The 263,096-nt window shown below is 56.2% G+C and overlaps 26 protein-coding genes and 1 long non-coding RNA gene across 92 annotated transcripts; 16 read left to right on the top strand and 11 right to left on the bottom strand.

Moving 5' to 3' along the window:
- Nucleotides 1-1,532: 1,532 nt before the first annotated feature.
- On the top strand, nt 1,533-8,186 carry SEMA4A (semaphorin 4A). Of its 3 annotated transcripts, XM_059871143.1 has the most exons (16): nt 1,609-1,837; nt 1,923-2,112; nt 2,621-2,758; nt 3,752-3,912; nt 4,024-4,086; nt 4,168-4,266; nt 4,762-4,867; nt 4,980-5,096; nt 5,183-5,313; nt 5,518-5,687; nt 5,763-5,913; nt 6,143-6,332; nt 6,420-6,535; nt 6,624-6,787; nt 6,860-6,972; nt 7,048-8,186. In XM_059871143.1, exons 2-16 carry the CDS (start codon nt 2,034-2,036, stop codon nt 7,632-7,634), a joined length of 2,385 nt encoding a protein of 794 aa, XP_059727126.1. In that variant the 5' UTR covers nt 1,609-1,837; nt 1,923-2,033; the 3' UTR covers nt 7,635-8,186. The 3 variants fall into 3 exon arrangements, with proteins under 3 accessions (XP_059727127.1, XP_059727126.1, XP_059727125.1); XM_059871144.1 differs by lacking the exon at nt 1,923-2,112 and having other exon boundaries at nt 1,533-1,837; XM_059871142.1 differs by lacking the exon at nt 1,609-1,837 and having other exon boundaries at nt 1,890-2,001.
- A 453-nt stretch (nt 8,187-8,639) lies between these two features.
- Nucleotides 8,640-18,231, top strand: SLC25A44 (solute carrier family 25 member 44). Its single transcript, XM_059871145.1, has 5 exons — nt 8,640-8,793; nt 12,537-12,646; nt 12,931-13,658; nt 15,567-15,694; nt 16,096-18,231. The coding sequence occupies exons 3-5, from the start codon at nt 13,037-13,039 to the stop codon at nt 16,285-16,287; spliced, it is 942 nt and encodes a 313-aa protein (XP_059727128.1). The 5' UTR covers nt 8,640-8,793; nt 12,537-12,646; nt 12,931-13,036; the 3' UTR covers nt 16,288-18,231.
- A 618-nt stretch (nt 18,232-18,849) lies between these two features.
- On the top strand, nt 18,850-23,282 carry PMF1 (polyamine modulated factor 1). Its single transcript, XM_059871148.1, has 5 exons — nt 18,850-18,989; nt 19,149-19,254; nt 19,934-20,034; nt 21,433-21,628; nt 22,168-23,282. The coding sequence occupies exons 1-5, from the start codon at nt 18,850-18,852 to the stop codon at nt 22,219-22,221; spliced, it is 597 nt and encodes a 198-aa protein (XP_059727131.1). The 3' UTR covers nt 22,222-23,282.
- Nucleotides 21,604-24,909, top strand: BGLAP (bone gamma-carboxyglutamate protein). Of its 2 annotated transcripts, XM_059871146.1 has the most exons (6): nt 21,604-21,628; nt 22,168-22,276; nt 23,917-24,102; nt 24,343-24,387; nt 24,490-24,556; nt 24,649-24,909. In XM_059871146.1, exons 3-6 carry the CDS (start codon nt 23,925-23,927, stop codon nt 24,779-24,781), a joined length of 423 nt encoding a protein of 140 aa, XP_059727129.1. In that variant the 5' UTR covers nt 21,604-21,628; nt 22,168-22,276; nt 23,917-23,924; the 3' UTR covers nt 24,782-24,909. The 2 variants fall into 2 exon arrangements, with proteins under 2 accessions (XP_059727129.1, XP_059727130.1); XM_059871147.1 differs by lacking the exon at nt 21,604-21,628 and having other exon boundaries at nt 22,169-22,276; nt 24,652-24,909.
- A 3,472-nt stretch (nt 24,910-28,381) lies between these two features.
- SMG5 (SMG5 nonsense mediated mRNA decay factor) lies at nt 28,382-58,894 on the bottom strand. Its single transcript, XM_059871141.1, has 22 exons — nt 58,752-58,894; nt 52,739-52,837; nt 52,025-52,148; nt 51,259-51,415; nt 48,321-48,410; nt 46,949-47,038; nt 45,887-45,965; nt 45,190-45,315; nt 44,679-44,747; nt 42,647-42,855; nt 42,393-42,530; nt 40,664-41,365; nt 37,559-37,728; nt 37,232-37,307; nt 36,255-36,430; nt 35,741-35,899; nt 35,471-35,530; nt 34,533-34,692; nt 34,060-34,150; nt 33,420-33,494; nt 32,990-33,128; nt 28,382-32,626 (listed from the first exon to the last, which is right to left on the bottom strand). Exons 1-22 carry the CDS (start codon nt 58,826-58,828, stop codon nt 32,543-32,545), a joined length of 3,150 nt encoding a protein of 1,049 aa, XP_059727124.1. The 5' UTR covers nt 58,829-58,894; the 3' UTR covers nt 28,382-32,542.
- Nucleotides 58,895-59,733: 839 nt separating this feature from the next.
- Nucleotides 59,734-62,721, top strand: TMEM79 (transmembrane protein 79). Its single transcript, XM_059871149.1, has 4 exons — nt 59,734-59,887; nt 60,723-61,562; nt 61,770-61,983; nt 62,212-62,721. The coding sequence occupies exons 2-4, from the start codon at nt 60,833-60,835 to the stop codon at nt 62,414-62,416; spliced, it is 1,149 nt and encodes a 382-aa protein (XP_059727132.1). The 5' UTR covers nt 59,734-59,887; nt 60,723-60,832; the 3' UTR covers nt 62,417-62,721.
- A 14,098-nt stretch (nt 62,722-76,819) lies between these two features.
- Nucleotides 76,820-95,627, bottom strand: TPM3 (tropomyosin 3). Of its 19 annotated transcripts, none has more exons than XM_059871345.1 (12): nt 95,430-95,627; nt 94,978-95,103; nt 89,705-89,838; nt 88,793-88,910; nt 88,507-88,577; nt 87,671-87,746; nt 86,561-86,623; nt 86,354-86,423; nt 84,519-84,597; nt 82,659-82,722; nt 78,500-78,620; nt 76,820-77,968 (listed from the first exon to the last, which is right to left on the bottom strand). In XM_059871345.1, the coding sequence occupies exons 1-11, from the start codon at nt 95,541-95,543 to the stop codon at nt 78,543-78,545; spliced, it is 993 nt and encodes a 330-aa protein (XP_059727328.1). In that variant the 5' UTR covers nt 95,544-95,627; the 3' UTR covers nt 76,820-77,968; nt 78,500-78,542. The 19 variants fall into 19 exon arrangements, 18 of the variants coding, with proteins under 18 accessions (XP_059727328.1, XP_059727327.1, XP_059727330.1 ...); XM_059871344.1 differs by lacking the exon at nt 87,671-87,746 and adding an exon at nt 87,095-87,170 and having other exon boundaries at nt 95,430-95,584; XR_009489845.1 differs by lacking the exons at nt 82,659-82,722; nt 87,671-87,746 and adding an exon at nt 87,095-87,170 and having other exon boundaries at nt 95,430-95,622.
- A 3,076-nt stretch (nt 95,628-98,703) lies between these two features.
- LOC132340355 (protein C1orf43 homolog) lies at nt 98,704-103,084 on the bottom strand. 2 transcript variants are annotated; one of them, XM_059871301.1, is made up of 9 exons: nt 102,927-103,084; nt 102,333-102,434; nt 102,051-102,159; nt 101,848-101,901; nt 101,433-101,599; nt 101,254-101,312; nt 100,669-100,863; nt 99,029-99,158; nt 98,704-98,879 (listed from the first exon to the last, which is right to left on the bottom strand). In XM_059871301.1, exons 1-9 carry the CDS (start codon nt 102,993-102,995, stop codon nt 98,778-98,780), a joined length of 987 nt encoding a protein of 328 aa, XP_059727284.1. In that variant the 5' UTR covers nt 102,996-103,084; the 3' UTR covers nt 98,704-98,777. The 2 variants fall into 2 exon arrangements, with proteins under 2 accessions (XP_059727284.1, XP_059727285.1); XM_059871302.1 differs by lacking the exons at nt 98,704-98,879; nt 99,029-99,158 and adding an exon at nt 100,982-101,101 and having other exon boundaries at nt 100,725-100,863.
- A 15-nt stretch (nt 103,085-103,099) lies between these two features.
- Nucleotides 103,100-132,965, top strand: UBAP2L (ubiquitin associated protein 2 like). Of its 10 annotated transcripts, none has more exons than XM_059871290.1 (29): nt 103,100-103,204; nt 107,065-107,194; nt 107,766-107,843; nt 108,897-109,007; nt 111,460-111,628; nt 111,943-112,038; nt 112,750-112,795; nt 113,231-113,340; nt 114,872-114,946; nt 118,214-118,266; nt 119,714-119,799; nt 120,236-120,407; nt 121,269-121,470; nt 122,650-122,927; nt 123,211-123,383; nt 124,071-124,260; nt 124,851-124,905; nt 125,365-125,539; nt 125,735-125,807; nt 126,433-126,628; nt 126,734-126,822; nt 127,456-127,509; nt 128,097-128,178; nt 129,295-129,512; nt 129,601-129,706; nt 130,839-130,906; nt 131,198-131,395; nt 131,851-131,901; nt 132,357-132,965. In XM_059871290.1, the coding sequence occupies exons 2-29, from the start codon at nt 107,105-107,107 to the stop codon at nt 132,450-132,452; spliced, it is 3,390 nt and encodes a 1,129-aa protein (XP_059727273.1). In that variant the 5' UTR covers nt 103,100-103,204; nt 107,065-107,104; the 3' UTR covers nt 132,453-132,965. The 10 variants fall into 10 exon arrangements, with proteins under 10 accessions (XP_059727273.1, XP_059727274.1, XP_059727275.1 ...); XM_059871291.1 differs by lacking the exon at nt 103,100-103,204 and adding an exon at nt 103,309-103,441; XM_059871292.1 differs by lacking the exon at nt 103,100-103,204 and having other exon boundaries at nt 103,594-107,194; nt 127,462-127,509.
- Nucleotides 132,966-134,400: 1,435 nt separating this feature from the next.
- Nucleotides 134,401-136,227, top strand: HAX1 (HCLS1 associated protein X-1). Of its 4 annotated transcripts, none has more exons than XM_059871306.1 (8): nt 134,401-134,551; nt 134,695-134,903; nt 134,984-135,126; nt 135,252-135,297; nt 135,416-135,531; nt 135,626-135,776; nt 135,850-135,961; nt 136,094-136,227. In XM_059871306.1, coding segments are annotated over exons 1-8 (831 nt in total). In that variant the 5' UTR covers nt 134,401-134,498; the 3' UTR covers nt 136,095-136,227. The 4 variants fall into 4 exon arrangements, with proteins under 4 accessions (XP_059727289.1, XP_059727287.1, XP_059727288.1 ...); XM_059871304.1 differs by having other exon boundaries at nt 135,850-135,992; XM_059871305.1 differs by having other exon boundaries at nt 135,850-136,005.
- Nucleotides 136,228-136,369: 142 nt separating this feature from the next.
- AQP10 (aquaporin 10) lies at nt 136,370-139,096 on the top strand. Its single transcript, XM_059870911.1, has 7 exons — nt 136,370-136,926; nt 137,553-137,679; nt 137,775-137,912; nt 138,009-138,127; nt 138,199-138,416; nt 138,487-138,705; nt 138,964-139,096. The coding sequence occupies exons 1-7, from the start codon at nt 136,822-136,824 to the stop codon at nt 139,094-139,096; spliced, it is 1,059 nt and encodes a 352-aa protein (XP_059726894.1). The 5' UTR covers nt 136,370-136,821.
- Nucleotides 139,054-149,139, top strand: ATP8B2 (ATPase phospholipid transporting 8B2). 14 transcript variants are annotated; one of them, XM_059870872.1, is made up of 27 exons: nt 139,054-139,202; nt 139,966-140,017; nt 140,688-140,801; nt 140,951-141,049; nt 141,206-141,267; nt 141,378-141,450; nt 141,831-141,901; nt 142,053-142,068; nt 142,203-142,341; nt 142,501-142,667; nt 142,741-142,937; nt 143,645-143,853; nt 144,006-144,049; nt 144,124-144,289; nt 144,359-144,547; nt 144,747-144,862; nt 145,013-145,177; nt 145,251-145,362; nt 145,483-145,588; nt 145,707-145,848; nt 145,926-146,109; nt 146,300-146,523; nt 146,815-146,898; nt 147,064-147,309; nt 147,396-147,534; nt 147,619-147,749; nt 147,841-149,139. In XM_059870872.1, the coding sequence occupies exons 1-27, from the start codon at nt 139,150-139,152 to the stop codon at nt 148,126-148,128; spliced, it is 3,588 nt and encodes a 1,195-aa protein (XP_059726855.1). In that variant the 5' UTR covers nt 139,054-139,149; the 3' UTR covers nt 148,129-149,139. The 14 variants fall into 14 exon arrangements, with proteins under 14 accessions (XP_059726855.1, XP_059726853.1, XP_059726859.1 ...); XM_059870870.1 differs by lacking the exon at nt 142,203-142,341 and adding an exon at nt 142,342-142,500 and having other exon boundaries at nt 142,053-142,132; nt 142,579-142,667; XM_059870876.1 differs by having other exon boundaries at nt 141,828-141,901; nt 142,579-142,667.
- Nucleotides 149,140-149,286: 147 nt separating this feature from the next.
- Nucleotides 149,287-152,751, top strand: IL6R (interleukin 6 receptor). Of its 2 annotated transcripts, XM_059870885.1 has the most exons (10): nt 149,292-149,472; nt 150,081-150,326; nt 150,409-150,532; nt 150,880-151,064; nt 151,141-151,301; nt 151,371-151,515; nt 151,596-151,639; nt 151,747-151,825; nt 151,913-152,021; nt 152,098-152,751. In XM_059870885.1, exons 1-10 carry the CDS (start codon nt 149,379-149,381, stop codon nt 152,285-152,287), a joined length of 1,377 nt encoding a protein of 458 aa, XP_059726868.1. In that variant the 5' UTR covers nt 149,292-149,378; the 3' UTR covers nt 152,288-152,751. The 2 variants fall into 2 exon arrangements, with proteins under 2 accessions (XP_059726867.1, XP_059726868.1); XM_059870884.1 differs by having other exon boundaries at nt 149,287-149,472; nt 151,141-151,515.
- A 512-nt stretch (nt 152,752-153,263) lies between these two features.
- SHE (Src homology 2 domain containing E) lies at nt 153,264-157,790 on the bottom strand. The gene is made up of 6 exons (XM_059870886.1): nt 156,815-157,790; nt 156,065-156,191; nt 154,968-155,276; nt 154,373-154,523; nt 154,153-154,272; nt 153,264-153,746 (listed from the first exon to the last, which is right to left on the bottom strand). Exons 1-6 carry the CDS (start codon nt 157,196-157,198, stop codon nt 153,560-153,562), a joined length of 1,278 nt encoding a protein of 425 aa, XP_059726869.1. The 5' UTR covers nt 157,199-157,790; the 3' UTR covers nt 153,264-153,559.
- Nucleotides 157,791-160,452: 2,662 nt separating this feature from the next.
- On the bottom strand, nt 160,453-169,102 carry UBE2Q1 (ubiquitin conjugating enzyme E2 Q1). The gene is made up of 13 exons (XM_059871150.1): nt 168,342-169,102; nt 167,118-167,222; nt 166,724-166,828; nt 166,369-166,419; nt 163,902-164,042; nt 163,265-163,349; nt 162,776-162,836; nt 162,186-162,276; nt 162,043-162,101; nt 161,741-161,789; nt 161,482-161,577; nt 161,280-161,346; nt 160,453-160,878 (listed from the first exon to the last, which is right to left on the bottom strand). Exons 1-13 carry the CDS (start codon nt 168,765-168,767, stop codon nt 160,847-160,849), a joined length of 1,368 nt encoding a protein of 455 aa, XP_059727133.1. The 5' UTR covers nt 168,768-169,102; the 3' UTR covers nt 160,453-160,846.
- Nucleotides 169,103-169,252: 150 nt separating this feature from the next.
- Nucleotides 169,253-172,382, top strand: CHRNB2 (cholinergic receptor nicotinic beta 2 subunit). The gene is made up of 6 exons (XM_059871273.1): nt 169,253-169,372; nt 169,914-170,059; nt 170,159-170,203; nt 170,438-170,547; nt 170,667-171,627; nt 172,130-172,382. Exons 1-6 carry the CDS (start codon nt 169,330-169,332, stop codon nt 172,298-172,300), a joined length of 1,476 nt encoding a protein of 491 aa, XP_059727256.1. The 5' UTR covers nt 169,253-169,329; the 3' UTR covers nt 172,301-172,382.
- A 1,991-nt stretch (nt 172,383-174,373) lies between these two features.
- On the bottom strand, nt 174,374-189,308 carry ADAR (adenosine deaminase RNA specific). Of its 4 annotated transcripts, none has more exons than XM_059871443.1 (16): nt 189,170-189,308; nt 184,826-186,355; nt 183,363-183,549; nt 183,115-183,272; nt 182,557-182,698; nt 182,166-182,371; nt 181,797-181,953; nt 181,138-181,206; nt 179,840-180,011; nt 179,166-179,259; nt 177,742-177,870; nt 177,503-177,636; nt 176,845-177,027; nt 176,290-176,402; nt 175,725-175,852; nt 174,374-175,003 (listed from the first exon to the last, which is right to left on the bottom strand). In XM_059871443.1, the coding sequence occupies exons 2-16, from the start codon at nt 186,271-186,273 to the stop codon at nt 174,763-174,765; spliced, it is 3,561 nt and encodes a 1,186-aa protein (XP_059727426.1). In that variant the 5' UTR covers nt 186,274-186,355; nt 189,170-189,308; the 3' UTR covers nt 174,374-174,762. The 4 variants fall into 4 exon arrangements, with proteins under 4 accessions (XP_059727426.1, XP_059727423.1, XP_059727425.1 ...); XM_059871440.1 differs by lacking the exon at nt 189,170-189,308 and adding an exon at nt 188,544-188,656; XM_059871442.1 differs by lacking the exon at nt 189,170-189,308 and adding an exon at nt 187,571-188,050.
- A 236-nt stretch (nt 189,309-189,544) lies between these two features.
- Nucleotides 189,545-205,261, top strand: LOC132340424 (uncharacterized). The gene is made up of 4 exons (XR_009489860.1): nt 189,545-190,699; nt 191,695-191,765; nt 201,665-201,730; nt 203,033-205,261. It is a non-coding gene; the product is annotated as an uncharacterized LOC132340424 (long non-coding RNA).
- Nucleotides 197,547-219,220, bottom strand: KCNN3 (potassium calcium-activated channel subfamily N member 3). Its single transcript, XM_059871444.1, has 8 exons — nt 218,395-219,220; nt 215,441-215,536; nt 211,896-212,314; nt 207,556-207,697; nt 205,833-205,943; nt 204,292-204,419; nt 204,051-204,120; nt 197,547-203,622 (listed from the first exon to the last, which is right to left on the bottom strand). Exons 1-8 carry the CDS (start codon nt 219,109-219,111, stop codon nt 203,326-203,328), a joined length of 1,980 nt encoding a protein of 659 aa, XP_059727427.1. The 5' UTR covers nt 219,112-219,220; the 3' UTR covers nt 197,547-203,325.
- Nucleotides 219,221-219,981: 761 nt separating this feature from the next.
- Nucleotides 219,982-222,567, bottom strand: PMVK (phosphomevalonate kinase). Its single transcript, XM_059870910.1, has 5 exons — nt 222,203-222,567; nt 221,997-222,060; nt 221,205-221,357; nt 220,449-220,578; nt 219,982-220,237 (listed from the first exon to the last, which is right to left on the bottom strand). Exons 1-5 carry the CDS (start codon nt 222,565-222,567, stop codon nt 220,101-220,103), a joined length of 849 nt encoding a protein of 282 aa, XP_059726893.1. The 3' UTR covers nt 219,982-220,100.
- A 486-nt stretch (nt 222,568-223,053) lies between these two features.
- PBXIP1 (PBX homeobox interacting protein 1) lies at nt 223,054-226,595 on the bottom strand. Of its 5 annotated transcripts, none has more exons than XM_059871329.1 (11): nt 226,527-226,595; nt 225,943-226,021; nt 225,631-225,736; nt 225,479-225,546; nt 225,243-225,387; nt 224,930-225,142; nt 224,825-224,848; nt 224,669-224,742; nt 224,459-224,584; nt 223,360-224,351; nt 223,054-223,279 (listed from the first exon to the last, which is right to left on the bottom strand). In XM_059871329.1, the coding sequence occupies exons 2-11, from the start codon at nt 226,000-226,002 to the stop codon at nt 223,222-223,224; spliced, it is 1,866 nt and encodes a 621-aa protein (XP_059727312.1). In that variant the 5' UTR covers nt 226,003-226,021; nt 226,527-226,595; the 3' UTR covers nt 223,054-223,221. The 5 variants fall into 5 exon arrangements, with proteins under 5 accessions (XP_059727312.1, XP_059727313.1, XP_059727314.1 ...); XM_059871330.1 differs by having other exon boundaries at nt 226,523-226,592; XM_059871331.1 differs by lacking the exon at nt 226,527-226,595 and adding an exon at nt 226,447-226,495.
- A 136-nt stretch (nt 226,596-226,731) lies between these two features.
- Nucleotides 226,732-228,701, bottom strand: PYGO2 (pygopus family PHD finger 2). The gene is made up of 3 exons (XM_059871343.1): nt 228,426-228,701; nt 228,299-228,348; nt 226,732-228,223 (listed from the first exon to the last, which is right to left on the bottom strand). The coding sequence occupies exons 1-3, from the start codon at nt 228,547-228,549 to the stop codon at nt 227,150-227,152; spliced, it is 1,248 nt and encodes a 415-aa protein (XP_059727326.1). The 5' UTR covers nt 228,550-228,701; the 3' UTR covers nt 226,732-227,149.
- A 126-nt stretch (nt 228,702-228,827) lies between these two features.
- SHC1 (SHC adaptor protein 1) lies at nt 228,828-239,255 on the bottom strand. 7 transcript variants are annotated; one of them, XM_059871337.1, is made up of 14 exons: nt 239,231-239,255; nt 237,258-237,339; nt 233,570-233,731; nt 233,274-233,344; nt 232,895-232,958; nt 232,515-232,634; nt 232,037-232,090; nt 231,880-231,931; nt 231,569-231,695; nt 231,303-231,471; nt 231,061-231,118; nt 230,780-230,947; nt 229,999-230,261; nt 228,828-229,739 (listed from the first exon to the last, which is right to left on the bottom strand). In XM_059871337.1, exons 2-14 carry the CDS (start codon nt 237,267-237,269, stop codon nt 229,611-229,613), a joined length of 1,449 nt encoding a protein of 482 aa, XP_059727320.1. In that variant the 5' UTR covers nt 237,270-237,339; nt 239,231-239,255; the 3' UTR covers nt 228,828-229,610. The 7 variants fall into 7 exon arrangements, with proteins under 7 accessions (XP_059727320.1, XP_059727321.1, XP_059727322.1 ...); XM_059871338.1 differs by having other exon boundaries at nt 230,780-230,944; XM_059871339.1 differs by lacking the exon at nt 239,231-239,255 and adding an exon at nt 239,125-239,199.
- Nucleotides 239,256-239,399: 144 nt separating this feature from the next.
- CKS1B (CDC28 protein kinase regulatory subunit 1B) lies at nt 239,400-240,328 on the top strand. The gene is made up of 3 exons (XM_059871196.1): nt 239,400-239,558; nt 239,885-240,012; nt 240,079-240,328. The coding sequence occupies exons 1-3, from the start codon at nt 239,500-239,502 to the stop codon at nt 240,129-240,131; spliced, it is 240 nt and encodes a 79-aa protein (XP_059727179.1). The 5' UTR covers nt 239,400-239,499; the 3' UTR covers nt 240,132-240,328.
- A 309-nt stretch (nt 240,329-240,637) lies between these two features.
- FLAD1 (flavin adenine dinucleotide synthetase 1) lies at nt 240,638-243,557 on the top strand. The gene is made up of 7 exons (XM_059871195.1): nt 240,638-240,813; nt 240,902-241,661; nt 242,084-242,231; nt 242,425-242,523; nt 242,612-242,801; nt 243,187-243,260; nt 243,341-243,557. Exons 1-7 carry the CDS (start codon nt 240,664-240,666, stop codon nt 243,474-243,476), a joined length of 1,557 nt encoding a protein of 518 aa, XP_059727178.1. The 5' UTR covers nt 240,638-240,663; the 3' UTR covers nt 243,477-243,557.
- A 1,791-nt stretch (nt 243,558-245,348) lies between these two features.
- Nucleotides 245,349-248,505, top strand: LOC132340081 (mothers against decapentaplegic homolog 6-like). 2 transcript variants are annotated; one of them, XM_059870860.1, is made up of 4 exons: nt 245,349-245,491; nt 245,854-246,267; nt 246,397-246,480; nt 247,109-248,505. In XM_059870860.1, the coding sequence occupies exons 2-4, from the start codon at nt 245,874-245,876 to the stop codon at nt 247,642-247,644; spliced, it is 1,014 nt and encodes a 337-aa protein (XP_059726843.1). In that variant the 5' UTR covers nt 245,349-245,491; nt 245,854-245,873; the 3' UTR covers nt 247,645-248,505. The 2 variants fall into 2 exon arrangements, with proteins under 2 accessions (XP_059726843.1, XP_059726842.1); XM_059870859.1 differs by having other exon boundaries at nt 246,397-246,495.
- Nucleotides 248,506-248,553: 48 nt separating this feature from the next.
- Nucleotides 248,554-262,654, top strand: ZBTB7B (zinc finger and BTB domain containing 7B). Of its 4 annotated transcripts, none has more exons than XM_059870856.1 (3): nt 248,554-248,681; nt 259,450-260,453; nt 261,227-262,654. In XM_059870856.1, the coding sequence occupies exons 2-3, from the start codon at nt 259,459-259,461 to the stop codon at nt 261,645-261,647; spliced, it is 1,416 nt and encodes a 471-aa protein (XP_059726839.1). In that variant the 5' UTR covers nt 248,554-248,681; nt 259,450-259,458; the 3' UTR covers nt 261,648-262,654. The 4 variants fall into 4 exon arrangements, with proteins under 4 accessions (XP_059726839.1, XP_059726840.1, XP_059726841.1 ...); XM_059870857.1 differs by lacking the exon at nt 248,554-248,681 and adding an exon at nt 249,971-250,096; XM_059870858.1 differs by lacking the exon at nt 248,554-248,681 and adding an exon at nt 250,068-250,218.
- Nucleotides 262,655-263,096: the final 442 nt, after the last annotated feature.

Here is a 263,096-nt window from a genome sequence, read left to right as displayed (position 1 = left end):
CACGCCCTCCTCCCTTGCCTTCCGTCTCCCACACACATCCCCTGCTCTGGATCCTGCTCTGGATCTCAGGGCTTCCCCCAGGCCGAGCTGCCCCAGCCCCTCACGGGTGTTGGGAGCATTCCTGCACCCCCTCACCACGGGGATGCTCCTGGGACCTGACATGGCCAGGGGATTGGAGCCCAGCTGCAGAGAAGGACCAAATTCTTCTCTGTTGGGGGAGACTGAGGCAGGGGGATGTCTGAACAGCTGGCAGATGTGCTAGCAGCTCCACAGCTGCCCTGCATCTGTCACAGCCCACCTTGCTGAGCACCTGGGCTGGGCCTGGCTCCATCCTGTGGCAGGTGCTGTGCTCTGTGTGTGTTCACTGACAGCACAATGCTCCCTGACTTAGAGGGAGTCCTCCAGGAGGAGATCCAAGCAGGAGCAAGACCCATGAAGCCACAGTTGTGCTCAGCCTGAAAGCACTGGAGGAAACTGAACCACCTCAGTGTTGAGACCCTTGGTCTCCCTCCCGTGTGCCAAATCCTGTATAGGGAGGCTGTAAATTACATTCCCCACCATATCCCCAGCCCACCGTGACCAGGGGTCCCAAAAAGAGGAGAGACAAGGCTGAGAGGGGATTTCAGTTTCCCACGCTGCCGGGGCAGCTTCGAGGATGTGTCAGCCTCACATCCTGTGTCAGCCCTGTCTCATACTGGGGAACACTGGCGGTTTCCTCAGCCCCACCACAGCCTAAATCAAATCTCCAGCCTCACCAAGGAGCCTCTGCTCCCGTTTCCATCCCCCCTCCACGGCCTCGGTGGCTGCGGCCCAGGGCAGAACAATGGGGCCGGTCCGAGGCTCCGAGCGGCCCCGTCCCCCAGCAGCCCTCTGCCAAGTGGGAAATCCGGGGCAGAGTAACCTACTTTCTGTGTTCTGTGCTCACAAGGAGCTTCTGTCCCAGCCAAGCAAGGTGCTGAGCACAGCGCTGCCCTCCCGGGGCTCCCATCCCGCTGGGCTGCTATGGCCATGGCAGAGGCAGGTAAGGAGGCCCCAGCAGGGCGGGATGCTCCCCAGCCTTGTCGACAGGGATATTGGGGTGCCTCGGGTATGGCACTGATGTTGAGCAAATCCAGGGCTTTGGCTTTGGGGGCTTTCTTGCCTACAGCCATCCCAGAGCAGCCTGGGCTTGAGGATGGAATCTCCAGGGAAAGAGGTTTGTGGAACAGCTGTGGGAACTTTGTGGGGGTGCCCCATGAGGCTGTTGTGGGCAGCACTGCTCCCCCCGGGGTCTGGTTTTCTGTGTGAGGCCTGTCCCCATGGGGCTGCTGGTTTTGGGGATGATGCTCAGGCCTGCTGTTGGCCCGCACAATCCACAGGAGAAATGTCGTTGTGTTCCTCACCCCAAAGAGTTCCCCAGCGAGCAAAGCCAGGCACCTGGGCACGTCTTTGTCCCCCGCTTTGTCACTCCCCGGGCATCTAGCTGGAGGAGCAGAGCTCCCCGGTTCCCATCCCAGCTGCCTCCACCAGGCTTCGCTGCTGTCCCTGCGGGGGTGCGAGGCAGGAGAGGCGGGCGCAGGCGCCCACTGCCCCAACCTGCCGGGGCTCGTCCTCTTCCAGCAGGACTTTCAGGTTCCCGCAGTCCCGGCGGAGCCACGCGGGGCCGGGCTGGGCTGGGCCGGGCTCAGCGAGCCCAGCAGAGCAGGGCCGGGAGCTTGGCAGCGCGGCCGCGCCGCAGCCGGTGCGGGGCATGGGCCCGCGGGAGACTCGTGGCCGCAGCCCCCGGGGCTCGGGCACCGGCCTGGGGCCCCCGTGCCAGGGCTGGAGGTGAGCGGCTCTGTCCTCAGCCGCCAGAGAGGTAATGCCGCTCGCTGGGGACACGGTGGCCATCGGCAAAGGGGTCTGGGCGCCGCCAGGGTCTGCAGATGTGGCTCTTTCCCCAGTGCTGCCGGCATCAGCTGCAGAAAGAGCTGCAAGAAGGGGCTTCCCGTGTGTGTTCCCCCCCATTTTGTGGACGCTGTGGTAACTAATGGAGCCAGGCAGAGGAATCCCTGATGGGGATGGACTCTGAGGCTCTGTGGGCAGAGGCAGGAGACACCTCTGTGCCAGGGTCCCATGCAGGAGCCCCAGAGGGTGAGGGGACATTTCTGACTGTGCCAGAGATTGTGGTGAGGAGCCCCAGAGGGTGAGGGGACATTTCTGACTGTGCCAGAGATTGTGGTGAGGAGCCCCAGAGGGTGAGGGGACATTTCTGACTGTGCCAGAGATTGTGGTGAGGAGCCCCAGAGGGTGAGGGGACCTCCCTGACTGTGCCAAAATTTTGGTACAGGAGCCTCAGAAGGTGAGGGCACATCTCTGACTGTGCCAGAGATTTTGGTGCAGGAGCCCCAGAGGGGTGAGGGGACATCTGTGACTGTGCCAGATTTTGGTGCAGGAGCCCAGAGGCCGAGGGGACCTCTCTGGGTGCCGGTTGTGGCAGTGGGAAGTTCGTGCCCAAACTGGGGGGGGACGTGGGGCTCCAGGCGCTGCGGGCCCCCCCATCCCCCTCCCTCTGTGGGTACCGCTTCCCCCCTCTCGTTTCCGCCGGGTGAAGTAACACGCAGCCCAGCAGCGTGTGCCCTCACCGTCGCCCTCCCCGCAGGGATGGTGGTGGGACCCTCGTGGGGCGCAGCCCTGCCGCCCCCCGCCATGCCCGCCGCCCTTCGCCTGCTCTGCGGGGTGGTGGTGCCGGCTGCCCTGCTCTGCGCGGAGCCCCTGCCCCGCCTCAGCTTCCCCAGCGGTGAGTACGGCCCGGGAGCAGCGGGGACAGCTGGGGAGGGGGGTACACAGCCTCTGCGAGGGACAATGTCTATCCCCAGGGCTGAGCGTCCAGCATCACGAACCTTGGGGTGCCCCCCAGCCTAGCCCCCCCTGCCCCTGCCCCATCAGTGACCCTCAGTGGGATTGGGGACAGCGCCAGTGGCCGCAGGTGATGTGGGGGTGATGAGAGTAGATGAGGCTGCTTGGCACCCCAGCACCCAAGTGGCCAGATCCTACGGTGATTTTGTCACCCAGCTGGCACCCAGGGTCTGCTCAGGGTCACCCTGGGGGGACGAAAAGCTGCCTCTGGAAGGGACTGGCCACAGCATGTCCAGCTGGAAGGCAGGTGGCAAAGCAGGAGCTTGGGGGGGCTGTGATGTGGCAATCAGGCTGCAGGAGGATCTGTGCCCCATGGCAGGGTCAAGCCTTCCAGCCCTGACTGCGCTGGCACTTCCCTTTCCCCGTGCAGCCATGCCCAAAATTGCAAAAATCCCCCAGTTTCAGTGCCTGCTGGGGATGAACGAGAATCTGCAGTCCCTGGCTGTGCCCAAGGGCACCCTGGGGGCTGGTGACCCCCCCCCCCCCCCCACAGTGTGGCACCTCGGGGGCTTGTAATCCCTCCAGGGTGGCACCCTGGGCCAGTGCATCCCCCAAACAGAGCATGACCCTTGGCCATGGCCCCAAAGCATGACAGGCATAGCTTGGGGGGAAATGCACCCAATTTCTGGGGGTCTGCAGCTTGGGGATGTTCAGCCCTTGCAGTAGGAACTGGAGGGGACAGTGGGAAGTGGGGACCTGGAGGGTGAGAGGGTGATATGGTGATATGAGAGCTGAAGGGGAAGGACTGCACCCCATTTCCTGTGTGAGATGGAGACAGAGCTGCACTGGCAGCTGCTGCCACATCTGCACATGAAGGGTGAGGGGGGGCTGTGTGTAACCCCTGGGCTCCCCTCACCCCCTCTGCTCCTGCCAGGGGACCCCCGGCGGACCCTCACCCACTTCAGCCAGGACAACGTCTCCCACTACGACATCTTCCTCCTGGATGAGGGCGAGGAGGAGCTCTACGTGGGGGCACGCGACTGGGTGCTGGCCCTCACTGTCGGCACCCCTGGCAGCATCCATGCCAAAGCCTCGGTGAGCAGCACCACTTTTGGGGAGGTGGGAGAGGGAGGTGCCTCTGCTGTGTTTCAGTTTCCCCGTGGGGCTGGGCTTGACAGCCCAGGAACATCTTCATTCCCTTTGCAGATAAAGTGGGGACCCACAGATGAGAAAACCTCTGAATGTGCTTTCAAGAAGAAGAGCCAAGAGGTGAGCTAGCCCTGTGGGGGCTCAGGGGTCCCACAAAGCTATGGGGGTGCTCAGCACCCAACTCTGCTCTTTCCCCCTCAGACTGAGTGCTTCAACTTCATCCGAGTCCTGGTGGCCCTGAACCAGACCCACCTCTACGCCTGTGGCACCTATGCCTTCAGCCCTGCATGCACCTACATTGTGAGTGTCCTCTCCAGGGCAGCACACAGGGCTCTCTGGGCAGCTTGTGGGGTTGTATTTTGTGAGGACCCACAAAATATGGGCCCAGAAGTGAGCTGCAGGATGGGGGTGCTGGGTGTCCCCCCCAAGAGACATCTTTGTGTCCCATCTGCTAAAGGAGCCCTTGGTGATTCTCACTCAGCTGCCAGCAACGCTTCCTCTGGCAGGGAAAGCCCAATTTTGGGTCCCCTCAGGTGACTCCAGGCTCTCTGTCCCTGCCTCAGTCTCCTCCATGCTGAGCACGTGGTGGGGACTCTTACTCCCCAAAATGAAAATGAGGGAAGGTGACAGGAGCCGGGTACCCCCAGCATCCTCTGTCATCAGCCCCTGTCATCATCCCTGCACCCACCTTGAAGACATGGGCCACACTATGTCTGCAAGGTATTCCACAGTCATTCCCTACAGATTTGGGGTTGTTTTGAGTCCTTTGGCTGATTTTTCTCCCGTTTTCCACAGCACCTGGAAAGCTTCACACTGGCCAGTGGCAGAGGACAGTCCTTCCTGGACGGGAAGGGCCAGTGCCCCTTCGATCCCCAGCACACTTACACAGCCCTGCTGGTGGGTGAGTATGGGGCCAGTGGCCTCTTGGGTTGGCTCCCATCCCTGGCATAGAGTGGAGGGCAAGGGTGGGGGGGTCCTCACCATGGCTCAGCCCCCGCTGTGTCCGTGGGCAGACGGAGAGCTCTATGCTGGCACCATGAACAACTTCCAGGGCAACGAGCCCATAATCTCCCGCTCGCTGGGCACCCGCACCCTGCTCAAGACAGATGCCTTCCTCCGCTGGCTCTCAGGTGAGCAGGGGGCAGCTCCTGGGCAGCATTCCTGGGAGGTGCTGCAGCCCCCCAGGCTCCAGCTTCTCAACCACCTGTGCCTGTAGCCGACGCCGCCTTCGTGGCCTCCTTCAGCCTCCCTGGGGACGACAAGGTCTACTTCTTCTTCGAGGAGACAGCGGATGAGTTCGACTTCTTTGAGAGGCTCCTGGTGCCACGGGTGGCCCGTGTCTGCAAGGTGTGACAGCAGGGAATGATGGTGGGCTGCAGTGGGGGTACAGCGGTGGGGGATGATGATGATGGGACAGGAGACAATGGGACAGGGACAATGGCGGGAGACCATAATGGGGATGATAGTTGTACTGTGATAGCAATGATGATAGGGGACAATGGCAGGGGACAAAGGGGTCTTGTCACCTTGGTAATGAGCACCCTCCTGCAGAGCGATGTAGGGGGGGACAAGGTGCTGCAGAAGAAGTGGACAACGTTCCTGAAGGCGCAGCTGGAGTGCTCTGAGCCTGGCCGCTTCCCCTTCAACGTCATCCACCACGCCTTCGTGCTGCCCCACCATGACGGCCGTGCCAACTTCTATGCAGTGTTCACCTCGCAGTGGTGAGTGCCCAGGGCTGTAGAGGGAGCCCAGGGGCCCGTGCCCTGCTGCTGCCCACTGGCTGTCCCTCCCTGCAGGCAGGCGGGCAGGGCGGGCAGCGCCGCCGTCTGTGTCTACAGACAGGACGATCTGGAGGAGGTCTTCGAGGGCAAGTACAAGGAGCTGAACAAGGAGGGCTCTCGCTGGACCGTCTACAGTGGCCCCGACATGAGACCCCGGCCTGGCAGTGTGAGTGCTGCCCACTCAAGGGGACTGGACTTGCCAGGGGAAAATGCTGGTCCCCAAGACATGGGCTCTGTGTATCCCTGTGTGCCCGCACTGCAGGCGGGATGGGAAAGGAGGAGGGTCCCTCTGCACCCCACTGACGCTGGCCAGGGCAGCATGGTGATGCAGCACATCCTCCCCTCCCTGTGTCTCAGTTTCCCACACCAGCACAGACCCCTCTGTCCCCACACAGTGCTCCATGGGTGCCTCCTCAGACAAAGCCCTCAGCTTCATGAAGGACCATTTCCTGATGGACGGGAAGGTGTCACCCATGTCGGGGAGGCCTATCCTGGTGAAGTCTGATGTCACCTACACACGCATCACAGTCCATGAGACTCACGGCGTGATGGGGACCCCGTACCGTGTCATGTTCCTGACCACAGGTGGAGTGATATGGGGGGCACACAGGGTCACCCATCCCACCCTCCCCTTGGCTCCAAAGCCTCAGCGATGTCCCCTGTGCCCCACAGACAAGGGTCTCCTGCACAAGGCAGTGGAGCTGGATGGGGGTGCCCACATCGTGGAGAGCATCCAGCTTTTTGCGGCGCCAGAGCCGGTGAAGAACCTGCTGCTGGCACCAGGGAAGGTAGGGCAGGTGTGACCACCTAGACACCCAAGAGCCGTCCAACACCAGCACCAGGGGAAGGCTCAGCCCTGCACCTCTCCCTCCCCAGGGCATCCTCTACGTGGGCTACTCTGGAGGCGTCCTGCAGGTCCCGCTGGCCAACTGCAGCGTGCACCGGAGCTGCGCCGAGTGCGTGCTGGCACGGGACCCCTACTGCGCCTGGCACAGCCCCGAGGGCTCCTGCCGGCCTGCCCGCCTCGCCACCGAGAACAAGTGAGCAGCAGGATGGGAACGGGAAGGGCCGTGGGGGTCACTGGGATGCTGACCCCTCTCTCGTGGCCGCAGGAGCGCGTGGCTGCAGGATGTTGAGAGGGGGAGCCCGGACACCACGTGCCACCGCGGGAGGAGCGCGGCCATGCCCCGCTCCTGGGGGGCACCAGAGGATCCCGCTGTGCAGGGTGGAGTATGGGGGCACAGGGGGTGGGACAGGGCCCATGGGGGACGCCACATCACCCTGTTCTCCACACCCACAGGGCTCAGCCCCCCGCTGAACGCCGTGGTGCAGCTGCCGTGCCCCCGGCGCTCCGCGCTGGCCACCTACAGCTGGCAGCAGCCCAGCGGTGCCCAGGGGCACACGGTGCTGCAGCCTGACCACACGCTGGTGGTCATCATGCAGCAGGGAATGGCCGGCACCTATACGTGCCAGGCCACGGAGAACGGCTACACCTGGACCGTGGCTCAGTACCAGCTCAGGGACTCTGGCGAGGCCGGGCTGGGTGAGGAGGGCTCGCCCCCCCGCTCGTACTGGTCCCAGTTTGTCACAGTGGCCGTGCTGCTGGCTGTGACGCTGGCCGGGGCCGCCTGTCTGGCCCTCCTGGCCTACCGGGACCAGCTGAGGGCTCGCAGCAAGGTGCGGGGCTGCAGCATGCCCCACAGCCCCCCGTCCCGCCCGCGGGAGAAGGTGCCCCTGAACGGGGGCACCGGAGAGCCCCCGGCACCCGGAGCTGCCACGGAGGAGGAGGAGGAGGATGAAGGCTCCCAGGCGTGTTGCCTCCAGCTTGGTGGGGACGTCGATGTGGACAACAACCGGCTGCATGTGCCGGCAGGGGACACGGCGTGACACTGGCAGTGGGTCAGGGAGACCCTGGGGAGGGGGGATGTGGGGAGGGGAGTGACTGTGAAAGGGGTTTTGGTTTTGTTTTTGTTTTATTTAATACACCTGTTTTAACCTAAGGCTCACGTTCTGGGGCTAGGGGTGGAACGGGCCCTGGGAGCAAGGGAGTGGGACAGGGAGAGAGTGGAGGGCGAAAGAAGGTCATGGGGACAGGCAAAGGATGTGGCACAGAGGAGAAATGTCACCGTGGGGCAAGGACGTGGGGTCGGCACAGCCGAAAACGGTGGATGCTGACACCAGGGAAAAGAAACAGGTTCCACAAAAACCTCAGCATGGAGCAGGCTGTGCTCGATGGGCTCCCTAATCTAGCCCCATGGGCACCCACCCTGCACTGCCACCCAACCCTCAGTGCTGCCCCTTCCCATCCCTTGGGTGCCCCCACCGCGCCCTGGCTGTCCCCCCATCCCATTTCCAGCATCCTTGACCTGCCTTTGCAAAGCCAACACAGCTGTACATTCTCCTGCTCTTTGCTTTTTTTATTAAAAAAGGAAAACTCAACGCCTCACATTGCTGGGTCCATGGAGCAGCCCTGAGGGCCTTTTGGGGTGTGCGAGGCTGGGCCAGGGGAACGCGTGGGCACACGTGGGTAGGCAGGGACACCCGTGGGTGGGCAGGGACACCTGTCGGCGTGCAGGGACATGTGGGTGTACAGGGACACCCGGGGGTGGGGAGGGACACCTGTGGGTGTGGTGGGCGTGCAGGGACCTGCGCTCCTGTGCAGCGTCCACGTGCAGCGAGGGGCAGGGAGAGCAGGGACCAGGGGACAGCTCTCTCACACCCGGCCATCACTCCCTCCTGTGGGTGTCCCCGAGCTGTTTCCTCCTCCTGGCCGTCCTCGGCCCCTCCGGCACGCTGCGCTGAGGGCCGCTGGCCCTTTAGGAGCCGTAATCCGGCGCGGTCCCTTTAAGGCGCGCCCCCCCCCGCCGCCCTCTTTACTGCGGGCCGGAAGCGCGTGGGCACTTCCGGTGCGACCTCTGCCCGGTCCCAAGATGGCGGCGGCGCTCTGGTGCTGACGTCGCCGGTCACTTCCGGCCGGGGAGCGGCCATGGGGCGGCGGGGCCGGCCCGGCCGGGGGCTGCTCGGGGCTCCCTCCCGCCGGCGTGAGGTGAGGGGCTGCCGGGGCCGAGGCCGGGCCTGCGGCGGGCCGGGGCGGGGCCTGGCCTGGGCCCCCCGCCGTGCGGCAGGGCCTGACGGTGGTGGCCCGGCCCGGCCCGGCGCCGGTGCGTGCGGAGGCGGCCGAGCGGGGTCTGGGCAGGTGTGGAGGCTGCGCGGCTGGACGGGAGGGCGGCAGGTGGGGGAGAGGGGGCGGCTGGCGAGGGGCGCACGTAAAGCGGGTAGGGGGTTGGTGTGAGACACTTTGGCCTTGAAAGACCCCGGGAGAGAGGCCCAGAGGGTCCCGGGGCGAACGGGGAAGGGCCCGGAGCCCCCGCGGCGGGACCCCCGGGGCAGGCGGGACAGGGCTTGAATGGCCGCGGGGAGAGGAGCTGGAGGGTCCAGGGACCCTCCTCAGGTCAGAGGCCGAAGCCCTCCCCGGGCTGTACGGGGAAGCGGCCGGAGCCCCCCGGGGCTGCAGGGGTGACGCCGGCTTGGGGACAGTGGGGACACCCCGCCACACCGAGGCTCGAGGCTGGGGACGCGTCCTCCCCGCAGTGACCTTGAGCGGATGCCGGACCGGGCTCTGCCGCTGTTCTCTGCCCCGGAGCACGGCTGAGCTCCTGTGGCCGGGGATCGGAGCGGGGGGCTCCTGCCCGCGGGGCGGGGGTGCTGGCAAGGGCAGTGTTGCCACCAGAGCGCCGCTGCCACATCGCTTACAGAGCCGCAGCTGTGCCGGGAGCTGCGGCTGTCAGCGGGGCTGGGGTGAGAGCCAGGACTGACTCCCTGGAGGGGTTGGATCCCCTCCCACCGTGGGGTGAGTGTGAGGAGCAGATTTAGCTCGGTGGGCTGGATGTGGTGCCTCAGCTCAGCTCGGTGAGCTGGATGTGGTGAGCTGGATGTGGTGCTGATAACACCAAGGTCAGGGTTCCATCCCCAAACGAGCCATTCACTCCAGAACTGGCCCTGCTGGGCCCTGTCCAGCTGAGCCTGTTGTGTGATTCTGTGCCCTTGGAGGTGCCAGGCAGCCTCGGGCTGGCTGCAGATGGTTCCCAGGCCGGTGCTGAGGCATTAGCATGCTGGGCAGGGCACATCCCTGCCTGGGGCACACAAAGGCCCTGTCTGTGTTTGCCAGAGAAGCATCTTGAGCTCCAGCTGCAGCAACGAGCAGTTTGGGGACCAGACTGACAGGGTGCCATTAAAGGGCATGAACTGGAGGGGGTTATGCTGAGTTCTGTGTGTGGGAGACTGAGGCTGTGCCCAGATGAGAGAGCAGGAGCAGGGACACTCTGCTTGGTACCCCCTGCTTGGATTTCCAGGCAGAAGTTCAAGAAATGCTGTTTTGTGCATGGTGGGAAGGAACCACTGAGGGGTGGTTTTGGCACGGAAGCTGCTCCAGAGTGTAAGGATGTGTGAGCTGTGGTGTGCTTGTACCTTGTTTTAGAGGGCAGGTCAATTCTTTGGAGATGTAGCTGGATTACTTTTATATCAATCTCCCTGAAATTACTTTGAAGATCACCAAATCTTAATGAGTGTGACAGGATCCCTGAGCAAGGCCGTGGTCTAAATTTCTGGAAGATTAAATGCTCTGAGCAAAATAAATGCATTTTATGTTGGCAAAGTAAGAATTGCAGCCATGCTGGTCATCCCTGGAGCTGCCAGGATCCCTTCCTTCTTCCACACAGGAGGGACTTTGAGTGCCTCAGAGCCATGGGGTTAAAGTGACTTTGTCTAACTCAGATCCTGAATGAAAGGAGTTATTGGTGAGAGTCCAGAGAAAGTACAGCTGTTTCCTCCAGAAGTTGTGGCTGAAATTCTGAACCCACATCACTAGAGCACATAAAACTAAATAAAGATCAAAGATTTATTATTATTATTGTTGTTGTTTTGTTTTGTTTTCCATATTGCAGTAATGAGAATGTTTTTTGCAGGCAGCCCTTCCTTTTCTTTTGTGGGGAGCTCCATTCTATCCCTGGGTGGCAGAGGAATTTGGAGTATGGACTAAACCCTCAGGCTTCACCAGGAAATCATATTGTCTAGACTCTATTTTAATTTCTTAAATGAAATATTAAGCTAGTGGGATTCTTAACAAGAACCAAGTTGTGTTTTCATAGATGCTGTGTGCAGATAATTCCTGTGCAGGAAGCTTTGTGTGTCAAATCATGTCAGAATTAGCAAACCCAGTAGGGCTGTAATTGTAACTAAAGCAATCCAGGTTAGGGTGTTTGTTGTGCCTTAGCTGCCAGGGCAATTGGCTGGCAGGGTGAAGTGTAGCTCTCTTTACAATGGTAAAAAGGTGGGGTTTGGGTGTTTTTAACTCCCCTGTCCACCTGCAGGAGCTGTGGTAGCCTGTAATGCTGTTTGCTCCTGTTCAGCAAATATTTTGTTGGCCAATAGGCAATGAAATGGTCACCTTATGGAACACCCACCCCTGATCTGCCTTAATTTCATAACTGCAGTTTCTTCTCTGTGCCAGAGGTAAAAAACTTCCAGTTGTTTTGTTACTGTGTTTCTAACAGTATGTCTCTGGCCTGGGTGAGTTCTTCATCAATTCTGAAGTGTTGAGACATTTCCCTAAGAATCCCAGACTGGTTTAGGTTGGAAGGATCTTAAAGCTCATCTCATCCCACCCCCTGCCATAGGCAGGGACGCCTTCCACTATTCCAGGTTGCTCCAAGCCTTGTCCAACCTGGCCTTGGACACTGCCAGGGATGGGGCAGCCACAGCTTCTCTGTGCCAGGGCCTCCCCACCCTCACAGGGAGCAATTCCTTCCCAATATCCCATCTAACCCTGCTTTGGGTCAGTGGGAAGCCATTCCCCCTGTCCTGTCTCTCCAGGCCCTTGTCCCAGGTCCTTCTTCCTTGAAGCTCCTTTAGGCACTGATGTTGTGGCTTTGGTAAAGTGCCCCCAGAGCAGTGTGTGGTGCTGGCTGCCCATTCCTTTGAGTTCTCACTTGGTGAATGTGTTTTCTGATCAAGGTTTTGGCTACCTTGCTCCTGTTCCTGCTCCTTGCTCTGGCTCTGCTCTCCAGCAGTTCAGCTTGTGCCTGGGCACACCCTGCCAGTGCCTGGAATACAAGTTATGATCCAGCTGCAGTCAAGCCTTTCCCAAAAGTTCAGTCTCCCAAACACCCCTTTTTTTTTTTTTTAATTTGATGTGAAAGTGAGTTCTTTATGGCAGTGAACTGGTCCAAGTTGCATTGGGTGATTCTCTGAGCTGTGCTTCTCCTGCTGCCTGGCTCTGTGTGTAGGTTCCCTTAGCCCAAGCTTGGTTAATTGTGCAGCAGGTTAATTTACTAATTACAGCAGCTGAAAGTACCCGGAGCCTGGTTGTGGAGAAGCATTTGGTGCCTGCTGGGACCTGGTGATGAGCTGCAGCAATTGGGGCTGCGGGAGGCTGAACCAGCCCCTCCCTTCTCATCCTCCCCATTCCTGGTGCTCTGAGCACAGCCAACAGTGGAGGGGGATTTATCAGACCAGGAGTGTTGGAAGGGAGGGTGAACTTTGCTCATGTAGCTGACAAACAGCTCACCAGAGAGATCCTAGGATGTGATTTAACCCTTTCTTTTCAAGACCTTGGTCATCAATGTAGAGACTCTACATGGCTGTCTTGCCTTGTTTTCCCATTGTTGTTCTTTTCTTCTCATCACCCTCCAGCTTTAGAAAGATAAGAACAGAAGTACCCAAAGAGATGGGTCTAATTGATGCAGGGAATCTAGGAACACAAAAGGACTTGTCACTTTCTTCTTTGTACAGATCCTGGAACTGAAAGGTGACATCCTGACACCTGGGAGCATGATAGACCTGGAATGACTGGAGAGAAGCTGCCTTGGTTGGCTGTCCCTGATCTTGGGTGCCCATAAAAGGTGTGTGTGCTGCTGGAGTGGTGCTCATCTGCTTCTGAAAGCACGGGAGCTTTGCTTTTCCACAGAGCAGTCTGGGCTGTGCTGAGAGCTGCTGCTGGAGCTCAGAAAACAGCCACCGTGACATCTGAAGGTGTCACCATCAGGCACTGCCTCTGGAGGTTACAGTCCCTCTGCTCAATGCTGTGCAAGGCTTGCTGTGTGCTCGAGGAGAGTCAGCCGAGGTTGAGGGGATGTGGGCAGCTGTAGCGAGCTTTGTCCTCTACCCAAGGGGTCTCTCATTTCAGGTGCCAGCACTTGCAGTCTGCTTGCTCAAGGCTGGAAGACTGGGCCTGGATCTGCTCTGTACCTTTAAGGGAGACCTGGACCTCTCCAGCCTGACCCTGAGGAGCCATGGAGGACAAACGCAACATCCCCATCATCGAGTGGGAGCACCTGGACAAAAGGAAATTCTACGTCTTTGGGATTTGCATGACCATGATGATCCGGGTGAGCGTTTACCCCTTCACGCTCATCCGGACGCGGCTGCAGGTTCAGAAGGGCAAGAGCCTCTACAACGGGACCTTCGATGCCTTTGTGAAAATCCTGCGGACAGAAGGGACGGCCGGGCTCTACCGTGGCTTCCTGGTGAACACCTTCACGCTGATCTCGGGACAGTGCTACGTGACCACGTACGAGCTCACCCGCAAGTACGTGTCGCGCTACAACAACAACAACGCCGTCAAGTCCCTGGTGGCCGGCGGCTCAGCCTCCCTGGTGGCCCAGAGCATCACGGTGCCCATTGATGTCATCTCCCAGCACCTCATGATGCAGAGGAAGGGGGAAAGCATGGGCAGGTTCAAGGTGCAGAACCAAGATGGCAAACGTCTGCTGGTCTTTGGCCAAACCAAAGACATCATTGTACAGATTTTCAAGGCTGACGGTTTCAGAGGCTTCTACCGGGGCTATGTGGCCTCGCTGCTCACTTATATTCCCAACAGTGCGGTCTGGTGGCCCTTCTACCACTTCTATGCTGGTAAGTGAAAGGAGGCTTGAAATGTATCTTACCCCAGGAGAGCCAGGAGCCCCTCGGATGGACTCTTGGCACTGTGGATTCAGCGTGATTTGCTTTCTCTCTGGAGGTGGGAGCAGAATCTGTCCTGAACTAAGGAGCTGCATCTGGTTGTGTGGGAATTCTGCAGATGTTGGGTGGAAGTTTAACAGAGCAGCAGTGTTTCAATGCAGAGCAAGGGGTCCAGGTGCTATAGGGCTTCAAACTAGATGGCTCCAGGCAAGTGGGGCTTTATGCATCTGCTCTAACTTTCTCTCCCACTAATCCCAAGTAGTGCCTTCTCCACAGGAATGAGGAAGGCAGAGTTTTGGAGCCACCATGTAAGTATAGTTCATCTTTCAGTTCATGTGAACTCAGGAATCTCATAAATGGCAAAGGGACTTTTAGAGCCACAAATCTCATGGCAAAACCAAACAACAGGCAGAGATAAGGGCCAAATCTTCCCTGGATTTCCATCAGGTATTGCTTCAGTTTTGAAAACTTTAAAATTGGCACTGAGTTTTGTGATGAAAGACTGCACTCAGTAGAAAGTTCTTTCTCCCTAGCTCAGTTCTTGTACTCCTTGGGGTGTTTCCAAAGGCTAAAGGTATTGTCCAGCTGAGGTTTTTTTTCCACCTCTGATGATCCTTTAGATTTCTGCCATGCAGCTTTGCACATGTTTTTTAGGAGTCTGGTTACCTAATTTCTGCCAAGAGGTGGTGGTAATGAGCAGTTTGGGTTTTGCTGTACTGGGCCTAAAGTACATCTTGGAGCTCACCTGTTCTTCAAAATCGAGATGTCTCAAAGATCCTGTGTGCTTTCCAGAGTTCTGGTAGCTAGAGGAAGCATTGGTTCTGCATCCAGGCTGCATTTAAATGGCAGTGGCAGCTTAGCATGTTGGTCTGTGCTTTGTGGGAGAGCTCCCATCAGTGTCCATGTCAACTGTTTATAAGACCAAAACCCAGTGTACTAACTGTAAGATTTTCATGCCAGAAGGGCTCAAAGGAGGGCATGTAGAAAAAGGCAGTTGATCTGGAGAAACCAGAGCTCTCAGCTTCTAGGTGTTTGCTCTTTCCCTGTCTTCTCAGTGGGAATTGAGATGCTGGGAAACATCAGCCCCAGCTGTCAGTGAGTCTGCTCTGGCTGCATTTCCCAGTCCTTTGTCCCTGGAGCAGGAGTGGGGGGTCACTGAACCCTCCTCGGGTTCAAAGAACACTGCTGGCCCTGATTACAGTCAGTGTTCAAGGTCTCTAACAGAGCTGCTTCTGTCCCTCCTGCCAGCCAGGCTGCCTCATCGTCCAAAAAATGGGGCTTTTGAACACTCTTCTGTCCAACTTCAACCAGTGAAAGTGTGGGAGATTCAAGTCCTATTGGCCAGGCAGCAGGAGCAGAGTGAGGAGATCTGGGATGAGCACTACATGGTGCTTTTTCCCTTAGGCATCCACAGTGGGATACCAGGGTATCTCCTGGACAGTGTGCCCAGTAGTAACAGCTTTCTGTACAAATCTCTGCAGACACCTTCCAATCGAACCTTGTCTTAAGGCTTCCTCCACCTAAAGAGGGTGGGGATATTCATGCCCTGTTCTGGGGACGTGGGAGCTGATTCTGTCCAGTTTGCCCCACAGGCCTGGGAGCCAGTGTGGCAGCTGATGGGAGGCTGTAGCACAAAGCCTGGGGAGTGTCCTGGAGCCAGCAGTGTGATAGGTCCTGCTCCCTGTGCTGTGCCAGCTTTCTGATTGGGTAGGAAGCACCACTTGGAGATTCTGCAGGAGGAGCTGGCAGGCTGTAAGTCAGGGATTCTGCCCACTGCAAATCAGCTGGAGTTAGGAGTGGAGTTAAGGAAACGATAAGCAGCCTGAAAGTCTGAAACTTTCCTCTCTCTCCTGTTCCCAGAACAGCTTTCGAGTTTGACTCCTAAAGACTGTCCCCACCTCCTTCTGCAAGCAATATCGGGGCCCCTTGCGGCTGCCACAGCTTCCACTCTCACCAACCCCATGGATGTGGTGAGGGCTCGGGTCCAGGTAAGAGCTCAGCCTGCTTGGCACAGAGCAGGGTGAGGTTCAGCCTGGGCTCTCTCATCTCTGTGGTTTCAGGTGAGCTGCTTCCCTGCTCTCCCTGGGCCTTTCATCCTGGGTAGTAGCTGCTTAATTAGCCCTCAACACTAGCAAGAGGAGCCCAGGCTGGCAGTGCCAGCCTGGCCTGCTCAGACAGGCTTTCCCTTCAGAAAAGGAGAGGTGCTTCCTGCTGCCTCCTTAGGACTTTGTGCTTTTTTTTGCTCCCCTCCTCAGGGAGTTCTGGAGACCAGATCAAGGCTGTTGGACTGGCTGATCTGTTGTCTCCAGAGAGTTCAGTTGCAGCAGAGTCTCAGAACAGCTCAGCATGGAGGCTGGCAGCTCTGTCAATGTTTGTTCTGGCATTGCAGGTGGAAGGCAAGAGCTCCATCATTCTCACCTTCAAACAGCTCATTGCAGAGGAAGGTCCCTGGGGGCTGACTAAAGGCCTCTCTGCCCGCATCATTTCGGCCACTCCTTCCACCATCGTCATCGTGGTGGGCTATGAAACGCTGAAGAAGCTGAGCCTGCGCCCAGAGCTGGTGGACTCAAGGCACTGGTAGAGGCAGCCGGGGGAAGAGAACCTTCCTGTGAACACTCTGAGTTTGGACTCTTGCAGGGGAGAGCCTGGGATGCGAAGCAGCTTGCTGTGCCTTTGTCTCTGGGTGGTTTCACAGCACAAGGCAGATGCAAAAGCAGCTGCACTTCACCTCTAGATCTGAGTGTCATGCAATGGTCTGCTGCTGGTTTCGCTTCAGCTGTGACCTTTGGCAGTGCTCTTTGCCTGGAACAGTCCATTCTAGGTGTGTGAATGCATCCTGCCAAGTTAGTAATTCCTTTTTTTTTTAATTAAAGACTTACTGGCTTAAGCAAAAAGCCAGTTTATTCTCTTTAAATTATTTTCATCTTTGCCAAACTTCCAAGGAGTCTCACAGCCTGCAGCAGGACCCTCTGCTGGGATGTCTCTAGTGGCAGTTGTGCTGTGGGAAGCTGGAAGCAGAAAATAGACAAGTGACTTTCTCCAATTACCTGCTGTATTTCTAGAAGATGTGAGACAAAGAGTAACCTGGAACCTCTTCAGACCTGCGTTTTGAATAGATCTACATACTTGTTTTGTATATTCTTGGAAAATGTTCCCTGTCTCTCATCCTCCAAACAGCAAGCTGGCTGATAGCAAGTGGGGAGCTGAGCTGGCTGTTTGGAATTAGCTGATGGCAGTTTTGACACCTAACCTGTGTTTTTAATCTGTTGTAATTTAATTTTTTTTATTTAGGGAAGCTTATTCTGATTTCTGGGGAACTGAATGGTTGTCCTGTGGCCTCGTTCAGTATGTCAATCCTGCATGTTCAGAGTGGCTGTGGCCACTTCCCACCTTAGTTAGTTTAAGCCCAGAAATGCAGTTTGGAAGTGTTTGATCGTGGTGCTGCCAGCAGCTGGATGAGAACTGAATGGGCTTTGAGCTACAATTAGATGGGTGTGGGGGAGGAAAAACCTTGTGCTGGCTTTTGATCCGGTTCAAACCTGACGGGCATGTTTATATTGAATAAGTGATGGTTCACTTCATGAGTTTAAATTCTGCTCTTCCAGTTTGGGAAGGGCAAGGATAATGTTTTGCACAATTGCTGGATCAGAAGCCTGAGCTATGGTCTGTGTATTTTACCAGGTGAAAACTTCAGGGGGATGAAACCAGAGGCTGCTTTTTGGGGAGGGGAGGGGAGGGGAGGGAGGGGGTTGTTTGACTGCACTCTGCTGCTCTTGGTGGTTGAGATTTGCCTTTCGTGTTGCCAGCCCACACGTGGTGCTTGTCTGGGGGGTTCAGGGTGCACCTCTACACAACAGAGTGCACCACCTCCATTCCCCTTCTGCCGTAACCAGGAATTTTGGTTGAGGTGTTGATCCTGCTGACCCGTGGCTGTTGCTGGGCTCCACTTGGCTGTCTCTTCCCGAGGGGACTCACCAAGTGTGGCTCTGCCCTTCATCCCAGTGTTGTCCCTGCCCAGCAGGCACTGGACATGCCACCATGCCTGCTGGAGATGGAGATGCTGAAGCTGCTGCCGAGGTGGGAGAGGCTTCTCTGCTAAGAGCAGGGCTTGATTCTAAGGTGCAGCTGTGGTGGGGCTGCGGGTGAGAGCTCTCTTCATCCCAGTTTTGTTTCTTGCAGTGCTCAGGCACTGGATGCTGGAGCCGCTGGCGGAGTTGTTGGAGCAGCATCTTCTGCAGCTGCTCCAGTCACCTGTTTGTTGTTTAAAAGTTAACACCAGTCAGCTCTTGTTCTAATAATAGATTCTGCTCTGAAAAGCAAAACAACAGCACCCCAAAGGCAGCAGGATGTTAACACTGATGTTAACAGGAACAATAACGATCAACCTCTGCCAGGTGCAGCAGGGCCAGTCCCAGTGTGCAGAACAGAGGGGCGGCAGCACCAGTGTGGGGAGACACTGTCAAACTTAATGTTCCTCTCGTAACCAGCAGCGTTCTTGACAACTAATAAACTTGAGAGACCTTCACTTTGGTGCTGCATTTAAAAGCACATGACTCTCCACGCATGGGGAGGCTGCTGCTTTTTATCGTGTCACAGGAAGGGTTTCACCCTTAGCCTTTGGACTAGGAGAGGGACGTTGGCTGCCTGAGAACTCGGTGGCTGAGCGAGCCAGGGAGAACCGGCTGCAGCACGTGGGATGCCTGTAAGCATCCGTGACCCAGAGCCGCCCGCAGGGCGCGGGCTGGCTCCTGCTTGGCTGTTACATGGAAAATGTCGCTTTTTTAATTCTCTAACCGAGCTGAACTTGGTTTCTTTTCTCCTTGAATTCTTCAGGCTTGATCGTTTTATTTCACTCAAAGTCGCTGGGGGGCAGGGCGGGCATTTCCACGGGCACCGAGGAGAGAAGGACGGTTCGTCACGCTGCTCCGCTTCGGGGCCGGGAGCAGCCCCGCGCCGGGAGGCGGCACTTTCTTACCGCGGTGTTTTTGTCGCGGTTTGGTTCGGAGCGGGAGCGGGAGCGGCCCCGCCCGCGCCGCGCGCTCGCGCGCTGCCTTCCCGCGCTCCGTTCCCGCGCTGGCGGCCCTTGGGGGCGGGGCCCGGCGCCCCGGCCAATGGGCAGCGGCGGCGGCGCGCGCGCCGGGCCATGGCGGCGGCGGGCGGCGATGGCGGCGCGGGCGGGGCCGATGGCGGGGACGGGCCGGCCCCGGCGGCGGCCCCGGGACGCGCCCAGGTGTTCAGCACCGTGGTGGACACGTTCCTGGAGAAACTGGTGGCCGCCGGGAGGTGAGGCGGGAGCGGGGTCGCGCAGGACGGGGAGGGAGCCCGGAGCCCGGTCCCAAGCGTGCCGTGACCCTGGGCCCACCGGATCCCCGGGAACAGCTCTGGGCCTGGCCCTGATCCGGCCCCACCGTGAGCCGGGTCCTGATCTTGCCCTCCTTGCAGCTACCAGAGGTTTGTCAGCTGCTACCGCTGCTTCTACAAGCTGCAGCCGCAGCTGACCAGGAGCATCTATGATCAGTTCATCTCCCAGCTCCAGGCGTCCATCAAGGTGAGCGGGGGAGCGCCCGGGGGCCTGGGGGGCTGCAGAGGGGTTTGGAACGTCCAAAAGGGGGTTCAAAGCCCGGTGGAAAAGTGCTGAACAGGTTGATATTAAGGGCAGCAAATACATTTCCTAAATGTAAAGCAGAAAGCTGAGGCTGCTCTCCAGAGTCCTGCCTTCCCCAGAAAGAGCTGTAGGGTCGTTCAGGAAAACACCACTGGGACTTTGGAGTCCAAGCATTTCCCCAGCACGGCCAAGGCCACCACTGAACCATGTCCCTGAGTGCCACATCCACACATCTGTTAAATGCCCCCAGGGATAGTGATTCCCAGAGTGTTCATCATCCAGGATTCCAGGCTCTGCATCCAGGACAAAGCCAGAAGGACTTTGGAAAGGGATGGAGTGACAGGACAAGGTGAATGGCTTCCCACTGCCAGAGGGCAGGGTTAGATGGGATATTGGGAAGGAATTCTTCCCTTTGAGGGTGCTGAGGCCCTGGCACAGGGTGCCCAGAGTTTAAGGCCAAGTTGGATGAGGCTTGAAGCAACCTGGTCTAGTGGAAGAAAGATGGAACAAGATGTGGTTTAATGTCCCTTTGAACCCAGACAATTCCCTGATTCCATGACCAGCAAAGGCTCACAAGCAGAGTGATGCCTGTGTTTGCTCACCTCGTGTCTTTCCTTCACAGGAGGAGATCCAGGAGGTGAAAAATGAAGGGAATCTGGAGGGACTCTTCAGTTTACTGGATAAGATCGTGGAGGAGGCAAAGGACCGGGAAGAGCCAGCGTGGTATGGATGGCCAGGGGTGGGGGTGGTGGTCCTGCAAGGGCACCAGGCACTTCCTGGGCTGTGTTTGGGTGTCCTGTTGGCCTCATGCTGCAAGGGAGGGTCTGAAAGCTGCTGTATCTGTACAGCTGTGTCACTGGGCCTAAAACACACAAAAGTCAGTTTAATCTGTGCTTCTCTGGGACCAGGGTCCATTTCCACTCACTTCCCTAGTACAGGGAGGTCAGTGCCACTGAGTTGGGGCATGATCCAGAGGGCTGATGGGATGTTTTGGGCAAAGCACCTGTCCAACAGCAGAGTCCCCCTGCGTGCTCTTTGTGTCCCTCCCCTTGCTTGGGGCCTCAGCAGACACTGGAGACAGACTGGGGATTGTGACCAGAAACACAAGATTTTCTGTGTCTGTGCTGAGGGGGTGAGGACATCCTGACTGTTCCAAGCACCCACTTAGGGCCAGCCTTGGGGAAGAGCTCCCTGTGCCCTCCAGTGGGGCTCTGGCTGTGCTGGGTTCCCTGTGCTAGAGGAAACTCTGGGAGCCACATAGTTGATCCCACCTGGCAGCAGTTCAGCAGCTGCGTGGGACCAGTTCTGGGCGGTATCTCTGGCCAGGGGTCTATGTACAAATCACAAACGAGGCTGGACTGCTGCTTGAGCTGTTTAGCATCAGTCTCATTACATGGATATGACAATGGGAAGATGCCAGCAGCTCACATCCCTGGCAGCAGACAAAGATCTCAATGTTCCAACTCACTTTAAAAGCTTTTTGACCAATCACACAAAGCAAAATCATATTGACAGTAGTTCCATCCAACCACTATTAGCACACGTCCCTTTGGTTAAACAATGCTTGCTTATTTCAAATACAGCACCTGCTTGTGAGCCTTCAAACACAATGCACAGAGCTCCATTATTAACCTTAGAACTTCCTAATATCTTGCTAGATAAACTTTTCTTTAGCTTAGGGAGTTATTCTAGACAAGTAGACGCAGTGGCCCTTGGACAGAACAGATCTGTCCTGGGAGGAAACTCCAGCTCATCCTGAGTGTTGGCATGGGGGCAGAGAAGTGCCTTCCTTTACCCCAGTCCAGGGGATGATATGTTGAGCCCCCTCAGAAGGCCAGGCTTGCTGGAGGACGCTCCATGCCATCTCCCCAAACACTGCTCCCACACTCTGGAGCCTCCCAGTTTCCAGAAGTGCAGGTGCAGTGGTCTGTTAATACACACACCATTCTTCTGTCTGTCCTTCCTACTCCTCACATAACTTTCCTGCTGACCAGTCTCATGGCTACTGTTTAGCTCCAGTCACAATTCTGCTGTGTCTGAGGCCTGATTTGCAGAGTCGCAGCCCCTGTGGCGTTGGGATCCCAGGGCAGGGTGCTCTGGGTGCTGAGTGCTCCGTTGCAGGCGGCCCAGCGGGGTCCCGGCGCGGGACGTGCGCAGCGCCCTGGTGCCGTTCCTGCTGCGGCACCGCGCCCACCTGCGCCGGGCGCTGCAGGAGCGGCAGGAGAGGAGCAGCAGCCTGGCCGAGGCCGTGCTCGCGGGGAGGGACAGCATTGCAGAGCTGCAGCAGCTGATCCAGGCTCGCCAGCAGGCCTGGCAGGTAAAACAGACCAGACAAACCAGACCAACCCAACCCAGACCAACCCAACCCAAACCAGACCAACCCAAATCAGCCCAACACAACCCAAACCAGACCAGATGAGACCAAACCAGACCAGACCAACCCAACCCAAACCAGACCAGATGAGACCAGACCAACCCAACCCAGACCAACCCAACCCAAACCAGCCCAACATAACCAAACCAGACCAACCCAACCCAAACCAGACCAAAACAAACAAACCTCCTCCTTGCAGCACCTGCTGCAGTGGGGCTCAGTGGGGCCTGGAATGACTTTCAAACCCTGCACTTCTCCAGGACCTCCCCAGCAGCCAAGTCCTGCTGAAACTTTAGGTGTGGACATTGTGTCTGGAGGTCTCAGGTGCCCTGTGCTGTGGGTTGGGTGTGGAGTGGTCCCAGGGGAAATGAAGGGGTTGTGTTCTGTGCCTGAGGAGACAGCAGTGTGTGCCACACATTCCACCCTGAGTGTGGCTGGGTGGGAGAAGCATCATGCTGAAGTCTGTGTGGTGTTCCTTCCAGGCAATCAGTAAGGAGCAACGAGAACTCATCATGACATTCCAGGAGCCCCAGTGATGCCCCACAGGCTCTGCTGAGACAGTTCATCATCCTAAAGCACTGATAGGACAAGGTGTGTGCAGAACCCAAACTGAGAATTACCCCATCAGGCCACTGGAGACTGCAGAGGGACTGAAACAGTTGCTGGACTGGCACGGGTTTATCAAAAGGAAAAAAAAAAAAAAAAAAAAAAGAAAAAAAAATCCGTTGGGATCTTTGGAAATGGATGGCAATTCCCTATTTCCTACTCAGCTAGACAGAGGGGTGTCACAAAGTGTGTCTGTGCTCTCATCTGCTGCACTCGGTGCTGTGACAGGCCTGATTCCAGTTTCCAAAGCCACATTTGGGGGTTTGTAGCCGTTTTAGCTGTGTGTTAGACAAAATTCAGTGCCTTAAGCCCCAGGCCAGGCTGTGCCAGGCCTGAGGAGCCCACAAGCAGGAGCAGAGTGGGTCCCAGCCAAGGATCCTGCCTGTGCTTGCAGGTTCATTCAGTCTGCCTGTGTTCAGAGCACTGCCCTTGCAGATGTGGCAGCAGCTGCTGCCCCAAGTTCCTCGTTACCATTCGTTCTGTTCTCACAGTTACTTTCTAGCCCCGGTCCCCTCCCAGCAGCCTGAGGTATCTGTGCAGGGGTTGAAACAGCTCTGCCTCCACTTTGTGGGTTTGTAACAGGGTTTTAATGTTTTTCCTGTGGAACCTTCTCGAGCCAGACTGGTTTTCCCCACCCAGAGCTGTCTGTTGCTGCCTCTCCTGTTTGTGGGCTGGGGAAGCCGAGGCTCCCGGGATCTCCCTGGCAGAGCCCCACCAGTGATGTGTGCCTGCAGCATGGACATGCTGTCCTGGGGCTGGGCAGGGAGGGAGGAGAGGCCCCCTGCACCTGCTGAGGACTGAGAGGTTCTGAGTCCAGCAGGCCCTGAGGGCAGAGCTCCGTGGTCTCTGCCCCAAGGAGAGGCCCTGCCCTGAGCCCAGCTCCACCACACCCCAGCCTCTGTCAGCAATTAGAGCTGCAGTGGCTGCAGCATTTCCCCTCTGCCTCCCCTCACTGTGCTGGAATCTCAATAAACTGGGGCTGTTGTTCCCAGCTTGGCTCCTGCTGTGCTCTTGGCCCACGTACTCTGTACTTTATGGGTTTGTCTGACAAAGGCTCTGCTTCAGCAGCTCTGTCTGCCCTCTGCCCCCAAGCCTCCAGTTCCGCTTCCCAAGACAGGGCTGGGATTTACAGGATCAAAAAGTGGTCAGGATGTGAAAGAGGAATGTTATTCAGGGGCTCTGAGTGCCCTGGCCATGCAGCATCTGCCTGTGGCACATGGCAGGGAGGAGCTGTGCAGAGACCAAGGCACGGGCACCTGCTCACCCTCCCCAGGGACAATGTGACAGTGCCCAAAAGCAGCACGTGCTGCTCCCCCAAAAGTGGGCCAGCAAGTTCCCTATTGGCCTGGCACATGGAGGAAAACCCCAAGGTTTGGGCAGGAAAGTCTCCCTGTGTGGCAGAAGATGATTCTGGGATGCAGCAGTGGGGGCTGGGCCAGGGCAGTGAGGAGCCCCCAGTGCCCCTCACCCATTCCAGTGGGGACTGGGCACTGCCAGGCTGGCAGGGCTGGGCCCACCAGCAAATCCCCCCTGGCCTGGGGCCACTTCTCCCTCCCTTTGTGGGCTCTGGCTGGGCACAGGGAACCAAATTCATCCCAAACCACAATTGCCACCTCTGCCAGCAGCTCCGGCCATGGCGGATGTACTGGAAATAACCCTGCTGAGGCCATGCCCCCTTGCCAGGGCCACAGGACCCTATAAAGACACCCAGGGAGCCAGGGCTGCACTCAGCCCAGCACAGGGAGGCACCATGAAGTCCCTGGTCCTGCTGACTCTCTTGGCCCTGCTCACCCTTGGCCTCTGCCGCAGAGGTACGGGGGAGTCCAGGGCTGGTGGGGACACTGGGGGTGACTCTGTGCCCTGGGAAGGGCCCTGGAGGGAGCAAAGGGACTGGGAAAACTCTGCTGAGCCTTGCCAACGGGGAGATAGGGACTGAGGGTTTCAGGGAGGGATCTGAGCTCCAAAAGGAGTGGGGTGAGAGCAGACCCCACATGGGAGGGAAAAGCTAGACACCCCATGTGAGCCCACCCACCCTTCCCTGTCACCCGCAGCTGCCGATGGCTCTGCCAGCACCAAGGACTCGCCCAGCTCCGAAGGTGAGTGACCGCGGCTGCCCGGCCCCACTGCCCTGGGGATAGGGGGACACAGCCCCGGGGACAGGGGACACGGTCCCCCTGACCCCCCCGCTGTCCCCGCAGCCTTTGTCTCCAGACGCGCCAGCGCCGAGCTGGTGCAGAGGCAGAAGCGCAATATCGGCTATGGCAGGTGAGGATCGCGGCCCCCAGGTGGGGGAGGTTTGCGGGCCCAGCCCCTCCCCAGGACCCCCCACAGCCCCTAGGTGTCCCGTTTGTCCCCAGCAGCGTCCCTGGAGCCCCCCCGGACCCGCTGGAGGCCAAGCGTGAGGTGTGCGAGCTCAACCCCGACTGTGACGAGCTGGCGGACCAGATCGGGCTGCAGGAAGCCTACCGGCGCTACTACGGGCTCGCGTAGCCCCAGCCCGGCTTGGGGCGGGGGCTGAGCTCCAGAAACCCCCGTCAGCCCCTCCCCGCCCCCCGCACCTTCACCCTCCCACCCTCTCTGTTAGCCCTGGAAAGAAATAAATGCAAACCGTAGAGCCAGATCCCCCCCAAGCCTGGGGCGAGGGTGGGCGGGAGGATTCGGGGGATGTGCTCCATGTCACCCCACCCAGCTGAGGACTCCTGGGTTCCCTCCTGTCCCCCCCCAGGCTCCAAGGAGGAGAGGTGCTACCAGCCTCAGATCCTGCTCCCAGCAGCTAGGAGCCCAGAGCTGCCCCATCATCATTTCAGTTTAATTTAAAGCTGTTTCTCCCAAGGTGGGGGGGGTTACTGGGGAGCAGCAGGGCTGGCCCATGCACCCCGGGCCCCTGTGGCCTGCCCGGGAATTTCATCACAAACCACCTTAATTACTCATTAACCTTGTCACATGCACGCTCACACTGCCGGGTCCTATGTGGGGACCCCAAATTCATGGAATCACTGCTGGTTTGCCCTGGAAGAGCTGAGGCACAGACTGGGTGCATAGGGAGTTGGGAGAGGGACACTGCAGACAGGGACACTGCAGGACAGTCAACAGCACCCCAAAGAGGCTGCCAGGATGCCGGGTCCTGCCAGGCTTTGCAGCCCAGCCCCTCACACAGGTCCCTCTGGTGCCCAGGGCCAGCAGGAACACCAGGGGAGCTGCCAGAGCCACCAGAGGCTGGGGCAAGGCCACAGTGAAGGCACTGCTGATGGCAGTGCTGCCCACAAGGGCCAGCCTGGCAGTGCCAAATGTGCTCGGGATCTTGGTGGGACTCAGGTGGCCCCACAGCCAAGCCTGGCATGTGCACACGTCACAGAGGATGTCCTCCAGCTGCAAAGGGGTGCCCAGCACAGAACAGATGTGGGAAAGCTGGTGGCTGTGTCCTGCCAGGCTGAGGCCATCACCCACGGCTGCAGCTCGTGCTGCAAGGGCTGCTCTGGGGACAGGGGACAGAATGGTGGCAGTGGGGAGGGGCACTGGGGGCTGCTGCTCAGAGATGCAGCCAGAGCAGAACAAGGCTCTGGGGCAAGGGGATGTGAAGGGGAGGCCGGTGAGCAGCGCAAAGAGGAGGTGGTGGCAGCAGCCGAGCTCAGCTTCACTCCAGGCACAGTCCTAGCAGCAGCAGAGGAGCTGTGGGGAGGCGGGGGAGAACCAGAGGGAGCCCTCTGGAAGCCCCCTAGCACCAGGGTGGTGGGGGCACCTGACCCTTGCCCTGGGCCACCCTGACTCACCGGGCAGAGGAGCAGGGTGGTGTTGTAGAGGAGGGGGCACACAAAAGTCTGCAGCACCCTGCTCAGCTGGGTTAGGACCACCACGGCAGAAGCCTCCAGAGCCACGCTGCAGCCCCCCAGGCCCCAGCCCAGCCAAGCTGTTATGCAGGGCCTGATGAAGGACACTGGGCTGGGCACTGGGGGAACTGGGGCAACAGGGAGAGCAGCTCAGCAGCACGAGGGTGCTGTAAACATTCCATCAGCCCAAAACTCCCACAGTGAGAGGAAGGAAAACCCAAAATGATCCAAAAGTGTCTGGACAAACTCCCTGCTGCTCTGCACTGAGCAGGAGGTAGAGCAGTGCTGGTGAGAAGCACCAGTGGTGTGGTGGCCATGGGGGCCATGAGGGCCACCTGCAGCAGCCCTGCAGAGCCCCAACCCCCCCACCCCTGCCTCAGGCTGGGGATCTCGGTCCTGCCCTTGCTCCATTCTGGGCCCCTCTCTGGCAGCTCTCCTTCCCTGGCAGGAGGGGCAAATGGGGCCTCTGCAGGGGCTCCAAGGCAGCTTTGTGCTGGACACATCCCTGACCTGCCACAGCCTTGCTTTAGCTGAGATCCCCCCAAATTCCCAGTGCAGACACGACCCTGACTCTGCAGGGGGCACACGGGAGCCTCCAGCTGGAGGGGCCAATGCAAGGCAGCTCTGGGCACCAGGCTTTAAATGCCACCAAGCTGGGAGAGCCAGGGGAGGTGACAAAGGCAGGTCCAAGCACGGGGCCTCAAACATCCACCAGGTCACACTGCAGGGTCCCACCAGAGGAGATCTGGGAGGGAAGAGGTGGAGAAAGCAAATTTGGGGAAACAAAACTGACCTGGCAGCAGCAGGGTTGGCAGTGGCTCCAGCTCAGCCCATGGGGCAAATGCCAGGAGAAGGTCCCGGCTGCAGCTGGATGGAGCTCAGGGCACAGAGGACTGAGCTGGGAGCAGGATGGATGCTTTCCAAAACCCCAATTTTTGGGGATTTATTGATCCCTAGAGGAATTGAGTGCTGGGCACAGCATGAGCAGCTCAAAAACCCAACCCCATGTGCCTGTCCAAGGAGCCCGAGGTGCACGCTGGCCCACACCAGGGCTCTGCTGCTTTGGTGGCCCCAGCCAAGGGGAAGTCACCTGTCCCCAGGTGTGTTGGCAGGAGGCCAAAGGGAGGGTTTGGGGTGTCCACACTGGGATGCAGACCCTGGTGCTGAGCAGTCCCTCCAAGATAACCCACGAGGCACAGCAAACCCAGGCAGGAAGATGTTAGAGGCAGGGCATGACATGTCTGTACCAGAAGTGGGAAGCAGAGGCACAGGAAAGGAGGGGAACAGGCAGAAACAGATGGAGAGACAGCAGCTCCTGGGGGTCCTGGAGAATTCAGCTCCACAAGGAGCAGGACCAGGAGTTGACCAGAGCTGTGGCCTTTTCCTGCTTCAATTTCACCTCGGTCTGTTCCCATGCAAGGGCTGTGGGACAAACCCCCACCCACAGACCCCCCAGGGCAGCACCGTCCTGCAGGGACCAGCAATGGAGGCTCAGGGTTTGGTACAGGACTGGCAGCCTCTTGGCACAGCCCTTCCAAGCAGGAAAAAGCATTCCCAGCCCTGCTCAAGGGCTGGAGCTGGCAGTGACAGTCCCTTTCTGCCAGCTGAGCCCCTTTCCCTACTGGGGACTGAAGCTGGATTCCCTTTTAACATCCCCCTCTCTGACCTTCCTGTCGGTGGCAGCCTCCAAAGAACCCAAGAGGGAGACAAAATTATGGCAGTGCCCAGCTCGGTGCTCCCCACCAGGGGAAGCAGATCAGGGAGCTCTGACAGCAGTGAATTCAGAGCAGAAATACTCATTTATTTTCTCTCCCTTGGCACCAGGGCATGGTGGGACCCTTGCACAGCCCAATCTCCAGCCTGAAGCCCCCAGCCCATCCTCTCCCAGCGCCTTGAATGGACACCGCAAAGTCACACATTTAAAAAATTTCCACTCTCCCTGTCTCCCATTTCTCCACCCCCTTTCCCCATTAAAAGTGAGCTGCAAAGGCCCCAGTGAGCTAGTCCAGGTCCTTGTGCAGGGTCAGGGGTGCTCCTGTGGCAGCAGAGTCCTAGCAAGAGGATGAAGTCATCCCCCATCACAGAGGTGGCAAGGAAAATGCTATTCTCATCACAGGGCTAAGGAAGAACCCACCTGCACTTCCTTCCTGGAAAGTCTGGTCAGCAAAGCATATTTGGGTGGATTTACAGATGGAAAATGCACTCAGCCCCTGGGCTGCTCAGAAAAGGTGGGATGGGCTGGGAATGACCACAGGACACACAGTACAAACATCTGGTATTTTATTAAGCCAGTTGCTGTGCTCAGACCATGGTCAGACATATGCTGGGAGCCCCAGCCCCTCCTCGCCCAGCTGGGCCCCAGGTCCCCTCGATCCTCCCTGGCTCTGCAAGCCCGTGTGCCACACGAGGGCTGAGAAGAGGTGATTGTCCCTCGCCTCCAACCTACATCCCCTCAGTGCCAGTGGCAAGGCCAGCAACACAACCCCTGTGCCAGCCTGCCCTGTCCCTGCCCTGGCCAGTGCTGCTGCACACCCAGAAGGAAAAGAGCCCAAAATTGAAGATGCGAGACAAAATCTGAGGCATTGCAGGTGGCCTCAAGCCAAGCAAGGATGGGAGCAGAGGAGCTGCTTGGAAAGCCCATGAAACCATGGAGCAGAAGCCCAACAAGCACCAGTGACCGTGTCCACCATGGTTTGGGGACAGCCCAGCCAGCCTCAGCCACCACAGACCTGCGTCCTCCCAGCATGGGGTCACCCCAAAAACCCCGAACCGCCCAACAGGGTGGTAATGAAGAGAAAAACCAAACCCAAGAAACACACCAGAACACATGAAAACTCTTGCTTTCAGCCCACAAGATGTTTTTTCTGTTTGCTCTCCTTCCCAGCACAGCAGGCACTACTGGACTGGCTCACAGCTGCTCCAGGGCAAGCCTGGAGTTGGTGCAGGAGCAGCACGGCAGGAAGAGCCACGGCCAGAGCCTGCAGTCTCCATCCTGCCTGGTGCTCTCCTGCTGAGGCAGCTCACAGTTCTGGCTTGGACAGGGATGCACAGGGTGGGGGGCTCTCAGGGAGCCCCCAGTGCAGCACCATAGCAGCCACAGGCTGCACAGAGCCTTCCATAGACCATCCCCTTTGCTTCCCCCCCCAGACCCACTTTGATCAGCAGCCACCACGCCAGGGGAGAACCGCAGTGGCCCTTGGGCAGAGCAGATCTGTCCTGGGAGGAAACTCCAGCTCATCCTGAGTGTTGGCATGGGGGCAGAGAAGTGCCTTCCTTTACCCCAGTCCAGGGGATGATATGTTGAGCCCCCTCAGAAGGCCAGGCTTGCTGGAGGACACTCCATGCCATCTCCCCAAGGCTGCTCTGCAGCCACACTGCTCCCACACTCTGGAGCCTCCCAGGTTTTCAGCTCCATCCAGGTATCTCTGACTGGGGATGCAAATCCAAAACCATTCACCAGGTCCTCAAGCACAGTGCTCTGGACAGGAAGAGGGCAGCATAGGGACTCTTCAGGTGTCCTTTTTAAAGGTCACAATCCCTCCCCATCCAGAGTGGAAGGTGCCATGGGGGCAGTCAGGATTCCCCATTGCACGGTGAGGGCTTCCTTCTCCCCTCCAGGTATGCAAAACCTTGGAATATTAAACCAACCCCTCAGGGGACCAGAGCAGTGACTGAAGCAGAGCTGTGAGCAGCCCCTGTTGTTGCCATGTGGCCCTACATGGGCTCCATGCTCCACTGCCTCTGGTTACAGTACACGAGTTTATTTTCTTTTGTTCTCAAACTGGATCCTGTGCCCACACAAGGCCTCAGTGACTCAGAACACAGCTCCTCCTCAGCCTGCCCAGCTGTGCAGCACTTGGCTCCCAGTTGGCACCCTGCACAGCTGTGGGAGCTGCAAGAACTGAAAACACTTGCCATCAGTGAAACACTTGCCACCAGCAAGACATGAATTCCCCCTGGGCTGCTGCTTTACCTGTACTGCTCTCCTCTCCCCTCAAGAACCAGCCAGGACCCAAGGAATGCTTGACCCAGGGTGAAGGTGCAGACTGCCCCCAGCTCCTCACTGCTTTGACTACAGCCCTGCAATGCTTCTCTTCACCAACCCCAAGTGCAGCCACAAGGGTGACACTGAGGCTCTCAGGACAAACCCAGTGACCTCCAGACCCCTCTGCTGTGCTCAGCAGCCAGGATCAGGGGGGGTTTCTTCAGCAGTAGGAAAAAGCAGAGCACATCAATTCTCTGTGCCCCCCCACCAGACAAGGAGGGCTTCACCTCAAGAACAGTTCCACAAGGAGATTCCCTTCTTTTTTCCACCCCATTGAACAGAAATAATGAGCTCCACAAACAAATGACTTCAAATAAAACCACTGGAGGGAAGGGTGACTGGGAGCTTCACAACCCATCTCAGATCTCCAAGAATCCCCAAGGTGTGCCAGTCTCTGACCTTCTCTTGGCTTAGCCAAGCAAAGTACTGTGAGTTTCAGAAGAAGCTGTAAAAGGGAAGACCCTGCAGGGAAAGCCCTGTCCCTCACAGCCAACCTGTCAGCCTCCAGGGATGGACCAGCTGTACCATGGAGGTTGGCATTTCCCTCTGCTGCGCTGTAAAGGAGCTGGAACTGGAACAGAAATTAATCCTCTGGTGCTTGTGCTGGTATTTTTAGTTTTTACCTGAAAACAAGGAACATCCTGCCCCTGCAGTACAACACACCATGCTCAGAGCCTGCACAGATGTGACTCAGCTTATTATGTTCTGCTCTCTGGCTGTAGCAGTTTCTGGCTGGCCCAAGTGAGAACACAGACAGATACAAGACTCCAGTGGTTTGTACTTGCATAGCTGCTGCTGGTTCATGTGGATGGAGACATCTGTTCGTGGGCACACAGAGGCAAGAGGGAGCATGAAGAGACTGCCCAGCCCCTCTCCTGCTGCCCTGTGAGCAACCTGCAGCTTCATATGCGAGCACCGGCCGAGTGACAGCGTGTCAGACACAGGTTGCATGAGATGCTGCCCGGATGGAGCTCTGCAGGATCCCTCCCAGCTCACCTGGGCAACCAGCTTTTCCAGCATCCTTGCAGGCAGCATCAGCCCTCCTGTCTGGGATGCCAAAAGCAGGGAGCAGTCTGTGAGCTCGGTGCTCCTGGACAGCCTCTGCCAGCCCAGAGGGACGCGGGAAAGGGGGACACAAACTCTCCAGCTCTGTCACCATCTCTAGCACAGCATTGCAGCAGTGGTGCATTGAACAACCAGCAGAAGATAATGGCTTTGAGATTCTCCTTCCTCCTCCACACCCTATTGAAAGATTTAGGGGGGAACAAAAGGGAAAAAAGAAAAGATGAAAAAGAGGCTTTGGGTCCTTTGGAGACATCTGCTCCATCCCAGTGTTGCAGTGCTCAAGCCAAGCATTTGAGCCTTAACGGTGTATAAATCCCAGCCGGCTCCTCTCTCTTTCAGCAGTTCTGCCAGATTCCTCCTTTTCTCCAAGGTCTAATGCATAGTGGGAGAAGCTGGCGATGGAGGCAGAGTCCTGTGGCCTCCCTGGAGCAGCATGGTGGAGCTTGTGTTGCTCATGAAGCGTGCAGCTCCCAGGAAGAGCGGAGTGCAACATGGGGCTGCTCCCTCCTCACAGGCCAACATCCCTTTGCACTGAGCCTGCTCCATGGGGGCCTGGGAAAGGAAATAAATATGCTTGTTCTAAAACAAAAAAAAAAATTATATTAAGAGCTTCTTCCCCCTTTTAAATAGAGTGTTTCCTTTTCTTTCTGACATTGGAAGAGTATCCAAAACCCTAAAGGAGCTCCTCTTTTTTCTTTTTTTTTTTTTTTTTATATTATTCATATATATAAAAACCTAAAAATTAAAAGGAAAAAAAACCTTGAAAAATAATTAATTCAAAAGAAGGGGGTGGGGGGGAGAAATATTATCCACTTTCCTGTCCCCAGATTGCCAAATAAGAGCAAAACACTCTTTGGATCTTCTTTCCCAAGCCGGAGGGTTCCGTTTCTGCTGCACTGGTTTGGTTTTGCTGAAGTGAAGTCCATGCTTTGAACCACCAGCCTGCTTCTGCTGGCCAAGCAAGCTTTGGGAGGAAGGAGGGGATGAAGGACTGCCTGTCTCTCGCCCATCTCTGCCGACTGGGAGAAGGGCAGAGCTCTGCCCCGGCCATTCCGAGGGGCCTCTCTCAGAGCAGCTGGCGCCATCAGAGCTGTACAGCCGTCTGCTCAGGATGCAGGTGGAGGGTGTCAGTGTGCGTGCCCACTTTGGATTTTGGTTTTTTAATTCGTTTGGGTAGGTATTTTTGTTGCTGTTGCTGCTGCTGCTGCTTCTTCGTGTCTTAAGTGTCGCCCAGATTGTTGTTTCCTTCGTTCAGACGCTGCACGTTGCGAGAGGGGGAGAGAAAGGTTCACCAACCCGATGCCTTTCTGACCATCAGCCCATCTCTTTCCACTGCTTGTAGAACTCCAGAACATTTTTTATCTCTATGCTGGCGTTGGCGGCTGCCTGGATGGCAGACTGCAAGCAAACACAGAAAAACAGGTGGTTAATTTTTAACTTGCCCTGTCAAGACAGCTGCCATTCCCAGCCTGGGGACACTCTGGCAGCCTGGCACAGCTGGAAGGCCAAATCCTCCCAGTTCTCATTGCTCTGGTACAAGAGGCCTGCACAGACATGGAATTAAATCCTCTCACCTGTCCCAGAATACCCTGTATCACAAAATCAAGAAGCTTTGAGGGAATAAGGAATCTCAACATATAAAGTAACTTTGGGGATTAGCCAAAGAAAAAAAAAAATTTAAAAAATCTCTTGCCAATCAATCACAGTATATCTCTGCTAGGAAGCAGAATGGCTCAGCTCAGCCAGACAAGAGCTACTGACCTGCATGGGCACTGAGAAGGAGCTCGGGTCCTCCAGCTGGAAGCCTGTGATGATGGTGACCATTCCTGTGGTGTCATCCTCCCCACTGCCCTGGGACACTGTCAGCTGTTTGCAGCTGTCCAGTATTTTATAGAGATTCCTGACAGAACAGAGCAACAGAGGGGAAGGTCAGCAGGAAGACCACATCTGCTCAGGACAATGAATGGAAAGCAGGGCTGCATTCCTGTTCCCATTAAGGACTTTCCTGAGACCTTTCTGAGCACAGACTGCTTTGTGTAACATGCACAGGTGGCTGTCCTTATCTCCAAGGAATTTCATCATGACTCACACAGAACAAGCTCTGCAATGAGTCCCAGTGCTAACACCTCTCCCCAAAGCCACCTGCCTGCTGTGAACCTGGCTCAGACACCTTCAGATGCTGAAATCTTACCAGGCATCTAAATCTTGTCTCTTCAATTTATGCCTCTCAAAGCTCTTCCCAACATCTTTCTGGCAACGAATGTACCTAAGGAAAAAGCAGAGTCTCTGAGCTCATATGGAGACTGTCCCACAGACTGAAGCCAGTGCTCCACAGCAGCTCCTCTGGGTGCTGCAGGGCTTCCCCCAACTCAAAGGTCCATGCAACGAATCCTCTTTGAATCCCTTCCATCACCTCCCTGACTCACAGCCATTCCCACGTGGTGCTCACAGTACCACGTGTCTCAAGCCCACCAGCCCTGACACTGACCCCAGAGATGCAGTTTGTCCTTTCAGCTGTGTTTCTGTAGAGCACCCAGGCACAATTCAGCTCTTCCAGCACTCTCAGTGCAGTGGCAAAGGTCACTGCTCCAGTATATAGAGCAACAGAGATGCAACTCCACCATTGCTCAGAAGCAGCTGCGCTTCACAGCTGAGCAGCAACTACCAGCACATCTGAAGAGCATCTGCTCCTTCCCTGCCTTCCCATTCTTAGAGTATGGCTTTTCCTTGGCCCACTCCTCATTCTGCTCCAAGGGATCCACTGCCTGCTCCCACCCAAAGCCCACCCATTCCAAAACAAAAGGAAAATCCCACCCCTCTCCTGCTCTCACCTGTTTCCCTTTTTAAATTCTGCCTCCAGATACCGAATGCTGTCCCTAGCACCGGCGTTCTCCTTTTTCAGGAAGTCCAGGCCATCGATAACTAACAGGAACAAAAAACAAAAAAACAAAACCATCTTGTTTACAGTTCTACTTCTGCAAACTAATGCAGAGGTGTCAAGTACTCCCCATTCCACAGAACACTGTCCAATGCACAGCTGCCACAGGAGAGGCACGGGGTGGGGGAGGGAACAGGACCTCTCTCCTCTCAACTCTCCTGACACACTCTGTCAAAATCCCAAGCATGGGCCACACACAGAACAGGGCCCAAAAGCAACATATCAAAAGGATGTTGCAACTGTTCCAGATGAAGTGAAAGATAAGAGCAGGAGCAGGGAAAGCCACCACCCAGGCTCCTGGGGCCTGCACCCCAGAAGGGTCAGGGGGGCAGCCAGTGCCAGTTACCTGCTGTGGAGTCCCCATACCTGTTCGAGGGATGATGATGATGAACCTCCCACTAGTGGCCAGCTGCTTGACAAGAGCCAGGTGCTGGCAGAGGGCCTGGGTGTCAGGAACCAGATAAGGAGACATGGCTGACTGTGCCTTGGGCTGCTGGAGACTGCCCTCCAGCTGAGACACCTCCAGCTGAAAACACACATGCAAAGACACTCGCTTCACATTGATGCTGAAACAGACCATCAAACAGGACAAGACTTGCCCTGCAAAGGCCCTTCCAACCTCCAAGCATACAGAACAGAGGGCTGGATGCAGCAGAGGGTCAGCAAGAGAAGAGGATCTCACTCTGCACTGCCCAGTGCAGCCCCACCTTGAGTACTGGGAACAGTTTGGGGCACCTTGATGTAAGAGGGGCATCGAAATATTAGAGAGTGTCCAAAGTAGGATGACCAGGATGGTGAAAGGCCTCAGGTGGCTGAGGTCACTCAGTTTGCTCAGCTTGGGGCAGAGAAGGCCGAGACACCTTCCTTGAGGGGGTCAGCAAGCAGGAGGTGCTGACTTCCTCTCTCCAGTGACTAGCAATGGGACATGAGGAAATGGTACATTTCATTTCTAGCTTCATTGCTGCATCAGGGCAAGTTCAGGCTGAACATTAGGAAAGGCTTCTTTCCCCTGCAGGGGAACAAGCTCCCCAGGAAAGTGGCTGTTGCACCAAGTCTGCCAGAGTTCAAGGAGTGCCTGAACTACACTCTTGGGCATTCAGTTTAAAGTACCCTGTGAGGAGCAGGGACTTGAACTCCATGATCCTTATGGGATGCCTTCCAACCTGAGACACTCGACAGTTCAATATATGCAGAATGGGCTTACTGCCTCTGTGTGGGACAGGAGAGTTCCCCCTTCCCTTTCCAGGTTCTGACATTCCAGCCACTACCCCGCAGGTTTTCAGGCTGGAACCGGAGTCTCCTACCTGCAGCCGAAGCTGAGCCATGTCTCTCATGAGCCTGTTCCGACGAGCTTCCTCTGCAGCCTAGTTGCAAAACGAAACTTCCATATCAGTTAGCAGGAAACACAACAGCTGACACTAGCATACACTTCCAGAGTGAAAAGGGGACACTGGAATAGCTTTAAGGAACAGAACTTTCATCTCCTCCCAAAGATCTGTGATTATAGTTACAACCTAATAGTAACATACAGGAAACAGAGAATACAGAGAATTCATTCACCTATACCAACTCACCATGTGAAACTGAGCCTGGGCCTGGTGCAACAAGTTGTCTTGCTCTGACTGTGCTATGCTGATGAAGATCCCAAGCTCAGAGTTGAACTGCAGGATGCTGCCTTGCAAGTGGGTAATGAAGTGGCCGAAGCTCCGAATGCAGCAGATGCGCACGACAGACTGCAAGGAAGAGCAGCAGTCAGCAGCCACCACAGCCAGGGTGTGCCTGAGGCAGAGCCCACCTGCAGCTCACACTTTTGAAAAAAGCAGGAACTGACATTAAATGCCCAGTTCTGATGGATGTCTGTGATCTCTTTCGAAGCCAGAGACTGCAGGAAAGGCTACAGCTGGCCAGAAGGTTCAGGAGCGCCAGCAAGTCTGGGACTTCCTCAACCCAAGAAAATCTTAAGAAACATCAGCAGCACCCTGCCACACCTGCTCCATAAACCTCTGCTCAGGCCTCTAGCACTAAGAAAAGGAACCACATTACAGAACAATGCAGATCTTTTTTTTTTCAGGATTTACCCCAACTCACCTCCTCGACTGCAGAGAAAATGGGCCGATCCTGCTCGAAGTTAAACCTCTTGTGTGCATTTTTCAGAGGGGGGAGATTGCGCAGGGCCACGTCCTCAGGGAGCAGCAGGCTGGCCTTCAGGTCTGGGAGCTCAGCATCACTCAGGATGTCTTTGACTTCATCACACAGGGCCAGCCCTGGAGAGGAGGGACAAGGAGGAGAGCAGAACAACTGGTGAGGGGGCTAAGAGGAGAACTGCTTTAAGGCAGTGATCTGTAATGGTCGGGGCAGAGGTGTTAATAAAACATGTTCTGTGAGCACCTGCTTAAGGAGGAACCACCAGACCACCCACAATATAAAGAGCAACTCTCCCAAACAATCTGCCAAGGGACTTTGGGAAATTCCCTGTTTGGAGGGACAGCTTTCCCACCTATTCCAACTGATGAGCAACCCTGTTTAAACTCTGCTTCTCATAAACCATTGGGAACTTCAGGCTCAGCCCTGAAGAGGCACAGAGCACATTGTAAGCAGCTGGAGCTCCAGGGTTACCATGGCAAAATCCCAGCCTTACTCCTGCTACTGGCAGTGAATGTCACTCCTGCTGGCCACACATGGATTCTCACATGCTGGTGCCAGTGTTTCAGTATGCTGCCAGCCACATTAATGCATTAATAGAGCATTTTTGTGTCTTAGTTTTGGGGTTGTCCTGTCAGGGCCAGGAGCTGAACTCAATCCTGGAGCGAAGTAAGGGGTCTCTTCCGACTCAGGATGTTCTGTGATTACATGATTCTAAAGACCATGGGACCGTATTTAACTGGAATTGTGTTTAAACAAAACAAAACAAAACAAAAAAACCCCAACACATGCATGTTTTACTTCCTATTGTGCTTATAAAAGCTGCTACTAGGAAATCTCCCTCTCTGGGCTCTCACACACCCTGGGAATGACTGATAACTAGGCTTGGTGAAACATGACATTGCCACTTCTTTCTCCAGTACCTGATTCCTGCAGGTCTGCAGCAGAAGGCAGAAGGTTCAGAAGCACAGACAGCCTGTTCCACAGGCTCTGAGAGCTCTGAAGGAACAGAACACAAAAGGCCATAGAAAATGTCATGACAGATGTACACACAACTAGGCAGCTTGGGCCTTCCAGCATCTCACAACACTTTCTCAAGAGTAAACCTCACCATCCTTCTTAGGCTCAGATTAGCTTAATTCAGCTGGTGGGGGACATAACATCACCCTCTGCCCAGGACTGGGGCCATGGCTGCAACCAGCCCAGGGAAGCTGACACAACCTTGTAGAGAGCCCTGACACCATCCCCACCTGAGCACACATAATGATGAGGTCTGTGTTTGTCCTCAGCCAGTCCAGGAACACCTTGACAGTAAGCAGCAGCCCTTCATTGGTCACAATCTCCAACTTCTCCTGAAGGGATCGTTCATTTCTGCAGGATTTGTTACTTGAAATGCTTTCTTCAGAGTCAGACACGTCATCTGGAAAACAAAGGCAAGCACGAGATGGCAGCTGTTAAACCCCCTGAGATGTCAAGCCCTGCTGGTGTCACAACTTGCTTGCTAGTACAAGCACTGGGCTTGTAATAGTTGAGTTGAAATCCTGGGTGCCTCCACACATCCTTAGAAAAACAGTCCCTGTCCTCTGTGCTGTTCCTAGAGTGTATCATCCCTGCATTTCCTTCTCCTTGGGATAAGAGGGTTAAAATCTCCCTGTGAAGGTCTGACCAATGCCTAAGCCATGCAGCAGCCTCCAGGCTGACAGAGTGGGGCAGTGCCAGCACAAGGCCCAGAGCAGTTCCTGCAGGGAACAGAGCCCTGAGGCCAACATGCTCCCAGCTTCCAGCCAGGCAAGAGCAGGAAATGGCAGGGCTGTCCTGTGAGTGAGAGAGTTTTAAATACTGAACATATTCTTCACACTCTTCTAGCTCTCCAGAGCTGAGGATCTTAAAGCTATTGCCAGTGGAATCACAGGTGACACAAGTGACCTGAGGTCAAGGTGGGAATCACCCACACATTTTTCTACAGACCCTCATTTCAAGTGCTACCACTGCTTCCTATCAGCACAGCTGTGGGCATTCCATAAACCCTCAGAATCACAAGAAAGGAGGTGATTTATTCAGAACCCATCACTGACAGTGTTACACCACAAAAAGCAGTTTGGATACAGCACACATGAGGGGAGCTCGAAGCTAAAAAGTACACACTGAACTCATTCCATCTCTCATTTTCTACACCTGTAAAGGTATTGTGGCCACACATTCCTGGAGCTGCAACACCAAGATAACCACTGAGAGAAAGGGTTAAACAGACCAAAGCCCATTTGTTTCTTCCTTTAACCCCCATCTCTTTCATGTGGCCATGGAGCAGTGCCAGGAGCCAGTCAACACTAACATGATCTAATACTGTGCCTTCAAATGCTGGCCCAGGCAAAGACTGAATCTTGCCAGTGCTGTAGGCCAGCTGGATTTGGCAGCAGGATGTAGAATGTTTCCTTGCTCCAGGGAAACTGGGAGGAATGAAAAACAAGACTGAACAGGCCCATGTAGTTTTATGTGAAACACAAACAATCCCCTGTAGTTTATCAGATCTCCCTTTCCAGCTGTTTTTGCCCAGAATATCACTCAGTTGTGTAAGCTGAGTGGTAGTGGAAACATGGCAGCTCCACCTGCTGCACATCTCCCAGGGGTTCAGCATGCAACAGTCAGTGAGGCACATCTGAGGGGTCACAGAGAGGCCCTCAACACTCTCACATGCACCTGGGTCACATCTTCCACACAAACTTCCTCATGAGCATTGGGCTGATTATCTGTCATCTCACAGACAACTTCCTGTCACCAGAAGCAACAGTAAGTGTCTGATTAGATATTTCACGAAGGGAAAAAGGAAGATGCAATTTGTAACACCTGCTGGAATCAGCCTCTGGAGCCAAAATGGCTTCACTATAGCAAATCATGCCTGAAAACTTCATTGGCTTTCTACAATGGGGTTACAGCAGTGGAGGATGAGGGAAGAGCAACTGACCTCATCCAGCTGGGTTTGTGCAGAGCTTTGACACTGTCCTGCACAACATCCTTGTCTCTTAACAGACATGGATTTGATGGATAGACCACTTAGTGAACAAAGACTTGGCAGGATAGTCATGGGTAAAGAGCTGCAGCCAAGAGCTCAATGCCCAAGTGGAGAGCAGTGACAAGGGGCATCCTCAGGGCTTGGGACCAGCATGTTTTAACATCTTTGCTGGTGTCACAGACAGTGAGATCAAGTGTATCCTCAGCTTGCTGACAACAGAGTTGTGTGGTGGGGTCACATGTTGGAGGGAAGGGATGGCACCAGGAACCTGGAAAGGCCGGAGAGCTGGGTCTGTGCCAACCCCAGAAGGAACAGCAAGGGCAAGGAGAAATGTTGCACCTGCATTGAGGCAACCCCAAGCACAAACTGGCTGGGGGAGAATGGATGGAGAGCAGCCCCAGGAAGGATGTAGGGGGATGGGACATTGACAAGAAGCTCAGCATGCCGTGGCAACGTGCACATCATGCACTGGGAGCCCAGAAAGCCAACACTGTCCTGGGCTCATCCCCAACAGCATGGGCAGCGTGTGAGGGGGGATTCTGCTCCTCTGCTCTGTTGAGACCCTCCCCTGCAGAGCTGCCTTCAGCTCTGGGGTCCCAGGACAGAGAGGACAAGGAGCTGCTGCAGTGAACCCAGGGAGAGGCCACAGAGATGATCCAGGGGCTGCAGCCCCTCTGCTCTGGACGCAGGCTGGGAGAGCTGGGGGTGTTCAGCTTAGAGAAGTAAAGGCTCCAGGGAGACCTCAGAGCTCCTTCCAGGGCCTACAGGGGCTCCAAGAGAGGTGGGACTTTGAGGGACTTTGACAAGGTCCTATATAGGACAAGGGGGGATGGCTTTAAACTGAAGGAAGATAGATTTAGATGTGGTATTAAGAAGAAATTGCTCCCTCTGAGAGTGGCAAAGCTCTGGCACAGGTTGCCAAGAGAAGCTGTGGCTGTCCCATTCCTGAAGTGTTTAAGGCCAGGTTGGATGCAGTTTGGAGCAGCCTTGTGAAAGAGGGATGAAATGACATGGGCTTTAAAGTCCCTTCCAAACAAACTAGCCTGTGAGCCTATGATTATCACAGCTGCTCAGCATTTAGTCTGCAGAACAGTAGTAGTTCTGGTAACCCTGGCGGGCCACAGGTGTTTCCTTTGCTCAGTGCACATATTCCTGCATGCTGGGCAGTAAAAGTAAAGCTTCTCTCTTAGGAAATGTCCAGCCCAAGGCCTGCCCACTACTTGGGCAACCTGCTCCTCTAGACCTAGCCAAAGGAGAGCTTACACCATGGGAAATGGTGAATTTAGCAAACAGACTGCTGTAGTTTGCAGTTTTCTACACATAATTGCAATAACAAGGCCCTTACCTTGCTCTGCCAAGCTGGGCTTCTCCAGATCTCCATTGACACATGGCTTGCTCTCTATCCCATCCTTCAAGGCAGGTGGTTCACTGTTGGGTTTCAGGAGGATGTTGCTGAACGTGGGAGCCAAGCGAAAGCAGCGTTTGGTCTGGAACAGCTGGGTGGACATGGCCTGGAGATTACTGGCTATGCTTGCATCATTAGTGCTCAGGGAAGCTGGCCCATTGACTGCTGGATCCACAGCTTCAGTTTTAGAGATGCTTGGGCTCTTGGAGTCCCCCAGCCCACTGCTATCCACACAGTTTTTTAAGGCCTCTTTGGGCCCACTTTTGCCTTGGCTGCTTCCTTCCTCGCCTGGTTCATCCTCCATGTCCTCCAAGTCAGACCGAGATTCTTGGCTGTTCATGTCGGAGTCCGTCTCCACATCAAAAGCAGCTTCTGCCTCCTCGTCACTCTTCTCTGAGCCACTCTCTGAGCCATCACTGCCCTTGGTGGAGCTCTGGCTGGAGTCAGAGTCAAAGCCCTCACTCAGGTCGCTCTCATCCACCTTCTGGGCGTGGCGGCGGCGGCGCAGACAGGACAGACGAGAGTACTTCTTGCTTTTCTTGCAGTCGTTCTTCCGCTGCTCCTCGCTGGGCTGATGATTGGCCAACTCAGCTTCAGCTTCCTTCTCAATTGAGTTCACAGGCTCCCGTGGCTCCTGGTCATCTGCATTTACAGGGAGAATAAAAGGTAAAGTCACAGTGTGTTCCACAGGCTGCTGCTGGCCAGCCCTGGGTCCAGGGAACCAGGGTTGCAAAGGTCAGCCATCACTTCCATCAGTGTCTTCCACCACTGAATAAGCAACCCCAGAAAAAAAGATTCACTTTCTAAAAGCACCCGGGAAGCTGGGATTCCTACTGCCCAAGCTGGGTCACTCTGCTACCAGGCGCCCTCAGTGCTCAAGGCTGCTAAACCAGAATAGAGCACAGCTGAATTCTAACTCTCCTCCCCAGCTGTCTACAGTCAAAGAGGCAAGTGATCCACTGAGCAGGGCAGGGACATGTGCTCTGTAACTACACTGACCTGACCAATCCCGTTCCTGACCAACATGCATGGAGACTTTCTAGCAGCCCTGGATCACCATGACAGCTTCAAAACCTGCAGAGCAGGGGGTCGTTCATTGCTGCTTTTACCAGAAACTCCCTCACCCTGCATTCAGTGAGGTATTGCCAATGGACTGTTTGCAGGGGGAAGGTTTAGCAGTTTTAGTCACTGCTCAATAAAATCCCCCAGCAATTCAAGAGCCACCCTTGCCTGAGCAGAACTGAGGTATGCTAAGAAAGCCTGTCTCAGCCCCACTCTGCCCCCTTCTGCCTCCCTCAGCCCAGGTGTTTTACATGAGATCATCTCCTCAGTGGAGCAGGAAAGCAGCCAGCCAGCAACAGCAACCAGAGACAGAGAATAAAATCTCAGACTGGGATAAAGAGATTATGAATGAGCTGCCAAGAGATACAGAAAGCAGTCTCCTTACAAAGAAAGCAACATGTCCATCCTGCAATGATTCAGATATTTAGAAAGAGCATCCAAGTGGAGACAACTCAGCACATCAACCCCCTTTTGGGGATTCCAGACCAGAAGTAAAGATCAGTAAACCTCTGCACTACAAAACTCATGCCCAGGGAAGAAAGGGGAAAGACAGCCCTGTAGGCAGGCAGCCTGGGAGACCCAGGTGCTGCCACCTCTGTTCTCTTACCTGTGCCATCACTCTGAAAGGCTGGGACAGGATTTTCCCCTTCTTCTAGCTCAGCCTGGAGGCGAATATTGACGTGATTTATCAGGTGGGAGAAGAGAGCCAGTGTGAAGGCAATGGCTGCACTGTACTGCTTGGAACCTGCAAGCAGACAGCACAGTGAGATGGAGGAGGTGAGCACTACACCAGTTCAGATCCCCAGCCTAACTGTGCTGCTGGATGCTCACCAGGAAATTTCCAAACAAAGCACTGCTTACCTGCCCTCTTGAGGGTGTGAACGCTCATAAGGCAGATGATCACCATGCGAAAAATCAGGAGATCAGGAAGGAAGGAGTAACCACTCTCATACTCTTCTTCATCTTCACTAGTTGAGCTCAGGTTAGGAGGAGAGGGCAGGTAGAACAAGCACAGGTTGAAATCCTCCAGCACAGACTGGCAGAGAGATGTCAGCTCAGAATCCAAAGAGCTTAAAAAGAGTGAAAAATAAATAAGAATTATTAACTCAAGACTCTGCTCCTGGCATGTCTGCCCAGAAACTGAACCAAAACTGGCAGTTAGGCTGTCCTTTAGCACTAGGCAGGATGAAGCACCAGGGAAGTAAGTGACATTAATCAGATTATGTTTTCCTCTTTAAATCTGCTTAACTAAAGACAAACAATACCTAGAGAGGGTCACCAAAAACCAGATTAATATTCCCTTGGGAGCTCAGCAGTGGCTATTAAGATACACAAGGCACTTAAATGCTAAAGGGAGCAAAAGTTCCAGATGCATTGCTCAGTGAAAAGTTTTACACTGCCACAAACATAGGACTCAGTTTTTTCTCCTCCCATGTCTCTCCTGCAGCCCAGAACATTCCAAAATCCTCCACAGCTATTCAGTCCTTCAAAGGAAGCATCCATGAGATCAATCCAATGGACTGTGGGAGCTTCCTACTTACAAAACAGACCTGCTTGTGAAATTTCAGCAAAGCCTTTTCAGGGGAAAGTGTGCTTGGGAAATTAAAGTAGTTCCCAAATTTCTTATGTTCTAAATACATGTTGAGTGGATATTAGAGGAGTCTTGTAGTTCCACCTCAGTATAAGGCGGTATTGGAAAGCCAATCCCATGCTGGGCTGCATGAACAAGGGCAGAGCCAGCAGGCTGAGGACATGTTCTCCCTCTCCATTCAGCACTCACAAGGTGGCATCTGGAGCACTGTATCCAGTCTTTGGGTTCACAGGACAAAAAAAAAACACCTAACAAAAACACAGTGACAAACGGGATTTAGTCCAGCAGAGGAACAGAGAATATGATGTATGAGAAGAGGCAAAGAGAATCGAGTTTGTTCAGCCTGAAAGACAGAAGGCATGGGGCATCTGTTTCCAGATGCCAAACAGGTGATTACAGAGGATGGAATAAGACTCTCCTTAGTGGTGCACAGCAAAAAGAAGAGAAATTACGGGTACACACTACAGAAAAGAAAAATGAGATTAGATGCAAGGAGAAAAAAATTCTGTGCTGAAGGTGGTCAAACATTGGAAAGAGGACCAGAAAGGTGTGGGATTTCTGTCCTTGGATCCAGTCAAAACTCAGTGTGATGAGACTCTGAGCAAGCTCATTCAACTTCACATCTGCATCTACTTTCACAGTCAACACTACTTGGGGGAAGTACCAGACGCCCAAAAGATCCCTTCCAACCTAAACCATTCCACAATGAATTTAACTACAGCTTGTATTTAAGCCCTTTGAAACACCTGTTCTGTTTCAAGCAGTAAGAGGTTTATTTAAAATCACCTGAAAACCTCCCAGCAGAGACAGAGAAAATCTAATAAAAAATTTAAAAGCCCAAAATCACACAACGTCCCATTTATTCCAACACAACCAGGTTTGGGTGTTTCTTTGAACAAGGTGTTTGGTTACAGACTTCCAAGTGCAGTGAACAGCCCCACACAAGTGTGGACAGCAACACTTTGCTGTCCCATCAGCCTGAACACAGGGTTTGCCAGAAGAAGCATCTGCTGACTGCATGGGGTAAGCAAACACCAAAGGCACAGCACAGAGACAGCTGCAAGGCCCAGGAGCTCAGCATGCACTCAGGCTGGCTTGATTTAGACAAGCCACCCTTTGGTATTTCAGCCTCCCCTGGAAACACAGTCTTCATGCTCCATGCATGGACAGTCCAAAGTCTTGGGCCTTTTGGTAAAAAGCCTCAGCACAGACACTGGTATCCTATAGGAAACCATCCCTTCCAATTCTGAGTGTCTGTTACTGTCAGTTGTCAATAGAAGACACAATTTACCATAACCTTACCTGCTCTTTGGCTGCAAAAGACTCTGCAGGTACATGAAGCTCACCAGCAACCTCTTAATGTCTTTTCCTCTAAAAAGATGGAGGAGAAAACACTGTAAAGCAGGTGCCCTATCACAGACATGGGCTGGGCTGACAGAGCTCTATTAACAGGTAAATCAGGTCTCAACTGAAAAGTCCATTCTGATGAAATTGGAGAGAAAAAAGACAGTTTATACACTGCCAACTTTCACCACTATGCTCCAACCCTCATGAACAGTCCCCGACTCCATGGACGAGTGAGAAAATCTCTCAATGCAAACTCTACACCTGGCCAGCATTTAGCTTTTCTCCTGAAATTATGACCCAAGACAGCAAGACTGGGATCTAGAGTGGGGCTCTCAAAATTTGGTAACAGTCATTGTGCTGAAACGGCCCATCTACCAGCTCCACTTCCCACAAAGACATTACTCCCAACCCAGAGGATACACTGCAAACTCTCAGCCTGCACCTCTCCTTTTCCTTCCCTTCTTACCGTTTCTTGCTTGGAGACAACTTCCTGGTCTCACATTTCTTCAGCTGATGGTACATCTTGGCTGCTTTGTCATACAGCCGCTTCAGGTTCCCATAGGCACCTTCGAAGGACACTTCAGACTGGATGCTAAAGCACCAAAACAGGATACAGCCAAAGTTACTTCTCCACAAGGCTGCTCACACTTTAGGGCTTTAACTCACTAGCAAGTTATTCAGGCATTGAGGCATGAGCACAGGTACCCAGTGCTGCTTTCTAGACATCCTGGGCACCTAAACTGCCACCAATAGCTGCAAACTGCACTTCAGCTGCCTCACAGCTTCCACCTGCCTTGCTTACACATATTCTCAAATCAGTGCCTTCAAGCCAGGAATTCTACCCTGCTCATACCACAGGCTGCATCCCTCAGCACCTCCAACCCACTTCCAGCCTGGCTCTCTTTGCTTGGGTAAAGCCCTCCAGGTGCAGCCCTGCACAGGTGATTAGTAACCAGCACAGTGGTTTGGTTTGGTTTGACCGAGGCTCGCTCTCATCACTTCCAGTCCTACTCAAGGGCAAACCAAACTCATCTCTTTCCCTTCCACTAAAATTCATTTGCCAAAACCAGTGCCAAATTCAAAGTAAAGAGAAGAGGATCTGCCCCCCACAGCAGCAGTGCATGGCTTCCCTGCTCAGGACATGCAGATCTGCAGGAACTCACCAGCGTAGGTAGCAGTAGGTCGCTTCCACATTGTAGTACTTGCTCCCTGCCAATGTCCCCAGTTGGTTGAAGGGCATTCCTGTCAGGAAGGAGAGGGGCAATGGAATTTAACTTGGAATTCTCCAATGGCTAGAAAGTAGATCCTTTCCCTTTCACTACATTTCCACACAGGAGGGAAGCCAGGAGACACAAAGAGTAGTAAAGTTGCAGCACAAAGGTCTGGACTACTCAATCCTTCCACCATCCAGGGTCTGTTTTATATTTTACAGAGCTTTTAGATCCTCCCCACCTTGTGCCAGTTATCTATGTAAGAGAGAAGAGCAAACAACGCCTCCTTATTTGTATTAACAGTGGTGTGGCCTTGACTCCATATTCCCTGACAGAGACATCATCTTATCAGCATCTGAGAGCTCTATTGCAGCTCCTGTGGTGTAGAAACTTTTGCCACTTTTATTTGGGAACAGCCTTTCAAACAGTTCTGTGAGAACTCTGCAAAGACAGATGTAGAGAACATTTGCCTGGAATCACACACTTTAAGGTATGACATGCCCTCTACTCCAGCACTGATGTGTTCCCAGAAGGAGGCACTTCTGAAGGAGGAAGCAGCACATGAGATTTTTTTTTTTTTCACAGTAAAAGGTGAAGGTGACTGATAATGCTCTGCTCCTGGCAGAGCATTATCAGTCTCACTACTGGAGAGCTGGACCTGTGCTTAGCCCAGAGGTACAGCATCACCACAGTCAGGTAAGTTTGAGCTTCTCAGAGGCTCTCAGATGAGTACAGTGAGGTCACTGGCAAAGAGCAACCTGGCTTTAACTCCTTTGTTTGGCTTGCCAGCAAAAGAAAAATCACTTGAAAACCTCCCAGCAGAGACAAAGAAAATCCAATTAAAAAATCTAAAAGCCCAGCAAAAGAAGTTTTCGAAGTAAGCAACTTTAACCAGAGAATAAAACCAGTCCTCTCTCAGCTGCAGGATATAAACCTAACCAGTGTAGCACTACATTGTTCTTATGTTGCAGCAACATGATTTTAACAATTATAAATTCATGGGAAGTCACTCACCAACTTGTGGTGCAACAGAAAGGGCTTGATAGTAAAATCGCTCAGCCAGCAGCTCCGTATCCACACCTGCCAGCTCATTCTGATAGCGAGCTGAAAGGAAACCACACACACTGCATCACAAACCCAAAGGCAGCATCTGCTGCAGAGCTGCACAGCTTCCCTACTAGCAATACCACAAAACTTGAAATACTGGCCAAGTCAACAAATCCACCAAAGAATTGCTCTTGGCAAACACTGCAACAAACACGGTTTGCCAGGCCTGTCTGAACCACTTTTCTTTCACCTGCTCACACCACACACCACAACTCCTGCCCTTTCCAGCCAAGGGCAGAGCCTGCCACACTTGCAGCATCACATGAACAGAAGGAAAATGTTCTGCTCCATGTGTTAAGTGCTGAGTCATCTATCCTTGAAGTAACTCAGAGTTGTGTACATTTTCCTGTACCTCAGACTATATTCTAGAACAGCAGGGTGTGAAATCAAGTCAGCTGACTTAATAAAATACCTGACTGTGGCTAGACTGAACTTGATTCATTTATTTTCTCCCTCTTTTTTTTTTTTTTTTTTTTTTTGGACAAATGTAGGCATTTTGGAAACCTTAGGTGACAGCACTGTGAAAAGGTGAGCACATTTCTCTCCCACCACTCAGGTAAGTCATTCCTACTACCCCCTCATGACATTTATTTGCAATGCCATTCTGATCCATATGCAACACTAATGCCAAGCAGCTTTCACCAGCTTGGAGGCTGCAGTGTGAGACACATGTACCTGCACCACGCTTCCAAGAGCTGCTCTCCACACAGCTGCTTTCTCCTGCCTTTACTCCCACACGTTCACTATCAAGAAGCTGACACACTTACCACACACTTCAGGAGGTCGAGACTGCGGGACAGTCATGCCTGCTATAAAAAGGATGCCACACAGCCAAGCACAATGACAATGGGGCTTTGCAGAGGCAAAACTCTGGACTGATGCACAATATTGCCTAAATCTGATTTTCAGTCCCACTGGTGGTGATGGAAGAAGCTTTGTAAGTCACAACTAAGCAGTATGAACCGAACTCTCTTTGATCTCTCATACTGTGGAAACAATGTAAATAAAAGCAAAGGCTTCCACTCTCACAGCCATGGCTACAGCTGCTTAGCAGCAGCAAATTCCTCATCTACCTGACCAAATACAAAGCTCCTGCAACTTGCAGCAGTTCAGCCGTGAGGATTTCAGCTGATCCCAGTCTGTGACAAAGGTGTCAGAGGGAAACAGAATCTGCAAATAACCTTGGCTGGTGCCCAACAGCAACAGCCTCACATGGTGGGTACAGGCAGCATCTTTTTGCCATTTTAAAGGCTGCCCTGAGAGGGAATGCTGTCCTTACCTAGATCTCCCAGATAAACCAGACACCGGTGACAGGCCATCTGTGCCCACTCCATCTCCTTCTCTGACGCAGACACGGGTTTCTTGCAGCCTACAAGCAAACACAGAACCACTCAGAGCACTGGGAGGAGGCTGCTGGGAAGACACCAGAGCTACCCATGCCTCTGCCCAAGACACCAAAATCAAATCCCCCATGGTCAGACCTCACTGCCAGCTGTGCCATCTTGTAGAGCAGAACTGGGTCACTCTTGTCAAAATGTGGAAAACAAATGCAGAAAAATACTTCCAGACTCTGCTGTTCATCCACTCCCCACTGGATTCCCTTGTGATGGGCACACCATCAACAGTCACTGACATAAAAGACTGTCACCATGTCTATAAGTTCTGCCACACAGACCTGACTCCATCTGCCCTCACGTAAGAGGACAAAGGCCAATTCCTGTCTAAATGATTGTGTGATCATGTTAACACAGCACTGAACACAAGTAGTACAGCTGATCTCATTAGCATGGCTAATGAGGCCTTCATGGGAGCAGGAACACGCCCCTGGAAGCCAGAACAAACTCTGAGCACTGGCACTGGACACCAATACACAGTGGGGACAGACCCTCTCCAACAATGAAGACAGAAACAAACTCATTGTTTCAGGACCAAGTTCTAAGTAGACTTAGAACTGACCAGCCAAAAAGGGAAGAAATTAAACAAGGAGAAACTAGGACAGAAATCTGTGCTGCAGGCAGGGCAGTCAGTTAGGGAGAACTGCCTCTGGACAACAATGCCTTTGCAGTGGGTCCAGAAGGCAACTGAGCTGGTGACAGGGCTGAAGGCACAGCCTGGGAAGAGAGGCCACAGACTTCAGGCTTGTCCAAGTTGGAGAAGAGGAGGCTGGGGATACCTCATTGCTCTCTGCAGCTTCCTGAGGCGAGGAAGGTGCCAGTCTCCTCTTCTTGGCATCCAGTGATAGGACACATGGAAATGGTTCAAAGATACATCAAAGGAGGTTTAGATTGGACATGAGGAAGCCTCTCCTTACTAGAGGGTGGTCACACCCTGGAATGGGTTTCCTAGAGAGCTGGTCAATGCCCCAGACCTGTCAGTGTTTAAGAGGCACTTGGACAATGTCCTTGACAACATGTTTTAACTCCTGGTCAGCCCTGAGTTACTCAGGCAGTCGGATAATCATAGGTCCCTTCCCACTGAAATAATCTTGTCTATTCTATACTAAACTTATGAAAAAGAGCAATTCAAGCAGTGGAAAGTGTCAAGAGCAACTGAGGAAGGCTGCAGCCAGCTGATCTGAACTAAGTGAAGTCATCAAACGTGACTCAGTTCCTGGGAAGGGCACATCCAGGCCACAGTTCAGCCAGAGACCAGGAGGCAAAGGCTGCTGTGCCTGCACCTCCCCTCCAGAGAGCATCTGCTGCTGCTGGGCCACCAGGCTGGACTCAGGCTGGCCTCAGTCCTCCTGCTGCCAAGGACTCACACCTTCTGGAAGAGACAGTTCCCTCAAGCAGGAATCCCAAAGAAGATTTTGAAGACCAATCCAGTCTGCACTCTGCTTCCCTCCTGTGACTGAGGCTAAAAGGGTGAACATGGAATCTGGAGGCTGCAGTGACCAGGGAGGAGCTGCTCTCCCTTACCAACAGGTGTTGTCCAAGCCACACCATAAAAATACACAGCCTTCAATCTGTGACCACATACACCATTGGACTCACCCTCCCTTTTTTTGCTCTGAATCCTCTTGCTCCCATTCATTTAACCATAAAGCTGTGCCCACCACCACCTGTGGTTTACATGAGATCCTTTCAGATCCATCCTTTCTGGATAGGCAAAAGTTACATCTCTACCCTTCAGTTACATGCTCACCTGCAGCATCCTTTTCAATGAAGGGCCCAAAGACACCAAGAAACCTGAACAAGGGGAGCCTTTCATATGCAATCACCCCTCAGGGTATGAACCCACCTGGAATGTGCATATTGAGGATTTCTTAATTTTGCAGTACTGAGATACATTACTAAAAAGCAACACCTGCCAAGAACATCTGCCTTTTAAACCAACATTTTGAAACCAAAAGTGATACCATCATTTCTGAGAACTAAGAGTAGGATCCCAGCAAGTTAAACCTTTTGTTGAAGACACACTAACTTCTCTTAGCCAGGTGCTGCTGCCCTGCCAACTTTAAGCACATCAGTTAAACCTTTGCTAATACAGCTCACAAAACCAAGGCTCCATTTCTCACCTGGACACCCCAACAACAGAAACGTGTACCCTGAGGACACTGAGTACAACCCTAGGCAAACCCAAGACAATCTTGGATGTGAATGCACAGGCAGTCTTGAGCTGTTTCAGGACTGTAAATACTCTTATTCTTCTTCATCTAACAGGGACAATACCTCAGATTTCCCTGCACCTAAGACCATGCAGAGGTCACATGGGCCAGCTAACATGAACCACAGGGCCTTCCTGTGCTCTCAGTCCAAGACTCAGAAGCCACACAGTGAAGAGAGCACTGACAGAAGAGGCACCAAAAGGAGGAAGACTCTTACATCTACTGAATAGGATGTACTGACAGAAATCTGTTGATTTCAAAACCTATTCCCCTGTTTGTTTTAACTAAGCTTTTAAAAACATTCTGTACAGCCAGCAGTGGTCTTCGGTTTTCCATAAAAATCTGCCATCACCAGACAGTTTTACTAAAGAATTTTCTCACACTGTTTTCTTTCCATTAGAAACCCTTCTGTCTTCCCTAATTTAGTATTATTTAAAAGAAAAATTGCCATGGAAAAGAAAGCAGGACAGTCTGTTCTAAACAGAGACCTTGCTAATCAGGGGAGAAAAAAACTTCCCTTGAATGCTGAAACAAAGATGGACTAGTGCAAGGGGAAGCCACCTGTGGGGGATTCAGCCTTGCCCATGAACCAAAGACCTTGAGCACAAACCTATGAGAGGGTCTGTCACGTGTGTCCAGTCGATGCAGCACTGCAGCTCCAGCTGGTAGTGGGACTGGATGTAGAGCAGGAGGTGCTGGTAGAATCCTATGCCAGCCACCAGGTGAGTCCTGTATGCACACTCCAGGGTGCTGCGGCTGTGGATGTGCTGGGAGAGGGAAGAGGAGCACGTTAATGCAGCCCAGGGCACAGCTTAGGCTTAGCTGTACTGAGTGTGAAGCAAGACATTGGTTTTGCACAGCTCTGTACCTCCTCCTGCTCAGAGCGCTCCCCCTAGTAGTATTTACTAAGGGTTAACATCAAGGAGAAATACTTGTAAAAACAAATCAATAAAATCAAAGTATCTGGTTAGAGCACCTTAAATGTACCCAGACCCCTGAAAAGCCAGGAGAGCTCAGGGCATCAGAAAGCACTGAGGATCTTCCAGAGATCAACTCTTGGAAAAACAATCAGCACTGATAAAGCCTCTTAAAACAATCACTCTACCTGGAGAGATCTATCTTATGAAAAGGGGAACACAAAAAATAAGAGAATTCTGTTGGAATGCCCTCTGCAATGGTAGGTCTCTCAACAGCACATTAGTGCTTAACTGCCCACTGCCAGACAAAGGCACAGGGCAGCTCCACAGGAATTTTAGAGTGCCCAGCTCCCTACCCTGGGCTCAGACCACAGCTTCTCCAAGCAAACGAAGCTTTAAACTTTGCCTCACCCACTGCACAGCTAAAGACCTTCTCATGCCAGAGCCATAGATACCTGCCTTTTTATTAGTTTTAATGAGCTGGATAACTTCATAGTAAACCTTTCTCCAGAGCAGTTCTTCTGCTTTTCTGCCATAATCCACTGGATGCAGGAACATCAGCTTCACGCACAGCTCCCGCAGCCTGGGTAGAGAGCAGAGCATTGTCAGTGAGTCCTGCAGCCTCAAACACAACAGCTGCCACTACAGAAGCACAGAAGAGGAAAATCCAAATCCATTCCAAGGGCTGAGCCAGGCCATCTGCCTGGATCACTCCCACACAAGAGCACCAGGAAAAGCCACATACTTAAAGCAGTGCCCTCTGGGCTCAGCTGGCCATCAGTGACTTCCTGAAATGCAGTAATGACAAGAATTGGCTTGACAGCTTAAAAAATTAGTAAGAATAATCCTCCTTGCTCGGCAACCCTGACCCCGATAAAAGATTTTATATACGTGTAAGAAACTTCTGCCCCACAGTTTTTATTACAAGGAAAGAATTGGCCAACACAAAGACAACTTATTTGTATCAATGATATCCAGGAAAGCCATGGATTGCATTGCTCAAATACAGGTCTGAAACCCATCCTCTGCTTCCAAAACCTGGAAGGATCCCAGGTCAACAGGTGCACTACAAACTAAATAAACATTAAAACTGCAGATTCGATAGCTCCACGTGTTGCTTCACATGGATTTTCCCCAGACAAACACAAAACACAAGCATGCTGCCCAACTTACTTGTTCCTCAAGCTGATGTTCTCTGGCTTGAACACATCCTGATAAGCTGCCTTATTGCCAAGGATGAGATCCAGCCGGTGCACGGCCTCAACCACTGCCCTGCATGAGAAAACAGAACCAAGAGTTTCAGGAGAGAAGGTCACCTGGGATCACTGCAGATTGGAGATGTCTGCAAAGAACCACACTGGCCTATTTAGTCCCACTGTCAGCACACTGCCCTGTACCATTACACCACAGTCACTGATCTCCTTTTTGCACTCTATTTGAAGAAGGTTAGGGAACACAGGAAAAAGCAGTTACACACATTATAGACATTTTTCTGCAGAACAGTGGTTTAATCACCACTTACCACTGCCTGTCTGATCAAATATGTCAAATTTTTCTACAGCTGCAAAATCAGAAATGTCTCTGGACATGTTGACAACCTCAGCAATTAAACCTGTTATACCTACATTCAGATTAATTTAAATGTCTTGAACTCTGTGATTAAAAAAAAAAGACTTAATTCTAAAAACTACTGTTTTGATGGGGTAAGTTTTAATGGTGCAAGATTCAAACATCCACCAATTCCTGCTTTCTTACCAATCTGCTTACAAAAGAAGGCAACACAAGTCTCTCATTTGCCAAAACTTCCCCATCGTTGTTACAGGGATTCACTGGTTGAACCCCTAAAGTTCCCTCAGTGACAGGTAACAGATATTCAAAGCCAGCCTAGAAGAGGAAATTTGTTCCAAGGTTTTCTGCCCCGAAAGCCAGCCAGAAAGACAGAGTGAGCAACCTCCAAACCTCTGAGCCATGCAAAAAAGTACTTTGGTGAATCATTGCCCAAGACCCTACCCCTGGAGGAAGAATCCCACACTGTGTGTAAATCTCAAACACTCAAAAGTTTGTAGCTGTGAACAAAGCACACCACAGTTCTGAATGCTGCAGTGAAACAAACCCAGTACTTTCAGCACCATTAGCACTGAACCTCATCAACAGCTCAGAGACAGCTCAGTAAAGCACAGTAACTGTCAACCCTTCCTACAGAAGAGGTCACCTCCAGCCTCTGCCTTTGCTCTGCTGGTATCTGAGGTCACCAAACCTTCTCCTGAAGTTAACTTTCCCCAGATCTTCCTTAAGCAGTACATCTCCCAAGCCATCAGCTACCAAACCCCAGTGGGTCCTTGTTCTCCCCCTCAGCCTCGTATCTACCCCACCCATTGTCATTCCTCATTTGCTCCAGTTCCTGTCCCACCAAGAGCTGCTGGAGCAAGGAGCTGAAGACAATCATGATGTGCTGTGAACACAAAAGAAGGCAGGACCAGAGCAAACTCCTGCCAAGCAGAGCAGAGAGGTGCTGCAGCCACTCTGCTTCCCCTCCCAAAATCCCCATCATCTGCAGGTCAGGAACTTCCCCATCACACTCACAGCACCATGCAGTGACTGAGCCTGCTACTCCTGCACTGCTGGTGGACAAATGGAGCAGAGGGCAGCCCCAAACCAAAGCCTGCAAGCCCATGTTGTGGGAGACTGAAGCCACCACCACCTCCTTGAAAACTAAAGATGTTACTGCAAAGCAACCAACAGTTTCCCATGCCAGCACCTTCCCAGCAAGGCAAATCTCTCTTCACAAACTCACTACACCCAAAGGAATCTCCCTGAAAAAAGCCCCAGGTCATTCCAGAGCTCACAGAGAAAATGTCCCATCTCCTGCTATGCCACAGAAAGCCTCTCACTCGAGGTAAAGAAATCTCACAGGTTTCCAGTAACCACAGAAACTGATAGGAAAAGGGAAGCATGGGGAATAGAAGCATCTCATGCAATGCCTTGGGAGAGCAGAACACCATAGACTTGAACCAACTTCTTACTGAATAATCATGAAGAATCACACAAAAAATCCTGTTACATTCTTGACATCCAGCCCCTCCTGCTCACTGTCCTCTTTCTCATATGGCCTGAAGGGCATTTGCAAACTCTGACAGCCCTCATAGCAAGGAAAGAAGCAAGTAAAATACATTTTGGTTTACAGGTAACAGGCACTGAGTGTGCAGCATCCATGCAAGCTCATATTGGGGTTGGGACAATCCAAAAAGCCCCCCAGTTTAGCTTCCCCACAACAGAACCCCACAAAGCACAGGCAATGCACATCTCCTTACTCCAGCCTGGGACTGCTGTCCTAGCTGTGGCTCTCAAAGTCCCTTCCAGCACACCAGGACCTGACTGGCTTCCTCTGCAAAGGGTGACCAGAGGAAAAAGGAACTGCTGGTTCATTTGATTCCCAGAGAGAACTAGAGGAAAACTACAATCATGATTCCTGACAAACGGAGTAAAGCAGCTGTAAAGTAACATTCTGTGAGCAACAAATCTCAGCTGTGTGTGTCTGAAACAAGTGCATGTGTCTATGACAGCCAGTGTGGGTAATGATCCCAGTGGCTTGCCAAATGAGAAGTACAGAAAAGTTTCTTTCTGGGGACAGAAGGATATCACCTTCCCCTCAAGGTGGCCCAGAGGGCATCTGCCATACAACCTAATTTTCTACAACAGCCCATGGATGGGCACGTGCACACACTTGGTATTTCTGCTGTTATTTCAGTGTTTGTAAAGAAACAGAGCTCATGAGCAGAGAGCAGCAAGGCTGACACACTGGGATGTGGTTCATCAGCCCTAAGGGAGGCCCCAGCTGAAACACTGCCTCGTCCACATCCACACAGGCCCTATGGTGCTGCTGGAAGAGAAGAAGGCAGGAGCAAAGGACAATCTGTGACAGCTGGCAATTCCCTGCCAGGACCCCACATCTGTGGTGCTCAGGAAAGAGGATTCAGTGAGGACAAATGGGACAGGAGCCAGCCTCACTCCAGAAATGCTGGGAAACACCAGCACAGGTGCTATGGACCATGCACTGCTGGAAATGCACTTTAGCATCTGTGCCCTCACTGGCCCAAGACCACGGGTTGAACTTTCCCTAGCAGTTATGAGCACAAATCCTGCCCCAGGACCCCATTTTTCCACCTGCTGTGTTTAAACATTGCTTTCAGACAGCATATCAGAGCCACAAAGGAGACCCATCAGATGCCAATCTATTAAAAGAAACAAATACAGCACATGGTGCCAAGCAGGGTGGAAATAGGCCAATGCCAAGTCCTCTCAAGCCATACAGACACTGATCTGTCCCTTTTCCTCCATGTGATTAACAGTCTGGGATGGAGCAGGACAGCAGGGAGAATTATTTGTCCCCTCTGTTTCTTTATTTAGGACATCACTAAGAGCCACAGTGTCTGAGGAGTAAGACATTATAAAGAGAAAAGACCTGCAAGTAATTTAGCTATGCTCTGGCATGTGTCAGTCCACAAATCACACTGCCTGGAACAGGCTCCACACCGTAACAGCAGCACTGAGTCCACGAGCTAATGGTTACCCAGAAACCTGTAAAATAAACCTGGTCACCTTATGCTACAACATGCATTGTAGAAGCACACCCATGATAATGCAGCTGCCACATTCCAAGGTGAAACCTGGGAACTGTCAATCCAGGAAGACTTAGATCAAAGAGCACCCTATGAGCAGCAATGGGCACCCTCACCTCTGAAAGGATACTGTGACAGCCAACATGCCGCCAAGGACCTTGGAGACCTGAGCTCAGCTCCCACAAGTGACAACAGGCTGATCCCATGGGATTGCCGTTTAGAGCTGGGACTGTGGCATTCACGCATCTGTGACTCAAAGGCGCCACTTAGTGTGACAGTCATGAGCTCTCGGGCCACAGTCAGCACACAACGCTGTGTGGGGGGCAGGACACTCCCACTTCAGGCTGAAACAGAGAACTGACAGGAGACTGTTAAGATGGGAACCTGCTCAGAGAACTGTCAGCTACAGAGACGGAAATTTGTGGCCACTGCAGGCATTTTAAATCCTGTGCTAAAATCACAATCCTTCCTCCCCACTAAAGAAGAGCTGTCCCTGCAGGAGGAGGTGGTTCTTCTTCTGCTGTAAAAATGCTCTAGAGCAACCACACACCTTATTCTGCTACAAAAATTCAAACAGAAAACAACCCCTCCCTTGCAAGGATGACAATCCCTCATCTGGCCACAGGCTGTTCTCCTGCCGGCTGCAGCAGAACGTGAGGTTCCACTTGACAGATGAGCTGAGCAGCACCAGGAAAGCAAAGCAAAACAGGTCTGGAACCACAACAAGGATGGTTTCAACAAAACATGTTCTGTTTTGCAGGCAGAAGCACACACATCCTGCACATCCTCTCCAGGCCTGTCCCACACTCCTTGGGCAGGCACGGCGCTCTGCTGCTCCAGCTCAGCCTCCAGCTGACGTGGTGGAGATCACTGCAGGTGTCTCAGCGTGGCAGCAGCAGACACAGAGCTCCCCAGCCTGAGGTGCTCTGGGCAGGACCGTGCAGCCCATACCTCCATCACACTGAGCCCCATTTCTGACCTCACACCAATAAACCAACCCACTGAACCCCCAAAGTGCAGCAACATGCTTGCACTGAGCACAAAATAATCACCCCCCAAACCTGCATTTACTGGAGGGGATTCCTGGGCACAGATCTGCCAGTGCCCCAGCAGGAGGCAAAACCCTGCCCGGCTGTAGAGGAGGGCAGTGAGGAACCACGAGGTGCAAGGACACAGACAATGTCATCAAGACAAAAAGAAATGGACCCCCACGTAAAATTCATCTCTTGTCTTCATCGCTTTGCTCATCTTTGAGACCCAGAGCTGCTGCTGGAACTCCTGTGATCTGTTGTAACAGGGAGCCTGAGCCAGAAGGGAACAATTTCTGGGCTGCCTTCACAAAACAAGTCAGGAGCAGAGCAGAGGGGGCCTGAGCTCACCAAGGCCAGCAGGAGTGCCCCAGTCCTGTTCTCTGATGCCATTTCCAATGCATGGTGTGGAAACATGGGACCAGAGTCCCAAGGAGTGCTTAACTGGAAAGATCTGCAGCTGGAGCTGTCCTGCCCTCCACACAGCAGAAAGTGCCCAGCTCACACTCCTGCTCATCACATCCTCTTCTCCAGCACTTCTCACATAATCCCTGCCCACTACCAAAGGCAGGGACACCCTCTCCAACCCCCCTCTCCTTGGATGACCCCACATCTCACCCTTATCCCATTGTATCCCAACAAATCCTTTCTACTCAGCCCTCATCATTCTCCCTGAATCCCACAGAACTCTTTTTTTCCACCTCCCATGTCCTTACTCATCATCCTGGGTGTCCCCTTACCCCTGACCCCCTTCCTGCTCTCCCACCTATCTCCCTCCCCCATTTCTGCATTCTCCCATCTGGCCTGGATCTTCCACAGTCCCGTGGTCTGATTCATCTGCCCTGGAGCCAACAAACTCCTTTTCCCCAGTGGAACCCCTGCATGTATTGCTTATCTTCCCTGGATCTCATACAACTCCTTTCCTCACATTCCCTTTCCCTGGTCTTCCCTAAACCTCCTCCTTCTCCGGTCCCTTTGCACTGCATCCTTTCCCTGGATTTCCCCACAACTTCACTTCAATCTTCCCTAAGTTCCACCATCTCCTTTCCCAATCTTCTCTGAACATCCCTTCACCCTCGTTCCCCCAGTCTCCCCTGGATTCAAGAGCCCCCCTCAACCCGTCCATCCCTGCTGCTACCTCAATTCCAATATCTCCTTCCCCTGTCACGGAATCCTTCACTGACAACTCCCCCATCTCCTTTCCTTCCATCCTCCCTATATCTTGCCAACTCCTTCACCCTGGTCCTCCCCAGCCTGGCCCAACCTCCCCCGCCCCGACCCCCTTCCTTCCCGTCACCCCCAGTCCCCGCCGGACCCTGCCCAGCCCCATTCTCCCTCTGCTCTCCTCGAGCACCCCCTCTTACTCTCTCTCCCCAGATCCTTCCCCGTCCTCCTGAGTAACCCCCCGACCCCCTCCGCGCTGGCCTCCCCAGCCTCATCTGGAGCCGCCCCGGCCCCTTCCCAACACCGGCTCCCTCCAGCGTCCCCCGGCTCCCTCCCCTTCTCGGCCACTCCATCCCCTCCGGCCCCTCTCCTCACCGGTACAGCCGCTTGGTGTGAAGCACCTTGGCCTCCGGCTCGCCGCTCTCGCCGGCGGCCCCGCCACCCTGGCTCATGGCGCCCGCGGCGGGCCCGGCCCGGCCCCGCGGCCCCTCAGCACCGCCCGCGCCGCCGCCGCCGCCGCCCCCGGGCCCGCTCGGCCGCCATGGCTGCCCCCTGTCCCTCGCTGCTCTCGCGAGATTTCCCGCGGCGGCGCCGCGCCAGGCGGGCAGGGCGGCGGCGGGGGCGACCTCGCCTCGCGAGAGCCGAGCCGCGCGAGAGGCCCGCACTTAGTGCTGGCAACATGGCGGCGGCCGCCTCAGCCGGCCGGGCCGAGGACCAGGGCCGACCCGGCGGGCCGGGGTCCCCTTTTCCAGGGTCCCCCTACCCGGGTCGAGGGCTGGAGCAGAACACCCCCCCCGCCGTGGTGTGGGGCCGGGAGCGGGGTGAACGGCGCAGGAATCCCTCCCTGCTCTGGGATCCCGCTGTGCTGTGGGTCCCGAGGGACCGCCCAGGCACCCGGGCGGGTCCTGTGGGGCCGCGGCTCCCCCAGTGGTGTGTGCGAGCTGAACCTTCTCGCCTCTTGTAAACATGACTATGCCGGCACGTAACTTCTGTAAGAAAAGTTGCTCAATAAACTAAAAAAAAAATTGGTATTTCCAGCATTGTGTTAGGTGACGCTACATAAATATACTTTAGGTGGGCAGGGATGTGTATTAGACGGGTTAATGTAAATTTTACCGTTTAAAAGATTACGTGTTACGCTTTGTGCGCTTGATTTGTGGAAAAGTCCACCTCGCACCCTCGCAGAATAAACACGGTCTGACTTCCCTGCCTCCTTTTTAAATTGTATGTGTGTTCAGAGAGCTCTTTAACTTGGCACACCCGGAACGGCCCGGACAGAGACCCGGGGGTCCCCGGCCTGCCACGGGGGACAGCGCCGGGGCTGCCCCGTTCCCTCCGCCGAGCCCCGCGGGCCAGGCCGGGCTGGGACAGGCGGAGCGCCCGCCCCTCCGCTCGCCCCACCTGAGCCGGTTCGGCAGGTTTGAGGTGGAGAGGCGGCCGGGAGAGCGCTGGAATCCCGCAGGGTCCCGCAGAGCTGCCCCTGCCCCCCATGGCCCCCCGCCTGTGCCCGAGTGAGTGCTGCAGCCAGGGGAGGTGCTGCCGTGGGGGGAGCGGGGCTGGGGGCTGCAAGAGGGGCTGGGGACCGGGATCGGGTGCTGGAGGTGCGGGAGGCTCAGAAAGCTTTTTCAGCCCTACTTCCGTATGTGGAGCTCGGAGGAAGCCCCGAGCGGCTCCATGCCTCAGTTTTCCCACGCCTGTGGCCAGGCCAGGGCTCCTGAAGGTGCAGGGATGAATGTGCTGAGAGGAGCGGAGGAGCGATGTTCATTTGCAGGAGACGGGCGGGACACCCGGGACAGGGAAAGAGACAGGGTTCCCCTAAAGGGTAACAACATGGGAGCTCTGCCTGTACCTCCTGCACCCATGGAAGGGCACCCAGCAGCCCATTTGCCCACCCCACATCAGTCTCAGCTATAAGAGGCAGCAAACCTGGCCCGTGTTGGCTGTCGCCATGGTTTTGGGAAGCAGCCAGGTCACCTCTCCCCAGGGTTTGGCTGGTCTTGGCCCAGGAGAGAGCCACTGAGGAGCCAGTTGTATCATCCGGGCTGTGCCCCCCCAGAACCCCCAGGATGTTTGTTCAGCAGGGGAAGCAATTCCCAGGCTGCCCTGTTTTGCAGCCAGACCTGCACCTCCAGGGTTCACCCCTCCCAGGACAGTAGCTGACTCCACTGCCAGGGGCCAGAGCATGGGGACACCTGGCACTGTTTTCTCCTCCTAGTGCAAGGGCAGGTGGGTGGTGGGGGCTCCAGGGGTGCCAGTTTGCTCCCACTTTGTAACTGGGGCTGTGAACGTGACCCCAAACCTCTAATTTCTGATGTAAATTGATCTGTCTCCTTTCTCCTGGTCCAGGGTGAAAGCAGAAAGGACAGTAACTTTGTCCCCTCTGAATACCACAAGTGCAGGCAGCAGTGTTACCAGCCCCCAGCTGCATCCCTGGCAGTGTGGAACTGGACAGTCTCATGGCTGCTGCAGACCCTGTCCCGTCCCCCGAGGAGGTGGCTCTGCTGGAGCTGGGGAAGGTGGCCCTGGACAAGGTGCCACCAGCCCCAGATGAGCACCTGGGGGACCCTGATGCCACCCTGCCATGGGAGCAGAGTCAGCACAGTGCCCGGGGCCAGGTGGAGTTCGTGGAGACAAAGAAGCGCTCGAGTCCTGAGGGGGGCCATGAAGACCCAGAGGAAGCTGTTCCCACCTGCCCAACAGTCGAGGCCGAAGATGAGGAAGTTCCCCAGCTGCCCGTGATGGCAGCCCACGTCTTTGTGCCCATCGACCCGCAGTGCATCGAGCAGAGCCCCTTCAAGCAGAAGCAGCACCCCACCCCATGGCCCCGGGAGGAGGGCAGGGGGGATGTTCCCCCCAGTGTCCCCCCCAGTGACAGACCCAGCAGCCTCCACCACAAGCAGGTCTTCCTCCCCCTCGGCCCCTCACGCTACCGCAACCCACTGGGCTTTGAGGGGCGCATGGCCAAGCCCCCGGCTGAGGGGTCACAGTGCCTGTGTGCCAGGGACTGTGGCACTGATAACCTCAAAGCTGTGGCATCAGTGGCAGGGGCCCTGCTCCTCTGCCCTTGCCTCATCTATGGAGCCTACATCTTCTTGCCCTTCGATGCCCCACTGCTGCCCAACGTCAGCGCCCGCCTGGTCTACACATTGCGCTGTGCCACCTTTGCTACATTCCCCATTGTGCTGGGTGAGCCATGGGCTGGGTATGAGCTCTTTGCTCCTGCTCTGGGCTGCATGAGCCCTGGGGCTGCAGGAGCAGAGCTGGGCTGAGCTATTTGTGGCTCTGTTGCTCCCACCAAGAGCAGCAGATGGAGTTTTTCTCCCCTCCTGGTGCTCCCCAAACCCCACCGTGGCTCCTCTGGGCACTCACTGAGCCCCTCTCTCTGTCCCTCAGGAATGATCGTCAGCGGCATCTCTCGCCTCTGCTCCTCTGCCCTGGAGCCCTTTGGAGAGCTCCACCAGGAGGTGGAGATCCACCGCACTTATGTCTCCCAGTCTGTCCACCTCTTCATCCTCTACTTCTTCAACATGGCCGTGCTGGCCACCTACCTCCCACAGGAGCTCCTCAAGCTCATTCCACTGCTCACAGGGCTCTTCGCCATCTCCCGGTAAGTGGCTCCTTCACCCCAGGCTGCTGTTGGGCTCTGTCAGTGCCAGCCAACACCATGCCTTGGAGTAAACTCCCACTCTGGCAGCACCTCACCCAGCTCACCAGAGCCAGGAAGGGTTCCTCTTCCTACAGCAGCCATGCCTGGCAAATCCTCACTGGTCAGAACCACTGAGTGCCAGCCTCATAGCATCAGTTTGGCTCAGCCCACACCCTCTGCCTTCTCCAGGTTGATTTTCTGGATGTCCTATGCCATCGGCCGCTCCTTCCGAGCCTTCGGCTTCAGCATGACCTTCCTGCCACTCCTGGCCATGCTGCTCTGGAACCTGTATGGCATGTTTGTCCTGGAGCCCGAGAACCTCCTCTCCCTGGCAGCGCCAACGCCCGAGGGCCACTCCAAGGAGAGCCGAGCTAAACTCCGGCACTGGGGCTGAGGGAGGCCAGGAGATGGGGTGCCTTGACCCTACAGGTGTGAGCCCTCCTTCTTGCCCTGCTTCAAGAGTCCTGACAGCACAGGGGTGCTCACAGATCCAGCTGGGCCCCTGCTCTCTGCCTGGACACAAGGAGGTTTTGCTGGGCTCACAGAACCAGGCTGCAAACCCTCTGCACCAGGAGACTCCTGCTGGAAGGTGAACAAGGCCCAGAGCAGGACACAGTGAGCCCTGTTCCCTGGGAATGGGTGGGATTTGCTTCCCCTCCTGCTGGAACCAGCTTTGCCCAATAAAGCCCTTACCAAGCAGCTCTGTGGCTGGTTTGCAGAGGGTGAGTTAAATTTCCCACAGAATGATTCAGAGCTTCGCCTACAGGATGCAATCATCTAGCCTCAAAATTATGTTTCCAGGAGGGAAAAAATGTTTCCCCCAGACTGTCCCTCTCCCAGCCCTGCATCCCACTCCTGGGTCCCTGCATAGCCAGTCTCACCCTGTTTGTCCCTCCTCTCCCTCCTGGTGGAGGTTCAGCACCCAGTTCACAAAGCAGTTGGTTGGATGGGAGGGAGGAAGCTCTCCTCAGGGAGGGCTGCAGGGAGAAGTGGGGCTGGGTGACATGGCACCAGCTTTGCCACTGACCAGGGCTAGGGATGGCCAGTCCTCCCCAGGATGGGTGCTGAGCCCCTCCTTCTGCAGACATGAATGGACCCCTGGGAGTGGCATTTCTGATGGCCTCAGTTATCAGTCATAACGCAAAGCAGTTAAAAATCCACCCAATCCAGGAAAAGCCACTCCAGCTTCAGATCTGCCAGATGTCTGGCTTGTCCCACGTCCCATTCTGCAATGCTGGATGCCAGGAACAGCCCTCCCCCAGCCAGAGAATAGGAATCAAGGACTTGAGGGACTGCCATGAAGCTGTGTCATGGGAGGTGTCTTGCTTTGAAAGCCAGGTGTCCACCCAGGAAGGCAGGAACCTCCCTTGAAAGGGAAAATGTGACCCCCTTCCCTCCAAATTATTTTAACTCTGAAATCAAAGGACTTTCAGGCAAAGATATGGGAAGAGTGATATACATCCACTTCTTTACTAGTATGTGTATGTATAACAAGGCAAACAAACAACAATGTGAAAAAACACGTTCACTCTCCTGTGAAAATTGAAAAAGTTTAATAAAGGGAAATAGGGGACAAGGACCATGGAGCAAAGGTTGTTAGGGTGCATCTTGACATTCAGTCAAGAGCACGTTGTTCTCTTCGGGGTACCTTTTAAATACCTTTTCCATTACATCAGCCTGTTGCGTATTCATAGACCCTTATGCAGAGTAAACTTTCCCCCCGAACTAGTTTACATGTTCCAAAAATTGTTTAGCATGGCTCCTCCTTAGATCTGCCTTTTTAGAGCATGTGTATTCCTGGGTTGTGCTTTCAGTCTTTTTTTATCATCACCTTCAGTTTTGGGTCTTGGTCCACACTGTCTTCAGATGATGGGTGCTGATGGTTGGCATCTCTGTACAGGTGTCCTCATCCTATGTTAATTGGATGTTATCCCATCCAAGCAGGCATTTAACACAAGCATCCTTATATCAGCTATTTCACTACTATGTCTAAGCTTAATTAACAACAGAATAAAAACTACATCTTTATAGCAAAGTTATTTTAACACCATGCGTATAAAATCCGTGTTAACATTTGCAAAAAGCCAATATTATAATATGTATCTATAACAAACAACAGCAGCAGCAACACCAAACAAAACCAGAAAACCCCATAAAGTCTCTTTATTAAAAAACAGGACCACACTCCCAGTACTAAAAGTGATTTCAGCATTTATTATAAAAAAGAAAAGGCCTAAAGCAAGGGGGCTTGTGGCCCGAGCAGAAGCGTTCCCATCAAAGATGCTGCAGTGCTGGCACTGGGTTTGCTTGAGCAGCGATGTCCCCGATGTTCCAGGTGGAGCAGCACAGATTCCCTGGGTCAGATGCCCTTTTTCTCCTGTTTTTAGTCCCTTTGTATTTGTTTTTGTTGGAATCCTTCATTTGCAAGAAGGTTTAAGGCACTTGATTGGCCATTCTATCCAGGCTGGCTTGTTTTGCTTGGGGTGTGGTGAACTTACTTAGGTGTAATACAGTACATTGAGTACCGTATTTCTTATAACTACCCTTTTAACCTTTTTACAATATAATAACCAAACTAACAGTACGTGCTTTACAATTATCAACCATTTTCCAACAGTTTCTAACCTATTTTTGACATCGTCCTCTGTTTAAGCCGTTTCCCCTGCGCTGCAGTTCCGGGCACGGCCGGCAGGGGCGCGGGTAGCTCCCGGCGGGCAGGGCGGGTGCGCTGATTCCCCCGCGGCTGCAGGGGGCGCTGTGGGGCGGCTCGGCCGAGGCGGGAGCACACGGGCAGCAGGGGCTGCCGGGTGACCGCGCTGAGGGGACGCTGCCCTAACCCTAACCCGCCCTCCCCCTCGCCAAACGGCCGGAAAACAAAGGAAGAATTGAGCCCAGTTGCAGTGCAAGAAAACCAGAGCAGCCCGGGATTCCAGCACACAGGAGTGGCCGCGGCAGCACGCGGCGGGCAGAGGGTCCGGCCGGAGCCGGTGCCGGTGGTTCGGCACCCCACGGGCTTGTTCTGAGCTCCCAGCGGTCAGGCCTGTCAGGAAAATAATCCACAAACACCAGAGGTTTTTGTCCAAAATGGAGACAGAGTCCTGTAACTTCAGTCGAATAAAGGGAGAGGTCATGGGCATTTTCCATGGAGTCTCTCCAATTTTTGGAGGAGGCAGCCTCCTTTTTATCCTAATTTCCCAGCCACATTTCCTTCTCTCTTTCCCCATTGCCTGAGGTACTTGTGAGGTACAGACTTCTTGAAACGCTTGAAACCTAAAGACCCCCTTCTAATTTAACCCCCGTCCCTCCACCTCTTTGTCTTTTCCTTGTATCAATCACTGGAATTCCTATGGAATTTATAGTTCTTCCCATTGTTTCTTTCATCTCTCAGTATCCAATTTCATTTATCAGCAGACCTACAGTTTGTAAAGACAAATCCCTCTCATTCCATTCACCCATCAGTGGAATCGTTCCCACCATTTCTTTTATCTCTCAGTGCTAGTTTTACCCACCAGCAGACCCACAGTTTCTTTCTAAGCACAAATGACTCGTTCTTTCAGGCCGCAGGAAAAGGGACAAACGGCTCCTTACAAACCCAGAAACGCGCAAAAACCCAGCCAAACCTCCGGGGCAGCCCTTCACCTTTTTTATCAGACCATTTCAATGGAATATTGCGACCTAGCTACATTTTTGTTTCTGAATTGCCCCATGTGTCTCTCAGGCCCCTGTTGGCTTTCGATTTCTGGCCAGTCCAGTTCCTCAGTGTTAATTACAGAGACCGAGGGCAGAGCACCAGCCCCGTTTGCTCTTTTATCAGTGCCCAGAAAAGCTTCCACCTCTACACATTTTTCTCTCTCAAATCACTCTGCCCTGCTGAATCGTTAAAACTGAAACTAGCGGACAAAGGCTCTCTAACTAGTCCAAGTTAGAAAGCCGTGTGTTTATTACACCAGGGGGCGGCACGGATGGGGTTGTTCCTGAAATGCATGACCGCGCTCTACAAAGATTTTTGCCTTCTATTTATTTCCCAAAATTATCCATGTGAAAAATGCATATTTTATGATTGGCTTTTTGCAAATATTAAAATCAATATTATATGTGTTATGATAGAAAGTAATGCTGTATTAATTCTCTTAAAGTAGTGTTAAATATAGTTTTAGGTTATAAAAAGATGTTAAAATAGAAACTGTGCTATGTAAGATACTTTTTTAAAGAAAGGACTCGCAGCAAGATAGAAGCCACAGGACACCTAAATCTTTCAGGAAAAAAAAAACTATTGCTCTCCTATCTGAAGAAACAAACTTCTTCCCACCTTGCTCAGCCCTGAAGATGCTGTCAGGATTAAGAGGAAGAAGCTGACACTGACCAGACAGAATCCTGTATTTGAATGGAATTTATGCATCATGCATGAGGTGTATGAATATGCAACAGGCTGTTGCTTTTAAGGGTTAATCCTCTGTTAACATGTGTCCTTTTTCGGGCTTATTTTGCCCAGAAGAAGGTACCTCTGTTTCTATTGTCCTATATTGTCCTAATCCAAATTGTCCAAATTTTTATTGCTCTAATTATATTGCTATTTTTATGACCATTTTATTACTATTAAACTTTTAAAAATTTTAAAAACAAGTGATTGGCGTTTTTCACATGCATTTGCATAATCCCAGCACCTCCCATCCCCCCTTGTCTAAAAATTAGGTCATTAGTCCTTCACATGTGCACAGTTCTTCCCTCGAACTGGGTCAGTGGTCCCAGGGATGAAGTCAGGAAGGTCTTCATCAGGTCTCTGTGACCCTCTGGCACGATCCAAGCCCCCCTGCTTCATGGTGGATTAACACAGAGTCCAGGTGTTTCTGGTACTGGTTTCAATATGTTCCTATAACGGTTCACTTGCTTCACTTTCTTCTACAAATGAGCTCATAATATAACAATTAGCTTTAGCTTAAGCATCTAATAATCATTAACTTATCGTTGGTGTATTTAACTTCAATATTAAGAGGAATAGCAGATTTGTCTTTAAAACGAGCTGTGGGTCTGCTGGTAGATAAAACTAGCACTGGGAGATAAAAGAAACAATGGGAAGGATTCCACTGATTGATGAATGGGAAAAGATATTTGCTTTTACAAATAAACTTTAGGTTTGCTGATAAATGAAATTAGACATTGAAACGTGACGTTGAAAGATGAAAGAAACAGTGGGGAAGAAAACCCCTAAACTCCATAAGAATTAAAAATTAAATGGGAGGGTTATGCATTAGAGGGGAATCTTTCGTATCAGGCATTCAGTTAAGTCTTTACCTCTCCAGTACCTCAGGCAATGGGGAAAGAGACAGGGAAATGCAGGCCGGGAAATTGGGATAAAAAGGAGGCTGCGTCCTCCAAAAATTGGAGAGACCCCAGGGTAATGCCCATGGCCTCTCTCTTTATTCGACTAGAGTTACAGGACTCCTCTGTCTCCTTTTTGAACATAAACCTCTGGTGGTTGTGGATTAATTTTCCTATCAATATGAATTGGTTCTAACCCTCAGCTAAAATCTTTAACTTTTTAAAATAATGATTCACTACAACAAGGCTTTGTCTTCTCCTCTCACAGTTACTGGTCCCCTCCAGCTCCCAGGGTGCCAGCAGCTGGCAGACAGGAAAGAAAATACAGGGAAGGTGTAGATTGGATGCATTAACCTCTGACAGCCAGCACGAAGAAGGTGCTTTGCAGAGAAAGCCGAGTCTCTTCTTTATAAAAAGCTCTGAGTTTCTCAGGCCCAGGACAGGTGGTTGTGTCACTGTTTGGAGACTGGGAACAGCCTGCCCTGGCTGCAGCAAATCCTGTGGAAGGGTGAGGTGGGAGAGAAAGCCCAGCCTATGGATGGGTGGCCTCAGTGGTCAACAGGTAACGAACCTCTGGGTTGCTTTCCATAGTCAGCATCTTGGAGAAGCTTTGTCTGGGAAAGGAGCAGGGGAAAGATGAAAGTAAGGGAGAGAGTATGGAGAAAGTGTTAAGGGAGTCTGGGGGAGAAAGTGGTAAGGGTGTCCGGCGCTTATTTTGGGGTTTTTAGTTATTTTGTATTTTTTAAAGGCAGACACAGGCATGCTGGGTGCAGCATCACTAAAAGAAGTATTAAGGATGATGTTGATGTAATATTGGACTCTTATGACACTAATATAATTTTATCTCTTGGGTTTGGTTATGTGGAGGAGCAGCTGATTCTACCCTGTTCCAGTCTACTCATTCCCATCTCCTCATTTTTCTTCCTGGGATGAAATACAACACTGTTCCTTAATGTGCAGCTCCCAGAGCAACGTGTCCCACACCGTGGTTCTATTGCCTCTCAAGGCTGGGTACTTCAACTTCACCTCTGCCACCAACTACTGACAAGTGTCCCTATCCCAACTGTGTCCCTGTCCCATCTGAGCATGGCCCTGCTGCTGTCCCTGTTGCTGCCACATCACCATGTCTCCAAGCAGTAACAGGTGGCTCGGTGGGTGCCATGCTCACATAACAGCCTGTGTCTGCATGCTTGCTGGCCAGAGGGGGCAGGTCAGGAGGGGACATCTGCAGCATTTAAGCCCGTAGTCCAACCACACCTTTAAGCAATGGCCCCAGTTGTGCTCCAAGCCCAGAAGCTTTTCAGGATCTGTGTGACCGAGCTGACCCCTCCAGGCAGCTCCAGTGCCCAGGCTACTCGCGCCCTGCTGGTCCCAGATGGCTTTTACCCACCTGCCACAGCCAGGTGCTCACACTGGCTCAGCTGCCAACAGGTCCAAGGCTGACATCCTCCCTGCTCAGGATGTCCTGGCATGCCTGCTGCTCCCCTGTCCCCCTGCCCACTGCAGTGCAGATGGATGGGTGCCCAAACCACAGTGACTGGGGATAGGAGAGGAGCAGGTGAGCAGGCAGAACATCTGCGCACAGCTGAGGCACATCCTGCCAGATCTTCTGAGCCTCCCCAGGGTTCTGCCTGCCAGGGATCCCCTAAACTGCCTTATTTCACCTCATGGACCAACCAGTTCCCTCCCTGCCACTACTGCCAGGACCAAAGTCTGCTTTTATTCTTTTTATTTGGCAATTATTTATAATAATTTTATTATTTATTATTTATTTGGGTGAGGGTGGTACCATTGCACCCCTGCCCAGGGCTCTGGGGGGCCATGGGGTGCCCAGGGGTTCTCTGGGGAGCCATGGGGTCCCCCCAGCTCAATGCCCATAATGAAGGGGCACCCTCTATGCCCCAGTAAACAGAACCTCTTCTTTCCAGGCCATGATCCAGGCAGGGCTGGGCTGGGGGCTCCTGCCAGTGTATGAGGGAGTCCCTTGGAGCAAAAGGGTGAACCCCAGACTGGGCTGTGGAGATCCAAGTGCCTCACACCAAAGCAGGGCAGCAGCAGCTGGAGGAGGGGCTGGGCTGGGATGGAGGGGTGGAAGAGAGTCACTGGTGACTCCCTGCTGGCCCTGGGGGAAGCTGTGGGGGGGTCTGAGCAAGGGGGACACGGTTTGGGATGTATGTGTGCCACATGTGCACAGCAGTGTCCGGGGAACCAGGCTGGGTGTCTGTGGTGCACTGTGGGCATGGCTGCTCTGCCTGGTGTGTGTTTCATCCCTGCCACCAAGAATAACAAAGAAAACCCCCAGCAACCCAGCAGCACTTCTGGGACAGCACTTTTGGGACTCTCACAGTTGAACATCTCAAATTACTTTTCAAAATTTTGTAATGTCTTGCAATGGACTGTCAGAAGTCAAATGAACTACATTCAGGCTTGTCTTACAGCCTAAGGAAATCCAAATAAATTCCATTTTCCCAGCCTAGACACAGGAAGACCATTTTACTCCAGGTGATCAAAGACCAGAGTCTGGGAAAGAACAGGGGAAAAGTGCATCTCTCTTGGCTGCTCTTAGCACTGTCAACAGATCAAAAATCCAGTGAACCTGACAGCTGCCCAGCTGAGTGAACAGCAAACAATCTGGGAACACAGGGCTAGGACCAGAGAAAAGTGCAACCAAAGGACATGGGAGAGGAAGAGGGAGAAAAAGCATAGACTGGGGGAAGAACACTTGAGGACAGGAGCATTGCATCTCTGGAAAAGGAAAAGTGTGAAAAACGCCAATCGCTTGTTTTTAAAATTTTAAAAGTTTAATAGTAATAAAATAGTTATAAAAATAGTAATACAATTAGAGTAATAATAATTTGGACAATTTTAATTAAGACCATATGAGACAATAGAAACAAAGAGTTACGGACGTCCGGGTACCTTCTTCTGGGCAGCACAAGCCTGAAAAAGGACACATGATAACAGAGGATTAACCCTTAAAAACAACAGCCTGTTGCATATTCATACATCTCATACATGATGCATAAATTCCATTCAAACACAGGATTCGGCCTGGTCAGTGTCAGCTTCTTCCTCTGAATCCTAACGGTGCCCTCGAGGCGGGAAGAAGTTCATTTCTTCTGATAAGGGGGCAATAAATTCTTTTTCTCTGAAAGATTTAGGTGTCCTGTGGCTGCTATCTCGCTGCAAGTTTTCTCTTTAAAAAAATATCCTACATAGCACAGTTTCTATTTTAACATTTTTTTATAACCTAAACCAATATTTACCACACTGCTTAAGAGAATTAATACAGCATTACTTTCTAACACAACACATATAATATTCATTTCAATATTTGCGAAAAGCCAATCATAAAATACACATTTTTCACAAAAGGGTATATTACTTTATCCAAAAAAAATATGGGGTTTGCTGGAGGGAGGAGTGGGGAAGGACAGTAATTGACTAAAGAAGGAAATGAGAATAGTTTGACCCAATCAGTGCTCAGGTTCCTCATTTATGCCTCTACTGGCTCAAAGTTTTTATCTAACTTCCCTTCTGGAAGTTGTTTTCACACCAAGAAGCTCTCTGTAATCTGCTGCACCTGAAGTTTATACTGATACAAGATTCCAAGGGGTGGTGTGGAAATGCAAGGACAAGTGACAGAGTGATGGGAAGGTCAATCTCCGTGTCCTGTTCACAGATGTCTGGCGCAGGGAGCTGAACTGCAGACCCACCCTAAAGCTAGGGGAAAAGGGAGCAATCTTCCCACAAAACCACCAAAGGGAGAAAGCTCATGCTCTGAACTGTGACAGGCAACAGAACTCGGCAAAATTAACTCTACCCCTGCTGAAACATGGACACCCTCACCAGAATTAGACACTTGATATGAGATTGAACTGGCCTGAAAGACAGCAGAGAAAATTTCTATCGATTACTTAGGACTTCAAAAACCTCAGCTTAAAAAAGCATGTATCAAATCACTGTTTCTCTTTTTGGTAATCAAACTGTCACTGTGTCATGCTGCATTGCCTCCATAATGCCTTGCTTTGTATAAAATTAGAGACAGGAGTCTGTGACTATATTCATGGTTCCCGAACACACTTAATTTACATTGCCAGGTGCTGAGGCCAATTGGCACAGAACAACTTGCTCAGCAGCTTCATCAGCTTCAAAAACTACATCTAGTTCACTGTTGGGGAGAGCTCCCAGGACACCTTCACTTGCAAACTTTGTCTGGAAATCATTTGCAAGAGCACTGCTTGGCCCGGAGGGAGTGCAGCAGGGACCTGCCCCTGGTCAGGTGAGGAGGGGCTGTGCTGCCCATGACTTGTGTGAGAGCTGCCACTGCTCCAGTGTCAGAGCAAAGCTCTGAGCTGCTGCTGGAATTCCATTTTTCTTGGCCTTTCTATCCAAGTGTCTGATTTCTCCCATTTCTGGGACCTCTCGGAGTCAGCTCACAGCTCCAGGAAGTGCAGAAGGAATTGTCTATGGAAGCCTTAGAGAGAAAGCCAGCACTGTCCATGATCCCCCAGCATGGGCAGCAGGCAAAGGGGGGGATTCTGCCCCTCTGCTCTGCTCAGGTGAGACCCCACCTGCAGAGCTGCCTCCAGCTCTGGGGTCCCCAGCTGTCCCCAGCTGTCCCCAGGGAGGACAAGGAGCTGCTGCAGTGAGCCCAGGGGAGGCCACAGAGATGATCCAGGGGCTGCAGCCCCTCTGCTCTGGACACAGGCTGGGAGAGCTGGGGGTGTTCACCTGGAGAAGGCTCTGGGGAGACCTCAGAGCCCCTTGCAGGACCTAAAGGGGCTCCAAAAAACTGGAGAGTGACTTTGGAGAAGTGCCTAGAGTGTCAGAACAACACACTCATTGGCTTCCTAATGCCAGAGGGCAGGGATAGATGGGATATTGGGAAGGAATTTTTCCCTGTGAGACTGGTGAGGCCCTGGGACAGGTTGCCCAGAGGAGCTGTGGCTGCCCCATCCTTGCAAGTGTTCAGGGACTTGCTTGAAACAACCTGGTCTATTGGAAGGTGTCCCTGCCCATGGCAAAGGGCTGGAATGGGTTGATATTTAGGGTCCCTCCCAGCCCAAAGCAGTCTGTGAGTCTTTGAACTCTATGGAATATGGCATAACCTGAAGCACAGAGCAGGTTTTTTTTTCACACAGATGTGAACAAGAGTGTTATTATATGCCCTGAGGGACTAGAGAAAAAAAAAACCTGAAGAAAATTACCACTACCTTTGCCTCTTACCTGCAGAACAGAAAACAATTCTGTTTTACAGTGCTGAGTTATTGTCAGGTTCTGTGAATTGGCAGAGTCAGTGGACAGTGTGTTCCCTTTCAAGGAAAACCCAGTGCACCTTCCAAAAATACTCCCAGAATTTTGCATTTCTGTAGTGGTTTGTCACAGAGGATTTTTGGTGAATATATGGGAATAGAATTGTGTGTGAGGGAGAGACTGAGATAACGTCACAGTGAGGGTTAAGTTCCTTCCTACTCTCTTATTTCCTTATTAGTGCTAAAATCTACAGCACAATTACCCACAGCACTCCATTTGGCAGCTGCTCGTTGTTAAGTAAACACATATTCCCATCAGATAAATACACTTTGGTGTCATAAACTGACATAGCCACCAGATACAGCTTCACTTACAGTGTCCTCCTGTCTCCTGTGCAGATGGTGAAACCTGAAATAAAACACGAGGTTTGCTCCCAAGAGCCATCAACAACAACTTGGTAACTAGGTTTTCATTAAGAAAAGCAATTCTGTTTTTAAAAATTATTAATCTGAGGATTAATGGTAGAAGCAGTCCTAAATTGGTTTGGAAAGCTGAAAGTTGCATTAGGCTTTGTCCCAGAGCAAGGAGAATGGCAATGCTGATTTCTGTAACAGACACATGTTCCTGTTGCCAGAGCCCAGATTTCAGTGAGGAGCAGGCACAGGGCAGTGGCAGCAGTGGTCTCTGTGAAACTCTTCTGGGCAGGAAGCAGGGACTGAAGCAGAAGCATCCTCATTCTTCATCCTCTAAGTATCCAAATCATTTGACAACTAATTCCTGAATCCAAACACTCCACGGTGAAAAAAACCAGCAAGCAGTAGAGAAGTCTCACAAAGGCAATCCTGACAGAGGCTTTCCCAGCTCTGGGGCCCACTGCTGTTAGTCTGCAGTGGAGTTAACTGGTGTGATCTAGAGAGAAGTCCATCAAGTGGAGAAATGCCAACTTCAGTTTTCAAATCACTGCATTTTCAAGCTGCTTCTGCCTGAAGACTGAGCTGTCCACTGCCAATGGGATGGATGCTGTTACAAAGAAAGAGTATATTCCTGGAGAAAAAGGAAACATAAGGGATTTATTACTGAGCTTATAATTTACTTACTTTGTCTAAAAATCCATCTTCTACAACACAGTGCAATTAGGAAGAGGAAATGGGCTAACATGTGAACATCCTTGTTGTAGTGCAAGACTTCTCTCTTTATTTTCATTTTATCAAAAGAGAATACAGATATCCTCAGAGCACCCAAGTAATTACTCAGGGAAGCTGAAGAAACTTGGAGAAACTTGGAATCAAGTTGAAGAAATTTGGAGAAACTTGGAATCAGGCTCCAAAATATCCTGTTTGCCTTTACAGCCTCTTTTATTACAAATCCGGTTGGTCGTACTTAGGGAAGAGGATGGGGACACACTAAGAGATCAGATCCAGCTGGAGCTCTCTGTCAGGGGAATTCTGATGAGCAAAGAGAGGAGAGTGCAGTGCCAGGCCTATAGCTTGCACAGTGCCCACCCTCACTGCCCAGGCTCTGCAGGAACAAGAGACCCTCGAGGTGCCATAATAGAGGACAGCAATGTTCAAAGTCATCATGTTTAAGGGCAAGAACTTTTGGCAGAATCAGTACTTCTGATTCTGTACAAGAACTTTTTCTCATTCTGACTGTCCCTCAGCTGATGGTCCCTCAGCTCCAGGTTTTGGTGTTGACACCAGTCAGCAGCAGGAGGTCAGAAAACAGCCCTGCTGTTCTGACTGCACAGCCCTGTGTCCCACTGCCCAGCCCAGGCAGGACAGCAGCCCCTCAGCCCCACTCCTGTTAGGTTTGCAGCAGCCTCTTGGACTGCCAGGCCACTAAACCAGGTGAGAGCTTCCTGCTCACAGCCACAGCCATGCCCGTTTCCCCATGGGAAGACCCTGAGCTCAAGATTTGGGTTTTTTTCAAGACGGTCCCTTCTGCTCTCCAAACCTTCCCAAGCCCAGGAAAATGCAGCTTTCCAGTGCCTAAAGGGGCTCCAACAAAGCTGGAGAGGAGCTTTGGACAAGGGCCTGGAGTGCCAGGATGAGGGGGGATGGCTTCCCACTGCCAGAGGGCAGGGCTAGATGGGATTGCCATGGTTTGACACTGGCCCAACACCAGGCACCCAGGAGAGTCACTGATTCCCCCTCCCCTGCCACAGCTGGGAGAGAAAAAAAAAAAAATAGGGTTTCATGAATTGAGAGAAGGACTGGGAGAAAACCTTCAAGGACAAAACAGGCTCAGCTTAAGGTTGCAAAGTGAATTTATTACTGACAGAATTAGAGGAGAATAACGAGAGGTAAAATAAGCCCTTAAAACACCTTCTTCCCTTCCAGCCCCTCCCTCCTTCCCATTGACAGTGCAGGGAAACAGGGCATGGGGGTTTTTGGGTCAGTTATCACCCAAGTTCTTCTTCTTCTGCTGCTCAGGGAGAGGAATCCTTCCCCTGTGAGGCCATGGGCTCCCTCCCACGAAGACAGTTCTGCAGGAACTTCTCCAGCATGGGTCTGCTCTCATGAGCAGCAACCCTGCTGCACCTGCTACAAGGTGAATTCCCCCCATGGGCACACAGCCCCCCCAAACTGCTGCAAGGTGAATTCCCCCCATGGGCACACAGACCCCCCAAACTGCTGCAAGCTGAATTGCCCCCATGGGCACACAGCTCTCCCAAACTGCTGCAAGGTGAATTCCCCCCACGGGCACACAGCCCCCCCAAACTGCTGTGATGTGGATCTGGCTTCCCACAGGGTGCAGTCCTCCAAGGCCAGGCTGCTCCTGCCTGGGAGCAGGGCCCCCTCTCTCCACTGGGACTCCCCCTGGAGCACAGCCTCCTCCAGGCATCCACTGCTCCATTATGGGCACCTCTGCCACCTCTGCATCCCCATGGATCCCCATGGGCTGCAGGGACACAGCTGCTTCACCATGGTCTCACCACAGCCTGCAGAGGAATCTCAGCCCCAGCACCTGGAGCACCTCCTGCCCCTCCTCCTGCACTGACCTTGGAGTCACCATGTTGTTTTTCCTCACATGTTCTCATCTTTTCCTCTTTGACTAGGACAAAACTGTGTGACTTTGGTTTAATTCTTAAGTATGTCATCCCAGAGGCGTTACCAGCCTCTCTTATTGGCCCAGCCTTGGCCAGCAGCATGTCCATCTTCAGAGCCATCAGGGATTGACTCTGCTGGACATGGTGGAAGCTTCCAGCAGCTTCCCACAGGAGCCACCTCTGTGGGCCCCCTGCTACCAAAAACCAGGTTATGCAAAACCAATACAGGTATATTGGGAAGAAATTTTTCCTTGTGAGAATGGTGAGACCCTGGCATAGATTGCCCAGAGCAGCTGTGACTACCCCATCCCTGGAAGAGTTCAAGGCCAAGTTGGATGGGGCAGGGCTGGACCCCTTCCTGTGAAGAAATTTTCTGTAATATCCGATATGAACCTCCCCTGGCACAACCTGAGGCCATTTCCTCTTGTCCTGTCCCTGTTCCCTGGGAGCAGAGTCTACCCCACCCCGCTGTCCCCTCCTGTCAGTTGTGCAGAGCCAGAAGGGCCCTCTGAGCCTCCTTTTCTCCAGGCTGAGCTCCCCACCCAGCTCCCTCAGCCACTCCTCCTGCTCCAGCCCCTTGCCCAGCTCCATTCTTTTCTCTGGATGCACTCCAGCCCCTCAAAGTCTTTCTTGTCACGAGGGACCCAAAAGTGACCCCAGGGTTTGTGGTTCCTCAGCAGTGCCCAGCACAGGGAACAGGCACTGCCTGGTCCCACTGCCACATCATGGCTGGTACCAGCCAGGTGCCCTTGGCCTCTTGCCCAGCTGGGCACACACCAACTTATGTGCAGCTGCTGCCAACCAGCACTCCCAGGTTGTTTTCCAGCTCTGCAGCCATTTTTCCCTAAGCCTGGAGCACTGCAGCAAGTTGTGGTGACCCAAAGACAGTACCTGGCACTTGGCCTTGTTGCCAGTCGCACTACTGGATCCAGGCTTTGCAGATCCCTCTGCAGAGCCCTCCAGCAGATTAACACTTCCACCCAACTCAGTGGTCTCCAAACTGACTGAGGAACTCATCAGTTCTGCTGTCTGAGGAACTCAGAAGCAGTCCTGCTTTTGCACTCCTACCCTGGGAAGTGCTACTTACCCTGTGCTGGTCCCACCCCCAAGGGATGGGCACGTACACCATCCCCCAGAAGCCCGCACAGTAAAGCTCTGCAGCCAGCAGCCATGTGGAGGGATCAGTTTTTATTTCAAAAGACAGTAACACAATTTTTCAATTTAGTATCAAAACACTGGATATGTTTTTTGTCTCCAGATTGGCCCCAAAAACTGCTACAACCAGGCAGCATGCTCCAACCACAAGTTACTGCGAGCGTGACAGTGCCACACTCACACCTCACAACACAACACATCAGCAATGCACAGAGAGATGGCTTGTACTCAATTAAGACAATAAGAGCAGTCCTGGGCAGGAGGGAAGGCTTGGCTCCCTCCCTCCAGGTAGGCAAAAACACTTCTCCAAGGACACAAGGCTGTTGTACTTAAGTTGTTAAGTGTAACCCAGTGATGAGCAGTGAAGCTTGGTGCATCAGCACTTAGTGAAGGCAAAGTCAGCTCCAGGGTAGCAATGGGTTACAGGGACAGTGGCTTTTCTAAGCCCTTCGGGTGTGGAGGGGAAGGGACACAATCCCTGTGAAGGTTCAATTGGTTCAATTGTTCAGATGACTGGCTTGGCTTAAGAAAAAAACAACCACCCCCCAAAAAAGACACCTTTCACCCAAGTTGTTCCTTCCCAACATAGAGCTACCTTAAAGCTGAAAACTGAACTGTGCTTTTGGCAAACAGCTCCTGGAAAAGGAAGTTCTCTCAACAGGCTGTCACCCTAGCCTGGCTACTCTGACTCACAGCCAGCACCATCATATCTGTTTCCTGCCCTGCCAAAGCAGGGTGGCCCAGAGCCAATTAACAGAAGGTTAATACCAAATTCTAAAGCCAAGAGCTCTGAAGTGTAGCTCACCAGCCTCACACGTTATTTGGAATGTTTATAATGGTCGCTACAAAAAAAGGTAGTTACAAAATGTGTACATCTCAAACATGCTCTCCAAACATTATTGCATTGTTTACTTCCCTTAATGATGCTGTTTGAAGCTCTGCCCAACCTGGTGACCTTTAACCCTGGAACTAAGGAGATCTGTGTTTGGTCAAGTTGGCAACAGAAAGTAAACTCTGGTGCCAGGGTTAGAGGGCAGCAGCAGCTGGGCTGGCATCGCATGGCAGAGGCAGTGGCAGGGATCCATTACATCTCATTCAGGTCTAGCAGGGTCTGGTCCAGCATTCTTTGCGTGCAGAGATGCTCCTCTTTGGTGGATTTCAGTTTATCTGGCAAAAACAAGAGTCCAGAGTTACAAATCATCATCAGACAAGAGAGAGTCCTTTGCCAAAGAAAGCTTGTGCCAGCCCCTTCCCCACGCAGCTGCAGCGATCCTGGGGCCGGAGTGCCTGGCTGGGTGCAGCTGGAAGCTTTGAGGTTACCTGGCTCGTGTGTAGCCCTCGCCTCTCACACTGCTGGTGCTCCCAGAATGGCCACGGTGCACCTTTAGCCAGAGCTCTGGTCAGTGTTTCACATGCAGGAGTCTCTGACTGCAGCCAGCTTTTCCCAGGGCTTCCACACCTCCACAGCTGACACACGTGGCCCAGCAAGGCACCCAAGAGCAACACACCCCTGGAACTCCAGCTGGTTGTGCCCCCCTTCCCCTCAGCCCAGGGCAGGGATGCCAAGGCCAGCAGCAGGGAGCAGACCACCAGCCCCAAGGGCAGCGGGGCAGGAGCTGGAGCAGTGACAGGCAGAGTGAGGAGTGAGGGAGCTGCACCCTGCCCAACACTGCAGGCAGCTGTGCAGTCAATTCTCACATGTTCCTTAAGCCAGGAGGAGAGCAGATCAGTAGCTAGTGCTCTAAGTAGGCTTTACTCCAAAGGTGAGCCCACCCATATCACTGGAGACATCCACACGCTGGGGCACTGGACAGACAGGCTGTGGAAAAATGTCCTTTAGGTACAGGCAGATTCCCAAAGCCACTCCCAACCTCCCCAGGGCCAGAAACTGCACAGAGAACAGCCTTCCTCGAGCATGAGCAACAGCAGCATTTAAATACTCCCTGCAGGCACCCAGGACACAGCCTCAGGCTGTGCATTTTGGCACTTGCTGTCAAGATGTCTGTGAGCTTTCCCAACCCATTCCAGGGCTCTGTAGCTGCACTGGGGTCAGGCCTGGGAAATTACTGCTGCCCCCAAACCTTCTCAGTAAGGGCTCCCCTAAATAGGAATGTACTACAGGTGTGCAGTGTCTCACAGACCACAAGGTCAGTCCTTTATTGGTAGAAGCCATCATTCCATGCACCAGGAAATCCTACAGTCATTCAGCTAACAGTAAATTAAGTTGTAGCATTTGACAGGCAGCTTCAAGCAGACATAAGTCTAACTTCAGCCCACCCCTCATTTGGGGGTGCAGCAATTCTGGTTGCATAGAGGAGCCAGGCAGGACCCCCTGGACAAGCAAACAAGACTGGTCAAAACACAGCCAAGTCTGGGGGTGACTTCACCAAGAATAGAGGTTACCTTTATATAGTAAAAAAGCTTAAATAAATTACAGGATAAATCCAAGTGCCTCGTTAAAAAGCAGCAATTGCATAAAATTCGCAAGTCTGCCAGTGTTAATGATCAGATTTCAGTGTGGTCCACAGCAGTGGTGGTGGCAATAAGCTGTTAATGGGATTAGTGGGCCCCTTCTCAGTCACACAGATCATGCAGCATTAACTTCAGCTCGTTAGAGAGCAGGCGGTTTTTCTCAAGCTGGCTGTACAGGCGCTCTGCAGCAGCAACAGGATAAGGGAAACAAGAGGAAGAGAAAAAAAGAGAGAAAGGGAAGGTTAGTAGAGCACCAAGATGAGCACATCAAACAAGCTGTCTCCATAGTGTGTGCTTCTGAGGACAGTCAGCTATTCCCAAAGGTTTGTCTTTCTCTAACTTGTGCTTCAGCCCAGGAAGATCACAGAGGAAGCCAAGTGTGGGCAGAAGTGAAAGTGCTGCCAAAGATGTGCAAAGGCAAAGAAAGGAAGAAGAGACACCAGAAGAGGAGCCTGCAGGCAGGGCTGGGCTGGACCCCAGCAAGGACAGAGATCTGGAATGTGCTTTAAGCCTATGGAGCACACTGCAGAAATGAGTCCTGCCACAGCTGTACCAGAAATAGCTTCCAGAGGGAGCCACACCACACTGCAGTGGGATTGACAGGGTTTGAACAGCAGGACAGGCACACCAGAAGAACTGAGAATGAAAACATCTCATCCCTGGCCTGGAGGACCCTTCTCTGAGAACATGCCTGGTGCCACACTAACAACCCAGTTAGGATTGGAGGCAGCAACTGCTTCAGGTACAGGACAGAGGGACTTCTGGAGCACAGAGTCCTCTTTTACATCTGCCCCAGAACAACTCCATGAGCAGGGCACAAGCTGCCACTGCCTTTGCAGCTGTGGCCTCTGCAATCCTGTCCTTAGAGCCCCACAGAGGTCCAGCAGCCACAGCATCCTCGAGCACTTACACTCATCAGCACACTTGGACCCTTTCCAGATCTGTCACTTCTCAGGGCTGGGTGGCAATGTCCTGCCACCAGCCACAACCAGCCACTACAGAGAACACATTCAGCATCTCTCCTGCTCATTTGCATGGGCAGAGTCCTCCCAGCCTGACAGCTCCAATTCCTGCACTTTGGGGAATTCCAAGCAGGAAAAAAACCCTTACACATCTTCCAGCCTGGCAGAAGTGACCAGCACCACCTGCAGTGACACACAGTGTGATGCCTCTGCTGGAGGAGTGAGCCCAGAGCACAGCCTTGGCCTTGGCCTTCCCCTCTAATCTTTGTACTATGGGGTCCTAAGACTCTCAGGCACCTGTGGATGCCATGGGACAGAGAAAGAGAAACAGCAAGCGTTCCTCACAGCGGCTTGTGAGAATTTTTAGGGAGTTATAAGGATGTGATAACTTGTTAAGTATAAACAATCTGCAGGTGGTGTTTTTCTACTTCATCTTTCTGTTCTTCTTAAGGACAGTGTGTGAGGAAGATGTTTTTGTTAGTTAGCCAACCAAACAGAATCTATCGTATCACTCTATTTAAACCACGTGGTTCTCTTGAATAAAACCTCCTTTTACTCTTTCTACAATCCTGCCTCCTGCCTGTTCCTTTGTCATTCACAGTGCAAGAGTGACAGGCACCCCCTGAAGGGGACCTACACCATTCCTCATTGCTTTCAATCTCGGAATATTTTGCTCTTGAACAAGACCTAGCTGGGTGAAATTCCAGAAAGTGGAGTGGTTTACATGGAGCAGCCAAAGCACATCACCCTCCCCAGAGTCTCAGCCCAGTCCCTCCAGTGTAACACCTGCACACAGAGGGGTAAGCTCAACTTCAGCTTCACTCTCAGCTTCTCTCAGCTCTCAGGACCCTCTAACTGCACTTTGCTCTGCAGGAGAGGGCAGTAATGCTGATTGATTGTCCCTTCTTTAAAGCCACCAAGGGACCAAGGCATAGGCAGAGAAGCCAATGATTTTTGACCTACCACAATGGGGAAGTTGAGGGAAGTTGTGGGTACGTGGCATCCTGGCCCATGCCTTGCACAACAGCTGCTACTCCTGTGAGGGACTCTGGCTCCATGCTGCTCTGAGCAGCCCCAATGCCAGCCCCCAGACCTGAGAGACCCAGGCTGGTCCTGGGTCTTCCCAGTGGCAGAGGATGAGAGTGAACTGTGCTCAGCAGAATTTGGTGCAACAGCTCACAGTTTCCAAGCAAATATTCCTGCTTGTGTACAGGGACCTGATGATTCACCCACACAAGGCAGCAGACTGGAGTGTTTAGCATGACTAAACTTCCCAGACTTCAGGAACAGCTTCTCCACATAGAACACCTGTCCAGGTCTGCAGCAGCCATACCTGCTCCCTTCTTTGCCCACCCCCAGGGCAGCCTCACCAGCCATCCCTGCCTCTGAGGGAGCCCCAGGATGTGGGAAGCCCCAGGAGCTGGCCCTCCTGGTCAGTTAACCTGTGTTTGCAGCACTCCCACATCACAGCACAGCTCCCAGTAACCAGCCTGCACAGGCCCAGCAATCCAGTCAGACCAGATGCCTCCAAAACCTCCCAGGGTAACCATTGCATCACCCACCCACATACCCATCCACCACCCACAGTGGATTCCTTCTGGATGAGTGGGGAAAGGGCCTGCCACAGCCCAGCCTTGGATAACATTCCTGGGAACACCCCTGAGCAGAGAAGAGCCACCAGCTCCCCACAGCAAGAGGCAGGGTGCAACCAGACCTCCCTGTGAGGAGAGAGGCCCTGCCTGAGGGCAGGCTGCCACCTCCCACCACTGGCAATCACAGAAGGTGTGAGGTTGAAAGGGACCACTGGGGGTTATCTGGTCCAACCTCCCTGCTCAAGCAGGGTCACCCCAGAGCACTTGGCACAGGATTGTGTCCAGATCATTCTGGAATATCTCGAGTGAGGGAGACTTCACATGGTATCTGGGCAATCTGCTCAGTGCTCAGTTACCAACACAGGAAAGAAATTCTTCATGTTCAGGTGGGACTTCCTGGGCATCAGTTTCCATGTGTTGCCTGTCCTACTGCTGGGCACCAGCGAGCAGAACCTGGTCTCTCCTCTGACCTTCAGATACTGACAGACAATGATGGTGTCCCTGTTGTCTAAAGAGCTGACAGTGGAACACTGGACTGGAAGCCTTCATATTTACAGAAGCTCTGCCCCCTGCTCCCACAGGATCCAGATCCTCAACTCCAGCTGCAGCTGGGTTACTGAAAAGTTCTGGGCTCCTGCTTTGTGCTCATGGGGCACAGCCACTGCCCCACATCCCAGGAGAGTCAGCCCACACTTTGAGATTCCTTGAATGCTCCCTCCCTTCCCCACCTGCCACCAAAGGCAGAGTGGGTGGGACAGGCTGGGGCAGGTGAGTGTGCCTAGATTATCCTGACTGCCAGTGCTGTCACGTGGAGAGCAGAAGGGCACAAACCTGAGAAAGCCACGGGAAGTGTCCCATGTCATCAGAACTCTGCTCATGGAGGGCTCTTCGGGCACTGGGGCAGATGAACCGATCCAGAAAGGAAAAAGTATTTGACCAACCACCATGAGGCAGCACATGCCATTTTGAGAGCTGACCTGTGTTTATCATACCACATCAACCAGCAACAGCTCCAGCAGTGACACACGCCAGGCATCCACAGCCCAGTGACAGTGCTCAGTGGGAAGCTCCATGCCACACTCCTAGAAGGATCCTGCCGCCCCCAGCCCCTGCATGGGGAGGGAAGTGCTCTGCAAAAAGATTCCCTGGCTCAGATGCTTACAGCCCTGCTGCAGTGCCTTCTCATTCCTGAAGCAAGAGGCCACACATCTTTCCCCCTGGCACAGGCAGCACCTCACGCCCAACCAGTTCTGCCCCAGTGGAGATCAGCCAGTGCTCACACAGTATTTATTGGCTTCCATACCCTGGCTAACGACTATAAGGTGTGTGACCTCCCACAGCAAGCCAGTGTTTGGCAACCAGTGCTGGTGAGCACTCCAAAGCAGGCAGGAATGAGGAGTGTCTTCAGTCAGGCACAGCTCCAGGGCCTCCTGCTTCAACCCCCAGCCTCCAGTTTGACCCCACAGCCCTGTCTGCAAAGCTGCCATCACATCTGGGAGCCAGTAACACACCTCAAAGAAAAATCCAGCGTGCTAGTGAGGTCTGTGCTCCACTCAGAGTGACGCCAGTTTGAAGGCAATGCTGAGACAGTTACTCTAAAGCAGCAAGTGGTCACTAGAAACCCATTTCTCAAAAGCAACAGCCATTTATACAGGAACTGTGTTCCTTAAAAAAGGTGACATCATGCTCGAGCAAGAGGCAAGAGAAATACAAAAAGAGCTTTATGGCTCCACACAAGATATGCAGATGAGAACAACATCCTCCATGCTCCCCCAGCACAGAAAGGGCAGCCCCTCAGAGCAGGCTGTGTCTGGCACATCAGGTCACACAGAGGGAGCTTTGTTTGGGAGCAAGTGCAGCAGAACTGGGGGGCTGCTGCTGCTGCTTCCGTGTCTTTACAGCACCCATTCCCAGGGATGCCCTGTGCACAGTAACTGGAAAAAGGTACTGGAATTCAGAGTGAGATGAAGAGAGCGTGAATGCCGGGTGCAGATGCAGAACAAGCCACCAAGCAGAGAGACAAATCCAAAGTGGAGTTTGGAACCACAAGACTTATCTGTGTGAGACAGAAGGAGACACTAATTTTAAGAAAAGCCTCAGTGTTTGTGCACAGCAAACTCTGCTGAGGGAATGCTGGGACACTCGTGTTAAGGCTCTTCTGTATGGGATGAGGACCTGGCCTCTCCTGGGTTAGTGCACGGACCAGACGGAGCAGTTGTTAGCAGCACCCACTGCAGATCTGAACAAAGCTAAGGAGCAAAGTTGCAGAAACACACAAGTTCAGCTACTTCCACAGATCAGTTCATGATCTGGCCCATCTCAAGCCTATTGTGGCAATTCCTAAGGAATCACCTGAGCACTATCCACAGCCTCTTCCAGAAGGAATCCTGAGACTGTGGCCCAGTGGCTCCAACAGATGACGAAGCCACATTTCCTGAGAAAGGCTTTCCCAGTGGGAATGGGAATTGCACTCAAATTTAAGTCAGAACCCTTTCAGGCCAGCACAGCACTTGGTTACACATGCAGACCACAAGGACCTAGAGTTAGAGGATGGCATGCTGGGGCTCCTTGGGCAGATCTGTAGAAGTAACCTGGACGATTCTCCAACTACAGAAACCACAGCAAACCAAGCAAGTACTGGCGGTCCAGGCTGCTGAAGCAAGAGGCGAACGCCAGCCAGCTCATATTTACATGGAAGTCATGTCATTCAGGGCGTGGTCCAGTTCCTCACTAATTGCTTTGTACTTCAGTTTCTGGGCATAGAGCTCATCTAGAAGAGGTTTAGGAGGAGAACAAAAGGAAAACAATAAGGGAAGGCAAAGAGTTCTTCCAACACTCCGGGGTGGGAAAAGCATGATGGTGTACATGAACAGAAGAAAATGAAGTTAGATGTGGAGCCATCACGACTCCATGCTCATCCCCAACAATGAACAGGAGGGTTCCAGCAGCCTGAGGACCAACTGACCCACAAGTGCCTTCCAGGATTCCAGCTCCGAGGGCAGCAGAGCCAAGCACTCAACCACATCACCTTGTAAAAACAAGCTGTCCAGCTAGGTCAGCAGGAACCAGTGTCAGGAGGAGCAGCAGGGAAAGGCAACTCCATCCACTTAGGGAGAAGCTTGTTACACCTAAGGAGAGCACTGATAATTGAGGTGCTTTGTTCTCACCTGTGTCTCTATGCAAAGACTGGCTTGGGAGAAGTCAGTCCTGTAATAGAGCTGGGCATCAGAGGAAATTCCAATCCTGCAGGATGCAGTGAGGCGGGGGAGCAGACTGGCCACACCAGCGTTCTCCATCAGATAATGGAGAAGACAGGCAGCTCTCTGCCTCCAGGGAGGGATGGGCCTGGAACTGTGCTGACACATCTCTGAGCCCTGCAGAGCTGGCATAGACAGCTCCAGCTCTGGCAGCTGGGCTATAGTACAGCTGGGCTTGCTGTTAACAGCCTCACAGAGCCTGGGGAACTTTGTAAGTTGTCATGAACTAGGTCACTTCAGCAGCAAGGCTGTAGACCAGAGCCAACTCTCGATCAACAGGTTTCAAGGGACACATGCAGGGATTTGGAGGACTTTTTGCAGTTCCAAATAAAAGCTTGTCCTGGACCATGAGGTGGCTCAGATTGCTGCTTAGCTGCAGTTCTGGAACAGCTCAGCTGACACCATTGCTATTTGTAGATAATAAACCTCCAGAGTGACTACAGACAGTAGGATAGTGCTTTGTATCTCCAAGAGCTGGCACTAAAAGACCACAAAGGCACACCTGTGGTCAAGGTAGGAAACCTGTAAGGGTTTTGGTTTACCAGCACCACCACTCCAGACACAGCAATCCACAAAAGAACCTGGCCACAGTCCCAGATTTAAGGGAGGCAGCTGAAACCTTCTCCTTCTGTGGCTTGGGGCAAGGTTCTGCAATGGCTGGCCTCAGGAGTGTTCCTGAAGGACTGTGTGAAGGAATGGGAGGAGGAAAGGAACCCACCCTTGGCACAGGCTGACTACCCCATGGACTGAACTGCTGGGGATTCAACCTTGGTTCAGGACTCACACTGAGGAGTCTGAGTCTTCATGGGGGCTGTTTCAGACTCACCGACTCCTGTGGTTGACCTGCAAGACCCCAATTGCAGTAGGCAGCACATCTATGATGTTCTGCACACAAGTATGTTATTGTGACCAATTCTTACAAGTGAAGGTGCTTCTTTCCTATGCCATTCCTAAATGAATTGGATTAAACTGGGGCACAGGGATCTAGTTACATTCCTGAGGACATCACTACCAAAATACAAAAGCTATCTAGATAAGGCCAGGTGTCTGGATCAAGAGCTTAAGACCTGCTGCAGCACAGGGGAACTGTTTTCAGAGCAGAGGCACAGGGCAGGACTCTTGCCAAGCCTCACCTTGGAGGCCAAGTGGGATAATGCTCCAAGGAATGAGGAGCACAGCAGCCTGTCTGCTCTCCAGCTACCAGAGACACAGCCCTCCTTAGCTTCTCACTCAATACCCATTGCTTGGTTTCCTAACCCCAGAATGTACCTTCCAGATCATCAATGGTCTTCTCCAGCTTGGCTACAGAGCGTTCAGCAAATTCAGCACGGGTCTCTGCCTGCCAGAAGAAATAAGCCAGTGAGTGCAACAGCTCTACAGGAAAGGGCACCAGTCCAAGGACATGGACTTCACATCTCTTCCCAGTCAAGCTGAGGCCAGGTCACCCAGCTGGGCCATCCTGACATGGTCACTCACCTCTTTGAGTTTGTCAGTCAGAATCTTGATCTCTTCTTCATATTTATCCTCTTTTTGAGAGTACTGTGGAAAAGGAGTCAGCAGTCAGCAGCCCCAGATACCTCCCTCTCCAGAGAGCCCACAACTACAGAGGGCAGCATAAACTCCTCACTGCAGCACACATGACAACAGAACCTCCCACCTGGGAGTTGTTCACATCCTCACCCAAATCCAACAGGACTAGGTCAGGTGGCAAGTCTCACATCATGCATGGAACACAAACTTGGATGCAGAAAAATTCTCATCTTAACATTTTAGCAGCTTAAACATCCTGGCTGATTGAGTCTGCCCCACGGCAGGGAAGGGCAGCCAGGCTTCCCCCACCCCAGCTTCCAAGCCCTCCATTGAAATACCTGAGCCCTCCCAGCAGAGCAAGCACAGCGCTCCTGACTTGCTTAAGACTGCAGTTGAATCATTTCCACCTCAGTGGGTGCTCTGCTGTTTACCCTCCTAGCACAACAGCAATGTTTCTGGCCCTGGGACAGGCAGCCCTACCTTCTCAGCCTGAGCCTCAAGAGACTTGAGATTGTTGGTGACATTCTTCAGCTCCTCCTCCAGCTCGGAACATTTACTGTGGGGTTTTGTAAGGAAAGGGGGAAAAAAAAGGAAAAGAAGAAGTGGGAGGGAAAGACAGGAGACAAGAAGTGAATCCACGTGCAGGGAAGATCAGGAAGTTCTTTAGGAGACTGTCTGAGATCAGACTGGATAGGACCCTACTTTGAGGCACCTGTGCAGAAAGCAAGTTCCCTTTTTGCCTCTGAGCTCATGTTTCAAATATTCTGCCAGCACATGCACGGGGCACAGAGCTGAGCAGTGAGATGCAGACACAGGTTTCTGCCAGACTTGGAGTCTCCAAGGAGAAGCTTCACTTTTAGTGTGCTGTATGGAGGGAAGCTGTTCTGATGGACAGAAGGACAGCCACCACCACTCAAAAAGGGATATATAGGGGCAGAGAAGACACAATGTTCCAGGAGAAAGCGAGAGAGAGACGCAATTAAGCTGAGGGGAGGAGCACAGTGAGGAGACCACATGAGTTTTGGTTTAATGGTTCAAGAAGGGAAAGGTTAGTACCTTTTCTTCGGCAACAGACAGACACTTCAAGTTCTGGTCCATCACTCTGATCTGCTCCTGCAGCTCCCGGCAATGACTGTTAGTGACGGTCACACAGGGACACAAGCCAGGTGGGGGCAAGGTCAAAAGGAGCACCAGAACCACACCACCACAGAGCAAAAAAGGGTGTGGGGGGGGAAACACAAAAAAGTCATGGTCACAACATGCACATCTGGGCGGGAAGCACAGTGCTGCTGCTGCTGCATACACACCAACTGTGTTAGACAAGGCCCAGAGCACAGAAAGGCTGACCAGCTCCTAAAGGATCAGCTAAAGCACCTGGACACGTGAAAAGAGCCCAAACACCAGGATTTGTGTCTCTGATCTGAGCAGAGGAAGCCCAGATTTCTGCTCAGCAGTGCAGAAGCCTGTAGTGGTTACTGTAAATACTTGGAGAGGCCCAGAGAGCAGCCTCAGCCACAGCTCTGCCCTCAACCACCCCAAATGCCACTTCAGTCCCTGGCCCGGGAGGCCCCTGCCACTTCAGTACATGCACTGTGAACCATCTTGTGACTGCACACACAAAGCAGTGCTGTGGATGCTGAGCAGAGGAAGGCTCTGCACCCTCCATGACTAGGGAGTGAGTCCATGCAAAGGGGCAGAGTGTCTCTACCCAAGGCAAACTCCATGTCCTAGGTGGAGCGAATCCTGTTTCAAGGAGGGAAGTGCTTTCACTGCTTTCCTTTGCCGCCCTAAACCCACCCTGTGCTTCAGGCCTTGTGTAACAAGGTTAGCAATGCAGTGTTAGTGCCCATGCAGAGGCAGACCTGCCAGGGACATGCAAGCAGTCTACTCACGACTCTGCAAGCTCAGCTCTCTCCTCAGTGCGCTCCAGATCCCCTTCAATGATCACCAGTTTCCGAGCAACCTGGAAAGGACAACCAGAGTCAAGAGGAAGGAGGAGAGTTTTGTGCTTGTAGGCTCTGCAGAGCAGTGAAGGGAAGGAATGCCTGCAGGAGCCACTGAAGCTGTGGGAAGCTCTTGGCCAAGCAGAGCACTGATGTGGCTCTGCCCCTAGATTTGCTGTCAGCAGGAAGAGTCTCCTGGCCCAGGTCAGTTGTATAGAGCACCCAAGGGTCTCACCTCCTCATACTTCCTGTCTGCCTCCTCTGCAATGTGCTTGGCTTCCTTGAGCTGGATCTCCTGCAGTTCCATCTTCTCCTCATCCTTCAGAGCTCTGTTTTCAATGACTTTCATGCCTCTGCCCAAAAGCAAGCACAAGGAGGGGAGATGTGTGAAACAATCTTGGAAAGCCAGCAGTGCAATGAGTTCCAGAGCATGAATAGCAGTCCCTGGAAGCACAGTACTTCTCGATAAGCCATGATTCCTCTGAAGGCAGAAGGCAGAGGCCTCTGGGCTGATGTGAATACAGCAATCTCAATTGCTTGGAATTAACTGTTCTTTGGAACATTCCCCCAGCAGATCACTGGGTTCCCAGGCCAAGGGGAGTGCAATGCTGCTGAGAACAAGCCCAGCTGTCTTAGGGACTCAGCACAGCCAAGTAAAGCACTTCCCCATCTGGAATGAAGGGCCAAGTCTCTCTACGGCAAGCCAGCAGCTGGGTCAGGCTGCTCACGGTGTGTGCAGGAGGAAGCACATCAGACAGCTGGAACTCGACCACTCCCCTCTGAATCACAGGCCAGGTCAGGGGACATCTCCCAGTTAGGGAGCATGCTGGCTGAGAGGCTGCCCCACCCGCAGCCACCTTTACAAGGCAGTGGTGTCCCTGAACCCATGTATTTCTCCTCCTTTGGAGGGGGGGATGCATAGTGGCACATGGCACTTCCTCACTCCCTAGCCTCAGGTTCCAGGACAATCAAGGCCATCAGCAGCCTCAGGTTCATCAGCATAGGTTTAGCTGCTCTACATAAACAGGCACTGAGTCCCTCGTGCAGCCTTGATGTGGGATCTCTTCCCTCACTCTGGGAAGCCCAAAAAGCAGATGGCATCGGACCCTCAGTGTCTGACAGAGTGCAAGCAGTAGCCCTTGCTCACCTTTCGCTCTCATCTGCTGCCTTCTCTGCCTCTTCCAGCTTCTGCAGAGCTGTGGCAAGGCGCTCCTGAGCTCGGTCCAACTCCTCCTCTACCAGCTGGATACGGCGATTCAAAGATGCCACCTCTGCCTCAGCCTGCAGGGAGCAGAGAAGGGCACTCAGCCCCGGCAGGGCAACTGAGATCTGCCATGGGGTCAGCAGCAGCACACAGGAGCTCAAAGCAAACCCAGGATGCTTCAGCTGCTCTCCCAGAGGCAAGCAGCACACTTAGGTCTGCAGGCTTCTCACTGTCTGCCTGCACTGCTCTGAGTTTAGGCCATAAACACTAAGGAGACGACTTACACCAAGGGCTGCCTCTGCAGCTGTCAGGATCCTGCCAGGCCATTCATCACAGCCCTGTTTATCCACCACACTGGAGCGTGCTGACAGCTGCCACTTAGCAGAGAGTCAGTTTACTGGTGTGATCTGGACATGAGCGTTGCTTGAGGCAAACCCTCTCACCAGCAAGGTGAGAAGGATTAACATGTCCGGGGATGTGCCAAGCTGTACTGGGTGCTGGCAAGCTGGGCTGGTCACAGGTGCTGCCCAGCCCCAGGGCTTGTTGCTGCAGAGCCCACAGCCCCAGCAGAGAGTCTGCAGTGCTTGAGGCTTCCCAGCAACTCACTAACAATCCAAAAATGGAGCAAAAGCCTTCTCCAGTCTTGAGACAGGTCAAGGAGGCTGTTCCCCAGCAACAGCTGCCTTGGTTCAGTCATACACATTGGGAGCTGGTGAAACTGACAGCCTGCAGACATTTGCCAGAAATGTGACTGGGGCTTTAAGGAACTGGCACAGATCAGAGTTCATCCCACCCCCCAGTCACTGCAATCCATGTCCTAGTCAGCCTTCAGAGGCCACAAGGTACAAGCCAGCCCCCATAGTGCTGTGCTGGCAACAGAGATGGTGGGGAACACAGACCATGCAGCTTTGTGCTCAGTTCATCACTCGTGTGGCAGTCACACAAGTGCTCAGTAAGGTAATACAGCACTGCCATCACCCTGTGGCTTGCTCCAGCGTTGAGTCAGAACACAGACAGGGCAGATACAGAGGACAGGAACTGCCCTTCAGTGTTGCTGAAAACAAAGCACCTCAAGGCCAAGGATGAAGATCCCTTCAGCGGCACTCCTCCTCTGGATCAGACCCAGACTAAACAGTCAGCTAGAGACTCTCTGCAATCTTTATGGGACCCTGGGGGCATGACCTGATTGTCTGTGAGGCCCCTGCTTACAGCCACATCCACTCCAGCCAAAGTCCAGGGGAGCCCAGATGCTTTAGGGACTCTGACATCCCACTGGAGCCCCCTGGGGAGTCCAGAGTCCTGCTCCCCAACAGGATTACAAAGGCAGGCAGGCAAGAGTGCAGCCATTCCAGGGCAGCACTGTGATCTTCTGCAAAACCCAGGCACAGGCACACGCCAGACTAACACGAAATACCTCAGCTGCACATAACAAAGCCCTTCCCAGCCACACCGTGCCGAGGAGGGAGGAGCAGAGTGATGAAAGGCACCAGTGTTAGAGTGGGGTCCAACACTGGTTGCATCCAGCTCCTAGAGGGGCTGTCTGAGCTCTTCCCCCCACTGGTACTGAGGCTCCCCTGGCAGGTTCCAAGGCCAGGCTGGGATAGCACAGAGGAGCTCCCATGCAGGTACACCCAGCTCTGGAGAAGCCCACATCCCTCTGGTGCCCAGAGCCAACACCCACCCAGCTGAAAGGGGAAGTGGTCTGCCTGAAGAGGGGCACAGCAATACCTTAAACAGAACCAGGAAGGAGGCTGCCTGACTGCATCTTTGCCCTATTAAAGGGGCTACCAGCTGCTGAGGACCTTCTCCTTCCTTCTCCCAGGCAACAGAGACACAGTAGAACAGTGAGCCTTCACTTCTTGACCCTTTGAACTGCGTCACTCAGCCCTGACTTCCTGCAGGCAGTGTTCAACCCAAAAACCACCCAAAAAAACCACCAAAAACCACCCTTCATTTTGAGGAAGTGCCTCTCCCCTGCTGCAGCAGGGCCCTTACACCTCCTGCTCTGCTGCTTCTCTCTAGATACAGATGAAACTGTCAGGCTTCCCCAGAGCACTGGGTGACACTTCCAGGTGACTCTTTCAGACACCCTTGCTACAAGGGGCACATTCCTGTTATTCCATGCTTCCTTCACAAAGGCAGCCCTGAACCAGGGAGCACCTGGAGCCCAGCAAATCAAAGGAGAAACTCATCCAGGCCTTCAGGACTCACCAGTGCTGTCCCAAGAGAGTCAAGAGGACTCCCCAGGACCCGGGGCCAGGCAAGTCCTGGGCACCATACTGGGAGCACTGGTTCCCTCCCCCGAAGGAGGTTCAGGGAGCTGGGAAAAATACGCCCGTACCCGTGACAATGCAGCTATTGCAAGGAGAATTCCTTATGTGGCTGCAAAGAAAGAGCCAGCTGAGGCCTGGGAGTGGCAGGAGCTTCTGCCATGGATCTGGGCAGCAGAGCCCGATCCACCCCTGGCAGTGCCACAGTGCTGTCACGGATACAGGCTCCAGCTCTTGGGGGTGGGGGGGTGGGGGGGGCACTCAGCTTCATGCTTCAAATGCAGCAAAGTCACTGCAAATCCAACGAGAGTCACACTTAGATTCGAGCAAGGACCTGCCCCGCGTCACCTCATCCCTGTCCCCAAAACGCCACCAACCTTGCCTGTGTTCCAGGCCCAGGGGAGGCGGTCACCTCCTGGTCCTGCCCGTGTCACCTCGCCCCTGTCACCGGCCTTTCCGGCGGTGAGCGTGAGCGCTGCCAGCTCAGATCCTGCTCTCGTGGCTCCCTCCTCCCTTTCAGGCACTCCCGGCCTGTCTTCCCCTACCGGTACCGGTCTGAGGGGCAGCGCAGAGCCCCGCTCGCCGGGCCGGGCAGGATGCGGGGCTCGGGAGGGCTCCTGCGCCGGCCGCATCCCGAGGGAGCCCGCTCCTTCCTTCCATCTTACCCGCGCAGCTCCGGGCTCGGGGCCGCACAAGATGGCCGGGGCCTCCCTCTCCCCCCGGCCGAGTTCTCCCCCCCCTGCTGTCCGTCCCGGGACACCGGTAACAGCGAGACAACGACAGGCCGCCCCCACCCCCCCCGGCCCCGGTGTCTGCTCAGCACCACGGCGGGTCCCAGGGACCCAGGGGGAGCCATGGACGCAGAGCGAGAGCCCCGCTCCCAGCGGACACTTCGGCCCGGGCCGGCATCCCGCCGGCAGCCCCGCGGCTCGGAGCGACCCCCGGTACCGGGCGCGCCGCCCGCCCGGCTCTGCCCCCGCGCGGCGGCGCCGGCGGTACCTGCTCGCGGTTGCGGCGCTCGGCTTCCACCTCCCGCTGCAGCCGCTCCGCCCGCTCCTCCGCATCGTCCGCCTGCTGCTGCAGCACCTGGATCTTGCGCTTCACCGCCTCGATAGTGGTGGCCCCGGCCATGCTCGGTCCCTCCGCTCCAGCCCCGCCACCCCCAGACACCGGGACCGCGCCCGGAACGGCCGGACGGAAGTGACGTCACTTCCGTTCCGTCCCGCGGTCTCGTTACCGGGGAGATGAGGAGCGGCCGCCGCGCCCGGGGCGTGGCGGGGGCACCGGGACCGACACCGGGCCGGGGGAGAGCACGGAGTGTGCCCCACGGGCACCTGGGTCCACCGGGACCCGCCCCATATGGGCGTGGGGACACCGGGACTGGCCTCATGTATCCCAGGGAGCAGACACAGCCTCACAAGGCCTGGAGGATCCACCCGGGCCCACACGGGCTTCCCGGGCCTGCCCCACGGAACCCCCCTCCCACCCGCCCCGCTCGGGCTGCCCTCGGCCCTGCGGCTGGTTCGGGCACGGCCCCGCCCCGAGCTCGGGCACTGCCACCCCTGGGGAGCCCCCGGACTCAGCGGGCCTGGAGCCCACAGCCCTGCAGCACATCCTGCTCCTTCCTTCCACCGGGGCAGGGCTGTGGCCGCCAGGCTCCCGCTCCTCTTCCATGTGTGAAATCCCGAAGTGAGAACCCTCCCGTGTCAGGAGGATAACGCTGCGAAGATCAGCATTCGTCAGAGCTGGGAGCTCTGTTCCTCCGTGGTGTGAGGATCATGGAGCCCCCCAAGAGCTCGATAAACGCATCACTGAGCGCTGGTACTGCTCTCATTCCCCACAAAGCCTATTTGTCAATGCTTCAAGTGTGTGGAGAGAAGTCAAGGGCTTCGGGCTGCTGCCTGAAACCCTCAGCAGCCAGGCAGGTGCCTGCTGCAGGAGCATTTGCCTGGCATGGCACGTCTGGCATGGCATGGTTCCAGGAGTGAGGTGGGAATCCAAAGGGCTCTGTTGGGCTGGAAACACCCGGGAGGCAGCTCTGCCCTTTCACTGCTTCAGGGTGCAAAATCTTTCCACTTCCCAACGCCAAGGGGAAACTGGGGGACCCCCACGGGCCACCCTGGGGGCAGCAGCCAGGAAAAGGGGCTCAAGATGCAAGTGGGGATGTGGTGACAGCAGGGAAAATGCCAACAAGGAGCAAAGGGGGGCAAGAAGACTGTGAGGGCGGGAAGAGCTCTGCAATGCTGCACTCGACACAAGCCAGTTCCAGTGCAGGGCTGGCCACAGCGACCTACAGCAAGGCTCCAGGGTTACGGAGCTCCCAGCGAGAGCAGCCCAGGCGCTGTGCTGGGACTCAGGCACTTCCCCACGAGCACGGTGGGAGAGGACGGCTCCTGCCTTCTCTGTATCAGAGCTGGGCTGCATGGCTCTGACACCGGAGCCTGAGACATCCCGGCCTCTCAAGGACTGCCAGGTCCTGACAGGTGACGAGCGGGGCCTCGTGCCTCTTGATGGCAGGGGAGCGGCCGCCGGCTGAAACCCTGCACCGCTCGCACCATTGTTTTCCTGGAAACAGCGGACAACAATAGCCGGGCTGTGCAATGCTCACGCTGCCCATGAGCCCCCGCCCGCAGGGGGATGAGGGCTCTCCCCTCCTCCTTCCACTTCTCGGAGCTCGGCTCCACCACCCCCAGCCGTGACTCAGAGTTTCCTGGGGATACGTGGACCCCGTATCCCGCAATTGGGCTGCTTGCTGCCCGGCTCTGCCCTCCGGATTCGTCCTTCACAGGGCCATTCTCTGCTCCTAGGCACCTACACGGTTTTACCGGGAGCACACCTAGCCCGACAGGGACCTTCCTGTGTTCCCAAGGCACAGGGAAGGGATGCAGTCCCACCAGGAAGGGGGGCAAGGCAACACTCAGCTTCCACCCTGCACCCCATACATACGTCCGCTGCCTTCTTCTCTGCCAGCTCCAGCTTCTCCTGGGCATCCTTCAGGGCCTCAGAGTATTTGTCCAGTTCATCCTCTGTCCCCTTTAGCTTCTTCTGCATGGCAGCTAGCTCATCCTCCAGCTGGAAGGACAGTGGTGTCACCACAGGTGGACACCACTCTGAACCCCTGCACCCCAAGAGAGCCCTGCCTGCCCCATACCAGGCTCAGCTCTGCCCCATGGCATCCCTCCTGCCCTTTCCTTGGGGCCAGCTCTGCCCTACGGTGTCCACCCCATTCCCACACCCCAGGGCTGACCCACCCTCAGAGTGCCCTTGAGCTGAGGGATAGTGGCAGCTGTCACACTCTCATACCCCAGGCAGAGTCTCTGTTGTGTCTGGGCTCAGGGTAACCCAGCACAGGCACCCCCCACCACCCCTGGGCTGGGGGCTGTGGCTCTCTGCCCTACCTGCTTGCTCCGCTCCTCCGCCTGCTTCTGCTCAGCCTCCGCCTGCTCTGCCCGGTCCAGGGCATTCTCCTTGTCCAGCTTCAGCATCTGCATCTTCTTCTTGATGGCCTCCATCCTCGGTGAGCCACGGGCAGCAGTGGGCAGCGGGATGCACACAGACAATGGGTGGCTAGGGCAGCTGTGGTGCCTGTGCCCCACTGACCGTTTATCAGCTCTGCCCAGCACAGTGGCTTTGCCTTTCTTGGGCTGAGCCGCCTCCCCACCTTCCCAAAAAGTCTGTGCTCGGGACCCATTGTGTGTCCTGGGGGCTCCGGGTGGTCACAGCCTTATTTGGGCTCCCAAGGACAGCTGGGGTGTTATAAAAAGCAGCAGCAGGTCTGTGAGAGGTGGTCCTGCATTGTTCCAGGTGCCCCCTCCCCCCATGAAACGAGACACCCTGGCTGGTGCCCCGAGTGCTTCCTCTGGATGTTGAACTGGGTCCATGCAGAACTGGCATGAAGTCCTCGACCCCCATTTGCCTTCCTGGAGGGGCTTAGGATGTTTTGGTGGCCCTGGGCTGACATTTACCCCTGCCCGGGGGCGGCATAGAAAAGGGCAAGATCATCCTGGCACTATTTTGGGAGCAGGGGCTTGGCCAAAAGTGTTTGGATCTGCCGGGAGCAGCAGGGGAAACTGCCCCCAGTGCCAGGGGCAGAGACCCTCAGGAGCCTGCTGAGCCCCAAGCCCAGCTCCAGCTGGGGTGGCGCTTGGTGCTGAGGGGCAGGATGCTGTTGGCAGCTGGAGCAGCAGATTCACCAGGCGCAGGGAGGAATTCTCAGGGCAAGTGGTGGCACTTCGTCTGCAGCTGAGGGATTTGCAGCCTCCTTGTGCCGGCCCAGAGGTCCCAGGTCCCTAACCTGATCCCAAATCAGGTTAGGATCTCCCATGGAAGAGACCCACTGCTCTCATCCAGGGACAAATGTTGAGGGCTAAAAGGGTCAGCACCCAGAGACCCAGGGGACAGAGAGCTGGTGGCAGCTCTGGGTACCCTGGGCAGGGCACTGGAGGGGACAGTGCCCACCAAGAGCCCTGAGCAGTGGCTGCACCTCCATAAATAACCCCCCCCATGCCAGGGCAGTGGAGGCAGCGCTGGGCACAGGGCCACGGGCCTTTGTATTGTCATCATCCCTGGCACGAGCGGGGGGACAGGTGGCAAGCGTTGACCCCGCTGCCATCCCAAACCTCCGCCAACCCCCAGGACAGCTCTGGGCTCCCCCTCTCAACCACATGGAGATGGGCAGACAGGTTTTATTGCAGCAGTGGGGACCAGCAGAGGGTGCAGGACAGGGTGCAGAGGGTCCCCCTGCCTGAGACATGGTACAGGCGGCATCTGGCCAAGTCGGTGCTGGGCATCCCTGGCGCTGTAAGAATATGTTTGATATTTAGTTGGTTTTCCAATAAAACAACCTAATATCAAACATATCAGACAGAGACAGGGGCAGATGGAGGTGGGAGGACCCAGAGCTCAGCTGCCTGTAAGGGAAAAAGAAGAATATGCTGAGAGCTGGGGTGGGAGTGGTATCCAGGTATAACCCCCGAGGCACTGCAGAGGCAGCACCCAGCCTCACCTCAGTGCCTGGAGCCTGCTGGGCAGCTGTGCTGGTACTGGGCTGCTCGGGATGCAGTGCTGGAGCAGGAGGCGTCCTGTGGCCGGGATGAAGCTGGAGCAGGGCAGTGCAGGCTTGGTCTCCTGGCATGGCATGTCAGGGCACACCTTGACCTGCACTGGCATGGAGCAGCATGCCATGGCAGGCAGTGCTGGGGACAAAGGGACCCCACATCCATCACCATCTTACCTGGGCTGGCTTGGGGGACTCTGCTGAGCTCTGGCTTGGGGGTCGCCTGGCCGCCGTTTATAACTGCACTCGGCTGCACCGGACAGAGGGACGTGGCCAGCGACAGCCCTGGGCCCGCACACGTGGCCTCGTTCCCATTAATTACCACCCATTGACGTCCCCCTGCCCCCTCCACGGACCCCCGCGCCCTTGCCGCCCCGCGCTGCCGGTCGATGCGGTCGATGGCCCCGTGCCGCCTGCTCCTGCCCCTGGTGACACTCCCTGTCATTAGCGGGGCTGTCAATACTGAGGGCCAGCATTGGCCTGTGGACCCTGTGCCACCAAGGGGCTGCACATGACCCTGCCCAAGGACGAGCCCCATTGACACAGGGGAGTTGTGCCTCACATCCCCTTGTTTTGGGGAGCTGCTGGAACTCATGGGGATATCTCTTCCAAGGAGAAGCTGGAAGAGCTGCCTGTCACCCTGCTGCATCCATATTGAGGATGTGGCCTCATCCATGCAGAGTGACTGAGGCAGGACACCGATCCGCTCTGAGGCAGCTGCTGGGACCAGGATGGTGGTGCTCAGTGTTGAGGGCACATGAGATATCATGGAGTGCTGCAAGCACAGCCTTCCCATACCACAGCAGTGCTTTGCTGCAGTGGGACACATCAGCCTCGGGAATGGCACTGGGGGCTTTGTGGGGGCTCAGGCCTTGGGGGACCAGTGGGACAGGACATGGGGCAGCCAGAATCCTGAGTGCCATGGGAAAGACAGGGACACAGCCTGGCCTTGGGGTCAGGGGCTTCAGCCTCCTGAGGTGGCCACACAATGAGGTGGCAGTGGGGACAGCAGGGACACACGTGGCAGCAGCAGTGCCAGAGCCGGGGGCGTGTGTGTGGCGCTGGGTGATGTGATGCAGCCCGACAGCCGAGCTAATGAAGGGCCGTGGGGAGGGTGGTGCTGGCCCAGCAGCCGCCAGCCCTGTCAGTAAGCAGAGCCAGAGCAGGCACTGATGGGCCCTGGGGCTGGGAGACACCAAGGTCAGGCACAGGCAGAAGGGATGGGAGGTGGGGGACAGGGCCCTCCCATCTGGGGGACAGGGATCCTGGGGTGCCTGGATGGGACAGGGAGCATTGCACCCAGCCCAGCCAGGTTCCTCTTCCTGCTGCTGCAGGGCCGTGCCACATGGTCAGGAGCACTGTGGCACACGGCATGGTGCAGCAGGACCTGTGCTGCGACAGGGACCCGGTGTGCAGCATCCAGGCTGGTGAGGCATGCTGGCCGTGCTGCCATCTCCTGGCACAGCCATGGGCAAGATGAAGTGTGTAGGATCCAGGGCACGCAGGGTTGCAGGCGACATGTCTGGATCCCAGCCACAGGAATCATGCTGGGCTGTGCCTTTCCCCCACTGATGCCCTGGGCTGTCCCATGCTTCACATGCAGCAGACACAGCCTGTCTTGTTCAACATGTTTTATTCTCAGTCAGGAGCTGGGCAATGCCAGGCCAATGCCACACACTGGGCTGAGCACTCAGAGCCGCTCCACATAGAAGGCTTTCCCCTGCTGGCGCAGCTCCTGCTGGTGCTGTAGGTGCTCATCCAGGACGAGCTGGCACAGGGCATCTCGGCGGATCTGCCAGGTACAGGGGCAGTGCTGAACCCCCACATTCCCCTGGCTCATCAGAGCTGGGAGACATTGCTCCCCAGCACAAGGGGGGCACCCACCCCTGGCAACAGAGGGTTGGGGGACCCCAGCTGTACCCAACCAATGCCCAGCCTCACCACTGCCTGCTCCCTGCCTGCAAGGTGCAGCTCCAACTCCACGCACTTCTTCAGCCGTGACTCTGTGATCCACTGCAGCACCCCAAGGGACGATGCCCAGCACTGTGGGTTCTCCCTGGCACCCTGCCCGCTATTGAGACACAGGATGGGCAGGTCAGGGATGCAGAGATGTTCCCCCCAGCCTGCCCTGTGCTAGGGCTCCTCACTGCCCACACATCCCCAGCAGCAGGGGGCACTCAGCCCCCAGGGCGCTCTGCCAGCTCTACCTCCTCAGGAACCCTGCTACAGCATTCCCATTTGCCTGGACCTGCAAACAAAGAGTAACGTTCATGTGGTTCAGGGTTTAACCTGCACCAGGGTACACTGCAGCCCACTGCCTCCACCTGCTCCCAGGACAGCTTCCATCTTCCCAGCCCCTGCCCTGTCTGACCTCCTCCCGCCCCAGTGAGGAGCTCTGGCTGTTTGGTACTGCCATGGCCAGTGCCACAGGACCCCTGCAACGGCCAGGGTGTTAATGGAACACCTGGGCCTTAACAGCATCCTGGTTACAGTAACAGCCTCCCAGATGCTGTACTGGTGCCATCCTAGTTACCATCACTGCATGCCGGTTACTGCCATGGCATCTCAGTCACCACAGCACTAAAGGCAGCATCCTGGCTACCATTAATGGCATCCTGGTTACTTCGTAGCAGCTTCAGGAGGGACGAAGCCTGGAATCGGGAAGGGACGGGGCCCTGCAGTCAGAGGCCAGTGGCACACATCCTACTTGAGCTAAACTGTCATTTTATTAAACAGTAATTAAAAAGTGCCGAGGTCTGTATCCTCCACTCTGTGTTGCCCACGCCACAGTGACGGGTGAGCTGCCGGCGCCGTCCTCAGCCTGGCAGGATGCAGACTCAAGGTGGGGGCCACGAGCTGTCAGCCCCAGGAGCTCGGCAGAGGCTGGCATGCGAGGCGCTGGTGAGAGTGGGAGCAAACACCCCCTTGGCAGAACAGACGGGACATTTAACACCACTCTGTCCACTCGAGACGTCCCCCAATGCCCGGGTGCAGGAGAATGAGTAGAAACCTCAGCCCAAAGCGGTAGCTTAGCCATGGTGCTAGGAACAGGCACCAAACTATTTCTACCCCATCCAGGCGCACAGGCAGGCTGGGCCCAAAGGGCTGACAGCAGGAACAATGACGTCATGGGGAAAAGTGTTCACCCTTTGGAAAAAAACAGACAAGTGGCTCCAGTGCCCAAGACCCTCATGGGCAGGACGGACAAACAGCTCCCGCCAGCTGCCGCAGGGAAGGACGGGCAGAGGGGAGCGCTGGCTGGGATCCATGTCTTTATAAATAAGCTCAAGCTCATGAGTTTGTTCACAGGGTCCAAGACAATGCAGGACTCAAAGGCTGGAGAGTCATAAGCCTGTGGCAGAGAAGGCCGTGGGGCTGATCCCCATGGGCTCAGCAGCTCCAGAATGGGCTCCTGATGAGGGCCAAACTCCAGCAGTTGGAATGGAGCCCCCGCCGAGTAATGACCTCCAAAGTGGGGTGAGGGGGAGATCTGAGAGTGCAGCTGGTTCCTCTCAGTGCTGCCTGCACTGCAGCCCAGACCCACCCAGCATACCCACTGCACCAGGCCCCTGCACGCTCACAGGGTGCTCTCCAGTGTGTTGTAGTTGTCCTTGAAACTCTTCAGCTCCAGGAAGTGTTTGGCACGTTTGCTCTTCTGGCTGGAAGGAAGGTAGGTGACCTGGATGGTGGTGGGGTTGGAGACTTCAGGGGACAGCGTGAGGTCTTTCACTGCTGACTGGTGCTGCCGCTGGCTGCTGCCACCCCGGGCCTTGGTGCTGTGGGCAGAGAAGAGGCACCATCACTGCTGCTGCTGCTGCCCCAGAGCAGCTGCTCAGCCTGTGTGTCTGTCTGTCCAACATAAAGCAAATCTGTTTTCCTGATGACAACACTCACTGAGGTCTTGGCATCTAAAGCTACTGCTTCAGTGCAAGTCGCTGACTCAAGGTGGCTGGGGACAAGCAGGAATAGTGACTGTGACCATGGAACAAACCCAAAACTGCAGTAACTGATGGGCTGTAAGAAAGGAGCAAACCCAGAGGGACAGATGGGCACAGACAGGCCTTGTCTCAGATGACACCTGTGCCCTAAACCCACCTCTGTTTATACCTTCCCATGGGCTGCTGGGGCCCAGGAACCCACCACTGCATCTGGGCAGCAGCACTTACATGTTTGCCAGTTCATTCAGAGCTTCCTCATACTTCAGATATTCCGTTTTCCCAAAGACCTGGATACAACCAGAAAAGACCATGGAACATGGAGCTGAAGTCAGGGTGTGACTCAGTCCCAGCAGCAGGGCAGGGCACAGGAATGCGCTGTGGGGACAGCAGGGCCCCCCAGTACTCACCCCAGTGCCGTAGCGGGCGCTCTCGTAGCCATCCAGCAGGGTGTCAATCAAGGCTTTGCGGATGCCCTTGAAGGAGGTGCTGGAATTCCGCAGCTCCAGCAGGTAGGCACAGAAGTTCTTCCCTATTAAAGACTTTGGGTACCGAGCCTCTGCTTGGAAGGGGATTTCTGGAAAAAGTCACAACAGGTAAAGCACATGTAAAAATGCTTGTGCTCATCCCTATGGTCAGGAACAACTGCCTGGATAAATCTCCATCCACGCCCACTGCCCCAGCATATGGGGTGAGCCAACCCTCAGGCCACCAGTAGGAGAAGTGACTGCTACTCCCCAGTGAGCACCTGGTGGGGGCTGCTGGCAGCCTCATTCAGGTCCTTCTGCACCCTTCTGCTCCCACTCTTGCCCTAGGCTCCCTTACCTGATGTCCTGATTGCATCCAGTGCCTTCATCCTGTACAGGTAGTTATAGCAGCCTGGTAAAGGGAAACCACAAACTGAGATCTCTGCAAACCTTGGAGGGAAGTGGGGAAAAGGAAAACAGGAGAAGAGAGACTATCTCATGTGACAGGACACCAACAGGAGCAGTCAGAGGTGTGGCATGGCCCCAGGGAACAGTGGGTACCTGGTGTCTCCAGCTGCAGGAGCCGACCGTCGTCCTCTGCCAGCAGCCGTGGCTCGTACTTGATGTCCTGCACCCTGGACAGTCGAATGTCAATCTCCTCCTTTAAATCCTGAACAGCAGCAAAAAAAAAAAACATTTACAGACTGCTCCCTTTGTTTGTGGGATCACAGGGGCAAGAATAGCCCTAGATGCACCTTCCCCACTGCCTCTCACCACTCTGAGGCAGCAGCTCCTGCATGTCCCTTCAGGCAGGGATGGGTGCAGGGAATGGAGAATACCCACCTTGGGCGCGTGCTGTCCCACAGGCACGTGGGGGCCGCGGCGGGACTTCATGGCGAAGCGCATGATCTGGCGTTTCACGAAGATGAAGAGCAGAACAAAGACCTGCGGAGCCCCAGCGGGGCGGGGGTCAGGCGTGTGTCAGGAGGGAGGTCTCACAGCCAGCCCATGCCCACCCCTCTGGTTCCCGCTTGACAGCTCCTCCGCCCCCGGCGGGCACAGAGCTCCCAGTTCAGCCCACTGGGAGCCCCGGGGACACTCAGGTCAACCCCACTCAGGTCAGCCGTGGGCCCGGGCCCTCCCGATCTCCACAGAGGCTGCCGCTCACGTCCCCTCCCCACCGACCCCAGGAGCACGCGCCCCCCCCCCCCTCCCCATGAGGGCCCCGAGCCCGACTCCGAGGGGCTCCCCACAGACAATGTGGGCCATGTCTCACGGGAGCCTTATCGACCCCTCGGGCCCCGGCCCACGGCAGCTCCACGGACGCGCCAGGATCAGCCTCGCGGGGACCCCACGGACTCGCGTGGTGCGGCTCCGCGGACACTCCAGGCCGCACAGACGCGCCAGCCCGTCCCGCCCCGTCCCACCGGCCCTCACCAGGCTGCCGTAAGCCATGACCAGCACCACGTTGACGCCCGAGAGCCAGTTGCTGCCGGCCCCCGCCATGCCCGGCCCGGCCCGCGGCCGCACAACATGGCGGCCACAAAGCCGCCCTGCGCGCCCACCACGTGACCGGAGGAGCCCCGATCAGGTGACCCGTACGGGGCCGCCGCAGCGGCCCCGCGTACGTCACGTGCTCGGTGTGGGCAGCCCCGCCCCGCGCGGTCACGTGCCGGGGGCGGGGTCGGGGGAGTTGTCAGTGCGGGCGGACCCAGGTAAAGTTGCGGCGGTGGCGGCGGCGGCTCCGGTACCGCGCGGCCCCCGAACCCGCCCCCACCGGCTCCCGCCGCCGCCCCCTGCCTGCCCGGCCTCGCCGCCTCCCGCCCACCCGGCCCAGCTGCGTCCGGTGCCCCGGGGGCGGCTCTGAGCCCCACCGCCGGCGCCGCTGGGCCCCGCGCGGCCTAGTGGGCCGGGCCGTAGCCGGGGGCTGGCGTAGCGCGCGGCCGCCGCAGGTGAGGCAGGCGGGCGGGCCGGGTGCGGGTGGGGGGGGTGAAATGGCGGCCGCGGCCATGAGGGCGGAAGCGGCCCGAACTCGCCCGCCTCTCCGTTGCGGGCCCGGCCTGGCGCCGCCGTGGGGGCTCCCGCCCGGCCCCGACGGCGCCCTCCGCTTCGGTCCGGTTCGTTGCCTTGTTGCGAGCCGCGGGCTGGGCCGCGGGGTCGGGGGCTCCGACCTTGCCGCGCTCTCGGGGCCCGCCCGTCCCCGCCGCTGCCGGCGGTAACAATGGGAGCCGTGCTCCCGCCCTGCCGGGCTCCTTGCGGGCCGCCAGGCCCGCTGCTGCCACCGCTCCTCGGTGGCGCCCCGTGGGTCGTGGCACGGCTGGTTTCGCTGCCCGCGTGAAATTCCCGGGCAGCAGCGGTTTGGGGGTCCTGGAGGAGCCCCGGCCCACGAGTGCCGCCCTGCTTCACGTCCCTCCATCCCGGCCGGGGGCTCTCCCTGCGCCCTCCGGCCCGGAAGTCTCCGGAGCAAAGCGCTGCCTGTCGATCCCCAGTCGGGGTCTCTGATGGCATATCCGGGAGCATCTCCCTAAAAGCTCATGCTTTGCATACATGGAATGATTCGGTTTGCGGCCACCATGTCTTTGCTCTGGGGAAAGCCTCTTGTATTGATAACCTTTTTTTTGGCTTCTCATTCTGCCCCGTGTTGCAGAAAAAGTTTTGCCTTCTCTGGCCCTTTCCTTTCGGGCTTTGGAGCCTTTTTGCACATGTTATTAAGCTTTGTCAGAATGGGATGAAAATACCGTTTTTCTGTATTAACACATCAGGAAAATGAAACTGGGATGTGCCAGGGCAAGCAGCAGCCCGCAGGTCTGGCAGTGCCATGGGACCTACAGATTCTGGTTCTGAAACTGTAACTTATCTCGTTTCTAATAAAATGAACAGTTTGTTACATTTTTGTATCCCCTCATTTTCTGGAGACTCCGCACTTTCCTTATGTAGTTGAGACTCTCCTCTTTAGGCCTGGTGGGAAGGCAGGTCTGAGAAGGAAAGGGGGTAACAGCTGATGTCTCATTTGATGCAATGTCTTTGAGCAGAGAGTTTTGTAACCTGTAACTGTGAACCTCCTTTGTTTTCCCTGAGCCCTGGAGTGCAGAGCTGTTGGCCTGAGGTGTGAGCCCTGCTCCCTGCAATGCCAACACTCCAGTGTGGACTGGCTGCCACTCCCTTGGGCCGGAGCTGCTCTTTCAACTCTTGGTGCATGGGTGCAAGTTTGCTCTTTCAAGAGAAGAGGTGGAATGCTTTTGATGAGAGCAGCTTTGGTCGGGGAAGCTTTCTTGCAGCTGTGGGGTAGTGCAGGCATTGGGGTTCTGTGGGTCACTGCTGCCACTGAGCTGATCCCCAGTTCCCCAGTGAGGAATGAGTTCCCAGTAGCCAAGTCCTCTTTCCCCAAGGCTGCTCTGGGGTCTGCATGGGAACACCTCCTCACCTGACAGCCTCACCAGAGTCAGGCTCTGGCTGAGGTTTTTGCTATGGATGGTTTTTTTTAATGGGTTTTCAGCACGTGAAAGGACAAACGCTTGTGTTACTGGTGGCAGGGTGGAGCATGGCAGCTGCTGAGCAATGCCTGGGCTGCATAAGGTTTGGGCTCAGCCTGCTGCACCTGCAGCCCAGGGAAGCTGCAGGTTGGGTTTCTGTGGATGTGTGGAATCACTTCCCTCTGGGCCTGTGGTTCTGCTGCTGGGTTGGTTTAATACAACAAATTGTGTGTGAAACTTACAACTGGAAGAAAGCCAAAATACATATCCCCTACACAGAGGGGATGGCTGGGGATAGAAGGCATTTTCTGCTCTGCTTTGGCAGAAGTGCAGGCTTGGTGCTCTTCCCCTGTACCTCTGTGCCTCCTGGTAGCTTGGATAGTTTCCTCATAAGGGACCTTGGCACTGTATAGCTGTAAAACTGTGGTGTGAAGTTGCCACAAGGCATGGGTGGGTGAAGGGGGGAATTTGGAGGTTTTGTAGGGAGCTGCAGGAGCAATTGCACAGAAACTTACCCACAGAGAAAGGCCAGGCACTGGTGGGAGCAGCTCTGGGGGATGTAGAGGCAATGTTAGGATCTCCCTGCTCTCAGGAGGGATTTCTCACCCAGTCAGTACTTGCAAACTTCAACAGGAGATTCCCCAGCTTTTCCTGCACTATTTGCTAATTCTGCTTCTGAGCTCCCTCCTTGGCACACTGTTTTTCCCTGTGCTGCCCTGCTCGTGGACAGCAGTGTTTCAGATCAGATCCTGCACTGATTATCTTCCTAAGTTCCATGCTTCTGCACTCTGGCTCCTTCCCATGTCTCTCGTGTCTGCCTGGGGCACAGCAGCAGATCCTGCTGCTTTGGAGGAAGGCTTTGCAGTCTTAGCAATGAAATATGAAAATGTGAATTCTGTGATTATTGAAATTTTGGGGGCTTAGAAGCTGTGAGTCCTGACAAGTGCTGTGGGATGTCTCTCACATCCTTTTTGCCTGAAGAGCACTAGAGAGGGTAAAACCTCAGTGCTAATCCCTTTTCTAACACCCCCTGCCCTGAGGCCCAGTGTGAGGTTAGAAAACTCTGCTTGCTTTGGACACTCAAACTTTTCTTGGGATTGTTTGCTTCAAGCAGTGTTATCTAACAGTGTTACTGGCTGTTATTCCTTGCAGACATCTTATTCACTTTTTAGTATGTTTGTGATCAAGAATACTAGGAAAAAATTTGGTTTTCCAGTTCAAGGGAATAATTTTAAAAAAAGCAAAAATAGGCACTTCTGCAAGGGCAGGTTTTCCTTAAAACAAAAATTCCTCACACCTGTAGCACCACTTATTGCTGGAACATTTTTGCTTTCCCTGCTCTGCTTTAAAGGCAAGAAAGGAGAAGGGGAAGCAGCTGATGTGTCTGAGGCTCTGAGATGCTCTGTCCTTCAAGTGAGGTGTTTTGAAGCTTTTTCAAGCCTCCCTGCACAACTGGATGGCCACAGCCTCAGCTTGGGGGCATGGCAGATCTGTGCCCACTCACACATGTTCCAACAAGAAGTTGTTAAACTCTTTGCCTCAAGTCCAGGGAATGGCTTCAAACTGAAGGATGATCAATCTAGATTACCTGAGAAAGAGGTTTTTTTACAGTGAGGGTGGTGAGGACCTGGCACAGCTTGCCCAGAGAAGCTGTGGCTGCCCTACCTCTGGAAGCATTCAAGGCGAGGTTGGATGGGGCTTGGAGCTACCTGGGCTGTTGGAAGGTGTCCCTGCCCATGGCAGGGGAGTAGAACTGGATGAGCTTCAAGGTCCCTTCCAACCCAAAACAGTCTGTGAGTCTATGATTTTCCTTTGGCTCCTGGTGCCTGATTGCTCTCACCTGCATGCAGGTGATATTCCATCTGGAGCACTCTGCCATGGTATCCAGAGAGAAACCTCAAGGAGTACAAGTGGCCATTTTGTGTTGGGAGCACGTGGTGATGGCAGCCTGGCCCACTGTGGTTTTGGGGAAGTGATGGGGAGGGTGGGGACCTACAGCAGCCATTCTGGCTGTGTTGCCCTTGGGATTGTTCACTCTTGCTGCTTACTTTTGTTTGTGGTATCTAACAGTCCGTTCTCTCTTCTCCCCTGCCCCACCACAGAGTTGAACCTTGTAAATACTGTTATTTGTATATACTGTAAATGATGACATCGGTGGGCACTACCCGAGCCCGGGGCAGCTGGGAGCAGACACAGACACAGAGCCAGACGCAGCACAAGCAGCGGCCGCAGGTAAGGGCACTGGCCAGAGAGACCAGTGGAGGCTGGGCTGGTCAGTGCTAACAGCTGGGCTGGCCTGACGAGCTCCCCATATGTCACAAGGTGCTGCTGCCAGGGTCAGGTTAATGGGGCAGCTGTTGACACTGGGGTTTCCATGTCTGTCTCTATGTGAGAGCTGCTGCTGTGATTTGGTTTTATTTCTGTTTGCCTGTTCCTCGCACGCTTTCATGAATACAAGTGGCTGAGAAGCCACCTGCAGTGGGTCTTGGTGGTGTGGTGGTGGTAAGGTCTGCCCCAAAACAGATGTGGTTTGGGTGGTTGCTGCTCATCTGGTGCCATGAGGCCAACAGATATATACCTTCAACAGTGTATCCCTTTCTTCCAGACTCCTCTTCTTGCTGCTTTTTCATCTCACTTTCTCCCTGGAGTTTTCCTTCTCTGACCCTTGTGTGTGCCTTGTCTTTGCCATACTGATTCCTTTCCAGGGTTTCCAGAGAACTTGGGGTAGCAGAATGGCCTTTGGAGGATGGTTTGGAAATGCACCATTCTGACAATGTGCTCTGTCTCTCTCTGATTTCTTTAGGCTACTGCAGAACAGATTCGACTTGCACAGATGATTTCGGACCACAACGATGCTGACTTTGAGGAGAAGGTGAAACAAGTGAGTGTGGAAAATGAAGGTGAACTCTGTCAGGAAGCTGAGATCAGCACTGGGAATACTGTGAATGCTGGGAGGGGTGGGAGGGACACACCTGGCTGCTCCCTGAATTTCCTTGGACTGCCTTTATAAAGTTGTATCATAGCATGGTTTGGGTCAGTAGGGACATTAAAGGGTATGCAGTTCCACCCCTGTGCTATGGTGATATCTTCCACTATCCCAAGTTGTTCCAACAGTGCCAGGGCCTCACCACCTTCACAGGGAAGAATTTCTTCTCGATAGCCTGTATAACTACCCTCTGGCAATGGAAAGCCGTTCCCCTGTCCTGTCACCTCAGGCACTTGTCCAAAGTCCCTTTCCGGCTCTCTTGGAGCCCCTTTAGGCCCTGGAAGGAGCTCTGAGGTCTCCCTGGAGCTTTTACTTCTGCAGGCTCAACACCTCCAGCTCTTCCAGCCTGTGTCCAGAGCAGAGGGGCTGCAGCCCCTGGGTCATCTTTCTGGCCTCCTCTAGACCCGCTCCAGCAGCTCCTTGTCCTCCTATGCTGGGGCCCCAGAGCTGGAGGCAGCTCTGCAGGGGGATGTCAGCAGAGCAGAGGGGCAGAATCCCCTGCTGTGGGTGAGCCTAGGACAGCACTGGCTTTCTGGGCTCCCAGTGCACGTGGCCAGGTCATGTTAACTCAAACCCCCAAGTCCTTCTCCTCAGGGCTGCTCTGCATCCATTCTCCCCCAGCCTGTGTTTGTGTTTGTCATTGCCTATATGTGGGTGCAGCAACTTCTGTGGTGCTGAACTTTCAGTTTGCTTCTCCAGGTAACAGTGTTATCCTGAGCAAAGGAGGTTGTAGTGAAAGGAGGGTCATGGTAAAACAATGGTAACTCAAAATTCTTGTTGAGGACCACAGTTAAACTGAGAAGGCTGGGGAGATTCCTTAGCCCTTCAATTTTTTGTTGAAAGGTTTCTGGTTTGGGATTCAACTCGCTTTCCTCCTGAGACACCTGTAGAGAATTTGGTGCCATCTTGTTTTGGAACATGCTGACCATGGTCTTGTTTTGTCTACAGCTGATTGACATCACAGGCAAGAACCAGGATGAGTGTGTGATTGCTCTGCATGACTGCAATGGGGATGTCAACAGAGCCATCAATGTGCTGCTGGAGGGCAATCCTGACACGGTAGGGTTGGGTCCTGGAAATCTGCTGAGGCCTAGTTCAGTCTAACTGTCTGTTTGCAGGTGAGGCATCCAGTAATGTTCAGATAAGGAGAGCCACTGTGACTGAGTAGTTCCACAGGAGCATGCACAGTGTGGCTGTGACCTGGATGCTGACTGCTGCTCTCTGTGGGCTGTGAGAATGGCCCCAGGTTTGAAGGAATAGAGGAGAAAAGGCCAGAAGTAATTTCTTTCCTGTTACTTTTGAATCTAAGCAGTTCAACAGTAGGACAGTGGCATCTGTATGTGCTTTCACACCAGTGAGTATGAAGGAACTTGCTTTTCCCCTTCAGGGCTGAGTAACCTGCATTGAAAGGCAGGTGTGTGTCAGCTGGGGTTCCTTTCTGTCAGAGCAATGTGGTTTTTGTATCTCTGGCCCTGAAGATTCATTTCTCAGCAATTCACTGACTGGCTTCTGTGCTGCTGCCTATGCTATGGTTTTGAGGGCCTTTTTTCTGTTTGTTGTTGTGGAGTTGGGCTTGGTTGCTGTTTCTCATGCAGGTGCTTTTCTCAGGCAAGCTGAGAACAGCCTGATCAGCCCCAAGAACAAGAGTGCTTGCTTAGGAGGATCCTTCCTGCATGCAGGGTGCAATTCCTTTTGTGACAAAGACAGCAGAGACGCAAGTACTGTTCCAGTCCAAGAAAAAGCCTAGGAATGTGAGATCCTTCCAAACCACTGCTGATATCACATATCCTCCTGGCACCCTGGTTTGGCTGGAGTCAACTCAACTCTGAATTGAGAGTCTAAATATCACTTTAGAATATTATGCTTTAGCTCGTTTTTTTGCCTGTGATAAGCCCTGGGGGTATGTGGATAAGCTGGACACCTCAAACTATATTTTGACTATATTTTGTGTGTTGCAGCTGCTCCTCAGTGTCTGGTTCTCTGCTTGCTTTGGCTTCAGACAAGTTCTGTACAGCACATGTATGCATTCCTCCTTGTCTTTAGAAAGCCCTTTCCATTGACAACCGAATAAAGGAGCTTTTGGAAATCCTTTTAGAAAAGGGAATGATAGGGATGTGCATTGCTGAGGTACAGCTCTGCCACAGCTGTGTTCTCCTCCACATCTTTTGTAATAAGTGACTTCTAGTCAGAGAACAAACCCCTGCTATCACAGCAATGTAACTGCCTGGAGAAACACATTGCTCATGAGAGTAGCACCCAGGACAGTGTGCAGCACATAGGGCTGTGGAGGAGCACCTCCTTTATTGGTTGAGCAGCAGGAGGCCCTGCAGGGCAGGGCCATGGAAAGGCAGACAGGGTGGAAGAATTGCTGGGCTGCCACTGATCCAGGCTGTTGGCCTTGTGGTCGCAGCATCTCTGAGCACAGGCAGGCCCTGCACTGCCATTGGTCAGCACCTTGGAGCTGCTTCTGACCTGGTCTGGTTTGTGCAGCAATCCCAGAGAGGGGATTTTCTTACAGGAAACAGACCGTTTGGTTGCTTGGGTGCTCTGGTGCTGAAGACCGCTTACCTGCTGAGCTAGTTACTGGCAATGTGTTGTATTTCAAATAGTAAAGGAGCAGGTATGATCCTAGCATTAGATTAAACTTGAATTTAAAAAAAAAACATTTACTTGAAAAATGTTTACTCGGAATGCTGTAATTTTGAAGTTTATTTCTAAGCCAGATACCTATGGAGAAAGACTTTGGAAACCTTGCGTTTGATGGCAGTTTGTGCCACTGTGTTGTTGCATTTCTTGTCACTGTCCCTGCATGCTGCCATTGAAACCCAGCTGTCTGACAGTTGTGTTTTCAGGTGATTGTAAATGACTTAAGACTATTTTTAATTGTTCTAACAGTGAGCAGCATCAGTTTAAGAGTATGAAACCAGCTGTCAGAAGATACATGGGTACAGGCCCATGGCAGTAAGCTGGAGGCAAACTTAACATTTTGCAGCTGATCTTGCCTGTTGGTTAAATTCTCTGATGCTTCTCTTCATCTAAGATGATATTTAAGGGAGAGGTTTTGTTAATAACTTTACATCTGCTGAAAGAACTTACCCCAAATGTTGACTGCAGCTCACTATGAAACATTTACCTGGGTTATTCTGAGAGCTCCTGGTGACTTGTGTGAAATGGCAAGCTTTTTTTCCCCCTGAGCAAGGTAAATGTATCCATGCTTTGAATTCTAGAAGTATCATGCCATCTCTATTGAAGATTTTAGTAGATCTTTGCAGAAATAGAATAACAAATCTCCTGTTACCTCATATTGGGTGCAAGTCAGCTGTAAGAAAGCTTGGCTTGAAGGAGGATGATGTGCTGTGTGTGGACTGATAGACTCCTTAAAAAATTGATCTGGAAACCGTTTTTGAGGAGACCCCTGTTACATTCTCCGTAGCATGTTTAAATCTTCATGTATTAGCACCTTTCATTGATCTAACTGGGATTAATTTCTTTCCCCTCTGCAAACCTTCAGCATTCCTGGGAAATGGTTGGGAAGAAGAAAGGTGTCTCAGGACAGAAGGAGAGTGGACAGACGGAACCCAGTGAAGAAAGCAAAGAGAACCGGGATCGGGAGCGGGATTTCAGCAGACGACGTGGAGGGCTGCCGAGGCGAGGCCGAGGTGCCACCCGTGGAAGAGAGTGTATGAACCTGCCCTTTAATAACCCCCAAAACTCTCCCACTGAAGCACTCTGTGCTGTGGAACAGCTGTCAGCAGAGCTTTTTGGGCAGACACATCTGGGAGGAAAACCACCCGTGTGTGTGTGGATCTGTTCAATGCTCCCCTGTCTGAGATGATTCTTTGCGTGATGGCCTCACTTAGCATCAGCTTAAATCAGAAGTTCAGGGAGCACGTGGTGATGTGGTCCCCCACACAGCCACTGCATTTTGGGGTTTGAGATGTGGTCTAAAGCAGGATGAGTCTTGAAATTGTCTTTGCATTGTTCTGTCTTTCAGTTCGGGGCCAGGAGAATGGGCTAGATGGTGGTAAGAGTGGAGGATCTTCTGGAAGAGGCACGGAAAGAGGGAGGCGGGGACGTGGCCGAGGCCGAGGTACACATGGGATGTGGGGTCCTCAGGGGGTGGGAGGAGGAGAATTACATTAGTATATCTATCTCCCATGAGGTTCCAAAGCCTCTTTTATGGGAGGAATTGCTAAACTGAGCGTATGCTCTTGATTTTTTCTGTTCTTGTGCTTACTTTTAGTGCCTACATGTTGCTTTCCCTTCTTAAAGATGCTAGAAACAGCACCTAGTTCTTGCATCACATCCATGGAGTTAGAAAAAAAAAAAAAAGCTTTATTAAGAGGTGGGGAAGTTAAAAAGCTCAAGGTTAACTTATTTTTGCAGGTGGCCAATGACTTGTTAGCAACAGAACCTGCATCCTCATTGTTATTATACATGTATCTGAGCACCACCACTGGCTTGGACTCTAAATACTTGGGGCAGAAATTAGTTTTACCCCAAAATCTGCTGCTTAGGAATTGTTGCTGAGGTCACATACTGCAGAAATCAGAATCTGGGTTCCAGTACTTCTGGTTTGTGCCAGCTGGAAACCTCATGTGAGCCTGGATTGATGCACTGCTAATCTTGATGCCAGCCAGCTGAGGTCACTCCCATACATAAAAAGATGTTGCTGGCAATCCCATCAATCCAGGAAGATCCTCTCCACTTTCATATTCTGGCCGTCTGTGTGTTGTTCAAGTGTTTCTTTGCCCAGTGATGTAGAGCCAAGGGACAGCAGTGCATGTGTGTGTGTTTACAGGTGGCTCTGGTCGGCGAGGGGGAAGATTTTCTGCCCAAGGCATGGGGTAAGTTTCACTGACATAAATCACAGCAAAAAATAAAAGTCTGTGCATGAATGGTACTATTTGTGTCAGTCATTTCTGTTCCCATTTTCCTCTTTTTTTTTGTTTTGTTTTGGTTTGGTGGGGGTTTTTTTTGTTTTTGTTTTAGTGTTTGGGAGTATTGTTGGGGGGGGTGTTTTTTGGGGGGGTTTTATGAGGGTTTTGTTTTTTGTTTTGGTGGTGGTTTTTTTGTTTGGTTTGTTTAAGTTTTTTGATTTGTTTTGCTTTTAATAAGGCCCAAGCTGTGTCATGGTAACTTAAATTTAGAATGGCTGGTGTAGCTGAAGTGTCTCTTTGCTGTGAGAGCTGCCTTGTGATATGTATTATAGTCTGAATAAAATCAATTGCTTTCAAAACACTTTGGCAGAGTGACCATTTCCATCCTCTTGTTTCTTGCAGAACTTTCAACCCAGCTGACTATGCCGAGCCGGCCAGCACGGATGAGAACTATGGGAACAGCAGCAACACGTGGAACAACACTGGGAGCTTTGAGCCCGACGATGGCACGAGTAAGAGCCTTCACATGAGTGTGTGCTGGCTTGTATTGAGAGTGTGAGTGGGTTTTGCATCCCTCCATCGCTGTGAGGACATTCTAGGCAGGTCTTAGGCTCAGGGATGGAAGAACAGGTTGTTGGTTCAGAGATGGATTTCTGTGACCCTGGTACTTTGCACCCTTTGCACATTAGAAATGGCAGCTGGGTGATTGCTCTGGGGTGAGCTTGTGGATGCTGTTGCCTGCCAGAGGCACAGGAACACTCACCTCTATTTGTTTTCCTGTAGAAACCATGCTACTGCTTGGAAAGGTGTTTTTTATAAACTGTAGTGTGATAAGCAGATCCAAGATCTCCAAGTGTTTGGTGCATCCTCCAGAGAATTACTCGGAGTCAGGTGTATTGCTCCTCATTTTGGTACTGAGAGCATTCTTTCTTTTATGGTTATCTTGCTCACCATGGTGAGGATAGGACTTTGTTACAGAAACAAGCTGAAAGCAATTCTGCTTCCTTCCCTGTTTGAAGCAAACATGTTTGCTGGGTGATTCTGAGCACCCAGCTGCCCACTGCATGCTCTCCTGCATTGAAAAACTGGTGCTCTTTGTTTTGTTTCATGTATGCACAATATTGAGACACAGGTGAGCTCAGATTTTGCAGTGTGAGAATGGGACAGTCACCTTCCTTGACTGTAAATGGCCTTTTTTGGGGTGGGATGGAGGGGAGGAAGGCAGGGCTCATTGGTGGTTTTATTGTCTTTTTTTATGGAGCAATTTGGCACCACTGCGGAGTCAAACTATTTTTCCACAATCACTGAGTATTTAAGTAAATACCATGTCTTGGGTATAAGAAGCATCCACACCTGTGTTAATGTTGCTTTAGACCCCTTCCATACTTCTTGGTTTTGCTGAAAAACTGATAGGTTTGGAAAGAGAGAAATAAAGTCCCATTATCTGGGGGATACCTTTTACTGCATACTCTTGGTGTCAGGGAGAGGGGTGGTTCCTTTGTGTTTTCATGGGTTTTGTTTGGGTTTTGTTCTTTCTGTTTTCTTCAGAAAACAGCTATTGTGGAAGGAGGGTGTTCTTGTGAAACACCAGCAGACAGAGTGATCATCTTCTTGGCAGCTGAGAGGGGGTTTTAAATACCAGAGGGAGTGGACACAACTCTATGTGCTGGAAGTTTAACTGTCTAGTGGGAACAGGCTTCTGTTTAAATGGTTTTCATTTCCCTGTGTTGGTGTTTTGTGGAATTGTGGAATGAACTGGGTTAGAGTGTGGTTAGGGGGAGAACTGAAGATTTTTCTGAGGAACAACTCAGATTTGTTCTAGTACTACAACACAGCTGTCAAGTTTATTGTGCAACACCACTGGTCACCTGTGTTGTGTGTGGTTGTTTTGTTTTCAATTTAGTAGCCACAGGCATCTCTTTAAATTAATAATATCCACAGGTACAATGTGACTGGTGTACATGGGGGCAATGAAACTCACCTACACTTTTTTGAGTCAAAATTTCACTGGTTGTCTTTCTTTTCTTTTTTTTTTTGTTTCAGGACTTGATTTCATTGGGGGTGAGGGGTCAAATTATCCCCGAAAATTTGACACTGCTCCTGGTACGATACATCCAGGTGCACTAACTGCCCCGGATACCTTTACTTTATAGCTATTTTTTAAAAATCTGAAATATCTGTGGATATGTCATTCTTCTTTCTCTTAATTTGTTCATTTTAATTAATATTTGACTGTGTTCTGACTGTGCTTTTACTAACGTTGACACCTTGAATGTAAATTGGGAGAAGCTAACAGCAATTCCTCTGGATTATGCAAATTTTAACTTCAGCCATTGGATGCCCAGAGCAGCTCTGTGTCCCCAGTGCTGGTGACAGAGTGCCCCACCTGAGGGCAGGAAGTGTGAGGCAGCTCAGTCATACTCCCTGTGTCTCACATGTCCAAGGCTGTGACTTGCTGTTGTCCCTGTGCCATTCCTCTGGCCTCCCTGCTGTTTCTGCTCAGGGTCACACCCCTGCTGCCAGGGCAGCTGCTCTGGCTGTGCTCTCTCTGTGCTTTGCCTCTGCTTTGGCTGCTGCTGCTGGGTGAGCAGTGCCCAAAGGCTGCTCTGGCATGCTCAGCCTGCCTGGCTGCTCCTCTTCACCTCCCTGCAGTTGAAGATGGTGGTGGATTTGGAGATGACAGGGGTGCTTGATGGCAAAGCTGCTCTGTGCCTGCCACTTGATTTCCTGCTCCTGTACCATCATCCTTAGGGGGCCAAGAGACACCCATGAGGGGATGCAGTTTGCTCACATCTGCAGGATTCCATTGTGTCCATAAGCAGGCCAACATCTTGTTTGTCTCCTCCATCTAACCTGAGGTTTTGAAGTTGAGGCCAAGGGACCTTCCAGAAGAACTTGCCACTTGCCTCTTGAAGGTCAGGGCAGGAGGAGAAGTGTTGAGGCTCAGGAGTCTCTCGTGCAAGGGCCTGAAAGCAGGCAGACACATGGAGAGCTTCTGCTGTGTTGGAGCATTTTGGATTAATCTTTAACTTCCACAGGCAGCACAAGGCCATCTGCTCCAGCACTGCCATTGTGATTTTGCTGCCCTTTGGCTTTGTTTGGATTAGCATTCCTTCGAGGTGCGGAGTGGGGGCCTTTGGGTGTGTTGCCTTCCAAGTGCAGGGTGACAAGCCTGGATCCAGTCCTGCCTGCTGGGCTGTGGGAGGAGCAAGCTGGGTGGTTATCCCCCAGTTTAAAATGAAGAGAGAGTGGGTTTGGGGAGGGATTTGAAAAATTTGGAGACACAATGGGATTTTTTTTCCTTCACCACATTCGTATTTGCGCATGTTATTGGCTTTATTTTATTTTTTCCTCTTTTTCTTGGTTTGAGGAGCTTAAAGACCAGCAGCTTTTTGAAGTGCTTTCTGAAAGCAGAGAGGAAGGTTTGCTGTTCAGACCACCCTTCTGAAATGGTGTTAGAAATCTCAGGGTACTGCTTGTGTTGCAGCTTTCCCCTTCAGAACAGCTTGATGGAGAGTGATACAGTTGGTCTCTTTAACAAAGCTTCCTGTGCTGTGCTAGTTGGGAGCTTTCTGGAGTGCTCCTGGTGAACACATCACAGGTCTTTGATTCTCCATCTGCCCCCTCGATCCATGCTGAGTCAGTTTCTGGTATTTGAGGAGTAGACTTGCTGGGAAAGCCCTGTCAATGGCTGTTCTTCATCTGCAGGGTTTCCTTCTGCTTTTAGTGCTGCTTTTCTTCTTATTTTCCCCAAACAAACAAGACTTAAGAGCCCCATGCTATGTTCCTGCATGCACAAACTCTTGGGGCAGCTCTCCTGTCTTCCTGCTCTCTGGGCCAGCTGCAGGTACATCCAGCTCCTCCTTCACCTCTTGGGTCAGCCTTGGGCTAGAATGACTTTTCTGATCCATGAAAATTTGGAAAGCAACCTTCCCACTACTGCTGTGAGGGCACCAAAACTCTAAGGATTGTGGGAATTCAGGTTTCTAAACTGCAGATGAGTTTTGCATTGAATGTGTTGATGGTTCTGGCTGTGAAGGAAGGGGCAGTGTGCCTTAAGACTTCTGGCACTCTGACAAATATTGTTGTATTAATATCTGTATTTCAAACTTGAATATATAAAACAGTAAATCCTGGGAGACTTCTTCAATTGGCTCAATTCATCAAGTAAGACAAAAAAAGCAATGAAAAAGAATAATTCACTGATACTTAGTTCATGCACTAGATCCCCCAAGTCTAGACAAGTGGTTGTTTAAATACACAAGTGAAGTTCTTTATGGGGAGATCTGTGTCCTGCAGAAGAGCTCAGAATGTTCTCCATCCCCACATGCTTTGTTTTATGCTGTAAAAGGGCTGATACCAGCTTGTTCCATCCAGTAAGTGTCTTCAGGGTTAACCCTGCTGGTGCTCTCAGATTTTCTTGATCTGGTTTGTGTGGACTGAAAACAAGCTGCACAAAATGGGACTGGCTTTATGCTCTGAGGTTTTTGGGGATGTGAAAGCTCCTGTTCTCTTCCCAAACCAAATTTTAGTTGTTAAATGGAATCTGAAACTGACATATAATATTCAAAGTACAGTGATTAAACTGTGATGAAGTAAAGATTGGAACAAGTTGAAAATGCAGCCAGGCAAAGCTCTTTATTTTCTGGTAAGTTTTTGCTCACCTAAATTGTGCTGTGTTGGATTGCAGCTGAGGTTTCCTTCTTTCCTCCCTGGTACTTCAAGCTGCACACTTTGAGCGCATCTCTGAAACTGGTCACAGAAAAGGCAGGAATTGCTTAGTTCCATAAATTTTCTTTTCTGAATCCCATTTGCCTGAGCACAGGAGGTTCTGGAGTGCTGAGGTTTCAAGATTTTTTTTTTGTTGTTTTTTTGTGGGGTGGAAGATGAACCATGGGAATGGCTCAGTTATTCTTAAGTTTTATAGAAACTTAAGGTTTACCTGGATGGTGAGATCCTGTGCCAGAGCTGGCAGGAAGCCCACGAGGGAGGAGCTGCTGGGGTAACACTGCAGCTACAGTGTTACCCCAGCTACTGCAGTACAAGGGGGAGCCAGGAAAATGGCACAGGCAGGGAGGCTGGGGACAATGCTGGGGCTTCCTTGCAGAGCTCAGCTTCCCTTTTGGGTGTTGGGAAGATGTGTGTTGCCCTGTCTGCCAGCCTGGCAGTCCCTCTTTTTCATCCCAGCCTGCGCCAGCAAGGCAGAGGGGATCCCATCACGGTACCTTGACTGTAAAGCCTGGGTTGAGGTTGACTGATTTAGCTTGTCTGATTGGCAAATAGAAATCCTCCTGGCTGCCTGCAAAGCTCCCCAGTGCTCCCCCAGCTGTTGGACATAGAGCTTTGATGCATGCATAACTTCTGTACCTGTTGTTGTCCTTATAGGTGCATGGAGGGCAGCGACAGAAGAATGGGGCACGGAGGACTGGAATGAAGATGTAGGTATTTTCTGAACCCATCTCCTCTGTGCCAGCTGGCTGCTGTCCTGTCTGTACACACAGAGCTGCCAGGGGAGCTCAAAGCCCATCTTCCCCAAACTGTGGACAGAGCCCCAGGCAGGCTCCCAGCCCTGGGAGCTATGATGAATAAGTAGTTGTTGCATCTTCTGCAGGAGATGTTCTAGAGCTTGTCATAAGGGCCCAAGACAGGAGGAAATCTCCTGGGGCATTGAGGCTGGTCCTCTCATTTCCTGTAACTGCAAGATGGAATTCTTCCAAAAACTGGCCTGACTGCACACAGGACTCTTGCTCCACTCCTCTGGGGGTGTTGCAGTTGGGGAAGGTTTGCCTTTGATCACAGCAACAGCAGTTTCATGGTTTCATGCACATCATGTGCCTCTGCTGGTCCTTGTGATTTGAATGGAAAAGAAGTTCTTGACTTTACCTTCTGACATGCTCTTTGGTGTGTCTCACCACCTTACGTTCTCTACCTCATCTCCTTCAGGAGAGAGTGGACATTGTTAGCACCTTCTCTTAATACCTATCTGTAAGTTTCTTCTGAAATGGGCTTCAATCCCTCTCTGAATCAAGGAGGGACTTCTGTTCTTGCAGATTGGAGCAGGGTTGGGCATTTTAGTGTGATTGTTAGTTTTGTGTGCTCGTTTTGGCTCAGCTGACAGAATGGGCAAGTACAGCAAGCATTTGTTTGCCAGGCACTACCTGGGGAAGCACTGCTGCTGTGTTTGGAGATATGAGCAGCTTTTCTTTGTTCAGTCAGGTCTCTACTAGAAGGGAGCTTCTGAGAGCCTTTCTTACCCGCAGTGTGTTTGAGGTGCTCCCAGGAGTTCTGCATTTACTTCTTAAACTCTGGCATTTCAGTTTGTAGCAGCTCCTCAGTCTGGAATAGAAGCTGTTCATGTTCAGACATGTTTCAGGCCATGTTTCACAGGTCATCACTAACCTCCACCAGATTTTGAGCAATGCTATTTTCCCTTCATTGTTGATCTCTTGGTCAGATCATCCAAGTGAGCCCAGATCACTGGAAGCTTAGCTATGGATCCAAAGTTTCTCTTTGCTACCAGTGCCTACACTTCCTATGCTGGGGCTTTTGCAGGTCTGTGCTGCATGCCATTGACTCAGAGCAACAGCCCAGAGTCCTAGGGGCAGCTCTAGGGGATTTATGGACTATGGGAAATTTGTAGAAGCATTTGAGAGGCTTTTTTTCTTTTCCACTGGCAGAAGATTTGTGCACTTGCCTGAGAGAAACAAATGAAATAGAAGCTGACTCTGAAGGGAGCCAAATGCTAGAGATGTTTCAGTCTAAGCACTTGAATTTTGAGTTTTTCTGTGGCTGTTTGTCCCAAACATTCATGTGCTTTGTGTCATAGGGACTGTTATGAGGTGCTGTTCTCACTTTTGGATTCTTTTTTCCTTTTTTATCTTTCAGCTGTCAGAGACAAAGATCTTCACAGCCTCCAATGTGTCTTCAGTGCCTCTGCCTGCCGAGAACGTGACAATCACAGCTGGACAAAGGTGAGAGCCCATGGTGATGCTGTTTACCTGGGAAAAGTGGCACATGAGTCTTGGAGCAATTTGCCATCTTCAGTTAAACCTTTCTAGCTAGCTAAAATGCAGCAGCTCTGAATGAGGTGGGGTGGATTTAAATGGAAGAGTTGACTTAGGAGTTATTGGGTCCTAATCCTGGATTAGAATTTTCCTAGGCTCTGTTGCTGGTTCTTCAGGTTTGGGGGCATTTTTCTGTGTTAAATTAATGTAATTTTAAGATTATTTAAAATCAAAGGTCATGCAGGGTCTAGCTTGATCAGTCTGTCTTTTTGAGGCTGCTGCTGGAAGTTGTACTCTTTAGATTCCTTCAATTTGTAAAGTAAAAGCCGTGAGGCTCAAGGTGGAATACTGTTCTCATGGAAGTGGGAGCTTTGGTAATCTCAGTGGGTTTTTGTCTACCCAGAATTGATCTCGCAGTCCTGCTAGGAAAGACACCCTCTTCTATGGAGAACGAGTCAACAAACCTGGAGTCATCCCAGACTCCTTCCCTGGCGCAGCCACTGGTGTTCAGCAATTCTAAACAGAGTGCTCTATCCCAGCCCGCCTCTGGAAACTCCTTCTCTCACCACAGCATGGTAAGGAAATGCTGGTCTCTGCCAGTGGGTGTTTGGCTGAGGTTGCTTTTATGCCCTGTTGTTGTGTCTGTTTGGGTAATATAGGAAATACAGTCCGGATGCTTGCTGCTTGGGGCTGGTAGAGTGAAATAATTTGCTAGCCTGCTTTAAAAGCAGTGGCCTGAAGTTCATTGCTCAATTTGAAATAATTGTGATAATTCCTCCCCTGCTGCCCTTGTCAGATTTGCAACACATGCTTCATTCCTGCTTAAAGGAAAGGAAAAGCTCTTTTGGTCCAGGGCTTGCAATTCCAACAGTTTGAGAAACAGAACTGGTTGGGGACTAGTGTGGGATGGAATGCTGGCACCCATTGACAGGAGAAGGAAGGAGACATTGAGTCAGAGTCAGGGATCTGCATAGGCTTGGGCAGATGCTGCTTTGTGTAACTAAAGCAAAAAGAAAAATTGTTTACTTAATGGTGAGATAGTTGAGGAAAGATTTTCACAACCACATTAACTATAAAGCCAAGATCTCCTGATGGTTTTCTTTTAGAGCAACTGAATGTATGAGAATAATTCAGTATGTTTTTTAAGATCTTCTCTGTTAACTTCCTTTGTAACCCCCTGTGACAACACACCATGGCATGGGTTGGGCAAGGGATGAGCATATCTGTGTTCACACATGGTGAAGGCTGGGAAAGAAACAGGAGCCCTTCCTGCCAGCAGTGTGTGTGCATTTGGAGCTCCAGAGTGTTGAGTGAGGCACCAGTGAGAAGCAGCAGGATACAGTGCATTTGGGATGATGTTCAGAGATGTGCCTGTCCTCTGAGCCAAGTTCCAAGCCATGGCAGACATTGACTTTTTCTCCTTGCTGTAATTGCAGGTGAGCATGTTGGGGAAAGGGTTTGGAGATGTCGGGGAGGCCAAAGGCAGCAGTACCACAGGGTCACAGTTCCTGGAGCAGTTCAAGACAGCCCAGGCACTGGCTCAGCTGGCAGCTCAGCACACCCAGCCTGCTGGGAACACCACTGCTGCTTCCTGGGACATGGCATCCACCACACAGACCTCGTCTCTGGTGCAGTACGGTAAGGAGGAGCAGCAGCTCCCAGAGGGGAGGTAATGTGTTCCCCAGAACTGCAGGGGCATGCTGGGAGGGATTCAGCAGAGGATCTGTTCACAAGTTCACAACCAGTTTAGCTGACCTGTAAAAATTAAAGAGAGCTGTGGGTGAGACTAAAATGTAATAGTGTGTGTGAGTCTCTCCCTGTTCCTTTTATACTTGAAGCAGTTGAATCTGTCATTCCAGACAGTTTCAGGGCCAGAGATCTGATGTTCCTGAACCTCTCAGAGTGTGCAGAACTACTTCCGGTGTAAGGCTGTGCCAGAAAAAGTTCTGAAAGAGCATCTCTGGAGAATAGCTCCCAAATATGAGCTCTTGTCAGTGTCTTCTTCCTGCTGAACTCCTGTTATCTTTTAAGGGAATTTTAAGGGGCTTTGCTGTTAAATGCCAAGAAGTAACTCTATCCCTGGGCTGGCATGAGGGAATAAACAGGGATTTGAGAGGCTCTTGTCAGATGAGAAGCTGAGTTTTGCTGTGGTTGAGTGTTTCACTAGTGTAATTTCCTTCAGCTTGTGCTTTTTATAGGGAAATGGCTCTGGTTCAAATCTAAGCTGAAGAAAAATTGAGCCCTGTCCTAGTGACTGTCAGTGTTGGCAGCTTCCGATCTTCTCAGACAAGAAGCCTCAGAGGAGAGTCACAGAGAATAGGAGTTGATTTTGAATAAACTGTGGAAAGGCTTAGTGAGAGGAGGAAGGTGGTGCAAAAACCTGAGGGTAGGCAGCCCCAAGCAGTGATGTTGCTTGGAGATACCTAGTCCCTGCAGGAGAAGGGTGTGGCAATGGAATGCAGGACTGTTAACAGAGATGGGAAGGAAGTGGCCTGCAGGACTCTGATACGAAGTGTCTCCACACGAGGGACTCTCGAGCCCAGCTTTGCTTGGAGAATGGAGGACTTCTGCCGTGCAAGCTGACTTTGTCCTGTAGGGATGGTGGAACCAATTGAGGGAAGAAGGGCTTAAAAAGGCTTGGCATTGATGATCATGAGAGCGTGAGGCTGGGAGCAGAGATGCTTAAGTTCTCTGCTCTCTAACAAGCTTCAGGATGAAACATAGAGGAAAAGGATTTATTTTTCTTGGTGTCAGAATTTGATTTTTTTTTTTTTAAGGAAACAAACCCAGCTAACTCACCTCTGTCTTCTCCCATAGATCTCAAGAACCCAACAGAGTCTTCTGTGCATAGTCCCTTCACCAAGCGTCAGGGCTTCACATCTACTTCAACCATGATAGAAGTGTTCATGCAGGAGAAGCAGCCTGTGGTGACTGCCTCCACAACCACACCGGCGCCTCCATCCTCACCTCTGCCCAGCAAAACCAATCCAGTTCCCCAGATGTCTCCAGGCTCCTCGGACAACCAGTCCTCAAGTCCCCAGCCAGCACAGCAGAAGCTCAAGCAGCAAAAGAAAAAAGCATCGTTAACATCAAAGGTGCAGACCAGTGGTGGGGAAGGAGACAATCGAGTTGTGTTAGAGCTGCAGAAACAGCCATTTGGGCTGGCCAAGGGAAGGTCTGGGCTTGGCCTTCCTGTTGTCAGCACTGTGTGTTTGTGGAGGTGATGGAGTTGTGTGCCTGCCTGAATTACATTACAGTGTAATTCAGGGGCTGCAAGCCTATAACTGCCATTGTGTGCCAAGAAACGAGGGTAATAAAGTCATTCTCTGGGCTAATCCCTGGGAATGATTGACCCGTGCTATTGTTCCTCCCTTGCAGATTCCTGCACTTGCAGTGGAAATGCCTGGCTCCTCAGATATCTCAGGGCTAAACCTGCAGTTTGGGGCGTTACAGTTTGGTTCAGAGCCTGTTCTTGCTGAATATGAATCGACGCCCACAACCAGTGCCGCCGTTAGCCAGTCTCAGAGCAGCCTCTACACCAGCTCAGCCAGGTGAGGACCAGGAGCCTGTGAATCCAAGCAGGAAGCTTGGGAAGTTGCCTGATCCTGTGGACTTGAGTTGTCATGCATACTAGTAGACCCTTTCTGACTGCTTTGGTCACAAAGGGGGGACAATGTATGCAACAGCAAAGCACAAGTTGCCAGCAGACTCATCGGGCAGCTCTGTGGCTCTTTGGCCTGTGGTACTTGTACAGAAAACAGTTTTTCTGCTACCCTTAAACTGTGTTGTTGAAAACACAGATGGGGAATCCCCAGCACAACTGCTTCATGTCTCTAGTGAACAGATTCTGAGTGCTTTGTCCTTCTTTTTGCCTTGGCAAACTAAGACACAGTGGGGTAGGAGTATCTTCAGTGATGGTGTGTTTGTCTGCTGTTGGGCTGACCCTCAGTAACTGGCCAGTCCCTTGAGTATTGGGACCTGAGTGGTGGCAGCTCATGCAGTGTTGCCTAAGGCACAGCAGTGTGTGAGGCAAGGCTGCAGCTGGATGTCCATGGCTGGGCTAGCCCTGCTTTCTGGGCATGTTTCTTGGTTTGGCTGCTTCATGTGGTGCCTTTATACTGATGCTTGGGGCTTTTTATCTTGAGTATTTGAAGTGAAGAGCCCAGTCTGGGCCAGCAGCTTACAGCAGGGCTGTTTCAGAGGAAAATGGAGGAACACTTTTTTTTTTCCTTTTGTAGTGAATCTTCATCCACAATTTCGTCCAATCAAAGCCAGGAGTCTGGTTACCAGAGTGGCACAATACAGACAGCAACATTTACCTCCCAGAACAGCGCTCAGGGACCACTGTACGAACAGAGATCCACCCAGACGAGGCGATACCCAAATTCTATCTCCTCTTCGCCCCAGAAGGATCTGACCCAGGCTAAGGTAAGAGAACAGCTTTGCTCACCCATTGTGCTGGGTGAGCCTCACATGTGAAGTGTCTTGGGGAAAGCTGAATGGCTTATCAAAGGATTCTGTGATCCTTCAGCCTCACTGTGTGGCTCGTGGGCTCTAATGAGAGCTCTCTTGTGGCTGCTGTGTTTTGTGCCTGGACCACTGGGGTTAACAGCAGTCAAGGTGATTGCAGGGCATATGTTGTATCCTGTACAGTTACCCTGCTAGAGGGGCATGCAGACAAAGAATTTTGTTTTGTGTTATGGATTTGGTCCTTGCATGTTGCACACCAGTTCAGTAACGTCAGGTTTGGCTAATGAACTTGGATTGAGAGTGTTGAGGCAGTCTAACTACCAGCAGCAGAGAAACTTCTTGCACTGATTTCTCTCATATACACTTGGGGACCATGCTGACATGGGGCTAGACCTTGGGACTGACCCAAACACAGTCTGCTGACACATGCTGGTGGCAGGACCTTTTCATAACTTTGCATGGGAGTGTGAGAGAGATGTGACACTAGCTCTGCCTCTGGAAATGTGTAGCTATAATGCCCAGTACTTCTTTTTTCTCTTCTTCTTCAGAATGGTTTCAGTTCTGTACAACCCACGCCATTACAAACCACACAGGCTGTTGAAGGTAAGAGTCTTGCCAATACAGTGTCCCGGGTGTCCTTGGGTGTCCTGTATCTCTTGTGCTCATGTTCTCTGCTTTGAATGAGAAGTTTTATCTGTGCTAATAGCAAGTCCTTTCCTTACTGGTCTAATTCCTGCCATTCAGATTATTTGTTTGCCTCAAAACATTCAGCTTTGTGCTGATCCTTGAGATCCTTGAAGGGTCACCTATGACAATAACTTACTCTGCTTTGTGTGTGGAAAGCACTTCATCTGTAGGTCTTGAAGCTCTTTGCAGAGCCAGTGGTAGTGATGGGGTAAAGTATGACATAGAACTCAATCATAAGTATATAACTGTTTGGCAGCACTGGGGGAAGCCCCAAATCTCCCGGCTCCTCTAGCTGAGAACTTGCTGATCCTTGCCCTTGTGTTACCCTCTGGAAGTTGCCAGTAGCTGCCCTTAACACAAAGCTTTTGTTCTCAGGTGCTACGGGCCCTGCGGTGAAATCCGACTCCCCCTCTGCTCCCAGTATTGCCCCTCTCAACGACGGGGTGTCTGCATCGTCCTTGCTGACAACAGCCAGCCAACACTCAACAGCTCTGAGCAGCCTGAGCCACAGCGAGGAGCTCCCCAGTACAACCACTGCCCAGCTCAGCAGGTGTGGGAGTGGGGGGTGGATTTCTGAAGAAGCAGAACTAGAAGCAGGAATCTATAGCAGACATCAGGGTCCATCTCATGCAGTGAGGAAGACTAAGATGACTCACCCCATTCAAGCAGATGGGAAATGGGATGGTGCTACTGATGTTGACTTTCTCACCTTGGTCTGACAACGTTTTATTTCTCTTCTTGTCAGTGCATTACCCACCCAGCAGAACAGTCTGTCCTCATCCACATCCTCTGGGCGAACATCAACTTCAACCCTTCTGGTGAGTCTGGGTATGATCTCTCACTGTGTGTCCCGTTTCTACTCAGCTTGGGGGGGTCTGCTGGGGTGCCTGACCTTGGGGCTGCAGTTGTGGCAGGAACTGCCAGGCTGCTGGCTGTCCTGCTGGAGTCTGGATGTTGTGGAGAGAGATGACATGTCAAACACTATCTGTACACCTGTGGCTCAAGGCTGTTGACACCGTGCCTGTTTCTGACTGAGCAGTACCTTCTTTTGAGCCTGTCGTAGCCCCTGAAGGTGCTGCAGAGTCACAGCCACATGTCAGAGCAAACTGACATGCAATGGTACCAAATATCTCTACTTCTGGAGCTCTTGCAGTACAGTTCCTGGGTATTGGCTTTTGCAGCAGAATAAATCACCCTGCTGCAAATGTGGTGTCAAGCCCTGCTCTGCTCCTCAGACAGATGTGTTGGGATGGAAACATGAGAGAGGTTTGTAAGCATTAGGGATTGGCTGCTGTCAGGACTTAGGACTTAAGCCAGGCTCACTGCAGAAATATCCAGATGCAGACAGGGGTGCATGATGTTCAGCATAGCGAATGTCTTGTGGTACCTGTGCACTTGGTTCCATCAGCCTGATCCCCTGACTCTCCTCCCTTCCTTCCCTAGCACACAAGTGTGGAGAGTGAAGCAAGCCTCCATTCTTCTGCCAGTACTTTCTCCACCTCCTCCAGCACGGTGTCAGCTGCCCCACCAGTTGTCAGCGTTTCATCCAGCCTCAGCAGTGTCAGCAGCCTGGGCCTCAGCCTCAGCAGCAACTCCACAGTGACGGCCTCGACTCGCAGCTCTGTTGCAACCACATCAGGTACTGTCCTGGCTACTGCTGGACCAGAGAAGGGTGTGAGGGCTAAGAAAGCAGGCTTCTGCTGTTTGCTTCACTGTGGAACTTCTCCTTTCTCCTGTCTTTCAGGAAAAGCTCCTCCCAATCTCCCTCCTGGAGTCCCACCGTTGTTGCCTAATCCATATATCATGGCTCCAGGGTTGCTACATGCCTACCCGGTGAGTGGAACTTTGCAGTGGTGTCCCAGCTCCCTGTGCAGCAGGGAGGGATGTAGACTATAGTGGGGAAACTAAAAACTGTGACATAGCCCAGCAAGACTGCCTTGGACAGGCAGAGTTTGGACCTGCTGTTTTTTCCATGTTTTCCATGTGCCGGTGAGGGTAAATGTGTGTTGTGATCACCCCAGGGCAGAGTCTACGTGCCTGTTCTCTGCAGCCTCTCCAGTCTTTTAAGAGCCCTTGGGCAGAGGACAGTGTATGGAAGCACAGAGCTGTGTTAAAAATATGGTGTGACAAAGGGCAGTCAGGGCAAGGGTAGCAACAGCCACAAAGTCTAGGGGTGTGTTGTCACATCCTCTCCTAAAGGTGAGGATAGATTTCAGTTTTGGGATGATTTCCAGAGAAAAACTGTTGCGTGGCTTTATGGTCTGGAGCACTTTCCTTTGAGCAACTCACAGGAACTTGTGGCAGCATCAGCCTGTGTCAAGGCTCTGGCTGCCTGCACCTGGTGGCTCATGTGGCTGCTGATTGGTTACTTATGTCTTTCTCTCGTGTTTATCTAAATGTTTAATCTAAAATTGGGAGTCCTTATGTCTTCCATGTCCCCAGTGTCATCTCTGGCTCTTTTTCTAGCCACAGGTGTATGGATATGATGACTTGCAAATGCTCCAGACGAGATTCCCGTTGGTGAGTACTGCAGAATGACAAGGACATGCCACTTCCACTGGTGCTGCTTGGGTAGAGACAAGTCAGCTGAGGAGCTGGCAAAATGGGGTGCTGAGTGGATGCACCTCTGTAGCAGCAGTGAGGGGTTAATCAGTTGCTCCTTTCACGTGGGGAGTTGCCAGCACGAGCTGCTCATGCAGCAGTGTTCCTCGTGGAGCCAAGGAGCACGAGTTACAACAGCAGGGCTATTATAGAGATTCACCTCTGATCCATGACAGAGCCAGTGACTAAATACCTGATGAGAATGGGCTTTATTTAGCAACAGGACATGTCCATTTTATTGTGAAGAGGGGGGGAAAGTCCAGCCAGTTAAAGAGCTGCATACCAGTAGACCTTATCTGGTTCTTCTAATAGCCAGATGAGGGGGATGGTACATGCTACAAAAACCTGGGGCTGCTGTAGGTTATGATCAGCCTGATGTGGCTGGTTGGACTGCAATTCTCAGACATATTTTGCAGCTACGTTATAGAAATTCCTCTCTCCCAAATATACTGCTTTGCACTTTGGACAGAGCTGATAAAATGTCTTCCTTTGTTTTCATTCATCAGGATTACTACAGCATCCCATTCCCTACACCCACCACACCACTGACTGGAAGAGATGGCAGCCTGAGCAGCAATCCATACTCTGGTAGGGAAAAAGACGGCTCTAATTCCCATCCCATCAGGGTTTGTGCTGCTTCTGCTAGTGTCCTGTGGCTTTGTCCACTGGAGCTACCTCTGCACCTGCACTGTGCCTCCTGCACTGCTTTTGGTTTGGAGCATGCTTCTCACAGCTAAATTATTTCTTTCCTTTTGAGCATCTGGTTGTGTCAAGGCCTGATACTGGGAAGAGGTGTGCAAAGTAGGACTTAATGGGGCAGTTGGAAAGGGAGTGAGGAAGGGCTGGAAGATTCTTCAGGGCCTACAACTGGGGGACTGCTTTCCAGGTGGTTGTGAGGCAGGTGGTAAGCAGTGCTTCTCAAGCACTGAGAGTAAAAAAAGAAAGAAACACAAAATATGGAGAAGTTAATTTTTTTATATGGGATAGTCTCATGGAGAAAGCAGGTGAGAAATTTGGGACCTGTCAAACTCAAGCCAAGCACCCAGTGGGTGTATGACCCCACACTGACCTTGGTAAGTGCATTAATGCACTTCCAGACTGCACTGGGCAGTGACTCTGCTGAGCTTTCACATGCTGTAGGAATTGTTGCACTTGGAGGTTCACTCTTTTTCTGGCACTGCTTCTCAGCTTTGGCAGGAACTGGTTTGTGTGGAAGTGTTTTTGCCCAGCTGAGGCTGAAAGCTCAGAGCTCTGTGTAAGCTCTGAATAGGAGAGTGTTTGCATGGATGAGCCAGGGGAGCGCTCATCAAGATCAGAACAGGGAGCTTCCCCCAGCCCTGCAGCCAAGCCCTGCACAGCCCTGGCAAGGATCTGGGTTGTGTTCAGTCCTGCTGGTGGAGCATGGAGAGGGACAGCTCTGGCATCAGGCTCTGCTAGCAGGTTTATCCAGTGCCAGATTGTGGGCTTTGCTACTGTGGCGTCCCTTTGCCTCTGTAGTCCTGTTAGGGCCAAGGAGCAATTAATAGCTTCACCTTATCAGTGTGCAAAAGTCTGAGGACCACAGTCCTTGGCACTGGCAGGAGGTGGGGGGGGAGGGGGGTGTGACTGAAGTCACTGTTTATCAAAAGACTGGATCACCTTTGGGCTGAGTTGAAACAGGCCAGGATCTAACATCAGTTCTTCACTCTCACTCCTCTATTTCAGGTGATTTAACAAAATTTGGCCGTGGTGATGCCTCTTCCCCTGCTCCTGCAACCACGCTGGCTCAGCCTCAGCAGAGCCAGACCCAGACCCACCACACCACACAGCAGACGTTCCTGAACCCTGCGCTGCCTCCTGGCTACAGTTACACCAGTCTGCCATACTACACAGGGGTACCAGGGCTCCCCAGCACCTTCCAGTACGGGCCCGCCGTGTTCCCTGTGAGTTCCCCAGAGATAAGGTGTACCATTTGGGCAGAAGGGTGGCACAGCAAAGCCTCTTCTCACTCTGATCCTCTCTGTTTTGTAGGTTGCTCCTACCTCTTCCAAGCAGCATGGTGTGAATGTCAGCGTCAATGCATCAGCAACCCCTTTCCAGCAGCCCAGTGGCTATGGCTCTCATGGGTACAGCACTGGTAAGAGACCCACAAGAGCACTTCCCACAGCAGCAGGGCTTGCTCCTAGTCTTACTGCCTGTGATAGGGACTGCTCTCTTACAGCAGTAATAGAGAAAAATTCCAGGCCTGCCACTCCCAAGGAGATTGATTATCCTTAGAAAGGCCCAGGATTGTTCTGCATCCAGGTCTGGAGCAGGTTTGGGGGTTACAGACCACTTCTTGCCCTCCTCTGTGCCTCACAATCAGCTGCCTGGGACTTGAACTACTATCAGAAGCTTAAGCTGCTGAATGGTTTGGTTTGTTGGTTTATTATCTGCCTGTATGTGATTACCAGAAGAGCAGTTCTGGATTTGAATTTGTTTCCCACCAGTGTTTGGCAGACACTTTCTAGGGAAGTGTCCTCGGTTAAAAGATGTAGGAAGGTCATGAACCTGCTGCCTGTCTTGGTACTTGGTTGATGTCTGGCTGACTTACACAGGGCTGCATTTGGCTCCCTCTACCAGTCTTTTAAGTTCCTATTGTCACTTTTTTCACTGCATTAGAGCCCTTCAAGATAGTATTTTCTCTTTGAGAAAATGTTTCAGCTTTGTCCCAGGTCACCTGGTGCTGAGTCCTTCAAACTGCTTTCATTTCAGCACTTTTTCCAGGCATTAAATGATGGCTGAGGTGTCCTCTGGGTCACCCTCTTTTATGGACAGCCAACACCCCATGGAACTTGTGTTGTCAGTCACTGCACCAGCCATCCCAGCCTACAGCTGAGTTGCCTTTACATGCAATTGCCTGTTTTACACCAGAGGAGCTTTTGGGCTGTTTTTGCTGCTGTGCCACATGCTGTGGGTTTGTTTCCCTGTCTGTCCATTGTGTTCTCCAGCTCTCCTCACACCTGCTGTTTCCCTTGTGTTTCTCTGGGTGGCAGCCAGCCCTTCAGCTGGTTTCTGGGGGCATTTTGAAACTGTGTGTGTCCAGAGCAAAATAACTTATATGGGTGCTTTGCATGTGGTCATGCCAGGGCCTGGCTGCCGAGGCCAGTCTGTCTGCAGATCTTCGCTGACCGCTGGAGCTCTCCACCAGATGCTGCCGGTGTTAGCAGCAAGCAGCTCCTACTGACCCACTGGCTGCTGCCTAACACCCACCTCTCCCTTCTCCCCAGGTGTATCTGTGACATCCAGTAATACAGGTGTGCCAGACATCTCGGGCTCTGTCTACTCCAAAACTCAGGTCAGTGTCTGTGTGCTTCCTGCATTGCTGGGGCGGAGAAGCCAAGCTCTGAGACAGCCTCTCTGGGCAATGAGGTCTCTTCCCCTTGGATCACACAGCCAGGGAGAAGGGAAATGCTTGACCTTTCCCAGCTCACAGCAATTCCAAGCCCAGAAAGAGCCATGGGAAGAGACTTTTATCTGTTCTCTGTACCACAGGCTGACTGTGGGCCTGTGACGTGTAGAGATAGGGAGGGGCACGCTGCCAGCCTGGCTCCCTGCCCTTATTCTGCCGTTGGCATCTCCTCCTTAGCAATCCTTCGAGAAGCAGGGATTTCACACTGGAACCCCAGCAGCCTCCTTCAACCTGCCTTCGGCGCTGGGCAGCGGCGGCCCCATCAACCCTGCGACTGCGGCGGCATACCCCCCCACCCCCTTCATGCACATCCTGACCCCGCATCAGCAGCCTCACTCGCAGATTCTCCACCACCACCTGCAGCAGGATGGGCAGGTAAGCAGTGCCCCTGGCACCTCAGCCCCTTGCTGGGCTATCTCCTAGGGCTCTTGCTTCTCCTTGACTTCCCTGGTCCCTCTGTCCCCCCCTCCCTCATGCTGTGCGGCGGACACATGCAGCGACAGGCATATGCTCACACCTGCACATACACACAGGGCTGGTAGGAGGATGATGAGGTGAGAAGGAAGGCCTGGGGTGTGCTTTGCCAGGGTGGGTACTCAGCACAACCCCCCTGCTGCCGGGCTGCACCTGGTATGGCCAGGTAGTGCTCCCTCATGCAGGCACATCTGGGGCACCCCGACCTCCCCCATCCTCAGAGGGGCAGCTCCGCAGGCCAGCACCAAAGGGGTTCCTCGCCATAGCCACGACCCTGCAGGAGCTTTCAGGTCTAACCGTGGATTTCTATTGTTATAGTTTGTCCCTTTATTTTACATATCCTGGTACTGCAACAGCTTCCATATTTGCAGATGATACTGTGCTGCCAACGCCAGCAGGAAGATCAGGTAATGAACTCTCTGAAAATGCATTGCACTTGCTATGGGCTCTGCCCTCACCTCTAAGGCTCCCCAGGATCACGTAGCCCCTTCCTTCTCCCCCATGGCCCTGTGAGGCGAGGAGAGAGGCTCTCAGGAAGTATGTGCACACACAGACACACACACACATACAGTCGCGTGCAGACACAAGCCACACCGACCCTTCCCCGTCTCCTATCTCCCTGCTGCCCACAGCCCTGTGTGCTGCTGGCCTGGAGCAAGGTGTGCAGCCGAGGGAGGGGCTGGGGCACAGCTGCGAGGTGCTGGAGGCTGCCCCAGTGCCAGGGAGCTGAGCTGGGCCCAGGTGCATCGGCAGCTGCCCAGAGCACCTGGTCAGGGGCCTGGGCGTGCCAGTGTTACCCCATAGGGCAGGCTGGAGCTGCTTCCCCTGCACTCACCACCCTCTCCTCTGCCCTTTCCCGCAGAGTGGCTCCGGGCAGCGCAGCCAAGGCAGCTCCATCCCCCAGAAATCCCAGGCCAACAAGTCTGCCTACAACAGCTACAGCTGGGGCGCCAACTGAGGCCGGGCCCTCGGCACCACTCGCTTCCGGAAGAGAATCCCAGTGCCCCCGATGATGAGGAAGGACCCCAGGGAGGAGAGAGCCCTGCGGCGGGGAGCGCCCGGGCCCCCAGCCCCAGCAGGGCCCTGCAGGGCAGGCCGCAGGCACCTCTGCGTTGTCTGTCTTCAGCCACTTTCCTGTTGTATGTAATATAGAATTTGTATTTTTTCTTTTTTTTCCCTTTTTTTTTTTTCTCTCTCTCTCTCCACATTCAGATCTGAACCGTTTGCCGTAGGGGCCTTTTTTGGTTTTTACTCCTTTCTATCCCCTCTCCCATCCAGCTGCCCCAGAATCTCTCAGATCCAAAGGAGTGGAAGCTGCGAGTCGCCTACAGCAAACCCCCTTATTATTAGGATTAAGACCAGTAATTGATATGAGCAGCATTGTAAGATTAATTAGTTGAAGTGTTTTTTTTTGTACCGTGTTCTAAATTTAATGGATAAATGTGTCTTGTATATAAAAACAAAAACCCCATGCTGTCCTCTAGTTCTCTCATTTCTCCCCCACCCCACCGAGGGGTCCCCCCTGGTATTTTATGTTTTCCATCTGCGTCCCTCCATCCTCACGGGCCCAGAGTGCAGGTCCTGCCCTGCTTGCACGCTGTAAGTATCTTCTGCTTTTGGGTTGGGGATTTTTTTATTTTCTTTTTTTTTTTCCTTTTTTTTTTCTGTTTTGTTTTGTGGGGTTTTGTTTGGTTTGGTTTGGTTTGGTTTTTTGGGGTATTATTTTTGGTTTTTTTTCTATGCAGTCCAGATCTTGTATTTTTCAGTTCCACCTGATCCCTTCAGCTGCAGCCCCGAGCGGGGATTTACTGAAGAGAATAAAGATCACAAAGTGATGTGTGTATTTTTTCCACCTTCTCAGCCTCGTTCCCTATTTTTGGTGCAGGGGGTTGGGTGGCCCTGGGTGGTGGGGGCAGTGCTTCCCCCACCCCTCCCCAGATTCTTGCTGGTGTTTTTGTCCCCTCCTTTTGTGGGTTTTTCCTTTTCCCAGCTGCAGTGCTGGGCAGCAAGATGGCAGCACAGGGATAATGCCCTCCTTTCTCTGAGACCCTCACCCTTCATTTCTGCTTCCTACTGAGCTCTGCCTTGTGTCCCCACTGCTCTGGTGCTGCTGGTCCTCCCTTTGGGGGTCCAGGGCTGCTCTCACCAGCCCCTTATCCCTGCGAGCTCACGGGGCAGGCCGGCAGGGTGCTCACAGTCACCGGGGAGGGCAGTGAGACACTGGCAGCAGTGCCTGGCCCTGCAGTGCCCGCCGCGCTTCCCCTCAGCCTCTGCACTGCCAGGTCAGGGGCCGGGACACAGCGGGAGCCTTCCTGGGCCGCGTGGGGCTGAGAGGGAGCGGCGGGGTTGGGAGGGGCTCTGGAGCTCGGCTGGGGGAGAGCAGGGGCTGAGGCCCGGCACCCCGCCAGCCCGCACCGCCCTCACCGAGGGCCCGGGGCACTCCCGGGGTAGCCCCGTGCGAACAGCACGGGGCCGCGGGCCCGGGCCGGTCACAGCGGGGCGGCTGCGGCCCGTGCGGCTCTGGGGGGCCCGGGCCGGTCACAGCGGGGCGGCTGCGGCCCGTGCGGCTCCGGGGGGCCCGGGCCGGTCACAGCGGGGCGGCTGCGGCCCGTGCGGCTCCGGGGGGCCCGGGCCGGTCACAGCGGGGCGGCTGCGGCCCGTGCGGCTCCGGGGGGCCCGGGCCGGTCACAGCGGGGCGGCTGCGGCCCGTGCGGCTCCGGGGGGCCCGGGCCGGTCACAGCGGGGCGGCTGCGGCCCGTGCGGCTCCGGGGGGCCCGGGCCGGTCACAGCGGGGCGGCTGCGGCCCGTGCGGCTCCGGGGGGCCCGGGCCGGTCACAGCGGGGCGGCTGCGGCCCGTGCGGCTTTCGGGGACCGGGGGCGGCACGGGGCGGCCGCGCTGCCGCAGCGCCTCGCGACAGCCGGCGGCGCTTTACGGTCGCGGCGCTTGGCGGCAGCCCGACCCGGGCCGGACGGGGTAGCGGGACGCGGAGGGACCCGTAGCGGGATGAGCTTCTACGACGTGTTCCGCGGCTTCTTCGGGTTCCCGGGACGGTGCAGGTGACCGGGACCCCGCCCGTCCCCTGGGTGCCCCCAGCCTCGCCCGCACCTGTCCCTCTCTCAACCGCCCGTTGCCCCACCGGCCCCGGCCCTCCTCCGCCTGCTCCGGGCTGTCCGGGTCTCTCACTGCTCCGGTCCCGCAGACCCCGGGACCCGATGTTTGGCGGCGCGGCGTGGGACGAGGAGGAGGAGGAAGAGGATGGTGGCCCGTCCATGTCGCAGCCCCCCCAGGACTTCGGCTTCGGCTTCAGCCCTGGCTCCTCCCGCGGCGCCTTCGAGGAGCTATTCCGGGACATGGGCGAGCTCCTTGGCGTCCTGGGGGGGTTCTGGGCCGAGCCCCAGCAGCCTTTCGGTGGGTACGGGAAGGGCTGAGCGAGATTCTCGGGGCCGCTCAGAGCCCCTCGGCCTGACCGACGCCCTTGTGCTGCCCAGAGCCCGCCCTGCCCGGCCCCGGTGAAGGCAGCGCAGGGCGACGGCTGCGGGACTCGATGCTGAAGCACCCGGAGAGTCCCCCTGCCAGCGCGGCCCCAGGGAGCTCCGGCGATCTGGCCCGGCCATGGAGACCCTTCTTAGGGGTGGGTGAGGAGTCTGGGCTCTGCCTCCCGCAGCGGTAGCCTGCTCTGTGCTGGTGCGGTGCTGCCCCAGTGTCGCACTTGGCTTCCCATCACTGCCGTCAGTGGTGTGTGGCTTTGTCTTGCAGCTGGAAGATGCTCACCGAGCTCCTCCGGGCCTCAAGGAAGACCAAGGTGGGTGCTGGGAGCAAGGGCTGAGGGGCCTCTGCCCTTCCTGCTCCAGCCGCCTGTGCTGCCACAGCCTCCGGGGTGTGTCCCCACGCTGTGGCCACCACCTTACCTCTCCCCCCAGACCTGGACTCCCAGGTCTCCTCCGCTGGGCTGGGGACCATCCTGAGACCCAACGAACCTAGGTCCCACTCTTACTTCCAGAGCGTCTCTGTCACCAAAGTGACTCTCCCTGACGGGGTGAGTGTCCCTGCAGGTGCAGCAGGGCTGTGGGAGGCCTGGGGACACCGTCCCCGTGCCTGGGGAGTCTCTTAGGGCTTGGTGCTGTGCACAGGGGGTGGAGGAGCGCCACACTGTGCAGGACAGCCAGGGCCACCGGGAGACCACGGTGACACGCCGCAGGGGGGACCAGGCCTTCATCACCACCACCAAGGAGCATGGGCAGAGCAAGGACTACCGGGAGGAGGTGCTCAACATGGATGACCGTGAGTGGGGCTCTGGGGAGGATGCAAAGAGTGGATGGGGGCCCCACTGAGGGAGTTCTCTCTGCCCTCCCAGGGGAGCTGGCACAGTTTGCTGGCATGTGGCCACAGCAAGAAGAGCTTCCCGCTGCCAACCTGGGCCCCTCATCTGTGCTGGGCAGCTTCCTCCGACGCTGGTTCTCAAACTGGTAGCTGTGTCCAGTCCTGATTGAGCAGCCTGTATGTGTGACAGGTGCAGGCTGGCAGGACCCTGGGCTTGTCAGGCCTGTCCGAGCAGGCAGTGGGCAGCAGCCTCTTCTCACCACCTGTTTTTGTTGTAGATGGGTCAGATCTTGCTGGGAAGTGGTGCCTGGGCTGGAGGCTGTCCACCTTCTGCAGCACTGCAGAGTCACAGGGAGCCCTGTGGGGGTCAAGTGTATGTGTGTACAGAGCAATAAAGTCTATTTATGCTAAACAGTGACTGTCCATGCTCCTTCAGACTGGAATGTCATGTGTTTGGAGGCAGATTCCCCTTGTCCACCAGGATGACTCTGGGGGGCTGCCTCGGGGATGCAGGTGATTGCCGGGTTCCTGTGCCTGCACTGCTCCCTTCTTACCTCCCTCTCCCATCTCCCTGCCCGATGCTGTGCTAATGCCTCCCCTGGGCTACTCTTGAAGGCCTGGCCCAGCCTGGAGGCCTTTCCAGGCTCTCTTTATTAGTGTTGACTGCAGCTGTGGCTTGGGCAGGGATAAAGGGGGTTCCTGGCCAGGCAATACCTGTGCTTGCTCACCTGAGTGAGGTCATAGCTCCTCACGGCCACCTGGGGCTCAGGGTGTTCCTACCCGCCCTTGCCCTGCTGGGGTGCAGCATTGTCACAAGGTGTCCCCGGCCACACACAGGACTCTGGTCGCTGCCAGGCGTCTCCCGTGGTGCAGCCATGATTGGTTTAAAGTCTGCACATAATCACCCACCTGGCTGTGGGGCTCATAAAACCTGCTGTGAATTAGACATCTACACCACTCTCAGCACCGCCAGCGCCGCCACTGCTGCCTCTGCCCAGCTGGCACTATGGGCACCACTTCTTTCTTGACAAGAGCCCAGGCTCTGCTCCGCATCCGGAACCAGCTGGTGCGGGAATGCCTGGCTGAGGTGCTGGCCACCTTCGTGATGATGGTAAGCAGGGCATACAGGTGGGTTGGGGCTGGGGGGTGTCATGTGTGTGTGACAGGGCTGATGGTGTCGTGGTGGCAGGTGCCAGGGGTCCCCGGGCTCTGCTGCTGGCCCCTTGGGGCTGGAAGGGTTTGGGGCTGCGCCACCCTCAAATGTGCAACTCGGCACTGCCTGTCCTCCCCCTTGGACCCTGTTCCCACAGCATGGTCCACGCTGTGCCATGGCTCCAGTGCAATCAGGGTGTGGTGCTGGACAGTGTGTCCCTTGATACCTCCTGCCTCAGAGCAGGCAAAGGTTGGGGCTCTGGTGCTGTTCCTAGCATTTGGGCTACATGCCATGATGGCAAATGTTGTCCCTGGGGCTATGTTGTGGTACCTCTTCCCCAACTCCTCCCCACAGAAAGCAGTTTATTTAATTGCCTATAATTTGGTTACTTTGCCATCAAAACCACAAGTGAGGGCAGTAACCACCTCCTTGCCAGTCCCTGTCTAGTGTCCAAGTATTGGGGAGCAAAACCAGGGGTGCAGCACCAGCATAGCCCTCGCCTTGCTGCCCTGCAGTATCAGTGGTGGGAGGGTCTCAGCATGAGGCCACCAGGGCTGAGGGGGGGCTACATCCCTCTTCTCCAGACAATCACCCTGGCCAGCGCTGCACAGAAGATCGCCTTCTATGAGACGAAGGGGAATATCATCACCAGCTACCTGGGAGGTGCCCTGGGTGTCATGGCAGGCATCTACACGGCAGGGGGAATCTCTGGTGAGACAGAGGAAGGGGTCTCAGCTCTTGCTATCCCCTGGCTCTGAGTCTCCCAGGACCCTCCACTCCCAGCCCTTCTCCCTACTCCATTGCAGGGGCCCACATGAACCCAGCGTTCTCCTTAGCCATGTGCCTGATAGAGCAGTTCCCCTGGTGGAAGTTTCCCATCTTTGTGGTTGTGCAGATCTTGGGATCTTTCATATCTGCTGGAGCTGTTTACATCCTCTACTATGGTATGGGGGAGCAGCATCGGACAAGAGAGCCCCACATAAGCCCCTGGCCTTGGGAGGCCAGGCTTATGTACGTACATGTTCTGCCTCTGCCCCCAGACGCCATCTGGCACCATAGCAATGGGACCCTTACTGTCTCTGGCCCCCAAGAAACTGCCTCCATCTTTGCCACTTACCCTGCTGACTTTGTGTCTGTTGCCAATGGCTTCTTGGACCAGGTGGGTGCCACTGTCAGCTCCCCCAGCCCCCTCAGTCCCCGTGGTGCTGAGCTGCTGTGCTATCCTCGCAGGTGATCGGCACAGGGGTGCTCATAGTGGTTGTCATGGGCATCATGGACCCCCGCAACAAGCCTGTCCCCAAGGGCCTGGAACCAGTGGTTGTGGCTCTCTTGGTGCTCTCCATCGAGGTCTCCATGGGGGCCAACTGTGGCTGCCCCCTGAACCCTGCACGGGACATCGGGCCCCGGCTCTTCACTTATCTGGCAGGTTGGGGCCCAGAGGTCTTCAGGTGGGTAGAGGGAAGGCGGGGAGGTGGGGATGGCAGGGATGATGCTGAGCCTACCCTGTCCCATCCTCAGCAGGGGCAATGGGTGGTGGTGGGTGCCACTGGTAGCACCACTGCTGGGGGCCGCCGTGGGCACGTACCTGTACCAGCTCTTTGTGGCTTTCCACTATCCGGAGGAGGACAGCGAAGTCTTGGCAGAGCAGGGCTCCATCGTTCTAGTCAACACCGCCATCGACGCAGACATTGGGAGGTCACCCAAGGAAAAGGACGCTGGGGAGACAGTGCCTGCCGAGTATCTCCCACCACCAAGCGCCAGCAGCACAGTCTCCCCCACAGTCACTGTCACAGCATTAAAAGAGTCCTGAGAGCACGGCGTGTCTTGTCTATGGACATGGGGGTGCAGGGATATGGTGGAAGGCCAGCCAGGCCTTGCTGCAGGGGGACCCCAGCCTGGGGGACACGAGCTGCTAGTGTGGGGGTTGGGATCCGGGGGTGTCCCCGGGCCCCCGGCAACCCGTGGGGCTGTCTCTGCCCCCCCGGACTCACACAGGAGCCGCCCCGCAAGCCAGGGCGCCGCCGGGGCCGCAGTCTCGGCCGGCCCCGCGGCCGCGCTCCGCCGCTTCCCCGCGCCCCCCACCTCACTTCCGCCGCCGACCGGCGCCGCCGCGGCCATGGGGAGCTGAGGCGGCGGCAGAGGCAGCGGCCCCGGCCCGGCCCGGCCGCCCGCCCGCTCCCCATGGGCTGCGGCGCCGCGGGACATGGAGCGGTGCGCGGCCCGCCGAGCCCCGGGTAAGCGGGGCCGCGCTGGGCCCGGGAGAGGCCCGGGTGAAGCCGCTCGGGCCCCGGTGCGGCCGTTGCCCCAGTAACGCGGTGGGGCGAGAGGGCCGGGCCGGGCCGGCAGCGGCTGCTCGGGCCGGGGTCGGGGCCGTGCCCGTGCCCGTGCCCCAGGAGATGCCCGAGGGGTGGCAGCGGCTCCGCGACCCCGGCGGGGCGGTGGGTGCGGAGTGGGTGCGGCGGGGGAGCAGAAATGGGGCCGGAGGTGCAGAGATGGGGGTGCAGGGCTGGCGCTGAGCGGGGCTGGGAGTGCGGACTTTGGGGATCCAGGAATGCAGCAAAGCAGGGCTGAGGAAGCAGAGGTGTCCTCTGGGGGTGCAGTGTCTGGGCTGGAAGGGTCCGGTGACCTCGGGGTGCCGAGCTGGGGGAGCAGGGAGATGCAGAATCTGGGGCTCTGGGAGTACAGGTAAGTAGAGCTGGGGGTCTCGCAGTGCAGGCTTGGGGGGATCTGGGGATGCAAAATTTGGGAGTGGAGGTGCAGTTAAGCAAGGTTGGGGTTCAGGGTGTGCAGGGGTACAGGTCCTGGCATGGGGGAGCACAGGACACGTAACACAGCTGGGGAGATTCCCTGTTCCCTGCCTTCTAGGGTTCTGGGACTAGCTTGGCTCTCAGGGTGGAGAGGAGATTTGGGGTGTCAGGGTTCAGGATTTTGGGGCTGTCTGGCTGCAGGTGCAGGGGGTGTCGGGGTGCATGGGGGTGACAGGGCGCTGTGTTGTAGAGGAAGAGCGTCGAGTGCGAGCCAACGCGCGAGAATACAACGAGAAGTTCCAGTACGCAGTGAGTGAGGGGGGTCTGAACCCCTTCCCGGGGCTCCTCGGGCAGGTCTGTGGGGCTGGGGTCTGAGTCACCCACACCTCACCACACCTTGGGAGGAGGGGGGTGAAGGTGTTATGACTAAAAAATAGATATTTGTCCATGAAAAAATGGTGCTGATGACATGAATGCCAATATAGCTGTGGGGCCAGGCAAGCACAGTGCACTCCATGTGGAGGATTCAGCCCATCCTTGGCCAAGGCCCAGAACCCTCCGGCTCTGCCCAGATCCCAGCCTGGTCCCACATCCCAATGTGGATCATGGGGCAGCTTCTGAAGGTGCCAAGGGAGGGCAGTGCTCACCTTGACCTCTCCTCACATTGGAAGTTATCCTTGGCTGCTCCAGAGCTGGCTACAGAGAGGGGAGAAGGGGGTCTGGGTTGGGGTCACCCTTGTGGGGTGCCAGGTGCTGCTGCTGGAGGAGTTTGGTCCCAGGGTACTGGCTGGTGACTGAGCCTGAGGAATTGGCTTCCCAAGGAAGCTGCCAGAGGTAGCACAGGAGCAGGAGCCTGACCCCCCCCAAAGAGCATGGTGAGCCACAGCCCCTGCCCTCCAGAGTGATCTCGCCTTGGGGGGTTATGGGGCCTCGGCAGCCTGTAAACCCCCTTCTTGCCCCATCTGTTCCTAGAGCAACTGCATCAAGACCTCCAAGTACAACATTGTCACCTTCCTGCCTGTCAACCTCTTTGAGCAGTTCCAGGAAGTGGCCAACACCTATTTCCTCTTCCTCCTCATCCTGCAGGTGAGTGCAGTCCTTCTCTGCCTGGACATACAGGAGGGCTCCAAGTAGTGCCATACTTTGGAAGTGGGGAGGTTTGGTACCCTCGAGCAGGGGCAGTATGATCCTGGAGCTGGCTGATTCCTGTGTAATTTCCTGTTTCCTGTCCCCAGCTGATTCCTCAGATCTCTTCACTGTCCTGGTTTACCACCATCGTGCCTTTGGTTCTTGTCTTAACTATCACAGCTGTCAAAGATGCCACCGATGACTACGTGAGTGGTTCCCCCTACGCCCTTCTTCCCACTGGACAGGGGGTTGAGATGCTGTGCAGGGGTGCAGTGTCTGGGCAAAGGCATTTGAGATGGTGGGGGAGCACAGGACCCCATCCCCAAGAGGCTGACACTGCTGTCTCTTCCCCCTGCTCCCAGTTCCGCCATAAAAGCGACAACCAGGTCAACAACCGGCAGTCTCAGGTCCTGATCAGTGGAGTGTGAGTGTCACGGGCACAGAGCAGTGCAGGGCAAGCCAGGGACCCTGCGGGACGTGGCAGTGGGCAGGGCAGGGCTCCTGCCTGACTACAGTTTGCTGTCCCCTCTGCAGCCTTCGGCAGGAGCAGTGGATGAACGTCCGTGTTGGAGACATCATCAAGTTGGAGAACAACCAGTTTGTGGCGGTGAGTGCAGCACTGAGACAAGTATGGTTCCAGCAGGGTGGTTGGCACACAGGGACCATGGAAGGGTGTGGTGCCACTCCCACTTTTCTTTTGTGCTCCTCTGTCACTGCCCAGGGTGGGGACATTAGGGACTTCCAACCTGGAAGTTGCATTTAGGTTGGAGAGTTGGGGCCATAGTGGAGCCATGTTTTGAACTCTGAGGATCTGGGCACTTGGAGTGATGGTGGCTAGGCTCAGGTGCAAAGGACACATGGGGTTAGGGATGGCCTTTGCAGATGCTCCAGGGAGTTCCAAGGACATCCAAGGGCCAGGAGCTTCCCTGGGGAAGGCGTGGGGGAGTCCTAGTGTTGGCACCACCCTTCACAAGTCTCTCCCAGCAGGCTGACCTCCTCCTCCTCTCCAGCAGTGAACCCCATGGGTTGTGCTACATAGAGACTGCAGAGCTAGATGGGTAGGTGTCCCTGCTCGCCTTGGGGAGCCAGGGAAGGCAAGAGGTGGGAGTGAGGGTAGGCTGCAGGCAGGGCAGGAGCTGCTGGGCAGCACCTGCAAAGGCTCTCCCTGCCCGGCTGTCTCTAACCCATGTGGTGCCTTCCTGCCTGCAGAGAGACCAACATGAAGGTGCGTCAGGCCATTCCCATCACCGCAGAGCTGGGGGACACCAGCCAGCTGGCTCGCTTTGATGGTGAGTGCCCGTGCCCAGCCCTCTGCCACAGGGCAGCCCCCCACCTTCCTTCCTCTGTCACCCTTGGTAGACAAGGACCAGCCATGTGGCACTGTCATTCTGCGGCTCAAAGCGGATCTCTGGAGAGCCAGGGGTGGTGCTGGGAGCACTGGGATGGAGCTGGCCCTGTGGAGAAGGCAAGTCCCAGCTGAGCCATACTGTGCACCCAGGTGAGGTGATCTGTGAACCCCCCAACAACAAGCTGGACAAGTTTGGTGGGACACTGTACTGGAAGGAGAACAAGTACCCCCTGAGCAACCAGAACATGCTGCTGCGGGGCTGCGTCCTGCGCAACACTGAGTGGTGCTTTGGCCTCGTCATCTTTGCAGGTGGGCTGAGGCAGCAGCTGCTGCTGTGCTGCACAGAGGGGAGGGAAAGACACCCCCTGATGCCTTCCTGCTCCCCAGGACCTGACACAAAACTGATGCAGAACAGCGGCCGGACCAAATTTAAGCGGACGAGCATCGACCGGCTGATGAACACGCTGGTGCTCTGGGTATGCAGAAGGGAGATCCTGGGAGCCCTGGCTCTGACCCAGTCAGGGCTTTTATGTAATGTTCTTTCCCCAGATCTTTGGGTTCCTGGTGTGCATGGGAGTGATCCTGGCCATTGGCAACGCCATCTGGGAGCACGAGGTGGGCGTCTGCTTCCAGATCTACTTGCCCTGGGACGAGGGGGTGCACAGTGCCTTCTTCTCTGGCTTCCTCTCCTTCTGGTCCTACATCATCATCCTCAACACTGTGGTGCCCATCTCGCTCTATGTGAGGTAGGGCAGGGGGCAGAGGGGCTGGGCAGGGGGTGTAGAGAAATTAGGGGTGCCCTCTGGGGAGGGGAGACAGGGGTGGAGATCCACAGGCAGAACGGTGTGTTCTGTGGGGGGGTGTGGGCTACTCTCTTGGTGACAGGCCATATCTGCCTTCAGGGACACGCCAAGACCTGAGGACCCCACAGGTCCCTCAGGGGCCCCCTGGCTGTGTCTGGCTGCTCGTCTCTCCCTGCCCTGGCTGCACGCTGGCTATTTTGCTCTGCCCTCCTGCAGCTCCCAGGCTCCTGCACTGTCCCCTTCTCTCTCTCTTTTAATTTCTCTCTCTTTTCGTTCCCCAGCATGGGTTCTGTCACCCTTAGCCCCGAGGTAAGAATGTGTCACCTCCACCCCTCCCACTCATTGCTGTCTGCCCTGTGGGCTTGGGAGGGGTTCAGGGTTTGTAGGTGTGTGAGATGCCTGGGGAGCCCCATGGGCTTCCCCCTGGGTGCCTTGCCTTGGTCCCCAGCCCTGGCTTAGCGGTGGCTGTCAGCAGGAATGGGTTGCAGGCCAGCCCCCGGGAAGGGTGTGGGAGCTAGCAAGCCGTGGGGGGCACCCGGGGTGCTGGAGTGCCCAGGGCACTGAGGGTCTGGGGTGGGCATGTGTACGCCTGTCGCTGGCTCAGCAGTGTGCTGCCCTGCCCCAGTGACACCCAGCCATCCTCCCTGCAGCGTTGAGGTGATCCGGCTTGGGCACAGCTACTTCATCAACTGGGACAAGAAGATGTACTGTGCCAAGCGCCAGACGCCGGCTGAAGCCCGCACCACCACCCTCAACGAGGAGCTGGGGCAGGTGGAGTACATCTTCTCTGACAAGACTGGCACCCTCACCCAGAATATCATGGTCTTCAGCAAGTGCTCTGTGAACGGGCACAGCTATGGTGAGTGCCAGATGCCAGAGCCAGGCTGGGGCTCCCCACCTCCATTTGAGGCAGTCAGGAAACAAGGGGGCTTAGTCAGAGCGTCATGGGGCAGCAGCAGCTGCCGTGGTATTGGGTCTCTGTCATAGTTAACTCCATACCCTGTTTTGTAGGTGATGTGCAGGACATGCTGGGTCACAAGGCAGAGCTGGGAGAGGTAAGGGTGCTGTCAGTTTGAAGCCTGCTCATGCTAAGTGCAATGGGGGGGTAACCCCAACTTTGCCCCTGCAGAGGCCAGAGCCAGTAGACTTCTCCTTCAACCCGCTGGCAGACCCACGGTTCCAGTTCTGGGACCCCAGCCTGATGGAAGCCGTCAGGCTGGGAGACCTCCACGTGCACGAGTTCTTCCGCCTGCTCTCGCTCTGTCACACCGTCATGTCCGAGGAGAAGAGTGAAGGTAGGCGTGGGGCAGGATCTGTCCCTGTGGGTCACAAGACACTGTCACTGACCTCCATGCTGTCTGCAGGGGAGCTGTTCTACAAGGCACAGTCCCCAGATGAGGGAGCGCTGGTCACAGCTGCCAGAAACTTTGGCTTTGTGTTCCGGTCCCGCACGCCCAAGACCATCACAGTGCAGGAGCTGGGTCAGGCCATCACCTACCAGCTGCTGGCCATCCTGGACTTCAACAACATCCGCAAGCGCATGTCTGTCATCGGTGAGGTCCTGGGCATGGCACGGAGGCTGGGAGGGCCACGTGGGGCTGCAGCATGGGACTCATTGTGGTGTGCTGGGGGACCAGTCCAGCGCTGATGAGGCTGTGACTGTGGAGGCATTGGCAGGTTGATGGCTGGGGGTCAGAGCGGGACCTGCTCCTGCACCCCTGAGCCAGGCACCTTTTCCCCTCCTCCCTGCAGTCCGCAGCCCTGAGGGCAAGATCCGGCTGTACTGCAAAGGTGCTGACACCATCCTGCTGGAGCGGCTGCACCCCCTCAACCAGGACCTGACCAGCATCACCACCGACCATCTCAATGTGCGTAGGACAAGGTCCTGCAGGCAGCGTAGGGAGGAAAGAGTGGCTGCCCAGGAGCCTGAGTTGGGCCTGTGCCCTGTCCTAGGAACACCGCTGGGGTCTGGGGACGCCATCAGGGTCTCCAGCACAGCCAGCTCTGACTGCTTGCAGGAGTACGCCAGTGAGGGGCTGCGGACTCTGGTGCTGGCTTACAGAGACCTGGAGGAGAGCTACTACAAGGATTGGTCTGAGCGGCTGCATCGAGCTGGCAGTGCCCCTGAGGCCCGTGAGGATCACCTGGCTTGGCTCTACGATGAGGTGGAGCATGATATGATGGTAGGTGAACTGGAGGCTGAGGTTGGTGGTGGCTGCGGGCAGCCCCTGATGACCTCCTGTTTGGGTCCCCAAGCTGCTTGGAGCCACAGCCATTGAGGACAAATTGCAGCAGGGAGTCCCCGAAACCATTGCCATCCTGACGCTGGCCAACATCAAGATCTGGGTGCTGACAGGGGACAAGCAGGGTGAGGCATAGCTAAGGTGCTGGCTGGAGATAAGAATGTGGGCTGGATTCCACCTGCCTGGGATCCCTACTGCTCTCTCCTGAATGGACTCTGGCTCAGCCCCTGGTTTCCTGTCCTCAGAAACAGCTGTGAACATCGGCTATTCCTGCAAGATGCTGACAGATGACATGACAGAGGTGTTTGTGGTTACAGGCCACACTGTGCTGGAAGTGCGAGAGGAGCTAAGGTGAGGGCTGGGGGGCAGAGGACACAGAGTAGTGCCAGTGTGGGGCACAGCTGCAGCTGGAGGAGCTAGAGCTATGGAGGAGCTCTGAGATGGAACCCTGTGCCCCCTCTCTCCTCAGGAAAGCCCGGGAGAAGATGATGGATGCGTCACGTTCTGTGTGCAATGGCTTCTCCTACCAGGAGAAACTCTCCTCCAAGCTTACCTCAGTGCTGGAAGCCATTGCGGGCGAATATGCCCTGGTCATCAATGGGCACAGCCTGGTAGGGCCCTGGGAGTGCCAGGCAGGACAAGGGCTGGCTGTGTACCATGATCCCAGCTGTCCCTTGCTCTCCTACAGGCCCATGCACTGGAGGCAGACATGGAGGTGGAATTCCTGGAGACAGCGTGTGCCTGCAAGGCTGTTATCTGCTGCCGTGTCACACCCCTGCAGAAAGCCCAGGTGGTGGAGCTGGTCAAGAAGTACAAGAAAGCCGTCACTTTGGCCATTGGGGATGGGGCCAACGATGTCAGCATGATCAAGAGTAAGGCCTGGGATCTGGGGGACCACAGGAGAAGACAGGCCACCCCCCTGCACCATCCTTGGGCCTGTGGGAGCTTCTGTGCTCACCCCTCTGTGCCCCACAGGAACAAAGTGCCTGTGCTGGGGGTGCTGCTCTTGTCCCCTGTGCTCCTGGCAGCCCTCTCTTTACCTATCTCTCCTTCCCTCCACAGCTGCCCACATTGGGGTGGGCATCAGTGGGCAGGAAGGCATCCAGGCCGTGCTGGCCTCCGACTACTCCTTCTCCCAGTTCAAGTTCCTCCAGCGCCTGCTCCTGGTGCATGGGCGCTGGTCCTACCTGCGCATGTGCAAGTTTCTTTGCTACTTCTTCTATAAGAACTTTGCCTTCACCATGGTCCACTTCTGGTTTGGCTTCTTCTGTGGCTTCTCAGCACAGGTGGGTTGGTGGCTTTTCTCACTGAAAGCTGGGGAGGGTTTTCCTGCAGAGCTGCTTGGCTCTGAAGCGTGTTCAGGTCTATGGACTCCCCGTGGGGATTCATCCTGAGCCAGGAGGCACAGCCTGGCATCCAGCGTGCAGTGTGTGAGGAGCCTGTGGTCAGAGTGGGCGGTCCTGGGGGGCTGGAGACAGCTCTCCTGTCCCTGCAGCTGTGGGCACAGGGACTCAGGGGCTGGCTGGGGCACAGGGTGGGCAGGTCTTGTGCCCTGCTGAGTGCTCTATTCCATACAGACAGTGTATGACCAGTACTTCATCACGCTGTACAACATTGTCTACACATCGCTGCCTGTGCTCGCTATGGGTGTCTTTGACCAGGTATGGCAGGGGATAGTGAGAGGTCCCTGGGTGTGTGAGGAGTCTGTACCCACCCTGTGGGAAGAAGGGCTGCCTGAGTGCCTGAGTCGGGATGTCCTTGTCATCCATGGGCTGTGGTAGAGGCTGCTCTTGCCCAGGGCTAAAGGGAGGTGCCCATGCCCCCAGGATGTGCCAGAGCAGCGGAGCATGGAGTACCCCAAACTCTACGAGCCTGGGCAGCTGAACCTGCTCTTCAACAAGCGGGAGTTCTTCATCTGCATTGCCCAGGGCATCTACACTTCCATCCTCATGTTCTTTATCCCCTACGGCGTCTTCGCTGATGCCACCCGTGATGATGGTGCCCAGCTGGCCGACTACCAGTCCTTTGCTGTCACTGTCGCTACCTCCCTCGTGATTGTTGTCAGTGTGCAGGTAGGGATGTGGCTACTCTGCCCCAGACCTTCGGGACACCTCAGGCATCCCCTGAGCCCTGTCTCTTCCTGCATCCCCCCCACTAGATCGGGCTAGACACAGGATTCTGGACGGCCATCAACCACTTCTTCATCTGGGGTAGCCTGGCCGCCTACTTCGCCATCCTCTTCACCATGCACAGCGACGGCCTCTTCCGGATGTTCCCCAACCAGTTCCGCTTTGTGGGTGAGTCCCTGTGTGCCCCATGCTCCCCACCCTAGCAGGCTGCTGCCTTGGCCTGGCCCTCACTGGGTTCATTCTTTCCCACAGGTAACGCGCAGAACACGCTGGCCCAGCCCACGGTCTGGCTGACCATCGCCCTCACTGCCGTAGTCTGTATCGTGCCCGTTGTGGCCTTTCGCTTCCTTAAGCTGGACCTGAAACCAGAGCTCTCGGATACGGTGAGAGTGCGTGGCTGTGGGAGCAGTCACAGGGTCCCAGCCCTGAGGAGAGGGTGTTCCCCAGGGCCCTGAGCCTGCCCTGTGTCCCCAGGTGCGCTACACTCAGCTGGTACGGAAGAAGCAGAAGACGCAGCACCGGTGCATGCGGCACGCAGGGCGTGCAGGCTCACGCCGCTCTGGCTATGCCTTCTCCCATCAGGAGGGCTTCGGGGAGCTCATCATGTCTGGCAAGAACATGAGGCTTAGCTCCTTGGCACTGTCCAGCTTTGCCCCCCGCCCCAGTGCCAGCTGGATTGACACCCTGCGGAAGAAGAAGGGCTGCGAGGGCAGCAGCGCCAGCAGCCCCGGTGGCACAGCCGACAAGACTCCCAGGGTGTGAGGCTGGAGGGGGTCACATCCCCTTCTGCTCAGCTGGGGGCTCCCCTCCTCTGCCCCTGGCCCTGGGGAGGGCAAAGCCCCGTGTCAGCAGGGTCCCATGGTAGGAGCAGAGGTGATGTGGGGGCCAGTGCTGAGGTTTGGAGGAGTCTGGACCTTCTAGCCAAAAAATACACCCAGGGAGGATAGATGGATGGATGGATGGATGGATGGATGGATGGATGGATGGATGGATGGATGGATGGATGGATGGATGGGTGTCATCACCATCAGCCCCTCCCCACCCCCCCATTCACTCCTCCATCAGTATTCAATTCCACTGAGTGCAAACACCCCATCGCACATGAATGTATCGTACCAGAGGTGCAGGGCTGTGGAAGGACAGTGGCCTCTCCGCAGTCTTCACCCACGTGTCTTTTTTTTATATAAACAAAAAAAAAAAAGGAAAAAAAAGACCTCCCCCCCCCAAAAAATAGCTACCAAAAAACAAACAAAAAAAAAGTAAGGAAAAATCTCTGAGTTTACAAAGCGACTTATTTCTTGTCTGGGTACAGGGAGAAGGGGGGAGAAAGGTCACCCTCCTTGTCCCCCTGCCTCAGGGTTCCCCAGGACAGTGGGTGCTGGGTCGGAAAGGGGAAGTGTTCTGTGCCACAGGGAGGCTGGGTTTTTGCGGCTGCCGTGATTCACTCCCACGTCTGGTCTTGCGCAACGCTCGGCCTCTGCTTCCTCCCTCCTCTTCCTCTCCAACTCCTGCGGGACTGAGCACTACTGAAGTGTGTGTGGGCAATGGGGACGCTGGGGAGCCTCTGGGGCTGCTGGGCTCCCAGGGACGCGATACCAAAGAGGAGCTTGTTAAGACTGGTGTTGGCGAGGGCTGGAGGGGATCTGTGGGGTTTTGCGGTTGTTTCGGTGGAGGGGCCGCGGATCGAGGTAGATCATTTTTGGCGCGTTTCTATCTGGCCGAATGGTATCGTTTTATGGTTCTTGAGAAAAAAAAAAAACCCAAAAAAACAAACCAGCTTTTTTTTTTTTTTTTTTTTTAATTTAAAAGAAGAAAATGTTCTGAGCAGATCCTGACGTGTCATGTGTCCTGGGGAGGGGAGGAGGGGGGAGGGCACGGCGGAGGTCGCGGGGAGCCGGGGCCGGCACGGGGCGGTGTTGGCTCGCCCGGCCCCGGGCGCACGTGCCGCCCCGCCCCTCGGCCGGTTTCACAACCCCGGCTCCTCCGATGTTTTCCTACCCGGGACTGGGCGCATGGCGCGGCCGCCGGGGCCGCTTCTCCTCCTTCTCCTTCCTCTCCGCTTCCTCGTCCACCTCGCCGCCGCCGGGCGGCCCTGCGGCCCCGCCGGTGAGTGCGACCGGCACCGGGCAGCGCGGGAGCGGGGACGGCCCTGAGCCTTTGCCGGTACCTGGGCCTCGTGGGTCTGGGCACGGCGAGGGGACACATGCGGTTCCGTGCCGGCCCCGGAGGAGCTCAGCCGGGCCCGGGGAGGCGGGCGCGTGGTGGTACGGCACCCCTGGGGGTGGGCGCTGTGTGCCGGTGCTGTGTCCCGGGCGCTGCTGGGTGCTGGGTGCATTCCCAGCAGCAGGAGCCAAAGGGAACAGCAGGTTCACGCTGGCCGCTGACCTTTGGAGGTAGCCGGGAGCGCTGCCCAGGCCCGACCAGGGCCGGCAGCCAGCACAGTCATTTAACCCCTCTGGCACTGGACCGACCCCCATGTAGGGACTCGCGGAACCACCGGTCCCAGTGTGCCACCTTCCCCGACCTGTGCTCCCCGCCGCCAGACCACTCATACCCCACAATGTGAGGCACCACTGCCACTCTCCAGCTCAGTGCCCTGACCCACAGCAGTCACCGGACGTGGGGAGCAGATGATTGTGTGCCTTCCATCTCCAGGGACACCCACCGGCGCTGGGGTCGCACGTTCATCGCCTGCTCCACTCTTGTTCCTCCAGGACTGCCGCGGGACACGGTGTTGGGCCACCTGGGAGCCAACATCATGTTGACCTGCCAGGATGAGGTGCCTGCAAACGCCACGGTGTTGTGGCAGGTGGAGGAGCAGGGAGCAGCAGGGAGCTGGGGACGGCAGCTGGCAGAGGGAAACACACTGCTGCTGAGGCAGCTGCGCTACAAGGACTCTGGGCACTACAGCTGCTCCGTGGGGAGCCACCTGCTGCGCTCCCTGCGGCTGCTGGTGGCAGGTGGGTCCACGCTGGGGTGGGAATGTCCCTCGCAGCATTGCCTGTGATGGCTCCTGTGCCCCAGCACCTCCCTGCCTTGCAGAGCCCCCTGAAACTCCTCAGGTCTCCTGCTACCGGCGGAGCCACGACAAGGATGTCCTGTGTGAGTGGCCACAGCAGAGGAAGCCATCCCCAGGGACACAGGCAATGCTCTGGCTGAAGCGGAGGTGAGTGCTGTCACTGCATCCACCATGGGCTGGGACCCCAGTAGGACAGAACATGTCCCTCTCCATGGACCTGGTGCTGTCTGAGACCCCATGGCTCAGGCTGCTTGCCTCCCTGCAGACCCTTTCCCTAGGAGCTACTGGTAGCAGGGAGTCCACAGCACAGAATGTGTTCCTTCCCCATGGCCCCATTGCCCAGCGCTGCCTGGGGACCCCATGGCACAGAATGTATCCCTCCCAACAGACCCTTTTTCTAACACTGCCGGGGACCCCACAGCATAGGACATGTCCCCCACAGCTGCCCTGTGCCTAGAGCATGCTGCAGCCCCCCCTGAGCTGTGACCTCACAGGTTTATGGCTGAGAACGCCACAGAGCAGCAGTGCCACTACTTGTCCAAGGCACGGAAGTTCATTTGCCGGTTGAAGGTGCCACCTGACACTGATGATACCAAACACCTCGTGGTGTCCACGTGCGTCAGCAACAGCGCCGGTGGCTCGGCTGGCAAAGACAAGATCATCACCCTCAGAAGTGTCTGTGAGTGCTGTCCGTGGCTGGGAGCTGGGGTGGCAGGGGTACAGTGCAAGGCCCTGAGCCCCCGCTCCCCTGGCAGTGAGGCCAGACCCCCCAGTGAACGTGACGGTGCAGGCTCTGGAGAAGGCGCCGCAGCGGCTGCAGGTGAACTGGTCCTACCCCCCCTCCTGGGACCCCCGCTTCTACTGGCTCCACTTCCAGGTCCGCTACCGCCCCGAGCCTGCCCCGACCTTCGTGGAGGTGAGACCCCGCCTGCTGGCATGCCCCTTGTCCGTGGCCAGACTGTCCCCAGCCACATGTCCCCTCCAGGTGGATCAGGTGACAACAACTTGGCTCGACATCCGCGACGCGTGGCGCGGGATGAGGCACGTGGTGCAGGTGAGGGCGAAGGATGAGTTCGGCCACGGCACGTGGAGCGAGTGGAGCCAGGAGGCTGTGGGCACACCCTGGACAGGTAGGAGGGGAACGTGGGGCCCTGAGACTGGGGGCTCAGAATGGGCTCTCCAAGTCTCATACTCCTTCCTCACTGTGCAGACCCTTGGGAGCTCACCTCTGAAATGGAGCCTTTCAGCTCACAGGTAACAATGGTATTGGTCCTGAAGGGGTCTCCTGTCCCCATGTGGGACACGAGGACACCAGGGCATGAGGGCTGACCTGTCCCATTGTGCCTCCCCACCTTTTGCAGGTCCCCACAGAAGATGGCACCTATGGGGTGACAATGTCCCCCAGGCTCTTTGAGGAGGATGATGCTAATAGTGCTGGTGGTGAGGAAGGATTCCTGCACTGGGGCTGGGGGGCAGGGACACCCACTCCCTTATCCTCACCATGAGCCCACCCATTCTCTGTGTCAGGGTCTGTGATGGAAGCCAGCACCCATCCTGTGGCATCCCCCTATGCCTTCCTGGTCACTGGGGGGAGTCTGCTCCTTGGCATCGCCCTGTTTGTTGGCATCGTGGTGAGGTGAGTGCCAGGGGGGCTGCCCCAAGGGGTTGTGTCTGCCCCTTCCCTGACCTGGAGCCTCTCTTCTCCCCTGCAGGTACAGGCAGATGTGGTGGACAAGTGGGCAGGAGACGACCAAGCCAGAGGGCGAGGGGCAGCACATGTTGGTCCCTCTAAGCTTACCCCCACCCGCACTCAGTGATACCCCTCTGCTCTCACACCCTGCCCCCTCAGCCCCTGGAGTGCTCCACATAACTCAGGCAGATTATTCCTCCTCAGGGCAGTAGCCAGGGGCTGAATATGCTGGTAGGTGCTTGGGGGTTGGATGGAGGGTCCCAGGGCTTTGATGTGGCTCTGGGAGCAGTTGCCCCCCACTATCTGGTGACTCTGTGGCTGGGACAAGCCTCTGGGGAGGAGAATCAGTTCCATCCCCCATGGGGAAGCAGCTAGGAAAAACTCAAACTGGGTCCTGGGGGCACCTTCAGCACCATGGCCAAGCTGGGATGGCCAGGAGTGAGAGCACTGGAAGCATGGCTGCACCAGAGTTTGGGAGCTGGCCCAGGACCAGGTCTGGGACCGGGTCTGGGGGTCCCACAGGGAAGGGCCTGGTCCCTACAGTGCCACGGGGGTTGGGAAGGGAGGGCCTGGCTGGATCAGCCCCACACCTCTGCTGCAGCCCCCTTGGGGCTCCTTTTTAAAGCACACGTTGGGGAAACGGGGCAATGTGGCTCAAATAAATGCTTTGGATTTATGCTGGAGTGGCTGCTGGGAGCGGGGTAGCAGAGGGGTCGCTGCAGCCCCCCCATTGTCTGGGAGTGGCTCCAGGGAGGCTGTACCCCACTTCATTCACCCCCTCCCTTGCTATACTCTCACTGTGCCCCCCCCCGCCATGTACCCCAGGCTGTGCTCTGTGGTTCACTGGTGCCTCCCAGGCTGCACCCTCTGTGGTCTGCACACCTTCCTGCCTCAGACCCCCTGCCCTGCACCCCAGCTGTGCCTCCTCTGCCCTGCGCTGCCCACCCCTGGGTTGTGCAACACCCCAGGGAGCTGCAGCTGCACCCAGGCAGGAAACCACAGGTCGAGGGAAGAGGGTGCTCAGGCACCCTGGGGACAGTGTTCCTCTTCCCTTCTGCTGGCCCCCCGCTATAAAAAGCCTGGCAGGATGCAGATGTGCTCCTGGGGGAGCCCCAGTACCCCTGGCCCCCAAAACTGTGGTGACTCCTGCCAGCACAAGGCCCATCCCAGGCCCCCAGGACCACTGCATCCTCTCAGCCAACAAGTTTATTTTACTAGATCATTACACATCCCAGTCTCACTGCATGCCCCCAGCTCAGGCATGTGGGCAGCCCCGTGAGAAGTTGGTTCTGGCACAGGGTGGTCAGGACTTGTCCCAGTGAAAGGGGGACAGCACTGCTGGAGTCCAGGAGTGGGGTCCCTTCAGGATTGCAGGCATGATGGGGTTGTCTCACCAGCCCCTTCCCGTGGTTCATGCCCATCGCTGTCTCATGCCACAGGGTGGGGAGGGGTTGCAGACCACTCGGGGGCGGCATTAGCCGCCGCTAATGCAGCTTGCAGTGGACGGGGTGCAGCAGGGCCATGTGCTCAGCCCCCTTGAAGGGCAGCTTCTCAGTGGAGTAGTAGTGCACAACTTCGGGGATGCTGGCGAAGACGCCGCTGGCCTGGCTGAGCGTGTACTTGTTGTCCTTGGTCTGGGCCACGATGATGTGGACGCAGCCCTGGCTGGTCCTGGGCGGCCAGCAGGCATCAGTGTTGCCGCCAGCCCCCCGGCGCCCGCCTGCCCCGCGGCCGTATCCACCCCTGTTTGTTCCCGTCCCGCTCTGATTGTTTCGGCTCCAGGGGCTGCACTTCCTCAGGAAGGAAACGCCGCTGGCGCTCCCGACAATGCGCCGGGGAGGGGGACACGCTGTACCCCCCCTCCGCCCCGGCTTCGCACCAGGATGCCTGGGTCCCCGCCGCGGATCGGGGGGTGCCATCCCTCGGGAACCGGGTGCTTCCTCCCCATCAGGGCTTTTGGTAGGAACAACCAGGGGGAACTCCCGCCGAAGCAGCGCCCCAGGGTGGGGATTCACCCCATCTACCCACGGTGGGACCCCCCGGAACCCCCCAGTTCTGTGGGCACCCCGACACTCACTTGAGCGCGATGGAGTACTTGCCGCTGCCGGTCTCGCTGGTGCGCACCAGGTACCCGGCCTCCCGGCACGGCTGCAGCCGGCTCTCCGCCTCGGCCCGCGTGATGGCCCCGTGGTACCAGCTGCGGGGACACAGGGAGTGACGCTGAGCCGTGGCAAAACATCGGGCACTCCGTCCCTCCTCGCCCCGTTCCCCAGGCGTGGATGGGCCTCGCAACTCACGGCTGTTTCTCCAGTGCCAGGGCGGGGTCCACCCTCTCCCCCTCGCTGTGCTCGGTGCCCGCCGGCTTCAGCATCTTGGGGGTCCAGCTCTTCTGGCGTAGATGCTGCCGCGGCATCTCCTCCTTAGGACGCTCTGAGCCCTCAAACTGGACTGGGAGGGACAAGATTTGAGTCCCCAAAGCCCCACCTCCACTTTTGATCCCCATCCCTAGCTCCATCCCTGTCCCCAGCCCCAGCACGTCCCCCATTGCCAGTCCAAACCCCTTCTCCAACCATGTGCCTGAACCCATCTGGTCCAACACCCCACCATGCAAAGGGACGTCTTCAGTTACATCAGGTTGTTCAGAGCCCCATCCAACCTGACTTGGCAGGCATCACCTCTTTGAGCAACCTGTGCCAGTGCCTTGCCATCCTCAGCCCAAGAAAATTCTTGTATCTAAAGTGCCCCTTCTAGCTCAAAACCATTGCCCCTTGTCCTCTTGTCACAAGCCCTGCTAGAAAGTCTGTCCCATCCCTGTCCCTGCTGCCATCCCCATTCCCATCCCATGCCTGTCCCTTCCCCCCTCCTCACTCCCATCCTGTCCCTGTCCCCTACCTGACAGTGCTTTGACAATCTGCTCCTTCTTCCACTCCCAGGGCTGCTCATACTCCCCCGCCGGGCGCTCATCATTCTCAGGCAGGCGCCCATCACCAGCCCTCACCCTGCGCTCTGGGGTCCCCCCGGCCACCCCCTCCCCAGGCTCGTAAGGGGTGTCATAGAGCTGTGGCCCCTTCCCTGCCACCTCCTTGCCCCCCAGCCGCTTGGCAACATCCAGCTTGGCACCCCCCTCCCCAGGCTCTCCAGGGCCGTCCAGCAGCAGGATGGCTTTGACGAGGGGATCCTTGGAGCCACGACGACGGATTTCTGTGGGGAAGAGGGATGGTGGGTCAGGGATGGGTCTGTGTGTCCCCCAAGACCCCCCAGTCCCACGACCAGCCCTCGGTGAGGGATGTGCTGGGGAGTCCACGCTGGCAACGCCCCATCGGGAGCCAGCTCGGGAGGAGCTGGAGCAGGAAGGGGCCCATCCTCACGGCGCCCGGTCTGCTGTCCAGCCCTGGGGCTGCTGGCGCCACAGGCACGGGCCCACGCCAGTGGGGCCAGCCGGGGTCCATGGCAGCAGGATGATACACCCCGAGCTGGAGCTCAGCTGCGTGGGAGGCTGCCCCAGGGGCTCGCCCCTCCCAGCCCCCTGCTTCTCCCCACGGCGCCAGTCCTCGCCTAACAGCCTGGGCTGCCGGGCACGGAAAAAAAACTCAGCAGCAGATCTTTTATTTCCAGCTTCCGGCCCAGTCAGTTCCTGTTGTTGTGGCCAGCTGGACGGTGGCCACGCCGGCTGGGGTGTTGCTGCCTGGGGGGCACGTCCATGGGGAACTCTTGGGGGGTGGTACCCTGGGATGACTAGGGGGCATCCAGGGCTTTGCAGTGGCCACATGTGCCCGTGGGTGATGGCAGCAGGTCACGGACACGGCTGAGGGGCCGGCCAGTACGGGTCAGTGTCCGGCCTTGCTCCCACTCCTTATCTGGCCCCGCGCAGCCGCAGGAAGCAGCAAGCGGCTTTCCTGTTCCCGGAGCCTCCTGCACCGGGTGGCTCCAAGGGCAGCCACAGGCTCCTGGCAGGGGAGCGGTGCCAGCTGTGCTGCTGTGGCATATACCTGTGATCATCTGCTGGGCATCATAGGGCTCCATGTACCCATCGTTCTCCCCCAGGCGCTCAGCGTCCCGCTGCCCCTTGGTGCGTTTGGCATCATAAGGGTCCGCGTAATCCTCCAGGATGATGACCTGGGCAGAGAACAGGCATGTCTGGCTTCAGGGGGCATTTCTGGCCATGGGGGTCCCACCAGGGGTTGCAGAGATGCCACCAACACAGACCCAGGCTAGGAACAGGCACACTGGGGTCCCCAGGGAAGGATGGCGGCTTATCTGGGGTAAATGGAGCTGTGCCACAACCCCAGGGGATGCACCCAGTGGCACCTTAAGGTGGGGGCAGTCCAGACCATTCCTACGCCCCGCAGTGATGGTGAGGAGCCTGGGGGAGCTCTGGGACCCTTCTGGGTGACAGCAAGCCTGCTGACTGGCTCCGAGTCCTCCCAAGGCTGTGCAGGGGTGAAAGACCAGCTTCCCAGAGAAGCTTTGCGTCAGCCTTTGTTTAACCAGCAGATGAGCTCTGGGGTCAGGCTGGCTATGGTGAGGATGCCCGACGACCCCCCCCACCCCCGAATGGGTGATGAAGGGCAGCTGGGATGAAGGCAGCTTTGAAGGAATTTAGAGGCAGTGGGGCCGGGCAGGATAAAAGGATGAAGTCAGCCAGGCTAATGAGTCGGAGACCAAAGCAGTTAAAGCTGCCAGCGCTTCGCACTCCCCCCATCTGCCCCTCTGCCCCCGGCTCCCAGTCCCTGCCTTACCGTCTCTGTCTTGGGGGGCTTCCCCTTGTCCTGCTCGGGGGCAGGCAGGCTGGCAGGCAGGGGTCCGGGGTGCCCTTTCCCGTTCTTCTCGGAAGCCTCCACCTTGATGAGGCGGTTGATGTAGGTTTTGGAGGGTCCCTCCGGCGTGCCTCCCTCCACTCGGGAATTCTTCCGCATCTTCCCGGTGGCGGCCTGCAGTAGACCCTGCAGGTTGTCCCGTGACAGCCGGCTGCCCCCTTCCTTGCCACCCCCAGCCGCCCGGTAGCCCCCCAGCTCAGCGGTTGAATTCTTGCGGCTCTTCCCGAGGCTCCCGCTTCCCGGCCGAGCCTTCTCTGAAACCGTCTTCAGGTTGGATGGGAACTCCTTGAACCACTTGGCCGCCATGGAGCTGGGGAGACGCAGGGTGCCGCAGCCCTCCCGGGGCTCCGCGACACCCCACGGCTGCCCCGCCGGCTCGGAGTCGACTCAGCCGGGGGGCGCTGGGCAGCCCGGCTGCCCCCAGCCCCGGGAACAGGATCCTCTGCGGACTGGGGCCAGCCCGGGAGCAGGGATGCGGGCCGGGGGACCGGGGCCTTCGTGGGGGGCTCCAGGCGTCCTCGGCCCCGGCGGGGACAGCCGGTGGGTCCCCAGGGGTGCCGGCTCCTGCGGCCCGGGGAGGGAACCGTGTGCCCTCGGAGGTCCCTGGCCCCGGGGAAGGGTCTCGGAGGGGGCCGGCGTATCTGCTCCAGCAATGGGATGAGTCGGGGGGTCTCGCCGGGGGTCGGAGGAGTCCGGCCGGGGCAGTCCCGGGGAGGTTCCAGGGGTTCGCTGCCCCTGAGGACAGGGTCCGGGGGGGTCTCTCCGAGCTCGGGAGGGCCCGGCCGGGAACGGGCAGCCGGGGGGTCCCGTCGCGGCTCCTCGGCAGGGCCCGTCTCCGGGGGCAGAGGGGCTTCGGAGAGGGGTCAGGCCGGCCCGGGGGGCCCCATGCGGCTGCGACGGGATGGGCCGGGGCCGGGCCGGGCCGGGGCCGGAGGGGGCGGCAGGGCCGGCGCTTCCCGCCCAGATCCGGAGGGGGCGGCCCCGGGGAACGGCGCGGCACCAGCGGGCAGGCGGCCGCGGCCGGCCCGGGGAGCCGTGGGAAGCTCCGGTGGGGTTCCGGTCTCGGTGGGGCTGCGACACCCCGTGACCCTGCCTGGCTGATGGGACCACCCTAGACACGGATCCCCCGGACGGACCGTACGAGCGGACCCCGCGCAGGGACTCCAGGACAGCCCAGACCGGCGTGCCTGGGCCCCTCCAGACACCCTGGGCACGCACCCTGAGGACTGAGCCGGGGCATGGGCTCTGCTCGCCATGGATGGAGGCTGCACAGCCCCGCCAGCCTCCTGTGCACAGCACCTTCACAGGGACCCGAGCACAGCCCGACGGGGCGCAAGCGCTGTGTGCAGCCAGGGCTCTCTGTGGCTCGCACCACTCCAGCCAAGTTCTGGCCGTGCTATCACCTCGCTGGAAAAGCGCGGCAGAGTCCAGTGGTTTGGGGTCCTGTCGGGCTGCAGTGCCCGGGGGCCCTTACAACAGCAACCTCTGCCCCTTTGCAACTGCATGGGAAGAGGAGAGGGATTTGCAGCAGAATTGCTCCCGTAGCCCCAGGATGGGAGTTTGTGGCAGAATACGGGCTCCCTTTTTGTGCAGGGGGTGGTGCTGGGCGCCGTCAGATCCTTTAGGAAGTGATGGCAATTTCCTCGCTAGCGCTGTGGGCAGGATGTGCCTTGCAGTGGTGCGATGCCACTGGCAGGCTGGTGCCTGAACTGCCGGTGGGATCTTGCCTAGCTTCAGCTTTTCCTTCTTGAGGCCTAGGAAAACTACTTCCCCACCAGCAAACTCGGGTGCTGGTTCCTTTTCTTTCCTTCAAAAGGCAGATTTCAATCCCCCTCAATTTTTATGGGGCCTCAACAGGACTGACATGCAGGCAGCATTGTCCTGGTCACTATGTGCTGCAGTGTTCACACCAATGTACCACATTTCTCCTTCAGGAAGACTTCTCTTGTCCTTGTTCTCCGCCAGCTCCCACAGGGCAAGGCCTTGGGAGTGCCTTTGGCAGTGGTGGCAGGTGGCTCTGCACACCTGCTTCCCCGATCCAGCCTGGTGGCCAGGAGGGCCAAGCCTGGCTCAGAGTGGGATGGCTCCTCCCTGGGCAGGTGTGAACAGACAGGGCTGGCAGATGGCCTGCTGGACACCTGCTCCTGCTTCACTTTCAGCCTTGATGCTTGTCAGGTCAGCGTCCCAGTGACAGAGTGTCCCTACAGGGCCCTCTTCAGTTCTGCTCATCCCAGCCTGTAAAGTCACCATGACCTGGGAGTGTGTGCCATGAGCTCTCCCAGCCAACTCAGCATACCCAATCCCAACCCAACACCATCGCTGGGCTCAGCAGAGCAGCCCCTACTTCACCCAAGAGAAAGCCCCAAAGTGCTTTAAACCTTCATTAAACTGAGTTATCCTGCTACCTAGCAGGTTCCTGAACTAAAGGTGGGAGCTGAGTGCAGCTACTTCTGCGCCCCCAGTCCCAGGTACCAGGAGCAGGGTTGGAGAGGAGCCAGAACCCCAAGAGGTGCTAGTTTGGGCTGGAGGACACAGGGCAGAGCTGCTCAGCTTCACAAATCCTCTGGTCCTTGAGCAAAGCACTTAAAAATAGTCCCCAGGCTGAGGCCAGAGCCACTCTTGCAGCTGTGAGTAATCCCTCTCCTAACAGCATCTTTTTATTCCAAGGCTCTGAGCAGGACAGGGAAGCAGCTGCTGAAGCAGATAATGGAGTTCTGAGGCTCTTTGATTTTCTAATGACTTTTATTCAAACACAGTGAGTTAATATGCATGGTTCCATCTTTGACACTGGTGCGTCACTTCTGTCCTCCAGACGAGGACGTGGCCCGAGTTAGTGGAGCTCCAACAGCCAAATCTCCTTCCAGCTGACTCAAAACAGGGCCGTGGGGATTCAAGGAAACAGGCCACAACTGCAGCAACCCCATCCATGGAGGGCTGGAGTACAAAGGCGAGCAGGAACAGTAGCTTAAGGAAAGTAAAAGAAAACCCCATAGAACGGGGCGTTCACTGCTGGAACAGGTCCCGGCCAGGGATGGGGGCAGTGGCAGGACAGAGCAGTGCCCGTGCTCCACTCCCTGCAGAAGAGAAGCTTGCAGCCACAGCACAGCAGGGATGGGGACAAGGGGCTCAGCCTCCATGCGTGGCTAGTGGGGAGAAACAGGACAAAGCTCAGGCCTCAGCTCATCTTACTGCTTGGCCAGAGGACAGGGAGAAGTGTGGGGCGGGAGCTGGCAGCCCTGGGATACACACACAGACCCTTCCTCCAGTGCAGCAGAGAGGATAGCCTCACAGATCTCCCCCTCTGTGCCCTGAGCTGAAAGTCTGCAGTTTATAGAGCAAAGCTGGGTTTGCCCAGGGAAGATGGGGCAGAAACCCTGCTCCCTCCATGCCAAAAAAGAAAGGGGCTTTTCTTCTCCCAAGGCAGCTGCACCAAGTCTTCCTGCAGGGCTTGGGCCCACCACAGCTCCACTGACTGCCTTACCTTGGGACCAGGGCTGCAGCAGGGTTTGCAGGGCACAACCCACCCAGCAGGAGCTTGGAAAAAATTAGTTAGACCAGCATTCTCAAATTAACAAACTGTAATTTTTCTCCAAAGATACATTTTCCATACACATCCATCATACACCGTAACAAAAAAAAGCAGTGTACATGAAATAAGAAAATAAATTAAATCCATAGCATAGGTAAGGAGGATGCTCTAGACTGGAGTAGAGTCAAAAGTTTCCAGCAATACAAGAGGCTCAAGAGTTTGTTTTAACAAGAGTGCCTGCTAGCATGGGCCCACCAAGTGTTCTAGGTCAGTCCAACTCCTTAAACAGTTATTTAGAGTTTTGAACAGCCAGTATTGTCCTGCAACAGGCAGAGCTATTACATCCTGGGAGAAAGCCAAGAGGCATCACTAAGATCCACGTAGAGCATCCAGAAGATATTCAGATTGGTCCTGCAGCATCCACACTAGCCATCCTCCTTGGGCGGTGTATACCAGCCTGAAATGAGGAGAGATCTGTGAGGGAGGAAACTGCACCTGGAGAAGCTGTCAAAAGCAGCCAAGTGCCACTTCTAAAGGGCCACATATTCCTGATTATTGGGAGCCTTTCCCTTTGGCTGACTTCCCAACACCACATGGGCAAACACAGAATCATTTAGGTTGGAAAAGACCTCTCAGATCATGAAGTCCAAGTGATCAGTGAGGGGCTGCCTCTAGTTACAGCCACCAGAGCCCAGCACTGGGCAGCAGAGAGGGCAGCAGCACTCTGCAGCCACTGTGTTACAGCAGCTGCCACTGCTGCTGTCACCTCCACACCCGAGGCAGGACAAAACTCGAGTGGCTTGTCTGGGGAGCCCAAACAAGCAAGGGAAAATGCAGGCCCTCTCCCTCAGCCCTTACCATTCTTCTCATGGATCTGAACCAGGGACTTGTAGGACTGCTGTGCTCTTGTCAGGCTGTACTGGTTCTGCAAGGGAAGGCAAGGAGACCATTAGTCCAGCAGGAACCTTGGGGAAGCCATCCCACACACCTTCCCTGTGCAGCCAGACCTGGCTGTGCCCCCATCTGCCACCCCCATTCTCCTACACTGCCCAGGCCCTACCTTGTTGGCTCCAAATTGTACTCGTGCCTTCCCTTTCACCAGCGTTGCACTGATCTGCATGATCACAGACTCGATGGAGTAGGCACTACTCCAGCCCTTAGGGATGAAACACAAGTTGAGGCCAGACCCACCCACCTGTGCTCCCAGTGCAAAGGGCCTTCCCCACCTCTGGCAGGCAGTGGTAGGGCAGGAGCTGTCAGGACTACCAAGTGTGGTAGGCAGAACAGCTCCCCCAGCTCCCGCAGGGACCAGCACCCACCTGTTTCGTAAGCAGCTCCATGCAGATGGCACCACCACCCAAAACATACCTGGGAAGGAATCAGACAAAGTTACCACACAGACAGATGTTATTATACCCACCCACTGCTCCAGAGGTGAAACGTCTTCTCTGATTAGATTTCTGATGGAAAAAATATGCTAAAAACTCCACCATTGCTGTCTGCTTCCCAATGGCAAATCCATGTCACGGAAGTCACAGGACTGCACAGCTCTGGATAAACCCAGCCAAAACTGCTGCAGAAAGCAGCACTGCAGAGCAGAGAGAGACAGATAGTTACTCACCCCCCTGACAGCACCGGGGATACAACCCTTACAAATGGAGGATCAAAAGGAAAGTTATCCTGCAATGAGAAAAGGGAAGCAGATCCACTGAGTTCTCTGATGCCTCGCCGAGTCAGGCGTCTCTCGGGGAGGGGGAGCCTTACTTTAAAAGAGAAGTTGAGGAGGATGAAATCTGTTCCTTCTTTCTCTTTGAGGATTTGAAGATCGTTGTGCAAAGCGCTGTCCTCGTCAACCCTGTGAGAGGAAAAGCCCAGAGGGTCAGGCAAGGCCGTGCACCTCAGGCCAGCCGTGCTCGCTGTCACCGCACCTGGAGCTGCCGTACCTGCACAGCCGGGCAGCCACACAGACAGCACGGGCTGCCAGCATTTTGCTTCTGGTTTGCAGAGAAGACCATCACACCCCTTTTCCATGCTGCCAGCTTAAAAATAAAGGCTGCCTGGCCCCAAGGAAAAGGCAGCACTGGTGTCTGGAGGGTGTGAAAGCTCAGGGTTTGCCTGCTGCACCTCTTTCCGGACTCTAGGAACAGCAGAGACTTGCAGAGTCCTCCGATTACCTCATCTTGTCTGGAGATATCATCTCCTTTTTGTCGTGGAGACAGCAAGCCTGAGAGAGGCTAACTCAAGGTCTGCTTGGTACTGCCCTGCCATGCCCATGTCCCTTCTGCTCACAGGGACTTTCTGGTCCCATCACCAAAACCCACCAAAAATGCATGATCCCAAGCTGGGCCACCTACTTCAGGAGTTTGACGTTCCAATCGTACAGGCTGTCATTCACTAGTTCAACTGCATAGTATCCTGCAAGGAGAACAGAGGGGGGTGTCACTGTGGGGGGACACTGAGAGGGGGTTGAGCCATCACCCAGATTTCAAACTCCCTGGGCCCTGCAGCACAACTTCATTTGGGCACCGCCCCTCCATGAAAAGCAGCACCTATCCAGGACAGTCCTGAGGGCAGCAGTTTCTTTCTCTGAGTTCCTGGGCTCAGGAAAGGAGTAGGAACACCATCCCCCTCAAAGTCAGATGATTCTCTGACCCTCCTCACTTCCATCCAGCAGTGGCAGGGAAGAGAGAGGGTAAGGTGGTTTTGATCACTCTTGACAGAGCCACAGCCATCCAACGTCAGAGATCCGCCCCCTCAGCTGAGCAGCACAGCCCCAAGGCCCAGCTCCTGGGTACCCCACACGAGGAGAAGGAATCCTCCCCAGAGCTCCTGGCAGCACTCACCGCCCTTGAAACTTGGTGATCGGTAAATATCCCTGAGCTCCTTCATTAGCCGGTCAGTGGCCTGCACAGACCCAGACACTGCACCCTGCAAGGAACAGGGAGGGGAAAGTTGGATTGTTATGCTGCACCCAACCACGGCTACTGCTCTATGAGGTCAACACCTGAGCTACAACACAGTCCAGCCTCTATACCAGACTATATCCTGCCTGGCACCTCTCAGCCTGTCCCTTGCCCAAAATATGTCACCTCAGGCAGCACAGCTGCAGCAGAAACACCTCTGTGTCCTCTCTGTCTTAGAATCTCAGCCCGGGGGTACAAAAGCACAATCCACCTCCACAGCCTCAGGTGATCATAGGGGCACAGCTCATGGGGCAGAAGGCAGCCCCAGATCTTGCTGCAGGAGGACTGCCCTATGAGGCATCAATGCCCCTGGGGTCACCCAGTGCCCTCCCTGAGCTGCAGAGGCAGTTGACAGACTCCTCTGCTTCAGCCCCATCAGCCGTGGATAACTGGTACTGCTGTACCTTTGGCTGGGGACCCTTTGATTTAGGGCTGGAGGGCTGGCAAGGGCCTCCATCACTCTTGCCCTTGAGTCCCTCTGCTTCCCCAGCCCACCTGCCCACTGGGCGACACGTACATTTAAGTAATCTTGCCTCTGGTTCTTTTTTATTTTCTCTAAAATGGCCAGGTTTTCTTTCCCAATGCCTTCATCCTCTGTTTTTCTCCCATCTGCCGGCTCTTCCTCTTTCATCTCATAGTGGTCCAAGTCCTCAGTGTCCTGGGAAGGGAAGAGGAAAACTCAAAGAGATGTGGCTTTGCTCCTTCCTGCTCTGAGTGCTGGGCTGCCCTCACCCAGGAAGGATTCCTAGTGCAACTCCTTCATCCCACAAAGTCCCAGCTCCTGATCTGAGGTACAAATAGAGTGGAAGACACAAGGTCTGGGCACTCAACTGGGCTCATGAGAGCTCTTTCTTTGCTAGATTCTCCCCTGCCATGTCTCATGCCTGTTTATAACAACCCATTAATCTCTCAGTCCTCAGCAAGCCCCATGTAACCATGACCCTGGATCTTGCCACACCCGTGGCTTCAGCAGCTTGTGCCATGCTGGTGGATGGCTGGAACAAAGCACAGCCCCTTGGCACAGTGCTGCCAGGCCCCCTGGGCTAGCCAAACCCCAACAGGGACACAGGTCACCAGCACCATGAGAAGAACAGATCCCTGCACCCAAATCCAGCTGCATGGGATGTTATTCCCTCAGCAAGAGTGGGGATTTCACAGCAGGTCTCTCTGTAGATCAGCTCAGCACACCCCAAGTGTAGTACCTGACCCCAGAAGAGCCTTTGGCCCTCGCTGTTTCCCAAAATAACATGGGGAAGAGCAAGGCCCTGATGCGGAAAAAACAGCTGTAGCCATTTGGGCCCACTACAGAAATCTCTCCCCATGCACTCAGGGTTCAGCTGCCTGGAAATGGCTGTGGGCATGCACAGCTCCAGCACTGGCACTAAATCCTCTGAACAAGTGTTTACTCTGGCCTCTCTGGGCTCATCATGGCTACTGAACAGCGTTTTTGGAAGGGCTGGGACATTTTTAGACTCACACAGGAAAACAGATCCTCCTAGAAAATCCCTCGAGTAGATTAACCTGCATAATGAATCTGTGTGCCAGGGCACAGTTCTGCTGCTTCACTCCTCCACACAGCTGAACAAATCCCACTACTCAGCACAAAACCTTTGCTCTGTGTGAGCATTCTCCCTCCACAATGCCTGGCATTAGCAAAAAGCACAAGGGGGAATGCTCAGCTCCTCGGGATTCATTTTTCCAGCCCAGAGGAGTAGAGGCCTTGCACTCTGATTTGCCATAAAGCTGCAGATTTGCAGATTCACAAGGTTATGCTGGTGCCAGTTTAACCCTCCCCCTTTTCCCCATGGACACTGGCAAAGCCCAGCCTTAATTCAGCAAGCAATTAACTTTGCCAAGACCCCCCAACTGCTGGGGTGCTGCTGCTCAGTGACCTGCCCCCAGGCTCCACAGCACTGCTGACTCAGTGCCCGTGCTGTTCTTGTGTCTGAGGCATTGCTAAACGTCACCATGGAGATTCAAGATTATTCCACCCACTTCCACAGATCTCTAAACTGCAAACAAAACAACCAGAGCCTGTGGGTTGTGCAGCAAGGTGCCCTCAGCTTGTAGTGAAGTGTGGCTGCCTCCACCACTGCTAGCAATTAGCTCACTTGCACACTCAGCCACCTGACCTCATCCTCTCTGTGGGAGTTCCATGCAACAGAGATTTCCCTGCCAGCAACAGCAACCCAGAAATGCATCTCTCCTGCAGGAATTTCAGGCTTTAGAGAACAGCATGTACTGCCCAAGCAGCTCTGCTCACAGCTCATCCACATGCCCCTGGAGGCCATGGCTACACGGCCATGCTCAGCCTCTGTGCTCTATAGTGGATACCTTTGCCCCCAGTGAAGGAGAGGAACGATAAGGAGGACTCCATCCTTAATTAAGCTAACTAATTAAGCTAATTAATTACTTTATTATACTATATTTTTCTATACTATATTACATAACATCTAAACTGAATCTGCCCAGCACTCAACTGCACTCCACTGCATACAATCTCATGACTGTCAGCCAACAGTCCCCACACACACACACCTGGATTCAACTGGTCAGTGAATCAAAACACCCGCACCAGAATCCAGTTATCAATTCCCTTCAGGTAAACAATCTTCCACAATGCATTCCACTTGTGAACAACACAGGAGCAGCAAATAAGATAAGAATTGTTTTTTCTTTCTCTGAGGTTCAGAGAATGTGAAACCCAGAAATATTCTTGGGAAGAACTGTGCCTTGCTTTTCTCTGTGAAGAGAAATGTGGCTACAGTGCTCTCCTGGGGTTTGTGAATATGTGAAGCCCAGCTCTGCCTCAGAATCCTCAGCATCAAAATGCCAAGAATTATCCAGCCTTTGGTCCAAACTTCTCTGTCTGGTGGCCACAAGCTTCTCCCAAGCAAGACCCCTGTGCCCTCACACCTTTCAGCACCTTTCTACGTGTGCTCAACTCTCTGGCACATATCCTCACACATTAAGGTGGCACTTACCTCTGGCATTTCTTCATCTTCCTCTTCAGAGGACACCTCTTCCTGTGTGTTCTGTGGAGAGGATAGGAATGGAGATTGTGTGGTCAGCATCCTGGGAAAATGCTCTCCTGCCTTCCCAGATGCTTCCAAGGTGAGGTCAAACAGGGATGAACAAGCAGAACCAAATTAAAAGCAAAAAGCAGCTGAGAGCCTTTACAGAAAACAGCACCAAGGCCCAGCAGAGTAGGCTGGCATCACCCAGGACAGGAATCCAACCTCTCACCGTGTTCCTCCTCTGGTAACCCCAGAAACCTCCAGAGCAAACATCAGGGAACTTGTTTTCTGAGCTCTGGGAGCCTTTTCCTGAGCCACTTACCTGTTCTGCTGGCAGAGGCTGGTCCAGCATTTCAACATCTGGATGTTGGGGGAGGTTGTAGAGTTTGCACAGGTCAGAGATTATTCGCTTCAGGTGCTGCAAAAGCTGCCCAGAGAGCAGAGGGTCAGCAAAGTGTGGGGAGCCCAGCTGAGCCTCAGTCCTGCAGCCAGCCAGCAAAGGCCCCAGGGCTGCTCCCTCCTGCTCCAAGCAGCAGGAGACACGGGTGCAAAATCCCACCCCGCCATCAAATGATGTCAGAGAAGTTCATCCCAAATATCTGGAACTTTTATGAGACCAGAGACAATCCCCATGTTCCCCTGGGAACATGTAAGCAGGGAGTTACCCCCCAAAGCTGCTAGCCCTCCCCTGCCCCGGGCAGCAGAGCACATCTCACCAAGGTGTTTCCTTTCCTGACTTCCACCAGCCTCTCCAGGATAGCTGCCAGGTTGGGATCGTCTGACTCCACAGACCATATGGGGGGAACAGCTGGATAAGACTCCTGGAGAGGGGGAGAAGAGGGTGTTGGTGGGATGGAGGCTGTTGTGGTGCACAGAGCAGTGAGCCAGACGGGGTGGGGGCTGAAGATCCCTCTGTACCACAGAGATCAGGCCACAGATGACTGATCCACCCTCCAGCATAAACCTGAGGCTGAGGGCAACACAAACCCCAACTGTGACCATGCTGGGCTGGCTCTGGGCTGTGTCCCCTGGCCCAGGGCTGAACAGGGAGGGAGAACAGTGGCATTCTGGCCACCCCTCCGGCCGTGGGGCCACTAGGGGTGGAAGGCAGCAGAGGCAGGACACTGAGGGCGTCCCACATTGCCCACAGGCTACTACCCTCACAGCTTTGCACCAGCAGTTACAAAAGAATGTGGCAGCACCCACGCAGAGCAGAGGTCAAGCAGGCACCTTTAATCCAGGACAAAGCCCCTGGCAACACTCCCAACATGCCCCTCCAGAAAATCCTGGTCATTAGTCCCATTCAGACTCTGCACCAGGGGCTATCCAAGCTCTGTTAGCCCTCCTCGCCTGGAGACACAAACCAGCTGTAACTTGTGGTCAAAGAGGGCATCAGCACAGCAGCGCCGAGCCATCCAGCTCCGGGATCCCTAAAACACCGGTGCGGATGAGCCAGAGCAGGGAGGAGGAGCTGACGCTCCTGCCGCAGGTGCCTCTTCTCCAGGGAGATCAGGGCCCCCCGGGAAACCCTCCAAAACAAAACCGGGGAAAGCAGGGAAAACGGGGGCGGTCTGAGGGGCTCCACGCCTGGCGACGAGCAGCGGGACAGGACTGGGGGTTCCAAACACCATGGGGAATGGCCAGCCCTCGTACGCCGGGACATCGGGACTGCCGCCGGGCACTGCCCACCGGGTGTTCTCTGCGTGAGCCGCGGCCCCGAGGAGCTCGCGGTGGCTCGTAGGCGCTGCCGGAGGCCCCACGGAGAAGGGGGACGGGTCAGCCGCCTCCCGCAGCCACCTCCAGGGACGTTGGGGCACAGGTCTGGATCACCCCGGGCCCCAACGGCGACAGCCCCGTACCCGCGAAGGAGCAGCCCTCGGTGCCGGGGCCGCCTGGCGGTGCCCCCGCAGAGCCCGGGCCCGCCGCCCCCCGGGCCTCACCGTGATGTTGCAGTGAATACGGACGGGTCCCGGCGGCGGCCCCCGGGAGGCAGAGGCGCCAGCGCGGGCCCCGGCCCCCGGGACGAACTCGCAGCTGATCTCGTCCGGGCAGGCGCTGCCGATGCGGAACCGCTCGTGGCCGCGGTGGAAGATGGACTCGAGCAGCCGCAGCTCCCGCCTCAGGAGCCTCCCGGCGGGGGCCGCCGCCACCTCGACCCCGCTCCGCCCGGGTCCCCCCGCCGCCGCCTGCGTCCTCGCCGCCTCCTCCGGCCCCGCCCGCTGCATCTTCCCATGGAGGGACCCGCTCCGCCGCCGCCGCCGCCGCAGCCCCGGAGCCCGCCCAAGATGGCGGCGGGACGGCCCCGCTCCCGGAAGTGTCGTCGACGGAACAGGCGGGGCGGCCCCGCCGGAAGCGTCTCGCGACATACGGGAAGTGACGCTAGCGCAGCCCCAGGGAAGCAGGGCGGGGCCGGCGGGGAGCCCCGCCCCTGCCCGGGAGGGGTCACGGGGGGTCACGGGGGGCACCGGGCACGGCCAGAGCCCGGCGAGGACGGGGCACCCCGAGGCCCGGCAGTGCCGGCTCTAAGACCCCCCTACGGGCCTACGGCGGTGCCGCGGGGGCTCCGGTCCTGGCCTCCTTCCGCCAAGTCTCGCGCCCTCCCGCTCAGATCCCAACCCGAGGCTCCGCCGCCCCGCTGGCCCCGTGCAGGGACCCCGGTGGAGCGGCAGGCCGGGAGAGCTCAGACCCCTCCACCGTGTCCCCGGGCCGCAGCGGGGCGGAGGCGGGGGCGGCCCCGGGGCCGCTGACGGCGGCGGTGACGGCGACGGAGCCGGAGCACGGGACGGCCCCGGCGCAGCGCCCGGCACCGCCTCCCGCCCGGGGCCGCCCCGCCCGGGCCGCCGCCGCCGCCGGCTCCAGCACCTCGGACAGCGCCCGGCCAGAACCGCGGACAGCGCCGGGTGCCGGTGGCGGCGCCGGGCCGCCCCCATGGCGCTGCTCCGCGTCCTCTGCCTTCTCGCTGCCCTCAGACGTAAGTGCCGGGGGCTCTGGGGGATGGCACCGGCACAGGCGGGGAGGGGATCGGAGCGGACCGGCCCGGGCCCGGGGGCTGCGCCTGTAGCACAGGACAGGTCCGGAGTGGAGCCGGTACTGGCCGTTCGGCGGTGCCGGTGCCGCTCCCCCAGCGCCCCGGGGCTGTGCGGCCACCGCGGGCTGCGGCTCCCCGAGGCGGTGCCAGGGGTGGGCAGGGACTGACCCGTATAGGGGACGGGGTGTCACGAACGGGCACGGAATGGCGGGGACAGGCAGAGGAGGGCGGAGAGGAACCCCCAGCGCTGTCCAGCCGCTCGCTCCCACTCACAGAGCCCCCCGAGCCCGCCCGTTCGACCCCCGGCCCTCCCTGCTCCGTGCCCGGCTGTGGCACCCACAGCCCATCACCGTGCACCTCACCATTCCTGCTCGGGCTGCCAGGCACAGAACCCCAGACTGGGTACAGGCTCTATCCCGGGGGTCCCCAGAGCCTCGTGGGGGCCCTGCCGGCACCACGGGGCTCAGGCTCGGCCATGCCCCAGGGAGCCTGGGCACGGACACGGAGGAGCGGCTGGTTGAGTACCTGCTGGACCCTGCACGCTATAACAAGCTGATCCGGCCGGCGACCAATGGCTCGGAGCTGGTGACCGTGCAGCTGATGGTGTCGCTGGCGCAGCTCATCAGTGTGGTGAGTTGGCCAGGACTCTGCTTCCCACCCTCCTGGGCAAGCAAGGGGCCCCAAACCCTCCCAGCACCCTGGGTGACTGGCCCTTCTCTCTCTCTGCAGCACGAGCGGGAGCAGATCATGACCACGAATGTCTGGCTGACCCAGGTGGGCACCCTGGACTCTGATGTGGCCCTGAGACCCCTATGTCCACCCTGTCTCAGGACTCCCCAGCCTCTGCCTTGAGACCCATCCCTATCCCATACATCCCGTGTGGGACCCTAATGTCTACCTTGCCCTGCTATAGCCCCCCATAAAGCCTGTGTGGGACCCCCGTGTCCCCCCCGAACCACCCCCTTGCCCATCATGTGGCTGGGCTTGGCTAATCCCACCTGTCCTCAGGAGTGGGAGGACTATCGCCTCACGTGGAAGCCTGAGGACTTTGACAACATGAAGAAGGTCCGCTTGCCCTCTAAGCACATCTGGCTGCCTGATGTGGTGCTCTACAACAAGTAGGTCATTTTTGGGGGGGGGGGGGGGGGGTGTTCCCCAACCCCACCCAGGGCAGAGGGCCATGTTGTACTGCTGGGGCTGACAACAGCAGGACTGACAGCAGCTTTCTTCACCCCAGCGCCGATGGGATGTATGAGGTCTCCTTTTACTCCAACGCGGTGATCTCCTACGATGGCAGCATCTTCTGGCTGCCACCTGCCATCTACAAGAGCGCCTGCAAAATCGAGGTGAAGCACTTCCCCTTTGACCAGCAGAACTGCACCATGAAGTTCCGTTCCTGGACCTATGACCGCACTGAGATTGACCTGGTGCTGAAGAGCGAGGTGGCCAGCCTAGATGATTTCACCCCCAGCGGCGAGTGGGACATCGTGGCGCTGCCAGGGCGGCGCAACGAGAACCCCGATGACTCCACCTACGTGGACATCACGTATGACTTCATCATTCGGCGTAAGCCGCTCTTCTACACCATCAACCTCATCATCCCCTGCATCCTCATTACCTCCCTGGCCATCCTTGTGTTTTACCTCCCGTCTGACTGTGGCGAGAAGATGACACTCTGCATCTCTGTCCTGCTCGCCCTCACCGTCTTCCTCCTGCTCATCTCCAAGATCGTGCCACCCACCTCACTGGACGTACCACTGGTGGGCAAGTATCTTATGTTCACCATGGTGCTGGTGACCTTCTCCATTGTCACCAGCGTCTGTGTCCTCAATGTGCACCACCGCTCGCCCACCACGCACACCATGCCGCCCTGGGTCCGCACCCTCTTCCTTCACAAGCTCCCGGCGCTGCTCTTCATGAAGCAGCCGCGGCAGAGCTGCGCCCGCCAGCGCCTGCGCCAGCGCCGGCACATGCAGGAACGCGCCGCCGCCGCCACTCTCTTCGTGCAGGCCGGTGCCCACACCTGCACCTGCTACGCCAACCCTGGTGCTGCCAAGGCCGAGGGGCTCAACGGCTACCGGGAGCGGCAGGGGCAGGCGGCGGGCCCCATGGCGGGCTGCAGCTGCGGGCTGGAGGAGGCGGTGGATGGTGTGCGCTTCATCGCCGACCACATGCGCAGCGAGGACGACGATCAGAGCGTAAGTCGAGGTGGGCGGTGGGCATCTGGGAGTGGGCACTGCTCAGGGTGCCCAGAGCTGGGGGGTGCAGGGTGTGTTCTGGCTCATGGCTGCACCACAGGAAATGATGTGCATAAGCACCAAGGGGATCCCTGCCTAGCCCCATGCTCAGTGGGGTCCAGCACTGATCCCTGACCCACCACTGCAGTCCCAGGCTGAAGCAGCTGCTCTGGAAACCCAGGAGGCACCCAGCAGGCCTGGCACTGCATGGCAGTCAGGCTGCAGATTCTGCAGAGTCTCCCCCCAGCTCTGCTCACTGGGGAAATGTTTCCTGGGCTCAGCGGTATGGGTGACAGCAGGGGGAGCGAGCCCCATGAGGCCCACAGCAGGCAGGCAGCCCCAGGAGCTGCAGTGCTGAGGGAGCAGATTCGAGGCTCTGAGATATGCAAATCCGGAGTTGGGGCAGTGTCAGGCAATACCCAAGGCCCCAGCCTAACCCAGCATTTTTCCCGGCCCCGTGCAGGTGAGCGAGGACTGGAAGTACGTGGCCATGGTCATCGACCGCCTCTTCCTATGGATCTTCGTCTTCGTCTGTGTCTTTGGCACCATTGGCATGTTCCTGCAGCCCCTCTTCCAGAACTACACCACCAACTCCCTGCTGCAGCTCGGCCAGGGCACCCCCACCTCCAAATAGCATGGGGAATGGCCAGTCCCAGGGCCAGAGAGCTGGGTACTGGGCTCAGGCAGCCCCTGCAAACCAATAAATACTCCCACAGGACCGGGCAGGTTCCATCTGGTGTCATTTCATCCTACACTGTGCTCTGCAGGCCTGAGAGAGCAGGATGCAGCCAGGGCTGGGGTGACTCTGGCTGCCTGTGACCAAGGTAAGAGGCTAGGAAGGCATCGTCTCTGTGAGAGGAAAATCCCAGCTGCTGAGGGAGGGAGCATAGGACTGTGAAACCTGATCCATGGGGACACGCTCAGCTCTCTCCTCTGCTCCTGGGCGCACCAGTCACTGCATCTCCTCTCAGGCCATGTGGGGCCAGAGCTCTAGCCTTGGTGGGCAGCCCCTGGCTCCAGCCTGGTGCTGCCAACCCCTGTGCCAGCTCTGGGGCTCCCAGGAGAGGACAGAGCAGGAGCAGAGGCATGGAGAGGACAGAGATGCTCAGCTCTGGCTCTAAGGTGAACACATGGACCAAGCAGGAAGAGGCTATTTTTAGGTCCTACCTGCAGGCAGGGCGAGGGCAGCAAGTGCCAGGGGCTGCTCCAGTTCCATCTTCTTCTGTTCCACTCCAGGCTCAGCATGCTGGAGCCAAGAGCAGGCACAAGATGAGTTGCACAAGGAAAAGGAAAACACAGTTAATCAACCCAAGCTGGGAGCTGCTGGCAACCGGGCCCCACCATGGGTCACTGGGCTGACACCATGGCCAGCAGCACTGCCTGCACTCCCTTGGCCAGCAGGAATTGGCCTCATTGGGGAAAACTGAGATGGAGTGTTTGCTATAAATACCACTAATCCCCGGGGCTGGGGGGAGTGGTGGTGGCGGGGCCTGGCAACACACAGGGCCAGGGGAAGCTGCACGCTAGAAATTAATTTAAATCCCAGCACTTCACCCAGCCAGAGAAATCCCAGCTGCTGCAGCTGCTGCTCCTGGAGCTCAGGGGTGCACCCCAATACCTAAATGTTAAGAGCTCTGCTCCGAAAGCAGCCCCATGCCAGGGACTTGTCCCAGTTCATCCCACCTCTGTGCCTCCTCTGCTGCTGGTCCAACCTCAGTGAGTGCAGGATGGGGGGTTCCTGCTGTGCCCCAGTGGGGAGTGGAGATCTATCAGTAGGTGTGGGAAGCACAGCAGGAGCCCCCATAGCCTCGGGCACAGCTCCCTGAGCAGCTGCAAACAGAGGAGCCCCCAGCCCTGCTCTGGGCTGGGTGACAAGGCAGTTCCTTCCCCTCACAACTCTGTGTGACAGTGGATACCCACGGGCAGCTGCAGGCAGGGTGAACATGTGACAGCTGGACTTTCAGCAAGTGGTGACCCTGCTTGGCCCCAGCCTGGCTGCCCTGTGGAGATCCACAGCCAGAGCTGGGGTCTTGTTCCCAGCCTTAGGCTCCTCACTTTGGGCTGTACTTCCATGCTAACCAATCTTTGGTCTCCACCTGATATGAAACAGAGAGCTCTCATCTGAGGCAAAGCCAGCATTTGCCTTGTACAGGGAGGGGGGCTGCTTCAACAACACCCAATAAACTTGCTGTTGGATGGTAACAGCAGTGCTACTTCTCACCTTCCACCAGCAGCTCTGGCATGTGGCTCAGCTCAGATACAAACAGACACAGGGCAGGGCCTGCAGCCACCACTGGCATCCAGACTGTAGACAGGACACCCTGTCCTAGAGCTAGAAGTGAGGGAAGGAGCTGAGAGGGCCCTGCCCCAGCATTTCAGAGCCCAGCCCTCAGGGCTCAGCTCTGCCCAATGAGCCCTGTGCTTGAGGTAAGAGGCTCAATTCCAAGCTCTACCTGGCTCCCTTCATCATTCAGCAAAAACTAACTTGTCTCTGTTCCTCTCCAAACCCCACCACAGGGCCCTCTTCACCTCAGTGGGAATTAAAACACCCATGGCCAACAATGCTGAAACTTTCTTCTTTGTTATTAATGCAGAATGTTATGCTGGTCCTATGGCTGCACATTGCAGAGGTCAGTCCCATATCCCAGCTTGGCTGGGCTGCCAGTCATCTTCCAACAGAGATACAGAAAACCAGCCAAGCAGCCTGTTTTTTTTTTTTTTTTTTTTTTTTTTTTAATCTCAAAGGAGAAAAATTTGCCTCAAAACCTGCCAGAGAGATTTGCAGTATATGGTCCAAAGGTTTCAAGCTCACAGTCTTGAAAATTCCTTTGGTTACTCGTGCCTTCTTTAAAAAACAATAAAGGGGGGGACAAAACTATAAAAAAGCAAATGGGGACTAAGCCTGCCCTTGCTTTAAAAAACAGGAGAATCATTTACATGCACATTTTAAAAACACAGGGTCTGAGTGACAGTGACAAGGCAGCCAGGCCTACGAGGAAACTGCTGCAGACTCCTGATTCCACTCCAAAAACGTGGTTGAAGAAGGATGAGCACAGCCTGTGCACATTAACCCCCCAGTCCTTGCAGAGTGCTTCCTTACACATCAAGGACAGAGAAATTTTCTTCCTCTTGGGGTTTGCGGATCCAGCTGCCATAGCCCAGCTCTTCCAGCGTGCTGAAGAAGCACTGCTTGGCTGCCTGGTAAGCTGTGGCTGCCTCCTTGGCATCTGAGTACACAGAGAAGCCCTGCAGGTCTTTGCGGTTGTTCTTTGCACAGAGCTGCTGGAATAGGGAGAACATTTTCCTCTTGGACACACGAGACACCTCCAGCTTCACACTGGGAAGGAAGACAATGACAGCAATGAGGGACAGGACACCGAGAAGAGCCAAGAGAAGCAGGGGGCTCAGGGAAAATCCCATGATGGAGGAGCTCTGGGCTTGGCAGGGCTTAGTGGTAAGGTCCAGGCAGGGCAACATTTTGTTTTCCTTGAGGAGTGCTTGCTTTTGTCTGTTTAAAATTCCTCTATCCAACCCTCCCAATGTATAGGGTGTTGCCACATTTCTCTTCAGAGAAGAGAAAGGCAAATGTACAGAGAAAAGCAAGGCACAGTTCTTCCCAAGAATATTTCTGGGTTTCACATTCTCTGAACCTCAGAGAAAGAAAAAACAATTCTTACCTTATTTGCTGTGCCTGTGTTGTGCCAAAGTAGAATGCAATATGAAAATTGTTTACCCAAAGTGATGGTGTTTTGTTTCCTTGGCCTATCAGGGCCAAGCGTGTCAGGACTGTTGGCTGACAGTCACGAGATTCTGTGCAGTGTGTGCAGCTGAGTGCTTGGCAGATTCAGTTTAGATGTAATGTAATATAATGTAATATAGTATACGATAATATACTATAATGAAGTAATTAATTACCTTCTGATAAGATGCATCATTCTCTCCCCCTCATCAGGGGCAAAAATATCCACTATATAGGGTGCTGAAACAGTGCAGAGTGTACTTCCCACCTCAGAGCTGCCCCCCTTCCCCCAGGCAGTGTCAGGAAAGGCTCCTCTTACCCATCTACTTTCCCTTTGGTGCCGTCCAAGATTTCAACTTCACTCTCGTCAGCAAGACACCAGTTCACTGATGACTCTTTCGTCTTGCCTGTCTGCCTTGCAGAGTCGTACACGCTGACTCGCCCAACCTGCACAGGAAGGAAGCTTAGCCTGGTCCTGCTGCCTGACTCTCGTGCCCCTTTCATCCCTCAGAGTTTCAGCTCATCCCAAACTTTCCAGAGCCACAAAAAAAAAGGTCCTTACTGAGTTGCAGTCTAGAGAGGCAACTTTAGTGTCCTTTTTTCCAGACTAAGACATTGCCAGTAGCCCCCAAACTGTGGGGTGACACAAAGAGGGCAGGTTCTTGGGGTTGTCTTGTGTAGGGCCAGGAGCTAGACCTGGTAAGACATTGTGGGTCCCTTCCAACTCATGATATCTCTTGATTTTGTGCTTCTGGTCACTAATTCTTGCCCCTGGTTGGAGGGCTGCTGCACAATGACCGTCCCTGCAGAGCACCTCGGGGACCCCCAAACACACAGGCAAGGGAGTGGGGGACAAAGATGAAGAAGTGCTACAGCTGCAGTACCTCAGGGTGGTTGATGTGGTATGGAGCCTGGAGCTTTTCCTTCAGCGTGCTCCCATCCCTCTCCATACGGCAGCAGATGGCACGGGTCAAGTGACCCTGGCTGTACAAGTAACCTGTGGAGACAGAGGTGCAGGTGTGAGGAAACAGGATGGCACAGGTGATGGACTGGCCAAACCCCAAAAACAGCAGCACTGCTCACAGGCTCCTGAAAGCTCAGAGCATGTGGATCAGCATAGCTACATGTATCCTGGGTGTGTAAGACAATGGTCTTCAGACTGCAACACTTCTCACTCAAGACACAAACACGCAGTTTTTGCCTCACTCTCCTAGATCACACGTGCCTCCTAAAAATCCAGAACTTTGCAGAGACACTGACTGCACCCATGGCCTAAAATCCATAGACTCCCCTTGCATTTTCAAACAGCTCTGCCAAGAAAGACAACTCAGTCTGTTACTCCTACACCCTCCACAAACAAACTCGGCCATCACACTGGGGAGTGAGACGAGCTGTCACTGCAGCCTAGTTTTACCCCGAGAGGACAGAGGGTTTCGCACCGAGTGTAAGAGAGTGGAGATAAACTGGCTCCAGGAAGTGTGACAGCAATGCCCCTTGCAAGCCCAGAACATTCCAGCGTAAGATTTTGTCACTGCAGGACATGGTCCGTAAGCGCTCCCCATGCTGGATCCCGTCCCACGTGGGCACAATGTCACTTGACTCCACTGGAATGGTACCTTCCCCTGGACAAGAGAAGAAGAAAGCTTTTCTGTATAGTGTCAGATAGTCAATAAATCAAAACCCCATCAGCAACTGCACGAGAAACTTCTGGATACAAAGAGTGAACTCGAGTCTGACACCAGGTTGAGGGAACAATCTGGCATTCAGTATTGGGTACTGATGAATCATTTTCAACATGGCTGAAGCAGAATAGAACTTTGCTTGAAAGGCAGGACACAGACCTAGATGAGAGCTTTGCATCAAACTTCACAAGCATGGCAGTGCAATAGGCAGGGCTGGGAAAGGGACTCTCTCTGAAGCCTTCCTGGGAAGGGGAAAGGGACGCTCTCTAAAGCCTTCCATCTGCCTCTTCTGGTTCCTGAATGCTTCAAATCCCACAACAGCACACAGAGAGGGGTAAGGAAGCTATGGAGCACCAGAAAGGCTCCCAGGAGAGGACTGAAGCCACTCCATGGTGCAGAGAATGATTGCACTCACCGTTCTCCACCTTGGTCCGCAGCTTGCCTTGCTTGGGGTTCTCAAAGAGAGGCTGATGTTGGGGCTGTCCCATCTCGTTTGCCTGATCGCTGCAGGATTTATCAAAGAGTGCTCCATCCCCACATGGTGCTGTGCTAGAAAACAAACCCTCCCTGGTGAGCCCTGACTGTAAACGAAACAGCCAGGGCCAGGGGCCTGACAGTGCTGCTGACACCAGTCATTCAACACCCGCCACCAACCTGACATAGAGGTGGAAGGTAACACTGCTCTTTATTTTGAGTTTCTGTCCTCCTGCTTGCTCAAAAATGCTCTCTTCTGCAGAGGAAGGATTAGATGGGTCATACTTCATCAGCTCACTGTAAAGAAACCTGAAAAAAACATCATCCTGTCAAAAGGCTGCTCTGCTTCTCAGACAACAAGTGCTTCAACTGACAGGCAGGGTCCCACATCACCCATTCCTGCCACATGGAAGAGCAGAGACCAGGAGCTGCGGCTGAGGATGCCTGGGAAGCCAACAATGCTTGATGCACAAAAAGGGCAAAAAATCCAGCAGATTTTCTGCCATGCAGAGGACAAGCAGCAGAAAAGCAGTATCCTGTCCAGGTGCTGCTGTCATGCATATGATCCCAGTGTGAAGAAGACTTCAAGGTTGTTAACCAGCACCTTTAGTCAGCAGCAAGTTTGCATTAAAAGTAAACAACCCTGCAGGCAGCTGAATTCAAATGCTATTAGAAGGAGCCCATGATCTCTTTACACTGATGGGTCTTTCATGGCTGCTTCTGGCCAGGTAAAACCCTGGTCTCCAACATCTTGTCAAGGACTAAAGAAAAACTGCAGCCTCCCAGACAGTCCTTGAGCAGAGCCTGTGCAGGGACTGATTTTGTAAAGAGAGGCAGAGTTCACTCTGCTGCGCCAGAGCAGCCACCGCTGTCAAGATTAACAGCTGAAACAGACAGTAAGCAAGATGCAATCCTGATTCATCACTTCCCAGGGACCTGCTCTCAACACTTTCCTTTGCTGAGGAATGCAGAGCACAGTGGCAGCACACAAAGGCTTGGAGGAAGCAGCTGGCTTTTTGGTTTTTTTGTTCGTAACTGAAGGACAGGCGTTAACCAAGCAGTCCAGCTTCATCTCACTTTAGGTTTCAAAAACTAAAAAGTAGCACAGTGAATGTGGAGGAGAGGAAGAGCAAGAAAAGAATTGTGTAGTTTAGTTGGGAAAACCCTTTCCAGCTTCCGAAAAACATGTTAATTATCAAAGTAAACACATGCAATATGTTTTCATGAATCCTTCTACACCCAGACCCAGAAAGGCCAGGAGACCAAGCCTGCAGCGGCTTGGTGTGGCAAGAGCTGTGCTCAGGCTGGAGAGTACCCTGTACATCAGCCCAGCAGCTTCAGCAGGAGGTTTAATATTAAGTACATCAGATGCAGCTGTTGGGCTCCTGGCAAGTCTCCTATTCTTATCTGGGCATCATTCAGGTATGGCCCCTTCTTATAAGAAATAACTTCCCTCTATTCAACAACACATGAGTAAACAGTGTCTGAGGATCACAGCATCTCTCAGCACAGCAAAAAACCAGGGGTATTTGAGCTGCACCTCTCCAGAATGGGAAAGCAGCTTCTGGCAGGCCCCTCTCCTTTTGAGTTTCCCCTTTTCTCACCTCACAAAGCCTCTTCGAGAAATGATTTCTGCATGACAGTCATTTACTGTCTCCCCCTTCAAGCTTAGCTCTTCTCCTTTCACACAGCGATTACCTGAAACAAACAAGCAAAAAATTAAATAATAGGGCAGCTATCAAAGTCAAGACGCCTTCAGAGACAGAGGGAGGAAGTCTTATTTCTTTGGGCTTTAGAGCAGCAGCACCAGCACGAGCACCCTGCCTATTAAATCACTATCACAAGCAGTTAAAAAAATAAAGGGACACCACTTTAGGGACAGACAGACTTAAACTGCCATGAGTTTTGGAGGACTGTATCTTCCTGAGGGCTTTCCAGCCCATCACTCCAGATAGAAGCTTGGCAGCAAAGCAGGGAGGGAGATAAGGTACGTGCAGCTGGGAGAAACTGGGGGATTGTGTGCTCTGGCACATAAGGAACCCATGCTCTGATGCACAGAGTAGGACACAGCAATGCAAGCAAAGATTAAGAGCAATATAGCTGCAGGCACATTTGCTTTGTTCTCTTTCTCTCTAACCAGATCACTCATGACACCATGTGAGCCCTGGGAACGCTCTGTACCCTCCCTGAGGAAGCCTACAGCCATTCCTGAGCTGTGGCTGGTAGGGAAACCTAGCACGGAAGAGAGTTCAGAGTGTGCTGAAGAAGCTGCTCATACCTGTTCCAATGCTGACCACCACACCCAGGCCCTGATCCCCTCTCCTCATGATGATGGCAGCCAGGATCTTGCGGCCCAGCAGGCTGTGCTGGAGGCGAGCTGTGAGGGAGTTGAAGCGCTGGTGGCTCAGCATGGCCAGCTGGTCGTGCAGGGTGCTGCCACTCACAGGAAGCTGGGACAGGGATGACAGCACAGGACATGAGCAGCTCATACCACACAGCTCAAGTGTCACTGGGGTATTTTATGAAAAATGCCTTCGTCAGGATTTCTTCTCCTGGCAAGATGAGAAGCCTCAGCTTCTCCATGTTTTGCTCCTTTGGAATGTGATTTGGAGAACTGTTTACCCAGCATGTAAATTGTTTTTTATTAATGACCAATCCTAGTCCAGCTATGTCAGGACTCTGGTCAGTCATGGGTTTTCATTATCATTCTTTTCTAGCCTTACAATGTCTCCTTTCTCTTTCTTTAGTATAGTTTTAGTATATAATTTTCTTTTAATATAATATCAAAAAATAATAAATCAGCCTTCTGAGAACTTGGGAGTCAATTCTCATCTCTCACCTAGTCCTGGGGACCCTCACAGCAACACCACAACAACTGGTGACCACACCCAAGAGTGAGCTAACCTGCAGCACAGCTTTGTAGGAATGTGCTCTTTGTTGACAGAGTGACAAAACTATCTTTTGTCTCCTTAAAAAGGAAATAAGCCCAGAAGTTTTTCTCATTGATTAGGTAAAAAAGGCACCTCATAGGACTCAGGGGACTTCACTTCAAACTTAAGGATAGCTAACTGGACAGAAGCCAAAAAGTCACATCTAGGCAATTTACTAGAAAAAGAAGAGAACAGAGAAACTAATTGCTTTGGTGAGGTGTTTTACTAGGGGCAGGAGGGCCTCTTGCACCTGGATCATTTTTTCTTTGTAAAGAGTTTTGCTTTTTATTAAAACCTTTTTGTTTCCAACACTGCCACAGAAGACATTTTGCTGATTTTATGCCTTTTAAAGTAGCTGAGCTATCTTGGGTGTGAAATAGATCTCCAAGATCTTAGGAGACCTGGCTCAAGGAAACTCCTATTTCACAGCTCTCCAAGCAGAGGGCAGTACACAGAAAACCCTGAGCTTTGGGCAGTGCTGTGCCAAGGGGCAGGTGAAGTTCTTTTAGGTATTTCTGGGAAAGCCTCATCCAAAGCTTTGAGCTCTGCTTTAGCCACATCAGAGACAGCAGCAAGCGACACGGGCTGAGGAATGGCCTCCTGAGAATGATAGGGAAAACCCCGAGCAAGAAGGAACAAAACCAACCTGCCTATTTCCAGAGACACAGCCAAGGAAATCTGTTCCTGGCTTTGGAGGAATTGCTCCTCTGGCTGCCTGTGAGGAGAGTGCACAGTCATTCCAGCACAGACCAACCCATCTCCTAAAGCACTGCTGACTGACAAATCCTCCCTGATGGCTTGGCTATTTAGAGCCAAGCTGCTGTGCCCAGCTGTGCTGCCTGGAATGAGGCTTTTCAGAGCTCACAACACTTTAAGTGTGATTTATATCAGCCCAAGTTTGGGAAAGCCATCCTGACATAACCAGGGCTTTGCGTTTAACGGATGCATGAACTTTTTGAGATGACACACAATTTTTAATGCAGGACAAAGAAATTTGGAAGATGTAATAAAAAAAGTTGCACAATTAAAAATAAGTATGTTCCTACTTTACCTCAGGAACACATTTTAGTAGCTTGTGGAAGAATCTGATAATAATTTAGCCCTAAAGCAGAGGCCTGTGAGACAGAAGGGTATGCCTGTGCCCTGAGGAAACATCTAACCCATTTCAGGAAAACCACATCAGGTTATCAACAGCTGCAGAGAACAAAGAGATCACAGCTGATTTTGAAAGCATTTTTTGGTTGGACTGAGAGGAGGGGCATAGGCAGGACTACCACACAACCCCAACTTTGGCAGAAGATTCACCTCAGTGGTGCTCATCCCTTCCATGCGCTCGGTCTTCTCTGATTCCCCAATCAGGACTCTGAGTGCTGCATCAGCTGCCTCCTGCTTGCCCTGCTTTTTGTTGTGTGCAGTTACAGCTGGGAACCAGCGGCCTCCAACCTTTGCCTGATAGACAAACCTGCAAGGAAACCAAGAAACCTGTGGATTTCAGTTTGGTTTTTTACATTCTCAAAGTGGAGAGAGGAGAAAATCAGAGGGACAAGATTTGGCAGAGGCAGCAACTAGCCCTGTTGCCATCTCAAAGGGCATCAGCGATTTTGAGCTTTCTGCCCTTTTCCTAGGACAACGGCAGTAGCACAAAACTTCCTTCAGCCAGATGCTGCTACTTACTTGGGGTCATGGGGAGGTCCTGACTGGTCAATGAGTTTGAACTCTGCAGCAAACCCATTGGAACGGGCATATTCCAGCAGGCCACTGACAGGATTGACGTTAAGATATTTGATGAGCTCCCCAACACCCTTCGTTTTCACCACTTTGGATTCATCTGGAGTGGCAATATTGTGCATGGACTGGTCACTGTGTGGCTTCATAACAGGCTAGAGCGGAGTTAGACAGGAGAAAACTGTTAAACACTGAGCAGCTGCATTTAGTGCAGGCCAAGAGCAGCAGCAAACCTCTGCCCCACATGACCCTGTGGGGTGAAATCCAGCAGAATAGGAAATATAAGGGGGGGAACACCCAATTCCAAACACTTGGGTCTTAGAAAAAAAGCTCTTTATACCTGTTCAGGCAAGACATGGGGTACAGACTCTCCAGAAAGAATCTTCACAGCAACTTCTGCTGCCATTTGCTTTGCTCCCTTCTTGCTGTTTCCTACCACAGCAGGGAAAATTTGGTCACCCATTTTCACACAGTAGCTGAACCTGACAGGACATTATAGTACATGAAAAGTGTTAACCATAGGTGTCTCAATCTGGTTATTATCCCCGTGTCCCACTTCCAGGTAAATCCTTCTGGGTTATCTCCAATTTATCTTCAACTGAAATCTACTGTGATGGCCCTAAACACTTCCAGCAGAGCACCTCCAGGAAGGGTACAGGACTGGAACCCCCTCCTGCTCTGGTAGAAGAAACAGCATCCTTTCTCTGAGAAAGGGCATTGCTTCGGGTCTCCTTCTGGAACTAGGTATCTTGGATGAGCCATGCCCAGAATCCTTGGCTAAGAGAAGCACTCAGCTAGGTCAGTGACAAATCCAGGAATGTGGGCAGCATGCTGAAGGGGAAGGACAGTGAAGAAAGAGTTTCCACTCCCCCTCAAAGCTGACAAGAATATGCCATACCTAGGATCATGAGGTGGGCCTTCCTGAGAGAGCAGCTGGAATTCAATTATGTTCCCTGATTTTTGACCATACTCCATTAATATGCTGATAGGGTGCTTCCCAGGAAGCAGGCTGAGGGGAGCTGCTGCAGATGACAGCTCTGGCTCCAGCTGCAAAGGCTACAGCAAGAAGATGGAGGAAATCAGAGAATCAGAGTCAGACTTAATACTGTTTGAGCAGCCTTACAAAGTAAAGAAAACAGGACTCACCAGTTCTGGTCCTGAGCTGTTGGAGGGTAATGGCTCCTCACATTTAATTCCACCTTGCCTTCCATTCTCCACTTCACTAATCAGGATCTTCATGGCATTAGCTGCTGCCTCATGCTTAGCCAATTTTTTGCTCCCTGCTTCTGCTGGTGGGAATCGGCGCCCGTTGATCATTACCTGGAACTTAAACCTTTGAAAGAGAAAACCAAACGGCCATACTGAGAAGCAGAAGTGTGGTCTGCTCAGAGCATGCAAGGCTGCTCTTGGAATTCAAAGGAGAAGAAACAGCTAGTTCCCAGCTGGGAAGAGTAAATCCAGGCTGCCATGAGCAGAAGACAAAAATACCAAGGCTACCCGAGCAGCACTGCATCATTACATTTCCAGAGCTGTTCACAACAGAGGAGCAGCTCCACATTTTGTTCTGAAGGAACAGGATGAGTTGTTGTGTTCCACCACAGGTGCCAGAAACAGGTAATGGCTGTATGCAGGCAGCAGCTCTGTTGTGGCTCCTGGCCAGGAATAAGAAAGCTCCAAAGCAGCCTGCACTGTTTCATTTGCACCTGGTCATTCAGGGGGTCACTCCTCCCTCTGGCATTCTCTATAGCTATCCAGGGCATCCATCTTAGAAAGGTGCTGCCTCACATAAACCTCTTGCCTTTGACATTTCTGCCTCCCCCATTCCTGTGACCTCTAACAAACAAGTTGATCATCCATTCATCCATCCTCCAGCCCTGGAAATCTGCTTCCAAGGAGAGTGGGTCAAACCAGATCTGGAGAGAGATTATGGTGCCGAATCCATTCAGATCCTTTCTTAAAAAAAAACCCAAAATAACAAACCCCTGGCACTCCATCTTTAGAAATTAGGCCAATTTTCCTGTCTAGCAGATATATTGACACATTCCAGTGTGGCACATATGGAGATTTTCTTGGTCTTGCTTATGCTCAGTAACAGCCATGATTCTGCAAGGGACTCCAGAGACTGACTTAGCCAATTGCAGCGTCATGCCACATGCTCAGCTCAGAGAATTGGCTCTGACCTGCTACAACACAGAAATCTACAGAGTGGGGCCACCTTGTTTAACTTAAGACACCTGCTACCAAACACTTTGTTCTGGGCTCCCTTTACACTATTTCCAGGGTGAGAGCATCTTGAGAGGCACCTTAGAAATACCAGTTTTGCCCTATATGGTCAAACTGAAGGCAAGTAATTGAGATGGGACCTAGTGAAGAAATTAATCCCATCTTTTCTGCTCAGAATGAAGAATGCCAAAACTGGGCTACCTAGGGTTAAATTTTAGCCTTGCTTTATTTTTTTAAGTTGATGCAAGGAATCAACTAGGCTAATCCTTCTGAAATGAAAGAAACATTAATAGCAGGCCTCTTCAGGACAGTTGAGTCGGTAAACTTAATTAAAGTCAAATCATTTTATGGAAAAAGAGCTCAGAAAAGGCAGGACATTTTCTTACCGTGGCTCATGAGAGGGTCCATTTTGCTCCAGCATGATGAAATCACAGTGCTGGTATGTGTACTGGGAATATTCGGTAAGGCCACTCACTGGGTTCTTCTCCTGACAAGCCATCAGTTTCTCTACAGGTGTACATGGGAAAGCAGTTTCGAACTGGGCAGCATAAGTGGGGGAAGACTGAGAATTCATGATGCCTTCTGACTTATCAGGCTGCTTGCTGATAGCATTCAGATTATCTGGGATATCATCTGTGGTCCACTTGCTGTTTTCTGAGTTATCATAATTACTCAAACTGGAGAAGTCAGGCTTAGTGTCCTCAGATGCATCTGGTTCTGTGTCACTGACATTGTCCTGACCAGCCTGCCCCAAAGGCTGCTGCCCATTTTCTGCACTTTCTTCTTCTTTCACTGCTGCTGATGAAGCTGCAGTAACCTCTGGGGAACATGGAGGGACAAAAGAAGATAGAAGACCTGACTCAGGAGGTGTGGCATCTGCCATCTGCATTATTGTGCTGGCCTTCAGCCTCATCTGCATCCTCTCACGTTTCCTGTCTGTCAGGGACCATCGTGGTGGAGTTGCATTCTGCTTGTGGACATCCCCCAGCTTTTCCAGAGCGCTAAGAAATGCATTAACATCCTTGGCTCTCGAAAACCCAATGTTCTTGGCAAGATTGAGAGCTGTTGTTTCCACCACACTGAACAAGTAGTTGCAGATTTTCTCCTTTGTCTCAGCCATCTCTGTGTCTCCCAAGCCAAACGTGCTCCACTCTCCTCCCCAGCTCTCAAAACTTGCTGGATCTGTGCAACTAGCACTGTGGTCAGTAGGGCTTCTATCTCTCCCTGAACCAGGGCTGGCAACCCTCCACAGTGGTGGTGTCTCTCCCTCTTTGTGCAACTTGCCCTCTCTGAGCAGTTTATACAAAACACGGTTGACCTCTTTCTTTTGAGTTCTAAGTTTACGTGCCAGCTCATTAGCCGTGCAAGTCCTCCCCTCCTCAAGCTGCCTGAAAACAGTCAGAATTTCTCGTTCATAGTCTTGCCCAGCAAGAGACAGTTTCTGGAAATTCAACCTCACAGCGTCAGACTCTCTCCTGGAGCTCTCCTGACGATGGTGCCGTGGAGGGCAGTAGCGAGGCAGAGCCTCAACCCGCGGATGCTGGCTGGAGAAGCTACGGCCGGCAGCCCTGCCGGAGCTGGGCTGACCTCTGCCTGCAGGAGCCGGTGCCGCAGTTCGCCCACCTCTGGTGCGCCACTCCTTGTGTGATCCCTGTCCCTGCAACACAGAGACTTCAGCGTCCTGCTCTGCTAGGAACCGCTGGTGTAAAAAGGTTTCCTGATTAGTTTCTTGTAGGGTACGAGGGTGGTTAAAAGGACCTCGGTTAGTGATGGGGTAGTGATGCCTTGGCTGGGTGAGACAGGAGCCTCTGCCTCGCCCAGTGCCTCTGCTCATAGCGCACTGCTGGGACACGCGGGGGAACCAGGCTGCTGCTGAGCCAGGACAGGAGCTGCTACTCACTCCACACTCTCCCGCCCTGAGGAGAAAAAACACAGGAGCTCAGAACATCTTTTGACAACGACAGCAATCCAGAAATGCAGTTTAAACAGATTCCCAGTGACTGAGGCACTTCAAGCATCTTCTCACCCGTCAATTTTTTTTTCTACTTTTCTAGGAGTCTAAATTAGTCCTGTAAAAACACAAATGGCAAACTCTGGCTGCCCAGCAGAGAACCAGCAGCCCCAAACTGCAGGTGAAGTCAATTCCAAGAAGCAGGTCTGCCACTGTTTCTCTCAGGCTTGATTCTAGCACGGGACTGGGTGGCCTGTTCAGGATGCACTCCTGAAACGCAGCAAGCTCCACTGCTCTGCCTCCAGGGAGAGGAGAATCTCAGACCTACTTTGCAACCTGAGAAATGGGGGCATGAGGAGGTAAAGGAGCACAAGGAGGTGAGCTGGAGCAGCACAAGGAGCTGGAACAACTTGCATGGTCACACAGAACAGAGCTGCAACAGGCTCACAATTATTTTCAGATTCATGGCCAAAACAGTCTGAAATGCCAAGTGTCTTTTCCTCCCTTTGCCTCTACAGGTCACATTATGTGACCTGTAGAGGCAAAACATCACACGACAGGGGAATGAAAGTGATAACACGCAGAGAAATTGGATAGGTGTGCAGCTGGCAATGGTACACAAGTTTTTTTCCATTATAGCCCAAATTTCACTCTATCACACAAAGTCGTGCTGCCCCCCTGGGGTACAGGGATAAGACTAAACTATTAATATTCTTTTAAAAAGTAAGGAATCCAGCCCAGCATATTCTAACTTTCTGATAACACTTGCTACAAAACTGAGAGGATAAAGACAAGGAACATGATACACACTGCCGGGTCCGCGTCCTGCCTGCTCCTCCTTGACCTCCTTACGGCATCTCTCGTCACAAAGATAGTTTTTCTGATCCAAGTCTCATCTTTATAAAGCTCCCCATCTTCTCCAAAGACCTCAAGGTCAACTTAAATTTCACTTCCATTAAGCAACTGCACTCGGCTACCTTCACCACGACTTATTTTTACAACAAACATGGGGAGCCAGAGTGCAGAGCGACAGATCCCCACCTCCGCAGCTCTGAGGGAGTCCCACTGCTGCCCGCCTGCTCAGTGACCCCGTTTTACAAGCGTTCCCTGAGCCAAGGGCAGGGCAAAAATAGGATGAAGGCTTAAAATAAAAAACAACAAAACCACAAACCGCTCTTACCTCAGTCTCATCCGCACGCCAAATTATTTTATGAGAAAATACGGGGTTAAAAAGAAAGGCCGACACACAGAACGCGTCCCGGCCGAGAGGCACCGGGACACGGCCAAGATGGCTGCGAGCTCCGTTTCAGTTTCGCTTCCCGCAGCAGCCGCTCCGCCCCGCCCAGGGAGCTCGCAGTGGGGGCCGGCCGGGTTTCGGGCTTTCCCACACAGGCTCTCGGCTTCGGGAGCGATCATCAAGTTCCTTACCAGCGGTGGGAAGGCGAACCCGGGAGGGCAGCTCCTTCCCCCAGTCCCTGTGGCGCTGCAGCCCCGTCGCTCAGGAGCTGTCGCCGGGACGGGGTCCCGGTCCGCACGCCGGAGCGGCCGCTGGCCCGGCTTAGGGAGCGGCTGCGGGAACACCTGCCCGGGAACACCTGCCACCTTCAGCTACACCCCAAAGGACACCCAGGGACCGCGGCAGGACGGCTACTGCCTGCACCCGTGTCAAACCACGTTCCCGAGCCCACGCACCCACGGCGGGAGTGGCGGCACCGCGAGCCCGAGGGGCTCGCCCGGACGAGGCCCCCGAGCCCAGAGGGTTGACTGGGAGACAGGGCGGCGAGCACCGAAAGGCGGGAGTCGAGGCTTTTATTCTACGCGTTCCACCCTGTGGAACCCGGTCCCGATAAGGACCTTGGGGAGCCAGGACACGGTCACACCGCCTTCCGAACGCTCGCAGGGCTGCCTGCGCCGGAGGCGGGTCCGCGGTGTCACCGGGTCCGGCGGCCGCTGCAGGGTACGCGGGCCAGTGGGGGTCCGGCCCCGGCCCACAGCCGCTGCGGGACACACAGGCCCGGAGGGACCCCGGAGGGACCCCTGAAGGCCCGTGGGGGCCCGAACCCGACCCGCGGCCGCTGCAGGACACGCGAGGCCGGAGGAATCCCCGAGGGCCCGAACTCGGCCCGCGGCCGCCCCCACCTCGCGCCCCGTACCTTGCCGCTGCCGCCGCTGCCGGCGCACGCTGATGACGCACGCGAGCCCCACGCGCCTGCGCAGGGAGCCGCGCGGCAGCCATCTTTCCCCGGGCCCGAGCGCGGCCATGTTTGGCGCGGGCAGCGCTCGGCTGTGTCGGCGCCTCGGGCCTGGAGGGGCTCGGCTGCTCCGCTGATGGAGAGGCAGCACAACCACCTAGTCCCCCGGCTGAAAGGCAGCGCCACTCCCGCTTTGTCCCGGGGGAAGCGGTGGCCTGAGGCGCTGCTGCCCGTGAGGCGCAGACGGCGTTCTGCCGGCCCGCGCGTGCGCCCCGAGCGCCGCCGAACGTCCCGGTTCCCCGCGGCCCCGCCGTGCCGCGGTGCGTTCAGGACTGGGGGGCTTCTCCCCTCCTCCGTGCGCCCCCATCGCCCCTGGGACACCCATTTCCGATGGGCTCTCTGTCTGTGCTGGGGCTACGCTGTGTCCTCTGGGTCTCTCTCCTCCCTTGGTGCTGTCTTATCCCCTGTGCCCCTCGCCGAGGTCTGCCAGCGCGGCTCCTCTTTTACCACAGGCTTCCTGTGGGACTCCCCTCACCCCATTTTTATCCATTATTTTAGTGCCGGAGGTGCAGCAAGTCACATCTCACCTTGTCCGAGGTTCTTTCTAGGCAAACGGACATGTTCCCCTCCGTAATCCCAGAGCAGGGGCAGCCCCCGCTGCCGGTGGATCCTCCCTTTCGCGGGCAGATACCATCCGGACCGTGTGAGTTATAAAACTACCGGCAGAGAACAGATTGCTCCTGCCTGCTGCTGCACCGCGCTGTCAGATGTCAGCCGTGTGTCATTTACCGGCTGGCACCGGGATCCGAGCGGCGCCACCCGGAGTTGCCCCGGCACCGCGGCTCGAGCCGTCAGCGGCCCTGTTGGGCGGTGGGCAGTGTGGTATTTATACCTGTGGGTGTGGATCATAACCAAAAGGCTTGGGAGCCGACCTATTAGATGGAACAGCTGTGGGGGTCGGGTTCTTGTTCCAGGCAACAAGTGGCAGGACAAGAGGAAGTGGCCTCAGGCTGCACAAGGGCAGGTTTAGGTCGGATGTTAGAGGATGTTTCTTCAGGGAAGGGGTGAAGTCATCATCCCTGGAAGTGTTCAAAAATTGAGTGGATGTGGCACCTAGGGATATGGGTTACTCGTGGCCTTGGCAGTGATAGGGAATCAATAGCTGGAATCAGTGATTTTAGAGGGCTTTTCCAATCTCAGCAAATCTGCAATTCTATAATTCTGCTGCTGTGGTACAACCAGTGAGCATCTATCACATTCAGGGCCATCATCTGGAAGTACCCATACCCTTACCTACCCGAGTGGTGAGTGTGGAAGGAGCTAGGAGGGATGGCCATGGGTTCTGGATGAATTTTAGGGACCCATCTGCCTCCATTTGTCCATGAATGGGAAAAACATACAAAGACAAGCTGCTCAGAGCACCCTGGTCCTCCCAGCAGCTCTGTGTGTCCCAGTGGAGTGGCAGCTGTATGTGCCTTTAGGTGGGGACCATACACCCACCGTGGGCTCTTCCCTGCAGCTTTCCAAAGGCATTTTAATGAACCTGGTGTAGTGGCAGGGTGCAGAAATGGTGAGTCAGACCCCAGAATTGCCAGGCTCAGCGGCTGCTCGTGTTCAGTGAAGGTTGTGGATTGTTCAGGGTTTGGGGATTATTTTCAGATTATTTCTGGATTTTGGGGCTTGTGTGTCATAGTGTGGTTTTGGTGGTTTTTGTTTTTGGTTTTTTTTCTGTAATGGAGAGACTCCTTGCCTAAAGAAGACCTCTGCACATTCACTGAAGTTGTCACATCTCTGTTCCTGGAGGGTCTGGGAGCACAAAGGCTCCTGCCTGGGACGAGGCTCATGGCAAACACAGGGGGCACAGTGCACATCAGCAGTGTCTCCCATCCACTTCACTGAACAGCACACAGAGCACACAACTACCCACCTCTCAATCTGTTCTCTTTTCTTTTTATCCACTCTCTTTTAATTGCTGATGATCACTCCCAGGCTTTGCTCCAGGCTCAGTGATGTGATTCATCTTGGCTGCTGTGGAGATGGAATGGGAACTGCTGTCTGCAGTGTTGGTGTGCCATAGCTGCTCATGAAATCCTGTGCTGCTGGCATGGTTGGGCCATGTATCCTTTAGAATTGCAACACCCTAACCTGACAAACAGGCACTTCATCCACACAAGCTCATTCTCCTTTCCCCTTCTTTATGGAAAATTGGCAGACTCCCAGCCTGTTTCCATAGGAACGGGCTGGGAGACCAGGAGACCTCCAGCTGCTGAAGTCCCAGCATTAACACAGCCATGGCATCTGCTTGGCTGTGACAGAAGCTCCTGCAGCCTCTGGAGATTGCAGTCATGGGAAAAGCAGTCAATTTGTGGTGGAGATTAGGAGCTGATAACCAGCTTACCTGAGGCTGCCTGGCTGATTTTGGTGGAGGGTGGAAAAAGCTCCATTACTTGCTCTTGGATGCTGGGTCTCATCCTGCTCCCCTGCTTCTTTGGGGGCTGCCCCAGACCTCCCACGTTCCCCAGGCTGAGCAGAGGCTTCCCCACAGGATGGCAGCATTCACTAAAGCTCCAGCATCAGCTGGAGATGCCTCAGGTGTCTGCTTGGATTTGCTTCCCTCTTATGAAATGAAAAGAGAGGAAATAAATTGTGGCACAGCTCCCCCGCCTGACTTTCTGCTTGGATGCCAGTTACCAGCTCAGGCTATTGTTCTGCAGAGTTTCATTTTAAGCTCCTTTATTAGACACTCTAAAATATCACTTCCTTGCTCTTGCAAACAGCCTGTTCCTACGTGAGAGATTTGTACTTCTTAATCAGCTGATGGTGGTTTCTAAGGGAAGGCAGCCCTGGGAGTGGCGGTTTATCACCTTCTGTGCTGCTGTTTGATCCCCTCTGCCCCAGGGCCAAGCCGTGCTCTCACACTACTGGTAAGAGGTGCAGTTAGGGTTTGGCCTCCTTGCAGAAGCACCCATAAAACACTCCATGCTCCTCATATGAGAAGTGAAGAACTGGGCTAAGCTGGTTCCCACGTCCTTCTAAGTGTTACACTTTCTCCAGTCTGCACATGCACAGCTGGGAACTTACATGGAAAATCTTCCTTAATCTACAGCATCAGTTCCCCTAGAAGGGAAAAAATGCTTTATTTTCTCTTGATGGATTTTTATGGTAGCTGTAAACATGGAGCAGGTAATACATGGGAGGTGCTGCCCCATTCTGAGCCTGTGGCCTTGGTATGAGCACCAGAGCAAGGATCTGCTTCCCAGAAAGGGCCTTTTCCCCCTGCTTTACTCTCTATTGCTCCCAACAGACAGGTTCCCAGCTGGGAAAGCAGCAGAGCTGTCCAGGGAATTGCACAAGCTCTTGCCTTGCCACTCAGCCAAGGAGCAGACCTGAACTTTGGTACAGCCACAGCAGCTGCCATGTCTGTGGTTTCAAATCATCAAGGGGGGATTACTCAGCCTGAGAGCTCCCAGTGAGGCTCAGAGGGGAAGGGAGTCTCCTGACACCTCTGTCTGTGTGGTACTCATCCACCTCAGGCAGCAGTGTGCCCCAGGGATGGGAAGTATGCTGCAATGGAGGCCAGCAGTGAAAGGCAGCTGGGCCTGGCTGGCACATCTGCAGCAGAAGGAGGCAGCACGCTGACTCCCACGGCAGCTGCAGTGGTGGGAAGCAGCTCAGGTTTTATTCTGTCTGGTACAAAAGGTACCCTTGAAAAAAGGCAGAAGGCAGACTGTGGCTCAGGCACCTGCATGGCAGGACGTGCTGTGGGACGCGCACGGCCTTCAGTTCGAGTTCTTGGATGCTCAGGGGCTCTTTTTGTGTGGTTTTAGAGCCATTACAGCATGTGTGACCAGATTTCCCCTGGAGTGGGCTCCTTGGGCTCCCTCCCTGTGCCATGATGGCCAGGGGCTCCTTCAGCTTGGAAAGGAGCTGTGGGAAGACTGGCTGCTCAAATGTCAGTGTCTCTTTGGCATGGCTCCATGGTCAGCCTGTCCCTTGCAGAGGTGTTGACTCAGGTGAGGGCCAAAACATTGCTGCAGGTCAGATGGGACCCTAGATAGACCATGAACCTCCCAGCTTGTTCTTGGAGTGGGACTAGTGAGGAGAAGGGGGTTCCTTTCACTGCTCTGAGCACATCTGATGACGTGGTTTCCAGAGTCAATCAGCTGAATTAATGAATCCTTCCTGAAGGCAGAATTCAAAGGTCTTCCTAGTACATGTCAGCTGACATGGCGTTAATACTCCGTTCTTTGACCTTTACATCACCATCCAAGCCCAGGCTCCCCTTTTTGCCCTTTCATATTTAATATTAAATCTGATTTATCTGCAAGGGGGCTTTATTATGTACTCAGACAAAGCAAAGGGATTTCACAATTCCTCCCTGAGGCAGAGGCAGGGGTGGGAAAAGCATTGCTCTGAGGAGAAAAGCACTGACCTGAGGGTAAAAGCATCACATGCATCGAGGACAGAGCTCTCCCCCACTACTCCCTTGCCACTTACCACCACTCCAGTGCCTGATTTTTACCTGTGTTGCTTGAGGTACTTGCTGGCCCCCCTTTTTCTTGAAGCTCAGTGCTCAGCAAACTCCAAAGCTGCCAAGGCAGCAGCTTCTGCACTCCTCTCCTCTTGATTTATGTGCTGTTGAGCACAGAGATTCTGAAGGACCAGCTCGCAGGGAAAAGCCTGGCACAGCTGGATCTCCAAAGGACTTCCTTGCATGTAGGACTCCTTTGTGCCTCCCATGAGATCCCATTACACCTCTTCCACTGCTTTTTCTTTAATTGCTGCAGATAATTTTTTTTCATGCAGCACAAACTGACTGCTGATGGAGTCAGTGCCATGTGCTGATGGAGACACAGGAGGCTTGACTGGAGGGAGTAATGGATGGCAGAGGAGATGCCAGCTGCAGATCACAGGGACATGTACAGCACTGTAATTGGTTGACTTGCCCAGATTTCCTCCCAAACAGCATTTTTTAATCTAAAAGAATGCAAGAAACTGGAACATGTCTTGCTTCATTCATGGCTTCCCTGGAGGCAGCAGCAGCGTGTTAAGGAAAAAAGAGAAGGAGGAGGAAAAAATAGTCAGAAGCACCAGGTGGCTGAATATCTTGCAGCCTAATTGATTCCTCTTTAATTAGAACAAAACCTGTTGCACTCAACCAGCATTCAGTGCCAGCGTTGGAGAAAGCAGCATCTTCCCTGGCCCTGTACCAGCACAGCTTGGCATGGAGGGAGGAGAGGAACCTCAGGGAACCATGTGAAGCTGACAGTGCCTCTTCCACATCTGGGAATTCAGGCAAACTCCAGCTCCTACAACTTTCTTTGAGGCAGCAAGAGCAGGATGAAGGAGAGGCAACCATGTCAATGTCTGTTGCACACTGAGCTGCAGCAAGGGACTTGGCTGGGATTAACTGGAGTAACTGAGACTTCACAGGGATTTCTGTGCCTGTGCCTGACCTCATTTGGGAACTGCTCACCGCTTCTCCTACAAATCCAGTTATTTTTAAAATGGGAAAAAGCTCTGCTTCATTTGCAGTGAAATGACTTCTCTGCTTTTTGCCTCTTCAGTTTTGAAACCTTGCCTGTGTTGGGGACCCCACAACCTGCAGGGCTGTGTCCAGCTCTGGGGCCCCAACATAAGGACATGGAGCTGCTGGAGAAGTTCCAGAGGAAACCATGAAGATACTTCCATGGCTGTAGCACCTCTGCACTGGAGACGGGCTGGGAGTTAGCCTGGAGAATGGAAGCTTCCAAGGAGACCTTAGACTCCTCTCCAGTGCCTAAAGGAGCTCCAGGAGAGTTGGAAAGGGACTTTGGTCAGAGGTCTGGAGGTACAGGACAAGGGGGAGTAGCTTCCCACTGCCAGAGGGCAGGGTTAGATGGGATATTGAGAAGGAATTCTTCCCTGTGAGGGAGGTGAGGCCCTGGCAGAGGCTGCCCAGAGAAGCTGTGGCTGCCCCATCCCTGGCAGTGTCCAAGGCCAGTTGGACTTGGAGCAACCTGGGCTAGTGGAATGTGCCCCTGCCCATGGCAGGGGGTGGGACAATATGAGTTTTAAGATCTTTCCCAGCTCAAACCAGTCTGTGATTCCATGAAAACAGGCTCTGCACTGGCTGGTAAATGTTAGGTGGCAATGTCAAACCTTGTCCCCTGCAGCACCTGATCACATCTCAAATGCTTTTGGCAATGCCACCTTATGGTTTTAATTCTTTGGTTCATGTGTAAGGGCTTCCCATGGTGCAGGGTGGCTCTGGGGGCTCTCCTGTCCCCTCACAGCTTCTCCCCAGCAGACCCAGGAGTTGGACCCCACTCCTGGCCCTGGGTTGCTACTTCTATTGAAATGTCATAATGGATGAAGTGACAGCTTCATCTATCTGTGGGTTTTGTAGTAAAGCCCCCAGCACCAACTGGCTTGGGATGGCTGCTGTTATTCCAACACAATGACTGCTCCCCAGCAGAAACCCCCAAAATAATCATTTGAGTGGCAAAGTGTCATTTTCTAGCCCATCCCTGCTGAAAAACCTTTCTTATGGTGGGAGCACCAGGCCAGCAACCTCTGGGAAACTGAGATGACTTCTTCCATCTGTTTAACATGTAAAGGTGCACAGATGCTATTAAGTCTAGCCTGGCCTCTCATCAGGCAGCTCCATCCTTTGCAGGTGTTCTCAGGAATTACAGGGAGAGAAGTGGAAGCTGATATGCAAATTCTGTGGCTGAGCAGGAAGCTCAGAAGGGAAGAAGCATCCTCCCAGCCCTTGCTTGCAGTCCCAGCCGTGCTCTCCTCACTGGGCAGGGGACCTGGCACCGTCACAGGCTCCAGCAGTTAACTGATTCCATTGGAATGGCCTGTAGCAAGAGCTGGAGCAGCCCTGTCTGGGCTTATGAGGGCTCAGGAGCAGTTTTCAAGGTGCCAAGCTGTTTGGCTGATATTACCCACTCTGCTTGGAAGGCGTGATCTGGCCTGCAGACCTCACACCACTGTGCTGGTAATGGACAATAATGAATGAGTCCCTCCATGCCAGGAACACCAAGGCTGGGTAGATGAATTAGCAGCACAGCAGCCTCAATTTTACCTTGGAAAAGGAGCAGCACATCCAAGATGGAAATAGCTACAGGACAGGTCCCCACCTCATTTTAAGTGCAGAAGAGGGTTTCCTGAATGCTTTTCTTCCTGCCTTCAAGAGCTGGGGACCAGATCTGCATTGCCCAGCTGGAAGCCACCTCTCCTGCTCATTCACCACCCACCCCATCCCCTAGGAAGCAAAAGCCTCTCTGCAGGGAATGAGAGCTCCTGACTGTGGAAATGCCAGCATTTAGAGGCTGTAGCTCAGCACCAGAGCACTTGCCTGCCTGCAAAGGCAAAGCCTGATCTCCAGCCCCTGTTCCCTGCCTGCTCTTCTCTTTCCCCCAGGAGTTGCCTTCCACATCCTGCTCACTCCCAGCAGGCAGATGCTGATTCAAACCTGTGCCCTGTGGAGCTGTTTGCTTGGGATTTTCCTCTGCCTTGTGGAAGGCCAGTAGTTCGCCACTTTTTATGAAAGTTCTATCTGTAAGGAACTGTTTAGCAAAATTACAGCTCCCCCCCCCCCCCCGCCCCGCCCTTTTTTCCCCCTCTTTTCTTTGGAAGTGCATTTTCCCTTCTGTCACTGCACATTCCAGCGCTGATGCAGACACATTGCACTGGGCTGGGTAAAGGTGCCCAGACCATGACACCAACGGCATCCTCCTTCTCCTCCCTCTCACTCCTGGGACTGGGAAAGCAAAGGGCAGATACAGGAAGGTGGAGATCCATGCTATGGCCATTATTACCTTTCTGTTCAGAGAAACTTTAATCCTGAGCCATTATTTAAAACAGATTTCATGCTGCACATAAAGATTAACATATTTTGCCTTCCCTTCATGGGCAGTATCAGAACTAAAGCTGCCTTTGTGCAGCAGGGCTCTGCTGCTCTAAGCCATTAATCCTGGAAATGAAGCTCCAAGGGTTTAATCACCTATCAGAGAGCCCCCCCAGGCTGCTGGAGGTATTTTTAGGATTTAGATGTATTAGCTCAAAACTAAAAAAGCCTGATTTATTGATTAATCACAATTCAACTACTGCACCTCACCCTCCTCCTCTGCTGGCTGCACAACACCATGTTTAGCTGGGGGAGCTGTTTCTATTGGCATCCTCCCAGCCTGCATATGAGGATGGAATTTGGGGTGCCAGTCCCTCAGCCTGCCATCTTCAGAGTGAGCTGAAGCCAGCAGTGCCCCATTGCTAGGCTCAGAGTGGTGCTCACTGGGAAAGTATCCAGCTCCCCCTTATCTCAACCAATTTATTCACTTTGCTAAAGCCATTTGTGTACTCTTTCCACTCCAGACAACTTTTATTCTTGTTTTTTAGAGGTGAGGAATGAACTGGAGGGAGCAGCCCAGCTCTGATGTTTGAGGGTGAGCATGGGGAGCCTCAGTGCAGAGCCAGAGGAAAAACCATCTGCTATGCCACCAACCTCCTCCACTCCTTTCTTGAGCCACAGCCCAAGAACATGGGAACCAAAAATCCTTTTGGGGACCAGGAAAACCCCTGTCTGAAAAAAACCATCATCAATCCCATAAAACAAAGCATCTGGGGGTTCCCCTTGGTTTTACAAAGTGCCCAGCAGCTTCTGGCATGGGGGGTGTCCAGAGATGTGATCCCTGCCTCAGCTTCCCTCTGCACAAGGGAACAGGGATGTATCCCCTTCCCTGGGGTCTTCCCAGACTATGCAGATGAACCCTGAGGAGCACCAAGCTGCTTCCTGGGGATGAACAGGAGAGCTCAGCACTGCTGAGGGCAATCCCTGCACCCAGCACAACCCTCGTGGCACAACGTTTCACTTTGGCAAGGGGTCCCTGGGTCAGAAATGCCTCCAACTTCACTCCAGGGGCAGAAAGGAAAGAGCTCTCACAGCTTGCAGAACAGAGGGTCTGAGGCACTGGTAGCTGTACGTATAGATCATATATTTGTGTGTGTAACTCTGCACACAGAGCTGCATCCTTACACACCAGCACAGGTAAATACTTCTAGATAGTGACCTCTTCAGATTAAAGTCCAAGGCACTTTTTACAGTGAACAGGTTAAAGCCATAGTTTAAAACATGCCTGTTTCTGGGTACAGCTCGGGTTTATGGCAATGCTGTGGGGATGGGCTGTTGTCATATGTGCCAGCCCCCATTCCTGTCCTCCAGCTGAGAGACCGGCCCTGAAGGAGGAAGGTAAAGCCCAGGACTGGATCCTGACCACAGAGACATGCAAGCAGCTCCCACTGAAAGGTGCATGGGCAGTGCTGAGACCCCAGTGGGGGGAAGAACACTTTGGGTGGAAGAAGGACAGAGCTGGGTGCACAGAGCACCAGAGCCCCCAGCCAAGAGCATGCACTGGGCAGGTGGTTCTGGAGCCCTGACTGGTGCCTCATGGGGCTCTGAGGTGGCTCATCCCATAGGGAAATAACTAATGCCATGGAGAAGCTTTTTCTCTCCCTTGCAACATCCCCTTGGATGATGACCTTGGACCCTTTGGATATCTTTTAGGAGAGGGCTTGGAGTTAGGTGAGAAGAGGCTCAGAGCAGTACAGAACCTGGCAGCAGAATCTTCCCAAACTGCTGAGCAATCACCACCATTGCCCCCCACCAAACATACCTGGTAGCCAAGGCACAGGACTCTGGGCTACCTGGGAGATGCTGGGCAGGAGAAGCCCAAGGCAGAGTGGTGCAGAGGACCAGGAATCCTCTGGCAGCCCCAGACCTAGCTGGCAGCAGCAGAGGCTCAGCCCTGGCCTCTCAGAAGAACCAGCCTCTTTCCTCTATCAGAGCTGGTTTCTGCAGGGAGATTTCAGGTCTGGAGTCCAGCAAGGAGCATCCAGATCTCATAGCAGCTCATTGCTGTTGGGATTTGCTGGGTTGGACTGGCCTGGAAGGGTGAGACCAGCACAGCTCTACAGTGACAGCATGGCAGTGACTGCAGCTCTGATCAAGAAGGGCCAATGCAGGGACTTATAGACTTTCTCTGGACAAAAGCAGCAGGAATTGGTTCCATAGGTGCTGCTCATTCCCAGACATGTCATGCTCTGTGAAGACTGGCCAGGACAAAGTGTGGCTGCCAAAGAGCAGTTTAAGACTTATGATCCAGTAGGGATCAGGTCCAGCAGCTCAGGGGCTAGAGGTAAGGAAGTGATGCTCTCTGAGGCTCAAGGAGTCCATGGGATCATGGAATCACAGAATAGTTTGGATTGGAAGGGACTTAAAGCTCATCTCATTCCCCGTGCCATGTGCTGAGACACCTTCCACTAGACCAGGTTGCTCCAAGCCCCATCTAACCTGGGCTTGAACACTTCCAGATATGGGGCAGACACAACTCTGGGCAGCTTGTTCCCAGCTGGAAGGCTGAGACAAAACAGTCCCTGCAACCTTTTCTCATTTCTCTTTCATGCTCAGGGTTTTGTCCTCCTATGCCATCATATCCTGAGGTTGAGCAAAAGCTGCAGCTCCCCAGGGCAGGGTGTGAAATGTGAACTGGACATGTCCCAGTCTCTTCTCCCAAGTAACAAGTGAAAGGACAAGAGAAAATGCCTGCAAGTTGTGCCAGGGGATATTTAGGTTGGATATTGGGAAAATTTCTTGTGTGTAACTGTGGTCAGGCTCTGGTACAGGCTGCCCAGGGCAGTAGTGGAGTCCCCATCCCTGAAGGAATTTAGAAGATTTGTGTATGTGGCACTTGGGCACGTGGGTTAGTGGTGGGCTTGGTGGTGGTGGTGGGTTAACAGTTAGGCTTGATGTTCTTAGAGGACTTTTCCAACCTTAACAATTCCATAATTCTATGAAAATGTGCTCTGAAGCACTGCTTTCTCAAGAGCCTCTGTCCTGGAGGAAAAAGGGAACTTTGACTCTTGCAGAGCTTGTGCCCAGGGAGCAGAGTCCCTCCTTCTGCTGGAGGAGACAGCCTGGGGGAAATGGCTTTCCAGAACCTGGGAAAAAAGGGGAGCCTGACCTTTCTGTAGGGAGAAGCAAAGCCCTGGTGCCATTGGGCTACAGACAGATCCAGACCTGCTAGAGGTCAGCTTCCAAGTACTGGAAATGAGTACAAGGGGGATAAAGGATAACTCGGATTCTGCACCTCTCCCTGTCCCCCATCCTCACTGGCAGTAGTAGCTGTACTCAGAAACAGACATTTTTGGCAGCAGCCTGGTGTTGCTGCCTGCTAACAACCGTGTTGGGTACAAAACCATAATTGAAAGTTACCATAACCATCATAATATAGCAATATATTTCATAGTTAAAATAAACTATTATGCTTTTCCCCTATAATTAAAAAAGAAGCGAGCAGTACAGAGGCAAGATGCAAACCCAGGTCAAAGCTCCTTAAGTCTGGACAGAAACATCCATGAGTTTGCAGAGAGATGGTGGAATTTTTCTGGTATTTCTAGGATAGTTCCTTGCAGGCGGAGCAGGAAGGAGAGTTGTGGAGCAAAAAATGCCCCCAAGACTGTGCCAAAAATGGGACTGGCTGGGTCAGGTGGGTCCTGGAGGTGCATTGGCCCCATTGGACTGTAGGATCAGATGCTTCCCAGCTTGCAGGAGGTCGGCATCTCTGCGCTTTTCCTCTTGTGCTGTTCTTCCACCTTGGTTGCTGATCTCAGCTCTTCTCTCTGTTTATCCTGATGTCCCTTAGGGTACCCAAAGTGATCATCTCAGGTGTGTGGACTGGACTGGACTGGCTGGGGAGCTTACCAGGGCTGTACCAGCCAAGGCTGCTGGTGACCAAGAGCTGCCATCAGGGAGCAGCTCTGGCTGGGCACGGCGGGCTGGGCTGCCCTGCCCTGGGGGCTCCTCACCATGCCTGCCCCCACTGTGGCCTCAGGGGGGCTCTGGACTCATGGCAGCAGGGCTGGAGGGGGGGGTGGTCTCGGTGCTGGCCACGGTGGGGTCCGGTGCTGGGAGCAATGGATCAGGGCTAGTGGTACCAGTGCTGAAGAACTGGCAGGGGGGTGGGTGAAGGGGTGGGATATGGGCTTTGGGGATTGGAATGCGCATTCAGGGGTGTGGAATGGGGGGTGCAGGGGTGGGATAGCGGTGTGGGGGTGTGTGGGATGGAGGGTGTAAGGTGCAGGGCATAGGGTGCAGACTCTGGGCTGCCAGGTCCCAGGCAGAAGGGTTGTTGCACTGCAGGTTGTGCAGAGATGAGGCCAGGGGAGGAAGGTTGTGGGGTGCACAGGGATCCACTGCCCCAGCCCTGTTGAAATCCCACTGCAACAGCAGCTGCTCTGCCCCAGAACAAGGGTCTCTAGCTCCAGCTGCAATCCCAATACTCTCACTGTGGTTCCTACCACCTCCAGCCTTGGGGCCTGGAGCTGGCATCACCTGCTCTTGTCCCACTTGGTTGGATTTCCCAGACTTGATCGTGTGCTGGCAGGGAGGTTCCTGGGTTCCTGCTGACAATATTGATCTTTAAGAATCAATACTTTCTCTGGCTCTCTGATGCCCCAGGACACATCTTCACACCTCATCCCATGCACAGCACCATTCCATGGGCAGTGTGCTCCTATCTGAAGCCCAAAAAGCATTTTTCTCCACCAGCTGCCTGCAGGCTAGGGAAAATGCTGCATTTCAGGCTCTTTCTCAGCATTTCTAACATATTCTCCATTGCTATGCTGAGAACCTCCTGAGAGAGATCAGCAGGAGCTTCTGCTGGGCAAGATGGACAGGGGGGCACCCACAGGCATACAGGGAGCAGCAGCTGGGCTGAGAATAGATCATGGGGGGCTTCCAAGGCAGCAGCGAATCCCTAGCCATCTGTGGGGTATCAATTATACTAATTACAAGAGCTTGGAAGAGCAGCTCTTTCCCAGAAGCCAGGCATCTCCCACTGGCCAAGGACCAGCAGCAATGGGCACGTGCCTGCCTGAAGGCAACGGGGATGACTGTATTTGTCCCCTGCTACCAACACCTCTGCAGCAAGGATCTCATTTTGCAGTACTCATTTGGCAGCCTTCTTCCTCCTCCTCCTAGGGCCAGCATGGGGGCAGTACTCCTCACTAACTACTGTTTATTTTCTATGTAACTCCAGCTGCAGGACACAGGGAGTGAAACCACCTCACACCACTGGCAGCAAGGAAATTCTTCGGCATTGGAGGTGTGTAGGGGTGGTGGTGCAGGAGGGTGGTGGGTCTCTACCCTACGTGTGCACAAATCCAGCATTATTTATGGAAGGGAAAAAGTTACAAAGGAGAGCATTACAGGCTGAGTATACCTGGAGTAACACAGTGACTGATTACAATTACTGACACTGCTGGGTGAGGCGTAATTAATATTGCAGAGTAATTACATGGTTACTTCATCTGTTTAAAAATATATAAATATTCTCTGCTGAGTTTTCATGGAAAGCAGCAAACACCAACCCCAAAGTCAGAGCCTGGCATGGCTCCATGCAAGGATCCAGGAAAGCCAGAAGATGATACTGGGGGAAAACTGAGGAGGAAAAAGGGAGAAATGGTGAAAGCAAAACAGAAAGTGGCTGGTTCCAGAAGCAGCCAGGTGATGCCAAGGGTACCTCAGGAAGCTGAACACCAGCAAAAAAGTATAATGGAGTCTGAGGTGCTGTACTTTGGCAGGCATGGGCAGCAGTGCCTCTGCCAAGACAGTGCCAGAGAGTGCTGCTGCCCTCCACCAAACCCAGCAGAAGTGGCATGAAGGCGATGGACTTTGTTTTAAACAGATGAAGCACCTGCCCCTGCTACCACATCACTTGCCAGTGAGCTCCTGCTTGATCCTGGTGGACTTGACATTGCCAACTGGGCTCAAACATGGATGTTCCCAGCACAAGTGGAGACAGTTGGAGCTGATGGGATGTTCATCCAGCACTTCTGGGACTGATGCAAAGAGCCCACTGGCTTTGCAAAATGCTGGGAGGCTCCCAGCAGGCAGTGATGTGAGCACCTGGAGACCCCCTCAGTGCCCGAGCTGGCCTGCCAGCCCCATCACTGGCCACCAACACAGTGGCTGGGGGCAGCCCTGCGTGGCCCTGCACGCTGTAGGCACTGCTTTCCTGGCTCTGGCATGTGTCTCCAGGCAGAATATGACACTAAGGACCAGAAAGAAGAAGTGTCCATTGTTCTTCTCTGGGTAGAAAACACTCACAGCTCCAGAGAACTCCACAGGAAGGTTACAGTCAGACATTGTCAACCAGCTGTCAGTGAGAGGGCTGTCCTGTGGGTCCTGGCAAGGAGATGGAATAGAGCATAGGCAGCGTCAGCCAGAGCCTGCATAACGAATCTCCCCACGCTGGCATCTGCCTGGCGAGGTTTGGCAATTGAGAGAGGGGCAGGGGGCCAGGGGGGTGCCCCAGGGAGAAAAAACTCTCCCTCCGGTGTCTCCGTTGCTTCAGTGCTTCTGACTTGGTGTTTTGTTTTGTTTTGTTTTGTTTTCAAATGTGAAGACCTGAGATTGAGCGTGGGTTTTCCGTCTGCCACCGGACGCCATGGCACAGGCTGGCCCAAGGCATCACCTTCTGTCCCCTTCCTTCACCACGTGTAGAGGCACCTGAAGAGGGATGCAATTCCCGATACCAAGGCGTTGGCAAAGCTCCGAGCATTGCTCGGCACTGCTGGTCCCACTGGCTCCAGCTGAAGGGTCCTGCAGCGGTTCAAGGACCAGAGGAAAGTTCACAGAGACCTCATGATCTGTGTGGAAATGCTTCCCCTGTCCACAGCGGGGCTGAGGGGCTGTGTTTTAGCAGCTGCTTGAGCTTGTGTAAGGGGTGGGAAAGGAGGTGGAGCTGACCCCAATGGGGCTCTCAGAGAGAGGTGTCTGGGGGGTGCCCACGGGCACACCAACCCCCCGGGCCTCCAGGACAGCGGTGAGCAGGCGCTGCTGCTGCTGGCGCAGCATGTCAGCCATCAGCAGGGGCAGGGAGTTGAAGCTGGCACTGAGCTGCTCCAGCTTGGATTCCAGGCCACTGATCTGCTTTTCCAGGTCCTCACTGCGGTCATTTAGCTCTGTGATGAGGTCGTACATCACGTTCTGCATCTGGGGAGGGGACACAGGGGATAGTGGCGGGGTTAGTACTATGGCTGGAGGGGTTAGTGCCACACTGCTGCTAGCAGAGCTCACCCCTTTACCCCTTTCTGCCCTGAGAGCTGCCCCATCTCAGCCCTCCCCAGGTTCTCCAAGGGTTCTGCCACTGCAGTTTGGCTCATCCCTGGCCATCAAAGTGAGGAAACTCTGCTGGCCCTGTGCTGCTGAGGAGTGGTATCCCTTGCAAAAAGGGTTGCAGGGAACCTCTGGCTCATGAATGTGTATCTCCTGCTTTGCAAGGGCAGCCATCCCACAGCAGCTATTCCTTGCTGACATTTACTGAGTCGGAGCATTTTGCGGTCAGCCAAGTCTGCTTTAGTTATTCCGAGTGAAGAGAAACACTCAGTCTGGCCAAGCCACAGGGTTCCTGTGGGACTTGCCTTTGAGAGGTCGACAAGGGTGTTGGCTTGGTCACTCAGCTTCCTCTGCTCCATCTTCACGCTCCGTAACCTAGGGAGAAGGAAAGAGCACATGGCTGTACTCCCGCCCTTCTTTCCAACTGCATCTGGAGACCTGCCTGCATTTTGGGCAATGGAAAACTGTCCCCACACCCCTGCCAGGGACAGGATCCTGGTTTATCTGGAACTCGGTCTGCCCCCAGCCCACTGCACAGCCTCTTACTGGTGGATGGCTTGTAGGAACTTCCTCTGGTGTTTTCTGACTTTAGCATGGTCGATCTTCTTCAGCAGCTTGGTGTGCTTGTAGATCAGCCACGTTTCCCGCAGGACGTTGGCTGCCGCGTTCTTGATCTGAAAAAGAAGAGTGGCTGCAGGTCACCAACCACGTGGGATGTCAGAGACTCTGCTCTGGCTCTGCCATGAACCAGTGCTGCACATCACCTGCCCCAGCTGGAGCGAGGTGCTCGGCTCTGTACCCGCACGCTCTCTTGGACTGTTCCAGGGGATGCTGCGCACTTCGAGCAGGAGTAAGAGAGGGCAGAGCTGTTGACCCCTGCTACTCCCACATCCCAGTCCTGGCTCTTTGCCCACATACAAAGTTGTACCATAAGCCTCGAGAAAAAAAATCCCAAAGTTTTTTCTCCACCAGCTGCCTGCAGGCTAGGGAAAATGCTGCATTTCAGGCTCTTTCTCAGAATTTTTAACATATTCTCCATTGCTATGCTGGGAACCTCCTGAGAGAGATCAGCAGGAGCTTCTGCTGGGCAAGATGGACAGGGGGGCACCCATCTGTGAATCCTGGCAGGTCCCGGACCAGCAGGTCCCAGTTGTGCTGCCGGCACTGGGACGTGACTTCCGCAGGCTCTTCAGCTGAACCGCAGCTCAGCCGCTCACACCAGGAGCAATTGGCTGCTCTCTGCCTGGCATGGAGCCTGCAGATCCCTATCAATGGCCAGTGCAGAGGGGCTCACCAGCTGTTTTGCTTTCCCAGCCTGGTGACACCAAGGTCCTGACTATTCCTGGGGTGTCAGAGCTTTGTCTGGGGCTCTGGTCTCTGGGGTGAAGTGGGTGCCCTGCTTGCATCCCACCACTGGTTTTCTTTCCAAGGGCTGCACTGATGCTCATTTTGCCACCATCCCCTCTAAAATGTATTCTGTTGTTATATATAACATTATATATGACATTATATGACACACCACTGTTGGCTGGCTGATGCTTTGCCATGATGAGGCTGCCAACACCAGCAACCTCCTGCTGCTCCTACATGCTAGGGATGTAACACCAGTTCTGGTATGACAGTGACCCCATGAACACCCCGCTGCAGGCTCTGAGTCCCTCCTCAGGGGAGCCTCACAGTATGGTTCTTATCTGTGGTGGACACTGAATCACTGAAATCCAGTTGTCTTCCTGACAGCAAGAGGAGTGAGATCATGCTCTGGAAGAGGAGGGAGTATGCTCCCAAAATCACCTCAATCCCTGGAAGAGAGCTGCTGCTCTTTGTCTCAGTGTAACACTTGTGCCTGCGCAATATCCACAGCACTTGGACAACTTTCTCAGCAGTGGGACCTGCAGGACCCACATCCAAAGGTGCCAACACCTTCCTCTCCTGTTGTAGCTTCACTCAGAGATGCTGGCACCTTCTTCCACCGTGGTACCCACAGGATCCAGAGGTGCTGACACCTTGCTCCTGCCACGGTAGCCCAAATCCCCAGCTCCTGGCACACAGCAATGCCCCCACTCCTCCTGTCCCCCGTGGCATCTTACCCGCTTCGTCAGCTGCGTGTCCATCATGAAGTTGTGGACGTGCTTCTCAGCTTTGGTGAGCTCCAGCTTCCTGGCCACCACAGCCACCACCAGTGCTGTACATCCAGCACCCTGTGCAGGGACATCAGTTGGGGAAACAGTTTGTCGCTGTTTTGTAACACCAGCACTCCCACCCTCATCCTTGAAATCTGCTCATTAACTAAAGCTACATGTCTTCCCCATTATCCTAACAAGATTTTACAGAGCCTGGGTGTCCTTGAGTGGCTGATGAAGGGCTCTGTAAGTAATAGGAGAGGCCAGGGCTATTAGCAAGGTCAGCAGTAGAGGAGTGAGGAGCCTGTGCCACTGCAGGCCAGAGATCTGCCCCGTGCCAGAGCCCTGTGGTATGGGGAGCCCTCCACTCCCGAGAGAGGTCTGGGCTGGGAGAGCAGTGGGAAAGCACCAGGCAACACAGGTGAGAGCAGAGAAGGGGCCCCAAATCAGGACCCTTCAAACTGCCACATATCCCAGCTGCACCAGCTGGAAACTCCCTTATCCCAGCAATTAGGGCCAGATGTGTGTGGCAGCCACCACCTCCAGTGCACATCTGTGCCAAGGTGTCCTTTCCAAAGCCTCCCTGCTGTGCTCCTGAGCTCTACTCATTCCAGCTGCATCCCAACCCCCAGTGCTCTGGCAGAGTACTGTCAGCCTGGCAAGCTCTCCTTAAAGAGTCATTAATTAACCTGGTAGCCTGAATCCTTCAGTGTCCTCAAAAGTCCTGCTGCACACTCTGACTGCCACCACCTCTCTCCTCCTGGATGAATGACACTACCCCTGGTGGTGACTGGGGAAGCCCAGCAAAGTCTCCAACCCAGAGGGCGTGGGGGTCCCCATTCCCAGGGGTCGGGGGGCTGTACTGGGGGTGGGGGGACACTGATAGATGGTGTCCCACTTCAAAGTCACCACTGGCTGGGGAAGAGTTTTGGGAGCCTGCAGCACCAGAATGCCCTCGGCTGGGCCAGCAGCTCCTTCTCTGCTGGCAATTGCTGCATCACCCCCATCCACAGGGATTTTCTCCTTGCTTGGCTCCCACTAGCAGCACCAGCCTTGCTGCGTCTGGCCTCACCCAAGACACATCAAAGACTTCCAGGTAATACAGGATGAATTCCTCCTGGTAGAGCCTCCCCAGATGATGGTACTCATGGGGTCTCCCCCAGCTGGGAGGAGGGATGGCTCCATCCCCAGGGCCTGGAGCTGGGGTGGGCAGAGCTGATGACTGGGGTACATCTGTGAAACCTGGGAACACAGGGCCCCCAGCTGCTCCTTCAGCAGCCCTGTCTGGAAAGCCAGGAGATCTCATGGTGGGCTTCTAGGGGCAGGTACTCTGGAGGCACTGGAGAATGGTGACCTTTCGGCTAAGAAGGAAGGGAACCCATGGCAGGTGAGCAATGGAAGCCAGATGGTGTGGACCAGGATAGCCAAAGGATGCTCAGATGCCCTTCTGCTCCCTGACTCCACCAAGGCCCTCTACCCTTACTGAATGTGGGTCCAAATCCACCCCAAGTTCATCAGCTGAGACAACTCTATCAACTTCCAGGCTATGACACCTCAGAGCTGAAGTCATTAGGCTTGTACATTGACAAAACAGCTGAGAAACAGGCCCTGGTAAATTCCAGTGGCCCCTGCTCTGCAATGGAGACAGGCAGAGCCCACAGAATGGAGACCAGCTTGGCATGACCCTTACCATGATGCCGGTGAGCAGGCAGACTCCCTTCCCACAGTAGGTGTGTGGGACCATGTCCCCATAGCCAATGGAGAGGAAGGTGATGGAGATGAGCCACATAGCACCCAGGAAGTTGCTGGTTACATCCTGCTGGTCATGGTACCTGCCAAGGAGACAGGGACATCAGTGTCACAGCAGGGGACAGGGATGGATGGAGCAGAAATGGGGGTAACTGGCACAGTGGCTCCCCCAACACAGGCTGTGCTGGGGGACAGGATTAACAACACAGTAGGATGTGCCATAGTAGCAGTGGTTGTGCAATTTCTGGCTCTAGAAAACCCACATGGACAACATGAGAGCAAAAACTCGGTGGGAAAGGGCTTCTGCTTTCAGTCAGACCTGTCACCACATCCCAGTCCTGTTGTGTGTCCCTGGTGTCATGTGGTGCTGTAGTGAGAATTGGCTGATGGGATAAAGAGCTGTGGCTCTGCAAAGGCCCTGACGACAGCAGCTCACCCTTGGCATCCCCCCTACATCCCACTGATGCTGCAGCCCGGGCTGTGGCACTCCAGAAGGCAGAGCTGCCAGCTGAACTGCTGGGGATGGGTCCTGCCGAGCCTCTGGCACAGGCTTGCCTTTCAGGAACAGAGGAACAGCTCACACACTCGAGACACAGCACATGTGGAGTGGCTGCAGCTTTGGGAATGCTGCAGATTTTCCAGGTCCTTGCTGGGGATGTGAGGTCAATGACCACTCTGGCTGTCCCAGACACTGGCTATGGCTCTTGCAGCCAACACGCAGCCAGGGGCCCCAGCTGCCTCCAGCTCCCCAGGGCTGGGCAGGCACAGCCAAGCCAGGCAGGTACCATTCCCAGGGATGTAGTGCTGACTCCTGGCAGCTGAGCAGGGCCTGGCCCTGGCTGCAGCAGGACTCAGCCCTAAGCTGGCAGGGGCAGGCAGTGCCTTTACCCCACTATGAACAGGATGGTTGTTCTCCTGCCTCCCTGGCAGGCTTCTCCCAGCCTCTTCACAGGATCTGGAGAGGGAAAACAGATGGAGCTTTTGGCAATCCCAGCTCCAAGATCATCACTCGCAGAGCAGTTGGGTTTTCTCCTCTTCTGAAATGTTTTTCTCTCAGCTGGAGACTCGAATGAGGTCCTGGTGCAGGAGAAAGCACCTTGAGCCATGGTGAGGCTCACTCTGAGCAGGGTTGGCCAGGGCAGCTAGAGCCCATAACCGCAGTGGCACTCCCCAAAATTCCAGTGCCTGCAGTGGGGCACACACAATTGTCCCATCCAGTGTCTTGTCCTGAGGAGAGCTGAGCCCACCTCATCCCACGGGGTGGAATGTCCTGAGGGCACAACCCCAAGAGTGTCATGCTGGACCGGGGGTTACAGGCTGGCTGGACAGAGGGACCTTTTCTCCTCTGGGTAGCACTTTGAGCAAGAATTGATAAACCAGAGGGGTCGGCCGTGCCACTGCTGGTGTGAGCAGAAAGAGGGGCCACCTGCTCACACCGAGGCTTGCTGCAATCACTCAGACACCAGCACCGTTTTCTGCCATCCCCTTATCTGCCACGGCCACCCTCACCTCTGGGGCAGCCGTGAGCATCACCCTAGAGCCGTGCGCTGCGTGCGGCAGCACCGCCTCGGCCGCACCAACCCCAGGGCTCCGGGCAGCCCCGGCCGGCGCTCGGGCACACGTGCGGGCACACGTGTGCGCCGTCGGGCCGGGCCGGGCGGGCAGCGCTGGCGGCGGCGCAGCCCCGCGGGCGGCGGAGCGGCGGCCGGGGAGCGGGCGAGGTTGCTAAGCAGCGACTCCGCTGCCTGCGAGAGGTGCGGCCCCGCGGCACACGGGAGCATGCTGCTGCTGCCCCCACAGCCACTGAGAGCACAGCTCGGTGCCAAGAGAACGCTGTTGCCTTGTGATTTCAGGGTTTAGCCCAGAACCTCGGATCCCTCCCTGATAATTCCCACACAGGTGTGTCAGTCACCTCTCCTTACCCCTTCCTTGCCCCCTGCCGAGCACTGTCTGTCAGTTCTGGAATTCCAGAAGGGCATCGAGTGATTGGCAGATTAAAAGGATGTCCTCTACCCCTGGGGGGGGGCATTGGGCCATCCAGGTGTCCTTCGTCCCTTGAGACCTGCTCTCCTGTACTTGGTTGGTGGCTCCCTAGCCCTTCCCTCCCCCTCTCCCCGGGGTTAAAAGGAACAGCACCCACGCAGTCGGGGAGTTCTGTTGGAGCTGTTGCTGGATTCAGAATAAAGCTCTGCATCCAAACCCTCCATCAGAACCGACTTGTTTCCCTCCCCATCCCCCTAAAGCTTCTCCACAGAGGGAAACCTGAGGAGCGGCCCCTCCACGGGGGAAGCTCCATCCCACCACCTGAGCTCCTGCATGCCTGGACTTGTCTCCACGTGCCCAGCTGCAGCTTCCATCTGGCCAAAAGTGTCCCTGGGGTGAAACACCACAGTTGCCACTTTTTTGGTTCAGCACCAAGGGCCAGACAAGCTCAGGCATGTCCCGTCTGGCTAGACTGGTAATTATTCCAATAAGACGTGGCAGCCCAGCCCCAGAAGCCGCCCTGGAGACGCACCACCACCTCTGAACTGCCTGGGCCCAGTGGGTGCTGCTTGGGAATGGTCCTGCAAACAGCAGCAAACTGTTTCCCAGTGCCAGTGGACAGTGTGGACAGGGGGACACCTTGTAGGTGCTGTGTGACTCCCAGGGCTGGTGCATCCACCAGGGATGTGGCATCCCTCACACACAGAGCGTGTCCCAAGGGTTCTGCATTCCCCCAGTCCTGCATCCCCCAGGACTGACGCATCTCCAGCCCACCTGGGTTCTCTTCTGCCTCTCTGTACATTGAGGGAGGCGATGGCAGCTGCGGTGCCAATGATCTGCAGTGCCTCGTCTGCATAATTGCTGGGGATTTTTGTTCCTAATAGTTCTTCATTGCATCTTCCAGCCTGAGCCTTGCCAGGTGTTGGATTACCCTCCTGCGTGTGTCCTGGGTGCCTGTCCACCTGCTCCCTGCTCAGGAGGCATAAACCACAATTTCTCAAACACAATTAGGCAGTGCCTGAGCATCCAGCTCATAAGGAGAGCATCATTAAGGGAGGCAGGAAGGCAAATGCAGTCAGTAAAAGCTCATAAAATCTCAGTGTGCCATCCCACGCCACTGCCACAGCACTTACAGCTGCCCTAATGCCCTTTTGCAGCGTGACCAGAGCAACGGGTCCCACCCTGAGGAGAAGGGAGGGTGGCCTTCCTCTCACTTTGAAAGCAATCTAGAACCAACCTGGGTGTCCCAGGTAACCGTGGGGTGCCAGTTGCTGTGATCCTTCTCATCTTAGTTCCAAGGATGACACAAAGCTGCCACAACAGGGCAGCTTGTGGAGGACCTGCCCTCCCTTCCCCAGGTGCTGCTGGCAGCTTGCACTGTGGCTGTGGAGAAAACCTTCTGGCACAGCACTGGGATGCCACCACCACAGCCCCCTGGTTCCCTCAGTAGACAAAGAGTGGTGGCAGGTCCCCGAGAGATGGAGGTGCAGTGATACCCACCAGGCTGGTCTCCACAGCAACCCCGGTGCTGAGCACACTGATGCTGGCATGATGCCATCAAGCTGTGGGTATGTCACCACAGTGTTGTCATGGCAGTCAGTTGCAGCGATGCTAGAGCCTGAGCCAGGCCCTGTCACTTCCCATCAGCACCTTTGGGCCCTCCCCATACACAGCCCCCAGCTCCCACCACTCTCCTTGTCCCCCACCCGTGCTTCTGGGGCTTCTGGCACCACCCATGTCCTCTTGCACAAGGACCCTGCCTGGCTTAGGCACTGGCTATGAGGACAGGGCTGACCCTGCTCTGCTTCCTGCCTCTGCAATTTATCATCTGTAACAGCAGGGCTCAGTGCAGGGAACCACTGAGGCCCCAACACCCCTCCTCCAGGGTGTTAGGACATCACATCTTCATTGAGAATTCCAAACTGCCATGAATCCCAAACCACAAACTGCTAAGCTTCCAGAGCCACTGCACATCATCATGCATTCCTGAACTGCTGCACATCCTGAACCGCTGCACATCCTGAACTGCTGCACATCCTGAACCGTGGAGTTTTCCAAACCTCCACACATCCCAAACTGCTGCTCATCATGCTTGTGTCCTGAACTACTGAGCATCCCAAACCACCCTGCATCCCAAACCTCCATGCATCCTGAACCTCTGTGCATCCTTAACAGCTGAGCATCCCAAACCACCAGGCATCCCAAGCACTGAGCATCCTGAGCTGCCACAAACCCCTCACCCCAGCTCATTCCAAACACCGTGAATCCCAGAGCACCACACACCCCAACCCCCCTCACCTCTCACACACGCGGACTGTCCATGCAGCGATGATCCAGAGGGAAATGCTGAAGACCAACAGCACTGTCCCAGGGCAGATGGTCATGAGTGTCTTCATGACGAAGCGGGTGTTGAAGTTGATCTTGTTGAGTGCCCCGATGCTGCGCGAGGAGGCGTCGGTGAAGAGCTTGCTGTGCAGCAGCATCACCCGAGCAATCAGGTAGAGGCGCAGGAACATGGGGATAGACAGGATGATGTCCACGTCAGCCTCTGCCCGAGATGGTGTGTAGGAGAAAGCCAGGCGAGCTGTCCAGAAAAATTTGTACTCCCCAGGGATGGGGTGTATGGCACAAACCAGCATCTCTAGGCTGATGTAGAGGATGCGCTCGTACGTCATCGCTATCCGCCAGTCGTCAGCTCCATTGTCGATCACAAAGAGCTGCCAGGATGCAAAACCACGCGGTCACCAGTGGCCCCACAACCTGCCCACTGGCGTCCCCAACCCTCCCTCCACAGGCACTGGGGGTTAGAGCTAAGAGGAGCTGGGTGTGGCTCAGCCAGAAGCACTGGGGATGGATGGAGAAGAAAAACATGGGAATGAGTCACCACCAACCTCTCTGCTGCCCTGCTAGTGTGTGTCAGGGATGGTCACGCTGCAGGGGACACCAAAACTTTAAGGTGCCTGGCCTTGAGCACACACCCAGGCACAGTATGAGGACAGCTCACTCAAAATCTGGCCAGCAGGAGCCCACCTCCCAGAATGTGCCCCTCATCCAGGCCACAGAAATGGGCAAGCCATGGTGCCACAGAGCACCAGCAAGAGTCACCCCAGTCCCTCTGCTCCTGGTGTTGCACTGATTTCACTGACAGTCGTCACACCCTGAGTGCCAGGGCAGTATCTGGGCAGTGAACACCACAGTCAGAGCATCCAGCTGCTGGCGGAGATGGGATTCAGTTGTCATGGCAACTGATGGTTCATCCTGGGTACAGCAGCTTCTCTCCCATCATCAGTGATGGAGTTGGGGTCTCTACAGGAGCTGGGGATATGGAAGCTCAGTTGGCCTCTCTGGGATGCCACCAGAGCCCTGGGAGTCACCCACCCAGGTAACTTGGCAGGGGCGGTCCTGAGGCTGCCATTGGCTTCTCCCTGGTGTGACAGGGACACCCAGCAGGAGGGACATGCTCAGGGCTGCTCTGCAAGCAGCACTTGCCAAAGAAACCACCAGGAAGGGATCCAAGGGGGATGTGGCAGCTGGTGCCGCTGTCCGTGTCCTCAATCCTGCAAGCATGGAGCGATGCTGGCTGGCTCACAGAGCCAGGGCTGGGCAGAGCCTGGGCAGAGGGTGAGAGGCGGGTGGGGAGCAGGGCCCCAGCTGGCCCTGAGCCCAGGAACAGCCCTCCTGCCCCGCCAGAGGCCCCAGTACACCTGTGCCAGCACAGCATGGCATTTGGAGCTCTCCCTGGGGATGGCAAGAGCCACTGGGACTGACTCACGGAGTGGCTGTCCCAGCCACCTCCCTTTCTGTAGGGAAAACTCTGCTCCTTTTAGCTGCTTTGTTTGAGAAATTGTTTACAAAAATGCTCCAAGCTGTCAAGGGAGATCCTCAGGCATTTAGCAAGCTGACAGCCTATTCCTTCCTGGAAAAGGGTGTTAAAATAAACAAATTAGCAAGCGGAAAAGGCAGGAGCCTTTTGACTGTATGATGGGATGTTGCCATAGGCCAGGGAAGGGAAGGAGCAAGATTTGGGCAGGATTCCCCTGAGCCAGCCCCTCTCTGTTCTGTACCTGTAAAGCATCAAAGTGGGTTTCCATGGAAACCTAGTGTGGTTCAGTGGTACCCAAGGGGGCATTTCCCAACACATCCAGCATCACTGGCTCCAGCAGAGGAAGGAACAAGAGCCACCGCATCTCCAGAAAAACAAAGGCCAAGAAAAGCTACCAAGACACCTCATGAGGACTAAAGTTTCACCAATAGCCTGAACAGCTCCAGGCACTCCAAGCACAGGGACAAGGTGTCTCTGCCCCTCCACACCACCTTGACAGGAGCTGGCAGCATTGCCAGCACTGCTCTCCTTCATCTGTTGTGATACCACGTGGTGCTGGCAGAAGATGGCATGTTCTGCCCCAGGCACCAGAGACATCAGTGGGGTGCTGAGTGATGCCTCAGCCCCAGAGAAAATGAGGCACAGGAAGACCTTCAAAGGACTAATTAACACAATTAGTAGCATGATAGAATCACAGACTGTTTTGGATTGAACAGGACCTTAATGCTCATCTCATTCCACACACTTTCATGGGCAGGGACACCTTCCACTATTCCAGGTTTCTCCAAACTCCATTCAGCCTGGCCTTGAAGACTTCCAGTAATGAGGCAGACACAGCTTCTCTGGGCAAGAGAGGAGGAGGGAATCCTGAGGGAAGAGGCCAAAGTCATTGTTTCCCAGAGGCTGGGAGGTCTGACAAGTGCCATGGCCCGGTGAGCACAGTCCCCCACCTTGGCCAAGAGGTACAACAAGTTGATGATTTACAGCTCTGGCAGCCCCATTCAATTTTTCTTGGATTATCAGCAATTTCTTTATAACACTTCATAACACTCTGGGCAATGAGCAGCCAGTACAACTTCGTCTGGAGCAGATCAAGTCAAACTCATCTCATTCCCTGTCTCCCAGGGTAACTGGCCTGGCAGAGCAGCTGGGATCATGGTGAGGTTCAGTCCCCACATGCAGAGGGACAGCAGTGGCACTTTGGCTCTGGTCAAGGCAGGAGAGGTGGGATGACCTGTGTGCTGCCTGGGTGGATGCTGTGTTTGCACAACCCACTGCCAGGAACAACAAGCAGAGGAAGCAGCAAGCACCGAGGGCACAGCTCACCCGGCTGACCCCAACCACCGTCATCCTGGGGTAAATATTATTGCAGCAAGAAGCAGAGCTCTCAAATATTTGCATTGAGTAACTCACCCCCAGACTTGGTCCCCATGGGGGCAGGCTGAGCTGGAGTGGGAACTGAGGCAGGCAGGGAGTGGCATGCTGCTGCCAGCCCCTACATGGCAAAGCCCCTCTGTCCCCCAGCCCCAGGAGGGGCAAGGTGGGATTATGGTGCACTCAGGGCCAGGGGCTTTGACATCCCTTCCCAGGATGCTCCTTCTCCTGCCTGGTGATTCATTCCTCCCAGGCCCTAAGCAGGCTGGCATTGCGCCGAAGCGCAGGGAAGCACAGCCTTCCTGGAACAAACTGGGAGTCCTTTAACTTCCCAGGGAGGAAGAGAGTGTGCAGCCCTGATTAGGAAAGGATTTTGTAGCTTTCCGTGGCACTTTGACTGGCTTGAGCCCTTCCTGGCTGTAGTCTCCCCAAGCCACCAGCATATCTGCCCAGCACCTGGGGCTCAGACAGACCAAGAACTGCCCCCCAAGAACCCTCACTGCCCCTCAAGACTCTGACAAAGAGGAAGGATGCTCCAGGATTGAGCAGGATGTGAGCTCAGGTGCTGTGTCCCACTCAGGTGGTTGGCAAACCCCACAGCCCACCCCAGCAGCCCTCACTAGGCACTGGTGATGCCAGGACCTACCTGCACCTCCCGGGTGTGGTAGGCGATGATGAGGCCCAGCAGGATGACGGTGGAGAGGCTTATAAGGCATTTCAGGGCCAGGGAGAACATGGAGTCCTGCAGGGTAAAAGCAGGGAAGGCATTAAGGGGCACACAGCTGTGGGAGTCTGCTGGCACTGGACTCCACACCCCAAAGGAAATACTGCCCCCCCCCCCCTCGCCTGCTATCCCATCCTCAACAGCACTTCTGCTGCTTCAGCTTCCCCCTAAGCAGCTTGACACAGTACTAAGGGCACCATCAGAGCCATCAGCACCACTGGCACCTCCAGCATCACTGGCACCACTGGTACCACCAGCAAAAACAATTAAAAACTCTTTTTTAATTCTGTTCTGCTGAGTGCAGTTCCCAACCTCCCCTCTGAGATGTGCAACGCCAGTGCCCCGGCCCCATCCAGCCTGAGCCCAGTGTTATGGTATCCACAGAGAAGATCTAACCAGACCCTCCAGCTAATTAGTCTTATGTAAATTAAACCAGCCCCTGATTCCCTGATGGCTGAACTGGCGGGTCCCTGCTGTGAAAAGCAGGATTCACTGTTCCCTTTGGATGCTGTTTAACCCATGTGTGTGCCAGCCACAGTCCAGCCCCACTGATGCTTGGCATTGGCAGCCCCTCACCAAGATGTTATCCCCAAGCCAACCCCCCTTAGCTCCCATCCCACACCTCTGGGCCATCCCCAGCACGCTGAGGCCTGGCACACCCAGCCTGCCAAGGCCCAGCTCGCTCATGGCACCCAACCCTTGGCTCCCCAAGGTGCTGGGCTGGCTCTGGCCTGGCCTGGCTCCCTCTTCCCCGTGCTCCTCATCCCCACAGGCTGTTTGCACGCAGAGAAGGGACTATTTGCTGTGGAGGCGGCACTGCATTGTTAACGACTTGGCTCTGGCTGTGCAATTGTGTGGATATAATGGCTGGTTCTAAGAAAAGTGCTGTGACTAAACACTACTATTAACAGGCAAGCTCCGGGGCAGCACTGTGCCAAGGTGGCTCTGGCCAGACCCTTCTCAGGGGCACAAACCCTGCATGGGGCACCCGCTGCCCCACCTGGCAAGTGTCACAGGGTGTACCAATGCCTCCTGCCTGAGGAGACCTGTCAGGAAGAGCCATTCCTGGATCCCAAACAACATGGGATCTGGGCCAAAGTGGGGAAGGACCTCGGCACCCTGGCACACGTCCTGCTCCACCAGGTGATGGCAGGATGCTTCACTCTGGTGGTGCTGCACAGGTGGTGGGAATCAGCAGTATTGAGAGGCCCTGTCCTGCCCACAGTCAATTCACAGGCAGGGAGCAGGCAAGGCAAACCCTGGCCAGTGTGTCCTTGCTGCCCAGCTCAGCCCCGGCAGCCTGTGGCTGGGAGCACATGGTAGCATGGCTGGGCTGTGGGGCAGAGCTGGAGCTGCGCTGACTGCACCCCATCTGCACCATGGCAGCCAGCCCTGCTCACAGGCACCCCCACACCCGTGGTCACGGCCCTGCTGGTGAGTTCTGGTTTCCCACCGGGGGCTGCTGGGGGTGACTTACACACAGCTGCTGCAAATCTGGTCAAGGGCCTGCAGAGGCCGGAGCCAGGGACTGTCCTGCACCCTGTGGCTGTCAGCACAATTGTTTGTGTGACAGCGGGGCCGGGGCAGCATGTCACAGCTGCTGCATGGCAGCAGCGCTGACTCACGGGGTCTTCCCCAGCTGACACAGCAGCTCAGCGTGGTGGGGCCATCGAGCATGGCAGCATTCTGCTGGCAGCTTGGTGAGAATGGACAGTCCCCCTGGCGCCAGGCATGCAGGCACACGGAGCTTGCGAGGGTGGCTGCGGCTCAACAGGTAGCAGATGCAGGTGGGGGATGGTGGTTTGGCTTTGCTCCTGCCAAAGGGGAGTGGGAACCACCAGAAAAAAGCTCTGGCATTGAAGCATCTTTCTTTCTTGGTGAGGATGCTGAGGATGCTAGCTTGGTAACAAGGCATGCCCCTGCCTCAGACAGAGCAATGGAACTGCTGCCCGCAGCCCCCCATGCCCACTGAGCCTGGCAGCCGTGCAAAGATGGGGCTTGGGACCCCCCCAGCCGGGCACCTCGCTGGGGAGACAGCAGGGACTCCCAAACCACAGGACCCCGAGGGACATGGCTCCCCTCCTCCACCTCCTGTGCTCCCGCTGCCCTCCCCCCTGCCCATGGGATCATGGCAGGAAGGGGGGAGCAGCCCCTTCCCACCGCTTCTTCCCCTCCTCGGGCGGCACAGGGACCCCCGCTGGCTGCACCCCAGCTCCCTCGGCAGTGCCGGCCCGCTGACGCCCATGGGTGGTGGTGGGGGTGCCGATGCCTTCCCCTCTCTGGATAAGTATAAATAACATGACAGATGTCTATACAAAGAGTTATTCATATCACTGCCAACCAGCGCAGCCCGGGAGCAGGAGCTGGAAGGGACGTGGGGGGGAGAATTATAAATAAAAGACGCTGTCCTAAAAAAAAAAAAAAAAAAAAAAAAAAAAGCAGGAAAGGAAAGGAAGGGGTGTGGAGGAGGAGGAGGTGGAGGAGGGAGGGGGTGCTTCCCTGCACGGCCGCACGGCCGGGGGCACTGTGCTTCTGAGGAATGCACTGCCATGCCAGCAACAGGCACCACAAAGCTCAGTGGGTCGGTGCCTGCTGCTGCAAGTGCCTGGGGCAGGACTGGACAGAGCAGCCACCAGCACAAAGCCCCTGCACCTCCAGCCGGGTGCTCACCCTGTCCAGCACCTGTGGCTGCGGCATCCACTAAAGCTCAGGGAACATCCTGCCAGCCACCAGCCAGCCTGTCTGACCCTGCTCCACTCCAGATGAGCTCCATATTTATCCCGTGGCATAGATGAGGCGAATGGCTCCACGCTCGCCCCACCAGGCACCATCCGGTGCCACCAGCCCCGCATACACCACCCCGGCCCCGCTGGTACCTTGGAGTAGAGCCCCCAGGAGAGCTCAGTCTCAATGACCATGACGACAATGCCAAACATGCCGAAGATGAGCGCGTAGTCACTGAGGCGCTTCCTCTTCTCGAACAGTGCTCGGCGGTGCCCAAGGCGGTAGCCAATGTTCTGTGCCTTGCGCTTGGGCCCCTTGGCAAAGGTGGTGGGTGCCGGGCGGGCGGCCGGGCGGGTGGGACGGTGGGTGGTGGGCGCGTGGTTGTCCTCGCGTGAGACAACAATTTCAGGGGGTTCACCGGCACCAAAGAGCTGCAGGGGTTGTGCCTCCGGCTCGGCCTCGATGAGGTTCCGTCGGGATGCGCTGAGTCGGCTGAGGGGCTTCATCACCCCCCCGCTGTACTTGCAGGAGCTCATGGCAATCTCGGTGAAGGGGTTGCTGTCCCGCCGGTGAACCAGAGGGCTGGGCTGCCGGTGTTTGCTGCTCGCCACCCCAGAGCCCGCTGGGTGGTCGCCGAGGTTGAGCTGGCTGCCGTGGCGGGAGGAAGGGTGGAGGGCGGCGGGGGCGGCGGGAGGAGGAGGAGGGGCCCGTAACGACCCGGGCGAGGAGTGCAACAGGCTGTGCTGGAGCGGCGGCAGCGCGGAGGGCGGCGGCGGTGACCGTTCATCCCCCGGTAACGGGCAGGGACATCGACCATCCTCCTCCAAGTCCCCCACGCCCGAATCGTGGAGATGCCCCGATGTCTCCATGACGGCGGTACCGGCGCCGCTTTACAGGGCACCGGTTCCGCTTTACTTGCCACCGGCCCCGTTCGCTGGATCATGAATGGGCTCCGTGCTCTCGCCGCTATCGCCGCCGCCACCGCCCCCGCCGCTGCCGCTGGCCCGGCCCCGCAGCGCCATTGGCCACGCCGGGGCTCCCCGCAGGCTGACATCATCCCCGCCCGCTCCCCGCTTTGGATCTCCCCCCCCATCACACCCCCGGCTCCTGCATCTCTGCGGGGTCGTTCGGGACTTGTAGTGCACCGGGCTGCACCGGGCGCCGGTGCCCGCGCGCCCCGATGGACGAGTCCCGAACGACCCCTCATCTGTTTAACCCCCCCCCCCCAGGCATCCCTCCTCCTTTGATATGATCCCCTTTAATCCGTTTAGAGGCCGGGGATAACGAGCAGCAGCCGGAGCAGGTGTTCCCGTCTCGGGGTGGGTCACCCCACGGTCGGGGGGCACTGTGTGTGTGTCTCACGGTGTCCCCAAGGTCGGGGTCAGGGTAGGGGTAGAGCCAGAATATGGGATATATACATACAGATGTATATAGGGCCCTAATCCCCCCTCAAAATCCCCAGCCCACCCAGGCACCCCCACCCCCAGCCCCTGCCGTGCCCAGCTGTTGCAGGAGAGGAGCAGATGTGAGTATACGAGTTTGGGAAGCAGATAATCTGTAGGGAATTGGCTGCTAGAAACCTTATTAAAAGACACCATGAAACATCCAGCTGGTTACCCCCTGCTTGGACACAACTGCAGGACAGAAGTTCTGCCTCCTGAAAACTGGGAAACCTGTGGTGGGGGTGGGGCAAGATCACCTGTGTGTCCCTTCCCCAGAAATGAGACACAGGCCCAGTGTGGCAGTGGTTCTCAGTGTCAGAGCTTTATTCCAGAACAGGAAGCATCAGCAGGAGGTGGAGATGCTGTGGGGCTGGGGGGATGATGCAGTCCCCAATTACCAATGGAGAGACATGGAGCTATACGCTCCTGTGGAGACACTGCACCAGCAACTCCAGCTGCTCGCTCAGAGCCACCTCATCCCCGTCATTGGTGATCACCCAGTCAAAGGCCACTCCCTGGTCCAGGCCACACTCAGATTCAGCGTCGTCCACCCCTGGTAGCACAGAGCCCAGGGAGGCCCCAGGGATGGTCAGGATGTGTGTGTCTGCACCCCCACCATGGCCCCACCCCCAGAGGTGGGGGCCTTGATCCCAAGCCTCTTGCTCCCACTGCCAAGGAAGGGTAGTGGAGGCAGCAGACCTGTGCTCACTGGGCAGCCCCAGGTTTGGTGTCACACTAGGTGAAGCTGCCCCTCACTCGCTCACCAGTGACAAAGACCCAGTTCCTCCTCTTCCTTGTCTCCTCAGTAGCCACCACCCTCACGGTCTGGACCACATCCCCGTAGGCGGCCCGGAACCACTCCACATCTGAGAGGCGCCGTGTGTCACTCACCACCTGCACAGGGCTCCATCAGCACCCAGCCTGTGCCCCCCAGGGGCCCCTGGGCACTGCCCAGAGCTCGCCCACACCCGCTGCAGTGCCCTGTGCCCTCCCAGAGCTCACCCACACCGGCTGCAGAGCTCACCCACATCGGCTGCAGGGCCCCTGTGCCCCCCCCAGAGCTCACCCACACTGGCTGCAGGGCCCTGTGCCCTCCCAGAGCTCACCCACACTGGCTGCAGGGCACTGGGGAACCCCCAGAGCTCACCCACACCGGCTGCACCATCCCTGTGCCCCCCCCAGAGCTCACCCACACCGGCTGCAGTGCCCCTGTGCCCCCCCCAGAGCTCACCCACATCGGCTGCAGGGCCCCTGTGTCCCCCCAGAGCTCACCCACACTGGCTGCAGGGCACTGGGGAACCCCCTAGAGCTCACCCACACCAGCTGCAGCATCCCTGTGCCCTCCCAGAGCTCACCCACACCGGCTGCAGTGCCCCTGTGCCCTCCCAGAGCTCACCCACACTGGCTGCAGGGCACTGGGGAACCCCCAGAGCTCACCCACACCGGCTGCAGCATCCCTGTACCCCCCCAGAGCTCACCCACACCGGCTGCAGTGCCCCTGTGCCCCCCCCAGAGCTCACCCACACTGGCTGCAGCGCCCCCTCCACCGCGGCCCGGCAGAAGAAGCCGGGATCGGCGCGGCGCTTCTCCTCGCCCCAGCGGATCATGTCCTGGCGGAACTTCTCCTTGTAGGCACTGGCATCCAGGAGGCGCTCAAAGTCGAGCCCGTGTTCCTGTGGGGAACGGGGATCGGTGGGCATGGCCTGGGCACACGAGCACGGCGTGGCACGGCCACAGCTGCCGTGACATGCCGCAGCATGGCGGGACGGGATGGGACAGCACAGCACAGCACAGCACGCAACAGCTCGGCACGGTGTGGTACAGCACAACCGTGGGATGACACAACTTGGCACAGCATGTCCTGACATGGCTTGGTGTGGTGCAGCATGGCACAGCATGGCAAAGCATCAGATGGCACAGCATGGCAAAGCATCAGATGGCACAGCACGGTGCAGCAGGGCAGGCACAGCTCAGCACTGTGCATGGCAAGGCAGAGAACAGCAAAGCACATGCCCTGGCACAACTCAGTGTGGCATGGCACGGCTCGGTGTGGTACGGTGTGAGCGTGGGATGGCACAGCACGTGGTAGAACGCGGCAGTGTCCTGGCACAGCTCGGGATGGTGTGGCACTCTGTGGCACGATATGAGCATGGGACAGCAGAGCGCGGCAGTGTCCGGCACAGCACGGCACTGTCCGGTACAGCTCGGGATGGTGTGGCACGGGGTGGCACTGTGTGGCACGGTAGGAGCGTGGGATGGCACAGCACAGCAGTGTCCTGGCACAGCTCGGCGGGTGTGACAAGGCTCGGTACCTTGGCGTACTGCTCCTTGAGGGGCCCGGAGAGGCGCAGAATGGTGCAGACATCAGGGCCCAACCTGCGAGAGAGGGGCGAGCGGGACGGGCACTGACACAGGCTCTACTCGGCCAAGTCCTGGCCTCCCTGTGCTCCGGCACCATCCCCGCCCGCCGTGCCCTCCCCGCCCACACGCCCGGCCCCAGTCCCGCCCGGCCCGGTACCGGCTCCGCAGCTCCTCGGCCACGAAATCCTTCCCCGATTTCCTCTTCCCGCTCAGCAACAGCACCGCGCGCGGCGCCGCCATCGGCGCCTCCGCCCCGCCCCTCACCACGCCCAATGACCACGCCCCTGATGGCCCCGCCCCCAGCAGCCCGCCCGTCTCACGGCGCCCCCTGCCGGGCAGAGCCCGCACCGCAGCGAGGCGGCCCCGGGGACACGGCGGCTCCTGCCCCCGGTATCCCGCACCCCGGCACCCCTCTGCTCCTCTGCCGTCCCCTGCCCCCAGCGCCCCCACTTGCTCCTCACACCCTCCATTCTCCTCCGACGCTCCCTTTCCCCAGCACCCTGCTCCTCCCAGTATCTGCATTTCGCCAACACTCTTCCCCCCACAATCCTTATTCCTCTTCTGCACCCCGCTTTCTCCCAGCATCCATTTCCCCCAGTACCCTCTTTTCTCTCCAAGCACCGTTCCTCCTCAACATCCCTATGCCCCGTCTGCACCCCACTTTTTCAACTGCTCCTCACTTCCTTCAGCACTCCCCTTTCCTCTTCACTGCTCCTCCTCTAAATCCCCATTTTCCCCCAGCACCCCCAATACACTTTCTTCTCCCCCAGCAACCCCCTTCCCCTCCAACACATTTCTCTCTGCCCTGCCTTTTCATCGACACCCCCCCTCCCCCAGCAGCCCTTCCTCCTCCCAGCAGTCCTTCCTTCTGTCTCACAGTACCTTCTTTGACCACAGCACTTCAGTCCCATCTGCTCTCCCCTTACACACCCTATTCCTCCTCTGAACCCCCATTTCTCCAGCCCTCTTCCCTCAGCACCTCCCTTTCCCCCACATCTACACAGCTCGGCCCAGCAGTGACTTTATTCATGGTGGCAGTGCAGCATCACACAGTGCATTTGGTTGTGGATGTGGCCCTACTTGGCCCTACAGGGTGTGGGTCACCCCTAGCCCCCCATAAACAGCATATGGGGAGCCCTTGCATGGGGGTGCAGGCACAATACTGCTCCCCTGGCTCTACGCACGTGTGCCATACTGTCTTGGGGCTCTCTGGCTCCACACGTTCCTGGAGGTGCTGCAAGAGAAGGGAAAATGTGACGGGCAGCACTGAGGGGGAATCCCTGGGGACCCCTGGCACCGCCCACCCCAGCTCACCCACTGTAGTGCCGCAGCATGTACTCCTCGAAGCCATCAGCTGCCTCCTTGTCGCCCCGCTCCTGCCATGCCACATCCTCAAGCAGATCCTCCACATCATCCACAAAATCCACAAACCGCAGGCGGTCGTGGGCAAAGACACCGTCAGCCCTGAAGGCCCCATCGAGCTGCAGTGCCAGCCTCCCAAATTGTCTCCCCAAGCCCAGCTGCCCCATGAAGCTCTCCAGCAGTTGCAGGAACTGCACCTTCTGCACCGGTTCCAGGGCAACCCCAAGCACTTCCTGGCCCTCCTTGTGGGCACAGTCAGTCACCCCAGAACAGCCCTGTGGTGCCCGGTACCGCTTGAGCCAGGGCAGCTCATGGGAATCGTGCCGGGGATGGCTGTGAGACGGCTTCCCCCAGGCTTTGCCTGGCTTGTGCTCACGGGGGGCTCGGGGCTCCTTCTTGTGGGGTTTGCCCTGCTCTCTCCTCTCCTGCTCGTGGGGGGACCCCCTGGTGCCATGCTGTTTGTGCCACCTGCTCTCCTTCTCCACCTTGGATGGCTTCTTCCAGGGTGTGGAGAAGGACCCCGACACGTCTGCCTTCAGCACCTGGGCCAGGTGCTGCTCCAGGGTGCTCAGCTCCTCCATAAGCCCCTTGAGATCCCCAGAGCCCCGCACACGGTCCAGGGTGTCTGCCAGCTCCTGCCGCAGTGAATTCAGGCTTCTGTGCCGCCATGCCGCGGCCTTGCCGTGCCCTGGCATGCCTGTGGCACGTGGCTGCTCTGTGGCACGTGCCTGCTCTGCCCTTGGCTCCCTGGGGCTGCTAGGGGCCCCCGTGGTGGCCTGAAGGCGCCGCAGCTCAGCCTGGGCCTCTCGAAGCGCGGTCACCTCCCGCTCCAGCGCCGCACGCAGCTGCGCGTTCTCTCTGGCCAGGCTCTGCTGCTGCGCCCCGGCCGCCGCTGCCTCGCCCTCGCTCTTGTGCAGCAGTGCCTGCAGATCTTCCTTGTGGGCCTGGGGCAGGGGTGGGAAGGTGTAAAAGAGGTGGCAGCGGGACAGCAGCACCGGGACCAGGTTGGTGCCCAGCACCACAGCACTGAGATGTGGTACTGGGCACTGACCTGTAGCTCTGCCTGCATGAGCCGGATCTCCTGGTTCTCTTTGGCCAGCTTGTCCAGGAGCTGGCTCATGGACTGCATGTTCTGCGGGCCCCCATCATCTGGCAGAGGAGACTTCTGCTGCGAGTCCTGGAGGACAGGAAGGTTGGGAGCCCTGGGAGCGTTGAGGGCACCCTCTACCCTCACTCAGCCCTGCTTGAGATCCCTCCTTACATTGCTGTCTATGGACAGCAGTGACTCCTGCTCCCCAGCAGCCAAGTCCCAGCTCCCAACACTCTCCACAGGGCCTGCAGAGAAGGACATGGTTCTGAATGTCCAGGCTGCTGTGAGATGTCCCCCTGCCCAGGTGGGCTAGTCGCTTCTACTCACCATCTGCCACATCGTAGATACCACCTGGGGAGAGGAAGGGACAATGAGGGGGATGTCTGGACCCCATCCCGTCCCTGGGGCTTTGGCCACTGGGACCCCACTTACCAGTGATGATCAGCAGCCCCAGAGCAACCAAGGCCAAGGCCCCCAGCAGGTACGTGCTCATACTGAGCCCATCATCACCAGTGTCTGGTGACCCCTGCTGTGGGGCAGGTGTGACAGTGGGGGGCTCAGGACAGGGCTTGTGGCCCGGCCGCCACCGCAGCCCCTCCACGTTATCGTCACTGCTGGTGCAGGACACGTCCTCCATTGCTGGCCCTAGGGGGAGACGGGGTGGGGAGGGGGATCTCCAGGGAGGATCTACACCTAAACACTGCCAGCACAGATTCCCCCAGGCCAGTCCCCTGTGAGGTCTGACCTTCTTGGGCGGTGTCAGGGCAGGGTTGTGGCTCAGCCTCAGCATTCAGCTCCTCCTGCTCATCGCCCTCCAACACACTGGGCTCTGCAGAGCCATCCAGGGCAGGCCCTGCCCGTGCCTTGGAGTCCTCACATTGCTCTGGGTCCTGCAGACACAGGCGTTGGCACAAGGGGTATCCCTGTGTGGGGAGCAGCCCACCAGCTCCAGCTCAGCCCCAGCCCCCTGGTCTGACTCACCCCCTGCCCGCTGCCCTCAGGGCACAAGGTCTGGCTGGGGAAGGTAGTGGCACCACTGGCGGTCACAGCTGGGGAGAGCCAGAGCATGGGGATGAGACAGTGGCACAGGAAGGTGACATCAGGCTTGCCCCATACCCCTGGTGGTTGCCTGCCTGTGACTGTGTCCTGGGTGCCTTCATCCTCCTCCTCCGGTTCCTCATTGTCAGACCCGTGGGAGGCTGAGTCCTGCTCTGGACCCACTGTGTCAATGGGCAGACCCTAGGGCAAGGGGGTACATAGGGAGACACTTTTAGCCCTGACCTCCACGTGCCTACAGCCCCAGGTGGGCACTGCGGGGTGTCCCCGGGGGTTTCCAGCTCTGGGGGGCTGCCCTAAGGGCCCCAAGGCATGGGGTCCCAGTTCTGGGATGCTGCCCTGGAGGTCTCAAGGAGTGAGGGTCTGCTCTGGGGATTGTGAGCCCTCACCTCACTGCCCGCCATCACCCAGCTGCTCTCTGAATCTCGGGGATCCAATTTCTCCGCCATAGGGACAGTCCAGCGCTACCTGCAAAGGGACAGATGGGCGGACACACGGACAGTGGGACACGACCCAACTCCCAGGACCGGCTGGATGTTACCGGGAGAGCCACGGTGCCGGTGCCAGCCCGTCCCTCCAGCCTGTAGCTGGGAGGCTTTCAGGGAGCCGTCCCGGTGCACCGGCTCTGGGCTGCACCCCTCTGACACCAGCTGCCGCCGCGGGGTATTTTTAGCCGGTGATGCGACCCAGCAGGTGGACGGGAGACGCAGGGCCTGGCGTGGGGGAACCAGGGACCCCGGTCGGGATCCCACCGCCCCACAGCAAAGCGGCAGCACCGGACGGGGGTCTCGAGCAGCCCCCGCCCCTTTTCCCCCCCTTCCCCGTCCGAGACCCAGAACCGGCCTGGGGGGGACGGCCCCGCCGCTGACAACCCCCTCCTCTCCGCTTCTCACGGCCTCTCCGAGCTGCGCCCGCGCCCTCAGCCCCGTCCGGGCCCGGCAGGGGCAGCGCTCCCGCCGCTCCCGCTACCTACGCCCGCCGCGTCCTGCCGGGAACTTTCCCCGGGGCTGCCACCGCCCCCGAGCCGGGGCGCGCACGTGACGCGAGCAGCCAATCACAGCCCGCGTCGCAGCGTCGTGAGGGGGGCGGGGACAGCGGGCGAGGCCCCGCCGGCAGCGAACACGCCCCTCAATCCGATGCCGGACAGACACCGAGACCCCCGGACAGACACCGACACGCGCGTTTAAGAGTTTTATAACGACGTACAAAAATTTCCATTAACGATTGGCTAAAACGGACGGACCTGGGGTGGGGAGCAGGTACCGGGACCATCCCGAGCACCGGAGCAGGGGGCATCTGGAACGCTGCACAGGCCAGGAGGTGCCCCTCGCAAGGGTAATGACCTAACTGGGAGCAGCACTGTGGAGCACCAAGAAGCCCCAGCCCTCACCAAGCCGGTGCACCATGGCCAGAACTGTCCCCGGTCCCCTGGAAGATCCCGGTGCCAGGCAGTGCCCAGTGAGCAGCCACCGCCAGCGCATGGCAGTGCCTCTCTGGCTGGTGGGGGGGGGGGGGGGGGGGGGGGGACAGCTACAAAAAAAGGATGTTTGGTCCTAAATCAGTGGGGAAAGCTGTACATAGCGGCTGAAGGGTGGCTCAGCCATCGTTGGCGGTCACCAGCTGTCCCATGCCCTCCCGGATGTAGACCGACTGGATCTCCTTTGTCTTGAGGCAGAAGTCGCAGGCCCAGACGGCGGAGGCCTCAGTGGTGAGCAGCCCGTAGGCATTCTCGGTCATGCCCGTGCACTCCCGGTGGAACCACTTCTGGCAGGAGGCCTCGCACAGGATGGCATCCTGGTCATCGTTCACCTCATTGCGACAGGCCCCGCAGGGGTAGACGAGCCCCGGGGGCGGCTGGTGGCCCGAGGCGCTGCCGGCCTTGCCGGGGGGCGGCAGGGGGAGGCTGTTGCTCTCGGGGGTGCTGGCGCTGCGGCCGGCGCTGTTGGGGGCGAAGCCGGGCTGTGCCCCATTGACGGTGGCGGGGGAGCCCGAGTGCTGCTCCTGGGCGAAGGTGCTGGGGGGAGGGTTCTTGCCCCCCTCCTCGCTGCTAGCAGGGAAGCCGGGATCCGCCCCAGGGAAGGGACTGGCTGTGGGGGGCAGCGGGGGCATGTTCTGCCCGGGGCGCTGCATGGGCGACTGTCCAAAGAGGTTGCTGGGCTGGCTGAAGCGCTGAGCCACTGCTGGGCCCCCGGGGGGGTTGAGGGCTGGCCCGGGTCCCATGTCCCCCCGCGGGGGCTGCCCCATAGTGGGGGACATCATGGGCCCGAAGCCCGCAACAGGCCCCTGCATGAGCTGCCCCATAGGGGGGCTGAAGTTCTGTCCGAGGGGCTGGCTGAAGGGCTGCCCGGTGAAGGTCAAGCCCCCCGGCTGCACGTAGTTTGGATTCTGAGGGGGCATGCTAAAGGCCGGGCCCATCTGCCCGGGGGCGAACGGGGGCGGCTGCCTCCGCAGGGGCTGGGGACCCCCACCGTAACCAGGGGGCACCTGCGGCGACATCCCCCCCTGCATGCGGAAACCGCCGAAGGGGACGGGGCTGCCCAGGAAGGGGGCGGGCGCCGCGCCCACCTTGGGGGCCCCGAAATCATCCTCGAAGGGGTTGGAAGCCACCAGGTGGTCCACCATGGGAGTGGGCGGCGGGGCGAACTCCGAGAGGTGCGAGTAGGCAGGGCCCTGCGGGGAGAAGGTGGCGGTCAGGGTTGCTGCGGCGCGTCCCCGGCCCCCGCGCCGCCCCGAGCCCGGCCCTACCTGCGTGTTGGACTTGCGCCGCTTTTTCTCGGGGCTCTTCATCTGCAGCCCTGCGGGGACAAGCGAGGCCGCGTCAGCGGAGCCGGGGCGACCCCCACCCACCCCGGTCTCGGGCCCCCGCGCTCACCTGCCTTGCCCTGCTTCCGGCCGGGCCCGCCGGCGGCAGCGCTGCCCGCGGGGTGCGGGGGCCCCGGCGGGGCCGGCGGGGCCGGGACCGCTCCCTCCAGCTTCTCTGCGTGCGGGGCCGCCATAGCCCTCACAGCGCGCGCGCCGCCGCCATGGCCCGACCGGAAACGGAACCCGCGCGAGGCCAATCACAGCGTGCGGGGGGCGAGGCGACGCGCTCGAGACGTGTCAATCACCGCCGGCTCCCGCCCCACCCGCCAGTCGGACCAAACCAAATGCAGCGCGATGGGAGGGGGGACCAGACGGGACAAACCACGTACGATGTCCGGGGGAGAAGAGAAGGGAGCACGGGGGGGAACCACCCGCCCACAGCGACTCCTCCCAGCTCACACCAGCCAGGGCCTAGAGAAATACCAACTTTAATACAACCGCCAGTTCCTTTGGTATAGCGGGGCAGGGGCCTGCGGCTGCGAGGGGCGGGTCTGCGCTTTGGCTCGGGGGAGTTACACTGTGCATGCAGGGGGGTCCTCCCACCAACCCCCCGGGGCTGCCAGAGCTGCCCTTGCCCAGCTGGGACGAGCAGGGAGGAAGGGGACGTGGTGGCACGTGTCCTGGAGCACAAGCATGTCACGGAGGGGGTACAGGGTGCTGGGAGCACGGGGGAGGCTCTGTAACCAGCCCCTGCCCTTGCATAAGAGTGTGGGACCTGCGGGGTCAAGGCACAGAGTTAACACATAAAGTGATCCGGTACAGTCGAGGGCCTCGTGCTTGGGGGAGCAGAGCCCCCCGTGGGCCCCCTCCTTGGCCCAGGGGCCAGAGATAAGGACAGGCTGCCTCTGGCTCAGGGGGGCTCAGCCCTGCCAGTCCTGAGCCCATGCTGGTGAGCACAAGAATGGCTGTGGCACAGCAGCAGGGCTAGGTTTTGGTAGGAGCTGAGCTGCTCGGCAAAGGCTGGAGCTGGAGGGGCATGGGTTTTGCAAGAACAGTTCTCTACCCTGCAGGCACTCACAGCCTGAGCCCCCCCATGGCCACCAGCTCCACGTGGTGAAAGGAGAGGCCCTGTCCTCAGGCAAGTCCATGCTCAGTCCCGGGTGAAACACATGAAGAGTCTGAGGGCTCCCTGGGGCATGAACACGGCTGGAGGGCTGCGCATTGGGGGGTGCCGTGCACTGGGGTCCCCGGGCGCTCACAGTCTCCTCTCCACGGGCTGCTGCAGACACATCTCACTGCCAGCCGAGATGATGGGCAGGTGATTGTCCATGTGGTAGCTGATGAGGTGGCTGACGCTCTCAAAGCGATGGTCTTTTGTCCGCACCTAGGGGGCCAGAACAGGAGCACTCAGGACGCTGTTAGTGCCCACATCAGGCCAGAGCTACCACCCTCCATGGCACGGGCTGGGCACAGACCTGGGGCTGCAGTCTCAAACCCATGCTCTGCCAGGCCCTGCCCATCCCCTAAGCCAGCCCAGAGTTGTCCCCTGACCAGCAGAGCAGAACCTCAATGCTCTGGTGGCTCTTGTAACCCCCTAGGACCCCCCCCTGCTGTCCCAAGCTCCATCCCCTGTGAGGACTCACCACTCCCTCGGGATCGACAAGCAGCAGATGCTTGGGCTGCCCACCCTGCAAGCCAGTCAGCACATACTGGCCCGGGGTGGTGGTGCTCTCCCTCACCAGGAAGTCCCCATTCACTTTCAGCAGCTTCTCAGCCTCCTTGCGGCTCATTTTGCCATGGTACCAGGGCTCCCGTCTCAGCTGCTCCTCCATGGAGGCCACCACCTGGGCAGGGGGCAGCCCCACAGGCACAGATGAGGGCACACGCAGGGCATCTTCAAAGGGCTCTGCAAGGACAGAGGAGCAGTATAGGAATGTGCCTCTTGTTGATGGAGTGACAAAACTATCCTTTGTCCCTTTAAAAAGGAAATAAGCTTAGAAGTTTCTATTTTGGATTAAGTGAAAAGGCATCTTATAGGACTTGGAGGACTTCACTTCAAACTTAAGGATAGCTAATTGGACAGGAGCTACAAAGTCTTGCTTGGCCAATTTACTAGAAAAAGAAGAGACCAAAGAAATTAATTGCTTTTGTGAGATGTTTTACTAGGGGCAGGAGGGCTTCTTGTACTTGGATCGGTTTTTCTCTGTAAAGAGTTAGTTATTTTGCCTTTTATTAAAACTTTTCTGTTTCCAACACTGCCACAGACGCCATCCTGCTGATTTTATGCCTTCTAAGGTAGCTGAGCTATCCTGGGTGTGAAATAGATCTCCACGAGCTTACAAGACCTGGCTCAAGGAGAGTCCTAATTCAGAGCAGGGGGACCATGACCAAGCCCAGCTCTGGCCGCAGGCACTGTTCACTCACTCATGTCAAAGAGGTCTCTCTGTGTGCTGCCGTTGGCTGTGGCAGGGGTGCTGGCAGCTGGAGCTTGGCGTGTCTTGTCTATGTTCTGCACGTTGACGTAGGATGGGTCATCAAAGAGGTCGGTGCGCCCAGACGTGCCTGCTGAAGCTGGGTACTTCTCTCTCCCTGCTACCCGGAGCACTGTGGTCAGCAGGGCTTCAGCCCACCTTGGCCCCCCACCAGTGCCCACCATCAGAGCACTGGGGGTCCATGGGAGAGGATGGAGACACCCATTACATTACCTTGGGCAGGAGCATGCTGCTTCTGGGGGTCATACTCCCCACTGGATTGGCCAACAGGCTGCAGGGAGAGGCAGTGATAAGCCCCCATCCCCTTTTCCTGCTCATCCCCCTTCCTGCTCCCCACATCCCAGAGACACCGGGGAGACACAAATAACCTTCAGCAGAACCCGTGACCCACTCAGGGTCCCTATGTCTCCCTTATAGGATGGTGCCTCCCCGAGAGGACGTGCCCAGAGCCTCACCAGTGTGGCACCCAAGTGATTTGGGGTCTGAGCAGCCCCATCCTGTAGCCGCATGTCCACGACCCCCCCAATGGGAGGTTCCTTGCCAGGGAAGTCGTTGTAGTACTGGTGATCTGGGGCTGGTTCCTCCTCTTCTTCATCCCAGGCAGAGCCATCAAACCCTGCCATCCTGGGAGAGCACAGCACAGATAAGCCCGTGACAGCAGCCATGGCTGCATCCCCTCTCCAAAGCCACCTTCCTCCTTGCCACACCACCCTGCTCTGACCTGTCATGGGGGGTCACCAGCTTTGGAGGATTCTTCAGGTACTGCTTGAAGCGCAGCTCAAAGGCCTGCCCGATGGTGCTGATCACATCCTGTGCCAAGCCTTCAGGACACTCCAGGATATGGCAGGCTGGGTAGAAAATGGAGGGGTGGGATTGCGGAACTCCAGGACTAAGGTTCTCCACCCCTGAGCCTGCCCTGTACACCCCAGAGCATTTTAGGGGTCACCCAGTCGTCCCCCCCACAACGTTGAGCTGGTCCTGAAGACCTCCAAAGTGGGGCTTTGGCATCGAGGACCCTTGCAGCACCCTCACCTCTCTGATTGACGGGGTCTTTGGCAACATAGGCAACATATTCAGCTGTGTCCTGTGGGTGAGAGAGCAGCAGTGAGACAGGCTGCTGGGGAGCACTGGGCAGAGGGCAGGAGAGGCCCCACACAGGGTACGGATGGGGACCCTGCCAGGTACTCACCGGGTCTCCCCCTGATGCAAAGGAAATAGACTGCATGTGGTGGTTGGCGATGATCTGCAAGGTGGAGAGCTTGTTGGACACAGCCAGGAATTCCTTGTCACCCACAAATGGGTGGCACATCCCACTCCTCCCAGGCCTGACCTGCCATGGGGGCTCAAAATCGTCCAGAGCCCTGGTTATGAGCCACAGACCACCAGGAAAAGAACTGGGACATCCCAGGGAGTGGGGTCAAAACCAGGAGATCTGGCCCCAGGCAAGGGGACTTGGGTCTCACTGTCTCCAGGAGAGATCCCACAAAGCACATGGGATATTCCTCCCACCTCTTCAGCCCCAGGGACTGTGGGGAGGTGAGCACTCATCTCACAGCCCATCCAGACATTCCCTGGGGAGGCTGGGGGCATCCCCTGCCCCAGCAAGATCTGAGCTACATGAGGATTTCTGCTTGTCCAAAGCCAACCCAACCCCTTCCCATTCTCACCTGCTTGCAGTCTGAGGCCATGAGGTTGAGGCTGCTGGTGGAGATGGTCAGGGTGATGGGCATGCCTGCAAACTTCAGGTTGCTCTTGCCCAGGATGGAGTTCAGGGAGCGGCTGCAGGGCTAGGGGCAAACGGTGGCGTAGGGAAGGGGCTCCCCAGACCTGACAGCCCAGCAGCAGGGGGACAGGGCACATCCCACTGCTTCCACAGCAGAGATAGGCACCTTGTCCTCACCAGTGGCCCTGGCCCAAGCCTCAGCTGGGATATCAAAGCCCTGGGCTGACCAGCACAGCAGTGCCAGCCGGGCTGGCATCTGGTCCTTGGCCCTGTGCCCAGACCAGCCACAAACGCTCCCCCAGCAGCTTCCCAGCCAGGCCTCACCTTCCTCCTCCTCACGGCTCCCTTGGCACCAGGCACAGCCTCACATACCAGCCCAATGGCCTCCCTGCAGGGAGTACAGTGAAATGTCAGCCCCCACAGTGCTGCCTTGCCCCAAGACCCCCCCCAAACACAACACTCAGGACAGTGAGGACACAGGGATCAGCACAGGAGAGACAGGGTGACAAAGTGGAATCTCTCAGGCAGTGCCAGCTGGGCCTCTTTGGGTGGGCAAAGTGCACTGGAATTAGTATTTGATGGTCTGCAGCAGTCCCTGGCCCCCACTGAAAGCCCCACATGATACCAGGGGCTTGCCTAGGGCTCAGACAACTTCCTCACCCCTTCCCAAAAGGAGCAGCCCCTGGGGAGAGGCAGAGCTCACCTGGTCACCTGTGTCCTGGTGTTGAAATCCAGAGCCCTCATGGACTGGAGCACTTCCACACAGCCCATGTACTGTGCAAGAGAGCAAGGTGAGCTTGGCCAGCCATGGAGTTTGTCCCTCATACAGCCAGGGAGGGGGCTGGGCCTCAAGCACCCCAGCTCTGCAGCAGTAACTTCCCCAGGCATCCCACTGCCCACTGCCCTGCCCTCTAACCCTCCCAAAGAGCATGGTGCGTCCTCCCACCAGGAGGTCCCCAAATCCCCACAGTGACCCTTCCCAGTGTCCCCAGCACTCACCCGGACATGGTAGGAGACCCCAGAGCCCATGACCTTGTCATCTGGATGCAGCCAGCCACGGGTGGGCTTATTGACAAAGCTGCCGTGGCGGGTCCACTCATCACCCCCCAGCTGGCCACCTTCCACCCGCGTCTTCTTCCCACAGCTCAGCTTGTTCATATCCTGGGAACAGACAGCGACAGGTCTCCCTGAGCCGGGGCTGGCACCACCCCCTGGCACTAGTGCTGGCATCCCAGGGGGACCAGGCTCCCCTGGGCTGCTGCTGGCTGCAGAGCCCCGCAAGCTGAGCAAGTTGGCAGGATTGGAGAGCTTCAGGTTGGCCATTTTGGGGAAGAACGAGCAGAGGGTGGTAGGGCTCTCCTCCAACTCAGGTGAGAGCTCCCCGAAAGGTGCAGCGTGGCTGAGGGAGGAGGACAGGGAACCAGGCAGAGACTGCATGCTTGCAAGGGACTCCACTGGGGAGGGCAGGACTCCCAGGCCTGCCACGGCCTCCTCCGGAGAGGAGACAGACTCATTCCGCAGGTGGCTGTATTTGCTCTTTTGCAGGAGATCCATGCTGGAGACAGGTGAGAAGGGCCACAGCTACCGTGTCCCGAGTGGCAGTAGGGCGGATGCAGCCAGCTGGGCCTCACAGGGGCCCCGCAGAGAGTCTGAGTGCCGGCAGCTGCCAGGAAGCTGCCCCCAAGCAGAAGCCTCGGCTGAATTCTGCGCTAGGTCCACACCAGCCCGACATGGCTGGAAGGGAGAGCTGGGCCTGGCACGCCAGGCAGCGGGTCCAGGGGCTGCCTGGCACTGTGCAGGCACAGCCTGTCAGTCGTGATTGGCGGCAGCAAGGATGTGCAAATCCGTTCAGACTGAGAGCAACGCGCTACAGCAGGGAGGAAATGGGGCTGCGACGACACCCTGGTGAGCTGCTAGCACAGGGAGGGGAGCTCAGAATGCTCTGGGCCCAGCCTGAAGGTCCTCAAGCCCCTTGCCACTTCAACAATGGAAGGCAACAAAACCCATTGTCTTCATCCAGGACCAGCTCCAGCTCCCTCTGCCCTGCTGGTGGGCTCAGCACAGCCACCCTTCGGCCCCACAGCTCACTTCAGCCCCTGTGCCGCTGCCTGCTCTGAGAAAATCAAAAGCATGAATATTTAAAGCCCAGAGATGAGGCAGACACAGAGCGCAAACAAGCTCATCCCAGCCCTGCTCCGAGCACTGTCCAGGAGGGAACAAGGTCCTTCTGTGGCAGCCAGCACCATGCAACCCACGTGCCGGCGGCGAGCAGCTGCTGTTGGCTTGGCAGGCTCTGCCGTGGGGAGCAACGATGCTGAGATGACACCGGTGCTTGCAGCTTCCTGGAATACGGGGACATGCAGTCCTTTGAGAGCACAGATCTTGCCTGGAGGGCTGCTGGGAGAGAGGAGGACGGCCAGGAGCAGGATACAGGTAGGCTGTGCGCTGGGCAAGGCAGGGCTCAGCACAAACCCCCAGCCGTGGTGGGGAGCCTGTGGGAGAGGCTACAGCTAATCGCTGCTTCTTCCCGCATCCCAGCGGCTCCTCCCGGGAGAAGAGATGAAAGGGCTGCGGCTGATCGGAAGAGCTGTGCTGACTCACAGGCGGCGGGGCAGGCTCTGCCCGCGGCGTGGGCTGCGCTGGGGCTGGGGCGCAGCGCAGGAGGGGCTCCCGGCGAGGGGTGGGGACGCAGCGCTTATCTGGAGCAGAAAAATCAAGGTCACAGGCACAGGCGGAGCTAGCGGGAGCGGGCGGGAAGAACGTGCCGGGGGCAAAGTTGGTCCCTTCAGCCTTGGGGGGCTGGGTGAAACTCCCACCTGTGGATCAGGGGGCTCAGGGGCAGGTCTCCCCTGTTGCCCTCCTCTCCTCGACGCACTTGCATGCAGCAGGAACTTGGGCCAGCCCGACTGTGCTGCTCTCCACAGCCCTGGCCCCACTGAGGGACAAGAGCTCCCCCCATCCCCTCTAGGATGAGGCAAGGAGTTCAGTCAGAACCCAACCCCTGACGCATCACAAGCCAGATCCTTACGAACCACCAGGTGCTCTGTCCACCAGACCAAAACTGAGTAAATCCAGGCCAAGGAAAAGGTTCTCCTTGCTTGGAGCCTTCGCCCAGCACTGCTTGGCACCGGCAGCTGCCTGCCCCACTTCACAAAGCCTGGCACACTGCCATGGGGGCAGGGAAAGGAAAGCCACAACAGGGCTCGAAATTGCCACCTCTGTGATGCGAGGGGCTGCGGCACACGGGGGCCCATCACTGAAGCATCTCCTTGGCCATACACACTAGCTCTGTGAAGGCCAGCCCCCCCAGCTCAGCCATGGTGGTCCCACAGGCACAGATAGACTGTGCTGGCTGTTCCACACAGAGACTGTCCCCTCCAGGGGCCCCCGGCTGTTCAGTGCTGTGACCTTCCTGTGGCTGCAGCACCACTCCTCTAAAGAAAAGCAGGAAGCCTGAAGCCAGGAAGTAGCTGGCCCGGTGAGGGGCCAGTGCAGCTCTGTTGCCAGGGGAGCCTGGCTGGGCAGCATCAAGTGGCCACAGAGCAGTGGAGTTTGCCCATGATGGACTGGCCAGTGGTTGATGTGGGTCTGGGCATCCCTGGCACGGCAGCTCTGTGAGCCGTGATGCTTCCCCAGGATGAGAGCAGGAGGGAATTGCAAGGGGGCAAGAATGTCTCCTTGGCCCCTTTCTGCCCCCGCCCAGGGCTTGGAGTAGCCATCACCTTCAGGCAGCAAAGGGCTGATGAACCTCCCGGCCGAAGCTCCTGCTCAGACTCATCTCTGCTTTTATAAACTAGAGTAATTCCTGATTTTCTCAGAACCTTTGAGGCCAGTCTGTTACAAGGTGCATTGCAGCTCCCAGCCCTTGGAGACCAGAGGTGCTACCATCACAGCCCCCCCAGCCCCAGAGTCCACCCCAGGGCACCAGAGCTCCCCCTCAGTGGGCTCTGAGTGCAGAAGGCAAACCTGGAGACGTGCAAAGGCGCAGAACACCGGCCCTGCCTGAACAGGCAGCCCCAAGCCCCATGCTGAAGCCCCTCCCCTTGCCAGGCAGATGCCAGGGAACTCCTGCCCCTGCAGCAGAGGATGAGCAGAGCAGCTGGAACAACTGCCTCCAAGGAGCTCTGGGGACATATGCTGGCCCAGCTGCTCCATGTGCCCTGCCACCAAAGACAGACATGGATCATGAGAAACAGAGGGATGTGGACTACTTTCGGGCACCTGAGACTGGGAATTCACACACCAGTTTGGGCAAGGAAGAGAAGCAGAGTGGGGATGCTCATGGCTCTGCTACCAACATCCTCCCTGGAAAAAAACTGGGAGCTGAGTCAGAGGCCTGGAACATACCAGCGGTTTGACAAGAAATTGCAGCAAGGTGCAAGTGGCCACACAAACATACAAACCTTGCCCTGGGTAGGAGAACCCCTCTGTCCAACTGCAGCCAATGCTGAACCTCTGAGGCAGGGGGGAAGCAAAGGAGAACACTCAAGTCCAGCCAATAGCTGATTTTTCCCTCACACATCACAGCAGCATCGAAAAACATTTACGCATTCCTGCACGCAACCTCTCCTTCATTCTGAAGAGGGGGTTAGGAGATATGGGGAAGAGGCTGGAGACCTCCCAGAAGGCAGAGGAGGCAGGCAGGATCCACCACCGAAGCCACTTAGCCCTCCACCGAAGTCCTTACCACATACTCCATCGCCGGCGGAGGGCAGGGCAGGCCCCGGGCAGGGAGCAGACACAGAGCCCCTCTCGTCTGGCACTCCAACCTGCGGTTCGGGGACAAACAGGGAGTTAGCCACCCCTGTGCCAGTCCGCTGAGGTGGCTTGGGGCCATAGTGCCAAGAGGCAGACCCTGCTCCTCCATGCTGTCCACAGGCGAATGGGGCTGTGGCTGCCGTGCCATGCTGCTGGCACAAAGAATAAGAGAAACCTGGAAGCCACCTTCTTCCCATCTGAAAGAAGATGGAGATGGGATGTGCTGGGACAGGAACACCAGGCTGGGCCGGGCACTGCCTGGGCCCTGCACACACTGGCAAATGGTATTGGGGGCCTAGAGTCATTCTGTGACCCAAGGAAAGTGCTGGAGCCGATCCCTGCCCGGCCCAAAAACCAGTACTGGAAAGCCACACGCCAGGAGGGAGAGCAAAGGCAACCAGGGGGGCAGAGCTGCCCCCTCCTGCACCCCTCCAGCTGGCATCCTGATGCAAAATTATACACAGAGCCCCCAGGGCTGTGTTCTTTACTCCCAGGGGACTGGCGAAGACAAGAGTCGTGGAAAGAGTTTACAAGGCGTGAGCTAGCAAAGGCAGGAAGCTCTGTGAGGGGAAAACAAGGCAAGCAAAGCACTCTTCTCACTCCTCTCACTGCCAGTGCCACTGCCCAGCCGAGGCAGTCAAGGCCAGGCTGGTGGAGCAGTGCAGGGCAGCAGACATGATTTACTGCTTGGCAGCAGTTGTACCTTTATCTGCCTGTGCCAGCTGTCACCACCAGCTTGGAAGGCAGCAAGATAAGGAGGGCTGTGCTTGGCCATGGCAGTGGAGATTGACCCCTGCAGCACCATGCCACTGCCAAGCAGAGGTGGCTCCAGAGGGGGCCCAGCCAAGGCATTCCCCCACCAAAGGGCAGCGGGTGGATCCTCAAGCCCTCCTTGGCTAAGAGGAGATGGCATCTTCAGCCCCCCTGGTACAGGCTGACACTAGGGCAGCCCTGGCAAGCACGGAAAAGAAGTGCCCTTTGCCCACAGACTTCTGCAGTGCCAACGTGGCAAGCAGGGCCCAGGTCACATCTCCTTGGAAGCCGTGTCCATGGTCTACAATCTGTGTGGACGACCCCGTCTAAGAGATTCAAGGGGAGAAGCAAGAATAGATGGACGCAACACGCTGCTGGAGAGCAGACATAGATCTCCAAGGGGGAGCAGCTACCCTTGTCGACAACAGCCGGGTGGGCTCCAGGTACTCACTGCTGCCTTACTCTGAAGCACAGAAGGTGGGAGGGCAGAGCCCAGCACCGCAGAGGCCGAGGAAACCTCCAAACCCAGCCGCTGCCCCGCCCCTGCTGGGGGTCATGCCAGCCTTGGGGCTCGGGCTTGTCCCCAGACCCTGCAGCGCCTCTACAGCCAGTGTCCTTCCCGTGTACCGCACCGGCACGGGGTGGGGCAACACAAGCCGGACCCCAGGCACAGGCAGGCAGCCGCCTCGCCGGGTGGGTCACCCCCGATCTCAGCACAGCCCGGCACCGGCTCCTCCGCCCCCCGTCGGGCGGCACAGGAGCGTCCGGGCCTGCCCCACGGTCAGGCTCCCTCAAGCCGGGCGAACGAGTCAGCTGGGAAGGGCGGCTCGGCTCTCACAGCAGGGGGAGTGGCGGCGGCAGAACCCCCAGAACTCGTTCCGCGGAAGGCGGCGGCGAAGCGGCGAACGATGTGGCCTCAGTCCGGCGACACAGCGGCCGCGGGGGCACGGCGGGGCCTGGCCCTGGGTCCCGGGCCCTGCGCGGGTTCCCCCCCCCGCCACCGTCCGCGCGCGCCCTCACCGCCCCGGCCGGCGCGCGCTCACCGGGCACCATCGGTCACGCGCGGGCCTCGCGCCACTCTCCGCCGCTCCCGCGCGCCCCCTCTCCCCCCGCCCCCCCCTCCCTCCCGCCGCCCTCACCGCCACTCACTTCCGGCCCGCGCCCCTCCGGGGTAGCGCCGCCGCGCCCATACCACGTGACACACGCGAGCCAATCGCGAGCCGACGCCCGGCCCGCGGGAAGCGGCGCCGCGGCCCCGCCGCCTCGCGCGCGCGCCGGCCAATGGGCAGCCGCCCCGCCCCGCCCCTGGCGCGGCACCGGCCAATGGGCGCGCGAGGCGGCGGTGTTTGAAAGCGCCGCGGGGGGCGGGTGGCGGCGCCAACGGCCGCCGAGGGAGGGCACGGCGGGCCTGTCCCGTCATGGCGCACAAACAGATCTACTACTCGGACAAGTACGACGATGAGGAGTTTGAGTACCGGTACGGAGCGGGAAGGGGTCCCGGTAACACCTGCTCGATAAAGATGCAGGGGTGTCGGTTAAGGCTTGCTGGGCTGAGGGAGGGAAATGCCTCGATAGCGTAGGACGGTGCGGTGGGGAGGCTATTAACGGCTCGCGAGTGGGAGGGGAGCGGTGGGCGAGCCGTGGCTCCCTTTGAGGTAAGAGGGGAATTATCCTGGTAATTCAGGGGGTCCCTGTGAGGGTTCTATATCGGGTCACAGCGCTGGTGCCGTTAACAGCTCTCCGGTAGGGAATGAGGGGTTGTCAGGGGTTCCCCGGTGTTGACTGAGAGGTGCGGGGCTGCAGGCACGTGATGCTGCCCAAGGACATCGCCAAGCTGGTGCCTAAGACCCACCTGCTGTCGGAGTCGGAGTGGCGGAACCTGGGCGTGCAGCAGAGCCAGGGCTGGGTCCACTACATGATCCACGAGCCAGGTGAGCCCCGCGGGGAAGCGGGTGGTGCCCAGGCGGCCCGGCCTGACCCCCTCTTTTGCCCCGCAGAGCCCCACATCCTGCTCTTCCGACGGCCATTGCCGAAGAAGCCAGAAAAGTGAGTGGCCCCTGGTCTGCTGAAGCTCGCAGTCCTTCCAGGCTGAGAAAACACCTTTCTCCTCTTTCTTCTCGGCATTTCTCGGGGGCTTCACTCCGTGACCCTCGACGCTGCCTGGGCGTCATTTTGTCGGCTGTCCCTGGTTCCAGAGGTCCTTCCCGTTGCGATGCCTCCAAAGCTTCAATAAAGTGATGTTTGGGAGCTGGCTGTCTGCAGTGCCGGGGGCAGCTGGGGTGGAGGACGAAGGGGTCCCTGTGCCGTGGAGCCTGTCCCGCAGGGGTTCCCGCGGAGGCTCCCCGGGGTCTGGGGGAGCTTCCCCGAGCCCACTGGAGAGGGCCTGTGCCCCGGCCCGCCGGGCACGGCCGTGGAGGCGGAGCTGCACCGACACCCCCTCCCTCCGGCCCTGCGATGGTTCCGTCCCCGCAGGTCCCGCCTCTCGGCCAATGAGATCTGGCAGGGTGGTGTGACTGACGTGCGGGCCGGCCTGTGAGCGCGCGGGGCGGTGTCGTGGTGTGCGGGGGTGCCCGGGCGGCTCCATGTGGGGGGTGCTGCGGGCTGCGGGGCGAGTGCGCGGGCCTCTGCGCGCTGCCGCCTGCCGCCTCATGGCCGCTTCGGGCCTGACCGCGGTGGCCCCGGGATCCGCCAGCACCGCCGGCATCATCATCATCGGCGACGAGATTCTCAAGGTGCGGCCGGGGGCGGGCGTGGGGCGGGATGGGGCCTGCGCATGGGGTCGGGGCGTCCCGCAGTCATGGGCGTCTCCTGTCCCCTCAGGGCTACACGCAGGATACAAACTCCTTCTTCATGTGCCGGCGGCTGCGGGCTCTTGGCGTGAGTGTCGCCCGGATCTCTGTGGTCCCCGATGACGTGGAGGCCATCGCCAGCGAGGTGGCCACCTTTGCTGCTCGCTTCACCTACGTGCTGACCTCCGGGGGCATCGGCCCCACGCACGACGATGTGACCTTCGAGGCCGTGGCTAAGGCCTTTGGGGAGCGTGTCGTCCTCCATCCCGAGCTGGTGGCCCTGGTGCACAAGTTCTTTGGCAAGACGGAGGAACAGTGCCCTGAGATGAAGCTGGCTCGCATCCCCGAGTCCTCCCACCTCAATTACGGCACGGACGGGCACACTGGCAGCACCTTCAAGTACCCGCTGGTCAGCGTGCGCAATGTCTACATCTTCCCCGGCATCCCGGCCCTGATGGAGCGTGCTCTGGATGGCCTTGCTCACCTCTTTTGCAGCAAACAGACCCACTTCCACTCCCGCACCGTCTATGTGGCATCTGATGAGATGCTCATCACACCGGTGCTGGACAGGGCTGATGCCACCTTCCGGGGCCGTGTCAGCTTGGGCTCCTACCCAGACTGGACCAACAACTACTACCGTGTGAAGCTGACCCTGGACTCAGAGTCAGAGCAGGACCTGGAGGAAGCGTATGGCTTCTTGATGAGAGAGTTGCCACCGGGTGTTGCTGTGCCGTTGGTGACAGACTGCGTCTCTCCAGCAGCTGTGGAGGTTTATGGCCTGGCTGAGTCAGGTACTGGGAAGAGGTGCTGCAGCACAGCTCCATGCTTCTCCTGTGCAGCCTAGCAGGGCTGGGGCAGTGGGAACTCCAGCCTGGCAGCAGAGCTTGCCTGTTGTATGCTGAGAGGCTTGAGGCATGCTGCAGCTGCAGTGGGCTTCATCCCACACAGCTGGGAATGGGACCTGTAACCTCAGCTTGATCTGGTGGTGGCAGGGTCTGAGAGCACAGTGTGCAGCAATAGCTGCAGTGCCACAGTTCCCCAGTGCCCTCATGATCCCTGTCATATTGTGGCCCAGATCTCTGGGTTGAACAGGCTCTTGGCTGCGGTACCAGCAATGGCTCTGCTGTGTGTCCAGAGGGTGAAGTGCCCTAGGCCCTGGGGCCGTGCTAAGGGAGCGTGAGCTGGGCAGGCACCGACTGTCCTGTCCTGGCAGGCTCAGCCCTGGGGCAGAAGGTGGCAGCGGCCCTGAGAACGATCGAGGAGGCTTTGGACCAGTACAGCCTGGTCCAGCTCTGCGTGGGCTTCAACGGGGGCAAGGACTGCACAGCCCTGCTGCACCTCGTCCATGCTGCTGTGCAGAGGTACCCATGCATGGGGCTCCAGGCTGGGGCAAGGCTCAGGGGTCCTGCAGACCCTGGCCAGGACTCTGGGGTTCTTGCTTGCTCCACCCTGGGGGAATGAGCGGATTCCTGGGCTCTAGCTGGTTGTATCTGGATGCTGCCTTGCCTCCAGTTGCCATGGGTCAGAGTCCAGCTGCACTGGGTCTCTCTGCAGGCGGTTCCCAGCGAGGCAGGAGAAGCTGCAGGTGCTCTACATTCGCATTGTGTCCCCATTCCCTGAAATGGAGCAGTTCATTCAGGCAGCAGTCCAGAGGTAGGAGGCACAGTGGGGTGGGCTGCTGCCCTGAGGCTGTGGAGTGCTGCTTGCAGCCTGTAGACAGCTGCCTGCCCTGCCTGTGCAGGTACGGGGTCCAGCTCTGCACTGTGGAGGGCTCCATCCGGGAGGCACTGGCCCAGCTGAAGGAGCAGCAGCCCCAGCTGGAGGCTGTCCTGATGGGAACGCGGCGCACGGACCCTTACTCACGCACCCTGACCCCCATGTGTGTGACAGACCCCGACTGGCCCCCTTACATGAGAGTGAACCCCTTGCTGGTACGTGGCCCCCACCTGCTGTGGGGCTGGAGCTGTTGCCACAGGCCTGGCAGGGGCACCTCATGGGGCTGGGAACCAGTGGTGATCCACCTCCATCCTGGACAGTTTCTCTCACAATTCTCACTCTCCGGGAGTATTTGCTGCCCCTCTGTGCAGCTGTGGGTGCCCCTTGCTGCAGTGAGGCTGCTGGGTGCTGTTGGGCAGGGCTCGTTCCTGCCTGCTGGGGGGTTGCCCTGTGTTTGGGGAGGTGCTGGGAGGGGCAGTGGTGCTCTGATGACTGTCTGGCTCTCCCAGGTGCTCTCCAGGAAGGTCTGATTTGCTTCCCTGGGAGACAAGGGAGCAGCCTTTTGCCTCTGCCTCAATCCCTGCCCAATTCTGCCTGCAGGACTGGACCTATCGGGACATCTGGGAATTCCTGCGCAAGCTCTTTGTCCCCTACTGTATCCTCTATGACAAGGGGTGAGTGCCTGGTGCTGCCCTCTCACATGCACAGCTAGTGGCCTAGGGTGCAGTCCTTCAGCTGCTTCTTCTCTCCACAGCTACACGTCCCTGGGGAGCATGACCAACACCAAGAAGAACCCAGCCCTCCGCTGCATCAATGCTCAGGGCCGGGAGAGCTACCGGCCTGCCTATGAGCTGGAAAATGAGGAGGAAGAGCGCACCTCCCGCCAGTGAAGGCCACGCTCTGGGAGCCTCCACTGGAATGCTGCTGGGAGTGACACTCAATAAAGTTGCTGCCTGTCAGCACTAAATAAACCTGCTGCAGTCTGCGCTGCACTGGCACGTGATCTTGTTGAGCCCTGAGGGCTCCATAGGGCAGGAGTGGGAGGAACAAAAGGGTCCCCAGGTTGTGCTCCCTCCCTGTACCCACTATTTGTAGGAGTTTTGGAAATGCAGAGAATGTAGCAGGTTCCAGTGCTTGCCAGGGCCCCTCACATCAGCACTGCTGCCTCTCCCACCGTGTCAGATCCTGCTGATTCCTCATGGGCCATGCACCTCCTCTGGACCATGGCAGCCTGTCTGCAGGGTGCTCCCCAGCAAGTGGTACGGGTACAGGCACTGGCACTGCCAGCACCCACTGCCACTTCCATTGGGCTGCGCCTGGGCTCCTGGTTGCTGCGGCTTCTGTGGAAATGCATCTACCTCCTTCTCTGCAGCTGGTGCATCCATGAGCTACTGGACTAGAGAAGGACCCTCCCAGTGTCACAGGACCCCGTTAGCCCCTGCCTGCCCTGGTGCTGTGGGTGAGTGATCTGCCTGCTGCCTGACTTGACATGGTGCTTGGAATGTGGCAGGGGCATGGCTGTGGTGTTTGAGGGTGACAGAAACCGGCCATGGTGCTCCTGGAGTGAAAAGGGCCTGGCCGTGGTGTTTGAGGGGAGACAACCTGGCTGTGGCGGTTCTGGGGGTTGAGAGGGTGTGGCCTTGGTACTGGTCACTGGGTTGTTACCCCTGTGCCTCTCTCCCCTCCCCAGGACTGTCCCTGTTGCCCTGTGCTGATGGAGCTGATGGACCTCTGGTGCTGAGACTCTGCTCCAGCCTGTGCTCCCCCCAATCAGAGACCCCAATAAACCTGAACAGTGCCTGACTGGCTGCATCTGTTTGGGCAGAGCTCTGGGAATATCTGTGTGTGTGTGTGTCCCCAAACCTCCCAATCCTAGCCCTGGGTACCACTAAGGCATTCCAGCACACCCCTTGCCCCTGTCCAGGACTGAGGGTCCCCATGTCCCTTAGGGCCAAGGAGCAAGAAAGAATTGGGGCTGGGGTTCTGCCTGCCTCTCCTGCCTGCTCCCCCACTCCTGGCTGTTTCCTGTTCCAGTCTGTGGGAAGCAGCTAGAGCAAAATATCTCCAATGGGTCCAGCCTGGCTGGGAGCTGCAGCAAAGGTCATGGCTGGTGGCACGAGAGCATGGCTGTGGGTCTGTGAACCCACCCTGCCCCACTGCTGCCTGTGCTGGTGCCTGGCCCCAACACAGAGGAAGCTCTGCGTGCCCTGTCCTCGGCAGCAGCACTGGCGCCAGTGTGGCCTCCCTTATCTCGGCGGGAAGTCAGGAGCAGGAAGTCTGGCCCGGCGCGGGATAAGGGTCCCGTTTACATTAGCTCCTTTGTTGTGGAGCAGGCTCCCACCCTCACCCACTGCCTGCGGGGGGGCCCCAGCCAGGTCAAGATCTGAGGGGCAGCAGGAACCCTTGCCCAAGATGCCACGAGGGGCTTAGGTTGTCCTTGCAATGGTCCCTGTGAGGACACGAGTAGGGATGGGGTCTGCCAAGACGATGCCCTGCCGTTGTGCCTCGTGGCCTCCCCCTGCCCAGATCACCTACTCAGCTGGACCCTGCCCTTTGGTTGTGCACTGGTGTCTGTGGTGCTTTTTGGGCTCCTGGCTGTGCCCGGCTGCCTTGGTAGCACGGTGCTGGGCATCCCTGACCACTGGAGCCCACGCATCTTGTGCCTACCATGTCCTGGTGTGGTAGCCCTGACGTGGTGGCCCTGGCGGCGGCTCAGCCCCAGGGCTGGCTGGGATGAGGGAAATCAATGAATTCCCCAAACGGGAAGGTCCGGGGGAGGGGAGAGCGTCCCAGCACAGGAAAAAGTCCAGGCAGTGACGCGTGACGGGCAGAGCAGTGCCGGCCGCCCTGAGAGCACAGCCCCATGCAGTGCCCTGGAGCCTCTCACCCACCTCCGCCACCCATTGTGAGTGAGACCCTCTTCTGCAGGGACCCCTTTCCCAGCCTCATGACAGGGGGGTGAGAGGGGAGCGGGTGGGTGCTGTGGGCAGGAGCATATGGACCCCTGCCCTTGCTGTCTGAGCACAGGCAGGTTCCCCAGCAGCGAGGGTGGTTTTTGGGCTCATATCTGATGTGACCTTGGGGAGGCCAGTACACCTTGAAGCAATACCATGCCCTTGTGGTGGGGATGACAGCAGCAAATCCAGGCAAAGCAGCCTTGCCAGGGATCTGGGTGGACAGAGAAAGATGCACAGGGTCCCCATTGGGACCCCTTGGAGCTGCAGCCCTCTGAGAGCACGGGGGGTGATGCCTGTCTCCATCCTGCAGGTGGTCCCCACGACCACCACATGTTCCGTTCGCGCCGTGCTGGGCTGATGCGGAGGCTGTGGCAGCAGCGCTGTACAGCAGCCAGCCCCGAGGATGGCCCTGCTGCCCTCAAACCAGCGGTGCATGCCCTCTTCAAGAAGCTGAAGGATGAGGAGCTGGAGCTGCTGGTGCAGGTGGTGGAGAGCCGGGGCGCCTGGGAGTCTGGCTGCGTTTTGGCACCACGGGGGGACCCACGAGGGGTCAAGCAGGGACTCCCTCCTCAAGTCCTGCTCTGTCGTCTCTTCCGCTGGCCTGACCTCCACCAGTCCCATGAGCTCAAGCACCTCTGCTACTGTACTGGGGGCCAGGGAGCCTGTGGGGAGTTGGCTGGGCTGTGCTGCAACCCCCATCATTTCAGCCGCCTGGCTGTACCTGGTAAGTGGTGGCGGCAACACTGGAGGCTGCCTTGCCCACCCAGGCTCTGACCCCTGCTCTCTGGGGCCTGGCTCAGGGCTCCAGTGGGCTCCACTCCCAGCCTCCTATTTCCTTCTCTCTCCCCTGCAGAAACCCCTCCACCCCCCTACTTGAAGGCATCCTGTGGTCCCTCCTGGCCAGATGAGCCCCAGCTCATGGAGTTCAGCTATGATGGTGGGGACTGGTGCGGTAAGATGGGCCCACCACACTGCACAGCCCTCTGCCACACCCAGCAGGCAGGAGGGCACTGGGCAGGGCTGAACCCCTGAGTCAGAAGCAGAGATTGGAGGGGACAGAACATGAAAATCAGGGAATGGAGCCAGCAGTCACTCCCAGCAGGAGGAAAAGACTCCGACAGAGGATGAGGGGTTCCTGCTGGGGGAGCGGTCTGGGCTCAGACACCCCCCCGCCACTGAAGCTCCTGTTATTTTTGGCAGCGCCAGGCTCCCTGCTGGAGGAAGTGCTGCCTATGGGGACACACACAATGTGCCTTGACGCACACAGCCCCAGCTCCCGCCTGGCTGCTGGCCACCAAGGCCACCAGCTGCTGCTGCCCCACCTTCCTCTGCACTCAGGGACCAACCCCCCTCACAGCCCTCCCCCAGCCCTTCACCACGGTACTTGGGGACTGGGAACAGCACCAGAGGCTCACACCAGGTGCAGGACTCTGTGCTGAGGCATTCCTGGTGCGCCATGTCCATCTATCTGTCCTCATACGCCCTCTGTGCCCACTCCCCTTGGCTCGTCCAGCTGCTTGGCTCAGTCACATCCTGCTGGTGACAGCTCTGCTCTCCCCTGCCAGACACCAGTCTCCCATGGAGCACCATCAAGGACGGCTGTTGGTGCAAACTGGCTTACTGGGAGTACCGGACGCGCGTGGGCCGCCTCTACGCCGTGCACGAGGCATCGGTGAACGTCTTCTGTGAGCTGCCGTGGGGCAGCGGGTTCTGCCTGGCCCAGCTGCCCGCCGCCTACCGCAGCTGCGCCGTCCGGCGGGCACGGAGCAAGATTGGCCGGGGGCTGCTGCTGAGCCAGGAGCCGGGTGGTGTCTGGGCATACAACCGCAGCGAGCACCCTATCTTCGTCAGCTCGCCCACCCTGAGCCCCCCCGGGGCCTGCGGGCTCCCTGTCCTGAAGGTGCTGCCTGGCTACTCGGCAAAGGTGTTTGATTATGAGTGGGCAGGGGACAGAGGGGGCTGGCAGCTGCCTGGGGAGGGACCCTGTGACCCCCACAGTATCCGCATCAGCTTTGCCAAGGGCTGGGGACCTTGCTACTCCCGGCAGTTCATCACCTCCTGCCCGTGCTGGCTTGAGGTCCTGCTGAACAAGCCACGCTGAGGCTGGGGCTGGTGGGGGGTGCCAGGGAGCTCCCCCAAAGCAGGTTCACAAGCTGGGGGGCCCTTATACTGTCCCTCAGCCTGTGTCTTCCAGGGCTGTGTTGCAGCAGGATCGTCCTGGCTCTGGGGACTCTGTGCCTCAGTGCTGACTGGATGCAGTGCCTCTCTTGAATGGTTTACCACCTTGCCAGCACCTGCTTCCCCCAGCCATGGGGCACTCAGTGACACAGGGCACTATTTAATATCTTTTTTAAAAATATTATTATTTTAATGTTTAAGTTTGTATTAATTTATCTATTTTTGTAAAAAAAGCAGAGCATGAGGCAGGAGTCCCCATTGTCAGGGCCAGGCCTGGGGGGTGGCAGCCAGGGCCGGTGGGGACAGGGGGAGCAGGAGAGAAGGGAGGTGAGAGGGAGTGGGGAGGAGGGGGGAGCTGTGGGCCTAGGTGTCACTGCAGACAAGGGGAATGGGAGTGAACTGGTACAGCTGGGGGCGGTGGGGCAGGTGTGCACAGCTGGAGTGTGGGGCAGGTTAGAACATCTGGATAGGTGTGGAGCAGATTAAAACATCTGGATAGGTGTGTCATAGGTTGGAATATCTGGATAGGCGTGGGGTAGGTTAGAACATCTGGATAGGTGCAGGGCAGGTGCAATGGCGGGGGGGGGGGTCAGGTGAGCACCCCACCCCTGGGGTGGGGACCGGTTCAGGGTTACCCAAGCTAGATCCCAGGCCCGGAGGCTCCTTCAACCGTTCTGGCAGCATGGGGGAGCCCCCAGCAAGTGCAGCTGAGGGGATCCCGGATTGCCCGAGTCGTGTCTGCTGATTTTAACCTAAATAAACGGTGCCACCGGCACCAAGAGACCCCGGTGTCCCTCCGCGTATCGGTGCCGCCCACGGTGTTCGGCTCCGGGAACCAGCAGTGCCCTCTGCAGGCAGCTGCCGCGGGCCACGATGACCACCCGGTCCTTCCTGCCACGCCGCCGGCCCGGCTGAGCCCGCGGCCCCCGCCCGGCCCCGGTCTTGGCCCCGCCGAGAAAGGTGAGTGCGACCGCACCATCGGCGTCGCCCCGGGAGAAGGAGGGAGAGGGAGTCACCGGGAGCACAGCTGCAGGCAGTGGCAGAGCGCAGCGGCGATGGCGAACCCTGGCCCGAGGGGACGGGCGGGGAGCGATGGAGCCGGGGGTCGGTGGCAGCCGCACGGATGGTGAGGCAGTTCTGCGGGTTCGCCCCTCCGCCCCGCAGAAGCCCCGACCCTGGCGGGCTGGTACCCTGGACGGGGATGCAGGTGAACGGTCAGAGGGACGGAGCTGGGGGGAGCGAAGCGGGCGGCTGGGCGAGGCGCGGCGGCAGGTGCCCGGTACCGGGGCCTGGCGAAGGGATGGGGGTCCCGTTCTCGGCCCCGGCGCGGTGCCTCGGCGCGGCCCCTCCGCCCACTGACATAACGTCTGTGCGGGGCCGTGTTTGCCTTGGCAGCCCCAGAGCGGCGGTGGCTCCTCACACTTTCCGCTAGCGCCGGGCAGTGGCCGCGCTCGGAGCCAGGCGCGGGGGGGCCGGGGTGAGCCGAGGTGAGCCCCGGGGCCGCCGCTGCCTCCCTGAGCCGGCAGCGGCCAAACAGGTTGCGCGGGGCCCGCGCCCAGGCACCTGCGGAGGAGCCACCCCGCTGGGGGCCGCCGCGCCCCGCTCCAGCACCGAGAACAGGGGGCTGCTCCCTGCGCCGCGCCCCCGCCTGCCCGGCGCCCGGCTCCCCGCCGTGCCACGTTCTCCGTGTCCAGCTCTCCATCCCCCCGTGCCCGGCACTCCAGTACCCCGGTGTCCGCTCCTCGGTGCCCGGTTCTCCGAGCCCGGCTTTCCACCCCCGTACCTCACCCTACGCACGGTTTTCCGTGCCCGGCACTCGAAACTCTCCCTCGGTGCACACTTCTCGGTTCTTACCCCCCCCCCCCCCGCCATGCCCGGTTCCCCGCCCCCCGTATCCGCGGGGCGGAGCGGGCAGTGCCGTGCCGGCCCCGGCACTCGGCGGCCGCAGCGGGCGGGGCGCGCTCGGCGCCTGGCACCGCACTCTGCGCCGGTGGGGGCCGCAGCGGGGCCGTCCCGTGCTCTCCTGCCTGGGCCGGGAGCCGATTCCCGCCCGATCCCGTTAACCGCCTCTGACTCAGCCGCCCCCCACCCGCGCACCCCGGTCCCGGGGGTCCGCAAGACCCCCGCCCTCCCGAGGGGGGGGTGGGGCGGGGCTGACGGGCGGGGCACTCCACCAATCGGACGCGTGACCGCCGGCGCGCTGCCCAATGAGGAGGCGGGGGCGGGCGCTTCCTGGAGCCCCGGCGGCGGCGGCGGCGGCGGCGGCGGCAGCAGCAGCAGTGGCCGGGGGGCGGGCGGGGCGCGGCGGCGGCAGGTGAAGGTGGAGGCGGGGCCGTGGCTCCGGGACCGGTCTGTGGCTCGGGCGGGGTGCGCAGGTGAGCGGCAGTGGGTGGGAGCGGATAGACCCACCGAAGGGGGTTGCGCGGAGGTACCGACCCACCGGCAGCGGGATCGGGACGGGGACCGGTGCGGCGACCGCTTTTGCTGCCCGGTTGCGGTGAGTCGCGCAGATTTGGGATGCTGCGGGCAACGGGTGGGCACGGTTGGCACGCGATCACTGCACGGCCCCTCTGTCCCCGCCCGCCGCCGGAGCCGGTGGACACGTCGCCCGTGGGGCGGGGGGTGTCACTCGTGGGCTGTTCCCGGTCCCTGCGCACGGGGCTGCGGGAAATCTGTGACATCGGCAGGTCCCTGCTGCGTGCCGGGGCGGCTGCCAAGGCTCCGCTGTGGTCCTGTTGCGGTGCTGCTCCATCCAGCCAGGGTCCTCCACGGGTGACTGGGTGCTGCCACCCCTCCTTCCTAACCTGGTGAGCAGCTTGGCAGCGTGCCTGATGCACCGGGTGGGGACGGCACCGTTGCAGGAGGAAAGCAAATCAGGGAGCCCCTTCTGCACCCGTATTGGTAGAGTTGGAAGGTGTCCCAGCACGCTGTGCCACGCTGGTGAGCCCCGGCCCTGGCACACTGGCAGCAGCAGTGGGTGCCTCTGCTCGGCTGTGCAGTGGTCCCCCGGGATCGGTGTCATGGTAGCACCTGCCAAGCACCGGTGGACTCTGCCCCGTGCGCCCAGCCCTGCCGTACCTGTCCTCGTCCCCCTGGCTGGCTGCCCCCGGCCGCTGTTTGCCCGGGGCGGGGTGCGGTATTTACCCTCCTGCCGGAGCAGATCCACGTCTTGGGCCACAGCCGCCCTCGATCAGTGGCTGCGTTCACTTGGCGAGGGGACACAGTGCCAGTTTTGTCCCGGGGTGAGTCGCACCGTACCTCTTTTTCCCCCGCCACAGCCCGGGTGACAGGAGCGGGGTCAGCCTGGGATTCCCGGCACTGCCGGGGGCAAGCGGCAGCTGCGGCCGCTCCAGGCTTCCGTGGTGATGCTGGTGCTGGGAGGGAGGGACTGAGCTCGGGAACTTAAAGTGGGCGCATGGAGAAGGGGAAACCCTGGCACAGCAGAGAGTGGGGCAGCAGGGCTAGGAGTGTCTGTGCCGGGCATGGGTGCGGAGGTGAGCATAGGGAAGTGACAGCTGTGTGTCGGGAGGCATATCCGTGTCGGGTCCTGGGGACCCTCTGAGACCCCCTGCCTGGGCGCGGGCTGCCCCAGCGCTGCGGTGCTGAGCCCGAGGCTGTGGCAGCGCGGCTCTGCCAGCTGCTGCCGTGCACCCTTCGTGCACACGTGGCACGAGCGGGACAGGCCCGAGCACACGGGGGCGGGAGGGGCACGGCGGGGCTGCGGCACCAGCGCGGCCCCTGCTGCACCCCAGCTCTCGAGGGGTGGCTGTTGCCCCGTGCGTGAAGCAGGAACTTCTCCTTCAGGGCAGGCAGCGGATGATGAAACCAGGGAGAAATCTCTCCTGGCAGCCTGTGGGCTGCTGGCGGGAGCCCCCGGGAGCCTGCGCTCCCCCTGCGACGCCACCACTGCCTTCCCATGGTAACTCCACGGCGGGAGCAGGCAGGGTGCCGGTGGGAGCGGCCGCCCCGTCTGGAGGATTGGCGCCCGCCTGGCTCCCCGTGGCAGCACTGGCGTCCCTGACATGCCCCGAGAGCTGCATGTCCACACCCCAGCAAGCCCCAGGGCGGTCAGAGGACCTGGTGAGGGGCTGGGCTGAGACCCGTCAAACTTGCTTTGTGCCAGGAAGATGGCGCTTGGGTAGCCATGCAGGCAGGAGAGGTGGTGGTGCCGGGGCTGTGGCTAGTGACCTTCACTGCACCCGGGCATACCGTGTGCCCAGGGCTGGGCAGGTCAGTTGACATGCAGGATGGTGCAGTGGGAGCCATGGTGCCCGGGTGACTTGTATCCCCAGAGCTTCTGGCACGACTTGGTGGAGCCCTGGGCAGGCAGGGGGACCAGCCCGGGTGAGGGAAAATGAAAGCAGGTGATGCGGAAGGAGAAGTAGGTCAGGCGAGCTCTGGCCTCTCCCGGCAGCCTTGGTTGCACTGCGTGCTCCACTCTGCCCAGCTGTCTCTGTCATGTCCCCAGGCCCCGTGGGCAGCAGCTGGAGTGGGGAGTGGGTAAGGGAGTCCTGCTGCCTGGCTCTGGGTCCTGGGCAAGGTGGGTGCCAGGCACTGCCTCCACTCAACACCAGCAGGGTGGAGAATGTGGCTGTGCTGGCTGACATTCATTGGGTACAGTGACACCCCAGCAGTTTTGCTTTGATTCCTCTCCCCTGGGCAACCATCAGGGCACAGGGCTTGGAGCCATAGCAAGGGTGGACAGGAGGATTGCCAGCCCCACTGTGGGGCTAAGGAAGAGAAGGGAAGAGACCCTTGTGCCCTGCTCAGGTGGCACAAGGCAGCTGGTGTGGTGTGGACATCATGGTGGGCCCTGGGGACTGCCCGTGTCCCACAGAGGGGCTCCACAGAGGCTGCCCGTGCCTGCTGCACTGTGGAGCCATGGGGCATCACCCTCCGCTTGCTGCAGGGCTGGCTGGGGTCTCCTCGGTGGCACTTTGTGGGTTGGAGTGGCTGCGGTGGGCATGGCCTGGCTGTCGGTGCTGTGTGGGCTCGGGGGGGTCTGGGGGGGATTAGAACTGCCGGCCCCCCTTCCCTCCCCGGGATCAGCCGTGGGCAGCGGGGAGCTGGCAGCAGGCAGCTGCCGTGGGGGCGGAAGCCGGGCTATTTTGGAGGGTGTGGAGGGGGGGCTGTGGGCTGGCACTGTCCTTGCCAGGTGACCCCCACCAGGACCAGCATCACCCTCGTGCCAGGATGGAGCACTGGGGGCCAGCCTGTGCCACTGATGATGCTCAGTCCCCAAGGTGCTGTGAGGACATGAACCCTGCATATTGAGTAGCAGGTGCCACCAGCTGGGGGGGCCCCTTGGGGCTGTGCAGCACAGTGGGACCCAGGGGGTCTGGCTGCCCTCCAAGGGGTTCCCGTGACTGTGCTGCAGGGCCAGTAACTCTAGAGCCAGCTTACCCTGGGGCCAGCAAGCAGGCCCAGTTGTAGGTGAGCCTGCCTGTCCCAGGCTGGTGGCTGGCAGAGCCCTTCCTTCCTTCCTTCCTTCCTTCCTTCCTTCCTTCCTTCCTTCCTTCCTTCCTTCCTTCCTTCCTTCCTTCCTTCCTTCCTTCCTTCCTTCCTTCCTTCCTTCCTTCCTTCCTTCCTTCCTTCCTTCCTTCCTTCCTTCCTTCCTTCCTTCCTTCCTTCCTTCCCTCCTTCCTTCCCTCCTTCCCTTCCTTCCCTCCTTCCCTTCCTTCCCTTCCTTCCTTCCCTCCCTCCCTTCCTTCCTTCCCTCCCTCCCTCAGCCATCTCCTTGGCACATTGGGAAGGCCAGAGGTGACACACAGAGGCCACATCTGTCCTGGGCAAGTGTGTGGCCATGGCAGGTCAGGGTGCTGCTCTGTGTCAGGATGTGATGCAGGAGATGGGGTTGCCCATCCTGCCATTGAAAGAGGAGCTGGGATGAGGCCATGTCCCCTCACTGGTGACACTGGTCAGGGTGCCACAGGCCAAGGCAAGGATGGATGGATGGATGGATGGATGGATGGATGGATGGATGGATGGATGGATGGACGGACTCATGGAGGTTAGCCCATCTTCCCCAAAGGCCAGGACCTCCCCACCTGGCCCCCCAGACAGGCAGCCTGATGCCCCCCAGCCAGGGTGAGCAGCAGTTTGTGGCCAGCGCCTGGGTGGTTGCAACACCCCCAGGGTGGGGGGGCCATGGTGACTCACCCCATCCTGGCCACCAGTAGGAACCCTGACTCAGGGCTGCGTGCCCATGCCGTGCCGTGCCCCTCCCTGCCCGCCTCGCCCACCTTATCTCCCGCCCTTAGCACCTGGCACACCTGGGCCAGGGGGGACTGGCGCCATTCCCCTCCTTTATGGGGAACAAAGGGCAGGGGAAGGGTTGGCAGCAGGTGCCATAGCCCTCCTCCTTCCCTCCTGTCCTCCCTCCCTCTCATGGATGCTGTCCAGGGCTGTGCCCTGTTTTTTGCCCCCCCACTGGGGCAGCCTGGAGTGTTGTGGCAGTGTGGTGGGCAATGCTGCCCACAACGCTGTACTGGGTGTGTGCTGCTGCACTCCAGGCACTGGGCAACCCATGGCACCACAGCTGGCTCCTGCCCAGCACAGGGTCCACGGTGGTGGGACAGTGAGATACCATGGGGGGCACACTGGTGGTGCCTCTCTGCCCTTCTCTACTGCCTGCCCAGGGGCTCTTGCACAACCCAACTCCTTCCGTCAGCACTGCTGGGGCTGGGCCCGAGCCCTTTGCTGTCCTGCTGCTTTGCTGTGAGGCTCTTCCCCTTTCTGCCTGGCCTGCTGCAGACAGCCCCAGCTCTGGAGCCTGCTGGGCCGTGCCAGGGTGCCACAGTGCAGGTGCCCCTGACCGGTCTGGCGTGGGTTGCCTGGGCGGGTGCTGGTGCTGGTGGTGGGGTGTGGGGCGAGCTCTCTGGGCTGCTAATTGCTGTTTAGCTGGGGACACAGAGGGTGTAATTACGGGGGGATTGCGTGAATGTGCAGCCTGGCTGGGGAGCCCACGAGTGCCCCTGCCTAGGGAATGGAGGGGATCAGGCAGCATAGTGCAGCTGGGCCGTCACTGCTTCCCACATTCCCCACGGGATCTTGGGAACTTGCTTCAAGGGGAGAGCAGGACAGGAATCCATAGGACCAGGGGGTGGCTCCAGGGCTGGCCGGGCAGGCTGCAGCATGCTGCACCCAGCCCTGCCCTGCTGCCGCCGAGCACAGGCGCCCTCGCAGCACGGCTGGGCTGGCCATGTCCAGTGGCGAGCACCCAGCGCCCTGCCTTGGGGCAGACGACAAGGTGAGGGCCTGTGTGATGTGCCACGGGGCGGGGTGAGGGGCAGGGGCAGACGGCTTGGAGATGATGTTGGGGGGGGGGAAGGCATGCTTACGGTACCTGTCCTGGCAGCACTGGGGATTTTCTGCCGTGGGAGTGGGCCAGGGGATGCCCCCCGCCCGGTTCCGGGTTGGCGCCCCACGGCGCAGTACCGGCCGCAAAGAGTTAATGCCGTGTGTGTTCTGGGAAGCGGGGCTGGGAGGTGCGTGACCCGGGGTGTGGGCGTCGACTCCTTTTGAGGTGGGATCCTGAGCTCAAGTGCAGCGGGGAGCGGGGCCAAGTTCACACAGCACCCTGCCTTCCCCTCCCTGCCACTCGCGGGCCGCCAGCCGGGCCGCGACGCAGCGCTGAGCCACGCCGGGACACGGGGCAGGTGAGCCACACACCCACCCTGCCATCGCTGCTGGTGTGGAGGAGGAAGTTGCCAGGGTGGTGGGGATCCAGTGTGGCACTGGACACTGGGAGATATGGGCCAGCTGCTTCAGCAGCAGCAGGCTGTGGGACGTTGGTGTTACCTGAGCCCTACACCACCCTTACTGCTGATGGGATGGGGTGGAATGGGGCGGGATGGGATGGGATGAGTGGCGAGATCTGGGTCACTTTGGTTTGGCAGAGCAGGGCCCACACCCTACAGTGGCAATGCCAGGCAGCTGGATGTGGCAGTGGGGTAAGATTTGGCTGCAGGAGGGGGCCAGGATGCTAGCACAGTGCCAGCAGGCTGGGTGGGCGGCATGGGGACTTTGCTTCTTGTCCTTGCCACAGATGCCAGGAGCGACTCTGGCAACACCACTAGTCCTGCTGCACCGTAGCACGGATGCCCTGTGCTCAGTCTCCGTGGCAGCTGTTGTGCCAGGCTGGCACTAGCCCCAGGTGCAGTGCTGGCTGGGCACTGAGGCCACAGTGCTCAGCCCCCTTCTCAGTGCTGGTGGCTAATGTCCCATGGCTGTGCCTGGGAGCTCTGTGAGTGAGCTGCCACTGTCAGGGGGCCTGACCAGTGCCATGGGGCTCACTCTCAGTGCTGTGGGGTGGGGGACTGTTTATCCTCTTTCATCTCCAAACCATTTCCTTTTGTCTCTACTCATTCTTTTCTTCTTTCAAAGAGCAGTGCTGCTCTCCCCACTTCCTCCAGCAATGGGACCCTTGGCATGTGCTTGCTACAGGGTAACCAGCTGAGCCAGACCCCGGCCACCACCCTCCCTGCTGGGCAGACAGAGGAGCTGCACAGCCCCTGCCCTGCAGCCACACCACCCTCCACATTGTGGCCATTGGCACCAGGGCTACTGCTGCTCCCAGTTGGCTTCAGGCAGTAGCAGGGTGGGGGCTTGCACAGCCTGGACTCCTGGGTCCACATCCTGGATCCCAAAGGGTGAGGGGCCCCACGGGTTGAGGGGCCAGGGCGATTCTGCGCTGCGCTCCCCTTCCGGGGTGACTCATTCTCCCCAGTGGGGCTGTGAAGTCCCTCGACAGCATTTGTGACTCTTGTGACCGAAAGCAGGGGCACTTGGCAGGAGCCCAGGGTGGGGACTGTGCTCCCTGGGACCTCTGCTCTCCTTCCCCATGGGGGAACAGGTCAGGAGATCCTCCCCTAGACACTCCTTTCCACCTCACACCTCCCACCGTCCCCAAGCCGGGCCCAGTGCTCAGCACAGGCTGGCACCATGCCCTCACCTGGGGTGCCATCCTTGCTCGGTGGCATGGCACACAGCCTATCCCAATGCAGGAGGGGCACTGCAGGGACCCCACCCTGCTGCCCATGGCCCTGCCTGGGTGGCTGGACCCCTCGGTCGGAGGAGCTGGCACGTGGGTGGAGCCTGGCCATGGTTGTCCCAGGCAGCCCAGGCTGGCAGAGGGATGTCAGGGTGACCCGGGCAGACATTGTTCCTGCTGCCACCCGCCCTGCATGGGAGCCAGCTCAGCGCAGGGAGCAACTCCCCCTTTCCTTTCCTCAGTCCCATTCGGCTGGTTCAGCCAAAATGTGCCCATCCACAGCATTGAGGTAACTGAGGAAGCTCTGGCTTGGCGAGGCCATGGGCATCACCACCTGCGTCCTCCGGGCCATCACCTCCAGCGGCAGCCCGGGAATGCTGGGGGCCCGGTGGCAGCTCCTGTCCCCTCACACCTCATCCTCTGCCATTTCCTTATCACTGCGGTGATCTCCTCGACGGCAGCACCCGCTCAGCATGTGACTTCGCTCCAGTGAGGAGGATGTGCGGGGGGGGGGGGGGGGTGGGGGTGGGGGTGTCAGGCAAAGGAGCCGTAAGGGGCGGTTTGGTGCGATGGAAAATCCCCCTCCTGCCGCCGCCACCTCGCCCCCACCCTGCCCCAGCCCTGCAGCTATGTCTGGTGGCACCGAGTCCTGTGGCTGCTCATCGGGGTCCCAACTGCCTTACCAGACCTCTGCTGGTGATTTCTGTGACATTGGCAGCACTGAGGCTGTGTCCATCTGCATGGGACATGGTGAGGCCAGTGCCCATGCCCGTCCCTCAGAGCACCCTGCCATCTGCTGGGATATGATGGGGTCTCAGCTGCTGCCCTGTGCCCAGACACATGCCAGTGGGTGCCATCAGTCTTGCGAGTGCCCTGTGCCCTGGTTTCTTGTGGGGCTGGAGGTGCTGTGGGGACCAGGGCAGAAGGGAAGCTGTCCTGGTGCCATCTCTGGGAGAGGCAATGTTGGAGGACACAGTGCCACCCCATCCTGTGACTATTGCCTGTGACAGTCCTGGGGGTCCGTGGGGCTCCGGCCCACCCATGGCAGGTGCCCCATCCCAGTCATCCCTCTCCAGCTGCCCAAGCTGTGGCATGGAGTACTTGCCCCCCTGCTTAATCCTGCCCCTGCAGCTAATCCTGCCTAATCCCACCAGGGGCTGTCACTGCCTGTTGGCTCCCAGGGCCCTGATGCTTTAATCACCCCTAATCCGATCACCCCCACCTCGGCAGGCAGAGGGGACCTCAACCAGTGGTGGGATGGGCTCCTGCCAGGGAGGGGGACTTGGCCGTGGGTGCTGGCGCCAGCATCCCAGGCGGTCGGCACTGCTGGCTCCCGGTTTCAGGGGCGGCTGCCGCCTGCCCTGCCGGTCGGGCCTGCTCGGCAGCGGCTGGGGCGGCTCCGCAGCCGGTTGCTCCGGGGCCGTTCCCAGCTGCCTGCCGAGGCAGCCCCAGCTGGCGGCCGCCCAAGCGCAGGGAGCGGCCGGCTTGGGGATGGGCCCCTGTGCCGGGGGCCGTCGCCCGCGCCTCCCCTCCATGGGCAAGAGGGGGCACGTCCCCCACGCCTGCCTGCCGACGGCACAGTGTGGTTTGGCATGGCCTGGTGGGTTTAGGGTGGATGGGCCTGGTGTGGCTCAGCATTGCCTGGCATGGCTTGGCGATGGCCAGTGCCACATGCCGCTGTCCACCATGGCTTGGCTTGGCGTGGCACAACTTGAGAGGTGGTACCCGCCTCTGCTTCCCCCAGGCTGCAGTTGCTGGACTCCCATTCTGCTGTCACCCAGCAGTGCCAGTGTCACCCAGCAGCCTGGCTGGCTGCAAGGGCCATAGCTGGGCATGGTGTTACTGGGCAGGTTGCAGCCCCGGAGCCGCCACTGCTGCCTGCAGCCTGTCTGCAGGTTGTGAGGATCATGGGCTCCCCTTTCCCACCTGTGCTGGCTCCACAGGAGCACATGGGTCCCTGGAGGTGCACCATGGGGACCACAGTAGGAGTGTGAGCAGTGCTGGGTTTAGGGCTGAGGCCAAGCTCTGCCAGCTGCAGCGTGGGAAAGGCCTGACTGGCGCAGGCTGGGCTTGGCTGGGCGAGGAGTGGCCCCAGGCTGGGGCACAGGGGGAGGGAGGGGGCCCAGTCCCGACCAGGAGCGGGGGCAGGAACCGGTGGCACAGGTGCTGATCCTAATCTGCCGTGGCAGGAAGTGTGGCCCCTGTTCCCAGCCCAGCTGGGCTCCATGGGGCGGCCCCCGGCCCTCAGGGTGCTCTTCCCAGCGCTCGCCCGCCTACCCATGCCTCTGCCAGCGAGACCCGTGTTCCCAGGACGGGGTTGCTGGGAGCCAGTGGCTGCGCCCAGCCGTGGCGGTGGGCTGGGGGATTGTGGGTGGGCTGGCGCAGGAAGTGCTGCACCTCACTGCTGTTCAAAGGCACCACGCTGAGATTTCTCCCTTTGCTGTGGCAGCACAGGCGGCTGGGTGCTGGTGGTAGTGGAGGAAGTGCGGAGGCCTGTGGTGGGGGGCCTGCGCCTGCCAACCTCGACACAGCATGGAGGGAACTGAGCGCAGACCCTGGGCCCCAAGCCTGCCCCAGTTAATGTCCCACTGAAACCCCAGTGCCACCCAGCGTGTACAGGCAACGTTCCTTGTGCCCTGGCTTCATGGCAGCGATGCTCCAGCTGCAGTGTTTCTTCCAAGTGCTCTCTCCCATCTTGTTCCTCTGTCAGTCAAGCAGCATCCTATCCTTCCTTAGGTGAGGACGATGGCCAGCCCAGAGGACGACCTCATCGGCATCCCCTTCCCCGAGCACAGCAGCGAGCTGCTGAGCTGCCTGAACGAGCAACGGCAGCTGGGGCTGCTCTGCGACGTCACCATCAAGACGCAGGGGCTGGAGTACCGCACCCACCGTGCCGTCCTGGCTGCCTCCAGCCGCTATTTCAAGAAGCTCTTCGCGGGGCCGGGGCCGGGGCAGGAGGTCTGTGAGCTGGACTTTGTGGGGCCGGAGGCACTGGGTGCGCTGCTGGAGTTCGCATACACGGCCACGTTGACCATCAGCAGCGCCAACATGGGCGAGGTGCTGCGCGCTGCCCGGCTGCTGGAGATCCCCTGTGTCATCGCTGCCTGCGTGGAGATCCTGCAGGGCAGCGGGCTGGAGGCACCCGGCCCCGATGACGGCGACTGCGAACGCGCCCGCCGCTACCTGGAGGCTTTCTCCACCCTCCCCGAGGGTGAGGTGCCTGCCCCGCCGCCCCCCCGCCCCACCCCGCGCCGCAGCAAGAAGACCCGCAAGTTCCTGCAAGCCCGCGGTGCCCAGCTCAACAACCACGCCGAGGAGCCACCCGCTGAGGCTGAGGGTTCTGGCAGCCCCCCGCCTCCCTCCCAGCTGCCCTCACCCCCTCTGCCCGAGGGGCTGTCCCTGCCCTATGACAGCTTTGAGCTTCCTGAGGAGGAGGAGCTGCCCCCACACCCCTTCCCCTTCCCCTACCAGCCCCCCTTGTCCCCTGAGGAGGCAGCTTCTGACGACGACGCCATCGACCCCGACCTGATGGCGTATCTGAGCTCTCTGCACCATGAGTCGCTGGCGCCTGGGCTGGATAGCCCCGACAAGCTGGTGCGCAAGCGCCGCTCACAGATGCCCCAGGAGTGCCCCGTCTGCCACAAGGTCATCCACGGTGCCGGCAAGCTGCCTCGCCACATGCGCACGCACACGGGCGAGAAGCCCTTTGCCTGCCAGGTCTGCGGGGTCCGATTCACACGGTGAGTGCTGCTGGACGGGCTCTCCCCGCCTCATGTGTGCCAAATGACATCCCCTATGGCACCCACCCTGTGCCAGTCCTACCAGGGCTTGGCCACAGGCCTAGCATGGTTCGTGGGGTTTTCTGCATCCCCTGAGTGCTGCCAGACCAAACTGATGGCTCACTGCACAGCACCCCTCTGCCAGTCCTGCCAGTGCTGTGCACATTCAGAGGGTGTTCTGTGCCCCGTGAGTGCTCTGGACCAACACAGGTACCCAGTGACATCCTCCATGGCACCCCCTGCAAGTTCTGGTGTGGTGCAGTGGGGTTATGGGGCCTTCTGCACCTCACGAGTGCTTCTGGGCTGACCTGAGGTACCCAGTAGCATCCCTGGTGGTGTCCCTCTGCCATAGCTGCTGGTGAAGTCAGGTCGATGGGGTGTTCTGCACTCTGTGAGTGCTGCCAGATCACCCAAGGCCTGATACCTGATGGCGCCCATAACACCTCAGCTGTTGGCCCTGGCACGGTTGTGGTGCAGGTCCAGGGGAGTCTTCTGCACTATGTAAGCACTGCCAGAGCAGCCCGGGGTAGCCAGCAGCATCCCCCCTGCCAGCTGACAGCTGCATCTCAGCCATGCAGACGTACAATGGTCCTGTGCCTTGCCAAGCACCCAGAGCCCTGTGCCCCGCAGAGCATCCCTGCTCTTGGGCTTCCAGCACCATTGCCCTCCCCCCAGTGGTTGGATGGCATATTGGCTACTCAATGCCAATGTCTCCCTGTATGTCCCACCTCCAGGAACGACAAACTGAAGATCCACATGCGGAAGCACACAGGAGAGCGGCCCTACTCCTGCCAGCACTGCAGTGCCCGCTTCCTGCACAGCTACGACCTGAAGAACCACATGCACCTGCACACAGGCGCCCGGCCCTATGAGTGCTACCTCTGCCACAAGGCCTTTGCCAAGGACGACCACCTCCAGCGGCACCTGAAGGGCCAGAACTGCCTGGAGGTGCGGACGCGCCGCCGCCGCCGCGATGAGCCACCCCCGCCGCCCGCGGGGCCCCCGGGCCTCGACCTCTCCAACGGGCGGCTGGAGGGTCTGCGCCTCTCCATTGCCCGCTACTGGGCTCCAGGGCAGCCCGAGGAGGAGGAAGAGGAGCAGGAGGGCGAGGAAGGGCCGCAGCCAGATGGCACCGTGCCGGTGGAGATGGCATAGGGCCGATGTGACGGCAGGTGTCGTGCCGTTCCATGCCAAGCTGTGCTGTGCCCACTGGGTTTCTGTTCCTTTTTTTCCTGTCACGGTTCATTCCTAGTTATGCAAAGGGGGAAACTCCCCTCGGCCGATTTGCACAAGGGGGTGGGGGGCCCCTATCACCCCCCCCACCGTGCCCGGGCCCACCTGGTCATGCCCAGGTGGGTGATGGTGGGATCGGGACTTGGATGTCCCCCCACCAAATCCGTCGTGGATGCCAGGACCGGGCAGGGGCACCCATGGACCAAGGCCACCCCCAGGTGGGGAGAGCCCCCCCCATCCTCTCCAGTGGTGGGGGGGCACTGCCTTACGCTGTGCATAGCTTGTCCCCACCTCCCCACTCCGAGCAGCCCCCCCCCCGGCGAGCCCCCCTCGCCCCTGCACTCCCGGCTGCTTTCTCTTGGTTGCACTATTCGGGTGAGCCCACCCGGGTGCGGGGCAGCCCCGGCCCCCCCCGGACCCTTTCCCCTTCCGAAATCCCCCGGCCCTGTGGGACCCCCCCCCCCTTCCCTGGGGTGGCCAGGCCCCCACGGTCACCCCTCTGTCCTTTGCACATGCCCCCCGCAGGGCGCAGCCTCCCCGGGGGTGGAGGGGACCGGCACTATTTGTCTACAAATAAGAGTTTTATCTATATTTAAAAAGATGATGTAATATATTCCCCCCCCCCCCCCCCCCCCCCGCCCCAGCCCCTCCGCTGCCAACCACCAGCGCTGCCCGGCCTCCACGTCTGCCATGGGGTGCCGGCAGGGGTGATGGGGCCGGGGGGCCTCTGCTCCCGTCACGGCTTTAAAGTGCCTTATGGTGAACTTGAACCTTTTCGGCTACTTGAACCTCTCTGGTGTCAGGAACCAAACAAACCATGGGCGGGCGGCCCCCGCCCCGCCGGGCCGCCTCTGCCTGTCTGTATGTCTGTGTTTGTTTTTTTTTTTTTTTAAACGAAGGCTGCTTGGTAATAAACGGAGAAGCAGGGACTTCCCGCGCGTACAGCTGTCTGTCCATTCTGCATCCCCGCCCTGGAGCAGCTCGGGACTGGGGGCACTGTGGGGCTGGGGACAGGGACATCGAGAGTCTGGGGCACTACAGGGATGGGGAGCGGGCACCGTGTGTGGGGAGAGGGACACCGAGGGGTGGGGGTCAGCATGGGGCTGGGGGCACCACAGGGATGGGAATGGGGACATCGTAAGGCTGGGGACAGGGATGTGTAGGGGCTGGAGGCACAGTGGGCATGGAGATGGTGGCACCAAGATGCTGGAGATGGGGGCTGGGGGCATTGAGAGGCTGGGGTCACAGCAGGGATGGAGCTGGGGCAGCAAGGAGCCGCAAGGGATATCACAAGGTCAGGTCCATCATGGGATGGTGGGTACCAACTCAGAGTACCAGGACTCAGGTGCCTTGAGGACCAGGTGATTCATT

Source organism: Haemorhous mexicanus, chromosome 31 (assembly GCF_027477595.1).
Source record: "Haemorhous mexicanus isolate bHaeMex1 chromosome 31, bHaeMex1.pri, whole genome shotgun sequence".
NCBI classification, from domain to species: Eukaryota; Metazoa; Chordata; class Aves; order Passeriformes; family Fringillidae; genus Haemorhous; species Haemorhous mexicanus.
Note: the sequence above shows the minus strand (reverse complement) of the source record. Positions and strands in the feature narration are given on the sequence as shown.

Bases quoted from the DNA above. Each gene is read 5' to 3' on its own strand.
- CKS1B (XM_059871196.1), top strand. From the start codon at position 239,500: ATGGCGCACAAACAGATCTACTACTCGGACAAGTACGACGATGAGGAG. The intron at 239,559-239,884 runs GTACGGAGCGGG...GCGGGGCTGCAG, and splicing joins GATGAGGAGTTTGAGTACCG to GCACGTGATGCTGCCCAAGG. The intron at 240,013-240,078 runs GTGAGCCCCGCG...TTTGCCCCGCAG, and splicing joins CTACATGATCCACGAGCCAG to AGCCCCACATCCTGCTCTTC.
- BGLAP (XM_059871146.1), top strand. From the start codon at position 23,925: ATGGCGGATGTACTGGAAATAACCCTGCTGAGGCCATGCCCCCTTGCC. The intron at 24,388-24,489 runs GTGAGTGACCGC...CTGTCCCCGCAG, and splicing joins GGACTCGCCCAGCTCCGAAG to CCTTTGTCTCCAGACGCGCC. The intron at 24,557-24,648 runs GTGAGGATCGCG...GTTTGTCCCCAG, and splicing joins CGCAATATCGGCTATGGCAG to CAGCGTCCCTGGAGCCCCCC.
- LOC132340355 (XM_059871301.1), bottom strand. From the start codon at position 102,995: ATGGCGGGGGCCGGCAGCAACTGGCTCTCGGGCGTCAACGTGGTGCTG. The intron at 99,159-100,668 runs GTGAGCGTGCAG...GTGTCTCAATAG, and splicing joins AACACACTGGAGAGCACCCT to CGGGCAGGGTGCCAGGGAGA. The intron at 98,880-99,028 runs GTGAGGCTGGGC...TGTACCTGGCAG, and splicing joins CAGGCAGGGAGCAGGCAGTG to ATCCGCCGAGATGCCCTGTG.
- FLAD1 (XM_059871195.1), top strand. From the start codon at position 240,664: ATGTGGGGGGTGCTGCGGGCTGCGGGGCGAGTGCGCGGGCCTCTGCGC. The intron at 242,524-242,611 runs GTAGGAGGCACA...CTGCCTGTGCAG, and splicing joins ATTCAGGCAGCAGTCCAGAG to GTACGGGGTCCAGCTCTGCA. The intron at 242,802-243,186 runs GTACGTGGCCCC...TTCTGCCTGCAG, and splicing joins TGAGAGTGAACCCCTTGCTG to GACTGGACCTATCGGGACAT.
- PBXIP1 (XM_059871329.1), bottom strand. From the start codon at position 226,002: ATGGCGGAGAAATTGGATCCCCGAGATTCAGAGAGCAGCTGGGTGATG. The intron at 225,388-225,478 runs GTGAGTCAGACC...CTGTGTCTGCAG, and splicing joins CTGAGGGCAGCGGGCAGGGG to GACCCAGAGCAATGTGAGGA. The intron at 224,849-224,929 runs GTAAGTGGGGTC...TCCTCTCCCCAG, and splicing joins GGGGCTGCTGATCATCACTG to GTGGTATCTACGATGTGGCA.
- HAX1 (XM_059871304.1), top strand. From the start codon at position 134,499: ATGAGCTTCTACGACGTGTTCCGCGGCTTCTTCGGGTTCCCGGGACGG. The intron at 135,127-135,251 runs GTGGGTGAGGAG...TTTGTCTTGCAG, and splicing joins CATGGAGACCCTTCTTAGGG to CTGGAAGATGCTCACCGAGC. The intron at 135,532-135,625 runs GTGAGTGTCCCT...TGCTGTGCACAG, and splicing joins AAGTGACTCTCCCTGACGGG to GGGGTGGAGGAGCGCCACAC.
- SMG5 (XM_059871141.1), bottom strand. From the start codon at position 58,828: ATGAGCCAGGGTGGCGGGGCCGCCGGCGAGAGCGGCGAGCCGGAGGCC. The intron at 37,308-37,558 runs GTGGGGATGGTG...CTGTTCCTTCAG, and splicing joins TCATCATTATGTGTGCTCAG to AGCTCTCAGAGCCTGTGGAA. The intron at 33,129-33,419 runs GTAAGATTTCAG...CTGTTCTGTCAG, and splicing joins AGACAAGATTTAGATGCCTG to GAATCTCTATAAAATACTGG.
- KCNN3 (XM_059871444.1), bottom strand. From the start codon at position 219,111: ATGGAGACATCGGGGCATCTCCACGATTCGGGCGTGGGGGACTTGGAG. The intron at 212,315-215,440 runs GTAGGTCCTGGC...GCATCCTGGCAG, and splicing joins ACCACACCCGGGAGGTGCAG to CTCTTTGTGATCGACAATGG. The intron at 204,121-204,291 runs GTAAGAGGCTGT...CCTTCTCCCTAG, and splicing joins TTCCTACAAGCCATCCACCA to GTTACGGAGCGTGAAGATGG.
- TMEM79 (XM_059871149.1), top strand. From the start codon at position 60,833: ATGGCTGCTGCAGACCCTGTCCCGTCCCCCGAGGAGGTGGCTCTGCTG. The intron at 61,563-61,769 runs GTGAGCCATGGG...TCTGTCCCTCAG, and splicing joins TACATTCCCCATTGTGCTGG to GAATGATCGTCAGCGGCATC. The intron at 61,984-62,211 runs GTAAGTGGCTCC...TGCCTTCTCCAG, and splicing joins GGGCTCTTCGCCATCTCCCG to GTTGATTTTCTGGATGTCCT.
- ZBTB7B (XM_059870854.1), top strand. From the start codon at position 250,742: ATGGTAGCACCTGCCAAGCACCGGTGGACTCTGCCCCGTGCGCCCAGC. The intron at 250,964-259,449 runs GTGAGTCGCACC...ATCCTTCCTTAG, and splicing joins AGTGCCAGTTTTGTCCCGGG to GTGAGGACGATGGCCAGCCC. The intron at 260,454-261,226 runs GTGAGTGCTGCT...TCCCACCTCCAG, and splicing joins TGCGGGGTCCGATTCACACG to GAACGACAAACTGAAGATCC.
- SHE (XM_059870886.1), bottom strand. From the start codon at position 157,198: ATGGCGGCCAAGTGGTTCAAGGAGTTCCCATCCAACCTGAAGACGGTT. The intron at 154,524-154,967 runs GTAGGGGACAGG...TGTCCCTCCCAG, and splicing joins GATTGTCAAAGCACTGTCAG to TCCAGTTTGAGGGCTCAGAG. The intron at 154,273-154,372 runs GTGAGTTGCGAG...GTGTCCCCGCAG, and splicing joins CTGGCACTGGAGAAACAGCC to CTGGTACCACGGGGCCATCA.
- PMVK (XM_059870910.1), bottom strand. From the start codon at position 222,567: ATGCAGATACTGGGAGGAGCAGGGTGCTGGGGAAAGGGAGCGTCGGAG. The intron at 221,358-221,996 runs GTACCGAGCCTT...CGTTCCCCACAG, and splicing joins TCAAGGAGCAGTACGCCAAG to GAACACGGGCTCGACTTTGA. The intron at 220,579-221,204 runs GTGAGCTCTGGG...AGCCCTGTGCAG, and splicing joins GGGCGCTGCAGCCAGTGTGG to GTGGTGAGTGACACACGGCG.
- UBAP2L (XM_059871290.1), top strand. From the start codon at position 107,105: ATGATGACATCGGTGGGCACTACCCGAGCCCGGGGCAGCTGGGAGCAG. The intron at 113,341-114,871 runs GTAAGAGCCTTC...TTTTTGTTTCAG, and splicing joins TGAGCCCGACGATGGCACGA to GACTTGATTTCATTGGGGGT. The intron at 120,408-121,268 runs GTAAGGAAATGC...CTGTAATTGCAG, and splicing joins CCTTCTCTCACCACAGCATG to GTGAGCATGTTGGGGAAAGG.
- ADAR (XM_059871440.1), bottom strand. From the start codon at position 188,626: ATGGCTGCCGCGCGGCTCCCTGCGCAGGCGCGTGGGGCTCGCGTGCGT. The intron at 182,372-182,556 runs GTATAAAGAGCT...ACTCCGCTCTAG, and splicing joins CCCATGTCTTGCCTGAACAG to CCTGTTATGAAGCCACACAG. The intron at 177,871-179,165 runs GTGAGAAAAGGG...TGTTTTTTTCAG, and splicing joins TCTCGAAGAGGCTTTGTGAG to GTTTCTTTACAGTGAGCTGA.
- SLC25A44 (XM_059871145.1), top strand. From the start codon at position 13,037: ATGGAGGACAAACGCAACATCCCCATCATCGAGTGGGAGCACCTGGAC. The intron at 13,659-15,566 runs GTAAGTGAAAGG...TCCTGTTCCCAG, and splicing joins CTTCTACCACTTCTATGCTG to AACAGCTTTCGAGTTTGACT. The intron at 15,695-16,095 runs GTAAGAGCTCAG...CTGGCATTGCAG, and splicing joins TGGTGAGGGCTCGGGTCCAG to GTGGAAGGCAAGAGCTCCAT.
- AQP10 (XM_059870911.1), top strand. From the start codon at position 136,822: ATGGGCACCACTTCTTTCTTGACAAGAGCCCAGGCTCTGCTCCGCATC. The intron at 136,927-137,552 runs GTAAGCAGGGCA...CCTCTTCTCCAG, and splicing joins TGGCCACCTTCGTGATGATG to ACAATCACCCTGGCCAGCGC. The intron at 138,417-138,486 runs GTGGGTAGAGGG...TCCCATCCTCAG, and splicing joins TGGGGCCCAGAGGTCTTCAG to CAGGGGCAATGGGTGGTGGT.
- LOC132340081 (XM_059870859.1), top strand. From the start codon at position 245,874: ATGTTCCGTTCGCGCCGTGCTGGGCTGATGCGGAGGCTGTGGCAGCAG. The intron at 246,268-246,396 runs GTAAGTGGTGGC...TCTCCCCTGCAG, and splicing joins CAGCCGCCTGGCTGTACCTG to AAACCCCTCCACCCCCCTAC. The intron at 246,496-247,108 runs GTAAGATGGGCC...CTCCCCTGCCAG, and splicing joins TGATGGTGGGGACTGGTGCG to ACACCAGTCTCCCATGGAGC.
- SEMA4A (XM_059871142.1), top strand. From the start codon at position 1,905: ATGTGGCTCTTTCCCCAGTGCTGCCGGCATCAGCTGCAGAAAGAGCTG. The intron at 4,267-4,761 runs GTGAGTGTCCTC...CGTTTTCCACAG, and splicing joins GCCCTGCATGCACCTACATT to CACCTGGAAAGCTTCACACT. The intron at 5,097-5,182 runs GTGAGCAGGGGG...CTGTGCCTGTAG, and splicing joins CTTCCTCCGCTGGCTCTCAG to CCGACGCCGCCTTCGTGGCC.
- TPM3 (XM_059871345.1), bottom strand. From the start codon at position 95,543: ATGGAGGCCATCAAGAAGAAGATGCAGATGCTGAAGCTGGACAAGGAG. The intron at 95,104-95,429 runs GTAGGGCAGAGA...CTGTCCTTCCAG, and splicing joins CGGAGGAGCGGAGCAAGCAG to CTGGAGGATGAGCTAGCTGC. The intron at 88,911-89,704 runs GTGAGCAAGGGC...GCTTTTGGGCAG, and splicing joins GCAGCAGATGAGAGCGAAAG to AGGCATGAAAGTCATTGAAA.
- IL6R (XM_059870884.1), top strand. From the start codon at position 149,379: ATGGCGCGGCCGCCGGGGCCGCTTCTCCTCCTTCTCCTTCCTCTCCGC. The intron at 150,327-150,408 runs GTGGGTCCACGC...CCTGCCTTGCAG, and splicing joins CCTGCGGCTGCTGGTGGCAG to AGCCCCCTGAAACTCCTCAG. The intron at 151,065-151,140 runs GTGAGTGCTGTC...CTCCCCTGGCAG, and splicing joins CATCACCCTCAGAAGTGTCT to TGAGGCCAGACCCCCCAGTG.
- CHRNB2 (XM_059871273.1), top strand. From the start codon at position 169,330: ATGGCGCTGCTCCGCGTCCTCTGCCTTCTCGCTGCCCTCAGAC. The intron at 170,548-170,666 runs GTAGGTCATTTT...TCTTCACCCCAG, and splicing joins GATGTGGTGCTCTACAACAA to CGCCGATGGGATGTATGAGG. The intron at 171,628-172,129 runs GTAAGTCGAGGT...GGCCCCGTGCAG, and splicing joins GCGAGGACGACGATCAGAGC to GTGAGCGAGGACTGGAAGTA.
- UBE2Q1 (XM_059871150.1), bottom strand. From the start codon at position 168,767: ATGTCGCGAGACGCTTCCGGCGGGGCCGCCCCGCCTGTTCCGTCGACG. The intron at 164,043-166,368 runs GTAAGTGCCACC...TTCCCTTCCCAG, and splicing joins AAGATGAAGAAATGCCAGAG to GACACTGAGGACTTGGACCA. The intron at 160,879-161,279 runs GTAAGGGCTGAG...TCCTCATTTCAG, and splicing joins TCAGATCCATGAGAAGAATG to GCTGGTATACACCGCCCAAG.
- SHC1 (XM_059871335.1), bottom strand. From the start codon at position 234,124: ATGGATCTCCTGCAAAAGAGCAAATACAGCCACCTGCGGAATGAGTCT. The intron at 232,091-232,514 runs GTGAGAATGGGA...TCCACCTTGCAG, and splicing joins TGGCCTCAGACTGCAAGCAG to ATCATCGCCAACCACCACAT. The intron at 229,740-229,998 runs GTGAGTCCTCAC...CTGGCCCCCTAG, and splicing joins TTGTCGATCCCGAGGGAGTG to GTGCGGACAAAAGACCATCG.
- ATP8B2 (XM_059870869.1), top strand. From the start codon at position 139,150: ATGGGCTGCGGCGCCGCGGGACATGGAGCGGTGCGCGGCCCGCCGAGC. The intron at 143,854-144,005 runs GTGAGTGCCAGA...CCTGTTTTGTAG, and splicing joins TGTGAACGGGCACAGCTATG to GTGATGTGCAGGACATGCTG. The intron at 145,849-145,925 runs GTAGGGCCCTGG...GCTCTCCTACAG, and splicing joins TCATCAATGGGCACAGCCTG to GCCCATGCACTGGAGGCAGA.
- PYGO2 (XM_059871343.1), bottom strand. From the start codon at position 228,549: ATGGCGGCCCCGCACGCAGAGAAGCTGGAGGGAGCGGTCCCGGCCCCG. The intron at 228,349-228,425 runs GTGAGCGCGGGG...TTGTCCCCGCAG, and splicing joins CCGGAAGCAGGGCAAGGCAG to GGCTGCAGATGAAGAGCCCC. The intron at 228,224-228,298 runs GTAGGGCCGGGC...TTCTCCCCGCAG, and splicing joins GGCGCAAGTCCAACACGCAG to GGCCCTGCCTACTCGCACCT.
- PMF1 (XM_059871148.1), top strand. From the start codon at position 18,850: ATGGCGGCGGCGGGCGGCGATGGCGGCGCGGGCGGGGCCGATGGCGGG. The intron at 18,990-19,148 runs GTGAGGCGGGAG...CCCTCCTTGCAG, and splicing joins AAACTGGTGGCCGCCGGGAG to CTACCAGAGGTTTGTCAGCT. The intron at 20,035-21,432 runs GTATGGATGGCC...GCTCCGTTGCAG, and splicing joins GACCGGGAAGAGCCAGCGTG to GCGGCCCAGCGGGGTCCCGG.